Source organism: Xiphias gladius, chromosome 1 (assembly GCF_016859285.1).
Source record: "Xiphias gladius isolate SHS-SW01 ecotype Sanya breed wild chromosome 1, ASM1685928v1, whole genome shotgun sequence".
Classification (NCBI taxonomy): domain Eukaryota; kingdom Metazoa; phylum Chordata; class Actinopteri; order Istiophoriformes; family Xiphiidae; genus Xiphias; species Xiphias gladius.
Genome location: NC_053400.1, coordinates 33,644,133 through 33,906,000, shown reverse-complemented (window position 1 = coordinate 33,906,000; position 261,868 = coordinate 33,644,133). Strand labels below are relative to the sequence as shown.

The 261,868-nt window shown below is 45.2% G+C and overlaps 4 protein-coding genes and 1 long non-coding RNA gene across 17 annotated transcripts in view; 3 read left to right on the top strand and 2 right to left on the bottom strand.

Moving 5' to 3' along the window:
* LOC120798190 overlaps positions 1-25,465 on the bottom strand; it is a 111,170-nt gene extending 85,705 nt beyond the window's left edge. Inside the window, exons 1-2 of one of the 2 annotated variants that reach the window (XR_005708639.1) lie at positions 25,284-25,465; positions 19,456-19,913 (exon numbers count right to left, since the gene is read on the bottom strand). This is a non-coding gene — a long non-coding RNA (uncharacterized LOC120798190). The remainder of the gene's footprint in view (positions 1-19,455; positions 19,914-25,283) is intronic. The other variant, XR_005708641.1, reaches the window with a different exon arrangement.
* A 13,190-nt stretch (positions 25,466-38,655) lies between these two features.
* On the top strand, positions 38,656-60,304 carry si:ch211-71n6.4 (para-nitrobenzyl esterase). Of its 2 annotated transcripts, none has more exons than XM_040123716.1 (10): positions 38,656-38,780; positions 40,392-40,662; positions 43,322-43,742; positions 45,635-45,742; positions 47,221-47,417; positions 49,763-49,962; positions 50,047-50,105; positions 53,058-53,225; positions 56,592-56,819; positions 57,824-60,304. In XM_040123716.1, the coding sequence occupies exons 2-10, from the start codon at positions 40,399-40,401 to the stop codon at positions 57,964-57,966; spliced, it is 1,788 nt and encodes a 595-aa protein (XP_039979650.1). In that variant the 5' UTR covers positions 38,656-38,780; positions 40,392-40,398; the 3' UTR covers positions 57,967-60,304. The 2 variants fall into 2 exon arrangements, with proteins under 2 accessions (XP_039979650.1, XP_039979659.1); XM_040123725.1 differs by lacking the exon at positions 38,656-38,780 and adding an exon at positions 38,787-38,930.
* An 806-nt stretch (positions 60,305-61,110) lies between these two features.
* Positions 61,111-94,718, top strand: LOC120796257 (USP6 N-terminal-like protein). 5 transcript variants are annotated; one of them, XM_040138874.1, is made up of 16 exons: positions 62,640-62,724; positions 62,863-63,537; positions 64,031-64,131; positions 69,102-69,175; positions 76,064-76,149; positions 76,276-76,315; positions 76,858-76,938; positions 78,589-78,696; positions 81,000-81,109; positions 85,013-85,061; positions 87,044-87,164; positions 87,393-87,487; positions 87,668-87,733; positions 89,427-89,526; positions 90,740-90,892; positions 91,563-94,718. In XM_040138874.1, exons 4-16 carry the CDS (start codon positions 69,110-69,112, stop codon positions 92,225-92,227), a joined length of 1,740 nt encoding a protein of 579 aa, XP_039994808.1. In that variant the 5' UTR covers positions 62,640-62,724; positions 62,863-63,537; positions 64,031-64,131; positions 69,102-69,109; the 3' UTR covers positions 92,228-94,718. The 5 variants fall into 5 exon arrangements, with proteins under 5 accessions (XP_039994798.1, XP_039994788.1, XP_039994827.1 ...); XM_040138864.1 differs by lacking the exons at positions 62,640-62,724; positions 62,863-63,537 and adding an exon at positions 61,111-61,399; XM_040138854.1 differs by lacking the exons at positions 62,640-62,724; positions 62,863-63,537; positions 64,031-64,131 and adding an exon at positions 61,111-61,399.
* A 2,923-nt stretch (positions 94,719-97,641) lies between these two features.
* On the top strand, positions 97,642-134,832 carry LOC120789300 (ankyrin repeat and BTB/POZ domain-containing protein 2-like). 7 transcript variants are annotated; one of them, XM_040125982.1, is made up of 20 exons: positions 97,642-97,797; positions 98,302-99,176; positions 110,826-110,975; positions 111,856-112,063; positions 113,477-113,629; positions 113,850-114,015; positions 115,054-115,143; positions 115,245-115,472; positions 116,207-116,303; positions 116,516-116,651; positions 116,881-117,134; positions 117,751-117,929; positions 119,004-119,109; positions 119,211-119,313; positions 119,812-119,884; positions 119,986-120,054; positions 120,782-120,895; positions 121,662-121,940; positions 128,724-128,835; positions 134,384-134,832. In XM_040125982.1, the coding sequence occupies exons 2-18, from the start codon at positions 98,381-98,383 to the stop codon at positions 121,890-121,892; spliced, it is 3,153 nt and encodes a 1,050-aa protein (XP_039981916.1). In that variant the 5' UTR covers positions 97,642-97,797; positions 98,302-98,380; the 3' UTR covers positions 121,893-121,940; positions 128,724-128,835; positions 134,384-134,832. The 7 variants fall into 7 exon arrangements, with proteins under 7 accessions (XP_039981916.1, XP_039981873.1, XP_039981892.1 ...); XM_040125939.1 differs by lacking the exon at positions 97,642-97,797 and adding an exon at positions 129,152-129,200 and having other exon boundaries at positions 98,009-99,176; XM_040125958.1 differs by lacking the exon at positions 97,642-97,797 and having other exon boundaries at positions 98,009-99,176; positions 134,518-134,832.
* Positions 127,029-255,648, bottom strand: LOC120789332 (serine/threonine-protein kinase BRSK2-like). Its single transcript, XM_040125999.1, has 22 exons — positions 255,555-255,648; positions 224,502-224,516; positions 215,384-215,392; positions 196,094-196,188; positions 175,261-175,346; positions 173,080-173,220; positions 170,526-170,642; positions 166,002-166,035; positions 165,299-165,367; positions 159,637-159,783; positions 158,298-158,329; positions 155,779-155,943; positions 155,415-155,512; positions 154,232-154,385; positions 145,492-145,552; positions 140,233-140,899; positions 139,695-139,743; positions 138,542-138,665; positions 136,485-136,665; positions 134,941-135,033; positions 130,625-130,672; positions 127,029-127,252 (listed from the first exon to the last, which is right to left on the bottom strand). The coding sequence occupies exons 1-22, from the start codon at positions 255,646-255,648 to the stop codon at positions 127,029-127,031; spliced, it is 2,703 nt and encodes a 900-aa protein (XP_039981933.1).
* Positions 255,649-261,868: the final 6,220 nt, after the last annotated feature.

The following is a 261,868-nucleotide window of genomic DNA, read 5'->3' as shown; positions in this document are numbered from 1 at the left end:
ACAATTTCCCATTGCTCTTCCTTCACATTAAAAGCATCCATTAACAAAACACTTTGAAGCAGCCACAGGATATCAAAGAAATGTTTGGTTTTTTTCACCTCCAATTGCTTTTGTTTGGAAAAACAAAAATCAGTATCAGGTCAGTATATCAGTTTAATGAGACACAGCGACACAGGGAGGAATGTTAGGAGAAAACACAGTGAGCTTTTTTCATAGTTTTATGGGGGAAACTACTCGTGCTGTGCGAGCACGAGAACACATTTCACTCAGTGCAGGCTGCTTTATTCTTAGAACGCTCTAACCCGTCCTTTCTGCTAATTATACTGTACGTCATCTCATGTGCGGAGCGTTTCATCTGTCTTTCTGCTGACCACACGGTGGATCGGTGAGGGGCAGTAAAAGTGAAACGTCTGCGCAAGAAAAAAAAATGGCGACCTGAAAAGCTGTGGCGGCACCAACAGACGGAAGCCCCTTGGCCCTGCTGGCGAGTTGTTTTGGGACGACAACTGTCCTGGGATTTTCTTGTTTTCCGTGATTATTGCAGTGTAATGTGACTGGATCTGCAGTCACTTCAACCTGGCAACTATTTCTATGCTATTATTTGGTAAACTGAATATTTAAAGCTGCACTAATAAATCTTTTACGTTAACAATGGTTTAAATGAGTCATGAAGCGAAGAAACTCAGTGGCCAACCATCCTGATAACATATTAGGTGGAAACAACTGAAGGAACAGAAAACACAAACTAGCCCGATGAAAGGTGAACGCAGGTCGCGGCTGCAACCTTTGGCCGAAAGACATAATACAGCAGTGCTGCTGAACAGAACCTGCGTTGTTTGGAGCAAATCGTGGTTTTTCGTGGCTTTACGGGCCCGTCGCTAAGAAGATTTCCTAACGTACAGCGACTTCACATCTTCAACATTCTTCCCGTAACAAATTGAAACTCTTTTTATGGGCGGCTGCAGAGTCCCGGTTCCAGGGCCATGGCTCAAATGTATGACCGTCCCTGAAACGCAGCACGCTGCATCACTGCGATGATGCCTGGTATGTGGGTCTGAGCTAAAAGCGTCGGATGGAACGACATCACAGTCCTGGTGCTACTAAGTTAAAAAAAAAAAAAGAAGTGTCTTACTCCATTTGTTTGATTTTATGAAGAAAAAAAATACAGCTTCTGATTTAAAAGTTTACCACCTCACAAAAAAGCCCCGAGAAAATGATATCAGGAGCTAGAAAAGTGAATTTCTTTCTCATTGCATTGAAGGTTCCACTGCCACAAACTCCTGCAAACACAGACAAGATGAGTTTGTGATATGGTTATGGTTTCATGTGAATTGAAATGTATCACCTCATCGTGTTTTATTACGGTTAAATATAGATGCTGTGGGCTGCAGGCCGTGTGTGTGTGTGTGTGTGTGTGTGGTCTTCCAGGTTTCCTCTGCATCCATCACTGTGGCAGCACCAGACAAACCAATCTCCTCCCTGTCTCTTCTCATTCCATCACACTCGTCCGACCGGCAGCTTCATCAGCCGGCCGGCTTTTCGTGGAGACACGCGGAGGCCGGGTCCTCTCGCGCCGAGAGGGACTAACAGACCTCCGTTAGTCCACACGGCTCCCGTGTGACCGGAGGAGACGCTCCTCTTTGTGTGTGCTTCATGGGAGCATCTCCTCAAGGCGAGAACGCTCTGGGGATCGTTTCGGGTGAATCGATCATTTTGAAATAGTGGAGATAGATTTTCATTTAGAAGTTCTACAAATGACCATCAGAAGGGATGATCAATACACCCACACAAAGGTTTCCTTTTGTAAATGTTCCGGGCAATATGACCAAATATTTAAACTGCAGTAGTTTTATCAACATTTCCCTCGATGATACTAAATATATGTGTGAGGGTTTAAGAAAAGGGTCAAAAATTGTTTTAAACTATACTCAGAGCTCATCTGTTATTTATGCCCTGCTGTTTATTCTACGTCAACTGTTATGGAACCTCCGCATGAACAGTGGCGCCGAGGCCGGGTTTCGCCACGTGTCCAGCCCTCAACTCCTTCTGTAAACGTGGAGGTTGTCATCCAGCTCCGTGTACCAAATTTAAAACGGAACAACTGTCTGTAACATTTCATCTTGTGTTTACCCCAGTCCAATTAAAACTATGCAGCTTTCCAAGAAACACAAGGAATGACGTTTTTAGTTCAAAAATAAAGGGATGATTTCGACATGTATTTCCATCTTTGAACTTATTACTGCGATACCCGATTTATTTGGCCACTTGGACGCATTGGATTTACGCTTTCAGCACAATAGTGACTTATTGTCACCTTGTAAAGCTGCAAATTGTTGGTAATTCTCTGTGGGTTCATCACTGCGGGAGACTCCTTTCACGTACGGGAAGACATGTGATCCACTGCTGATGTAAAAATATTAATTATTTAAGGAAAAACCACAGAATCTTTCCCTCTTTCTTGGCGGAGCATTCTGCATTCATCCATAACTATACCGAACTAAATAAAAGAGACAAGAGCACAAAACGTGGACATAAAATAACGTATTCTACGAACAGAAAGTGTGTCAACCTAGTGGATTAGATCTTTAAATTCAAGTCACATTAACCTGAAGTCCTGGCATTGATCCGTTTTTATAAATAGTGTCACGGGATAAAATGTGTGTCTACGGACACCGTAGAAACACATTTTCTGCCTGCCCTAAACCCATATTTACATATTCCAGTGACTATAACTGCTGCCACATACTGATTTACTCATTGAGAAGCAGAAGAGCCCGAGGAAGAATCTGTTGCATTATCCATGTGGTTAACTGATACAGACGCAGCTCCATCAAGGACTGCTCTGCTCCACCAAGGACGCCCGTGGAGCCGCTGCAGCTAAATGTCAGGCTCTGAAGTTGGGTGTGATTTCTTATCTCGTATTCAGTGCACGGCGACCTCGCTGCGGTGTGATTTAGAGCCCAGGAATCTGACCCGAGTCGTGCCACCGTGGCACGGCTCAAATTAAAGCCGCTCTTCCACGAGGACACGTGACAACCCCCGGTCCTTCCTGACATCATGCAATTATGTGACTTTATTAAAATGTCCCTGTGGGACGCCCGGGAAGGTGGGCAGGAATCTGTTGTCAGCATTAGCTGTGGCTCCAGTTTATGACCCATTATCTATTTTGCTGTCTGGAGACTGGCGTCACATGCGCCGGATGCGTGACACCGTCGAACTGAACGAAAAGGGGGAGGGAAGGGGATTGTTTTGGACGCTGTCAACTGAGTAAACTCTCTGTTTGTTTGTTTGTTCATAAAACCACTTACTGGTTTTAACGTTGCGGCTGTGCGGCGCAGATTTAGATGCGCAGTAGGTGGGTGTAATAAGAAAATGTAACTGCTTTGTAAACAAGATGCCCAGGAGAATTCATCTGTACGTGATGAGCAAAAGGGCGGGCGCATTTTAACCTGCAGTATTTTTTGGCCAGTTGGGCGCAGGAGAAACAAACTGTGAACACAAAATTGACATATCATCACCTTTTCAGTTGATATGTTGAACTTTCCACATCCAGCAGTTACAGAGCAAGATGATCCTCCATCTGAATCTGGTGTTTGCGTCACACTGATGAATCTAAGTGCAGTACTCCTTCTCTTTTAGCTCTGGTTCTGGTCTCCACCAGCTCCTGAGGGAAACATCTGGCTCTTTAGCTGCTAAACGCTCCGCCATGTTAACCAGCTGGTCTCTGCCTGGGTCCGTCTGCTGTTTGCTGCTGGGCAGGTAGTGGACGGTAGCTCTTTACAGCTGTTTCTCCTAAAACGACGCCATGAGAGCGGTGAGATTGAACCAGAGCAGTAAAGTTCTGGTCCAGACAGATTAACAATGAGCTGAAACTCGCTATAAAGCTCCCTGAAGCCGAAGGGAAGCTGCAGATCCAGCTGACAATTCTCTACTCCTTTCACTTTGTCAGTGTTTTCACATTGTCATTGGTATAATGTTAAAAAAAACAATTATAACCACTTTAAAATGAATGTCAATTCAAGTTAAAACAGTCAAATAAGGTTATTGATTTATCAAAGCCACTATAATCAATATTGGTATTTTAACCATAGATCACATGGCTGCTTGTCCGTAAAAGACGCGGCTCTCAGTGATGGACCCACAGAGAATCGGCTCAAAACGCTTCAAAATATGGTGTCTCCCCAACCCCAAAACAGCCCTTTGTATCCAAAATCATCAAAATCAAGAAGTAGTCCTGAGGGGGGGTGGGTGTTAAAGGGGCCAAAGCAGGGGCTAAATGATATCTGTTCTCAGGCTTTCTGAGATGTCCTCTAAGCCAACGTACACACAACAAACGAACCGGACCGAAAAACACAGCCTCCTCAGTGGAGGTTGTAAGCATGAGACCAGATACTCGTACGAAGATTTCTGCCTGCATGTGACAGGATGTTGCATCTTCTGCGGTGGTAATCCGATACCTGTTCCTCAGCGCTCCGCCGCCCGCTGTCTGCACTGAGCGTGCGCGGCACCGTGGCGTGCGGCGCATCTCTTCGTACGTCTCACCGCGCTGCACGCACACAGTCGATCCCCTCACCGACAGTGGATGGAGGCAAACGGTGAAACCGGACCAGGGCCCATTAACCAGCAGCTACAGCCGGCGGCTTACATCCACTCACAAAACACTGAGCGCGGCCAGAAAAATACTCTTCTGTACGAAAGAAATGAATCTATTTCCAGTAGCTAATGCGAGGCTCGGTCACCCGCCCACCGGATATCAGCCGAGAACAACCTCCACTGAGATTACTATGCAAATGATCAGGTTACAAACCACAGCAGGGCTGTGTTATTTGCATGAATGAACCAGTGTAACAGATTGGTCCATTAAATAAACACATAAAGAGTGTGATGGAGGTTCATGGATGGAGAGCTTGAGTCAAACAAGGAGGAAAGAGGGAAAAGGTGGGGGGAGGGGGGCACCTGACAGGGTGTAAGTGTTTACGGACCTGATGTGAATTATCCTGCAGACACTGAAACGGAGCAGAGACAGATTTACTGAATGTCTGACTGGAGCAGTTAGAGCTCGAGCACTGCAGCAAACTCGCGGCAGGAGCCTTTTTATGCCTGAATAAAAAAACCATGGAAATAGTAATGGGACACATAAGGAGGCAAAACAAAGAGATGATGGCATCTATTTCCAAAAAAAGAGAGTTACCAAAAATTTGAAAAACAGTGTTTGTGACATTGGGCCTCCCCACCTCTCGCCTGAAATCCATGTTAGGGGCCAGTCCACTGTGAAATGTGTGGGGTCTCAACACTGATCTCAAAAAGTAAGCTGGTTATTTTAAGAGTTGAAACAGCTGAAAGATTGGGAGCAGCACTTACTGCTGCATCTGACTGACCCAACTGTTCGGGCAACACTGTCGCCTAGAAATGACATTCACATACTGCTGAACTGTGCCTGAGGCTACAACGGGTCGGGGAAAGATGGTGCTTCTGGTTCAGGGTAAATAAACAGGTTGTGTCTCAAGTCTCTGTGAACTTTTTCTGTATTAAACCAGACCAGGATCTTTCCCTGACCTGAACCAGGTGCGGTGAGAGTCTGAACAGATCCATAAACCAGTCTGATGATGCTGGAGTCGCTACAGGTGGATGTTGAGCTGCAGGATCAGACATTTTGGTGGAAAACAAACCCGTTGTCTCTGAATATTTTACTGATTTGTTCACTATCAGTGTGTTTGCAACTTGCCACATACCTTAACAACATTTCTTTATTACGTGGTGTTAATAAACCTAATTATTTAACACCAAATCATTTGGTTTATTTACGCTGCCTTGGCACAAAATGGTGACACCTTCACAATGTTTGTTTCGTTCAACCAATAACCAATAAATTAAAAATACTGAAGGGAAATGAAGCTTGAAATGTTTTGCAGTTTCACATGAATTATCATTTTCATTACAGTTGCAAATCAATTTTCTGTCAATCAACTAATCTAATTGTATTTTCTGTCGACAACAAAGCATCATATTTTTCAAGCTCTTCGTTTGTTTTGTAGATAAAATCTTAATTTGTAAATTAACTAGTAACTACAGCAGTCAGATGAACGTAGTGGAGAAAAAAGTGCAATATTTCCTTCATTCCACCACCGAAGCTCCACAGCAGTTTCTGTTTTTATTCAGCAAATAACTTCTCATTCATTTATTACAAAACTTGAACTGCAGGGAAAGCGTGGAGCCGCGTTGCAGCGGCAGCATTATTAAGCCCGCTTCACCCAGCGTGCATTTTATTGGGTTTGAGGCCATGCGGACAGGTGTCATTCCCCGCTAGGACATGTTGTGTGACTTTGGTGCCAGAGTACATTGCTAGGCCCAGATGGCTCATTAGGCCGGAGCAGTGAGCCACTGGCAACACTGTGGGGGGGGGAGAAAAAATAAAAAACCTACCTGAAATGTAGCTCTGGCAGTTCAGAGATGGCAAACCTGACAAGAGGCCAGCACCGATGAAAGAATGTCAAAACAAATCAGAAAGCTCCTCTTCTCACCTTCACAGGAAAGGCTTATTGCTTATCTTTCCCCCCGGAAGGCGCAGAGAGGTAAGAAAATCTTAGCCGAGGAAACACTCAGTGGAGGAGCATCGCACTCTTTACTCTATAACCTTAGATGCCCTCAGCAGCTCGAACTCCACCAAACCGACAATACTGTGACTGCAGCGGGGAGAGAGAGAGAGAAAAGGCCGAATTGAGAGAGCAGAAGCGCTCCGGGTGTCGATCGCTCATGAAATAATTAGCTGCCCCTGCTCCCTACCATGTCATACCAGGTGCTGACGCTGTCGCTCAAACCGGCTGTGGGCTCCGCTTCCGAAAAACCACAGAGATAATTAACCCGCTGCCCGCGCTGGGCCAGGGGGCGAGAGACGCCGCACGCCTCACTTTACCCTTTCACAATCCGTGGCAGCGGCCGCAGGATTGGACGTCGGGAGGAATCACGGAGCCTCACAGACGGACGCCACGACAAATAAGAGGCCTTCGGGTCCACCTGTCTCTGGCTTAAAGGAGAAATCCGGCTAGTTGACCGTTCGTTAAGTTACTGTCTTACACCTGTCAAGGTTTCCATCCTCTAGCGGCACAGGCAGATTCTCATACTCGCATTTCCAAATAATGCAATAAGAACTTTCCTGAAAACAACCGCGTAATTCAGTGCTAATTACAGGTAAAATAGGCAGCGATCAGTTGGTAAACTTCCAGTTACTTCTAAATGCCAGGCTAGAACAAACTTCAGACTTTTATCCAGAGGACAGTGCTAAACATGCAAAATGGGAAATGTGTCTAAAAAACACATCATTTCAGAATAATTGAAAAAAAAAGTTTCCAATTAAAAAAGAATGAGTATTTCCTGCATGGAAATTCATCTGGAAATCAATAATACACTCAACACACCTAACTGAACTAACTCGAATAACAGTCGCACAGCTTTGTGTCTATTTTTCCTCCAATTAGAACCAAACTACGTGGTATTTTCCAGGAAACGTTACGGACAGTCTTGTAGATAAAAGCATCGCCACTATTTTTTTAACGATAGGTCCTTGATCTCAGGCAGAGGGAGAAAAAGCAGCTTCTCATGTCTGGATTTTATGACTACAGTTACAACTATCGCCGTCAAGAGTCGATCAGCTTGGTTGGCTCAATTACGCCAACGTTGGCTCCATGAGTTGGTTGAAAACGTTCCCTCCAGTTGACGTCTAAACGTTTCCAGATGGCTCGTATTAGAACCAGAATCTTGTAAATAGGGTCCTAAACGTGTACTTGACGGCCACATTTCGTCCAGGCCCCGTTTGGCTTCTTGTTCTCATTTTAAAAACAAGACCCTTTCACTTTGACCATGACGAGAGACAGAGACAGCTTTCAGGATGAGGACTGACCTACTGTTTGGGAAATGTGATCTTGGGTAAAGTTCGACGGGTTTGCTGGGGTGTAAAGGGAGGACGGCGCGACTTGCGTTAGCCCAGACGCTGATAGCATCCGCACAAAATTCAGTGGATGTGCTGGTCTCGAACGGGGCCTCTTTTCTTACATAACTTGAACCTCACAAACCAATGAGCAATAATGTGGCTCCTTGGCTTCATTGTTGGTGGTAGGTTAGTTAGCTGGACATGGCGACGCTTGCAGCTTATGTTAGAACAGGTAAACACAGGTACCTGTAACCATGGGAAGGTTCACCTGTATTACGCTAACTGAGCTTTGCTGTCACTGGGCGTGACTCCTCCACCTCATGCGTTGACCCCGTAACTACAGCATTTTTTTTAAAGCGGTTGTCTGACAGTGTTTCAAGTCACGTCCTGAAGATTAGAGATAAAACCCTCGGTGAGGAAACCCAAGCTAGACAGTAACCTACCCAACCTTCCATTCATTAGTAAGACACCAGTTTCAGCGCAAATACACACAAAACAATCCTTTCTTCAAAAAAACAAAACAAAAAAAACAAACAGAAACCTAAACCCCGGAGGAATTTCAGTCAGGCTTCAGAACACACCACAGACATAGTTACTCTTTGACTCGGTGGGTACGATGTTATTATCACTGATAGAAATTATGGTCAAAACTGTGAAAATAAGAGCCCAGTTGAAATAAAGCAGAATTTTGCTTTGAAGCCCACCCACTCTTCTGCACCACCTCTCCCTTGCTCTCTCTCTTGGATGTTTTTAAGATGCCTCATGACTGTTGGCTCATGATTTATGACTCCCTGCAGATGCTCTGTACAGTGTTTTACCGCCTTTGCCATTTCATCGATTCATGGATAGACTCCTCGGGGAGCAGAGTAAATCACCCAATTACATCCAGGCCCCTCATTGATCTCTCCCCACTTCTCGTTCCTCCGGAGCAGCAGAGACTGAAATACAAGCTCCGCACTCCTGATGCGCTACAGCGAAGGGGTTAAACGGGAAGCAATTATGTTAATATTCATGCTTTTTGGTTCTCATAAGAGGACATTTCACGGCCCCCATGGGCTCTGAGCGCTGCGCGGGGAGCCGTCTGAAGGGACACGCAGCCTGAAGGAGAGCAACTTTATCAGATCTAAAGCTTTCTCTTACATGGGCATCAAAGAAACCGCCGAACACACAAAGAGCAGACTTCTATAGCACAGCAGTGTATGAATTCATTTGTATGTGACTGAGAGATAAGACTGAGCACTAGAAATGTGTCAAGAATTGATTTTTGGGGACTAATTTAAGTCTGTCTGATCGCTGCAAAGCCGCAGTGATCAATGTTTGGCCTTTAGGGGGCAGAAGAACTCAAAACAAGCTGACAGCCCGGACATGTGTTTGTAATATGTTGGCAAACTGCCGCCTGTTTACACATCCAGCGCTTACGGAGCAACGCGATCTTCCTATAGACGTGTTTGTGTCCACCTGAAGAAAATTACTTCAGAATTCCAGTTAATGGTGCTAAACATTTCTAACTAAGAGTTTCCCCTTAAGAGCTTCTCACAAACCCGCTGAGAGCAGCTTTTCCTGGGGAACTGATGGAAGACCCCGTTGGTCCGGGTGACGTTGTGTTTCATGAACGAACCCACTTTGCTCTGTCTTGACCTCTTGGTGTTTGACAGGTGACCGGTCTGCATCGGTGAATGTGGAACAAAATATTCATCGATACACAAAACAAATTCAGACGGACGGACAGACGGACGGACAGATCTCTGCTTTCCCTTCTCTGTAGCAACTTGCGCGGAACATTTGTTTTGGTTTTTACTCATGTCAGGGCCGAAATAAATAGTCAATTAATCAATACGTCCATTGATCCTTTAAGGAAAAGTGCCAGACATTCATCAGATCCTGCTTCTCAAATACGTTTGGACCGTTGGCCAGACAAAACATTCAGTTTCAATAAGTCAACTTGGGCTTTGTGATTGGCTATTTTTTTTAAATAGACATTCTCAGGCCTCTCATAAAGCTGTAGATCTGTGTGTGTGTGTGTGTGTGTGTGTGTGTCTGTCTGTGTTGTGTCCTGACGTAGCCGCCGTGCTTCACAAGAGGAAATAGTTCATTTCTCGTTGTGCAGTTTGTTTCCTGACTACAGAATAGCTTTGTTTGTGGTCTTTTCTCATCTTAAACACAGGACGTGTTGTTGGAACTCGTCTAATACAGCTATGGCGCCTGAGCTGGCGAGACTCATTAGCGCTGCGGCCCCGTATCTGAGCCGGAAGCGCTCTGGGTACTAAACAACTCTGTGACTCCGTTTCTGCGCGCAGGAGCGCGATTGGCTCTCGCCTCGGACGACACTGGCGTAAAGTCGAGCTTTCCTCATCTAAATCTCTGTAGCTCAACTGGTGCAAGACCAGGTCCCATTCATAATGACACTAAGTAAAACAATAATAATCTAGAGTGACATATCTTTTTAAACTGTGTTTCGTGAGGGTGGATTTGGAAAAATGTCCCGTTCAAATGTCAACAGAGAAAAACACAAAAACCCATCTTAGGAAAAATAAAAAAGACAACACTTTATTCTGGGACGTGCGAGGACATGCACAGTGAGAGAATGGTGAGATCTCCTTTCAAAATCATAGATCCGAAATTTTCATTTTAAAGCACTCTGCAGTGCTTTTCCATTTCTGCAGTCCACTGCGGAGCATTTATAATGAAGCAGCCCTGTGATCTCTCGGCATAATTGCTGAATTAGAGAGCAAGCAGACACGGGCTGGAGCTGCTTCAAAAGTACATTCAAAAGCTTTCAGCGGAGGCAGAGAGACACGTGCCTTTCAGTCACAATTATCCGTCATTAATTTGATTACTGACTTTCTTAGGAAAACACTTGTGTTCAATTAGAGACAAAGAACAGTAGGAACTCTCGAAAACTTTAAGCGACACCAATCCGCCGCATTCTAAACTGTTTGCTCCTCAAATTTTGATTCTGTCTTTGCTTCATGGTGCTGACTGGTGATGTTTCCGGACTCCGCTTCGCAGAGACCATCCGTCAGCCAAACAGCCTTTGGAGAGACGCTGACATTTCCATTGTTTGGGTTTTCAGTCGATGAAGTTTGAGTGTTTGTACGTGGCGCTTTCTGTGTCCGCTCATGAAAAAATGCTCGCCGCCGCCCAAAGCTCTAACAATTACGCCATTCATCGCTAAGTCGGTCGAAAGAAAACTAATTGGCAATTATTTTGCTGATCGATTAAGTAAATTTTCAAAGAAGGCCAAACATTTGATGGTTCCGAGTTCTCAAATGTGACACGGCTTCTTTGGTTGGATGTTGTAGTAAAATAGTGAAAATGTGCAATTAATCAGTCAATGAATTGATTAGTTGATCAACAATCAATGAATGTTTGGCATTTTTTAGGCAAACATGCCGGGTGTTCCCGTTCTTTGTCTTGGCCCGACACGTGTCGGCTACGTAACCGTGTGCAGATCAGGCTCGACCCAAACGCAGGACGGATACATTCGCCGTATGTTGCTCATCAGTTTATCATCGGTATTGTGGGAATCTTTGTCGTGATAACTATCAAGATCGATTCATCACCCAGCTCTGGTACCTCCGCCCTGTGTCTTTTTATTTTTCAGCGGGTTCAAACAAAGACCTACCGAACCGATTTGCACCAAACCTGGTGGAGAGATGGGGCACTGGCCAGGGAAGAAGCCGTTAAATGTTGGTGCAGATCCGGATCATTTACTATGAATTGAATATGAATTCACGCTGGCCTCGGCGGGGGTCTGCGCTCTACTGACTTACTGTCCAAACATTAGTTTCCGCAGCAGAACACTTGTCACTGAGCTTGTTGTCGCCGGTGCTGGGGGCGCACTGGTGAAAGGTTGCGCCGTGTCAAAACCCTGCCAAGCGCAGCACACGGACCTCAGCCACACAGCCACGCCACAATAACCCTTGTTAGATTATCCCCCAGGATTCTTAAAGTGTGAAATGGCCGGTTTATGATTTATCAGACTATTATTCGCCCAGCTGCAGCGAACTGGGAGACATAAATATTCAAGCCCCCTTTCAAACACACCGAGCATGGAAAACACAACCTTTACAGCTGCTGCTGATTAAAATCTGCTGCGGTGATGGAGAGAACAGAGCCCGGAGGAGCTGTCGACAGGCCTGCTATTCACACACTCCGCGATGATTCATTTGTCAGAGTTTAGCAGAGCACACGGCCCTCACACCGTGAGCCGAGGAGGTAACTGAGAATCGGTGTTAAAGCTGGTTGAGAGAAGCTTTTCAATAGCTGTTCTGACAGCAGCTGCGCTTTTAGTTTACAGCACTGGTCCAGTACTGTATGTTTATCGCTTGCCTCGTCATTTAATTGCTCTTGTACTGTTTCTATTTCTATTTTAATTTCCCCCTTCTTCTCCTGCTTTATTTCTTTCTTATTTCTGTCCTTGCGCCGCTGCCGCACCTGAATCATCTCACCTTATCCTTTATGAAAGCACGCGAGACCTTAAAGGAACGGTTCGACTTTTTATCAACTGCACCTGTTTGCTTTCCACTTTCATGCCTGTAGCCAGGAGAATATTAGCTTAGCTTAGCGCAAAGACCGAAGGCACAGGGAAGCAGTTAGCACGGCTCTGTCTGCAGCTCAGAGGTCTGCCGGCCAGCACCTGTAATTCTCACAGATGAACGTGTTGCATGTCATTTGTTTAATCCGTACACAAACAAAAAGGTCAAACGAACAAACAGCAGCTGAGAGAAGTGATTTCTCAGAATCTCGCCACCATAGTGACGTGAGACGCGCTGGGTGGACGGATAAACTGCTGCTCAGGAAGAAACACTTCCGACATGTTAACTCTCCCCTAACACCAGAAATGGTTGTGTCTACATTTCTGTTGGCGAGCGGATTACACAGATGAGACGCATCGTGTTAATCACTGAGGTTTAGAGCTGTTCGCAGATGAATTTTTAAACTTTGCAGAGAGCCGGTCCAGCTGTTTCCCTCTGCCTCCGCTCTCTATGCTGTGCTAAGCTTTAATCGCCTCACATCTCTATCTCCGCATTAAACGCGGAGGTATAAGAGTGGTATCGATCATCTCATCACGAATAAGCAAATTTCCTACAATCTCAAACTACCCCTTTAACCTTGCCGCCAGCCACACAGCCAGTATTAGATTTCGGCTCTAGCTGACACCAAAGTGACTCTGTAACAAGAATTACATCTCAGGTTTAAAGGATTTCGGAGACGCCGGAGCCACTGACCTCAGGCAAAACAAAACAAGTCACGCTTCACTGGAAAATAAGTGTAGGACGTGCCGTATCCAGGGGCGCGGTCACGAGGGGAATAACGGAACTAAGCACCGAGGGCCCCAACGTGGGGGAGGGCCCTCAACAGCCTTTGTTTTTACCCGCAACGTCAAAAAAATGACCTTCTTAGCAGTGGAAGTAGGACAATGACATCGGCCCCCTTCCGGCAGAAGGTGCACACGGTTTAGTCCACACCTGCAGTAGGACGTCTCCGGTGCAATAACTGTGCTGATGCTACGCACTCGATCGTCAACACCTCCTCATGCTGCTGAGGAGCTAAGCTCATTGAGTGGCTAATAACAGTTATTTCAAGCAGCCGTCTGCAACGCAAACGGGAAGTATCCTGCTTTGTTAGTTCACAGTTTTAAGACGCTTGTAACGCACCGTGTTTCTCCAGTAATAACTCAGTTTTACATTTTTCTTTACAAACTTTACTGAGTAATAAAAACCCTCAGCAGCATCAGAAAAGTTTCATAACTTAGACTGAGCTCTCACTTCACATTATTTCCTTTATTGAGCCCAGTCAATCAGTTTGAGGGTGATAACAGCTTCTAATCTGGTGCCTTTACGTTTAGGCGTCATTATGCTGCTTCTAGCGCAACAGTCTGTGCTAGAATCTGTGGATGGATTTGTGGATTCACCTTAACTCTGCGAATGAAACTTGATTCTAGTGAGGCCTTATTCTGTCTTTTATTAGGACAAGCACAAATAAACCAATCCGCCCTCAGTGTTGGGGCCGGAGTCAGCTGGCTTTCCATCTCTGTCTGATGTTCAGGGTATAATAAAGCCTAAGACCTAGAAACTATGAGAGAAATACTGTTGTATAATGTTGTAAAAGCTCACGCTGGAAGCTTCACACGGTTATTACAGTGTGGTGAGAGTTCAGATTCGGCAGACTTTCTTAAATGCGTCACACAGGGAAAACTTCATTACTGATTACCAGCCACTACAGATGCACTTGTGCAGCCATGATAGTGAACGTATGAAAAGGATAAGGGAGCCACTGAGGCTGCATAAGTGAGGGGCCCCGGACTTGTGTGCTACACTGCTACACTGTTGGGGCGCGTACCACATGGGCACGTCGGCATGTCTCCCTCCTACGTCTGTCTTCACTGTCCCTATCCAATAATAATACAATTTTTTTCTTTTTCTTTAAAGTACCTTAAAGAGTTTAAGACTCCACAGCTGGTGTGTGAAACCAGCTGTGGAGTTAATTATCCTCTTAAACTCTTGCGCTCCAACTCCAGGGAGCTGAAAAACTTTTCTTCTTCTGCCCCCTTGCGTACGTCAGGCACCGAGGCATCCAACACGACGCTCGGTTTGCCCTTTGAGGCACGTCTTTGATTTGCGGTTTTGGGCTATATGAAGAAAATACGCTTTACTGGAAAAGGAAAAACACATAAATCCAGTTTCCTCGCCTTGCCGCATGTGCACTAGACTCTACTGATTGTGTAGTAATGCCACATTTAATGCTGCAGGATGATACCAAAACAAAATCCATCATTTTCAGATTATCTACATGACTCTCGTTATGTTTTTGGCTGAAATCGCTAATTCTGCTTCGGAGCTGCAGAAACACACTGTGTACAGATATGCCGTCCTCCCTCGGGTTAGGAAATGAAATCGTGGCTCTCCTTTCATCTCCACTAACACAACACTAACGCCGAAGAGTCCAGTCATTTAGCTCCAGCCCGCTCTGGCGAGTGCAGCATCTTTCTTGCTCTCAGCACTGCAGGTTTCGCTCTAATGGCACGTCTGTATGAATCCCACAAAGGTCTCCAACATCATCTGGAGCATACTAATGTTTCGCTTTGACTTCTGGAGGCACACCGCGAGTTATTTTTGGAAAATCACCCTCCCACAAGGAATAAGAATATTCCCCTCTCTGCCTTCAGGTGGAGAAAATGTAAATGGGTTAACATTATTCTTTCAAAATATCAATGTTTTTTCATGCAAAAGGACTAATTATGGATGCAAAACACAAAGGCAGACTTATCTTTGCTTTTTTTACTCCTTCCATTAGCTAACAGGCACATCAGAGCTCCCGCAGTTTGCTTTTAGATGCTTTTCTACAAGTTTTTAATCGAGATAAAATATGATTCAGGCCACATGGCACAGTACAAAGCCTGGCTGTAATATGTGTACAGAGGAAGCAGAAAAAAAAAAAATCTACCGGTGAGAGAATATCATTTAACTAGAAGTGACGAGTCCAAGTACAACTACTGCATCCGCCCTCAGAGATGATTTAGTTTGCAGTAAACGAGGCAGAGCTACAGTGGCCTACATATGCCGAGTCACCGCGGTCTACAACGCCACTACGCACTCCTCCACGCACACGCGCACACACACACGCAGGCAGGCACGCGCACACACAGTTTGAATACGGCTGTCACATGTAGTCAGTGTAGTTGTCCCCACAGCATCTATTTTTGTCCTGTACCAGGTGTGGAGAGTAGAGACCAATCTCCGCACTTTCATTACTCTCTTTCACTTTTACGCTCTCTCTCTCTCTCACACACACACACACACACTCACACACACACACACACACACACACACAAATTCATGTGACCCCACGCTCATGCCTACAAACATACTCTTAATTTCAAACACGTAATAACCTGCGGCCCTTCACATTTCTTCTGTTAATGAGTGTTTCTCTTCACACCAGCAGCGCTTACACATTCTCACACATCAGTGGGTTGTTTAATGTTCGGGTCGCCAGGCCCTCACCGGTTACACTGTTGATTTCTTTCATTTAAACTACGACGAAAAATCTGAATTGACGACATATTTCACAATGAAAACAAGACTAAAAGTACATTTTAAAAAAAACAACCTTTGAAAACAAGAACTATGACGAAATGTTTTACATTATTAGTCAGGGAATAAAAACTAAATGACAACGTGAAAGATGGACGACTGGACCAGTTTTAAGGCAAAGTCTGATTCAACAACCGGCATCTGAGGAATCGCAGGCTTTAGCTCCGGATTAGTAAAACAGTTTCCTCCGCTGCCCAAAATACCTCTCGTTCAGGTGTGGATACAGCCACTTGACCTTTTGCTCCGCTATTAATAAGAAACACCTCGCAAAGATGTGTGTCTTTCAGTACAGTTATCTGACGCTATCTGCTCTTTAAAAAAAACAAACAGATTTATGGACCACATTCGTCCACAAGCCGCTGAGAATTAGACAAGAAGCAGCAACAAAACAGCTGAGACAAACTTCGCAAACGTGCGGGCAGCAGGTTAGATTGCCACGTTGACGCCACTTTCAGTCGGATATCTTTCACGTTGCGGTCAGAGGGAACGAGTGCGTTCCAGGATTGGTGCCGGCGGTCCTTCTAAATCGTCCTCTAGATGTCCGCTGAACTAGGTTCACGGCGTCGATGGCATCCGACGATGTAGCGTCTCCTCTCAAACTAAGCCACGACAGTTAACGGTATTTTAGAGAACAGGTGAGTGAATCCATCTTCCGAATGATCAGTGACACCTGTAACCATGATAACAGTACACAAAGATGGCAAAATGCATTTAGGACTTCAAAATTAAAAAGGTACGACGGAAATGAGATTAAAATGTACATAAACACAAAAGCTCTTCTTAGCATATTACTTCTATACATCTGCCATTTACTGGTCCCCAACAAGGCTCGAAGCTACTGTTCCTGGATCCTCTCTCTGTCCCTAAGGTCTCTGCTGGACTTGGCAAGAGAGCCTTCAATGTTTGCTGCAGGCTTGGGTGGTGTCTGTTGTTTCTTACCTTAATACACTTCAACAGGGTATATGGTATACGATGGTATTTGTTAATAACTAATTAAATAAATAATGTATTTATAAAGGACAAGTCATATATGTGTGGCATTGCAGCCTACAGTGCCATCTCATACCAAATCACTGACTAGTCTTGCCGTGATAAAATGTTTTTGGCCTGTGTTATGTCTGGGATGTGACCTCCAGACCTCCAGTCATTTCTAACTCTTAATCACTCCTCTGCTGAGTTTCCTGTTGTAATCAATTCATTTAATTTTCAGTTTTTCTTTCCATCAATAAGGGAATACTTGGAACCCCTGTCTCCATTAATAACTGCTGAACAGGTACGCAGTGCTGAACACATGAAATAAAGATCAGGCTAACAGAACAGACACACTCCTATGGGCAAGAACAGAGTGCAACATTGGGGGGGCTCAGAACCTCTAATTAACACCAAACTACTAACTACAGAGTACAAATTCTTTTCGTTTTATCTATATCGTAAAATCTAGTTGAAAGGCCAGCTGCTGCAGCTGCTGGCATGGAAACCAGCACTGGTTGTAATCCTGCAAACTGAACAGTTAATACAGGTGAAGCAATACATGGGGACCTCTGCAGTTTTGCCCCCCCCCCTCTCCCCATTGAAAAACCTAATTTATGTCATATGTCTTTTGTGTCCGACAGAAAAAAAAGTTCTTAACAGTCCCTTAATCTCGAAACAAAATAATCTGCTTGGAGATTTGCTCGTCTGCTGCTGTTCTACACGGTAGATAAACCGCGGATCCTTCAGAACAGCTCGCTGGAGTCAGAAAAGAACACAAGGGCAGTTAAAAGTTACGGCCCTGTGTCCAGCCAGAGGACTGAAATAATTGGTGAAGCTATCCGCACTGTGCCAGCTGCGTGTCATATTACGCAGGGGTTTGGAGCGGTGTCATCGAAGCGGTCGGAGCAGGAGAAAACACCAGGTGCAGGATGCTTCTGCCTGCACAGTCTGCACGTGTCACGGCGTCCTTCCATATTTATCTATTCTTTATTTTATTTTTTAACACAGATTTAGTTCCTCGCTGTGTTCCCTGGGCACATATTCCATTAGCCTACTGGTCAGGTCACAGTCTTACACTCAGCTGGCAGTTTACAGAGCAGTCACCAGTACACCCAGCTAGGACCTAGCCTTAGCTGGGTGTACTGTTTCAGAGAGGTGTTGATTCAGCTCTTAACACCTCTCTGTATAATGCAATACAGCCCAACAGCACCACAAACCGCATCCTCCAAAACAACGGCACAGTTGAACCCACTCGTCTCTAACACAGTTTGAACACAAACTGAACATTATTATAAACCTTCACGAAGGAGAATTTACAGTTGGAATGTTGGATTAAACTGATTTAGTTTCAGCTAGATGTACCTAATAAACTGCCAACTAAGTGTATTTTACCATATCAAGCCGGGTCGGGTCAAGAATTGATTCAAGGACTATTGCAGGTAGGGGTCAGCTCCGATGCTGAGCTTTGCAGGTGCTTGGTGGGTTAGCAAAACTGGAAATGTGCAGGAGTCTGGACAGAAGATGAATAATCTCTTCTCATTTTGCAAACGTGTCAAATCGCTTTAATTAAATTTCTTATTTTTTGCAGCACACGCCCCGATTGTCATCGAATATTTTGCACAACGGGCAAGGACAAGGCAGTCCTTTGAGACTTGTGGCTGAACACAATAGAAAAACAGGGCTTTACAAATAAAAAAAGGCTGAATAATTAAGCCGAATTAAATCCTTAGCCTAAAAGTATAAACCAGCTACAGAGGGATTGATAATCCTTTGGTTTAGTGCATATAGGTCTAGCAGACCTTAACTATCCAGACAAGTATACTTACTTTGTCCAGCTTTAATTGGAAGCCTTGCAGGTGGACTGTGCTGAACATTTGTTCAGATGCTGCAGCTGAAGAACACATGCTACAGTTTGTTGTATGTGTTACGCACTTTCACCACAACTTTCTCGTAGCAAATAGCGCACGCAGCTCCGTCCCTGTTGGCTGGCTCATCTGTATCATCGGATCTGAATCCAAAATATGCCCAAACAGGTAGACCTGCATCCAGGCCCAGATGTGGTCTGGACAGTACCATAGCATTCTGATTTTAATGAATCTTGTCGCAATTTTGGTCTGGTCTTTGATGCAGATAAATAAAGTCGTAAAAAATCTCATAAAAATGCATCCTGTATTATTTACAGCCCAGCGGTGATTAAATAAGAGTCATTTTTTAATCATGAAACCTAAAACAAAAGATCAAGAGATCTGCCAGTTTTCGACTTCTAAGTTGATCAAATCTGTTCTATGGAATGAAAACATAAAATTAAAAGCACAAATAACAAAGTAGTCAGACACTGAAAACACATTGAGTTTGACAGGAAAGAAAAAACACAGATGTTGCTTTTTTTTCTTTCTATTTTTTTTAAACCTTTGTTTTTATCTTTAAACCTTTGTGTTTAGTTTTTTACAGATATACCTGATGAAGCAGCTCCAAGGCGAGTTTGAATCTGTCAGGGAGACTTGAGGAAATGGGCGGGGAGGGCGTCGTACTTTGGCAAAAACACATCATTCAGAAGAGTTTTCCAGCAGGGATTTCTCGTGCAAGACAAACGTGCTAATCTGAAAGCCTGGAGCCAAGCATCAACAACACGAGCCTCCCGCTGAACCGAGGAGATTCTTTGACTAGCTTGTTTCCTGGTCTTGTCCTCTTCGAAAATAGACTTGCATAGCATGTTCTTGGCCTCTTAATATTTCATCACTCCACTTAGGTAGACGAGCATCTATTATTCACAAAGAGGTGGTCGCAATTAAGGACCCTGCCAATCAGCGGAGTCCCGAGGGACCCGGGCGTCACCAGGAATCTGCGCGCAGACTGCTGAGAAGCGATTTGAGGAGAGGATCCGTGAGGACCGGCGACATCAACGTATCTGGTGGCTGAGGATAGAAACTTGTTAAGAGATATGACTTCTGTAAGCACGAAACATATGGAAGCAGAATAAAGCAGCAGCGGGAAGATTGTCCTCCAGCCTCCCAGAGGATCAAGGTTTCAAACTAACTGCCTAATGAAGTGTCCTTGAGCAGGACACCGGATCCAACACTACCTCTAGATTTATTCTACTCATGTGCATTCACAGCTTTGAATATGAAATAATGTGAGAGTACACAGTCTTTTGTGACTGACTTTGGCAGTCACTCACCACTATAAGTGTGTTGAAAAATTAAAAGTACACGATAAGACGAAGGGAGAATGATTCACATTTAACTCTGACATTATGAATATTAATATAAATGTCACACTTAAAATAGAACAAGATTAAAGCTTGGGACAAAGCTGCAGATTAGCCGAGACCTACAAAGACTAAACAAACAGCTCGAAATGATGGTTTCCACCAACGCTGACAGTCAGGAAGGAGCATCAACCTTACGAATGGCTGAATACACTAGACAACACACCGAACCGCAGCTCAGTAACCACTCGGATTCTGGACGTAGACGACTCCGTAAACCCACAGAGAACGCCCACTGTTCTTATATCTAAACAAACATGGACGACAACCAGCAGCTCGTACTGTTTCTCTGCAGAGACGTTTGTGGTGGAAAGGCCAAAAAAGGAGGAAATAGCTCGGAGTTTGCTGAGATCCTGGACGGAGAGCCGTGTAGGACTGTAGAGCCAACAGAGGCAACCGGAGCTGAGTGAACTTCGTAAAACTAAGCTAACTTCACGCAAAGTCGTTTATTTTCCGGTACGTCTCCCTTGACGACCCGTAAGTGACGTCATCGGTCACAAATAAACATGTTTAAAAAAATGTTTATGTGAACGACTGGATCTGAAGACTGAAGATAAGTCTTAGCATATCCCACACTACATGATTTTATCTGTCAACGCCAACAACAACTGACCCAGACTGGGACAGACCTTGTCCAGCCGGGTCCCAGCAGTCGTCACGCCCAAATCTTATTAATCATCGGCTCAGCAGTCGGGATTCGTGTCCCCTCCTTTTACACCCGTTTCAAGGTTTTTAACATCCGCCTCTGGAAGAGAGCCCCCTCCACCACCGACTCGACCGACATTCGGGTCATCCCGTTCCCACGCCTCAGCATCCGCAAAGCGGCCAGTCCAGACGCCATCCCAGGCCGGGTTATCAGAGAGTGCGCAGCGCACACCGTGCATGTGACCGTCTGGTAAGCAGTTTTGCAGCCTCAAAGCCCAGACCTGCAGGCTCTGGGATAGTTTTATCCACTAAGACAACCAGGCTGGTTTAGCGATAAACACAAAGTACAGCTGCGGCTGACGGGAATGTCATTAGTTTTGCGTCAACCAAACTATTGGACCAGTTGACCTGATGATGGCGCTAGATGAAAAACTAGTTATTCAGTCAGTATGAAAAGTTATTACATTTCATTGTAAGGGAGACATAAATGTTTGAACCAAATTTCACAGCCATGCATCCAATAGTCGGCAAAACATTTCACTCAAAACCACAAATGTCAACCCGACGGCTCTAGAAGCAAAGTCGGGGGATACTACAGATGCCTTCAGCTGCCTGTCCCACGTCACCTCCCTTGGCCTGAGAAGTCATTAGGTTTTCTCCTCTGGCAAACGTGAATGTCTGAACCCAATTTTCATGGCAATCCATCCAGTCGGCTGTGGAGAGCAATCAGTCGGTTGACCAAACAACAGGGCGGTATGGGCGTTTCTATTAGATGCAAAGAAAGTTGAGAAATCTGCTTCTACGGTGACACACACAAACGCGGAGAGTCAGGAAGAGTTGTCTGGTTATTGCTGTAAACTGGTATTGTTGTAACCCAAATGCTTAAATGCAGAAAGTTCTTCTTCTTAAGGTGTTTCGGGTGCTTTACCACCACCTTCTGGACTTCAGGAGGACGCACCCTGATCTACACACAGCAGAGACAACACAGAAAGATTGAAATCAGATTTGTGATCTGACCAGCAGAGACTCACATAATCATATATGTGGCTATGAGTAACAGGGGAAACTCACAGCCTCCCACGACCGGAGCTGTCTATGTTACTGGCAGTTTGGTTAAATCACGTTGGTGTCGGCTCTAGATTTGGAAATAGGATCGTTTGCCCCGAAATACGTTTATCCTGTGATCTTTGTAGAAATATTTGATCTGACACCTGGCAACACTGTGGAGCCAGGCTCGGCAAGTGGATGCTGCAGCAAAGTGAATCGCAAAAACCTTTTCATTAATTAAAGCTTCTGCAACAACATCACAGATTGATAGTTTCCTTTAACGTCTGTACCCCAAACCGGCACATCAAAAGCCTATTTACAGCATTTTAGCTTCTTTCTACTTCAGTCTCCACCCCGCTGCCTCCGCGAGAAGAGGCGAAAGATGAATATGAGAAAATCTGCCCACTCAACCCCTCTGGGAACACAGACTGAGATAAAGTGATAGAAGACTAAATAGAAAAAAAAAGGGGAGAAGCAGCAAAACAGAAATTGGAAGGGATGGAGGAGAAGAGGGAAGTGCACTCTCCTGCTGTTTGTCCAGGAAGCCTTTTATCAGCTGACTGCAGGTTATTATTATTTTTGACTTAATCACAACCTGCAGTCATTGGAACAAAAACATCCCTTAATATTCTGAAATTAAGCCAAACAGGCCTGCCGTCATTAATGAATTAATCTGCTGCATTGCTCAGAGTGTTTTTCCGAAATTTCTTTTGTACGAAAACAGGTCAATCTACATGTGCTAACCGGCTGTGGGAGAATACCAAAAACCATTTGGCTTGCTAATAAACTACGCAATCATAGCCGAGTTTTGACACCTCCATCTTCTTCAACACTTTCCCCTGAAGAGGTAGTTTCCAGTCCTCTCATAAATGTTCAGGCATGTCTCCCACAAATTTGCATAATTTACTTTGTCATATACCTTTTGCAGGAAACACGATGTCCTCCGGATTACGTTCACTGCAACACTTCTATCTTGTCCAGGTCTGCGGACGGGATTTTTTTGACACCTGAAACCGGGTCTCAGAGCCAACATCTAAACTTTCCCCTTAAGAAAACCGCCAGCATTTGTTAAAATGCCTGAAGCGACCTAGGTTTACGTGCAGCTGACATGGAGCTCTAGCAGCTGTGTGAATCCCGTGTCTCAGGAACAAAGGTGTCCTAAACAAGGGTCGTCTGTCGGCTGTGGGGATGGCAACGTCACTCGGTCAGCCACAGAAATATTATTTGTTTCACATCTTATTGCTTTTATATTGAGTTGTAATTGTAGCAAAAGATGAAATGTTTCGTTAATGCGTTTTTTTTTCAGGGCTGACATTTGGAAACATGTATGATCATGTGTCGGCTCAAACCAACAATCTGTTCCTAAACCTAACCAAGTAGTTTTTGTGCCTAACCTGAACCAACCCGTGACCATTCCGCCACCACAACCGCGTGTTTATTATTGTTACCATGGTGACGAAGGTCCGGTCGGCCTGCCGCTGGTGAACTCCTCTCGGTCGTATCAGGAGGCGGGGACGGGCGACCTACGCGGTTGCTGGGGTTGGGGAACTCGTGATAAGCGTAAGAAAATCGCTTGATCGTGACACATACCTGTAAAGATGCAGTGCTTTCGGGATTTACAAAATCACAGTGAGCGGCCAATTCAATGTCCATCACAAAGACACAATCATAATTTAGAAAGGTTAAAGTCATTTCTAGATAATGCCCTTCATTTTCTTAAACAGAACTACGCAGAAAACCCTGTGTCTTTATTGAGTATCTCAGATTCACATCCTGTGTTTTTAATCAGTTAAAAGCTGCTGTTTCATGTGCGCACAGAACACACATCCGCGAGTTAATCGAAGGGCTCACGCGAACCTTTTCGCTGTGTGATAATGTGAGAAATGAACTAAAAGCAGATAACGGATTTTATGGGGTCTGGGCACCGTTCCACGAAGCAATACAGCAGAGCAGACATCTGACAGCAGGAAGCCAAACAGGAGTCACATTCGCAGCCAAACACACAGGAAACGCTCAGATCCAACCACCAGACTGCTGAGAGAAACCTGGAAGCTGCTGGGAAAACTACACCGATCCCCACCGATTCTTTCCCCTAAAAAGGTACAGATCTGTTTTTAGTTCTCGGCTCTACTGTTTTCCCAAACCAAGGGGGCATTTCAGCAGGTCTGCAGAGACTCCTACTAGCTCCGACTCGGAGTTCAAGGAACAGTCAGTTCCTGTAGTCCCAACACCTCCGGCAGAGCGATACGTCTCTCCAGCTCATCGTTTCTCATCCGTTTCAGATGTCACATTCTCCCGCTTCAGAGTTCAACTTTACCGCTTGGAACCTGGACTTTTGGTTTTCGGACCAAGTAGACCCGGTCATGACAAACAAGGTGTCTCGGATTCAGCGCCTGCGGCCGTTACGTCAACGTGTCGGGCACATACTTAACCAACGTTTAGGCGAATACTGTGGAAGGATCGGACGGGGGCTCGGATCGGGGACCCGGGCCGAAGCAAACGTGATCGGGACATCCCTGACATTTGGCAAGAGCTGCACACTGCTGTACAAACGGCCACGACACAGTAAAAGCTGCGATAAAAGCTGCTAATTTAGCCTATATGGTAGGACTGCCATCTCCGAATGGTTCATGGGCAGGTCAGAATAAACATATTCGCACTTAGAGGGAACGTAGTTTCCATTTGACTTATTATTACGCTTCTACTATATAATTCACCCGGCAACCTACTACATCATTGCGATATTCAGATCTTGATATTTGGTATTTATTCGTTAACATTTATACTTTCGAAATGTCAAATTGTCCATTCGAAGCTCGGACACCGTTGGTTTCTCCGTGTCCGAGATGCTACACAGCTGAAGTCTGTTGGATCTTTAAAAGTTGCAACGTGCCCCATGCCTTGCTGATCGAGACGTGCAGGTCAGTGTGTTCAAAGGTATCGTGCGAATATCGTACTACTGTTAAAAATGTAAAAAAAAATACAATGAAAGATACAGTCACCATAAACCCACTGTCAGCACTTAAAACAGCATTTTAAATATCTCATCAATTTTTGTTTTTTTCTTTTTAGAGAATATTAGACACCAATAAGGCCTATCTCTGAATAAAAACTGTTATATGATCACAAGCATGACAACAAAACCCGCGACTTGAAATAAAAACAGTGAAACCGCAGCCTCTGACAGGAAACACGAAAACGTGTAGAAACTCAGTCCTGGGCACCGCAAATAAATAAGACACTGGAGGGACGTTGGAGCGAAGGGGGTTCAGGAACCGGGGGGTTAAAACTGAAATAAAAACGTCCCGAGCGGTTCCACAATTACCGTCAAACACGCTGTCGGTCAGAGGCAGTCCGCCGCGTCCGGCTCCTCCGGCTCCTCCGGCTCCTCCGGTCACCATCTGACGGACCGCCCGGCGGGGGATCGCCGACTGCGGGGCGTGAGCGCTCGGCGATCCGCTGGAGCTCCACGCGGCGTCCGAGACAGACGGAGCGAGAGGAGACATTTCCTTTTGAGACTTTCAAAATAAAAGGTAAGAAAAAGAACCGGCGTCGAGCGGAAGCCAGACGAGGCAGGTTTCTTGCTCTAAAGTCAATTCACAGCGCTTTACGTGGCGCAAGAAAACGCGTTAGATTAATTTATAACTTTTATAACGAAAGCGTGCTACCCCATTTATGTTGTGGTTATTTGTACTTTGTGCCCCCTCTTGTTCTCGTTTTGTTGTCTTGTGTTGGGTTCTTATTTTTCTGCTCGTTCGTTTTTACCTATCGGAAAAAATGAACACACCTGAGCCGCGAAGGCCAAGAAGTGGGACAGCAGCCGCGACTCGAGCTACCTCTTGACTTTCAAAATAAAACGCTCATCCACCTCAAAAACTCGAGCTGCCAAAATACTCTAAAAGTGAACTGAAAACGCGGCAAAAGAAGAGTCCCAGGTGAAAACACACCCGCGTTCCTCAGACGAGAGGAATAGTGCATTCGCCGGGTGTCGGAATGATCGGAAAAATGGGCTCCCGACCGGGTAATTCCGGCACAGCGCCCCCCGAAGGCGGAAGAACAACTCGGAGAGTTGGCAAACACTCCGGCACGCGACTTGGCCGAGTGCTTGACGTCAGACACACAGAAAGATGGCGGGCGAAAGCAAACATTTGCTCAACGGTAAGAAACTTCAGATTGGTACAAATTCAGGCTTTGCATCTCAATTTTTTGCTAATATATAATTTGTAATATGCTATTAGGTTGTAACCATTAGTTACTGTCCACGTGGAGTGACATAGATTGGTTAGAAAGGTTTATTTATTAGCCGTGACCCTGCTAACAAGTCGGGAGAAGCAATATTTTAGTGGTTCCAGGGAATTTACTGGTGCAGCAGCGACTCTGGGATGCTCTGAGCAATAAAATACAACATGTCATCATTGTAGCGTCCATGTTGTTTCCACATGCCGACTTAAAAGCACACGAACACGCCGGAGTAGGAAGAGCGACTTCCCAACTCGGGAAAACGGGACCATCCGAGGAGCACGTGAATACGACATGACTTATGCGAGAGACCTAACTTACACGGACCGTAACTGACATCAACGTACGTCATCCACATACTCGCGTCATCAACAAAATGGCCAGAAGAAATTAAATACGAAACATACGTGGAAACAAAGAAACGCTGAGCATAGTCACTGACTAAAAACCTCCGAAATCCGCTGCTCTTTACAGAGCTTCGTGTAAAGTCTACGCAGTAATCATTTCGCTACAAATAAACACAAAAGCGACAAAGCTAACGCTAAAGGTGGTCCAGTTGCCCAGAAATGTAGGCCTGGCTAAGAAAGTTAGCTTTACTAAGCTAGCTCCTTTCTGAACATTAAATATGTCAACCCTACATGAACAGAAACGTAAACAGGCTTTGTAGCTCCGGGTTGAGTCCAGTTAACTGTCACAGACTGGTGCAACTTACAGAAAAACTGAAGTCACCGGTATTGTGGCTTACTGAGACAAGACGTCAACGTTATTAATTACACCTGTGCTTTTCCCCGCCGGTCTGCTGTGGCGAATGAAACAAGCGGCAGACTAAAGGATAGCAGTTTATGCAGAAAAATAAAAAAACTGAATTTTTTTTTTTTTTAATTGAGATTGTTTTTTGGTCAGATTTTTCTGGGAGTGGTGAGGGGTGTGTTAGGGCGACTTATGGCCTCAGTATTTGTCCATATTTTAATTTGAATTTAAATTGCAATACTGTGGATTTGACAAAATGTAAATGTAGAAACTGACCATGCACAGCAGTAGGGCTGCAACTAATGATTATTTTCTTTATCGATTAATCATTTGGCCAACCAAAAGGTCCGAAGATAAATATAAATTACCTATTGTCTAAGGTGATAGCAATAAATTGCTTGTTTTGTCTGACGAAGATCAAAACCTAAGCCCAATGAGTTTACTATCACTTAATTCAGAGGAAAGCAGCAGGTCCTCACATTTGAATAGCTGGAGTCTGAGAAAAATTCCCATTTTTACGTAAAAACGGACTTAAACTATCATTTGATCTCGGTCTCTCTGCAGAAACCAGAGTACAGACATGGACTTGTTGATAACCTCTAAATCCCACTATAGTTTAATCTGAATGGAAAAAGATTTAGAAAGATTACGAGTGAAATTGTTTTCTATAAACGGTTTCTTTTTACAGTTAATGTGGGGATTACAGCCATCCAGTCTTCATGTTAAATCCTCTTATGACATCCATCTGTAAAAAACATTCACTCCCATTGGACGAGCAAATTTTATGAAAGTTTTTGTCCCGAGTGGCCCACTGTACAGACCTAACTGACTAAATGAAAGATGGCAGTGAAGCGTGGCACCATCACCCCCGCTCTGTCTCCACTCAGGGATTTTAAGGGAAGTCTGTGGATCTGACATGGTCACAGTCTGTTTATCAAACCTGGAAGAAAAAAAAAAACGCAGCGTGAAGCTGACCTACGTCCTTCCACTTGAGTTGAGCCCGGAAACCCAGAAACAGACAGGAGAGACTCGGGAGAGTTCGTGTCTGTATGTTTGATGCCCCTCTTTCCTCCTCTGCGTGGACAGTACGAGAGGACTGAGTGCAGACAAAGAGTCTCTCCCTCCACTTCTTCTCCCTCTTCTGTAATTGACCGAATCTGCCAGACGCTATTTGCTGCTGCTGGGAGATAGGCCTTTATTGTTTTCTTTTGAGGGATAAATCTTTCTCCTCCTCCGCGTTTAAACCACTTTAGAAACTCTGATGTCTTCTTTATCTTCAGTAATAAAGTCAGAGAGGCCCAGGTGAGAGAGTCCACATCAGCCAGGGAGAGACATCACATAAAAAATGATCTATAAGAAATCTATACCGTCATAAATGCACACATACACGCGTTTATTTGAATATATGGTTCTTTCCGTGATTATTCGATCAATGGGTTTGTCCGCAGACTGTCAGATAATAGTGAAAAATACACCAGTCTGTGGTTAGTTCACGTGTCTTTGATAACAGCAGGACAAAGAGGGCTGCGAACAGAGGCTAGACCGGACACGGCATCGCATCATGACTTCAGTTAGAAGCTGGCAAAAGAAACCTCTCATTTTTCGTCAGCAAATGTCGCCCTTTCTGCCGCCGGCAGTCGCCAGATGACTAACGTTGACTGCGAGTTGGTTGAAAGCGTCGTCTCCGGCTGACTTTAAAATGTTTCCGGCTGCCGTGTCTGAAAACGAGAACTGAGGTTCCTGAAATATGAATTCAATGGTCACGTACATGATACCGTGTGTGATGATGTCAAAAAGGTTACAACTGCAGGTATTAAGCTAGTGAGCCGGACATGCTAATGTTAGCAGCTCACATTAGAGCAGACGATCTTAAATCCATTCCCACACTCATGCTCTTGTGTTTGTGTGCCATCTATTGCCCCCCGGTAAACTCAAAACAAAAGAAGAGTCAAGTTCAACTCGTAAACAGAGAGAAACAGATGGTTCGGGAGGCGTAGATGTGCAAGCGTTTGAGTACATTTATTCTTTTAAATCTCTTTGTTTCAGCTCGCTTCCTTGGATGACGCCCGTTTGTGCAGCTGAAGGGCTTTTTACTCTGAAGGCACTTTTCACACAGAGGTTTTTACAGAAGGAGGACATTAAAAACACAGATAAGAATAAAAAAACAAGACAAATCCTAAAGTAACAGGGACCAGAGTTGCAAGCAGAGAAACGACAGAACGAAATATCTGGAGTGTCGTCTTTGAAGAGGGCCGACGTTGTCGTCCTCCAGCTGACAGAGCGTTCTGATCCTGCTTGACTGAGCCTGACTTCTGGATGGCACACACCTGTGCACCCTTGGGCGACTGAAGATGCACTTTTGTAGTTTCGTATCTTTTAGCAATCGGCTGGCTGCAGACAAACAGGGCAGCAGCTGTGTTCCCCTCGTAATCCCCCTCACACAGAGGGACCACTCGGTTAGCATCTCTGCTCTGGATGAAGACCATAAAGATAAGAGAGATTTTATGATCCTTCGGCGCAACCGGACTGTGATATTTCTCTGAGAGCGTTGTCAGATTGTAGCTATGACCTTGCCGGGTGCTGAGATTTCTGGTTTTCAGAACTTTCTCTCCTGCTCCTTTTGTTTTGGAACAAAACCTTCCTGCCCTGTGGTGTTCAAACACTCAAAGCTTCCAGCAAACACATTTCAGCTCCAGATAATTAAAAGTCTCATTTTTAACCAAATGCCAGTGCAGGCTCAGTGTTAAGCCAGGTGACTGGTTTGTTTTAGAGGGAGAGGAGTGCCACCAGCTGGGAGCAGCACCAAAGAGGACGGTGAGTATTTCATACACTTTTCAAAGTGCAGCCATACATCAAGTGAGAGTATATCATCTTTATTCGATGCCCCTAGCGGTAATGATGCCTTGTTTACTTCCAACAAATGTGAGATTAACCCATTTACAAAAACAAATTGGCTTCTTTATCTGCCAACAAAAATCTGTATCCACCATTGAAGAGGTGGTCTAACACAAGAATTAACTGGGAAACAAAATTGCGAATCCTGTTGTGTGGACATGTTTCTCTGCAGAAATAAAGCCGACCGCCGGGCTCATCGCACACTCTTATCTGAGCCGTTATTAGAGGCTTTGCTGACAAATGAAGTCTCAGGAGGCACAACAACCATCAGTAATCACAGGACACACCACAGCACAAACATTTTAAAGTTGCCAAAAATGCCCGGGTGTTCGCTGTAATGAGGTGTGGCGATGGGTGATATGAAGGCATGATTTTACAGGCAAATACTATAATATACAGTGCGGGTCAAATTCTCTTAAAGAGTTCAGGTAAAGCTGTCAAATATACTGTATACCTATTTATACATTTCTTTATTTTGAAGACATAAAGATGCCCCCTCTGTGCTCCATGAATACATAGCTAAAATTTGCAATAACCTTCAGTAGTATAATGTACTTTTTTGCATTTGTTTATTGTTCATTTGATTGGCAGAATATCTATTTATTCATGCCTTTGAGGTTTGGTATTTGTGATTTTGAACTATTTGATATTCCTAACTTAGTTTGATCTTGTTGTTGTACGTAATGGTCATATGTTTATGTCTGTTTATCTTTTTGCTGAGCTTTGTTGTCCTTTTTTTCGCTGCGTGTCCATGTGTATCTCCCTGGACACTAAGAGCCGGTGGAGACCGGAGTCAAACCCCCTCGTATGCACAAACATACTTGGCCGGTGAAGCTGCTTCTGATTCCGACTGTTGAGACCGAGGCGGAGGAGTTCAGGAGACACCAGGACTGGACACATCACGTAGGCGTTCAACCTGTGGAGCGCACGTGAAGGCGCGGCCGGCACAGCTTTTTCTTCTTGTCAGGTTAGTGCAGACCTGTCGGGTCGAGCATGTAAACTTCTCCTGCATCAATCAACTGAACAATAAATGGCTTGATTTTACCATAATACATCGTTATGATGTCGCTTCCCTTTCCCAGATTGTAATACCAGCCACAGGGTAGGAAAAAGTGTAGGGTTACCGAAAAACTCTGGTTACGGTAAAAAAAGGAGGACTTTGATGGGATTTGGATGGTGGTTTATGCACACTGACCCACCTTGACCTCCCTACCGTCTGGACAAACTACTTCTTAAGCAGTGGTTGCATTGGACATATCGTACACTGCAGAAATGTCCAATATGAACGTAATCCCACGGGTACTGAACTGAAACCTGAGTGTTTCCTGGGTGAAGAGGAACAAGAAGTTTCCCTTTCTCTCTGCACTGAGATCTCTCCATTGTCAAAGAACGTTGCAAAGCCTTAATTACTGAGAGTGACTGTACAAATATTTTCCATTTTTAAAGAACAGCGTGTCTAGTGGCAGATCACAGAGTTTGTGTAATGTTGCTAACTGTCAACTCACTTCTGAACAAGCCGTGGAGTCTTCTCTTTGTTGTCCTCCCAGCTGGCACACTGTACTGTCTCATGTCTATTTGAAGCTGCTGTAAAGAGAGTTTTGGTTCACAAACTAATTTAATGAATATGATGCTGTTGTAGTTTTACTTTCAGCCTCACACAGATCAGAAGACAAAAATAGAAAGACTTTATTGTCAGCACTGTGACATGTTTCGGCGCGTTGGTTGGATTTTGGAATGATTTCAGTGGTTTGCATCAGAGTCTGAAAGTTCCGTTTCAGAACAGTTACTTTTTTTAAACTTTATTTATGTCTCCATCTCTGGTGTTACACACACAACCGTGTGATGTGTGTGTTCTGCACTCGCGCAGATCAAACAGTCAATCAAATATCATGCGTGGTTGTTGTGACACACGAAGGAAAGCTAGCTTTTATTACAAGGTTCCTAAACGAGTTAGCGGGTGTTGAAGGGTCTCAGTGGCAGCCATGATGAGAGCTGGTTGAGTTCTCCAAGGACGCATCTCAGTTCTCTTAACATTTCCCTCACTTTTTTCTTTTGCTTGCATCTTGGTCCCTCTCAGCGGTGGGAGAAGTATTCAGATCTTTGACTTCAGTAAAAGTACCATTGCAATGCTGCGAAACTATTCAATTACAAGTAAAAGTCAGACATTCAAAATGAAGTAGTGTACAGAGGTGTCATCATCAACGCACTTAAAGTAACACAGGTACTTTAAGTGTCCTGGTTATGCAGAAAATAACCGATACAGTATATTATTTGTGTGACGTATTAAGATTGTTAGTAATGATGCATCCATGCCTCAGCAGCATCTTACTGTTGGAGGGGCCCCAACCTAGGGGTGGGGCCCCTCCAGAGGGTCACCAGATAAACCTCAGGGGTCCTCAGATGATCCTCCTCCTCATGGGAGAGGAAAGAAGAAACAAGACCTGGTCAAAACCTAGTACATGTCTGATGTCGCTTGATGACATAATACGCTATTTAGCATATTCATGACGTAATTGCGTCGTGTTTGCATTCTGCCTAGCGTCAGCTGGTTTCAGCCCTTTATCCGTTTGCTTCTCTCCTGCTCTCTGTGCTCACATATACAGTATTTTAATCCACCTGAAGTCCCAATGAAGCTGTTCTCATCTACAGGTTTCTCTGTTTCTGTTGTCAGACGACGGAACCAGTATGAAACAGTGACTGAAACGTGGCCCATTAAGATGAATATGTTAACCAGCAGTCACGTCCAAACCAATCTGCTGCTAAAATCCTGGTTTTATAACCACAACGCCGTCTGACAGAGTCACAAGACACATAAGTTAAAGACGACGGCTGAGCTGTGATTTCAGGTGTAATTACCTGTAAAATGATCAGTCAGAGAGAAAGTTAGAAGCTCATTCAAGTGTGTGTAAGCTGAATGAAACGCATAGAGAGGTGTTGCCTGTGGAGGGAAAGCCCGACCTCGCACTTGTGGGACAATACTGGCGACTCTACTGTGGAAAGTAGCTAAGGTTTGCATTTATCCGCAATTATAGGGCTGGGCCAGCTGGTGCAGTCCAGCCAAAAACAAAGTTTTGCTGCGACAAAGCCTTAATCAGTTATTTCAATGAAACCGTGTGAGAAGCTTGGAGAGGAAATGTCACTTTGGTGGAACTGCTAACAACTCAGAGACATCTGAATCATGACAAGCAGCCAAAGCTACGGCAGTTTGTAAGGGTCCACAGGCCAAAAAGATTGGGAACACGTGTTTTAATGTATAACGATACGTTATTCATGTCCTATCATCTGTTTGTTTTTGTTTCCTTCAGTTTAAATCTCACACTGAAAAGTAACTAGTAACAGCTGTCAGATAAATGTGCATTAAAAGGTAAAATATTTCCCTCTTAAATGTGGTAGAGTAGAAGTTTCAAGTTTAAGGTGAAAAGTAAAAATTGTACTTACAGTAGTTGAGTAAAAGTACTTTCCGCTCATCATCGCTCCCATGTACGACATGACGTGAGATGCAGAGGAAGTAGAGAGGAATCGAGGACAAATGAGACGTCAGTTCCTCTGAACCGTCACCTGAAGCAACATTAGTTTCTGATGACGACACCACAGCTGGACGCATCAGTCTTTTACGGTTTTTATTTTGCACGATTCTCCTTTAGATTAATTGTTTACCAAGCACCTGCACATTCCTTAGAAACCGTGTCCTGTAGCCCATTTAGCCTAAAGATCAGTCAAACCCGTGTGTAAACAGACTTCACTGCTCAGATGCTGAATGCACATGAAACATTTCGAACAGCAACAATGCATTGTTTCATTTATGAAGGATTTGCACCTGCATTTATTGGTATTGTGTCTGTACATTCATTATCTAATCATTTGTAGAAATGGTTTTAATTGTCCAAATGTTTAGGGAAATAGGAAATAATGTAAATAAATCTCACATCAAACTATAGTTTCTAGTCGACAGTGGTTTTTTAGCCTCGCGTGTGACTGAGTGGAAATGACAATATTCAGCTAAAATGTGTTGATTGCTGAAAGACAACAGACCCCGCTGCTCTGCCTGAATACAACATTTGATTCAGGTTAAATGGGATGAAACATTGTTCTGATGAATGGGGAAAGTTGTTAATGCTTCTTTCATTAATCAGTTAGCACAGATCCACTATGAGCTCGAGTAAAACTCTTGAGTTGCTTCTGTTTGTTTTTCCACTTCTGTATAAAACTGGGGTGATGTTGTGATGCAGTTTCAGATCAGCCCACTCAGCTGCAGCATCCGATCACAGATTTCCAGTCAATGATTATGTTGGTCTGCTAAAAGACGTGAGCGATGGTCTTGTGCATCCTCAAGGCGTATTCACACTATTGTGGAACAACAGCATTATCAACAGAGCCTCCTCCATCGCTGTGTATGTGGGGCGTCACAACGGCTCTGCGTGGATGTCCATGGTGCGCCGACTGGAGCTGAAAGTTTAAATATGTTGCCAGTCACTGTTGACCACTGCTTGAACTGAAAGATGGACAAAAAAACGAATGACTTGTGTTTCTGAATTTCCAGAACTGAACAATATCAAACTGGCTTCTTATCAGTTCAGCCAAAAAATAGATAAAAATATACCGACTTGGCAAAATATCAGCTACAGATGCAGCTACAGTACCAGGTTCATTACCAAAACACAATTTGAGTCCCTGAAGCGTCGCCATCTACTGCTAGCAACATTAGCATGGTGGCTAAGGTGACACGGTATGGTGGTAAATATTTTGCCGATGAAGTGAAACCCTTGTTTTTCTGATGTAATGTGAATACACCTCCACTCGTGTCTTCTCAGGGATCCATCCTCACTCCGCTGAGCAGAGATCAGAGCCCTTGAACTTCATGACGGTGAGACCAGATCATTTTAAAGTCGGGGGCAAGGAGCGATCAAATACAGGAACTGGGCCGTACTCTGCCCCGTTTGGAAGGTCTCGTAGAAAAGCTCCGTCAAGCAGCTTTGCACTGCTCTGTAACGGAGGTGGGCAAGTTAACAGTTACATGTACGTTTGCCAGAATCAACCACTTACTCTTCCTCCAAAACTACAGCTGGAACACACTTCTGATGAGGAATAAATCTCATCTTTGGTTCGCCTGCTGAAGTTTGTTTTTGAGTGTGGAACAGGCTCATTGTTGCCCCTCGTGGCTGTTGGGGGAAGAAAAAAATAAACATTCACTACAACTGCAGTTCTCACCAATTGTCAAGTACCAGTGGGTATTTTCTGCCCAGGATCGATTTCCACTAATGAGCCCATAATGGCTTGGTGCACCACAATGAGGTGAGGAAGAGGCCGCATTGGAAAAATTCAGCGAATGACACAAAGGGGGGATTTATGCTTTAATGGTTTTCAAACCGTACTTTTATGTTTTACAAGACAAACGACTTCAAGGGTGAAGACTAAGTAGCTGGTTTGGTAAACGTACATCTGGTTAATCGCCCAACCTCAGCTAAAGAGCAGCACACAGCTGCTTCTCTGAACGATTCCACGGGACCTTCCAGGACCGATTTCCACACAGCGGTGGGAACATTTCCCAACAGGGCTGAGCTCTACCCCAAACACTGAGGAAAGCTTCCTACTCTGTCTCCATCAGACCGTCCTTTACTAGAAGTAAAGGGATTTTTAGAGGATGACTTAGGGTATTTCTGCTTTACATTGCCTGACTATAGCCTACTGGTAGTTCAGTTATATTCTGTTTCTATGAATTCTCCTTCAAATCTCCCCTTAAATTACACGAGGTCTCCCTTTGGCACGAGGAAAAAATGGTTGGAAAAGGAAAAAGGTTGTCATTTTTCAGATTCCTCCATAAATCCAGACCAAAGGAAAAAAGACAAATTTGACCGTGCTGCATTTACGCGGAGCTCTGAAGTTCCTGCCAGCGAGTCAACCTGCAATCAGTCGTCACCACACACACACACACACACACACACAGAAATGGTCCGCTGCCATTCATAAGTCACAGTGTAATTCTGGCCTCCTGGCTGGCTGCTTTAGACGAATGTTTTTACCCAGAGAGAAAATAAGATTCTGAAACCGTGTTAATATTATCCTGCTGGTTGAAAGGGAAAGAATTTTTTTTTTTTTTTCTCTTCAACACAAATTCTGTTTCATCACACTGTGAAGGGAAATTGTACTGTTTCTCTACATATAGTTTGTGAGGAATGGGAGCAATTTTAAAACAAGACTAAATGTGTATAGTCACACTTGTTGCCCTGTGAGGCTGTAATGTTCATTACACAACAGAAAAATAAATAGATGGAGAAAAAAATGGTGAGATCTTGGGATTCAACCAACCATTTTTTCCTCATCATTGACTAATCTGCTGATTATTTGCTTGATTAACCAACGGGTTGTTTGGTCTGTTAAATGTGAGAAACTGGCAAAACAAAAAGCCCTTTAAACATCTTGTCAGTCAAAAGATCGTATTTCAAGAGCTGAAATTAGATTCACAATCGATTAAATGACACCCAACACGCTCCCAGTTAACATGTTATCACAGTTAGCGTGTCAACATGCTGGTAATGAGTGCGTGTGCGTGCTACCTCTCTTCTCGGCTCCTCTGTTTCACATCCAGGACCAAACCAGGCCAAACTGATCCCGATGGTTTTTTATACAGGTGTTCCTGGTGGAATATACCAAGTGTGGTGGACATGGAGGGGTGGGGTGGGGGGGTTAGTGTGTGTTATAGCTTTCGAGATCTTCGAAATATGACTGGGCCAATCTTTTCTTTATTGTTTAGTGATGCTCACTGAAATTAGGAAATAGCTGTTCCCAATTGTTCTCTAAGACTTCATTATTACAGGAATGGATTTTTCCTGCAGGAGTTTGTAACCTCTGGTGGGAAAGCAGACCAGACCAGAGTCCTGGAGGGGGGCAGGTAAGGAAAATGTTCTCATGTGGAGGCGTCAAAGTGGAAAGGGCAGAAGCAAATGCAGAGTTGTCTTGGTTCTCTCTTTCTGTTTCTATTCCTTTTTGTTCTGTAATAAGTCTTTCTGTTTTTTCCGTTTGTCCAAACCACTGATGTAACTTTTGCAGATCCTCATTTGCTGCTCAGAAAATATTGAACACTCGTTTTTGAGCCTAAATCGCTTCACCACCCATACATGCGGCTCCGACCCCAAAACGTCTTGTACCGACAACTCTCACTACGTCAGCTGTCATAGAAATGACTTCACTAAGCTCTGCTCACTTGCTTCCTGTTGCTGTGCCTCTTTTCATCCTGGCGCCGCACATTCAAACCAGCATTTGAAATTCTTAGTAATCTCCGGGATCTACATTCAGTCCCACTAACAGCCGCTGCTGTTTACCCACTCTAGTCTCATCCTGCGGTTAAATAAGAGAGGCTTGTAGCCTAAAACGGAGGAAATGAAAATATGACAAGATTTATAAGTCAAGTCTGGCTTGATTATTTATTGGACCCGAGCAGATAATTTTGCTTTGAAACTCGTGCTGCTCCAGGAACACGTACACAGTGTGTTTGCGGTGAAGAGGTGTATAGTCCAGGGAACATGGAAAATTAGCTCCGGTATTAAGGCCCTTCTGTGTAGCTTCTGTGGTTTGAGCTTCTGTGGTTGCCAAGTAACACTAGGTTACTACTAGTTAAACGGATAAGCTGGAATTCGCAGCTCGGCTTAGAGCAGACAAACGCACTGTTTGGTGCATTCCCTATGATTCTCTCGTGTCCTAGGTTCTATGGACCGGCGCTAAATAACCTTCGGCGGTTTAACGAGGAACTCGCTGCAATTTCCAGATAACGCTTCCAAAAATCCCGATTCCGACCTCACAACAGAATATGGAGAGAGATATCCCATCCTGCTGATGAAGCTGCCTGGGTACCACTTTACTTCCAGCCTGTTGGTATGGCTGACTCATATATGTATATATAACTAGAATGGCACTCTAGTAGAGCGCAGACCTCAAACAGCATACACCGGACTTCAGAGAAAAACATTCAAATTCATAGCAAATGAGCGAGATCTGCCCCAGAATGCAACGGGTTCTTCCCTGGCCCGAGATCCATCCCTCCGCCGGTTTCGGTGCAAATCGGTTCGGTCGTTTTTGCGAAATCCTGCTGAACAGTAAGCGGAGACGCAGACGCGGCTGAAAACGCTGATGAAGCTCACAAACCAACGCAATTGCTCCCTTTGCGGTTAAAATATTTACAGACTCCACTGCGTCTCTCTCTCGCTCGATGCGGATCGATGAGCGGAACGGCTGATGGGGCAGAAACAGTCCTCCAGGGCTCTCAGTCAACCCCTCCGATCAAACAATTAGTGGGAGCATTTAACTGCGACCACGTGGCTGTCCTCTGCATCGATCCGCATCGACTCTGCTAATGCGGTTCCTGTAAAGCCGGCGGTGACGGAGCCACTTCCGAGGTCTCTGTGCTCATTACGGATGCTATTCATCGATCGCGGTAAACAGCAGACCGAAGGTAGATAATTGAGCAACGAGCCAGCCGAGGCTTTTCTTCTCTGCGGTGAAATGAGACGTGAAACCACCTCAAGCTGTTGGAAAACAGCCGATCCTCCCGGAGCGGGCGGAATTCGTGCTGTTGCTGATGATAAACAGAGCTCCGAGCAAAGAAACCGCAGAGGACGAGCAATTTGTTCGGCTAATCGGTCGCCTGATTCGATCGGTAACGGTCCGAGCGGACACGCGCGGGTGGGCCGCGGCGTCGGCGGGCCTCGCGTAAAGTTTGTACCGGCCCCTCTGCGCGCGAGGGCCGGCCTCGGTCATAGTCACCGGTCGTGCGCTGAAGTAAAGAGACCGACGTGTGGACGCGTCCCGCTGTCCTCGTGGTCACAGCGCACTGTCTCTTTAAAAGCCAGAACGAGGCAAAAGGTCGAGACTCCGCCCAGCGGACGACTAAAGGCGTCAACTCCTGGACCTCACTCCTGCGAGTCTCGTGCGTCTGTAGGACGTGGTAAGTAACGACAGCCCGTACTTTTCACCTGTTGTGCAGGGATCCGGACCGTCAGCGACAGGACAAGGCGGACGGCAGGAGAAACCGGGACCGAAGCTGGTTCAACGGAACTGGGTCAGAGTTCGTTGACGGCGGCGCGAAGTGTCAGCGGTGCGCTCCCCCAACGACTTCACCTGGTCCTCCGGTCATTGTTCAGCTGGAAAGTGTCGCTTAAGACGAGAGACAGCGCGCACATACACACGCACACACACACGGATATATACATACACACACGGATATATACACACACACGTATGTTTATATATACACACGCACACCGAGGCTGGTGGGCTTCTGGCTCATAGGACTGAAGTTTATGAAATATTCTATATTCTATTAAATATTCCAAAACATGGCCGGACAGTATTATCATCATCGTGCTGGTCTTAGAGGGGTTAACTTTCTTGCTGAACACTGAGCCGCTGCGCTCCGACTGGTTTCTCTCCGTTATTTTCCGCCCATTGTCCCCCCCGTTTTCCTGTCGTGTTTGTGTGCCTGTTGTGGTCGTGGTCACGTTATCTGCTGTGTGCCTGATGTTATGAACACGGAATCCCAAACATGACAGTGAGCTACCCGCCACTTCCAAGACGGATTTAAGGCAAATAACTCAGAAACCTTTGAAAAACACGTCGACGCAAACCCGATGATCCCGTCGCAGGAAATATTCAGATCTTTTTCCTCAGCAAATGTTGAACCACGACGGAAAAGTAATAAATTACAATCAAAAGTTCTGCCCTCAAAACCTTACTGAAGTAAAATTACATTAAATTAAATTAAATTATTACATTAAATTTTTAAGTACTAAAGAAAAAGTACAACTGACTTGTGAATTACTCCTTTAAATGTCAGGATACCATCACTGGCCAGTTTATCAGGTACAATCCAGCGCAATACATCGTCTCTTCTTGTTGACAGTGTCGGAAAGATGAGGAGTGTGGCAGCGGGTGGTCTCGCTGTACCGGACTACGTTACACTGAGAGGCGTTTGTGATTCCCAGCGGATGTCCCGGTCTTACGAAATGTCGTGTGTCGGGTTTTCTGGAGGCCTTTTTGTCGGTCGAAGCAAAAACCCCGCGTCTCATTTCTTTCAAAGAGGCACCGTTTCTTTTGGCCTTGGAGACAACAAATTAAAGTTAATGAAAAATGGGAGTCCTCTCCTCACCAGCTCTGTGTCCACTGCTCCCCCTCGACCCTGCGAACAAGGACCAGTGACTGATAAAGACCAGCAGTCCACTTTAACCTCCGTCTGAAAGCAAGAATTAGTGTCTCACTTGTCTGAGGGAGGTTCTGAAACTTAAACAAAAAGTCACACATCGGTGTTCAAACACACACACACCTTTCGCTGTGTGCTGAACGGGTCTTAGAGCTTTGAAATGCACTAGACAGACCAGGGATCCGTTGTTAAATATGTCTCGTGTCTTATGTCTGTCTCTGTACCTTTTGAATCGATGTTTTCATGCTCTTGTCTTCTGCACCTGAGCACATACAGAGTTTCACTGTGCACCTGTGGGGCAGATGAAGTCTGACCCGGTCTGAGGGGACGAGTTCTGCTCAGTTCTCTTTTCTCTCCCAGAGCGAAGATGAATGAGGACGCATTTGAAGTCCCGGAGAGGACCGAGTACCGCTACCTGGTTCAGGAGGAGGACGAGGAGGAGGTGCAGTACGTCCGTCACAGACACTACATCAGCCCCTTCCTGGTGCTCTCCAGGCGCTGCATCTTCTTCATCTGCCTCGGCGTGCTCTCTCTGCTCGCTCTCGCCACCTATCTGGGCTACGTGGCCCAGACGCTGCCGCCGGGTCTCGCCCAGGTGTCAACAAACTGTGGGGAATACAGAGGAAGACACGTGAGTTCGGACTCTTTAAGCGGTCAAGACGCGGACTCCAAGTAGTCTCTGGTTTCTTTATGTTCAGTCCATCAACTGGTCGAGTGGTCCCACTGCCTATAATTAGACCATTAACAGAAGACACACAGAACAACGTTGCAGCTATCTGTTCTGAGGTGTACTGTAAATACCATATGTTGTCTTTACAAAGTGTCACAAGAGTGTAAATGTTCATATATACAATACACGCGACACTGTAATTTTCCAAATACTTTCCAGAAAAAAACAACATTACATCTCGATCCATCGATGGTTAAAAAGGTCAGATCGCTCATTTTTTGCAGTAGTGCCAACATCAAACAGTGGTGAGGGTACGCCACTCTTGTTCCAGTGGCATGCCAGTAAAGAATCCACACAAGGCCGCTGACGTGCCGTCTTTACGCGGCAGGCGGAAGCCACATGTCAGGAACATCGGCGGCATGTGTCAACAGAATAGCGAGATGCCAGTAAGAGGGGGAATGTGACAGCGGAACAGGCGGGACATTCCAGAACCAGTGCCACACCGCTCAGAACCAACGCGGTTTTCAAGCCAAAATAGCAAATTCACAACCCTCTCAGCCTCACTTTGATACCGATTGTAGAGAGAGACGGGAAAGGGGATGACATGCAGCAAAGGGCCCCGGCCTGGGTAAGGGATCAGCCAACCAAAATACGTTCTATTCTCAGAAAATTCCAGTTTTTTGAAACTTGAACTCAACCTCGTAACCCTACAAAAACGGCTTCAAATCTAGTTCCTTTTGTCAGCACTTTCACTTCCCAACAAAAGGTCATAGATACTATTTATGTATTTGAGTGCTTCGTATGCTTTATTTCAGTGGCCCTGAGCTTCTCTGTGCTGCAGCAGGTGTGTATCGAGTGGTGTAGACATTAGCTTAAAGCAGATTCATGCATTACTTTTACATGTAGTTTTTCGTAGGACTTCCTCGCTGCCTGTAATTTTTTTTTTCTCATGGAGGAAAGGTCAGTCTTTATTGCCACCATCATTCCAGTCAGCGATTATTACAATTCTCACACCCATGTTTATCAAAGACACACTGATGATGCAGAACACCACCAGAAGCCATGTCGCACGGAGCATAGCAAACGCAAACCAGCTTCACAGTCACTATGCAGCAGTTAGCTGAACTAACATACGGCACACGTTTGAACTGGATCATCTTATTCAATCATTTTTAACGCCAACCTGTTTAAGTGTGTTGGATAATTGACGAGGTGACACATCCACATCTTTCCTGACTCTACAGTAGAGCTGTAATGATTCATCAGTCGGACAGAAGGTTAATCATCAAAAAATCTACACTTGATTAGTCATGGTGAGTAATTAGCCTGGTGAAAATGCCAAACGTCCAAAGACTCCCACTTCTCAACTGTGAGGATGTGCTGATTTTTTTTTTTTTTTTTCCTGTTTTATATCATTGTAAACTCAGTATCTTTTTCCCTGACATTTTGTAGATAGATTTGTCAATAATGGGATCAGGTGACTTTAAGCAATATTTTTTATATTAAGCTCGAATCAAATGACAATTTGAAAGAAGAATTATCGGCACAAAACGAGCAGTTCCCCTCAGTTTTACGGAGCTTTGCAGTGAGTTTCGGCTCATTGTTTATCTGTCTGGACCACAGCTTTACTGCTCTGGTTCAATCTCAAGGCTCTTTCATTTTCGGCCGCTGCAGGCAGCTGTTTTCAGACGAACAGCTGTGAAAAGCCACCGTCCAGCGTTTAGCAGCTAAAGAGCCAGATGTTTCCCTCAGGAGCTGGTGGAGACCAAAACCAGAGCTAAAAGAGAGGGAGTACTGGACTTAGATTCATCAGTGTGACACAAACACCAGATCCAGATGAAGGGTCAAGTTGCTCTGTAACTGCTGGATGTGGAAAACTTTGTTTTATCAATTAAAAAGGTGATGTGTTTTTTTTTTTTTTTTTTTTTTTTTTTTAACAGTTTGTTACCAATAAGGTGCCAAAAAAAAAAAAAATCAGTTATTGCAGGTTTAATTGTTATTTTCTTTCCTACTCTACAATGTACAGCTGATAAATAGAAAATTACCCAGGCTGTTAAAGAAAAGGGGCCTTTTCACTGCAGTCCCAGTAGAAAAAGCACAGCTGTAAATAATAAAATGAGTGGTGGCTGAATTCTGATGAATCCTCGGTTTCGGTTTCCTGTGCTTTTACTTTCTGTTTGCCATCTTGTGATGTGTGGTGTGCAGGACCCAGTGAAGTGTGACACCAAAACATCAGAACACAAAATGAAAAAAAAAAAAGTTATTTTCCCTGTAAAAAATACAATATTGTGAAAATAGTATTTGTAGTGCAGGAAGTTATTTTTGTTACTTAAATCAAATCAAGTCAAGTCCATTTTATTTATATAGCAGCCAAATCATAACAGAAGCTCCCTCAGGGCACTTTTCTTATAGAGCAGTTCTAGACCAGGACTCTTCATAGTTATATTTACAGAGACCAAAAATTCCCCCATGAGCAAGCAATTGGCGACAGCGGCAAGAAAAAACTCCCTTTTAACAGGTAGAAACCTTAAACTGAACCTGGGTCACAGGTTCAGGTTTGTACATTGATCTTTCACACTGTAAAACCTGCTGACTGATTTATTTGATGTCACTTTTTCAGAAAAATGGAGCCTACTCCTTTAAGGGCATGCCCTACGCCGCTCCGCCCGTCGGTAAACTGCGTTGGGCTCCTCCGGCTGAACCGGTGTGCGGGAGCGGAGTGACCGACGCAGGCCGCTTCCGCAGCATGTGCCCTCAGGTGCGTCCGATGTCAAGCACGGGGAAGGTGATGGGCCAGGAGGACTGCCTCTTTGTCAACGTGTGGACGCCAACGCTGCAGCCCAACGCCAAGCTACCCGTCATGGTCTGGATCCACGGAGGATACCTGCAGATGCTCAGCGGAGGAGAGCAGGGCTACTCGCCCACGGAGAAGCTCGCCGCAGACACGGGAGTGGTTTATGTCAGCCTCAATTACAGACTCAACGCCTTCGGCTTCTTGGCACTGGAGATACTGCGAGAAGGTTCTCCAAAAAACACCTCGGGTCAGTCCATGACACGCACACTGGAGGGAAATACACCCCGTACATTTCTGTTACCAAGCCTCGATTCGGTTTGCTGCTCGCTGAAGTGATTGTCAGTTACGGGATACTGAAACCAAAGAATCTAAATAGTGTGGCGGAGTGAAGCTGAGACACCTGTCCATCAAGCTGACCTGCTCCCAAATATAAGCCTCTTTGAGCCACAATACCTTCATAATGACACAACCCTTTAACAAGGGACATGTGACTCCTCTTTTGTAGACCTTATTGACTAAAGAAAAACAGAGGTCACGCGCCACTAAAGTGGGAGAAAAGCATCAGATCTTATCTAGGGACACGTTATGCACATAAGATTAACTGCAGCTGCGTTCATTTACATGTTGGCTCATAGTAAAAAGCCCTAAAAAAACTGCAATAAGGCAAAATTGAGTACCTCTGATGGTAATTGCAGCAGGCGTAGTAACAGTCTATAGCTACGTGCGAGGCTGTATTTAGATACAGCAGTGCTTTGAACTAAATTCTAACATGCTAACATTTGCTAATTAGCACTATATGTAAAGTACAGCTGAGGATGGAGGGAATGTTGCTAGTTTTTTTTTGGCAGGTTTTTGGTCATAAACCAAAGTATTGGAGAATTTAAGGGATCCTCAAAGTTATTACAGTTTATCGGGGGGGGGTTCCATCTTGCAGATAATTCAATACATAAGAAAAAACTTGGACTCTCTGGTGTTGCTCCATGAATAGTCACAGGATTCAACCTCTGGGGACCATGACTGTTGGTAACAAATTTCATGGCGATCCATCCAACAGTTGTTGGGAGATTTCAGTCTGGACCGAAGTGGTGAACTGACAGTGTTCAGTGCCCAACAAGTCAGTTTGTAGCCAAGACTTGAATTTTGGATCTGCCATTGAGAAATTTAACGGCAGTTTGACTGAAATTAATATGTCCCGTTTGTACAAAATAGCAAAGTACATTCGTTTCTCTGATATTAACCGCAAGAACCGTACACTATGACAGTTAGCGTGTAGTGCCAGCTGTTGGTTTGAGTATGGAAATGGGCCACAGCTTGAAGCTCATTGCCAGGTTTGCAGTTATTAGTCTTTGATCTTGCCAGAGTTCAAATGACAGCGTTTTTTTACCGGACAGATTAACAGAAACAAAGTACAATGAAATGCACTAGAGTTTGAATAAACTGCTTTTCACGTGCTCGGTTAAAAACACAAATCAGGATCAAAATAAAATGCCTGAATGAGATCACTCCAGTGCATTGCTTTGTGGTAAAGTAGGCATAATGGGTGTTAATTTTCTTACAAGCTGCACACCACTGAAGGTGACCCTTGAAATATTCATGGTGTTTACATCGTGCTCCGGTCAGATTGAAGGCTGAAAAGTCCATACCTTTCCATTAAGATGTGAATACGTAATGAATGTTAATGTGATCTGGATAAATGGAGCTAATTTCTGAGGCTTTCCCTCCCATGTTAGGGTTTTCATTTCCGCACGCTGTGGGACATAAATTGGCGTGCTGCGAGTCAAGCTGGGTAATTTCTGTTGCATAATCCAAATAAGATCGCTGTGACCTTGATGTCAAATGACCCGTTTAAAAATGAGAGAGCCTCACATGACATGACGATGGCGTGATGGCAGGGCGCACGAGGCCTCTTCAACTTCCAGGAGCCGCTTCTCCCGTACTCACTATTCTAATTTTGAATACTCTCAATTCCATGCCCCATTTCCTCGCTCCCTCAGCTTGAATAGAGTTAAATTTAGTTCAAGCTGCCAGAACACTACAGCGAGCCGGTTTTGTTTCTGACGGAGAAAATGGGACGCCGGAAACAAGGCCACATCAAAGCAGGTTCTCGTTGCTAATTGATCCTTTCCCCTCCCTATGCAGGGAACTACGGCTTCATGGACCAGATAGCAGCTCTGAAGTGGGTCCAGAAGAACATCCACTTGTTTGGAGGAGATCCTGGGAAAGTCACCATATTTGGACAGAGCTCAGGTATGAAAACAAAAAAAAGTTCACCAAATGTGTCAGTGGGTCCTGTTGTGACACGTGCTGAGTCTGTCCGTCCGTCTGCCACGAAGGTTTTGAATGCTCCCAGCAACACTGGCAGTGAGCGGCTCCGTGCCACAGCAGAGATCGGCTCCGATCAAAGAGCACACTTCTTCTTTTCGACGTCTCTATCTAGGCCGTGCGGGCCCCAAAGAAACTGTAAAGTTCCCGTCACGGCAGAAACTGGCAGAGCAAGATTCCTTCGTGTGCCGTTCTGATTACAGGCAGCCCCGTTAACACCTAGTTGTTCAGCTGGATAGGCCACCTGCTAGCAAGATGATAGGAACGGGGGACCGGGAGACAAACAAATAGACGACACAAGTTTATTCATGAGGCAGTGCTTTAACAGGAGATTAACAACAAAGGAATCAAAGGCACAATTACTAAAGAGAGACTGCTGAAAAAATCAAAAAGACAATGTCGAAGGTCACATGAAAGAAATTATTAAAATAAATTGGAGAGAGAACATAAGTGACAATACTGTATCATGTCGGAGCTCAACTCAAATGGGCCGATCTAGAAATACAGTTAGGAACCCAAGTATTTGGACAGAGACACAATTTTCTTGATGTTGCCTCTGTACGCCACCGTGACGGATCTGAAGCGACGCCATCGAGATCCGATTGAAGTGTAGACTTTCAGCTTTAATACGAGGGGGGGGGGTTTGATCGCATCAACCGTTTAGGAATTACAGCCATTTCTATACATAGGCCCTCATTTTCAAAGGCTCAAAAGTAATTGGACAGTTGACTGGCAATCAGAAATCGCAGTACAGAAGTGTTACGTTGTGTCTGAAGTCATTTAGAAACGGTGACTACATTATGTAATTTGTCAACCAAAGAGCAGTTTCTAAAAGTTTATTTTTACGCCGTAAAACCTTCCTGAATGTTTTTCTAACTTTCAAATGTCGTTATCAGGATCGGCCTCAGATTTCTTGTATGGCTCAGATTGGGGCGATAGCACTATCAATTCAAATTTGAAATAGAATTTAGAGCTACAACAGCTAGTCGATTAATTGATGGAAGTATTTTGATAATCGATTAATGGATTAAGTGGTTTTTCGAACAAAAATTCCAAACATTTGATGGTTCCAGGTTCTCAAATGTAAGAATATGCTGCTTTTGTTGGTCTTTTGGTCTCAGTTGTAGTAAATTGTAGTAAATTCAATTCAACAAATCAAGGAAATAATCTGTAAACTAATCGATTAATGAAAATATTCCTTAGTTGCAGCCTCAACAGAAGTTGCTACGTTTTACAGTATCACAAGTAAACCATCAGCACTGACACTGACAAGAGACACCTACTGGGTTATTTAACCAGTTAGAACCAGACCACTGGGTTCAGCAAACACTCCGACAGAAAGACCGCGAGCTTCAGCCGGTGCTCAAATGTGTGACCTGTGTTTATTCTGCGGTGCGGGGAAGGTGGGACCTCAGTGTGGACCCTGATGATGTCCCCGCTGGCGAAGGGTCTCTTCCACGCAGCAGTGGACATGAGCGGCTCGTACGTCTACAACGCAACACTGAAACAGGCTGAGTCGGACAACCTGGTGTTCCTGGAGAAGACGGGCTGCAGAGACCTGACCTGCCTCAGACGTCTCTCCGTCAAACAGGTCCTGCAGGTAGGAAACGCACGGCGTCTCCGCTTCCTCTGCAAAACTTTGCGGGAGTTTTGCTGTAAAATCCCAACTAAGGGCTCGTTTCTGTCAAAACAGAGAGGCAGTTCAGTGATCGAAGAAAAATGGAAAACAGAGAAAAATACAATACAGAAGTTATTCCCTTTTAATATTTGAAGATTTCATAAAATATCCAATCCATAGCTCATCTTGATGATATTTAGTGACTTGTTTTGATACTATTTCAAAATTGCTCTTTCTTTTTGATGGATTATAATGTCACATCCAGGTATTAGAGCACCGGAATGTTTCTAATTTTTCTCATTTTAAATTCCTTAACCTAAGAAATTGGACACTGAACGTAGTGGAAAGCTTTTTTAATTGTGAAACCTCAGAGGCTGAGTTCTGCAGACATGATTGAACACAGGTATCCCACACCTTAACTCCGAAACCCCATTTAGATTTATTGAATAAAAGATTCTCTGGGGAGAAGCAAAACCAGAGTCATGTTGAACAGAGCCTCCGTTCAACATGTCTGACTGTAACCCTTGTTTCAATAATGTATGTTATGGAATGAAATAACAAACTGTATGAGCCCAGGAAGGAAAAGGGATGACTACTGAGCCTTTATAAGTACAGCAGCCATCATTCTGTGTATTACTGTTATTAGTCTTTTAAAATGTCACATTACATTTTTCTAGCTGCCACTCAGGTTGATTCCCAGACTTTTTCAGCTTATCTTATATTTCTGTTCTCTTGTTTTTAGTCAAATAGGGTTTTTTTTGTAAGATTTCTATGAGATTATAATTGTATTATAATTATAATTCCGTGTTTTTGATGGTTAATTTAAAGGCAGTATTAAATCCCAGATTTTCTTCTACCTTTTAAGCAAGGTGTGTCTTTTGAAAAGACCAATTCCAAACCATTAAAAACACTTCAGTGATTCACGCTGTTGTGCTCGGTGACGTGTTCATTCATCACCATCAACACACACACTCTAGTTTATTGTGACTCAGTCCCACACACACACCATCCTGCTGCACCAAATGCTCACTAGAGCGTCAAACGTGGATTAATCCGCCGCTGAAAATAGTCCCCGACAACAGCAGTTTCCTCGTGTTTGAGTTACTGAGCCTTTTTAAAAATGAAACTACACATGTGTGAGGAGTTTTTAAAAAGGAACGTCTTCAGCAGGAACCGATGGGTTCATTAGAAGTTCACAGACACCATGCTTCTCTCTCCTGCAGCGGCTGGTGTGGCGGCTATGTAGCTAGCTGAAAGGGACATCGAAAGACAAACAGTATTCCTTATTAATGTAACCTTTTACTAACCCCAAACCGCACGATTCAAAAAAGCAATTCTACTACCAACACGACTGATTAAAACTTGGGTGCTGCTTACGTTTCTTTTCCGGTTGGGGAAGAAAGCCGTGTTGAGTGGCGTAAATGCCCGTACCTCTGCAGTCAGTGTGCTCAGTGAAGTGTTTTCCTAATCTGTAGGAATAATGGCCAAAGAGAGAAAATATGCAGGTTGTAAAACAAAGAAATAAAAAACTTTTTCTGAGGTTTTTCCCACACAGAAACATCAAATTAACCAAACCAACAAAATGAAATATAATTTCTTTTTTCTTTTTTCTTCTTTGATTCAAAAGTATTCATAACCAGTGGTGGAAAGTAACTCAGCACATTTACTCAGGTTCTGTACTTTCTGCTACTTCATACTTCTACTCCACTTGGGGAAAGAGGGAAATGTGGCACTTTTTAACACCACTACATTTATCTTACATATATAGCTGCTAGTGATTTTTATACGAAATAAAACCCATGATGAGCTTATAAAATACAATACATTAAATCAGTAGTTCCCACCAATGCTTGGCTTGTACAAAAAGCAGTACCCGGTTGGGGCATCTTGGTGGTTCAGGGCCAGAGAGGTAAAATTATTCCATATTTCACACAAAAGAGAGAACATCCTAAAGCTGAAAACAGATTTGTGTATATCGTTTTTTCTTCTTTCCTCTCCCCTGAATCATCCGACGACCGCTCAGATTTATCTGGGGACCCTTTGGAGGGTCCGACCCCTAGGTTGGGAACCACCTAGCTGTATATAAAGTAGTTAAATTCAGCTCCGCCTGGAGCAGCACCAACAGTGAGATGCTGCTGAAGCACTGATGCATCAGTATTGATAAGTTAATAATCGTATTTAATAACATCAGTCACAGGAGACGTTTTACTGCAGAACTACTTTTACTTTTGATACTTTAAGTACGTTTTGCTGCTAATACTGTACTTTAAGTAGGTATGGTTACTTCAACTTGAGTGAAGGATCTGAGTACTTGTCCCCCCCCCCAGGCCATCCCGTGGCAGGAGTACCCCTCCTGGGCAGCGGATGAGTTGACAGACCTCCCCACGAGAGACCACTTCATCGGCCCAGTGGCAGTGGTGGACGGATTCGTCTTGGAAGCTCCGCCTTTTGAGGTGTGGGAGAAGAAAGGAGACCACAGTGACGTCCCTTTCCTCGTCGGGACGACAGAGCAGGAGACTGACTTCAGGTGAGAGCTCACCTGGCTCAGCTTCATCAGTGTCAGCTGTAACTGTGATCAAGCTGTTCTCAGTCCTGTGTGTCTCCCCTCTAGTCCTCCAGCTGTAAACATCTCTATGTGGACCTGGGGGGACTACCAGTGGTTCGTAACAGGTAACAGCTGCTGTGTGGACGTTTGTCAAATAGAGCCTGACTCCTACATGGATGATGTTTGAACTGATTTTACTCACACCACTGAGTTCACAAACCTCTTTTCTTTTTATGAGGTGAAGTTCAGTCCACACACAAGTCCTATTCACAGTGCACTTATTATATAAGTGTCTTGTATTTGGATTAAATGAGATTGAAGACACTTTCGTTCAGTCCAGAAGGATGGTGGTAAAGCACATGAAGCCGTTTGGTAACTGACAGGAAGAAGAAGAAGAACAACTTGAGCGCTTTAACAGTTGGGTGTGCGACGCGCTAACCAACAGCTGGACAGGTTTTATCGTGTTAACAGTGTAACTCACGCCACTCTCTCACCCATACAGATCATTCAGTGGTTCAGCTGAGTGGTTCAGATAAACGCCACAACAGCATGTTGCGCTAGCTGCTTGATGGCACGTGTCGAAACCACTGCGGCTGCCGTTTTCCTGGCGCTCTAATGGAGCCGGGAGAACAAGAGCTTATTCCAGTGTAACCTTAGCTGCCTTTGTCAGAGGGGACGGACACGAAGTCAGCTTATTTACACAGAGTGCTTTCCGATGTAGTTACAACTGGAAGGAGCAAAGAATAAATGAGAGAGTCTCAAACCACCATCCGGAGGCGGTTTTCAAAAGTAGGATTTCAGTCAGTCGTGAATGCTTCCTGGATGCATTTACACCTCGCTTTCCTGAGATCAGCCGCCATAGTCACAAAACTAAGGCGAAATGTAGCTTTGAACTGGCTGAATTAGGAGAAACTAGGAGAAAATGAGGCCTGGGTCAGTCGAGTTTTTGGTCTACGAGTGATTCACAGTACAGTAAGTCGCCTAAGTCTGAGAGACGTCAGAGGTCCAGAGGACTCCTGAGTCACTAAGACCTGTTCACAGTCGCTCGGCTGCTGCGGTTAATGTGCCGTGCCGTGCGGCGCCAGTGTTGTGGAGCAATAAAACAATAAATCACTTTTAAAAGCACATTTTGATGGTGGCAAGTTAATAAAGATCCAATCGGCTCAACAACAAGTCAAAACAAGTATCAGTCCAGTAACACTGGAGATGAGGGTTTTCAAAACTCTGCTCTGCTGTGACTCTGGAGAAGCTCAGTTTACAGGCCCAGTGTCAGGATTATCAACCAAACTGAAATGCGCTCCTCGGTCCCCATTCGTTTGACGGTGCAGCATATCAGCCCCCTCTGTCGTAGCTCAGGTGTTCTCTGACTGCTTCGGTAAAAGTGTCTCTCAGCAGCTGTGTGGAAAGGTTTTAAGAGAAAACTCTTAAGTTTAGAACCTTTAGCACCATGTAGGAGGCCGCTTAGCGCTAAGATGAGGTCCTTCGTGAATTCGGCAGCGGACGGTTGGTGTAAGTGGAGTCAGAAACTTTTTGGGGTCTGCCTCCCTCCCACCTTCCTTCCGCCCATCATCATTCAGGGCCAGCACGTCGGTTCTGAAAACGTCTATTCCCAGCATGCGGCACAATTAAATATTGTAATAAACATTCTTAAAACATGCACATAAATCAACAGAAATATGCAGGTGTGTAGATCTACCTGCGAACCACAAAAAAAAAAAAAAAAAGACGAGACTTGGACCATGGGATTTCAAGTTTTAAGGACATTCAAAGCTCATATCGAACTAAAACTTCGATCGTATCTCCGTAGGCTACACATGTGTGCTCTGATTTGAATCGCCCATACAGTAGATTCCACAGTGCAGGATAACGTGTTGGCAGGACATTTTGGACAATGGACCTGTGACGCTGTAGATCTGAAACGCAGTCGCAGGAGCAGTAAACTGAGTCTGTTGTTGGTCAGGGGGCTTCTGCATAGCATGTGATGCTAGCTGGTGTGCACAGAAAGTTGCTGAATATTTAATGAGCAACACTCGTGTGCTGCGGTTTAGTTTGTGAAATTGTCATGGGAATAGTTTTTCCTTTCTAAAACTAATGAAAAGGTCTGGAGTCTCCACAACAGCGCGGCATGGTCTCACGGATGTGAAGCAGCGCTCGCGTTGCGCACGTGCACGTTTCCGCACCGGCAGGACGACTGTTGAAGTCAATATTTTATTTATTTTATTTCTCACAGTTATGATCTGTTCATCTCCCTTTTGATGTCATTAACACAAGCGAAAGCTCTCGCTGTTTTTACAAAGGAGACGGTTCTGGTTGTTTTTCCTTTGAGCTCAGTAGGAAGCCTTTAAATGTTTTCTGTCAGTTTTTTGCCTTTTTCTGGTTCTGTTTTATGTTGAGGTTGCAACAACACTGCCAGTGACATGAACAGGATTAACAAATTTATTAAAAAGCCTGGTTCTATTTAATTATTTCAGAAGTTAGAAAAATGTTTTAGAGAAGAGTTATACAATTCGAATTATACAACAGTTTGATGGTCATCCGTATTCTCAGCAGTTCGAAAAGGCAGGTCTAGTTGTAAAGCGCCTCTCCACCAAAAGGCAACACAAAGTGCTTTACATGAGACGTGAAGGCATTAGGACAAAATATAAAAGAAAGCAAGGTGCAAGTATAAAAAGACAAATATAAATAGGTTTTAAAGATACAAGTAGGCTGAAACAAGATAAGACGGATGAAACATGGGAATAAAAATTACAGTGCAGCTACAGTTCAGTGCAAGATATGAATAAATGTATGACTAACTGAAATTAAAATGTGCGTTGGGTGAGTGGCATCAGATACCCAGAGGCTCCACAAAAACATTTCCGGGGCTTTTTGTGACTGCAGCTGGGAAACTTGTGAACAGTGGGATATTTGCTTGTTAGTTATTTAGTGTCAGGTTAGAGATGTCCAGTCAACAGGCCTCAGTCGTGACAGGTGTTACTGAAGGTAAAAATCATCCCTCAGCTACATGAGCGGGGTGAGACAGGGGCTGTGTGGTCACATCTCTATCCTGCTTCCCGTCACCTCTCCGCTCCCCTCAGATAAACTCCAGTCCTTCAGGAAGAACCTCCCCAAGGAGGCATTGGCCCTGTATCCCAGCTTGGCCCCCTGTCCCACCACAGACCGCTGTCCAGAGAGGGCCTACACCACCATGGCATCCGACATCAGGGTCACCTGTCCCAACAACGACCTGGCCTGGAGGGCTGCAGGTAAACGCCTTGTGCTGTGCAGCACAGTTTTCCTAAAATAAAGTGTTTTCGATTTGCCGCGTTAGTAAAGTGAACTCGACTGGCCTCCCAGATGTAAAACAGATCAATAACCGTTGATGATTAAAGGGCTACGTTGAAAACCAGCAGACCTTTGCATCCTGCTGGGTGGGAACCGAGATAAATGAATCCCACATTGTTTTTGACAAGAGTACGACCCCGCCCCCCCAACGTTTGTTTTTTTTATTCAATGTGAAGACAGTACTTCATCTGGATCTGACCCGACAAAGATCCAGGTAGGTGAACCTCACCACTAGACCCATAACTAAGTAAGGGGCATCGTTACAGCCCTGCATCGTCCTGTTAAGGCCGCATTAAGTGGTTGTTGACAACTAACAGGCAAAAAGACTTGGTCACAGGATATGACATCAGTAGGGCAAATGTCTACACATCCAGCAGCTACAGAGCAAGATGATCCTTCATTGGATCTGGTGTTTGTGTCACACTGATGAATCCAAGTCCAGTACTCCCTCTCTTTTAGCTCTGGTTTTAGTCTCCACCAGCTCCTGAGGGACATATCTGTCTCAGCTTCTAAACACTCCACTATGTCCACCAGCCGGTCTCTGACCGTGTCTGTCCGCCGTTTCCTGCTGAGCAGGTGGTGGACGTTTGGGTCTAACACCGTTACTTTAAGTCCCCCTATTTAGCATTCATGAGCAGTATATGAACATTTAATAAACAGATTATAACAAACTGTAATGCAGCTGTAATCAGATCTAAGTGTTTGTTAACGCACCTGATGACAACTCTGACTCCTCCCGTGGACACACATCAGTGGAGGCTGCTGGATAAACAGATTTCGAGGTTTCACCTCCCTGGAGGTGAAACGGAGACGCCAGGTCTTTTATTCCATCAGCTGTTGGCCTTTTTTAAACAAAGTCTGATTTGGCCTTTCACTAGCTGTGCAGGTGAACTGGTGTCCTCTGGTTTCTCTGATGGTTTTGGTGACAAGTGGCAATGACAACAGTGACATTGCTGTTAGCGTTTGTACTTGTGTTTGTTTTGGTAGGTCTTATATGTATGTGTGTATTGCATTGATTGCATTTTTATATTCATCATTCTATTCATTTTGTATTTACTATAACTGACTGTTGTCTATAAGACAAATTGTCCCCTCGGGGACATTAAAGCGTTACTCTTTAAAAACACAGACAAACTCTTAAGTAAAACACAGTTGTAATAATATACTTTACATTAATAAACACTCAAATGTCCTTATATCTGCTTGTGTTATAAAGCATGTGTTGAATGTTTTTATTCTGCTTGAAATGCTAAAGGGGACTAAAAGTAAAGTGTTGCAAGTAAATCTGCTGCAAAACCAAGACTAGGCGCTAAAAAAGGCCTTACAATAATCCCCTTTTTGTATTAATACTTGCAGTTTGCGTGTTCGACGACTGTGCATAACGTAATATAGCGCAGAATGTCGAACTGGTGCACGTGTCACCAACACGGTCGTCATTTCGTCCATGTGCAGTCTTTACTGGTCTCAGAAAAGCCGACAGCGTCTTCTCCGCCGACACCACAAGCGAAGCGCTGCGGCTTCCTGCGGTGCATTAGTATATGAAAGCATTAGTATGTGTTACAAGGTGTGTTACTCTGAATAACAAATCTTGGCCCACTTCTCTCTGTTCGGCTGCTGCAGCTTTGAATGAGTTTTCAGTGCAGCAGAAATGTGCTTCATGCCTGTGGGGCTTGTTAAACTCACTCAATGATGAAGCTCTGAGTAAACTGACATTTAGCTGTTGTGAGAGGCAACTGCAAGGCATCCTGGGTGATTTTTCTGCACGCTTCATTGGGTTTTTCTTTATCTTGCACAGCCTGTTTTTCTGTGCCGAGGAACAACGAAACTGCACCGATGATGAATAAGGGATTCTGAAGACTCATATCATCATTTTTTTTTTCCGGCAGAAAATCGAAATATTCTTTGTTTGCGGTGGAATGAAAAAAGCTTCTCAAGCCGCATGAAATTTTGCCTGAACGCCTGTATTTTTGTTTTTTCTCCCCCCAGGTTTACTGAGCGTTTTAATGCCGTCTGATCCAACACATCTCTTCTGAAAAATCATTAACAAAGGACAAAATTGAACAATTAAGTGTGTAATGAAAATATGCTCTGGTTTTATGTTACAGTGGCTTCAGAAAGTATTCGCACTCCTTCGCTTTTTGCAACATGTAATTGTGTTGTAGATTTAATTATAAAAGGATGAAATGGCCGTTTTTTTGCCCATCAATCTACAATTAATAACCAATAATGACGGAGCGGAAACATGTTTTTTGAATTTTTCGCATATTTATTAAAAATCCAAAACTGAAATCTCTAATTCACTGAAGCATTTAGAGCCTCTGCTGTGGCACTCCACGTTGTGGTCTGGTGCGTCCTGTCTTAAATGCTTAAATGTCTTTGAGATGTGTCTGGAACTTGACTGGAGTTCACCTGTGGTAAATCCAATTGATTGGACATAGTTATAGGTCCCGCAATTCCCACACTGCATGTCAGGACAACAGCCAAACCAGGACGTCCAGGGAAGTCTCTGCCGTTGTATGTCGCTTTGTGTGACAGTAGATGATGTGAATGGCCAATGTCACATTTCCTAGAAAAGGCCAAATTGAGCAAAGCAACATTTAAAGGCACTTCATATTTTGCATTTTACGTCTTGTCAACGAGTCCCACAAAGAGACCAAAACCTCGAATAAATGTCTCCTACTAACGAGTATCACAGCCTGATATGTCTCACCCCTCTGAGCCGTAGAGCTCCACCGGGGAACTGTTTCCTCCTGTTTGCTTGAGTTAAAAAAAAAAAAAAGGAAAAAAAAGAAAACAAACTACAGTGACCAGCTGTTTTAGGAGATGACTGAAATTGCTTTTTTTTAAAGAGTGCGTATTTGTGAGCTGTTCTTCAAGGTTGATGTTGTAAGAGCCAGACGGGGTCGGGAAGTCAGACAGTATTTGAGAAACAGACTCAAACATCGTTGCTTCGGGTCTTTTCATTGGATTTGCTTATAATAAGAAAGAATAGAATAACATCAGACGTTGAGCATTGAAGCATAAATGCAGTCTCATGTGAGGTCAGTTCAGTTCAGGGACCCTTTAATAGTGTGAATCCTGTTTAAAAGTACATTTAGAACTGCATTTGTGTACAAGGTCTATGCACAGTGGGTGTTTTTGTATGAAGGATTTAAAGACTGGTGTGAACACAACTGTAACCCTCCAGTACTTCTACAGATATGTGCCAGTGTCCAGAGAGTGACCGCACCTGTCGGGCTTCATGCCGACCTTCCAGCTAATTTTCAACAACCTCTCCCTGTCTGCAGCTGCACTGAACAGCCCCGTGTATCGCTACGTGGTGACACACACGCCGTCCGGGGCGGTCAACACGTCCGGAGATCTGCTGCCGTTCCCCAGCCGCTTCTCCTTCCACTGTCTGGACGCCCTGGCTTTCTTTGGAGGCCTGGAGTTCGCCCTGGGGAAGCCGCTCTCTGGTCCGGACAAGAGCTTCCAGGACCTCATCACACGTCACCTGGTCACCTTCGCCAAAACAGGTGAAGAAGCCTCACCCCGCCGAGCATGTTTTGACTTCCGTTCTCCCTCTGGACCTCCTGCAGCCTGGAGAGCTGGCTATAACATAGGAAGTGGGTGTTTGATACTCAGTCGATGTTGGGTGCACTTTCACTGTAACTGGTGGGTTTTATGTGGTTTGTTTTCCACTGTGTTCTGTGCTGGAAAAGACTTGTGCAAATTAAATTTCAAATGCTCCCTGGACGAGACAGGTCTTAGCAGAGGAGGTCAGTGTAGAGGTCAGTGCTTTAATCTGACCCATCTACTCGTGAGTAGTCTCAGACATCGGAAGTCGGTTGGTTAAAATGACCTGAGAGTGTCAGAGATGACTCCCCATTCACCTGCGCCGAGCCCTCCTCGTGTTTGAGTCGCCAGACTGAATGAAAACACGTTAGCGTCAGTTGAAAAGTTTTTTTTCTTTGGACGACACCACTTTTTTGATTTTGTGTGCAGGAGTAGGGCGGCAACTAATTCATTATTTATGATATTTTCACCGTCCTTAAACCTTCATTTAATGTATTTGTTATTCAGTTAGACTGTCACATGTCTGTCCTAAGTTACCGGAGCCCAAAATCTTATCTTGAGATTTCATCCTTCGATTTATTAGCCCGTTGTGATTCATAAAGTGGTGTCCACTCGTCTACGATATGACTAGAAAATCCAGCTCTTTGCAGCTGCTTTGGAAGCTGTGTGGGGCAAACATTTAGTATTTTTAGACGATGACTTACCACGACAGAAATTTTCTGAATGAACCAGCTGAAGTCATAGAAGAAGCAGCAGCAGAACAAGCGCTCCAGTGGTTCCGATTTTCTCAAATGAGACGAGGTAGAAATTTGCTTCACATTCAGTCTGAACGCTCAACTCCCGCTTTCACACTGTCCATCCCCTGAAAATTTCCCACCTCCTCCAGCTTCCTCTCGCCGCCTAACTGAGGCCGCACCGTACGTTCAGGGTTCGATTTTAAAGCCACGCTGTCCTCCTCTTGCAGGTAAGATGGGGAACGAGTGGCCTGAGTACCCAGCAGCCACTGCTCTCCTGTCGCACAGCCTGTCGATGGCCCGCAACTACTCCTCTGCTCGGTGTGAGCTGTGGAAGGAGAACGGCCTGTACGCCTACGCCTGGATGAACTGACCACCGTGGCGCCGACTTTGTCACGCCGAGGTGCTCTCATGTAGAAGAGTCCCCGTCGCATCCAGCTCACATCCTGCAGCAGCCTTTCTCTCGGAGTTTAAAAACCATAGGAACATTGTGTTGGTCTGGAGAAAAAACAGCCTTCTTTGTGTTTAATGAATTCAGCAACGCCTCGGACTTAAAGGGTCAGACCGAATGACGGAAAAACTTCTTTTCCTACCTCCCGGTGATCCACGCAGATAGTTTTGGTTTTATTCTCGTACAGGTTTTGAGGAATCTGTCTGAAGTGCCTTCCTCCGCCCCGTTCATTTCACGCTCGCAGCGTTAAAAGATGACCTGTACTCTAAAAATTCGGCAGAAGCGCGTCTCTCAAGAGCCAGTGTCCCGGCTGCCGTGGCTAATCCACGGGCGTCAGCGCGGACCGCTTTCATTTCTATCAGACACGTGGAAAACGTAAACTATCTGCATAGGTAGATGCCACCAGAGGTAAGAGAGAGGGAGTTTTTCTTTGGGTAAATTTGCCCTTTAACAGACTGGCGGTCTGGCCGCACAGTGACCAAGTGACTGTACATCAGACTGGAAGCCTGTTAGAGGTTCTTAAGGGATCATGTAGAAGTAAGTGTACTAGACAGTCAAGATACGTGGACTATGAAGGATTTTGAAGAAAAAGAAAAAGTAACTTTTATGTCAGGTCAGTGTGAAGTGTGAGGTGTCCTTCATTGGAAAGTCACCCGATATTAAACTCAGGAAGATTATTTTTCGGGAATACTGAAAACACATTGGAAAATTTCCGTCGGGGGGCCTCGGGGCAGAAATTGCGCTGCGGGGCCCCTCCTGAAGGTCCCGTTAAGCACAGCGGACACGGCAGACTACGTTTGGCAGCTTCATTTATAAACCCAGAGACCTAGAACTCAACCAGGGCTTTTGTATGGCCCAAGATATTCAGTGTAATTACATGAAACGTAACTTTACGTAGACCATGTACCATGTGGACGCAGTAAACTAAAGTAATAAGGGTCTTAAAACCAGATTTTGAAAACGGCAAACGATGCAGATCCAGACTTAATTGATATTGTACTTTAGTGGTGCAAATACTGGATTCGCAAATTGATCCGATGAGAAAAAGCATTTGACTCGCAGTCAACCTGGGACTTGTGGGGTTCCTGGGGGTCCAGGGTGCCAGGGCTGTTGTCCACTGTGTCCAGCAGGTCATCCTGCCTCATGGACGTAACCGTGGCCTTTGGAGAATTTACTCAACCTGAACTAGACTCATGGCCGCCGATGGTCCCCGAACCAATATCAGGCGACTGCTTTCACGATAAGGCAGCTGTTGAACTGACACTGACTAATACACCAGAGAGTGAGGTTGATGTTGGGCCGTTGACCTCGAGGTGCCTTTGTCTGACCGGGGAACGCCCCAGATGTTCCAGCTGTGCCGCAGCAGCGTCAAAAGTAAAAAGGAGTTGACCAAAAAAAAAAAAATTCCGTCGGCCGACGAAGGCCATTAGACGTGGCTGAAAGCTGCAGAGTGTGATAAGATCTTAGGCCTTTCGGACAAAACACCAAATATTCATTTTTAAGTCGAAAATACAGGCGTTTACTTACACTTGAGAGTTAAAATACGGCCGGTCGACAGAGATCGTCGAGCGGCCTGCAGCGCAGCCACGTCCCGTGGACTTCTGGGTAATTACAGCCTGGAGAACTTAAAGCGGGATCTGGCTCCCGAGCAGGTGAATACATGACCCCTGAGACTGGGTTTCTCTGCCCGGTAAAGTTGACATGGATTTCTAAATTCAGGGAGGTGATTGAGTGGGGGGGGGGACAGATAAGCTCGACCCTGTGGTGATTTTTGTGCTTTTTTTACGACGAACCTGTGAATGTGTCCGTGAATCACACTGTGCCGCTTTCACTGATTCATAACCTCAACGCTTGACCACTAAGTCTTCGCACTTTCCCGCGAGCACTTCTTATTACGAGGCGCGTCCGGGCCCGGTTTGCCGTACTTGTAAGCCGGTCGAACCGAGTCCACCTGTTTTATCCCCTTTCTGCTTCCTGTTTCATTCCAGTCGTCCATGAAGCTGTTGACGAATCAGATGAGCTCGCAGAGTTTGAACTCACAGGTTTATGCCAAACTTTGTCTTAACCAGATCGCAGTCATTTTTGCCGCCTGGTTGATTTTAACCACTTGTGAGCTTTGCCTTGTGTTTTTATTTTTATTATTTGCGAAGGTATCAAACAGTAACTGTGCTTCACACTCGGCCATCGTGTTTCATTGTGTGTTGATGCTGTGAAACTTTATTACTCTTTTATATGCTCAATAAAATGACACCACGTTAATTATTTGTATTTAACATTGGCTTTTTTTCACAGCAGGTAAAGATTGACTATCTACCCTCACTGCAGTTTCCAGGGGGGGAAAAGAAAAAACGCTCTTTGTGGCTGCGATGGTTTGGGCTGGATCTGAGGTTTCTACTAGAAGCCCTGGTGAAGCTGAAAACCGCGCTGGGCAACGAGTCCAATGACCGTGATTACAAATCAGAAAAGGTCATAAAGGTACAAACTGTCCGAGGAGTCAGATCGAGCTTCGTGTCAGGACGAAGAAAAGAATCACCAGAGAAAGATCAACGTTAAGTTCTCACGTAGTCGCGGAGAAACAGTGGTTCCCTAAAGGGTTCTTTGGGTTCTTCGTGTGGTTCTTTAGAGTATTAAAGGTTAAAGGTCCTTCGTTCTTATTTGAGTTATGTGACTCACGGCCAAATTTTATTCAAATGAAAAGCCCTGGCCAAGCCACTGTAGAAGAATTAAATTAGCCGATGTTTATTTCTTCTTTCACTTAAATCCCACTGAGGTCAGCAACCTCGTGTTTGGAGGAGGACCGGGCCAGGACGGCAGCACGACATCAGGGACCCAAAGGCACAATGCTGCAAACCAGGCGGCGGGGTATGAGGGGCCCGCTGCCCCGCACCTCGTCCGCGCGTCTCCGGCAGATGGCGGCAGAGGAAAACCCCTGGTGGGCCGCTGCGTTCCCGAGCGCCGGGGCTGAGGCGGCTGCTCCTGGAGGTTCTGTGTCTTTAAGGCCGGGTCTTCGAGCTCACACACGGCTGACGGGTGCCACGCTGCGGCGCCTGCTCAGTGCGCCTCCGCCGCTGCCGCTCGGATCCTGGACCGGGAGCTCCTCTGTCCCGTGCGTCTGCTGCACCCTCTCTCGCTCGCTCGCCCTGTGTGTGTGCGTGTGTGTGTGTGTGTGTGTGAGAGAGAGAGAGTGTGAGTGTGTGAGTGTGTGCCGACTGTAACCTATGGATTGACGGACGGAGCCTATTGTTGCCAGCCCGGTGGTTTGTCCTGTTGGAGCTGCACTTTCACCGGAGAATGCCCCGAGGTGCCGGAGCTGTGTCCCTGCACGGATAGCGCAGACATACGCCCGAGAAACACGGTAACCAGGCTCCGGTTTATTTCCAGGTTTACGCCGATTGATCCCGGTTTTCTGTTTGTTATTCTCACTAGAATGAAACGATCTCGCGTGAGGATGTGGCATCGTCCGAAATCGCGGCGTCGCGGCTCAGCCCACCGGAGGCTGTGCGTTTGTTTACCATCAGATACTGACACGCTGAGCCGTCGGTGAGGTCCGGGTCGCGATGAAACGTGCCTGTACCGGACCAGCATCCTGCAGCCGTCGCAGGCTCACCGTGCGCGTCCGTCCGATGGAGACCGGGGTGGCGGCGGCGGCGGCGGCGGCTCCGGGCTCCGGGCTCCGAGCTCCCTGCAGGCCTGAGCGCTGCTGCCGCCGCCGCATCCGCTGCAACAACACAACTCAAGTTGTTCAGCAGAGTTCGACACAACAGCTGCGGCGTTAAACCGAGAAGACACGGCTGCCGGTGCTGCGGTGTATGAGTGTGTGTGTGGTCGAATGTCAGTCGAAAGCTTTGACATTTTTAAAGAATCACAACTAGTGCACCGTGGCTGAATGAACCTCCTATGGGGGCCCCTGATGACCCCCACTGTACTTGGCAGTTTCATTATTTCTGGAGGCGCCTAGAAACCAACCGGTACAAAGTCCAGAGCCAAAAGAAAAAATCACTTCCAGCCTCTCGAATGTGAATTTTTGCCGTTTTCCTTTGTTTTCTATGGGTCAACTCAGTATCTTCTGTATTTTTGACATCTGGTCAAACAAAACAAGACATTAGGAAATGTTCGCCCGGGCTTCAGGGAACAATGAGGAAAAATTTAAAGATTGAATGAATCGATCACTAGAGAAAATCATTCTCAGATGTATCCATAATTGAAAACTACGATTGAATCGAGAATGATACAGTTCTCCTGTGATGGAAAATTATGACCGTACCCAGGTTTTTTTTTGTACGTTTTAATTAGGTGACACACAGAAAGAAAAAAAAAAGTGAGGAATTTAATTAAGCAATACTTAAAACAAATGAGCTCAATGTAAACCCAGAGTCCCTCTAGAAGACCGGGGCCACAAGACGGAGGATGGAGGACCCGTCGTCGTCGCTATTCTGCTTCAGCCGTGCAAATTTTGAACAAAATCGCGATTAAATCGAATTGTGTCGACCCCCAAGGGTTTGGAGTAATCCCGGATCCTTGCGGGCCCCTGGGCGGTTGCCCGCTTTGCTCAGTTGGTGATCCAGCCTTGTACTTCACCCCTTCCAAATGTGCAACTAGTTGAAGATGCATCGAGGAATCCATCCGGTCTGTGATGAAAATACAGGCCCCAGTCAATCATTCCTACGCGGGGAGATCCAGGTGTTAGTGCTTATCGTTAAAGTATTGGACAAAGAGAGAATGGAAGCCATTTTGTTTTTCTGATTTAATTATCATGGGAAATTTGGACTTGACTTTACAAGTAAAACACCAGTTTCAAACAATCGTTCTTTTCATTAGCGATTCATGTGCGGATTATTTTCTCGACCGACCGACCGACCCACTTCCGAACCGTCCAGGTGTCGCGCCGGAGAGCTCGGGATCGCTCTCTCAAGCTGCTGACCTGATGTGACTGAACGTGGCTGCTCCTTCAACGGGACTTCGCACTTTCAAGACACTTCTTCAGCAGGCCTGGTTTTTACTCCGTCAGCATCCCGACAGAATAATGTCATCTGGTTAAACTTTATCACAGGCATCTGAATTTTATCGCCCTGCTAGCGGGAATTCATAGACGTTGAAAATGATGCATTTTTCTCTTTTGACTTTCCACCTCTAACCATAAACCACCCGAGTAAAAGTCTGACTCGAGTCCAGGTCCCACGTCTCAAACTGTGTGAGGTAGTTTCCTTAATGAAGTCAAGACCTCGAACCAGATCCATGGACAGACAGTCTGAAGATAAATCACCCAGTGTGCTCAGCGTTTGAATGTGATTAACCAGAGAACTCCACCTAACGTTCAGCCTGTCAATCCTTCTGTCAGGTGAAGAGCTGCCGCCCGGACTCTCTGCTCTCTCCCGGTTTGGGCCTCCACCCTTCATACTGGGACTCCAGCCAGAGCTCCTCTGTGATTTAGTGCACTGACCACATGCAGCCGCTGCCATATGCTTCAGATGACAGCTCATATTTAAAGCTTATGTAAGCTATCAGCCTTTCTACGTGAACCTCTGCAGGGCCAGAGCTGATCTGAAACACCATTAGATTCTACTCTGCGCTTTTTTTAACAGTTTCTCCAAAATTTATGAGGCATTAAATCGTGGCCGACAGGACTGAAACATCACACAGCTAATGCCAAAGTATCTGAGTATTGCGTGTGGATATCTAAAATGCCAAGGTCCAAGTGACTGAGGTCTTCGGTGACCCAAATGTGTTTTGGATCAGATGTTTATAGGAAGAATTAGGAAAACCATAATGCCAAAAGCCTAAAAGTTGAGAAGCCTCTGAATAACAGCAGCATGCAGACCACCACGAAATCTCTCCTCTAACAGATGAAAATTACTCAGAATTAGCAGCTCCAAGATGGATGAGGGAAACTCTGGGATTCACAGCTGCCTTTAAATGAAGAATGAGTGTAGACAAACCCTCTGATACGAAGCAAAAATGCACATTTTTCTCTGTGTTTCTTTGTCAGAAAGATGAGGAACTTGCATCACGCTAGAGGAGGATGCCACCGATCAGATTACTGCTGAAACCATTTATCGGTTAACAACAACCAAAAGAAACCAGATAAAGGTTAAATGATTTAAATCACTTTTTTTTAAATTTTTGATTGTACAGAAAATATTTTTAATGTACTGGGAACTCTTATGTTTGGGACGGTCCCAGCCAGAAAATGCATTTTTCAGAACTGGGAATCCGGTTGCCTTCGCTTTTAAAGCTCACCAGACTTCACTATGGTTGAACTGGTGAAGAGTTCGGCGAGATCTGAAGACCTTGTCTGAACGGTCTGAATAAAGATACTCACTTTTAAGTCCAATGACTGTGAAAGTACTTAGCTTCCTGTTAAGATTGTGAATCATCTTGAGTTGATTAAACGTTTGTGTCATTTATCAAAGAAAAGAAAAACAAAACAAAAAACAACTTTTTCTGGTTTCAGCTTCTTAAATGTGAGCGTTTGCTGCTTTTCTCTCGTGGGGTTTTGGAATTTTGGTCAGACAAAACAAGATTTCTGAAGACGATCATCTGGGGCTCTGGGAACATGTGATGGACACATTTCAGTTTTCTGACTTTTATAGATTAAACACTCCATCAAAAAATAATCAGTAGATTTGCCAAAAATAAGAATGAACATTAGTTTCAGCCCTAGAAGAGCCGATATCTGGTGTGTGAATAACAGGAGTCACGTCAGCCTGAAGTGCTGGTGATGAAGCTCCACCATCTTCCTCACTTTGCTCTAACTGGGCCTCTGACTGTCTGCCAGACAGGATCTGCATCCTCCGTTTTACTGGATCATTTAACCTGGTTAACCCACATTCAGACCAACTGTTTGGAAGATGACATGAAATGAGGCAGAATGCTCTGGAGAGCTAGCGTGATGCTACACGCGCGCTGTTAGATCCATAAACCGCGTTGCCCCGTTTTCCCCCGACCGCGGCCGCATCCAGAGTTCGGTGTCAGTGCTGCCGTTTCTATCCACCAGATACACGTTGCATAAACTGGCGTTTCTCAAAACCGATGTCGTGCAGTCAGTGACACAGATGGCGAATAAGAACTTAGAAGATTTAATTTTAGAACTGGGCCAGATTTCTGGCACTGGGTTTGCTTTGTCGTTTGATGATCACTTTGTAGGGGGTTGTGGTACCTGATCAGTTGCCCAAACAATCACTGATCTCTGGCATCAGAGGAGAAGAATCTTAGCTTTGATGAAATAATGTTTATTGTGCATGAGTGCACAGGTTCAAATCATAGCCACGGCTCCAAATCCAGATGCTTTGTCTGAAGTTAACGTCTGTTAAACTTCAAAACGGCAAAACAAAAAAAGTTGTCTTTATGGGACCGCGCTGCTGCACTTTCACGCTTTCGGATAACAGACCATGCAAATTAGAAATGAGCCTGAACTCATCACTTGGCTTTAGTGCAACCATGTGTCCTGCATTCTGCCGGTGCAGACCCTCACAGCTCTTTGTTCCTCTTTGTTCCTGCTTTGGGAATAACAGACTTTCGTTGCATAATCCTGCTTTTGAGATATTCCTAATCCAGATGGTTTGTGTGTCCTGTTGCGAGTCCAGATTACCACTCCGGGGTCCTGTTGCTGGTGTAGATCCGTACAGAGAATGTAGATTAAGCAGGATTAATACCCTCGCCGCTTTGTTTGGGGATGATTTGGCGGCAGCCCTCTGGTTCCAGCTGGGAATGTGTGCATTGTTTCAAAAGGCACAAAAGTAGCCCACATAGATGTCACGATATCATGTCCCACCATGTCATAAAATGCCAGGCCATCCTGCTAATTGTGCTCCATTGTTTTATACATTGTCAGCCTTTGGCTCGTGGAAAGCTTTTGAACAGAAGCTAACCCAGATGTGGGGTGACTCACTTAAAAACAGGTCAGCATCCTTTCCTTGTGAAGTCCTGGCTTTGTAGGTCATCACTAACCGAAGTGCAGTCTGAGGAAGCATTAGAGGTCTCCACACAACCCACAACGTTATGGGCTCTCCTTTGACAATCTAAGCGCACGATCCGTGCCGAACGAACGCTTCTCTGCAGAGGAAAGGGATCTACTCGTGTGACGGCACAGGCACAATAATAATCTTTCACCTGGTAATCTTTTGATTTTTAATCCTTCGAATGTTTGTGCGCTGCTGCGCTTCTTTGTGTGTGTAACAAGCAGAGTGTATGCGCCTTGTGCATCCGCCTATTACTATCTTGATAATGCATCCTTAAAATACCAGTCAAATACTGCACCATTGACTCCAGCCCAGGTTTTCTTTTGGCAGCAATGCGCCCGCAATGTGCTCGTCCATGCCTCATTTTAAGACCAACACGGCCCATGGGTGCTCAGATGGGCGCAGGTCCATCTGCTATTTAAACATCGCAGGCGTTGGACGGGAAAATGACGGCCGCGTCGGTCTAAAACTAGCAAAGACGCGTTGCGCCTGGCGCCGGGTTGCGCCTGGTGTAAAATAGGGCCTTATGACTGCAGCAGCAGAATCCATATTCATCCATATTCATAACGTGGTCCATCAGTCGGGTGTCCTGTCACAGTTCCTCAGTGTTGGTGTGGGCTAGATGTCATGTAGGAGGCTGCTGGGTGGGGGCGTGGGTACGGTCATATGAACACCGGCTGGGTTACTGTTCCCTGGGGGCTTATGTTACTGCAGCCTGCAAATGACACAGCTCTGCAACACAGCCCTCTCCTACTACCCGTCTCTATCGGTCTGACGGACAAACCTGCAGTACGCTGCCCCCCCTTTAACCTGGTTCCAGACCTCTGCATTGATGGGCCATGTCTCAAATATTTATTAGTGTTTCAAAAAAGGTCTGCTGTTGCTCTGGTACAGGCCTACCTACCAAGCCAGTCGGAGCTGTGGGTGGTAGTCAGGTTTTAACTTTACCAGGTATCTTAAGTCAAACAGTTTGGGACATCTGACGTAGACAGCAGCATTAGTTAGAGTCAATAAGTTAATTACGGTACTAAATCACTTGCTGGGCGGGGGTCAAACAGCATCTGGGAGAAAGGAAAACAAACCTTGAGTTAAAGGCATTTAGACTGACTAAGATTCACTCACTCAGAGCACACTAGCCTAAATAATGCAAAGCCTGTGCGCTGACAGTCGCAAACTGAGAGACAAGCCCCTGATGGGGGTGTACACCGTGCTAGAACTCTGCTGTGCTAGTAAACTATAGAAGTACATTAATCATACAAGACTTTACGTTCAGCCACAGTATGTAATAAATAAAACATAAGAGCAGTGCACAGCCACAGTGCATCATACAGCTGATTGACCCACACGTGAATAAAATGTTGCACATTCACAGCATGACTGTAATAAAATGCATCCTGTTAAGAATCTATGGAGGGATTTGGTTTATACGCATAGTATAAAGGTCTGTTGAGACTGAAAGCGAAGCGAACGTTCGACTCGCATAACTTGCACAGATTTGACCACCGGACTTTGTTTATTTGCCCCGAACAGCCAATGTTCCAGTTTCCCTGGGAGCGTGTTTACGTTCGGCTCGGAACTCACCAGAAGCTCCAGTTCTGTTTCTTCTTTTTTCTCCAGTCTCTCTCATTTTTTTGCCTCCTGTCTCACTATGTTTATGAAGCAAATTCATTCATGTCGTCATCTCTGAGATGTGTGCAAATTTCTCCCCCGAGTATAAACATGTTGTGCTTGAGCGAAGAAATCTGACGCCTCCTTGTGTCAGTTTGTGCTGCCGAAGGTGAATTCGCGTACAGTCGCGCCTTCGAATGATTCGATCGTATGATTTGACTTCGTACGCAATTATACCGCGTCTAAAATCTGCTTCCTGTTTTGTCTGAGTCAGAGTCACACTTCATTTTGCCCAGGGACATCGACTTTCTACGTATTCCTGTCTCGTCTCGTATTTCCACTTGCTACTTTGCTAGCTTCGGGTGGGCCCTTTTTAGTGTTTGCCCAAATACCAGCTGGACAGTCTGTCACTGACTGCGCACAATGTATTAAAATGCATATAAGAATAATTACAAATAAAACATATTAATGGTCTCCATTCTTTTCTAACAGATGTCAGCTTTTTTCAAGCTTGCCACAGGCTAAGGAAGACAAGCTAGCTATTTGGGATCTTGCACGTTTGCTAGTTAGCGTGCAGTGGCTAACGTGTGAGCCATGTCTCTGGTCCTGTCCCAACGAACCCATATTGCTCATGTTATCGCAACAAATCCTTAGGAACGTGCTTGGTCCTTTAGAGAAAACCCTAGAAGTGTGAGAAAATGATGGGCTTGGGGGGGGAGCAGGACCAACAGCTTGGAACAAGTCAGCCACAGACCTGATTAACAGCCTGAAACTATTTTCTACTGAGGAAACTGTCCCAATTGTCGTGAGAAACCGGGACACTGTCGACACATTGTTGTTGAGTTTTAAACTAGTTAAAATGGGATTTTTATTTTAAGCTGTCAGCAGCAAATAAAAAAAGAAACAACTTTGATTTAAGTAAGTAAGTAGGGCACCAACTACCGATCATTTTCATTGCCAGTTAACCTGCCAGTTATATCCTTGATTAATCGTCGAGTCTAGGAATTGTTAAAAACTAGTGACAAATTGCCATTAAGTTTGGCGGAGCCCGCAGTGATGTCTTCAGTGTGCTTTCTTTGGCCGACTAGCAGTCCTAAAACTCAAGACGTTCAATTTACTGTCATATATGACCAAGAAAAACAGAAAATCCTCACATTTTAGAAGCTGGAACCTGAAAATGTTTCCTGTTTTTTGCTTGAAAAGTGACTGACACAAATAATCGATTATCCAAATGGCTGCAGATTAAGTTTTTTTTTTTTTAACTAATCCGCAGCCCAAAATTCAAGCAAATGGATAAATTGCATATGCAACCAACTATTGATAGTGTGTTCTCTCTCTATGATGAAGTCATTGCTTCACAGCAGTGCCAGCTCATCCTGTTGGTTTGGAGGCCGACGGTCGCCCACATCAGCTGTGTGCCTTTTTTTTCTCTCTCCTTTTTGTTCTTCTTCTTCTTCAGCTCTTATAGTTCTTGCTCTCCTCTCTCCGCAGATATTGACATGAAGAAAGACATTGAGACTCTAATAGCAGAGGAACGTGCTGATATCATCTTGAAATATGCTACGGTGGGTTTCTGCTTCCAACACACAGAACAGTGTCGGTGTTTATGATTTGGTCCAGATGGATCATGTAGTCAGAAAGTTTTTTTCAACAGAATGTTTTAGATTCATACCAGAACACAGATGTATTTGACTCTGTTGGGTACAAGTACTTTATTCGGTTAGAGCAAGAGTAAAAATGCGGATATTAATCTTGCATTTTATCCTGAAATATTAATTTGAAAAAATGTCTGATCATCCCAGCACTAGTTGGCAGATTTTGTTCTTAATGTTATCCTTGGTATCAGCATTTTGATGAGTGAAAACACAAATTCGTTAGCATTAGCATTTTACAGTGCTACAGGCTATGGATGGTCCGATGCTTGTTTGCCTACATTGTGTGTGCGTGAGTGTGTGTGTGTGAGTGTGTGTCTACGTTATGTCCCGTGTCGTGTGTTGCTCTTCTGTAGGAGGTAGAGTTCACACCAACAGACACGCTGAGGACGAAAGCGTGAATTCAGATGTGCGTTTGTGTGCTTTGTGTGCAGTGCGTTCTGCATGTGTGGAGGACACTACAGTGTGAATATGGGGGTGTGTGGGTGGATGTGAGTATGCTGCCAAAGCACATTAATAACACATTGTGTAATAATGTTTTTTCCTGTGGTTTAATGTGGTTAGGGAATGGTGACCAGAGATATTCAGTCTTACTCAAACTGAAACTGTAAACTGACAAAAACTCTAATAACTAAAGTAAAAGGTGATGATGAAGTCTCCCACCTTTCTTTTCCGGTTTAGTCATGAGCCAGCGAGTCTTGAATAGGCTGCAATCAGCAATTAACGAATTATTAATACCCCGATGCTTCCTGTGCAGATCTACTAACAGCTGAGTCGATGAGAACCGAAATCTTCGGCTTGTTTACAGATTATCTGCTTATCATGTTAAAAGCTTGACTGCATGTTGAAATATGTCTGAGAAATATCTTGAGAAGTGTGTGTTGTGCACGCCAGAGCAACTGTGTGTTGAGATGTTGCGTGTTACAAGCAGCGAGAGACCAAACGGTGTAGTCACCCGGCATCTTCTCCATGACACATCCTGGCCTCCGCATTTCTTTACTGCTATGCCAACTGTTCCACTTCCACCAAGTGTAAAAACCTTTTTTGAGTTTCTGGTGTTTCATAGTATGTAGTCTAATGCAGCTGTAAAGAGAGACGTCATTCTTCCCAGGCATGTCTCCTACCTCTTTCTGGGGGATCCCGAGCGGTTTCCGGGCCAGATTGGATCCAAAGTCCCTCCAATCTGTTGTGGCTCCGTATTCTCTGTTTAAAATCTGTCAAGGAAGGGAGGCGTCAAGGACGCATTCTGATCGAAGGCCCGTACCGCCCCATCTGACTCCTCTCAGTTCTGTCTGGATGTCCAAACTCCTCGCCACCTCTCTCAGGGTGAGCCCAGCCAGCTGTCACAGGAAAATGATTTTGGCTGCTTTCGTTTGTGAATCCATTCTTTAACTTGCTACTCAAAGCTCGTGACCATTAGTGAGAGTTGGATCACGGATCAACCTGTAATTCAGGGTTGTTCCTCTTCATTACAACAGTCTGGTGAAATGCCCTCATTACTGCAGAAGTTGCACCAATCCACAAATTAATCTCTTTCTGGATTAAGGTGATGCCAAACAGCATCTGAAACTGCCCCCACAAATTTTTGATGGGGTGTGGGGGTGAAAAGGGTCCAAAGCTGACAATCTAAGAATCGTGCCCAATTTACACAGTGACTTTCCTCCTCTCTCAAGCTCTTGTTTTTATCATTCTTCACACAGTTACCTCCATTATTTTTCGTAGCTACAAACAAGTGAAACACCATGAATGCCCTCTACGATTGCCTGCAAGTTTGTTTCCATTTGGACGGTTATTCACCGTGGTTTTTGTACCCAGCCGTCAAGTGTTGCCGTTTCAGAGCAGTTCTAGACTCTTTTGCCTTTAGATGTAGTCAGATGATACTCTGTATGAACTTGTCTCGAGCATAACCTGACCTTTACCCTAAATCCTGAGCAAGACCCTGAGGTACTTGAACTCCCTCACTTGGGCAGTGATTCGTTCCCAACCTGAAGGGAATAAATCACCATCTTCCAGTGCCATCGCCTCAGACTTGGAGGTGACAACTCTCTGACGCTTCACGCTTGGGTTCGAACTGCCCCAGAGCACGCTGGAAGCCACGGTCTAATGAAGCCAGCAGAATCGCACCATCTGCAAAAAGCAGAGGTGCAATCCTGACGCCGCCATACTGAACATTCGTCAAACCTCAGCTGCTCCTTGAGCTTCTGTCCATGGAAATCACAACGGACAGCCTTGGCTTCCAACCCCCACTAAGAGGGCATTTGCCTTCCTTCAGAGGATGAAAACACAGCTCTTACTTTGGTCATACACCAGAAAATTCCTCGTAGTAACAGCGACACCACAATGTAAAGAAAAATAAATTCCGTGAAAATAAATTTCATCCCGGTGACAGTGTAAACAAACTACATCTGTGAAACCACCCTGAAACTTTTTGGATTTATCAACATAAATTAATGGGATAATGACAACGGGAGCCCAGAACACCCTTCGCTGCCTAAGGTTGCAAAGACATTTGCATGCATCTCTGCCGAGGCACAATTCCAGCAAAGTACATGTAAACTAGAGGGGCAAACTCTTGCGATCGGTAAACTAACGTATCAAATGAAAAGTGGTGGATACCCTCACCCTGTCAGCACAACATTTACTAAAGAAGCAGCGAAAGTTCAGTTGTAGGGTGGTCTCTGGGAGAATCCACCACTTTTTCATTTAATTTTTCACATTTGCATTTGTAAAAAACACTGCGTATTTGAAAAGCATTCCCAGATGTTTTGTCAAAATCTGATGAGCAGAATCACGTTATTATATACAAAAGACACGAATGTTATCAAATTTCAAATAAAAGCCATGATGGGCGCTGTGACCAAGAGGCGACTTTTATTGTTGATGCAGAGTTGAACAGTGGGGGAATGGAGACGGTGGCAGCCAGAGGTTAAATTTAGCCGAGCAGCTCGGAGCAGAGGGGCGATGGGGTGGGTGTGGAGGGGCTCTGTCTAGCCATAGCAACAGCCGTGACACACTGCGCCGCGATTGACTTGACATCGACCTCCGGGGGCTGGCTGAAGTCCCGGGCAGTGAGACTTCTGTATATTGATGCTGGTATCCAATCACATGTAGAGCACAGTGCAGAGTAAAGGAGAAGGGCTGGAAAAAATCAACCCTGTTAATTCCCAAGAGGACTCTAGGTAAAAGCCTGCCCCAGATACATACAGGTTTATGTCTTTTATGCAGGTTTCAGAGAGACCAAGTTTACCATGCTTCACCTCTTTTCCCCTGAAACATCCTGCTCCCTGGCCCCCTCTGACTCTTTAAAATAGATTAGAGCCAGCAATGTTTGAACTTCTCATCCGGTACGGTGTTTAAACTGGATGAGAACTGGATGCTATTGAACAGTTATACGTTCTTGAAAAATTGAGCGCTAAAGTTAAATCCTTAGATTTTGAAATGTAATGCGAACGCTTCAGAATGAATGAAAATGACTGCAGAATTTAACGCCACCCTTCCGCTGCGGGTTTATCAGATGTTTGATGGCACATTCAGGCGATCTTGATCCGGCCGCATAGATGAGATGTCATGTGACCACGTAAACTGGGGCTAAATATTCATACCCTAGTCATTTCTGCAGTTACTGGTCTTACTGGTGCTTTTGCTGATTATGTTTGGATCAGGATTGGATTTTTGCCTCTTGGCCCCTTTTTGGAGCTTTGCTTGAGTGCAACTTGGAAAGTGTCATTTCATCGGAAAACACAAATTTTTAAAGTGTAGATAATTCAGTAAAACCGGGGGCCAAATTCAACAATCTTTTGAAAATGTATGAAGGCAGTGGTTGTTCACATCGAGGTTTTTGCCAGACTAAGGTGAGGAGTCATTTGAGATTTTCATGTAACTTTTGGTGATACGATACCCGAGCTTCATTACCGATGCCTAAATCAAACTTTTGTCGATGCCTTACTTTGAGAAATGTAATTGTGTTGTTCTATAAAAACCCTTCACTCCATTAGATAAAAATAATTCACGTCTCCAATGCTAAATGTTTTGTGGACACAGGCTGCGGTACAATAACTTTGCCTGAACAAACTAACAAACTAAAGGTCACTCTTGACCTTGGAAGGAAGCACTTTACTTTTCTTTTTCCGATGCTTTTAGCCGCATCTTGCCACGTAAGCACTGTAACTCCATCCCCTGAAGAAGGCCATGTGATGTGGCTGAGAGATTAAAAAAATAAGTAAGGGATCTGATCAAGACATAAATCCACGAAACGGACTGTTGCTTCCTTTGATGCCCATAGTGCACACGGTCGGCACAGTAGCGGGCATGTGTCGATCTGGGAATTTCCTGGAGAGCTGACATGTTTAAGCGCTCGGAAGAAAGACTGTGGCGTATCCTGACAGGTTGACACGCGTAATGACCCCGCCAGCGCCTGGGCTTGACAGAGGAAACCATGTTTTGACGTTCGTCATGTGCCGCTCACATGCGTTGTCCTTAATCTGACCAGACATCCGGTATCAATGTTTCGGTGCCTGACAGATTTGGTCACTTATGTTTGATTCCTTAAAGTTTTGAGGTTTGATACCGAACCCGGTCCAGACAACCTAGTCCATCCAAACCCACACGGGGGATATGTATTTGAAACCACAGCTTGAAAGTTAATTCATTAAAAGATGACGTTAAGTTTCTTGTGTCTAAAAAGTTGTAAAGTATCTTGGGTTCACTCATTTACTGAATTCAGCAGTAGTGTATGAGCACGACGGATTTAAATTCAAATGTGATCTTGTCCAACTCTATTTTTTCTCTGTAAAACTCCCTGCCTCGCTGCGACTCCAAACCCCCCCAGTGAGAAAGTATTTTTAGTCCTCTCACTTTCGTGACACTGACATCACTCACGGTGCCTCCCGGGCTCAGAGCGCCGACTCGACCACGATGAGGCCGTTCACTTTCTGTGTGCTCATTCTGAACCCCCCCCGCCCCGCTCAGTGAGGGAAGGAGGATGATTGGCTGCTTTCCAGACGGGCAGCCAAGGACACAGCAGTGGCCTCTCCAGTAGGCTGTCGGAGGATTAGTTCACTCTCTGTTATGTCAACACTGGGACCAGATTGTTGCTTAAATGGATTTTCCATGATACAAACATTACTCCTAAACTTTGTGCTGGTTAATGCAGATTCTGAACTCGTGTTTTGTTTGGACAGTCTCACTGTGGAGTCTGACTTTATACATGCGTGTAAACTGTTACGGCTGTTTGTCCATGTGTAGCCTTGCCAGTGTCAGTCTGTCTGTGAATCTGAATGAATGCAAAAAGTGTGTGTACATAAAAAAGCAAATGCATTTGTGCTGTGGCTTATTAAAGTAAATACCATTTTTTTACTATGCTAGCAGCGCATCTCTAAAGACGGCATTGTCAGTCAGGTGGTCCACCACGTCGCTCCATACTAACATAGCTTCTGCAACGGTGGGCCGGGTTGCCGCGGTGTTACTCTGCACAGACATTCGTGGAAAAATCCCTATGACTTTGGCTGTCCTTCCTTTTGCTTTTCATCTAATGTTCTGTAGTTCGTGACAAAATAGCCCCAAAACTGATGACCAAATTCCAACCAACACACTAATTATATGTGAGTTAACATGATAAAGTTAGTATAAGCAAAGTTACCACATTTATTGTTAGTGTAGCCATGTACGCTTGTCTGCAAAAGTTTGGGCAAATTCCGTATTTTGTTTATTTTATTGAAGTGAAAAGAAGTAAATACAACATCTGCAGCAAGAAGACATTAAAATTAGTCTTTCTTCAAATGTTAATGCTCTGTTACTTTTTTAATTCATGAACTTAAGAAAATGGAGAAAATTAAACAGTTATTATTGTGACGTGCAAAAGTTTAGGCACCCTACTAACTTTAGCATGTTCATTAGCAAACTGTACACAGTGCTCATGCTAAGTATACAAACACTAACACTGGTCCTACCACATAACAGTGAAATAAGCATTAGCACGTTAAACACTGTGTTAGCCATATGCTAGCATGCAAAAAATTTTTTTTTGCTGAGCCACATAGCGGCTGCTGAAGGCCTCCGTACGGAGGGTGAACGTCCTGATTTAGACAACAACATGCCTTCATGACACTCACATGTGAGTGTGGATGTGGCCAGTTGGTGACTCAGTTCTGTGATCTTGTTCTGCTTTCCATAAACTGCCAGATTTAGTTTGGTTTTCAAATTTAGTCTGAGTTTTTCTGTGTGGATCACACAGGCAGTAGCTGGTTTCTGTTCATACTGACACAGAAAACTGCCTCCTGATGTTTCCCATCATCGGTGAGGACCATGCATCCAGTATCCTGGTCGTGATCGGGTTTGGGAGCAGCCCCTTTACATGTATTCTGACAAGACTCTATCCTGGTTTTGAAGACTGTGTCATTGCAGCATGTTAACGCCAGATTTATGTTTTGGATCTCTGACGGCTGCCTGCACGGGACTGTCTTTGACTTAGTAGATAAATAGAAAAACGAACAGTAAGAGGAAAAACTATATACGGGTTAAGTAAAAGAGCAGCATTTGCTCCTCCCTAACTACTACCGCTGTGGTGCCCTGCAGCAAGGCATTTAACCCCCAACTGCAACGTTCCCCGTGAAACCACCCTGGTTAAAAAAATAACTAAAATAAGCTAGTTCTGGAGGCAGATGTCATTGAGTCCATTTAATCTCAAATATTGTTGCGTTAAGTTGTAGTATAAGGTTCGGTTAAATGTAACGTGTTGGCGTTGCCTGTGTACACGCTTTTCCGTTTGTACCCATGTGCGTTTGTGTGGGCCTGTGTCTCCAGGGCAGGCAGGGCGGGGTGGAGATCGACCCTTGGGAGGATGCCGACTACAGCATCTACAAAGCCATCGACCGCTTTGGCTTCATGCAGTGAGTCCGTCCCGTGTTATTCTCCACGCTGGCCACAGCAGTTTCCTTCCAGTTGGTGGCGCTGTGCAGCGTTCTCTGTGATTCTGTTCCCGATGATGTTCTTAACGGTCTTTTTTATTTTTGCAGTGAGGACGAACTACCAGCCCCGACTGCACATGAGGAGAAGGTAAAGAAGACAGACTCGGGAGAGCAGGGTTTTCAACCCCTTTTTTTTCAACCTATCGGATGAGTTTCAAATATTTATCCTCCATTAGCCGACGATTTGAACAACTTAACAGTTACTTTTAGTGAGCTAACTACTTTGACTCCTCTGCTAGCTTGCTAACCAGGTTTCAACAAGGGGCTCAGGGTGGTAGGAGCAGCCTGTCAGCTGGTAGCTTCCTGGTGGATGGTTCTTTTCCTCCTAAACACAAACATGTGGATAAACTTTTTGATCATATCATATCATGTTTTTTTTTAAAAGTAGTTGAACTACCCCCTGGCAGCTCATCAAGTACTGTAACCCCGGGGGCACTAGCGCCCCCGGTTGGGAACTGCTGCTCTAGATCTAACGGCCGCATTGCCGATCCACAACTGGTGTTGTCGCAATTTGTCTCCGCCCAGTGGACGGAGATACAGTAGAGGCTGCTTGCCCTTACACTGGTGACTAAGGACGGATATCATGTTGGCACTTGCGCTTTGGTTTACCAGCTCCTGTCTCCCCCACAGCTGAAGCAGCTGGAGATCGAGAGAGCGGAGAAATGGTTGAAGATGGTGAAGAAGTGGGATAAATACAGGAACAGCGACAGGGTGAGTAACGGTCTGCACACCTGGGCCATATGGAGCCTGAAAACACGTTTATTATTTTAACTTCAAATGACTTCACTGCTGGAGAGTTCAGACAATTGCAGACAGGTATGTAAAGTGGATGCTGGTTTCTTTGTGGTCGGTGAGACTTGTAACCGTTAAGTCACACAATGAATCACCGCAGCTGTCAGTTCTGGGCCCAGTAATAGTTTACTGTAGCAAGACACTGAATTCCTACATGATCCCTCATTAATAACTCTGGATCAGAGCTATTGATGTAATCCCTAAAATATGAGTCAAAATAGGAGCGACTTGGAGATGGAAAACGTTTCAGTGACTGTTTAGATCAATATTACAAACCCACAGAGAATCATCAGTAACTGCAACTGCAGCTTTACACAGCTTTTTAGCCTCCTTTAGCTCCTACTTTCACGTGCTTTTGCGGCACATTTGTGTTGCAGCAAACTGCAGACAGACAGAGTCAGGGTCTAGCAGCTGGCAAGGAAACGGGAGCATTTCGCAGCTAAAGAGTTGGTAGAGACCAACGGACACCAGATCCAGATGAATGATCATGTCGCTCCGTAACTGCTGGATGCGGAAGGAAGGCATCTGTTTACTAAAACAAGGCCATAATAGGTGAAAGTTGTGGTTTTTATCTCGTTGAGGAGTTTTGACCAAATTGGCCAAAAAATAAACAAAATGGATTAATGCACCTTTAAGTTTATATCTAAGATTCGTCAGTCTGGGTTTCGTACAGATTTAGGTTCGGCCGTGTGAAATCCAGCAAACTGTTGGTTATTTGTCCATTCATCAGTTTAATCCTGCCTGATATAGATTAACCCAACACTCACCAGATACAGGTCTACCGACCAAAACAAGTGAACGACATTTTACTGAAAAAATGCTTTCGGACCTACACACGCTATTTGGACTTCATGGTGTTCGCACAGATTTTGTTTTCACATCTATGACTTTTTGTACAATTTGAGTGAACGTGAGGGTTTACCTAGCCTGGTTCTAGACCCACATCTTTGAGTGTTTCAGGGATTCAAATGGGTCTGGTTTTGTGTTCAGTGGCGGCGGGTTGCCCCCATTGGAAAAACAGCTGAACCAATTAGAGTTTTGTACAGGGGATTAAGAAAGTAGACGTCATCTTCCTGTGCCAGAGCCACGGACGAATCCAGGAAGATAGTGAAGATAGAGACTACAGAGGAAAAGAAAACATCTAAGAACATTTTAGAAACAGCGGTCTCAGTTTGAACGCCAGTCTCTTGGACATTAGTGAGAAAAGTACCAACATTACTTGGTGGATATTTTTTTGGATCTGGAAGTTAAAACTTGGGGGTGTTTTCTCGTGTCTTGTTTCCATGCGGAGCTGCCAACATGTGGCTCTACATCGTGACGTAAACGATAACATTATCGTTATTATTCCCGGCAGTTACTTGATCCATGTCTGACACTCATACACAAACACCCCTGCTTTACCGTCCGCCTCAACTGCGAAAAACCCTCAGCTTTGTTCTTTTGAATACAGTCATAGGCGAGCAGTAGGGTTTTTTTTCTGGTGACTCACATTTTAGAGTGTCAGCTCTGTAAACCCTCTGGCTTTTTCTTCACTCAGTGTTTATGTTTTCCTCTTCTCTCTGTTGTCAGATGGTGAAGCGGGTGTATAAGGGCATTCCCCTGCAGCTCAGAGGCCGGGCCTGGTCACTGATGCTGGATGTGGAGAGGACTAAGAGGGAGAACGAGGGTAAATACGAGGTACGCGCTCGTGATGTGGTCCAGCCGGCAGACATTTTCTGAAATGTGTGCATTCTCTTCGAAAAACACAGACAATGTTCTCCGTGCATAAAAAGTGGACAGGAAAAGATTAGACGGAGGAGACTAGTAACTTGAGCCTGACCGATATATCAGCGTCAGCGAATACGTTGGCCAATATGTGAATACGCTCGAGCAGAAGACGTGTTCGAGGCAATTTGGAAACCGTGTCTCCTTAATGGTCCAACAGAGAGAGTATTTTTCAGCTGTAAGATGTACTGCTCAGTTCATCGGTCGGTCACAGTTTTGAAATAAATGAATTTTAGGCATCTTTGTCATTAATAATATTTGTCACGTGTTTATGTTAAAAAATGAATATAGGCCATTTGTCTTGGCAGATTTTTTTTAACTGTCAAATATCGATATCAGAAACGCCAACCTTAAAGTTTTACACTTTTAGGGATATTTCATTTTATTTATTTGAAAGGACAGCAGACAGTTTTTGGAAATATGTTTCCCAGAGTCAGTTGAGAAGATGGATTTCAGTGAGGGCCAGGATGTCTTTAGCCCGGATTAGCGCAAAGATCGGAAGCCCAGCTCAGTCAAAAGCAGAAAAAGAGAAGAAACATACACTTTCAAACGTTGTGTCTTGCTTATTTAACCTCTGGGAAAAAGAGTCTTCGAAAAAGAGTTTTTGGTTTTTGAGGAGGCTTCATAGTTTGTGCTATTTCGTCACAAATAACCTTTTATTCATCTCCTCAGCACCTTTGTGCAGAGTGTCCACCTACAAGATGAAGAGTATGTGTTGAGTCTTGAGAAGCAGAACCTAGATCCAGAGAAATGCAGCAGCGGTTACATCATAAAAACACAACGTTACCGTCACGGACGTTACCGAGGCCGTGCAGCGAAATTACAGTGCTTCATCGATCCGTCCCGGAATCCCAGTCAGCTTAGCCACTGTGAGGACGGGACCTTAGAGACGCTCCGTGCCACCGTGCCCAGTGACCACCATGTTTTCAGTTCTCAGTATGAAGCCGGGCCATGGCCTGATTAACCTCCCAGGAGGCCCCAGGGTGAAAATGTTTTCGTTGACCCCCATTACACATGGCAGTTCTACTATTTCAGACGCCAACCAGTACTCGAGAGCAGAAACGATTAATCAGTTGTTTTTTGGTAATTACTTACAGAAAATGCCAAAATATTCTCTGGTTCCAGCTTCTCAAATGCAAATATTTGCTACTTTTCTATGACAGTAAACTCAGCATTCTTGGGTTTTTGACTCTTGGCCAAAAAAAGAAAAAGGAAAGGCTACTTGACAGACATGAAACTGGTATCAATATTCTGGTGTGACTCTGGGAATCAAGTATGTTCCCAAGAATGTTTATATATATATAACCATTAAAGAAGTGATGTAGCTATCTGTGGCTGACTCCACCTGCTGGCTAACGCTCTGACAAACATAACAGAATGTCGGCTCTCTCCCTGCTTGTTTTTAGTGGATAAAATTTCATGTGAATCTGTTACACAAATATTAGCTTTAAACATTTAGACTCCCTGTGTATAAAAAAACTCTGTGGATGTGGAGTAAGCCACTAAAGCTGACGTCATGTGCGACTGGATTTGTAAGTGTCTCTGCTCAGCCCGCCCAGCAGATGGACGTTTAAGTCCCATGTTTGAAATGACACACATTTATCCTTCCTGCCATCGCGACGCCCAGCTGAATTACCAATACGCACTCTACACTTTAGACCAGACGGTGGCTTTTTACCAAATTGGCCTGGATTAGGTCAGTGAGAGAAAAACAAGCAGATGGAAATGCAATGGAGATGTGGAAATGATGAAATCAATGTTTTGGCACATTATTTGTGGCCTGTTTCTATTTTATTCTCTCTAGCGTGAAATACAAAATATCAGTGCTGCTAATTTTGAACTTATTACTCAATATAGTCTAATTACTTCGAGTCATATCAATTTATTTTGCTACAGCTGAGGCTTAACAGTACAGATGAGGAGAAATAACAAAGATTAAACATTTCTAGAAACCGATGTCAGATATGCATCAAAAACAAAAACTTTCTCCTGTTGTGTCAACTTTCCTGATTTAAACTGATTTCCAGGTTTCTTGCTTTCATTTGAAAACTAGTTCCAAAAGTAAACCCCTGTTTCTTCTCAAGTACCTCTAATCAAAACACACTTTTGAATCACGAACATCGTATTTCTCGTATTTTTGCCACTTCACTCAGTAACTGGTATCTCGTAACTATGAAACCCCGTAGATGTTGATTTACCTCCTGTTTTCCTTTCAGAAAATGAAGGAGCAGGCCAGACTCTACTCATCTGAGATCAAACAGATCGACCTGGACATCAACAGGACCTTTCGAAACCATATCATGTTCATGGATCGCTTCGGAGTCAAGTAAGTTTCCCAGCGTTCAAAGGCAGCAGTTTTCTGTCAGATTTTCCATCTGTAATTATCTTTCCATCAGCGTGAACAGTTCCTGACTCATGATATTGAACGGATATTTATATATCTTAACCACCTGGCTTTGTCAGTAGTGATGCTCAAGTTACAGAGATATTCGGATGCTCTGAACTTTGGTCACAGTATTGGACGGTTAATGTTCAGAATGGGGAGGGTTCATCCTCTGGGGAGCATGTGAATGTCGTCATAATCGGTTCCTGTCCATGGTGCGAAGGTTTTACGTGTTAGCGCTAGAGGAAGGAATATTCCCTCAGGAATGTGAAGATAAGCAGCATCTGGGTAGTAGCTGCTGAGATGTCCTTATTTGGACAAAAGTGTGTGGGCAGATCAACCAACGTCCTCTGTGTAACTGCCGCTGGACAGTGGCCTTGGTGGCCGCAAGTGGCAACTGACATGCTAAAGTAAAGGCCAAATCGAAATGGTGAATGCTAAAATGTAGCGTAATGTCATAGTCACATTATCAAGGACATGTACAGCTTTCACGCACACGCCTCCACCCTTATTGTGTGCGTGGGGTGTTGCAACGGCTGCTGCGCGGACAACGTTCGAATCCGTTGACCCTTGACCCGAGCTGTTGCCGACCTTCGTGGCTGCAGACGTTCGCTGTTGACCGCTGCTTGACCCAAAAGATGGTCGAAAAAAGGAATAACGGGTGTTTCTGAAATACCGTGGTGGACGTGCAAGGATTTCTTAAAAAAAACTGAAGTCCTACTAGTCGGCCCCACAACAAGAGGAGAAATTAAGTCTGAGGTTTCAAGTCTCGGTGTTATCTTGGATTCAGATCTAAGCCTCAAGTCCCACATTAACAAGGAGATGAAAACATCATTTTTCCACCATAGAAACGTGGCTAAAGTACGACCATTTATAAATCCAAAAGATGCTGAAAAACCGGTTTATGCCTTAATTTCAAGCCAACCCGGTCTCTGTGAAGCACTTTTCTTTAACTGGCCCTCCGGAAAAAAACCAAAACAAAACAACTGAGAGACTTCAGCTCACTCAAAACTCTGCAGCTCGGCTCTGAACCAGAACCAAGAGGAGAGAGCACGTCAGTCCGGTTTCAGCTGCTCTGCACCGGCTGAATTGATGTGAAGGTCCTCTTCCTTATATACGGAGCCCTTAATGGGCAAGGCCCAAGCTGCATCGCTAACCTTGTTAACTATTTGCCTGTGAGAACACCGTATGGCCAAAAGTATGTGGACGCCCGTGCACACTAATGCGCCGGTCTCCGATCGGAGCAAATCCCCGCAGCCGGGTTCAACATCCGGTGGATGGACTGAAACCAGAAGAGCGGAGGTTGTTGCAGCAACGTGTTAATGCTCATGGGTGCGGAATGACGTGCTCCCGTGTCCGCTTACTTTTGGCCACGTTCCATTGTTCCTTTCCGAACTGTGAAGCCGATCGGTCCGGGCCAGTTTGGATTTGGGAGGAAGAAAAACAGACTGCGATTTTGTGACCTCGGAGTGAACTGGACCGAGTGTGAGAGAGGTGGGCAGGCTGTGTTTGGGACGGTGTTGGCTTTGTGTGGAACCGGATCCCGTACCAGAGTGATGTCACCGACGGTTTAATAGACCGCAGCCCCGTCCTGGAGCGGCAGTGGAAAGTCTGGGGCAGCGAAACGTTTCAATATTTAACGGGTTCACGTCCCTGCAAAAATGAACCTTTTTATAGAGACGGAGAGAAGCAGCGGTGCTGAGTTCTCTGAGTTTTCTGTGTTTTGTGTCCTCTTCCTCTCTGTTGTCTCTCTGTTCTGTCTCTCTGTTCTGTCTCTGTTCTGTCTCTCTGTTCTGTCTCTTTGTCCTCTCTCTGTCCTCTCTCTGTCCTCTCTCTGTCCTGTCTCTGTTCTGTCTCTCTGTTCTGTCTCTCTGTTCTGTCTCTGTTGTGTCTCTTTCTCTCTCTCTGTTCTCTCTCTGTTCTCTGTTCTGTCTCTCTCTGTCCTGTCTCTGTCCTCTGTGAGTTGAAGCAGAGCTGACTGTATTTCAGACAAAATTTTCAGTCCAGTTTAAACCGAGAACGACGGTTGTCTCCCACTCGTTAGTGGACACGTCACTGTCATATGATTCATGGACGTCTTGAGTGGATAAGTGGCATCATTTTTCTTCCTCTTCTTCCCTTCTCACTCCTTTCATCCTACGTTCTTTTATACGCCCCCCCCTCCTCTCCTCTCCTCTCCTCTCCCCTCGCCTCCTCTCCTCTCCTCTCCCCTCGCCTTCCCTCCTCTCCTGTCTTCCCCTCTCCTCACCCCTCCCCTCCTCTCCTCACCCCTCCCCTCCTCTCCCTCTCCTCCCCTTCTCTCCCTTCCCCTCTCCTCACCCCTCCCCTCCTCTCCTCTCCCCTCCCTTCCTCTCCTCTCCTCTCCCCTCCTCTCCTCTCCCCTCCTCTCCCCTCCTCCCCTCTCCCCTCCTCTCCTCTCCTCTCCCCTCCTCTCCTCTCCTCTCCTCTCCCCTCGCCCCCCCCTCTCCTCTCCCCTCCTCTCCTCACCCCTCCCCTCTCCCCTTCCCTCTCTTCCTCTCTCCCCTCCTCTCCCCTCCCCTCCCCCCCCTCTCCTCTCCTCTCCCCTCGCCTCCTCCCCTTCTCTCCTCTCCTCTCCCCTCCCCTCTCCTCTCCCCTTCCCCACCCCTCCCTCTCCCCTCCCTCTCCCCTCCTCCCCTTCTCCTCTCCCCTCCCCTCCTCCCCTCCCCTCCCCTCCCTCTCCTCTCCCCTCCCCTCCCCTCCCCTCTCTCTCCTCTCCTCTCCCCTTCCCTCCCCTCCCTCTCTCCTCTCCTCCTCTCCCCTCCTCCCCTCTCCTCTCCCCTCCCCTCCCCTCCCCTCTCCTCTCCCCTCGCCTCCTCTCCTCTCTCCTCTCCCCTCTCTCCCCTCCCCTCTCTCCTCCCCTCCCCTCCTCCCTCTCTCCTCTCCCCTCCTCCTCTCCTCTCTCCTCTCCTCCCCTCCCCTCTCCCCTCCCCTCCTCTCTCTCCTCCCCTCCCCTCCTCCTCCTCTCTCCTCCCCTCCCCTCCTCTCTCCTCTCCTCCCCTCGCCTCCTCTCCTCTCCACTGCTCACCCCTTCCCTCCCCTCCTCTCTCCTCTCCTCCCCTCGCCTCCTCTCCTCTCCCCTTCCCCACGCCTCCTCTCCTCTCCTCTCCCCTCCCCTCCTCCCTCTCCTCTCCCCTCCCCTCCCCTCCCTCCTCTCCTCTCCCCTCGCTTCCTCCCCTTCTCCTCTCCTCTCCTCTCCCCTCCTCCTCTCCCCTCCTCTCCCTCTCCTCTCCCCTCCTCCCTTCTCCTCCCCTCTCCTCTCCTCCCCTCCTCTCCTCTCCTCTCCTCCCCTCTCCTCTCCCCTCACCACCCCTCCCCTCCCCTCCTCTCCTCTCCCCTCTCCTCCACTCCCCTCCCCTCCTCTCCCCTCACCTCCTCCCCTCCCCTCCCCCCCTCTCCGCCCCTCCCCTCCTCCCCTCTCCTCCCCTCCCCTCTCCTCTCCTCGCCCCTCCCCTCTCCCCTCCTCCTCCCCTCCCCTCTCCCCTTCCCTCTCTTCCTCTCTCCCCTCCTCTCCCTTCGCCTTCTCTCCTCTCCCCTCCCCTCATCTCCTCTCCCCTCCCCACCTCCCCTCTCCTCTCCTCTCCTCCCCTCTCCCCTCCTCTCCTCTCCTCTCCTCTTCCCTCCTCTCCTCCCCTCCCCTCCTCCCCTCACCACCCCTCCTCTCCTCTCCCCTCCCCTCCTCCCCTTCTCCTCTCTCCCCTCCCCTCCTCCCCTCCCCTCTCTCTCCTCCCCTCCTCTCCTCTCCCTCTCCCCTCCCCTCCTCCCCTCCTCTCCTCTCCTCTCCCCTCCCCTCCTCTCCTCTCCCCTCCTCTCCTCTCCTCTCTACAGGCAGCAGTCTCTCTTCCATGTTCTTTCTGCGTATTCAGTCTACGACACAGTAAGTAGCTGTTTATCCTCCATCACATGAAACATTCAAATTCCAGCCCAACTCAATTTAACTGATAAAAATCTAGATTCTGAGTTTTCTTTTCCTGAGCAGAATGAGACATATTGGCCGTTTTCCACCAGCGGCTCATTGTGTGCTTCCACGGCACAGTATGTTTTTCTGTCATATTTTGTTCAGCGGTGTCAGTGTAGACAGTTAAAACCCGCTGATACGACACTCCCGTGTATCTGATGCCGCTCGGCTTTCACAGTCTGCAGGAAGCAGGACTTTATTGTTTCACCATTTTTAAATCAGAGCTGCTAAATGGTACGAAAGCAAAGAGTTTCTCAGTAAGAGGGTTTCTCCTGGACGTACCATTGAAAACAGGTGGTAGGGGATCATTCATAGATATTTAATTTAGAGCAAATAAATGATAATTTGAGGAAATATCAATAAATTGGCAATAGGTTGGTTGAAATTGTGTTTCAACCCTGCCTATTTTCAGGCTGTGAAACGGTTTAGAAAAACAAGATACTTTTAGTCTGTTCTCAAATAAAAAAGCTGCGACAAAAGGTAATAGCACAGGTGATTTAACAGAGGTGGTAAATCACCCAGATTATCACATGGCTCGTGTAGTAACTGATGCAGTTAGTTAAAGACGGCCTAAACAATAGCCCCGCTCGTTGAATACACTACATGACATTTGACATGTGAAATAGTGTCTCTGCTGCTTTAACCTGAATGTTAATGTGTAATTTAGTAGAAGTGTTGTAGTTTTTCATGTCTTTATTTCAGGCGAGGTGCCCCACCTCCTAAAGAAAAACGCTGGGGGAAACCTGCAACATTTGCAATAAAAGTAGTTTAAGAGTTCATTATTGCTCGTCTTGGTGACACATTAATATATTGGTGCGTCTCTCCAAAAAGGTTTGGGGATTCGTTCTTGAGGTAAACCTATGTAAACTGGAGTTCATTATGGTTGTTTTTATCTTGGGAAACAAAAAAATACCCCGGGTTCAAATCAGATCATAGCAAGACTACGAGTCTCCGGCCAACAGCTAACAGCTCTGTGAGGTTATAGTCAGACACTGTGGTGCTTTGAGCTAAATGCTAAAGTCGGCATGCTAATATGCAAACATGCCGATGTTTAGCAGGAACAATTTTCACCACGTTCACCATCTTAGTTTAGCATGTTAGCATGCAACATTTACTAATTAGCAGTAAACAAAAAAAAGTACAGCTGAGGTTGATGGGAATGTCATTAGTTTTGCAGGAATTTTAACAAAAACCAGGTCCAACCAGGACCAGTCCCAGTATTGGATAAAATTAAAAATTTGGACCTGATGATGAAAAGTCAGAGGATCACCAAAGTTATGACAGTTCCCCCCGAGGGGAACTTGAATGTCTGAACCACACATCCTGTCAATACATTCAATAGTAGAAGAAATTTTTCACTCAAAGCCACGAAAGTGAACCTCATTGTGGTGCTAGAGACAAAATCAGAGGATCATCAAAGTCCATAGGATTCATCCTCTGGGAACCCTCAATGTCTGTATTAAATTTCATGGAAATCCGTCTGATAGTTGCTGACATACTTCAATCTGGACCAAAGTGGTGGACTGACAAACCAAACAACATAAAAAAATTAAAAAAAAAACACCATTTCCAGGGCAAACAAGTGAAGCACTCTTAAAAAAATGAAGGTATTTTGAATAAAAAACCCCCAAAAAGACTGACTGACATTAGGGAGCCGCACGGCGTGCAGAATAATTCCGGATCAGACAACCACGTCTCAAAGCTTCCCTCGGTTGCATTACTACAGTGCTTTTCTGTGGACGGGGATGTCCACTCTGTACATTTTATTTCTGTGAGGTGACCAAAGGATACTGTGGCGCGCTGCGCCGAGTTACTGCCAGGAAAAATCAGGAGTAAAAAATAATGCGGCTACAGAAAACCCAAAAATGTGCCTGCTTTTCTCTCCGTCCTGTCGCCTGCAGGAAGTCAGCTACTGCCAGGGCATGAGTCAGCTCGCCGCCCTGCTGCTCATGTTCATGAACGAAGAGGATGCCTTCTGGGCCCTGTCACAGCTGCTGACCAATCAGAAACACGCCATGCACGGTGAGTAACGTCACGGTGAGCTGATCTGAGCATGAAAATAAAAACGGCTTCTTGCATGTTTTCAAGCTGAATTGCTGCTAAGAAGAAGAGCTAACAGTCACTCTTGTGCAGATCCTGCTCTGTGGCTCCGCGGGGCTGCCTAACTGATTACAGGCTGTGCTGCTTGTCGAGATTCGTATTAAGGGGGATTTAAAAAGTGCCTCTCTGCTCTCTCTCTCCTACTTTAAGGATTTTTTGTCCCCGGGTTTCCCAAACTTCAGCGATACCAGACACATCATGATCAGATTATTTCCAAACTCATCCCCAAACTGAAGAAACATCTGGTGAGGTCACAGTTACACAAGTCTTTCAGAAGGGAAAACGAGGGCGAGGAAACTCTGATCTGTGACGACATTGAATGTGATTTGCTGGCAGTTTGATGCCCTGTAGATGTTTACTGATTCTCTGTCTCCCGGATTTTATCGACTCTCCCTCTCTCTCTCTCTCTCTCTCTCTCTCTCCAGGACAGAGAGCAGATGTCTGCAGGGATTTACAGCACTAAATGGTTCCTACAGTGTTTCATTGACAGGGTGAGGAACCAGTCTGATTCATGTGTTCCCTCTGTGTCGCACATATGACAGTTATAATAAGAGCGTCCCATTTAAACACTTTGTCTGCAGGTATTGAAAACGTCTTAAAAAGCCCTGAAATCAGTTCCCTCAGTAAAAGTCCTCATATAAACAAAAATGAAACGTACACTGTTGCTATTACCATTGTCCATTGTCCATTTAAGCAAAACCTTAAGTTGACTTAAATTAATTGATTATTTTTTAAATTGGGTACCCCATCCATCAATTTTCTTCTGCCTGTCTGGATCCAGGTCACATTTATTGATTAATTATATGAATCATACCAGGAATTACCGTTATACACGGTGGGTAAGTACTGAAAGAAATCAAATATAAATTCATGTATTTAATGAATATTTGTAGGCCTTACTGTCCGTCATTTTTTGACCGGTATAATCGTGAAAAAGGTATTAAATTACATTCTATGTGGCAAGAAAAGCTCTTAAACTTTAACTTGGTGAACGCGGCAGAAACCTTGTTTGAGAACGCCGGAGTCCAGAGCGCTTTGTCACAGTAGGCCTTCCATTATCTCATCATCTGAAGAAGGAATATTTGAACTTACAAACACATCACTTGATGAATAGTGTGTGTCACTGACGGCTCCAAGTCCAATTCTTCCTGCCTGATTTTGATGAAAGTGAAATCGGATCCGCTGATCGGGTGTTGTCTCCGAGACAAAGGTTGGAGGTTTTCCTGCGACTGTAAAATAGTCAAGTATTCCTTCCCAGGAACAGATCCCTCTTTTTTAACGTACACATTAAAGGCAGACCTCTGAGCCCGTCCTTGAACATGGTTTAGGGATGATGTAGGAGTTGCCCTGTCAGCTTCTGTAGTGCCTTACCATCTTTAGCTTTTTCTGTAATTACAAGTTTGACCAAAAAACTGCACAAGTCAAAACAAACCACGAGATACTCCAAGAGGTCATATGGAAATGTGCATGTAGCACAGATGAATTATGTCCCTCTGCATCTGATTATAACATGGCTGTGGTTCAACTGGCATCCAGGTCATGAAAACGTGGATGTTTGCTGTCACTCGAAAAGCTCCTGGGGGAGTTTTATGTTTCCACTTTGTTTGGAAGACAGAAGACCGGCGCAGATAGTTAGCACTGGCAGTGCCGCCCTCCTCTAAGCAAACACTGCCCCCTAGAGAAACTTTATCGTCGGAAAGCGTCACGTTATTGGCCACGCCGTTTGACTGACAGGTAATCACTGGGTAGTACGACCTAAAAATACAACAGCAAGTTATTACCACGAATTTCCAAAACAAGAAATTTGTCGGATTGTCTTTTTTTAAAGATAATTTTACATGATTTCAGCAGAAAAGGTCCCAGTGATATTTGAGCTCTGGGATATTGCATTAGAAGAGAGCATTAAGAGCTGTTAAGCTAAACTGCTATTAGTCTCCTCCATGCATGCCCACAATCCTGTGGTGGTGGTCTGGCAGGGTTCGGCTGCTGTCAGCACTTCTCTGTCCCGCTGAGTTGCTCGGCTCGCAGGGGCCAGTGGGCCTCTGAGGTCTGGGAAAGAACCAGAGAAACCTCCTGACTTCGGCCAGGACGAGAGCTGCATATACTGCGTGTGAAACCGCTGGTGTAAACAAAATCAGCAAGCTCGCAGTGATATGGAGACTTGTTGTGCTTGTGACCCCGCAGACGCCGTTCACCCTCACCCTTCGTCTGTGGGACATTTTCATCCTGGAGGGAGAGAGGCTGCTCACCGCCATGTCTTACACCATCCTGAAGATACACAAGAGTAAGGAGACGACAAACAGTTGCCCACAAAAAGAAAAATCCTTTTCTACTCCAGCTGTTAGTCGCAACTTCACTGAATGTTTTAGACCACAAACACCGGTTAGTTCTAACTGTTTAACGAACTATTTAAATGAACTGATTTTGAAGATTTTAAATTGCTATGTTTTTCTTAAAGTCTGCCAAAGTGCAATTCGGGGAAAGTCCAGACATTTGGATTCGGCCACCAATAACTCAGAGTTGCGGGCTCTTCAAGTCAAACTGATAAAAACAGAGCGACTAAAGGCGTTCACATAAGCTTGGGAGCTCTGTCTATTAAACTGCGTGGTTCCATTTTACTCGGTGCATCTACATCTGCATTGGCAGCATCTTAAACAGTGTCCTAGACGGAGTGGCAACGTGGGACGAACAGCTGGTTCCAAATGTTTACACCGATCAGCCACAAGATTAAAACCATTTACCGGCTTCGGTGCTGTGGCTGAATTGTGTATATATGCAGTATATACAGTCTGGGATGTGTGTATACATATGTGTATATACACACATTGGTGGTTCCATGCCCAGCTCCCCCAAACGCAGGTGCGTCAGGAAGGGCATCCGCTATCCGCTGCCTACGTGGATGGTTGATCCACGGGGGCAGCTCCTAACAGGAGCAGCCGAAAGACCACACACACACGCACACACACAGATATACAATATATACATACACGAGAGCTTCAACTGTCAGTCTGCTTATGGACAAAAAGAACTGGAGACCTGAAATGACACAGCTCTAGAGGGCTGCATGTTTTGTGAAATTGTTTAATACCAGTGGGGATACCAAACCAATATGTTTTGACATTTAAGGAATATGAACATATTTTTACAAAAAGCCTTTTTTTCATTTGGCAAAATACACCAAGTTTTTCAAATGTTAAATGTCGTCTGAACACAAACTGCCCAAATGAAAATGAAACTGGTAAAATTAGGATTTAAATTGGCAAATGTCTGATCATAGAAATAATTGGACTGCATTTCATAGTTTTTGATAGTCAGTACCACACAGTTCAATCAGTCAAGCAGTCTTGAAGTTCAGTACGCATCCCTAGTCCTACGCACCCGGTTCAAACGCGCCTCCTCTTTAAGAGGAGAGATGCACGACACAGGTCCAGCGCACATCAGAGGCTGTTTGTATGGATTTAACAGACAAACTGTGTGTGTATCTACTGTGCGTACAGAACGTCTGGTGAAGATGTCCCTGGAGGAGCTGAGAGAGTTTCTGCAGGAGCGGATCGCTCAGACTTTCTTCTACAGCGACGACGTGATCGTCGAGCAGCTGCAGGCCGCCATGGCCGAACTGCGAAAAATGAAGCTGGACCTTCCTCCGCCAGGTCAATACTAGCGTAAATAGAGACCTGACTTTCAGTACTGACACCGAGACTCACTTTCTTGATACTCTACTCACTCTACTCGGTATAAACCCCCCTTTTGTCATTCAACAAAAGGAGTTAATCGTCTCGGCAGATCCACGTGCTTAATGTTGTGTTAACACAAATAGCCAAACAAGAGATTTACCCATAAATGCAGATACGTGAAACGCATTCAGTCGTCAAAATTCAGCTCTAAAACAAGAAAACATTTGATTCAAGAATAAACCAACTAGAATAAGAATCTGACCTGAGTATTCAGCCAAGAAATGGCCGTTCGGTCAGTTGACTCACAGTCGGTTTATTGGCCTATCGCTAAGAATTAGAATGTACTCATGCATTGCAGCATGTATACACATCATCACCTTGTGTCATGCCAACATTTTACATGATAAAAGTACAGGTGAGGCTATTTACTTTTAGAGGTGTTCTTTCCTGAACCGATGACTTGCATTAGTCTGAACTTTGACCTGCCGGTGGCACCAGAGGAGAAGTCAGAGAATCACCCAATTCGCTAGGATTTCTTTCTCTTTCTTTCTGAACTGCTGCTGCCAACCCTAGAGCCATGTCCTAAACATATGACAACCTGCGTACAGTATTCTTAAGATTCTTTATGCTCCTGGGTTGCTTCCAGGGAAGTCTGAGGAGTTGCCTCGTAAGCCTCTGGGTCAGGAGCTGCCGGTGCTGCTGAGTCCGGTCCAGCCCTCCAGAGGGAAGCCGTCCTCGGCCAGTGGGTTCCCCAGAGCTGGCCTCAGCCTCCACATCATCTCCCACCAGCCCGACTCCATATCCCTTGACCAGAGCCCCTCCAAGGACCCGAGGGATCTCGACGCTCTAGAGGAGGAGGAGGCCCCACTGCCTTCCCCAGACCCCGTCCTCATCCACAGCCAGGCCCCGCTCACCCCTGACGGCTCCCCACTCATGGGGCCTCCGCCTTATCAGCCCCCAGGGAGCCAAACAGTGGTCACAGCGGATCAGCCGTCACTCCCAGATCAGGAGAAGGATGAAATGCGACCTGACGCAGCTCCACAGATCGCAGGTGCACTCTTGCTGACCTCTGCAGAAGACTCCTCTGCAGCCGTCGGCACTGATCGATCCTCCTGCCGCGCCCAACGGACTCTTTCGGCGCCCAGAGTCCAGGTGGCCCCGCCGGCTGAGGGTCTGTCGGCAGCAGAGATGGCTGAGGACAGTTACCTGGTCCAGCTGCTGGAGCAGGCCTCAGCTCTGTGCACCAACAGGAATCTGAACCAGGACTCGAGTACGGCATCAGAGGAAACACAGGCCTCAGACGTTTCGTGAAATGAGCGCCAGAAGGCAGACCATCAGTTTACTGATGATGTTCCTTATCCAGTTATTGGATTATGTGTCAGTGGAAGAGCTTACCAGTGAGGTTTTGGTGAAGAACTACAGAAGTACACTATGATGTATCAGTCAGATTATCAGCGTCAAGCAATAATTGCTTCAAAATGTTCCATGAGTTTCAGGGCCAATACTAATGTTGGTGCTCTAATTTGCCAATTTTGAAGAGGTAATGTTACTATTCTCCCTTTCCTTAACTTTCTGAAAAGTTTTGTAGTGACTGTAAGAAGCGTTTTCTGCCTTTAGAAATTTAAATCTGTTTTCATGTGAAGCGACAGTGTGACCGTATTTACTTTCCCCTAAAAAAAAGTGCAAAGACGAGCATGTTTGAAAACATCGGTGAACATTCTCAGTCACGGGATTAAAACCTATTTTAGTGAGCTATTTACTGTATGAAGCTTCATACGCCGGCTTTCAGCAGGAAAGTGATGTTGTGGAAGATTTTCTGCAAAAGACTCTGAACACAGTTAAACCCACCAAGACACTGACGGGGTTAATGTGAAATATATCCTAAGTTACAGTGTAGGAGACAAAAAAAACCTTATCACAAGAAGTCAAAGGAGAGTGTCAGTAGAGAAGTCTTCTTTGATAGTGTTTCTTGAGACAAAGAACTTGGTCCCAATTGATCATCTTTGATTCTACCCAAACTAATCATTCCAATAAGATAGAAACTTATATAATGTTCATGTGCTGTCCATGCACTGGTCATAAACTAAACATGAGGCAAGCATAGCTTAGCTTATTTCCATTTATGGCCAAACTGCAGGCTGCTCCATATGTAGGTTCCCCTGAGCTCATAAAACATCTATCTGAGGCCCCTCAGAGAGACTTGAAACTCCTACAGGTGCATGGCCAGTGTGGATAAATGATGAACCAACTTTTTCTTTCACAGTGATGACTCCTGGGCTTGAGGGTGACATTGCTGTTTTACGTATCAGAGTATTAACCAGCAGTAACATTTAAAATGCTCCACTGTTTTCCGTGGAGGTTTAACGTGTATAATATAGGCAACAAAGTTACCGAGGTTGTGTGAGTGAAAATATGATGCCAAGATGAATAGAAAGTTTAAATCTCATAATGATATTCACCAGTAATTAAGTGGCCTCGTACACTGTATGTAAACAGCCACTGTATGTGAGCCACTCACATGGCTTAAAAATGAGTCTATATTTAAATGAAAAGAGCAGGAAATTTGACTCAGCTGCATGAAACTAACCAAGTCAGTCCTATCCAATCACATTGGTTTATAGTACCTATAATAGTGCTGCATCTTGCCCTTATGGTGCAGCATTGTACACGGAGCAACAGTGTCCCAAACCCACACCGATTTCTCCTGGGACAGTGTGGGTTTTCCTCTGCACCCTGCACGAGTTCTCTCACGTAAAATTACTCATTTTTGGTTCAAATGGCTTCCTTTAATGAGCCGGTAGTCACCGTGCATTCGCAGATAGTCCCTCCGCGCACAGGTGTCTCCGCCTAAATGCCATCTCATGCAGCTCCTCACGGGGTAAACACCTCGGGAGCTCTCCTAAATCTCAGCTCAGATCGAAGCGAAGTGAAGAAAAAGCTTTTACTCCCAGGCTCCAAAGTAGGACCACATACAGGATGTCCTACTGTCCATGATGTCCTGGACGCTCGATAAATATGAGCCCAGTTTGTCCTCTGTGGCTCTGGAGGAGCTTCGTCAAGTCTGACAAAATAACCCTGGTGTCCTCAGGGCTGTCTCGACCCGGGCTTGGGGAATACAGATTTGTAACAGAGAGCCCGCAGTACAAACTGGGGACTGGGGACGAGTCTAAAAGTGTTGGCGTTTACCAAGCACGGAGGGCCTAATGAAAGATGCTAGTGAGCTGCATTGTGGGAAGTGTAGTATCTAGTGTTTTGAAACTCCCAACATTTGCTGCTTTGATTTTGACCAATCTTTTTTTTAACTCGTCTCCTGCAAGTAACCAACTTTATGGAAGTGGAATATTTCAAAATAGTAATAAATCAAGATAGGAACGCAGCGTTGTTTTGACATCTAAATCTGCAGCTGCTATCAGAATGACAGCGTAACGGGTCAACTCCATGAATGTGGTTTCACTTGCAGAGAAATTACAAATATTGGAAATGATTGATTATCAGATTACTTAGACCAGATGCTCGAGCCCGCAGGTGAAAACCCCGCAATGTACAGAACAAGTGTACCTCACAACCTCACATTCCACTACACCACCACCCCTCCCACTGCCTTTCTAAAGGTTTCCCTGTTTTCTCGTTTCTCTCACTTTTCGTGCACAAAGCTTGTTGTTTGCATTCTGAGAATTTGTGCTCATTCCCAGAATTAGCGAGACCTGGCTCTCACAGGAGAGGTCGGATGACAAGGAGACCGAACCGCCATCTGCTGCTTCGGTCAAGACACCTTACGGGACTCTGGAGCATTTGACATCACATCTCCACTGCTTCCTGTTTGGCTGAAAAAAGTCTGAATCCCCTGGAAAGTTACTCGAGGGAGTGAAGGAACTGAGAAGCATACGAAAGGCCTCACCCTTTACAATAAAAGAAATTTTTTTGTAGTTTTGTAATGTCGCATCAGAGAACAAAACGTTTGCTCAGTCAGCCTTTGTAAAATGTTTGCTAGCAGAATTACAGTTTTATTTTTTGTACTAATGTCTTGATGCCTTATTTGGATTGGCTTCAGTTCTTCTGTGGACATTACTGACGTTGTACCCTGCACAGCAACAGAGGAGGTGAGATCGTTTCACTCTACATGAGGAAAAGAAGCAACTTTCAGGTGATGGCCTGATCATGAAACCTCTGACATGGTGAGCTGGCTCACTGTTATGATTGTACACATTGAAACCTATTGAGCTCATTTTAAACAAGTGCTTTTTCTAGCTCAGTAATTTATTGTTTTATCCTCTTAGAAAGGCATCCAGGTCATTTAATAACCGCCCTTGTGCTCGTCCTTTTCAAGAACTGGAGTATTTGCTGCATTTCCACTGAGATCCTTGAAAAGTGAAAATATAGAAAATAAAGACTTTGTTTTTTTATCTTACAGAAAATGATCTGGATGTAGATGTATCGGCTTCTGTTAACATTGTGTTTAGAAATGTATATTATTGTAGAACCAGTAGGGAAGAAGAGTTAGGGTAGGCTTTCCCATCTGAGGGTAGAAAACCCATTTCTTCAGCTTTGTGCTTAGAAATAGTAGAAGGTTGACATCTTGTGGTTGGTTTAGTTCAGGCACGTCTCGATCTAGATCTAACCAAGGAGACTGGAAACTTTTAGATTTGATCCAAATTAGAGGAAAATCAGATCATAAATCTTCCAAGTCTCGTAATTTAAATCCATTATTTTGAATTTTGTGAATATGTTGTGGCTTTTTATGACATTTGACTGTGTTGGAGAGCTCAACGTTTTGAATAATTATGTATCAAAGTAGCCACAGTTAAGCCAATTTGCCAGTTTTCTTGAGTGTATTTAAATTAGATGAAGTTTTAGTATTGTGACATTGTGAAGCACCTCAGGTCAGAGTGCACGGAGAAAACAAAGTGTTGAATTCTTGGCCACAGTTTTTTTTTTGTACCCTGAAATCCGCAGAACCTTTCACTAGGACTTTGAAGAAGTTGATGAAACCCTGGAGATGAAACAATACAACTTTAATCATCCTTACTTCTCTGTGTGACTCCTTTCTTTTAGAGCAATGGTGTAACACCATGTTCTGTGACCACTGACTGGGGGTCGCTGCTGTGTAGGTTTTCATTTTGTATAAGTGGCAACTTGTTGCTATTAATGTCATTCAGTCTTTAAAATGGGTGAAACAAAGGTTCAAGTACCTGAAAATATTTAGATGCCGCATAATTGTGTTCATTGTCCTGGCACCGTAATTTCCAATGGCCCGTGTCCGAAATGTTCACCTTCGCTCTGTTGACCTGCACATTTGAAAAAACAAATTACTGCATCGAGTAATTTTTAGGTACCTGGCAATTCTCTCACCTTCTTTAAAGATTGAGTAACATTAAATAAAATCTGTTACCAACCAGGAAAAGCAGGCGTTTGCCCAGGTTCCCTAAACCCTCAGGGGCCCCAAAAGCCCTGGTTTCCTCCATGTCAGTTGGTTCTACATAATTTAATTAATTGCAGGTTTCTCCATCTTGTGAACCCATTGTAGAGGGACCCTGTGTGAAATTTTCATTTTAAGACTTTAATTATTTTAGCATATATTGAGCTAATTTGTTTTAGAGTTGTGTGTTTTTTAAAATAATTATTAAAAATTGTTGTGTGTCAAATAATTAACATAACAGAAGTACTGTACGGCTGCAACCAACGATTATTTTCCTTATCGACATGTCTGACAGTTATTTTCTTCAATAATCAATTGATTTTTCAGTGTATAAAATGTCAGAAAATAGTGAAAATGCCTCATTATTCCCTGAAACCCAGGTTAACATTTTCTAATTTCTTATTTTATCTGACCACCTGCCAAAAAGACAAAGAAGCTGAGTTTACTATCATAAAAAACTAATGAAAATAGCAAACATTCACGTTTGACGAGCGGGAACAAGTGCATTGTTTGGGGCATTTTTCAATGTTTATGGCAACAGACACATACACAAGGTAACATCCATGCAACATGCAACCCCCCCACGGTCACAGGAAATAAGGTAACACCTGGAGAGGTGGGCGCGCTTTATTTAAAAAAATATAACAGGACTGAACAGGGTTTAGAAATGATGAGTGGATCGAGCAGCCAGGAAAATACCTTCATTCAGTAATTAAAGTATAAAATTGGAGAAAATGTGGTTTATTAAACAGTTTTACGCGGTTCAAGAAACAGTTCAGCACTTGGTGCCTTCCCCTTGTGGATCTGTCCATTCAGTATGAAGGAGGCGGTTAGCTTAATGTTAGCCGGGAACAGAAACAGCCAGCCCGGCTCTGTCTAAAGGTAATAAAATCCGCTCTCCAGCTCCTCTGAAGCGCAATGGCGAACCCCTTAAATCTCGTTTGTTCCACCTGTACAAAAATCTACGAGTAAAAAAGCACATTTGTGGTTTTATTTGGGTTAACCGGCCGTTAGCAGTGGCTTTATGCTAATCTTTATCTTTAGCAGTTATGCTAAACTTAGCTAGCATAGCGGACAGAGCCCTCTCTCAATACAGAGTACGCCGGGTACTCGGACCAGGTCCAGGTCCAGATTTTGCGTTTTCACTCTGAAAATGAAACCGGGATAAAGAGTCATTAGCTTGACTCAAGACTAAGTATAGTGGCTTTTAATCTGGACCTGGTCTGAGTTCCCGGCTCCCTTTTTATTAATTTTTTTTTTTTGCTTTTTTTTTTTTGCTTTTTCACAAACAGAGTAAACTTTTTTTGCTCAACGAATTCTTAAACTATACAAAATGAAATTCATATACAAAGAAACTAGATTCACATCGCACCACTGTCACTTGACATTGGATTTAGGGTTCAGTGAACCAGGCTCTAAATGATGCACAAGCACTTGACTAAAACCCTGAAGCAACTAATTACAGGTGTTTTCCGTTGTTTACTAAAATGAACCTTAATGCTTGGTTGTTAATCTATGTTTTCGACTTTTGTGTTGCAAAAAAAAACCAACGAACAAAAGGAAAAGCTGCGAAATACGCCCTTTAACACCTGGTTTTATTTTGAAAACCAGAAGTAACGGACTCCCCTGCAGCACGTTACCGCTCAGCTTCAGTCCGTCCAACCGGACCGTGCTGTGGCCACGCGGTGGCGCTGTGGGGCAGTAGGGAAACCCAGCTGTGTTGCTGCTGGACTCGGGGTCTGATTGGTCCATGTGCGTAAAACTCTCCTCATCCCTCCTCAGATTTTGGTGAGGTTTGGCACAGCAGGGCAGTCTCGTCCAGCCGTCGGTTTCTTGGCAGTGAGGCGTCTGAGAATTACTCCTCCAAACTGGATTTAATGGGAAACGTTTGCTCTGTTCTGCACTGCGCTTAAAGTGACTAGAGTGTAAAAAAAAAAAAAAATCTAAAACCCGACTCTACCATGTCCAGCACTCTGTTGGTGAAAGCCCTGGAGGACCTGAGCCTGGATCCAGGCTATGTGGCCGGGGACCCCTGCACGTCCCTCAGCATGTCCTCCTCCGGCAGGTCTAGGCAGTCTCAGCCACACACGAGCACCCCTCACCGGTGTGCCTGGTGGCAGCACGGCGGCTCCATGTGCAGCAGGAACGGCAGCTGGGACACGGTGAGCACGTTGCCGGAGGACGCGGCGGACATCCTGGCCAAGTGTCCCTGTCTGCCGGAGCTGGAGGAGTATCCCTGGACCGAGCGGGAGCTGCGGGAAGTCGTGCGTAAAGTTTGCGGGCCGGAATCGTCGTTCACCGGGGAGGCTGTTCGCCGCCTGTGCCTTCTGCTCCGGAGGGCTTTGGTGCGGGTCTCCAGGGAAGCGCAGCGGCTGAGTGAGCTCCACAGACGGTGCACACGCCTGGAGGTCCAGAGCGCGGTGCGCCTGGTGCTGAGCTGGGGTCTGGCCGAGCAGTGCATCTCCTCCGCGCTCAAGGCCGTGTCCCTGCACTGCATGAGCTCCGGGGATACCGCGCGTCAGCGGGGCAAGTCCGCACGCTGCGGGCTGACGCTCTCCGTGGGCCGCTTCTTCAGGTGGATGGTGGAGGCACGTGTGTCGGTGCGCGTGCACGAGTACGCAGCCGTCTGCCTGACAGCCTGCCTGGAGAGTCTGGCGGAGGAGGTGGCCGGGAGAGCGCTGGAGGCGGCGAGGCTGGCCGCGGACGACGCGAAGGAGCGGGGCGGCAGGGTCACCTGCGGCCTGGTGACCGCAGAGGTGCTGGAGGGAGCAGTCAACAGCGACACGGAGCTGTGGGGACTGCTGCAGGTCTACGAGCATCTGATGTGTGGCAAAAACGCCCACGGTGAGTGGCATCTCATGACACCATTTCGTTTTACCTCATGAAACATGTATAAATATATGTTTAAGAAAAAACCGTAGTAAATGAACTGTCATATTCGGCTGCTCAAACAGACAAACAATTACAGCCACGAATTAATTATCGATTTTTGAGCCGATTTTCAAGCAAAACAATCCGTTTTCAGGTTTTCATATTTGAGGTCACATTGTCACGTTTCCGTTTTATTTACCTTTAAACTGAATGTAGTTGGGTTTTCAACTGTTGGTGACACAGAACAGGAAATGTAAAGGCTTCGCCTCCAGGTCCTGGGAAGCTGTGATGGATGCTTTCCTTAATTTTGTGGTATTTTATAGACTAACCAGTTCAGTGAAAGATGCTGCAGTCCCACATTTTTCTTTCATTTTGTTTAATCCTAGATTGAGGGATAAGAAATTTGGGGAACTGATTATCAGAACGCACACACAACAACATTGTGGGCATCCATCGGTTTTATTATGCGAGTAACTTTTATTCTTATTGCGAAGTTTGGTCTCAGTAGTGAATCTTTAAACTGACAGATGACACAAAAAGTTGTCGTACATGTGGTGTTTTTCTTGTTTTCTCCCATGTGACATGATTTTGACAGCCGTGTGCCAAAAAGGGACGGTTCGCAGGGGAACAGCGACACTGGGTGAAAAGTCACGTGTTCACCAATGAAAACATCCTTGATCCATCGCCCAAAAAACACGTAGGTTTTGAAATCGCGTGTGTTTTCGCTGGTGACTTGATCTCACAGCGTCAGGCAGGATTCGCAGGAGAGGCTGCTTGTTCCTGTTGTCCCTCTCTGACTTTTGTCTTCTGCTATTTCTGAGAGAGGTGATGCTCCCTGGATGAAATATGATGTATGAAGTTTCGGCCCCGACTGTGCTTCAGTAGCTTGTGAAATTTTCTGATAAAACATTTCTTTCATCAGCGTTTGTTAAAAGTCTGAAACATGATAATATCTTCGATCCCGCACTGGACAGTTTAATTTAAACTGTCATCAATTTAACAAATATAAAAGAATCATATCGTTATCGTACAACAGCTACACCTCCCACGAGGCCTTCAGAGCTTGACCCCAATAACTGAGACTCAGGAAATGTCTCAGGAGCTGAGTTGATCCCATCTGGAGGAAAACGTCACTTTAAGAAGTCAACCAGTAGCGTGGAGAGATGGGAAAACCCCTCAGACAGGAAACAGGCATTTTGGGTAATACCAGACACGGAAGTGGAAGATCATTCCCGATAAATGTCTGTGGTTATGTGCCCACTGGGGTGTACTGTGTGTGTTCAGATTGGTTTTAGTACAGACACGAACGAACATTCTCCTCCGAATAGCTCGTCATTCTTCACTGCCTGCATTTGGGATTAGACCAGGATACTAGTCCGTCATGAAGGTAGCTGGAAACCCTGACGGGACATTTTATTTTTATTTTGTTCTCACCTTTAGCGGAGTCGTTCCATACCAACTCACCCAGGACCTACAAGGACTTATAGGTATCACATTGAGATAGAAAACCTTGAAGTCAACATAGTACAAACGGACACCTGGGGAAATAAAAGCGCTGAATGTAATATTGCAGCCAGTAAAAAGCAGGAAAAATCATCGACTTTCAAAAAAGTACTAAATGCAGAAGGAGTAATACAACGTCTTTGACTGTTTTTATATATCTGCAATGAATATTGGCACTTTCCACGAAAAAAGTTTCAGGGAAATTGAAACAATCTGTCTTGGGAAAATATACAGTCAAATTATATCTGAAAGTGGGTTTTTTCAACTCCAAAGCTCTAATTAGCACGGTGTGTGGCACTCCATGTTTTTTTTTGTGCAGTAACAAATAACTTAACTACATTAATACTACACAGAATCAAAATGTGGTTGCAGGCTAGTACAAACTTACGCGGGTATTTAGTTAGAAAATTAAAGATTCTTCAGGTAAAAAAAACAAAACAACTTTTCTTAACTGCGCTGCATCAAAGTCCCTTCCCTGTCTGAGCAAACCAACGTCATCTTCTTCTAGTAGTTAAGTTTCCCTCATCCACGCTAAATCATGTGACTTGTGATTTCAGATTTGTCCACTCTAGAGGGACATTTTTGAAAAGTTGTCTCGATGACTAAATGTCTCACTGTCCGGGGCTTTCAGAGAGAAGAAAGCTGTGTTCTTAGGTGTTATTTAGTATGAAAATGATTACATTTCAGAGATATTTAACATTCAATTGTATTTATTAAAATTGGCGATGTGACATATCAGATACTGTACATACTCTCAGTTGGCAGTTTATTAGGTACACCTAACTAAAACTGATGCAGTCTTATAAACAGCCCTGCAATAAGTCCTACCTACCTGACGGTTATAATGTTCAGTTTGTGTTGGACCTGTTTAAGAGTGGTGTTGATGCAACACCTGTCTGTATAATGCGATACGGTTCAGGAGCAGCACAAACTACAACCTCCAGGATTATCATACAGTTGAATCAACACCTCTCCTAAACAGGTTCAACACAAACTGAACATTATAACCGTCAGGTAGGTAGGACTGCTTGCATCAGTTTTAGCTAGGTGTACCTAATAAACTGCCAACTGAGTGAAGACAGCAGAAAGGTGTGAAATGCATATCAAAGATAAAAATAAAGAGATGTGACATTAAAGTGTGAATAAAAATGATACAAGTCGGGGGGAAAAAATGAAAACCACCAAGAGTAAACAAGAACAGATGAAAATCAAATTTAAGCCTTTTTAAACCCTTAAAAGACAAAACCCAATTTCAGTGGTTCGTTTTATTTTAACATTTATCCACACCTGCCTCGGGGACTGGAAGCTCTTAATTATCACGAGGTGTCAAACATCAGCGAGCAGATAGCTGCTGTACAGGGTTACACCTCAGTGAGATCCTTTTAATTACTGGTCCTGTTCATACTGTCCACACAGCTTTGAGGATGACACAGGTTTGATGCTCCGCTTTGCTCAGCCTGCGCGTCTTCTCGACAAACCCCGGCATTACCGCAGATTTAACAGGGTGATAGCCATACTGAGGAGACTGGGGCAGGGGTGGTTTAAAAAAAGCTACACACCTGTAAAGTTTGGTGATTGTATTTTGCGTGTTGACGCTATCACGGTGACAAAATCTGTCCACAGGCAGAAAGACGGACACACCTGCCATAGCACTCCAAACCGCCTCTGTGGTAGTTACCGCCACAGCAGGTGTCTCCAGGACCACATTTTGCCATGATGGAGCAGTTGATTGTTGATTAAAATTCATTTTTAACACTACTACACTACCCCGAAAACCTCGTCACACATCAGTTGAGGAGTCGCCAATTTGAACCTCAGATTTACAGACAGAGCATCTCGATTTTTTTGTTTGTTTGTTCTTTTTCTTTGGTTCGTCATTGTACACCAGGCAACACAGGAAAACAGAAGAGCGGCTTTACAAACCTAATCCTGTCTAAAAAGTGCGAACTGTACCAGACAACGAGAAGCACAGAGCCTCTTGATGCGTGTCCTGTTTCTGCTCCCTCTGGTGTTCTCAGCTCTAGTGCCGAATGTTAGCGAGGCTGGCGAAACCACCGTGGGACCCGTGGGTGTGGTTGCTACTTTGGCTGACAGCGCCATCAGAAACCACGCAGGAGAGACTCTCAGTAACTGTTAGGGGTGGGAATCTGACAGTCAGGATTCAATTTGAGTTCCATTCTTGGTGCCATGATTTGAGTCAGAATTATTATTGATTTCTAAACGATTCAGGATTCTATAAAAAAAGGGGTCTCTATATTTTGGCACTGACCAAACCACTGACTCCTGCCTTTTGCCAACTGAGCTGCAAATGAAACATAACTTACAGCTAGTTGGTCTCATTGAGGGTCATAGTCGGACTAAAAGGAAAAAAAGCAGTGTTATTTTTTAAAGTCATTTATTTAACTGAACTGCATTAACTCGGAAGAATCTTGCAGTCGTCTTCCTATATAAGAAAATGAAATGAAAGTGTAATTTACTCAGCAACATCACTGGTTCAATTTTTTTTTTTTTTTTTTTTGGAAAAACCGACATTGGTGTGTGTGTTCTGGAGTAAAGGGGGCTGCTCCGCTATGCTGTTGTTGACTTTGTCTCCGGCAGTAGAGAACAGCCTCTTTGCTCGGGGAAAGCCACCGTTCTCCAAAAAGCTGTACAGGTGCAGGACTTATGAAATCGAGTTATTTTCTTTGACCCACCAGAGTTGGTTGAAGTTTTGTAACTTTTTCATTCCTTCAAAATAACAATATTACCTAATGTTATTGTAGAAATTGATTTTCTGCATTTGTGAATCAGTTCAGAATCGTAGAAGATGAGGAGCGCAATTTCTTTTTTGATGTTCTTGAAGTTACTTTTTGTTATCTATCGATGCATTTTGTTTTTAAAATCCTCAACATTATTTCTGATAGTTGACCAAACAATCTAGGTCAGTTTTGCTATTCCAAAGCATTCAGTCAGTATCACACAACCCTCTGCAGCAGATGGAGTCGTCATGGATTTACAGATGTTCAAATTTCCATTTTTCTGAGAATTTTCAAGCCTCTTAAATGACATTTTCTCAATTTAGTCTTCAATCTCGCCTTTCAAGCATTAGATAAAGTGCTCAGAAAAAATGGAAGTTTCAACATCTCTACAATTCCATGACAACTGGGCAAATTCCATCTTTAGTTTGGTACAATTGAAGACTCCTGAACAGCTAAACTGACCTTGATTGTTTAGTCAAATATTAGTGATTATGTTGAGTATTTATTTTTTAAAAACAAAATACATGTAGATAACAATAAGCAGGGACCGTTCGGACATACATAAATAGAATAAAGAAGATTTTTAATTTTCAGTTACCACCACCAAAACAAATGAGATTTGACTTGGAATATTCAGATTTGGATACAACCACCATGAATGAATCACATCAGTAGATGGTTCAGTGGCCGTGAAAAAGGTAAACCCAATCCCACTTGAAGGCACCCTGTCTCTCTGCCTCCTGCCCACTGCATGCTGGGATGCATGCTTCGAACCCCCTCTCCCATGAGAACGAACAGGAAGAAGCGGGTAAAGTAAATGAGTGAGTGTTGTTAGCCTCTGACCCACACAGACGACACAAAGGAGCTCTCATTCCCGCTCAGGCTGCAAGGCACGAGGTTCGCGGCTCCCCGTGCCGTCTGCTCGGCCAAACAAACAGCCAGTGTAGCTGCTGTTCAGGCAAGAGAGGCAGTCTGTCACCCCACTCCAGTCACAAAACACACACACACGCACACACTCAGCGCTACACACCACACTCCGTTTCCTCTTTCAGGTTTTAATGAGGACATTGTTCAAGGACCAAATGGCCAAATTGTTCTGTCGATCTGATGATAAAAATAAACCCCAGCTTTGAAATCTGAGAAAATGCCTCCACTTTGTTAGCAGAGATCCTGCTGAGAGAATCCAAAACCACAGCTTGCAATGTCATTATCTTCCTGAGATCCCTACAGAGAGCAGATTTACATTGCGACTGAGCCCAGTCATGTCTGCAAAGATCAGATTAAATCATTCAGTTTCCTTTTAATTTTTCCTGCTTTTACAAGGTCAGTAGATTTGGTCAGTTTCTGCTCCAGCTGGTTTCTGTTCTGTCACATTTAACACGTACACTATGTTAAACCAGTTATCCTGCAGTTGATTAATATGTATTAATATGGAACCAGTCAATGATCGACATCTTTGCTTTATAAACGACTTTTAAGTACTCAGATTACCATTTGGTATTGTGTTCCTTGACAGCTGTTTCCCCCTGGTAGGATCCTAGTGACAAATGTTATAAGCCATTAATAACAACTACTTTTGGGTTGCCAGGCTTAGAAAATCCTCATCTATCACCACACTTTGCTAGGACTTAAATTCATTAGAGAGAGCCCTCAAAGACATCAAGTCTGCAGCTATAAATGTTGGTAATTCATTAACAAAGAGTACCATGTTTCACACTTTCTACTGAGCCCTTTTGTAGATAACTGTTAGTGAGCAATTAAAAAAGGGTTATGGATTTCTTAGTTTATAAAGAGTAACACCCATAAATATTAATAAGTTATCAATAAAGGTTTCTACAGTCCATCGCGTCTACAGTTGAAAATGTAAATAAGCAGTTTCTAAATGGACTTTGGTATAGATGTCCTGCAGCCCTGATCCAGGAGATAAGTCAAACAGACCATCCCCCAATCAATGAAAGATCTAAAAGGACACGGGCGGCGTCCTGGCGATGGCATTTCCAACACTTGGCAGCCCTAAAGCTTTTATTAATGGCTTATATCTGATCTATAAAGTGTTAGTAAATGATTGATTAATTGATTAATAAAGCCATTATTTGCTGCTTATAAACCCTTTATAAATGGTGCCTTATCAGACAGTGTCACAGTCTTCAGTGCAACACTGGATTGGCTGCCTCATGTAGCGTCATGTCAGTTGATATCTCTAGCACATACTGAACGCATTGTACAGACCGAAGAAGTACACTGAGTACAGTAGCCGAGACGTACCGATCTCGGAGCAAATTTTGGTAAAATTATTGTGTTTCCTTAGAGCTGATGCATTTATGGGGGGGGAAAGTGCAGTGGCATATCCTGACGAACTGACATGTCATTCGCCCCCAGTGTGTTTTGCCCTTTTTAGAGGGATTCAACAAGCTCTGACTAGCCAGTGTTGATATTCACAGTGTCCCTGAGTGGTTAGTTTGTCAGCTTTGTGTTGATCCTCAGACTGAGGCAGTGGAGGACGTGGAGACTCAGCCAGAGAAGGTATCTGACACTGAGTCAGATCACAGAGATGGAGCAGAGAGCAGGAAGTAATCCAACACTCACTGTGCTACTAAACCTCACGTAATGTTATCTCCATCTGGCCTTTACGCAAACTATAAAACAGAAGGAAGAAGTGGTTTTCAAGGCTTGTCTACGGTGTTTTCTCAGGCTAGTGAAGCCGGTTCCTTTTTATTTCTGAGGCAGAAGGTGAAGGGCAAAAACAACAAGGGCATTTGATGCTGAAACAGTCACTGCTAAATGATTAATCAGAGGTTGATGACTGGACATGCCTCTGTGATGAACAGCTTGAATTAACCAGTAGAAGTCTTTGTGACAGGAGGGACATAAGTCTCTCTCAGGAGGCCTGTTTGGATGTTTTGACAAAACGTAATCGGGCTCTGCTCTGTTGTTAACACCACCTCATCACTGCTGACTCTTGGCTCTGTGTTCATGTCTGAAAAAGCTTGTGTCAACTGTGTGAGAGGCTGAGCCAACGGCGTCCATCCACACTGGCTCCAGACAAACCGCCCGCAGGTTTTAACCAGATTACACTACCAAAACAAAGTCCTCCCGCCAGTTCTGACTGTGCGTTTGACATGACTCTGTGAGTTGTTCACCTCACACTGCAGATAAGACTGAGATAAGAGTTTTAAATCTTGCTTCTACTGCTTCTTCACATTTGCTCCATTAGAGTGTTTTGGTCATGTTTGCCCAGATTGCATGTGGTGTGGGGGTCGTGGTAGCCTGATAATCGGACTGGTTTGCCTGTCCATTCAAAGGAATTTTTTCAGCCTAACATTGTGTTCATGTTTGCTGGTTTCTCTTAGGTTGGGGGGGGGGGTCGGCTTTGTCCTAAACAATCAGTAGCGTGTGATTTAGTGTATCCCTTCATGAGGCTTCACTTCTACTATACAGAAGCTTTGATAATGGTTGCCAAGAGCAGTTAACCTAATATTTGTCATGTTTATGGAAGAAAAATGTTCTCTTTAAGAGTTAATTTCTGTAAGTTTACTCATGAATTTAAATGATGTCCACATTCACAATCCCTTATAAAGCTCTGATTGGCCAATAATGTCTCCAGTTGGAAACGGCTGTAAATGAGCCCAGCACCTGATCAGTTTGATTCGATAAGATTCATAAGAAATGCGGGTCTGGAACCAGGCTACGTCCAGCACACTTTCGGTAAAACTTTTGGCTGTTCCACGGTCTAGGTTGAAACACTAGGTGGTTGAGCCTTTGCGGTCGTGGCCCTTAGATTGTAGAACAGTCTCCTTCATAATATTACAGATGCTTTGGTCCACATTGAAATATATCACCTACTGAATGGATTGCCAAGAAATTCGGGGCGGACATTCATGTTCCCCAGAGGATGAAACCTACTGACGCTGGTCACCCCTTCAATTTTCCTCTAGCACCCCCACCAGGTCAAAAACGTAGTTTGTCCAATACTTTGATTGCTGGTGGTGAATTTGCAGGAACTCTGCCAACAGTTTCTTGACTTATCTGTGGTTCTTTTCACCAAGTGGGAGATAACGTCTGAGTCAGAAATTCCCAATATATCTCTGACTTAGGTTTAAATGAAATGACGAAATCGTGGCTTAAATGTCTGCATGTTAGCAGTGTCATTGTGACCATGCAAGCGTGCTGATGTTGGCATGTAGCTCAAAGCACTGCTGTGTCTAAGTACGGGCTCACAGAGCTTCCGGCATGTCTGTACACTCTCAAGTCTTATTTAGCTTTTGGTCATGTTTTACTACCTGTGTTTTTTCCCCCAGTACCTGTGCTACTGAATATCTTCGTTTCTTCTTACACACCAGATTTTTAAACTTGGATTGCTCCCTTGGACTCAGCTTAGACTCTAATGAGGTTGGCCTGACCTCCAATAAACACGCGCACACACACACACACACACACACACACACACACACAGACACACACACACACACCTTTCCCCCTCTGTAGTTCTGTTGTCCCAACCAAACACTTGCAGCATTATGCCATTCAGCAGAAAAGAGCTGTTATTTTCGGGCATGGTGACTGTGCCTCTGTTTTCATTTGGGACACACAACCTGAATGTTACACACACACACACACACACACACACACACACTCTTTCTCTTATGATGCAGTTGCCAACTTGTGGGATTTAAGTGTTCTGTTTTTTTTCGGCCACACATACACAAGGAAAGAGTCGAAGGAAATGACCTGATCACTCATGATTCTGAAGGAAATGAAACAGGGTAGTGTTTTACACAGGAGCTGAGGTGTGTGTGTGTGTGTTTGGGGGCAGAACTACACAGGTAGGGATTAGAAAAAAGTGATTTGTGCCTTGTCCACTGCAGACTTGTCTCCTGTTGTGTAGCCATGAATAGATGCTTGTTCCCTCTCTCCTCTCTGTAAACACAGTGGGGTAATCAGTACCAATTATCTGCCACACTTGCTTCTTGTCGAACCAAAGATTTATTTCTTCGAGTCCCAGACAAGACCTGACTTTCAGAAAGCTGAGGTGTGTTTTTCAGGTCACAGTGATTAATCTGTTCACGCAGATAATCATTAATCTGTGTTCTGCTGAATGTGATACCATCAGTTTGTGTCAATAATAAATACTGTTATGGTTGTCTGTGTGAAGTTGAATAGATTTAAAGCAGCATTTTGATTGGACCCCACACAAAACCCTTTTCGTTACTGCCTCTGCTGATAAGGTGCGAAGAGGTCACATTTTCTGCTGTAACACTTTGCCCTCCGTTTTCTACAGTAAGGGAAGTATTCTGTTTGACAGTTTTAAAAGCCTTACAGTTTAAAATGCAATCTGTTCCAGAGGTAAAACTTGTTCAGCACAAAAGTTTAGTCCCCGTAGCTTCTCCAGTGCTGGTCGGCTGATGGATGACTCCTTCAAATGCATACTTTTAATTTGATATGCTGTCTTAATTATGGAAGGATTCACGGCGCATAAGAGAGTCACGAACTGTCAGACTTGTTAATGTTTTCACCCTTGTTTGTCTGATGGCGTGATGGATTAAAAATGCCTCAACTTGATTTCATCAGGTCGTCTCACTGAGATCAGGTCCACAGATGAGTTTTTCCCTCTTGCCTTTCAGGCCGTCTAGTTCGGTTTTCTCTCTCATCCCGTCACATGCAGAGATTAAAACTGTCACTGCGGTTCCCTCGTTTTGAGCAGACTCTCAGCGATGACGATGGTATTTCTCCACACCTAATCGTTGTGAATGGTTGAGGTATGTTGGCTGTGGGAGGCTTCAGTTGTTTGTCGGATCGTCCTCAGCGAAACTTTCCATTGTGTGCAAGATCAGGAGTCAGCAAATACCCGATTCAACGGGGCACAATAGACGGGGATCTCATCGGTGCGTCTGTTTTCAAAACCTGGTCCTGTGGTTTTGAGGGCGTGCTTCACGTCACATCGGCGGATTCTCTGACTTATCGTGGAGAAAGTTTCAATGTTGTGGTTTGTTCTGTAAGGGGATTCTCCACTGCATTCGACATTATAAAGTTTTGTCTTTACACCCTTTTAGTTATGGAGCTCCCCTGGGGACAGCGGGTGTAGCCGGCCACTTCTGCAGCTCAAGACATCGGCCTTATGTCTTCCACATGCCAATCTGTTGCAGAAATGACAAAATATGAATAGACGCACATCTTCAGCTTGTCGCCAGTACAGTTATTTGTTTATCAAACCCTTGTGGTGGTAGTGACGAACTGAAACTGTGTATTCTGCCATATTTTGGCAGAACTATGAGTGTGTGAAACATTACAAACTGAACATACAGACGGAGAGCGGAGAAGTGGTTTATGCTGCAGGAGGGGTTCGATAAGGTTTATTTTTTTGCCTTTTTATTAGATAATGTCTTATGGATGCGATGAGCAGTGAAGGTGTTCAGATGAAATCGAACCGTCCACGTTGCGGTTACATGGCTTGTGTTTTAACCACTAGGCCACAACAAGTGGCTAGTGTTTGAGCAGTTTCTGTCAGTGTTAAATGAAACTGGTTCATGGCAGTTATTGACACTCTGATGACCATATTCTTCATATTTAACTGTATGTACGAGTCTGTGAGCTACTGGGTTCATGTAGTTCTTTCCAAACCAAATTTAAAGCAAAAGTGTTTTTCCCTTGTTTCTGAAAAGGTAAAATTTTAGAGTTTAGAGTAAGTTATTACTGGGCAACAGTGTAGATGAATAATTTCTGATATTGTTGAGTATTTTGCTTATACAGTACATGTGTAAGCAATAATCCACGGTTACTGCTGCACCTCTATGCTTTGAGTTTAACGCTCAGAATGCTTACATGCTCACAGTGACAGTGCTAACATGCTCGTGTTTAGCAGAAAAAAAAAACAAAAGTAGCTCGTGTTTGCCAAAAAAACAACAAAAGTATTGGACAAATTTAATATTTTGACCTGATGATGGAGCTTAACAATGAAAAGTCAGAGAATCACTGATTGCTCCTTTTATTTTGGTTTTTTGTCTCTTATTTACAGCCTTTTCCATTAAAAATCAATTTAAATCATAATTGTTGTTTGCATTTTTTATTTTTATATATTTTACATTGACATTACATTATCTTCTCTCTCAGTTATTGCCTTTCTTTTGCTTTAAAAGGAGAGACTGAGACATTTTACATTTTACAATTAAGCTTATTTACTTACCGAAGTTATTAGAGTTCATGCTGTGGGGAAAGTGAGTGTCTGTACAAAATTTAATGGGAGTTTTTGAGAGATTTCAGCCTGGAACAAAGTGATGGAACGACCAACATCATCATCATCATCCCTTGAGACAAATCGCAGACATACATAGTCACCGAAGAGCAACTGTAAAACTTTGACATTCGTGTGTGTGTGTGTGTTTAGGTGAGCTGTCGCTGCCGGCCCATGTAAGCCCGTACACAGAGGTTCCAGAGGATTCGGTGGAGAGCAGGGAGGACGCTTACATCCAGCTGGAGCTGCGAACACTGGAACAGGCATTGCTGGCCACCTGTGTGGGCAGCATCGCAGAGCTCAGTAAGCGTGTTTGTGTCTGTGTGTTTATGTGTGTGTGTCACGGCTGCGACAGTCGGCTCCTGTGTTATAGCGTGTGTTTGTTTAAGCCGTTACTGGTGTCGGGCTCCTGGGACACATCGTTAGCCGCCGCCAGCTCCCCCTCGGTTACATAACAGCCTGTGGCTTGTATCCAGAAAACAAGGGCACCTTCACACCCCGCAGGCCACCGTAGCTCATTATGTGAACACTCATTACAGAAAGAAAATAAATGAGCTCAGTACCTCCACTGTTCATGCCAGTTTATGGACCCGATGGCATGTTCATGTTAACGCGAAGCACTTAAGCACACGACAATCTGTATATTTCACTGTAAATTCATTGCCTTTACAGCTTTCACATTTCTCCCTCGTAGTTACATTCGGTGTTGGGTGTTGCTGTTTGGAAACATTAGATTTTTTTTTTTCTGTCAGTTGACAGATTCCACGGTCGTACACGAGATGAGAATACTTCTTAGCCATAACAAGCATTACACACCGGAAGGCTTGTGGTAATATTCTAAACCAGTAAGGAGCTGTAGGTTGTTACATTCTATTATTACATGTGGTAATTTTTCAGTTTTTTTCTGATCTTGCAGAAAAAATCTGAGTGGAATTGTTCTTCTCAGATTATCGAAGTACTGACTCAGTAGTGTTCCCAAACGTTTGCACATGCCACCATTACTGTTTATTTTTTATTTATTTTTAAGTTCATTAAAAGAAAAGTATCAGTGAAGTAACATTTGAAGAGAGGCTCATTTATAATGTCTGTCTGCTGCTGGAGTTGTCAACAATCAACAAAATATGGAACCTGACCAAACTTTTGCATTTTTTATTTTTTTATTTTTTGGTCTGACTGCCTGCAGGTGATCTGGTGTCTCGAGCGATGCACCACATGCAGCGTCTGCGCAGCTCCAGCCCGTCCGTCAGCACTGCTCGTTTAGCCAATCAGCCGCCAGTAGCCTGGGCCCCGGACGCACTCCGATCACTCTACTACTTCCTGTCCAGCCCACAGATGGAATCACTGGAGAATCCCAACCTGGAGCCTCCGACCGTGACACTGACCAGAGAGAGGTGTGTGTGTGTGTGTGTGTGTGTGTGTGTGTGTGTGTGTGTGTGTGTGTGTGTGTGTGTGTGTGTTGTCCTGCGCGGATCTGGTTTAAATGTGGTTTTCAGAGTTGAGCTGACAAACTGATTGTACTGTTTACATCAGGCTGTTCTTCCTCATTCATTTCAAAAAGCAGCATTTTCACATCAGTAAAACACTACATTAATTATGAGCCTGTGATCTAATCACTGGAGACAAACAACAGCAGACTGTCAGTTTATATCAGTCTCTGTTTGCATTTCCCACTGTGAAGAAATCTGCTTTACTCTTTTTCTTCCTATGGGAAATGTAGCGTGTTGAACAACAAGCACGGAAAATACCAATAACAGGTAACTGATCTTCTCCAAAACGGTGTCATTTATTTTCAGTACTCATACCAAAGTGTTGCAGTTCATTCGCCAGTGATGGCAGTTTGTTATTTTCCTTCAGTGACTGGTCAGAGTAGCAGCAGGCCGGACTCTCATTTAATAGTTAAAGCCCATCGCTTTTGTTTTTTCCCTGTTTTTACAGAAAAATAATTTGAAATTACACATTAACTGGACTTCATGTTTCCACGCGTCAAAGAGCTTCCCTGTGTTCTTCTGCCACAGGACTCTGGCAGTTCACAAAGACCAGCTGAGAGCATGAGCATGAAAGTTCAGCCTTGACCTGAAGGGGGGAAAAAATGAAGTCATGGTTCATCCACTAGCTTTTCAGGGCTTTCAACCACATCTCACGGTCTTCATCAGTGGATAGTTTGCTTAGTCTCCATGGAGACAACTGTGATTTCTGATGATGATGGAGCCATCTCCATGACAACTGAGCAAAGTTCTGGAGAAACCTGTAAATGGACCTTGTGATTATCTTCCAGAGTAATTTATCAAAAACAAAAAACAATTAAAAACAACAGAAATGGCAAAACAAGCATTTGTGCTGTGACATTTTATTGGAATATTGGTATTTTATGTTCTGTTTTCAGCACTTTCATAAAAGATCATGTTTTAAAAATCTGTCAAACATTATAGACGGTACAAGTGAAAGCAGTAAAACAATTTGAGGCAAATGCACCTGAGAAATAAAGAAAATAGATGACATTAATAAATAAAATATATAAAATATATAAGAGTGACTAAAACATACGAAAAGTAAAATAAATAATGGCCATAAAACAGTCTGATCAATAGCCAGTTTGAGGAGGTAGGATTGAAGTTTATGTTTCAAGATGCTGCTCTCAGGTGGCTCAGAGCATTAAAACTAAAAGCTGCCTCAGTTTCTGTCCTGCATCAAAAACAAAGAATTTTAAAATTCACATGAAAACTGAAGATGAATAAAAAAATTCAAAAAAACTGACAAAATAAAGGAGCCGCATCTTTACTGACTGTATCCGCATCTTCGTCCAGGCCGTTCCTGCTCCTCCCTCCTCTCCTTGAGTGGATCAGAGTGGCTGTGGTGCACGCTGAACATCGCCGCAGCCTATTGGTGGACAGTGATGATGTCAGACAGGCAGCCAGGCAGCTGCTTCCGGGACTGGACTGTGAGCCCAGGCAGTTGAAGTAAGACGCCAGTGCATGCTTCCTCGCGGTGCAGGTTGTCTGAAGCAGCTGATATTCCTTTAGTGACATGGTAGAGATGCGGTACTCTGATAGGTGGATGAATCTTCCTGGTTGAAATACACGTGTCTGTAGTGTGGTGATGAAAAAGTCTCCTGAATCCAGCCAGAAAAAGCAGATGAATTAGAACCAGAAGAATATTTCTGTCCCTGTTGCTCTGCAGGTCAGAGTGCTGCTTCCAGTCGTTCAAATGTCTGGATGCGGAAGCTGCCTCAGCCAAGTTCCAGCTGGGTTTGGGCTTCAGGATGCTCTCGTGCGGCCGAGCGGACTTGGTCCATCAGGCCACGCGGCTTCTGGGAGCTGAGAGGGTCAACACCATGGACGACCAGGTGAGGGGGCGAATGTTCACCATCAGATTGGCGTTGTCTCTCAAGTACAAAGTGATGAAGTACTAGAGCGGCAGAAGTAATCATCCTGATTATATACGATGATTATGACCGTCTATCACAATTCTTTAGTCTAGTAATAGATTATATAACTTCTTGTTTTCCAAGACAACTAAATTAATTTATCGACCTTTGTGCCCTATGATGTATTTTCACATGTTCACCAACAGCAGAGACAGATTCCCTCTTTGATCTTCTTTGTCTTATTACTGCTGTGTCCTGATTTACAATATTAAAAATAAATCACTGCAACTTTAATTTGAAGTATAGCTAAAACATGAACGCAATCTTCACTTCACCTCAGTGCCCAACTCTAAAGAACTTTAATAGCCTTTGTGACACCATATCTCCACTCTGAAATAAAAACCCTCCGTTATTAAAAATAACAAAACAAGGAAAGACACGACTGGAGAATCATTTAACTGCTTTGACCTAACAGAAGAGAGTACCGTAGATAGTGTCAATCAGAGCCGGGGCGATTCCTATTCTTGTTCTTTTTCTCTAAGTCTTTAACACCCCCCCGTCATCTGGTAGCTGCCTGCTTAAACGATAACGAACGGGCTGTTTTTAACTGTAACTAACTCCTGCAATGAATTTGGACATAAAGCTTTCAGTGACGTATTAAATTGTTGGCCTGCCAAAGTGTCTGAAGGGAGGGAAACACCATCAGTTGTTATACTCTGCCGTGCATTTTACCTGGATTATGTTTTACAACAGGGCCCTCTTTTTGAAAATCACCATAACGATCTACACACACACACACATCTATACGCATCTTACTTGTTCATGGTTGTGTAACTTAGTACCAGCAGTCTGTAAAAGGTCTACGTAGTTCCACTGTCCTGGGGGCAGAACAGTGGAACCAATCTTCTGTTGGTTTTACTGATGCTCTGTCTAAGGTTTGTCTTCTGCTTCTCCATCACCATCAAAGGTGATTATTCAAGTGAGCACACACATACATATATATGCTTGTTCCTGCAGGGAATGACTCCTCTGATGTACGCCTCTGCCGCGGGAGATGAAGCGCTGGTGCAGATGCTCGTAGAGGCCGGAGCTGATCCGGACCTGCAGGTAAAAACCCGCCTGCTGGCTCAGCCGCAACACTCTCTGCATCACAGCTGGTTAGTGTCCTTGTGACCGAGATGACTGAAGTGCGTGCGCGTGTTGTTCAGGTCCCGGGCTGCTCTGTCAGACACCCATCGGTTCATCCCGGCAGTCGGCGCTGGGTGGCCCTCACGTTCGCTGTGCTGCACAGTCACCTGTCTGTGGCTCAGGTAAGGGCTGAATGCATAACGGCAGTAGAAGACATTTCACTGGGTCGGTCCTTTACAGAAAGTCAGGGCGTGGTTGAGCTGAGGCTTTGGTGGAAGAAAACTGTGTTTCGGGCCGACGATAAACAGGTAGTTTGTTGCTGTAAGATGTGGATTCCGGATGGATTCTCAATCATTTGTGTAGAATTTTGGGATTAGAGTAAAATTTATGTTTTCATTACTTTGTTGTTTTTGGTTTTTTCATTTTAATATGTTTTCTGTCATGGACCTTTTTTTTCCTTGCTCAGACTTCCTATAATAGGTGCAGTGTCTTTGTGGAAATAATACATTTCATGTACTGAAGTGACACAAATGTTTCTTTAAGAAGAGAAAACACGAGTAGAAACATGAAGCTGTTAAAATTTGAAGTAGACGTTCACTTCTGTCAAACTGGGTTCAACTCAAAAAAGATATTAACGAGGTTTATGTATTTATTTTTTAATTTTTTGCTTAAACCATGAGCACATACTTCAAGCTATGCCTGCAGTTTGTAAATTATACTTGACAACACGTGTATAACCAACCCCAGAGACAAATGAAAGGTTGATATTAAGACAGCTCTGGAGTTGTCATAAGGTGTATTTTAAACTGGATGGAGCCAGGCTAACTGTTTTCCCCTGCTCTCCAGTCTTTGTGCTAAGCAAGGCTAAACACTTCCTGGACCTCTCACACGGACATAAAACTGAAAATCTGACTCTAGACGTCAAACAAGTGCATTTTCTAAAATTCTGCACTGTCCTCCCTTTAGAAAGAATGGTGGCAGCTCAGACAAAGCAGAACCATCTCAAATCTTGTCTGACTGTGCTGTGTCCTCATGTTGGCAGCTGCTGCTGGAGGCCGGCGCGGACGTGGAGGGTGGAGCCCTGCTGGACGCTCAGGAGAGCTCGGCTGAGACGCCGCTGCAGTTAGCTGCTGCTGCAGGTATCTTGTTAGTGAAGACAGAGCAAAGACAGTAGGCTTGCTCACATACGTACCCTTCGGTCTGCCTACTTTCTATGGATTATATTTATAGAATATTTTGTGTTTGTGACACCAAAACAGTGTGTGGAAGTGAGAGAGAAATAAAAGAAACACTTGAGGTTGACTGTTAATCATGTGTACTTCCAAACAAACAAAATATTTCATCTTCCCAGGTTACTATGAGATGGTGAGCCTGCTGCTCACCCACGGAGCAGACCCTCTGCTCAGAGTGCATCATGGGAATTCACTGACATCCCCGCTGTATGAGGATATGAACTGCCTCAGCTATGCTGCGGCGCACGGACACAGGTGACACTCAACCCCGTCTCAGAACTGACCATTGTGTTTCTAGTTTCTATAACTGCCTTTTTTGAAATTTTTCATTTAAAACATGCTTTCACTGGCAAATAAAACTCTCGGAACTCAATGCACTTAACACGTGTATGATACATAACAGCGCAAGAGGAGGGTTGTTCTGTCTTTTCGTTTCCACAACCAGACCAATGTACAAAAGCATCAGCTGTCTTCTCTTCTCCAGGAACGTTCTCAGGAGGCTGCTGCTGCAGCCTCAGCACAGGAAGGAGGATATCCTCTCTCTGGAGGAGATCCTGGCTGAAGGGGTGGAAGAGGAAAAGGAGAAGGAGGCGAAAACTCCAGCACACCCTCCGGCTCCCGACTCCCCGAGCCCCGTTCCCAGGCTGTGTAAGGCCAGGATGAAAGCTCTGCAGCAGGCGGCATACTACAGCGCCGAGCACGGCTACCTGGATGTGACCATGGAGCTCAGAGAGATGGGTGAGAACACTGGTGTCACCACACTTAGGTCTGTCTCATGCCCCGACAACATTTCTGTTGCTGGTATAAGTGCGCGAGTTAGCATTCCGTATTCATTTATTTGATTAATTTGTAGAACCTTTTGTTGTTATTAAAAGGCATTTCAGAGTTATCAAGGCCAGTGAATTGAAGACGACGCCAGTCTGCTGTTAAATTAAATGGGGACATGCAGCAGAAACTGTTTACTTGCTTCGTTTTTTTTTTAAATCATAACACTGCTTCATACTAATAATGGCTTTGGGAAAAGGAAGGACACGAAGGACGTCAGTGTGTCAGCTGTGACATTTCAATCGTGAAAAGTCAAATGGCAATCACCTGTTCACAGCTTGATATTTTCCAGTGTATAAAGCTGTAAGAGCTGCTGCTGCTGCTGCTGCTGCTGCCGCCGCTGTTTGATTTTGAAGTGCTGTACTGAATGACACTGTTCACCAATGGATGCTATAATTAGCCGCAATATTTTATCACAGAGGAAAAAAACACTAAGTTGTTTAACGGCAGAACTTCTGCGTCTGACTGTAACAGCAAACATATTCTAAGACCTCGGTCGTGCTTTGGTTCATCTACCTGCTCTGTCCAGGTGTTCCCTGGAGGCTCCACATCTGGCTGGAGTCTCTCCAAGGAGCCCAGCGGCTGTGCAGGGACGAAGTCACCGTCTCCCTCCTCACAGAGTTTCCCTCCATCAGGACGGAGGACTACAGCCCTGAGCTGCTGTCCACGGGCGTACCGCTCATGTTCGGCATGTTAGAAACCAGCAAGGTACAGCTGAACACCTCTCTGCGTCTCTGTCCGTCCGTCTGTGCAGCCGATTCTGTCAGTTTCTTTACCTGGCCAGGATTTCGGTCTATATTCTACCTTAAATGCGTATCTGCTATCGTAGTGGACAGCCAGATTTCAACATAGAACAGAGATTATTTTATTAGTGTTCGACAGCTTCCATGTTTGATTTGAATGTGTGTCTATGGGTAAGTCTCATCTGAGCTTTACTAAATAATTACTGAATACAAGCAAAATACCTGCTTTATCTTGGTTACTGCATGCAATGCAAAGACAGCGACCTGAAGACGACCTGAAGGGACTGAAAGAAGAAAAAACAGCTGGCTTGCTATGGCTATAAAAAAAAAACGTGACAGCAAACTGACCATGGCCTGTCAGTCAGTACTGCCTGGTTAAGACAAACAGCTAAAACAGCTACCGCTAACACGTTTCATGCCTTTAACAGCTCCGACAACCACAATGTGTCATTTTCAATTCATACGCAATCATTCAACATACACATGTAAAGTGCCAATTAGAGAGCTTGTAAATTTCGGAGGCACCTTTTTAATAAAGCTACACTACCAGATTTCCAGTGTTTATGCTCGGCTAGCTGCTGAGCTGGCCGTCTCTGTCTTTGCCCGCAGAGATGAACGTAAGACAAGAGAGCAAATTTCCCAGAAGCTCAAATTCCCTATCATTTTAATGACGACACTTACATGGTGTTGGCACCGAATGATGCCCCAAAACCCCCTGAAAATGTGACAGTTTTCAAACCAACTATGACGCGTGTTGCCAACAAAGTTTCCTAAAGCTAGCAAGGATGGGCTCAGGCCGCTTTTGCTTCACGTTCTTACCTGATAGGCACATCCAGATGGATGAACGGGAGTATTAACCAAACTCTTCACCACAGCGATCCAGTGACCAGGTTACCTGTATGTCCACGAGTTTTCAACCCTGTTTCCTCAGGGGTAAAATATCTGTCCTGTCAAAGGGTCTTCGTAATGCTAGAGTGTATAAAAAGGTATTTAACATGACATTGCCCCTGTGTGAAGTTCTCGTTGTTTTTCTCCGCAGGACTACGTGATAACCAAGCGGTTGGCGTCTGTGTTTTCTCACTGCTACGGCTGCTCTCCTGTCCCTCCCATCCCGCCCATGGACGTCACTCTGTCTACACAGCTGGGTAACACATCACCGCCGTCATGGGACAACCTCGTGTGGCGATTTCTCACTTTCTAAATTTAACTAACACTTGAAGGACTGTGTGGATGTCTCTGTCCTCAGATATCCATTTCCTCAACAATCAGGAGATGTCCGATGTGACATTCATGGTGGACGGACGTCCGTTCTTCGCTCATCGGGTGCTGCTGATGTCAGCTTCTGAACGGTCTGATCTCTGTTCTTTGACTCCACATGCGACTGGTGTTATTATCTGCTTATGAGCTTTCTTACTCACGGTTCAACGTTTTATTGCACCTCTTTATTCCTAGTTTTTATTTTATTTCGGTCTATTTTACCTCCAATTGAACCGTTCTGATTTTTACTGTCTTTGGAAAAATTTTATATGAATGATATTAGCCTCATTATGAAGAAAAGTGTTTTCATATCAGTGTTGCATCTTAGAATTGGGCTGAAAGCTGCGTCATGAGATAATCCCTCAAAAAAGCTTTATTTTTACAAACTTCTACCTGGATTTTACTCAAACTGTAGTTTGTACTTTTAATACTGTAACCTCACAAGTGAGAACATTCAAAAAATAATTGTATACCATTAACATCATTAAGAAACTGGGGGAAATATTAACAGGTTTTAACTCTAAATGACATCAGTATTTTTCTCCTTATAAAAATTTTTCTCGTGTTCTGGTGGGTTTTCGTCCCGTCAGGTTTCGACGGCTACTCGGTGATTCTCCCGACAACATCATCCACATCAGTCACATGACCTTCGGCACATTCCAGGTGGGACACAGATTTACCTTCTTTCCTTTGGTGTTGACGTGACTGACGGCTGATTGGGGTTCAGCCGGCTGATGGTGAGGAGTGTGTGTTTTTCTCTGCAGATGATGATGAAGTCTCTGTACTGCGGAGGAACAGAGGGACTGACTGTCTCACATTCTGAGGCCATGAGGGTAAAACCACTCGCCTGCTACTCGCTGTAGTTACGGCTCAGAGGGGACGGCTGCTGGAAGAGAGCCATTCGATTACACTGTGACTCCTTCAGGAAGGATTAAGAGCCTCATGGAATCTCACATTTTGTCTGTCTGGGCCTCGCATGTACTTTTAGTGCAGACTTTGCATTGACGAGTATACGCCAGGCACAGGAATAAGCTGCTGATTTTGTGAAGAATGGTGGTAAAGTAATTAAGCATCTGTGAACCTTACACCAAGACGCCGGTTCAACTCCGACATTTTCTTTCAGAGCAAAACGGTCACTTCAAACAGCAGCGGCTCAGAAAGACACACGCGTGTCAGTATTAGTATTTTAGTGATGTTAGTTGATAATAATTGGTATTTAAATCAAAACTAAGATCTTCTTTACATCACTTATGCTGACGGCTTGCTTTTACACTGAACGTCATAGAAATTAAACTTAATTTGAAAAAAATTGTGAAAATATTGACCCAAAAATACAGGCTTTACATATAAAGCAAAGGGCAAAGGAATACAGAGTACCTGTAAACTGCACAAGGCTATGAGAGAAACAAAAGTCAGCAAAGGATGTTATACTGGGCCAAAAAATAGCTAGAAATCGTGTTATAGTCATTAACCTCAGAACGACTGTTTTTCTTCTCATCTTAATCTATTTAGCAGAATTTTCGTTCGACTGGGATTTCGATGTTTTTGGTTGTTTTGCAGCTGCTGCCAGTGGCCGCTTTCTTCCAGCTCAGAGGTCTGCTGAGGTGCTGTGAAATGAAACTGTCCCAAGGTCTGACTATGGACAACGCTGTCAACATCTACCAGACTGCCACGGTACGGAAATGCAAACGGATCAAATGAAAACTGAGAGGGAAGAGTCAACACTGATGCAGCCTTTTGGTTTAGAAAACCAGTCACAATTATCTTGACGTGGACTTTGGTATGTGACACTGTATAAAAATCTGGATATGACCTGCTTTGTTTTCATTTTAATCTAGGTTAAATTTTTTATTTTCACTTTAGAAAAATGTGGTCAATATTTTATTTTGTGGGTCCTACAGTTTCCTAGAAAGGGACTGAAACGTAACTGTACATTTATACAGTTTTCTGGAAGGGATTGTGTACGTTGGTACTAATTACAGGGAAAAAGAGGGAATTCCTCTGGAAGTCATCAGCTGTTTGTTTGCAACACAGAAGTTTATATGTAATTAATACCAAATTACATAGTTGCTTCCATGAAACTTCCTCAGAAATTATTAGGAAATTACCCTTAAAATAAAACGTACCAAAGTTTGTGATCTATTATTATATTTCAGATATCCCAGTAGGACTATTAACTGGTTCTGATTTGGGTTCAGGTCATTACCTGTACCATCCATGCAGTGGTTTTGACATTTTCCGAGATACATGGATTCCACTTGGCAGTTGTGATTTGTTCCTTTTTTGAATCAAAAGTTCAAAAGTTCTGGAGCAGTCGTTGGCTGAAACAGTCGAAGTCTATTCATTTCAATTCCTGTTGACCGTATACTCGTCTGTCTGTAGCTTATCACAGTGATGGAATCGGTTTCACAGAAACTTCCCCGTGCGTTTGTGTCTGCAGCACCACGGAGCAGCTGAACTCTGCAGGTTCTGTGAAGGATTCTTCCTGCAGAACATGGATCGGCTCCTGGACAGGGAGGACTTCCACCGCCTGCTGCTGGGCGGGGTCGGCCAGGAGCTGCTCTGCCCAGGGACAGGCACCCAGGACCAGGATCTGCCGGTCCTTCTGAGCGATCTGGAAGCCGCGCTGGTGCGCAGACTTTACACCCTTCACTCTGCGTGTCGAGAGTAGAAACACCGCAGCGGCCTCCACTACCCTGGACTGTGTTCAGCCACATTGGTATGTGTGTTTGGGAATAGTAGCCATATACTGTGTTCCTACCGTAGTCTCCTTGGGGAGAAAATGTTAGGGGAGATGAATAATAGACTGCAAACATTCTGTTTCAACAAGTGATTTAATAATATTTATTAATCTTGACACAAGTGAACATTAACATGAACAACGGGAGGCTGTGATCCAGATCCATAATGTAGAAAACGAATCACAGAGCGTTTCGATAACTGATCAAGTTATTTTTTCCGGTTGCAGTTTTTCCTGCCACTGTTTTTCAAAATCTTTGACTGTCAGATGGACTTGAAGATGTCACCTTCGGCTCTCTTGACCTGTGACGGGCATAAAGGACAAAATGATTGATTTAAAAACTGGTAGAATAATTGCCTCATTACTGCAATAGATTATTCAAGTTTTTGAGGTTTCACTTGTGTCAGGACCAAATGAGATAAAAGTAAACTGTTAAAATGTTACCTCAGGCCACTTGTTTAAAAAATGTATTTAAACATGAACTTTACCAAAGCTCTTGTTAGACAGATGTATAATGTAGTGTGTATAACCCTTGAAGACCAGCGTCAGAGTCCTGTTAACTTGGTATCTGGGAGACGGCGCACCCTGATGATCATCACAACCGAGCAAAAACTGGCACATCAGTACTCACCAAAAGTTCACGAAACAGATATTGTCTTGTTCCACTCGCTGTCAGATTCACCAAACAATTTAAACTCGTATTTTTAACTCTGAAATGAAATGGAATCCGATTTCATTGGGCTGTAGCTAGTCAGCTAGTTAGCTAGTCAGCTAGTTAGCTAGTCAGCTAGTTAGCGTCAACTCTGAGTAAGCTGAAGACTGTGCTTCGAGCTGACTCGTTTTTAAAACGGTAATCCTGTAAACTGGGCCAACACACAAGACCTCATGCTAAAAGACTGAGACTACAGCTAACGGGCGCTCGTTGATGAGCCATGCAGAAGAGCAGTATTGTTGTTGTACTGCAGGGTAGAGCTAGTTATCCCTAGTATTATTATTACTAGGTATTTGTTGTGACAGCCTTGTTCAGGGGCTTGCTAAGACAGAACAATATACTTACAAGAGAAAAGGTTTGGTGATGAAGACTAGATTAGTTTAGCCAATTTAACGCAGGCATGGGACTAGTCTGATCCGTAAATAAAAAAAATAAGACCACAGGTAGTCGGCCTCATAATGAAAACACCGTATATTGTGCTAAGCCTGTAAGTTACTGTAGATACTGTAGTTGCCTCAGGGAAAAGATATGTTTCCCATGGACAGGGAAACATATCTCTGTGTTTCATGAACCATAAATTCAATGCAAAGAGAAAAGAGAAAATTGTTACTCTGAACAATCCTCATCCACAGGACGCACTGTTTTCTACTGAAGAAATAGTCCCTATGAAAACCACCCCACCCATACCCAACCCCCCAGTCTAGTTAGACGTGCCCCCCCTCCCAAATCCCAATTTAACCCCTGCCCAAATCTGATAAAGAGCGGGACTGAGCTGCATCCAGTCCAGTCCTGAATGAGGCGTTTTTTTGTTTTGTTTTTTAACCTAACGCCCGCAAAATAATGTGATACTAGTTAGTTCGCTAATGATATGCTAACTCTTGGCCTTGGAAGTAAAGCTAGGTTAGTGAGCTAAGGTAGTGAGCTAGTTAGCTAGGCATGCTAGGCGTGCTAATGGTTGTGGCTTACGTTAAACCCACAGACACAGACCGTTTAATCTGTTCCTCATTCTTTTGCTCCACAATTCTAGGTCTACAACATAGTTCTCTTACCAGAGCTCCACACACACAGCCTCAGCATGCGATGAGACCGGCCGTGTCTAGTGACGAATGCTAAGCTATGGTTTGACAGTCGCTGTACGCGGGAGTGTTTTATAAAGTGTCAATCTGGATACTTCAGAGTGTGAGCTAAAAATGGTTTGTTGAATCTGACACATCTGACCGAATTTAAGGAGAGTCACCATCCCAAAACGTTTTCATGCACTTTATATGACTACTGATGTGTCTTTGTTTTTGTTTTTGTAAAGCAAGTCAGTGGCTCAGGACATATGCTGCTGCAGGTAGAGCTACCTGCAGCAGTCTAATGGGATTTATACAATAAACTTACAAGGTAAATGTAAATCCTCTCCAGCTGAATGTAGATAATCAAGTCGGAATATGTAAAATATGTACATATTTTTGTGAATAAACACCTTAATAACCCAAACTGCTGTTTTAAAAAAAAAAAAAAAAAAACACTCACTCAATTGCGCACCAAACGACCGTCACACACAAACAGCTCCAAAGTCAACAGATTTATTTCCTTTAGCACTGAAGTTGTTCACAGTAACATCACAAGGGATTACATTGCCAGTGGTTATCCTGCTCAGTAGTAGCGCTCCGTGCTCCGAGTCCGTTCTGTGTGCTCTGGATTCCCACAGTAGAAAAAGAGGAAAGCCAATAATGAAAGGTATTGCTTTAATTTTTCTCTCTGATAACCCAGCACCCACCCAGCTGGTCTGAGTGAGCGACCCGATCGCCAGCGAGGCCCCTCTTTGAGAGAATGAGTAAGGAGGATGCATTGCATGGTTACTGTGTGCGCACAGTTATCAAAGAGGAGGAAGAGGGCAAGAGGACGGCGAAGGAAATAAAACTTAAAAAAAAAAAAAAAAACAAACGAAAAAATAGGCAAAGGCAAATGAAAACATATGCACATAAAGAACATAAATAAGTGGAGAGAAAAAGGGAACGGGAGAACAATTCCAACGACGACATGCAAAGAAAAGACGAATGCCAAACATGCAAACAACCGTACGAGGTCAAAGCTAAGAATAGGAATCCCCTTGGTTTTTTAAATAAGCTTGTCAGTAAACTCGGCTTATTTACAGAATGAGTGTTTGGTGAGATCTGAGTCAGCATACACACGGGGGCAAGAAGGAGCCGACAGTTATCAACAAAGGGTTCGTTCCTCTCCTAGAGGCTAAGTCTACATTCTTAAATTACGGTAAATCATTTTCCAAACGTATATTACAAGGTTTTTCTTGTCAAAAGCCGGGAAAAGGAACCAACGCTCACAAATGCTTCGAGATTTCTTGATGATCAAATAACTTAAACATGACAAAAATATCCTTAAATAATTTGACGTTTAGAAACATTCTCTACATCTTTCATATAAATAACTGAGAATAAATTAATAACAAAAAAATGACAAAATACAATAAAGTACAAAAATATACACAGCAGTTCAATATTGTCTGAAACCTGCAGATAATACAAAGGAACCTGAACAACAACAACAGCAACAAAATAATATAAAAAAAATGATGTGGTGTAATTGAACCCAAATCTATTTCACTGGTCAAAAGTGCAAAAGGAGACGTTTCATCGCTAAGGCCCGGTCACACCAGAAATGTGAGGTTCTAGCGACTACTCTCAGGCCCAGTGGGTGAGGCACTGTAGCGGCCGAGCTAACCTATGACGTGCTATCCAGTCCAGAAAGTTACTGAAGAGTGAAAAGAAGCTCTGAAAGTTAGCAGGCTTCATAACAGGACAGTAAGTTCACAGTAGAGCTGCAACTGACTGTTGTTTTCATTATCAATCAATTAATCGTTAAAAAAAAATGGCATTCACAGTCACTCACAGTGACATCTTCAAACTGTTTATCCAAAAGAAAATGAAATATTCCCTTTACTGTCATGTACGGCGAAGAAAATCAGCAAAATGTCACATTTGAGAAGCTGGAACCTGATAACGTTTGGAGTTTTTGCTCAAAAGGATGAATCGATTATCAAAATAGTTTCTGTCGATCGACTAATTAGTTGCAACTCTGATTCAGTTTTTATTCAAAAGACATTTTTGTGGATAAAGCTGCCAGCTAAGTTGACTCAAAGAGCAGCTCTGTCAAGATGTTATTGGTCAACGACCCCCACACACACACACACACACACACACACGCACACACACGCACACGCGTGAATCCGCTAATCAGGGGAATTCCAATGAAATGAACAGGTTTCGCTGCTGTTTGTAAAATGCTGGTGTGACCGGGCCTATGCAGGAATACAAAACAAAATATGGCAACACAACTGTTTATACGTAATGTCACTACTACACTTTTTGTACATAGGGAACATTATTTAGTCTGTACAACAGAATAGATCATTCATTTATGTAGTATCACCCCCCCATCCCCCCTGCCCCGACATACTTTTATGGGTAACCTTTAGACTGCAAGAACCCCCTTCTTACGGAAACGCCAGAGCGAGTTCAAGAATCCTGCCGCTCACAAAGAAAGACGACGTTAAAAAGAATTACAATCCAGCCAGCGTTCGTCCATCCGTCCGTCTCCACTTCCTTCCACTGCTCCTGCTTCCTGTTCCTGTTTTGTCAGCGTGTGCAAGTCATTACATCCCGCGGAGAAGTCATGTTTGTGTGGAGGAGTAGATACAGTGTATGTTTTTATGTACATGAGGGAGAAATAGAAGAAAGACAAAGGAGGAGAAGGGGATGTGTGTGTGTAGACTGACAAACATCACTGTCTTAAGGCTTTTTTTTCTTTTTACAACTCTTCTGAGGTGTCGCTCTGTTTGGTTTGGCGGGGCCAAGTGGACTCTACTGATGCGGTCGGAGAAAGGGCTCGAAGAGGGAGGGGAGGGGGGTTGGTGAAGTGGGAGGGGGGGGCGGGAAGGAAGGGGGTCGTCTGTCTTTTCTTCAGTTTCGGACTCTCTTGGTGGTGGCTGGTCTCGAAGAGCCGCCGAGGTTAATAGTTATTATGGATGATCCCTGGTGGCAGAGACAAGTCAAGCCATCACACATGTGAGGAGGACACACACCCACTGAAAGACCCCCGAGGACACAGAGAGGGACAGAAGGTAGGGACGACAAAGCTACATTTGCTACTTACTGTAAAATACTGATAAACTTTTAAACTGAAAGAGCCATTCCCATTATACGGTACAAAATTTATAGGCAAAAAGTAGGTCTCTAATTTTTTAGTTTTCACTCCTAACTAAAGGGTCAAGTTAGCAGCTCTTCTCTGTGGTTCTCTTGTTTAGTGACCTGATAACCGCTTTTCGTCTACTCATGCACAGCTACCGCTCCTTAAGGTTGTTCCTGCGTCCTGTTGCTGGCGGCCATCTTTGTTTTGTCTTTGCCAGGGGGGGATTTAGAGTCATTGGGCGGGGGCTGGTTGGGCTTGCTGCCGGGGGCATGCTTGGCGGGGGAGCTAGGCGTGGCAGGGGAGCCGGGGGAGTGGGACGCTTGGATGTTCTTCTCGTCTGAAAAAAGCTGTTTAATTACGTCAAAGAAGTTACTCAACGGGCTGCCTACACAGATGGGAAGAAAAGAAAAAAACAGAGAGAGAGAGAGAGAGAGAACAAACAACAGATGAGCAATGGGGTTAACGAGAGGAGAAGAGGAGGTGGTGATGGAGGGACGAGAGGAGTGGAGGAGCTGGAGAAAAGGAGACTCTTCAGCCAGGAAAAGCGGACAGGGAGTCGTAGGCTCGTTCAGGCCAGAGGAAGGAAAGGCGCCGGCGCCAAAAGGAGCCAGCACAGGTGAGGTAATGTCACCCACCAAAACACTTTAGAATTTACTGTGTATCGGGATCAACGCGAGGACAGTGTTGGCTTCAGAGTCTCGGTTTCCCCTGCCGGGTGGACAACCACCAGGAGCACTGGAAGACGTTTCAGGTGTCGTTCAGTACCAGAGAGGAGGAGCTGCCAGCAGGAGGCACTTTGACCTTCACGCAGCAAATCGGATTTAAATGATAAAGGCCTGTGACTTGTGGAAAATGGAAACTGGCTTCAGCCGTTAGCTTCAAACCTGCTGTTTGCGGAGAAGTTTTTATTTAGATTTTTAGCTCAGAGGGAAACCTGTCACATGGTTTGTGCAGACTTCTTACATAACGCACAGAATACAATTCAGTGCCTGTTTCTCAGAAGTAAAAAAACTGATGGAAAAGCATTGGGGACGACATGTGCTCGAGCCATTTCATAGCACTATTTCTGCAGAACTTCCCAGCATTATTTAAAAAAAAAAAAAATCCTAATGATATAATTAATTCCATTAACACAACCTGGACCCGTATGAGCATCAGACAGTCCGCAATCACAAACTAGAACAACTTAGACCTACCGTTACCGGCTACAGCAGACAAGAGAAGGTCTTCTGTCCGTCAAATTTAGGACATCTTTTGAGGGAACAAACAGTAACCCTTGTATCTCGATGTTTTTATATTCTGTCAAATACACCCAACATCAGCTGAAAAATCAATCATCAACTCTCTTTTTATAATTGTTTTGATGCCAGTGATCCTGCCTGATTAGCAAACCACCATTAGCTTGCAATTATTTTATTTTCCTGAGGAAGTTATTTGCCTGAAATGTTAAATGTAAACAGCAAAGTTTGGTTGGTTAAAGTCTGTGCAGACTGAATGCAAAGCGTGTTTTAGAAGCTGGTTGCACGTGAGGTAAATGGAAAGACAGGAATGAATGTGGACCCGCTGAAGACGGTACGAACATTAAAAATGTTCCCCTCGAGCCAAACATTCAGTCTTAACCTGAAGCTGTATGACTTTGCTTGAATGTACAGAGACGAGGAAAAACAAAGTCCTTAGTTAAAATCCTTAAGTTTCTCCTTTTTTGCTACATCCAGGCTCCTGTTACTAACCTCCCAATGTTTCTGTTAATATTGGTAATTAGCTCACTGTTTGTTTAACTTTTACCGACTCTACTTTTTAACGCAGGCTCTGCTCACTCGCATTCCGCATTTCAGACTTTGTGCTCTCTTCTCCAGATTTCCACTGGGCTGTTTTCTCTGTGTGAAAGTCTTCCAAAGCTCCTGGTAACTCTCCGACATATCAACACCCATCACAACAACACCCATCTGTTCGGACAAAGGCTCTTTGGTAGGTGCTTTAAATCAGTCGTGAGTGAGTCCAAACATGCAACAATACAGCACAGTACACACATTAATACACAGTCACTTATCATTGCCAGGGTTAGTCTTCAAACAGCGTGTCCCCTCAGTGATTAAACATCTCATTCCTACTGATTTGTTGCTGATGAACAGTAATAAATGTGCACTTCAGAGGCTCGTTATTCAGTAACTTACCATTATTCCTCTTCAACAACACAGTGAAAGGTGCATTGGTGGTGTCTGATAATTTGCTCCAGTGATTTCAAACATGGAAAGTTATTTATTTATTTTATTTTTTTTTGGAGGGGGGGGGGCAACCCAGTACCAAGCATCACCATGCAAAGAGTTACTGAGGTCAGTTAAGAGCCACACACACACACACACAATGAAATACATCCATCTTATCAAGCCACTTAGTCTACCCTTAGAAAAACTTACTGAAATAAGATGCTGCTGCTCAGCAGCAGGTCAGCGAGGCCAACAACTAAATCAGGGAAATACTGTATTTAGGTTGATGGAGGATTATTATTTAGATGAGTCTGCTTTTCTTGTCCTGTTGTGAACAAAGTGTTTAGTCAAACGACAAATAAAAGAAAATTGACTAGGGACTATTTTTATAATAGATTAATTGTTTTAAGTCATTTTTCAAGCAAAAATGTCAAAAAATGTCCTCATTTCGACTTCTCCATTGAATTCACATTGAATATCTTGGGCTTTTACTCTTAGTCCATTTTATGGGAAAGTTGGATGCGTATTATTTTTCTATTTTTTTTACATTTTTCTGACCAAGCGATACATTGAGGAAATAATCAGAAGATTCACCAACAATGAAAACACGCTAAAACCTCCCCTCACCTTGGGGATCAAGAAAGTCTTAACGCAACAATTTTTTTCCTTTACTTGTCCGTCTCCTCCCGACAGCAGTAGGTCCAACCAATCGGCTCGCCTGACCCTGAGGTTTGGGAGGTGTGCGCGACTGAACGACCTGTAGTTATTACCCCACCCACCCTCCTCTGTGCGGAGACGTTTCTGCGAACCTTCACCGTTTAATGGGTGAATCAGAGCGACAAATTACAGCTTTTCACGACGGCATTCGTGCGCACGCAAGAGTTTGGGCTCCACCGGGCAAATCATGTTCATGACATAAAAAGTAACAGAGTATTAACATTTGAAGGAAGACTCATTTTTAATGTCTGTTTGCTGCAGGGAGGGTATTTACTACTTTTCATTTTCAAAAATCGACAAAATGTCATTTACCCAGGGGTGCTCAAAGTTTTGCTGACAACCGTAGCTCTCGAAGACGAGGACAAGACCTCTAGATCTCTAGACCTCTAGATCTCTGGCGCAACCCCTCAGAACAAACTTTACAATTTTGGCTCCTCTAAGAATCCTAGATCATCAAGACCGTACGTACGTTGTGTCTTCCTGTCCTACACTTTGTTCTGAAGGACAGAGACACTGCAGCCTCGAGGGTCTGCTGGTGCGTCTTTAGTCTTGGTCGTGTCAGTTTTCTCTCAACTGTCTATTTTTCTGCAAAGAGAATAGGACGGAGAACAGGGAATTCCCAAGGAAAGAAGTAGAACAGTAGATTGTTTTTCACTTTGAAATGACTTGTTAAGATGAACATACAATTTTTGCAGTTCACACACACACATATACACACACGTGTTAGTGCAAACAGGGTGTGTTGGTGACAGCCTCCAGGACGTTGCCAGTGTGTGTTAAAAGCCAGAGTTAAGGTGTTTTCGCCGGGAGCTCGTGGTTGCTCCGGGTCTTACCGCGCTTGGAGGATTTACTGGGCAAAGAACTTGAGCGCTGAGAGCCATCTGAGAGCAGAGGACAGTGTCAGAAACACCCACCGACTCACTGAGGCCCCTGCGCTTCATCTGCAGTCGGCTGACGCCAAACAGCAGCAGCACACTGACTAATACGCTGAACTTCTACTCGGTACAAGTTTAAACTCCGGACACTTGAATGTTCAGCCCATTTCCCAGAGTTTCCTCTCTCTCTCCTTGGACTTATTCCCGGTTTTTGTGTTGAATTGTAGCTTGAGAGATTCCCTTCTCTCCTACATCTTACATTTTCTATGCTTCAATCGTTGTTGTTGTTTTTAGGTCTGACAGATTTGTCTACGGGTCAAAGATGAAAATTTACCAACGTAGCATCTCATGCTGACCCACTGACGGACGACCTTCATGTTTAAAGACTCGTTTACAGTAGGTTCTATTCAGTAGTTGCAGGCCAGATGTGCTGCGTAAGGTGGAATGTCAAAAAGACTTTTGGTGAAAGTGGATGAGCTCCTGCTGTTAGCGCATGAGAGTTATATTTGAATTCTCAAGCATTACAGGTGTCCTGTTTTATCCACAAGATGAATCTGTTATCTCGTAAGTGGCCTGTAGAAGTCCTTCTAGGTGCAGGCTCAGAGTCCCGAAACTGATGCGACAGGATCAGCTGGTCGTTTCAACGGAGCAGACTCGTCACTGTGTTGGCTTTGTTGAGCTATAAAAGCCCCATTCCATGTGGTCCATTCAGGGTCACGGGGTCATGCTTCATTTACCTTTCACAAAAGATCTTTGGCTGAGCACAGACGCCGGCTTCAAAGAGCACAACAACCAGACGGCGGCCACGTCTCATCTTGGCCTTTTGACAAGTTATTTTATTCGCTACAGCCGATACAATCTGCCAGCAGGAACGTTTGTCATCTGAACCGGGGACACCGACTGTCAACGACTGCTGGCTGCTACCGAACTGTTTGGCACATTCAGGGTTGGGTTCCGATAGCCGGTTCCAGTTTGGGTCCAGTTCTCGGCTGGCAGAGAAGCCAGATTCGTTGAGCTTCGGCACTGACGATACTCTTATGGAACCTTTTATCTCCTACTCTTACCATTATCATTATGATTATATTTATTTTTAATAGCAAAGACTGACCTAGGAAGCAGTCGGGTAGCAGTAGCAGCTTCTCATTTCTAGCCGGCGATGACCGTTGCTCTCTGGTTAAAATCTTATCATATCCGCTGTAGCTAATGGGTTTAGTGAAACTTCAGTCGCTGACTGGACTCAGCCAAAGACCGTTTGTGACTGAAAAGACGCATCGCTCTGTAGCTTCTCCAGAGACACAGCTCACTGGCGGCTGTAGAGAGATCAACGGACTGGAGACTCCTCTCCGGGGAAACGATCAGCTGATCGCAGCTCGTTAAATCCAGGACAGTGCGGCTTCAACTTTTCTTACAGATCAAATCCGTATTTTTAGCTCGTTCCTCTCACAGTTGTGAATCAGGAGTTCCAGATAGTTTGTGAACAATCAGGTGTAAAAGTCAGTTTGTTCCAGCTGTTATTTCAATGTCACCAAAATCAATATCAATCAATAATCAATATTTCGGGTTGCACCTACAGATCGTCAGCATTAATTAGGCTCCATTAGTCTTAATGGCGATTCATTAAGTAGCTTCCACTAAAAACTGTAGGGCTTCTGGTTTCTGGCTTCTGGCCCAGCAACAGCCGGTCCCAGGTCCGAGCTGGATCTTTGACTCGGAGTTAAAATCCAGATAGACAGCAGCATCTGGGCCAACGCCGGGCCAGTATCAGAAAATGGTATCAAGGCACATCAATCACCACAAGTCTGGTAACTGAGCCGCTGGATTTGGGCTGCTGCTTCAGCTACTAGCTAGATGCTTTATGAGTCGACAGGAAAAATTCCACAAGATATTTTAGCGAGGAGATTCTGGGAAACGGGCAGAGGATTCACCGTGGCAGACACGTCTCTTTAAAATCCATCTTCCCCCGTCTACACATGTGCAAACTCTCACACACACACACACACACACACACACACAGAAGGTCATCGGGTTCACGTGTCTGCGGAGCTGTCAGGTGCTTAGTAAGTTCTGTGGAACACATTGTGAAGAGATCAGCAAACACAGTCACACGCTCTGCGTTTGTTTGCTCGCTCCCGAGTTTCTCACTGCGACAAACAGTATAGAGCATGCTTTCAGTTTAGTACAACAGTCCCATGAGAGGCAGACACACACTTGTGTGTGAATGGCAGCTCATCCAGAACCATCAGCACACGCAGAGTTTGAATGTTCAGCGTTACTCGCCGACCGAGCCCAGAGGCCGGTTTGTCAAACAGGTTGTGTGCATGGTTCTGGGTCGGCATTTCATTCAGCATGCGAGCGGTCAGGTCCGTCCGACGTGGCGTCAGAGTAAAGCTGTGGATGACGAGAAGCGGGGTGGCATGGAGAGGCAGGCCAGAGAGAGAGAGAGAGATAAGATGGACAGATAGAGCGATAGACAGATCGGCAGGTACACATGTGGGTTATTGGCACATCGACATGGCGGGGGTGACTGAGGTTGTGCATAAAGTGCCTGATGACAGTTCCCATCTGTGGCGGTGACTGGCCAGACTGGTGCTACTGGTTCGTTGTGCTGAAGCGACGGTTTGGATTTTTTGGACGTCAGCTGAATGGAAGAGTCCCGTAGTTGGAGATCATCCAGCCAGCCGGTGGTTTGCAAAACAAAAATGAACAGCAGCTGGCGGGGGTGGGGTTGGGGGGTTGGGGCTGGGGGGCTTAGCGAGCTTTCTGCTCACGAGCCGAAGCCGGACTGCTGAACTACATAGCGCAGGTCTAGTGTGAAGGTCTGGTCTCCCGCCCTGCTCAGGTTTAGGTTATGGTTAGGCATCACAGAGAGGACTGGTTGTTGTCAGTCCTCTTTCTGGGGTCTGCTCCTCTCCGTCACGCTTCGCCAGAGATATAATGACGATCTGTTTCTCCCGTGTTATAGTTAAACTCATCTACCGGACATGAAGTATTGAAAAGCTGAAATCTATTTGTAAGGTAAACTTTAGATGGAAGACGAGTCAAGCAGTCATGGGTTAACCTTACGTCAACGTCCCACCACTGCCTTCACATGAAACACACTTCATCCTTTCCACACGTAATGAAGCAGCTGCCTGATAAACTAGACGTGGGGATACACAGTATATAAAGTCTACACGTCTCCAGGTGTTGCTGTTTGACACATTAGCAACTAGGCTGAAATATCCTCCACCACCCACTGGCTGCTGCCCCCAGCGCCGCCGGTGGGGGTTAAATGATCTTTTTCACTTTCTTAAAGAAAATGAGACTTCACGGTTAAACAAGAATCACTTGCTAAAATGGGATTTTTTTTTTTTTTTTTTTTTTTTTTTTTGCAGTACATTTGCTGCTGTATTTGCTGTTTTAGAGCCACTGTCTTTCTGGGGGATCAGAGACCAGGACTTAAAGTCTGTGCACCAGTATCACCGCTGCTTATGTGAGGGGGGGGGGCCTTAGAAACCAGTACGCTGCAGGTGACTGGTTTTCTCCCAGTGACATGCCTGTATCCTAAAGGCGGCTGTGTGTGGACGGGTTGTAGTTACTCCGCTTCACCACCAGAGGGGACCATTATCAAGTAAATAACCACATACAACAACAGGACAACTAGCGTCACACTAACCAGGACGAGTGGGGAACACACAGTTTTTTATTTTTTTAAAAAATCCATCCGTCTGTTTACAGGCAGCCCCCAAAATATCCAATTAAAGAGTTCAGAGAACGCGTGGGATTGTTTCTGGCCTGTAGCCTCAGACTGGACGGCAGCCGGGCTTCGACGTTTAATGTAACTGAGGTAGATGCCTTTCTCCCTCCATCAGACAAACGCACGCATGCACCAGCGCAACTGCTACTCCACACGCGTACGGTCGTGTCGACATCCTTGAGCCCGTGTTTTCCGCTGAGGGCCCGGCTGCTGTCCGCGGGGGACGGACGAGTGGCAATAATCGGCCCTGCGAATGCACATCTGGAGCTCGGTGAATGGCGTAAGCCCACGCACCGTGTGTGTTTGTGTCTGTGTGCGCGCCATGGTATGTGGCAGGGACATGCACGTGGAGATGCCGTGCGCCAAAAGCAGTGCGCCGAGCCGAGCCGAGCCGAGCCGGTCCCGGCTGAGGTGGGCCGCGGGTGGGGAGTGCCAGGATGCCGGGAGGGGGATAGGCTGTGAGGAGGAGGAGGAGGAGGAGGAGGAGGGCTGGGGGTAAAGGCAAGGTCGAGGGCCGGTGGCGAGGGACTGCACTTACCAGACATCTGGGACTGGATGCCGGGCTGGTCGTTGGAGCTGAGCAGCTGGGCCTGGATGGTCTCCACCACACGCTTGAAACGTCGGCTGGGACCTGGTGAGAAAGCGACGGAGCTTCGTCATCGTACGACAAGGACTCGGTACCTGACGACGGCATAAGACCCAAAATACCCAGCGAAAGCACAAGTACCTCGGAAGTGAGACTCCACCAGTGGCTGCGGCTGAGATGTGACGTTATTAGATTAAACCTGTAAACGGCAGGTTGCTGGAGGTGGAGCTAGTGGTAACTACGCCATAGTTTCTGCAGGTTGGAAAGGTTAAAGGAAGTCTCCAATGTAAGGACGAGAAGCCTCACGTCTCGTCTCTCGGCAGCTGTGATTGCAGCCGTCAGGAGACGTTCTCCACCTCTGAGCTCACGGTGGATCGAGCTGCAGCCGTTTCAGTCAAACGCTGCTGCTGCTGCTGCGGGACGAAGACCCTCAGCTCAGAATGGACGAGATTTAAGAGAAATTTCAACGAACTTCGCTGAATTCATCCATTTTCTGCTGCTTATCGGTGTCCGGGCCACACGATTGTCATTAATTCTATCATATACTGCTGCAAAGTAATGAAAAATGTGATATAATAATAATAATAAAAAAGAATTCTAGTCCAAATCGTCCTCTCCGCTTTTCTGTCGTACTTTCATGCTTTGACAGGTGTGATCATCATTAAATTTAAGTCTGTGTGGTATTGAAACGATCTTCTAAAGCCTGAAATTTAACTTGGGGAACCAGCGGAAACCCTGATACAGTCCAGCGGTTCCCAACCTAGGGGTGGGCCCCCTCCAGAGGGTCACCAAATAAATCACCAGAGGGGCCGTGAGACGATTCATGGGAGAGGAAAGAAAGAGAAACAAAGTTCCGATTTAAAAACCCGTTCTCAGTCTTTGGATTGAAAACAGGCTTTTTGGAAACGGCCATTAAAAGCAGAGTTGGACATTTTGTAAAATTAGCTCATCCACTTTTTTTCTGGGAGTTAGACGAGAAGTTCGGTGCCCCGCTCGTATCCGTCTGTCGAACGTGAAACTGGAACCAGGAGACGGTTAGCGTAGCTTAGCATAAAGACTGAAGAACGGGGAAACGGAGAGCCGGGCTCTGTCTGCCAATCAGCACCTCTAAAGCTCAGCAACAGGAAAAAAAAAAGAGCGAGGTGTTGCGGTGGTAAGTAGCTGGAAAAGTTCCCGCTGCCTCACAACACGGTCGCACCTCAAATGGTCTGTTTTGTCAGAGCGACAGTCCGGAACCTAAAGACGGAGAAAATCGGAGAAGCTGGAAACGGGTCACGTCAATGGCTTTTGTACTCGATTAGTAAACGAGTAATCGATTTTCAAATTGTTGTCAACTGATCTTCTGTACATCAACTAATTGATTCATTGACTCATGGGTTCAGCCAGAGTTACTTGGACTTCTGAGGAAACGTTCAGGTTTCACCTCCGCCGGTCTGTGATGGAACGTGAGGGTGTGGCACGTTTGGGACTGGACCTGTACCGCGTGGTGTGTTTACCTGAGAGCAGGGTGAAGGTGACGGAGTAGATGCCGTTCTCCTTGGTGGCACTGGTGCTCTCGGTGTAGGTGATGTCCACCTGGAACTTCACCGGTTTCTGGAAAACTGTCGGCCCGGCTGTGGACTTGTACTCCGCCCGGAAACTGGTCTGAGAGATGACGCTGTGGCTCAGACTGGGGATCTGAGGGAGGGAGACAGTTAGAGGAGAAGAGAGAGACAGTTAGAGGAGAACGGAGAGGGAGACAGAGGAGGAGAGAGAGAGAGAGAGACAGACAGAGGAGGAGAGAGAGAGAGAGAGACAGACAGAGGAGGAGAGAGAGAGAGAGAGAGAGAGAGAGACAGACAGACAGAGGAGAGAGAGAGAGAGACAGTTAGAGGAGAAGAGAGAGAGAGAGACAGACAGACAGGAGGAGAAGAGAGAGAGAGACAGTTAGAGGAGGAGAGAGAGGGAGACAGTTAGAGGAGAAGGGAGAGGGAGACAGTTAGAGGAGGAGAAGAGAGAGGGAGACAGTTAGAGGAGAAGGAGAGAGGGAGACAGAGGAGGAGAAGGGAGAGGGAGACAGAGGAGGAGAAGAGAGAGAGAGACAGAGGAGGAGAAGAGAGAGAGACAGACAGAGGAGAAGAGAGAGAGGGAGAGAGAGACAGTTAGAGGAGGAGAAGAGAGGGAGAGACAGAGGAGGAGAAGAGAGGGAGAGACAGAGGAGGAGAAGGGAGAGGGAGACAGACAGAGGAGGAGAGAGAGAGAGACAGTTAGAGGAGAAGAGAGAGAGAGACAGTTAGAGGAGAAGAGAGAGGGAGAGAGAGACGGTTAGAGGAAGACGGTTAGAGGAGGAGAAGAGAGGGAGAGACAGAGGAGGAGAGAGAGACAGACAGTTAGAGGAGAAGAGAGAGAGAGACAGACAGAGGAGGAGAGAGAGAGAGACAGACAGAGGAGGAGAGAGAGAGAGACAGAGGAGGAGAGAGAGAGAGACAGACAGAGGACAGAAAAGAGACAGACAGAGGAGAAGAGAGGGAGGGAGAGAGAGAGAGAGAGAGAGGGAGACAGTTGGCAGGAAGAAGAGAGAGACAGACAGAGGAGAAGAGAGAGACAGACAGTTAGAGGAGAAGGGAGAGAGACAGTTAGAGGAGAAGAGAGAGAGAGAGAGAGAGACAGAGAGAGAGGAGAAGAGAGAGAGACAGCAGCAGCAGCAGGAGACGGTTTGTGGGTTGAGGTACATTTGAACACGTCAACGAGCCGTGAACAGTCGTCTGTCTGCTGCACACGTCCCTCTAACACAACATGAAAACACTTCCTCTGACTGCGCAGTTTCAGCCCAACTTCAGTCGCCAAACTTTACGGTTTTTATTCTTTCTGTAATTAAAGGGAAGAATAAAAGTTCTCTGGAGAAGCATCAGGACTGTCGCCGTCACACAGACGACAGACGAGCGATGCTTTCGTCGGCTAGAGGCCAAAAGCAGAACGGTTAAAACCCGCGCTACACCGACCACTAGGTTCAGTCACAGGACGCTCTCAGACCGGCAAACGTCAACGTCTCCACTCCTTCTGCTCCAGAGGGGACACAGGACAAATACTTCACACAGATTACACAGTAAATGTTCTCACAGGAAAAAAAAGCAACAAAAAAAAACGCACGTCATCTTAAAAACTGTTCTAAGTCTTCTGAGTCTAACATCTAAAAAAAGATTAAGAAGAGTCTTTCTTCTTCTGCCGGCGCCAGAGAATAGGGATGTGTGAGCTCGTCACTGTTTGGGAGGGAAAACTGAACTCAACCTGAAGACAGTGACATCCTGACTTTTCTAATTAAGGAAGACAACTGACGAGACGCAGTCACCAGACTCTGGTGTGGGGTTACCTCAATCATTTTTTTTTTTTCTCCATCAAAACGTTCAGCTCTATGCTCAAAACACCGTGCTGGTGTCAAACTGTGGAGCCAGTGAAGTGTGTTGTGGACAGAAGTGGAAAACGGGAACAGACAGGGGACGGAGGGGCCAGGAGACAGCCTGAGCTGGCTCCTGTCCTCCAGACGGCGGAGGGGGACAAAGAAGGAGAAGCTCACGGAGAGGAAGGCGTGGACGATGTCGGCCTTTATGGAGCTGAGAGGTTTGTCTCTGATCACTATGAAGATCTGCTCCTCTTTCTCCAGGTTGATGAAGTTTCCGAACCAGGACTTCTTAGCCAGTCTGCAAGGAGGAGACGCGCTGAGGTTACCACTGAAGCCGGACACACAACAGGACTCAGAACAAATGCAACAGCCGCGTACATCGGAGGCAGATTTATTTTAGCCTGACAGATAACGTGGTGGAAGGGGAGGAAGTGTAAAGAGTTGGTGTTTTCTTTTACCGGTGCAGCTTCTGTCCACGCTCAGAAAAAACCAAGGTAGAAAAGTCATGCTAAGTCTGCTGTACATGTGCTGTAGTTGCTGCCTGGGGTGTTCAGTGTATAAGAAGAAGAAAAAGCCTGGATCTCAACCCAGATGAATGATTTAAAATAATTCCACCTTTATCACTTGACTCCTTATTGACAGCGTTGAGGACCAAAGTTGTATGTTACCTGTTAATTCAGTCAAATTTTAATTTGAAAGACCCTAAACATTTAGACCAGAACTTAACCCGTCAGCGGAAGCCGGTTCAATGGCAGCGCTTAAATATCACCCAAACATAAAGACACTTCCGCTCCTGTGTTTCGCCCTTTAATGTTTGAACAATCCAGCGTTAAAGTTGGACACCAGATATTTGGCGCAGGGGAGGTGGCGGTGGGAACACCTTACGCTTGGTATGTAAGTTTGTAGAATGATGTTCATACAGAACCCGCGATAGGCCGGACACTAACAAAACTGCGTCACCTGCGTGTCTACAGCAGCGGGAGTAGGCCCACTGGTCAGCCCCGACCTGAAGCAGGAGCTGCGTATCAGGCGTTTAACCGAACCTTAAACGCACCCCCGGGGCCACGAGGTGGTGAAATGAGACTTTGTTCCTCCCACAAATCCCACCGCGGCACGAGTCACAGCCACGTAGCCTGCTGCAGTAATGCACGCCGTGATTTTAGTTGACATTTTAAAACGTGTGCGCTGGATTATATGCGAGCAACATAAAATACGTGTCGTAATAAACACGGCTTCCTCTGACAAGCACATCAGTTTCTCCCCTGTTCACGTTAAAACGACATTTTCAAAGCACGAGTCTGGTGAGATGCGTTGCCGCGTTACTCACTCTGGAGAAGAGTCCGGGGTGAGACTGGACATGTCCTCCTGGGTGGGAACTGTGGATGCAAACAGGGGTCAGAGGTCACAGAGTGACGTAGGTGCAGTGTGATCTCGTACCTACATAGAGCTCCTGGGGTCCTGACTTGCATTTGGTCATAAGGACCCTTCTGTCGGTCTTGTGTTTCCGCTGTTTATTCTAGACTCAATAAAAACCAAATCGTGGCTTGGTTCCGTTCGCCTGGAAGGATTTCACGGCGCTGTCAAAGTAGCTATAAGAAAACAACCTGAACTAAAGCAAAGAAAAGGGTCAATTTCCCACTTGCAGTAATGAGATCGTTATCCTGCACGTGACATGGCCGGAGGCTGCCGCTCCTCGCGATAAGGCTGCGGCAGCCGAACCGGAGCTGAAGACAGCCACGATTTGTATTTATTCCCCTGAGCTACAAGAATGCAGTTAGCTGCCTAAACACACACGGTGCTGAATCGATTATCATACCAATGATGATCATAAACACGAGTCTCATTTAATCCCCCCCCCCCCTTACCTTGCATTTTCCTGCGGTGGAAGCGCGGCGAGCCCAGGAAGCTGTTCTTGATGGAGTTGAGGCGTGTTCTCCACGGCATGCCTCCGATGGAGGGGCTGGGCGGGGGCGTCGGGCTGGGCGGCGTGCCAGCCGGGCTGTCCTTGGGCGTGTGCACCGGGGTGCCTTTGGGGGTGGGGAGAGGGCTCCCTCTTGGGGAGGGGTGAGGGGTCACCTGCGTGATGGGGACAGATTTGCCGTTGTGGTCAGGGTGGAGGTGGTGGCGACGGAGGGGCGACATGGGAGGCACGGGGGAGAGAGGGATGGAGAGCTTGGGGGGGACGGTCAGGGGAGGGTGGCGTCTCACCCGGGGGCTGTTGGGGATGCAGGGAGCCAGAGGCTGGCTGGGCGTGGAGGGCTCAGATTTGGGGGTTGTGGGGGTCTGGGCTGAGTTGGGGAGCGGGTTGGACCTGGTGGTCTGCAGGGGCTTCTCAGACATTCTGGGCTTGGCGGGGAGGGTCTGGGTGCGAGGGTGCATGAGGGGAGACCCCATCTTTGGCTGGTAGGAGTTGGGCGTGCGGGGCCCCACCCCCACCCCGTTGAGGCGGACCTCGAGAGAGTGGGTGGGGCTGCAGTTGGGGGACTGACACAGGTCTGGGGACTGGGGCGGGATGAAAAACCGGCGATTGGGCTGCGATTGGTCATGCACCGTTCGACAGGGCGGCGGGGTCAGCCAATGAGAGGGCAAGGCCACAGCAGGAGGAACACCACAGCCCAGTAAAGGGTCATTCCCGTAAAAAAAGAAACACACCGGGAAAAATAAAAAAGGAGCGCGGCAGATGGGTTGAGAGGTGGAGCAGGCAGGAAGCGGTGAGAGTGCAAGAAAGAAAAACAGAACATGCGATTAGCACAGTGATCAGCCAATCAGGAGGCAGCAGTGGAGCATTCATGATGTATTAACAGTAGGGATGCACCGAGATTAAAAAACTGATACAGATGTTTGATGGGTCTGCTTCAACGGCTCCTGATGTTTGTGTCACTTGTTGTTTTTTCAGCTTGCGAGATTAGTTTGTCCTGTGCCAGGACAAAAAAAGATCCGTCTTTGTTGATGCAGGATTTTTTGGTTCTTTTTAACAGTTCAATAATTCAAGATGAGGAATTGTTTTTTCGTGAATACTGCACTTACTTGAATAAAAATTGGCACATGTACATATGGTTCTGTGTATTTTGTTGACTCAAGATGCAAATTCAAAATATCAAATATATTTTCTATGATTAAAGTATCTTCAGTTCTTTATGCAGCCCTTTGCAGAAGTCTGCGCTTTATCCAGTTTACATTATTCCACCTTTACGGAAGTCGGTGTATGAGGATCGGGGGCCACTTGTGGCCACCAGCGGTAACTACAGGATGATGATACATTGCATTTAGCTTCTTCACACATTCCTCACATTCCCTAAAAACTGGGATTTTAGTTGCCGGAACGGGTTTGCGGTCGCTGTCCGATACGTCAGTGCATCCCTATTTACCAGCGAGTGAACCAGCTCGAAGGCTAACGGCTTTAGCTTCACCCTCCACCTGGGAAGGCGGCCAGAGTGCATGCAACAGTGCTGATGCACGATGCTGTGGGATGGATGAGCAGATGGCCGCTACGCCAGGTCAGAGCGGTGAGGGCCCACGGCTGAACCGACTGCAGCAGCCGAGGATTTAAATGATGAAGGATTTAAGGGAGTGCCAGTTTTGTTGTTCCTAGAATTCTCTTATTATACCAAAAAAAAAAAAATTTGTGAGCGGCGGGGGAAACACACTGGTTTGACTGAAGCGTTACCACGCCCGAGTCGTGTCATCTGTAGCACCGCCCGGAGACAGAAGCAGTGGTCGGGCCACAGAGGCTGGACGAACGTGCTGAAGCGTAGACGCCGGGAGATGCGACGGGGGACGCGGTCAACTAAAGTCGAGGAGGATTTAAGAAAAATGTAAACTTCGAGTCCCGCGCTATTCAAAAAAGCGTTTTAGAAACAGCAGAAAAGAAAAAAAAACGTTCCTTGAATCTTAAATCTCCTTTAACACCCGGACGTCCCCGCAGGACTTTATGACATCACAACTAGTTTGGAGCCGACCGCGCTTCAAGGTGCGACTTGAATCCTCCAGGTCTCACACACTGGGAACAGGAGGAGACATTTCGCGTCTGGTAGTTCCACTTCTGAAATCGACGATATCTGCACCGTCGTAGATTTTGGATTTTTTTTGGAGCAGATGTCATTTCAAGTATCTTTAATAAAGTGACTGAACTTTTTTTTGTGGAAAAGTATTTTCCACAAAGAGGAAGTAAGGCAGATGGCAGATGAAGTAATGTAACGACTGCTGACACGGCTAAATATGTCAGACTTTCGTCTGCTGATTTCTGACGGCAGGACCTAAAGACTTAAACTTCTTTCAAATTCCTCCTTTTGACATTTTCACAAACAAAATGGATCAAAACTGGCAGCGTTGACCGACTCTCACCAACACGCACCTGCTCACGAACAGGTGGCTTTCATCAGGCTGGAGCGAGCGATTTACGGTGAGTTTGTGTCGTCAAGGTGGTTTGACGACTCTGAGTGGCAACACTCGTACGATCAACCCTCACCGCAAAAAAGGTGTAGAAAGAAGTTTAGGAAAATGTTCTTGCATGAGGCCCGATCACTCTCCTTCTATACTTTTTAGACAATTCGTCATGAAACAGGAGCTATAGACTAAAATCTGCCTCCTCTTCAGTTTGCGTTCAGATAAGCAGAATATAATGCGCCTTGGGGGATAAAACAATGACGTTGATTATGAAAAAAAGTTTCATTGTGCCTTTGCAGGGGAGTGAATGTTTGATGGTACAGTCTGTGTCCTTGCTGAGGGTTTAGCTTAAAAACGCAGGACTTCACTGAAGGAGAGAAGCCTCACGCGGAGGCTGCAGCAGCTGCAGGATGATTTGCACGGTTAACCTCTCTGCTTTGTCTCTGCAGCAGCAGTTTTCACAGCTCTTTCTCCGAGAGTGATGGATCGATTCTTCGCCTATTCTGCCGCTGTATGAGAGGCTGTTCTGTACGGACATTAATCACCGGATCTCATCTAGGGTCTGGGGTTTGGCCTCCGATGGATCCGGTCCCGCTTCATCCGAAGCTCTGTGACGTACAGTACAGCCCGACCTAAAGCCGGCGGCGGCGGCGCGGTCAAACTACGACCTTGATGAGAGCATGAACAGCAGCCGATGGTTCAACTTCTGATTCTCTCAGCATTTATATTTGCATAATGAGAAATCATGTAACATCAGTGTAGAAGGGTTTGTCTGACATAACAAGTCACGATAATGAAGCCTCTCACCGTGGAAATCTATGTCATCGTGCAGAAATCAAAGCAGAACCCAACCTTTGAAAGTTTGTCATAGTTACATATCAGGATGAGAGCGACGTCACGAGCTGCAGAAGCCGCGCGAGTCTACACACCAGCGTAAATTTGTCTCCACACTAATATCATGTACTATCGTGCGGTTTTTGTCTGGACAACTGAGAGTATAAAATGTATATTTTGAGTTTAAAAAAAAAAGAAAACCAAGTTGTCCACACAAATAACAAGAGGTGAGTGAGAGGGATCAAACTGAATGTCCTGCAGGGTAAATAGTGATAACTGTGTCAGACAGACTACGGAGCAATATTTGGTGGTATGCAGCAGGTCTGATTCTTGTTATTCTTGGTCAGACTGTATTTTATTCTTGCCCTTACAGACTGGAGACTCTGTAATTGATACTTCATTGTTAGACCTGTCTATTTCTACTCTGCAATGCTACATCTATCTTAAAGGCTCTTCTGGAGGAGCTGGAACTGCACCACAAACATTCTCTAAAACTCAAACCGAACATTCGAACCTTCGTGAAGGAGGATTTACTGCAGGACTGTTGCATCAGACTGCGTCAGTTTTAGCCGGCTGTACCTAATAAACTGACCACTGAGTGTGTGACTACGTCTGTTTTTCTTAACCTCCACTTGTAAGTGTTAACAAAGGTAAAGTTTAGAAGCTATTACTTGAACTGTTAGTTGCAGGGGTCTGTAAGCTCAACTATAACCCACCATCGGTGCCATAGTTTTTCCTGCATTCGCTTTTTTTGGTTCTATTATATATTCCAGGTGATATTTCTTCCAAATATTTTATTTCTGGTAATATGGTTTAACCGGTAGTTTGTTTACAACCTACAATGGGCTGATGATGCTGGTGAGTTCAATGTTAACACAAGACCTGGATTATTACAGACACAACAGACGTAAGCTGCTATGTCTGTTAGTCCTGGTTCAGCTTGGTGACTGAACCAGGACTAATAAAGTCCTTTGAATGCTGGTTCCACAAGAAGCCTAATATTTACCATCAATTTGTGATATTCAATTATTTTCTTACTGAGTCCCTTTGTGATTTCTATATTTTTTCTTATTTTCACCAAATCCCCGAAAAGACCAAAACCAACAATTAACTGACAAACTACAGATCCCAAGTATTGTGTTTGCATCAAAACCTGATGTACGTTATTCCTCTGAGACACTGAGCTCCATCGTTGTTCAAAAACTATTAAAACACACCAGTGAGACACACTGTTGCACTGGGTCACGTTCCTTCATCACCACGAACACACACACTGTAGTTTATTTAGACTCAGTCCCACACACACACACACACACACCGTCCTGCTGCCGCAAATACTCACTGGAGCACCAAACGTGGATTAATCCGCCGCTGAAAATAGTCCCCGACAAATGCTTTATATATTTCCCCCTGTCTGTTTGGTAAAAACCACAGTGAGGAGATGTTTTAGGAAAATTACCGAGTCTTTTTTAAAAGGTGAAACTGTGTATTTGTGAGGTGTTGAAGATGAAAGGTTTAGGTCTTCAGTAGGAACCAAAGGGCTCGGAGCTGAGAGCCACAGACCGAGGAGGGAAGTCAGAAGGTTTTGAGAGTCGGACTAATGGACAACTGTTGGTTTCGGTCTTTTCGTGAAATCTGTTGACAGTAAGAAAATGGTAAAGTAAGATTTTCTTGCTCCTTCACTCTGCTCCTGCATGTCTTCGCTTATCGTGACTTGATATGTAACCAACAGTCTGGTTTAGGCTCCACTGTGAGACGAGACAGGCTCATGATGAAGTCCACAGTGGCGCGTGAGAGCTGCTGATGAGAGGCCGAAGTGAAGCACATCTGCGTGTGCGAGCAGAGCCAGCCGGTGAAGTGCATCGTGGGAAACCAATCGGTGCGTGGGAGGGACGGACACTTACCCTGGGACTGCTGAGAGGGCTGGTGGACAGACCGGAGGACGCTCCGCTGATCGACCGCGATCTACACACACACACACACAAAAACACACACAGAGTGAGATCACCACACAAAAAAAGAAAAGCTGCACAACGCACTGGATCACACACACACACACACACACACACACACAACGCACTGGATCACACACAGCTCGACACAACGCACAGCTCGACACAACAACACACACACACACACACACAACGCGTACACACAGAGCCCTGCACCTGAGGCAGCTGAACTTCACTCTGAGCAGATCTGATCTCAGGCAGAGAAAAGTGACTCAGATGAGGAAAGATCACCAGCAGAAACCTCTTTCTCATGGCGGCTGTCGCCTGCAGTTGTTACTCCGTCCCTCAGCAGAACATCTCTCACTCTCCTCCTTCCTCTCAGGTTCACACCAAGCGTTACCGTATGGATTTGAAATGGAGCGCCTTTCTCCGACTTTATGCTTTATTTCTATTTTTTTTCCGATTCGGACTTTGGTGGATAGTTAAGCGGAAATCTGACATTTTCACACCAACGTGCTTCATCCGCCGGACGGTTCCAGCTCTCTTGCCCTCGTGAAGTGTGCGTCTGGGCGTCTGAGCTAAAAACTGCCCCTCTTCCATTCTCGTGCACTGACCAGCCATATGAGTCTCAGATCACCGCAGTGTCGACGGTTACCGAGTGGACAAAACAAAGTCGCCATCATCAGTCGCTAAGGTTTTAACGTTTCGCACATTAGCGTGCAAAGTTCGGCGCCTTGACTCGCACTTGGCACGCACACAAGCTAAGACTAGCATGACTAGCAGACTAATGGGCCAATTCTAGCACTTGACGTGTTTACAGTTAGCATCGCTCCGTCCGCGGCTACTTCCTTCATCGCTCTTTGCTCCGGTGACGTGTCTACGTTGAGCCGTCCACGTAAAACGCTGTTTGTGTGTGAGAACGATTTGCAACGGCCGAATCTCTTCTCCCTCGCTTTGTTTTTCAGCCGGCAAACAAGACGACTGCATCTTGTTATGAAGCCAAATGTTGCGTGTCAAGTTTGCAATTTGAGCTGCTGGTGGCGCCGGAAGAAGAGTCGGGTTCACCAAATTCATTGGGATTCATCCTCTGGGTAACATGAGTGTCCGCACTAAACTTCCATGAATCCCTCCAATACTTTTTGAAATACCTCATCCCGGACCAAAACGTTGGGCCGACGGAAGCGACCCCCACACAGCAACGCCGCTAATGTGACTAAGAACCAGAGGTTTTCAGTGTGAACGGACCCATCGGAGCGTTTTGTCCCCACAGTTTGTAGCTCGCGTGTGGCTAAAAGACTCAGAGCTTATTCAGAAAATCTGCTCATTTGGCAACACACCAAAGTCAACATCTATGAATAGATCAGACATGTCAGCATTATAGCACACAGACGCACAGACACACACACACACACGCACAGCCATACATCCACTGCAAAATTCATTAGCACCGTTTCTCTTTTCTTCTCTTCATGAGCTTTTCCATTTTTCATTTATGTGTCATTAACTTTTCATTTCTCCCTCCTTCTCTTTCTCTGTTTTGCCCCCCTCTCTCTCGCTCTCTCACACACACACACACACACACACACACACACACACACTCTTTTACCAAAAACCGTACAGGCCTGCTGACGTCTTTGAAGACTTTGGGATTTAATTACCCAAAGACAATTTGGCTTTGTTGGAACTGAGAAATGAAAACAGTAAATCATACTTAAATGTGCTCGACCCCCTTGACCCCCCCCCCCCCACACACACACACAGGCACGCACACGTGCACGCACGCACACACCCCCATATAAAGAAGGGATGACATCACTGGCTTTAAATTAGCCTTCGCAGCTACGTTGTCGTCATATGAGACAGTTTCCCTCCTTTTAGCTCAAACCCGTTACAGTGCTCAGTGGTAATGGTGGTAGTTTGGTTGCTCCTAACATTATTTTCATTATTGCTATTAGTCTCCATTTCCCCTCCTTTTTCTCCAAACTACCCTTCATGAGGTTGTTATGGGAAATGGAGTCTGTACTTCCTGAGCATCTTCACCGTACAAAACGCCGACGTCTACACCACGTAGGCCCTGTAAAAACTGTCCGTGTCAGAAGCACAGCAGTGAATCACTCTTGAGTATTTTATCTACACTCAAGGGATCCGGATGTTTTGATTTCACTTCAGTCTTTCTAGCTTCCGTCGTTAGCTGCCTAAACGCTCAAATTCTCAAATACCTCACTCAGTATTTAGCTTATTGTTTACAGCTGCGCTTTCCCTACTGCGACACGTCGAAATGCCGTCCGTGGAAGGGGGCCGTCAACAGGTCACATGTCGAAATCCACACACAAGCAGAAATGTAAAAACGTCGTGACAAGTTGTGGTTTCACGGGGCATTATGTGTCTGGCAACCTCCAGTCCGCGGCGGAGATAAGCTTATCACCACCTAGGTCTGTCTCAACACTTAAGCTACGGGCGTTAGACTGATACAGATCTTCTCCTCTTACTTTCGGCAAGAGAGCATGAAAGAGAGTTTCCCAGAATGTCAATCTAACTATTTAAGAAGTGAAGTTTCCGGAGTTTTCCAGTCCTTTCATCATAAAAATGAACGGAGGTGTGTTAATAATACTGAATTGCTTCCGTCTGAGCCGCTTCAACTTAAATACACATTATCTATGAGTTGCTCTTCCCGTGACTGTGATGATGAGAGTCACAGATAATGTATCTCCTGGTCGAAGCGGTGCCGAGGAAGCGCTGAGGGAAGTTCTGTCCGGCCGCCAGCGCACGACAAGGTTGGATTAATGGCGGCGAGGAGACTCCGCACCGTCAGGCGCTTCGGAAAGGAGCTTCTATTAACGTGCGACTCATTAACCGTGACACCCCCCACCAGTCCACCATCGGGAAGCCGGCGCCGGTCGGTCTTTGAAATCTGAAAATTAATTCGTGGCTCATTACTGGTGGTGTGTGTGCGAGAGAGAGAGCGAGCGTCGGTGGAGAACACAACAAGCTTCATTTTATGTATCTCCCCAATTAGATGATGAGAGAGATAACGGGCTATTCAGTGGGAGTGGAAGCCTTGTTTCCGTCTCCTGTTTGCGCTCCGTCTGAATTCCCGGCAATTAATTTATGCTAATCTCCGTCCAGGCCGCGCATCCATCGACACGCTGCGTTTCCCCCGCGGAAGGTCAGCCACGCGTGCTTGACTGAAAAAAGAGACTGGCCAAGTACAAACACACACACACTGACAATGAGGAGTGGACGTGGGTTGAGGGGAGGAGGGAGAGCGAAAAAAAAGGAGGCCAAAAAGTTGACCTCTAAAATTCTCTCAGCGGAGTAACGTCAGACAGGAAGTGGGCGCAGAGAGGGAAAGTGTGCCGGTTTTCTGGTTTCGCAGATGAGGTGAGTTTCTTCTCCGTCTCTCACAGTAAACACACCGATCCAGAGTCCGGGTGTCGGTATCAACCTGACCGTTCTACTACGTCTCGATGACCTCGGACGTGTTTGCCTTTGGATCGTCTCAAACTGACTTCCGACACATCGGTGGGCAACAAAGGCCTCATTCACTCCGACCACTATCCTGCTCGGAAGCGGCGCGGATCGGATCCACGAAGGCTCAACACCTGCTGGAATAATGAAAACCTCGGAATAAGATTTTGACGGAGGGCCGGGAGCAGGCAGAGCTCTGTAGTTTGGGAACATCTGACATAATCCAAACGTCACCTGCGTCACTGCAGAGGCCGGCTGCCCTGTGATTGGACGGTAAGAAGGTACGCAGCGGCCATTTTCGCTGCTGTCACGTGACCGCTCCTCCGTAGGACAGAGGACGGAAAAGCGAACGGAGGCACACGCGAGCTGGTCGGAGAGAGCAAAGCAGCTGCCGGCAGCGTTACGGCCTGGTACGTTTCAGTCTTTTAGTGACTGCCGTGCACTTCAGCCGCCTGATGGTGAGTCAGGTGTCGGCGCCGCAGTATCCAAATGAAGTCAGAGTTGACGCTGTAAGCCGCCGAAGGTGATCAGCCTACGTTTCTCTGGAGACCACACCGCTAACATCTCCATCTCATCGAGTCATTTTTCTCTTCTGCGGAGCCCTGAGACGGCTATCTACTGAATCTAAGCTTAACAACTCTGTTAGCGCACTGGCGTGATTTCAACTGGATTCCAATATAAATCAGCCTGTTTCTACAGGACGGGACGACGTTTTTCATCACACTATACAAGACACTGGCACTTATTTCGAGTTAGTCTCAGATGAGAAGTTGTCCTGACATATTTTCTGTGTTTTTCTGGAAATCGCTGAGTGCACGTGCTAAGACAATTTGATCCGTGATGTTTTAAACAGTTAATAATGTAAAAAGACAGATTTCTAGAGTCTGTTAACATGTCACCTCTAATAGAAAGAAACTTCTTAGGTAAAATGACATGCTACATTTAAAAGTGAAAGACAAAGACATGTAAAGACCTGTAACAGAAAACTAAAGTAATGGATGGAAAAAAACAACAACAAAGGAACAAAATGGAGTTGACTCTACATACAAACTGAGGAAATAAGACGAAGGGAGCAGACCAATACCTTTCCTCCTTGCTGCAGTTAGCGTTTGTGATATCCAAGCTTTTACTGAAAACAGATTTGCTAAAAAGGGGCAGACAGAAAATCAGGAGACAGACAGAAAGGCAGTCACATAAGGGGAATCTCAGTATACAGCATGCAGCACTCCAAAAACAAACAAACGAACGAAAGCGCGTAACAAATTCGGCACCGTAAAATGGACGCAATCACCACGAAACAACGAGCAACGCAAAAACCTTTTACATGCGCGGATTTAGAAATCAGAAGACAAAAAAAAGAAAAACCCAGGAGGAGAAGCACATTCATGGTTCATGCTCGAGTTAGTGGGACATTCAACACTCTCCCGCACTGTAAAGACACAATTTCTGTATGTTTTCATCTCTGGGACTTGTTCACACAGTCTAATGTTCAGCTCCATTATCTCTGCTGAATCACTTATCGGCGAGGAGAGACCCTCAGAGATGGAATGAGAGAACTGCAGCCGAGCAGGCTGTTACACCTGCTGCACTGTGACAATGACAAACAGGTAAGGTCCTGCCGGGCGAACCTACTCTTCAAGCCCCCTGTCGGAGCAGAAGAACGAATAGAAATGTTAAGGTTGCGCTTGTGAGGAGACCTCAGCGTTTTTCTACTTCAGCCCAAAACTCTGACCTGAGAAGCGTTCCCTCTCGGTCCAACGCACGTCGACAGCAACATTTTCACTTTCTCACAATCTCGAAGAGTAAAACTGATCCAAGGCAACAGGGGAAAAGGCCTGTCTCTCTTATATACCTGAACAATTCGGGTGAAAAATGTGAGCGTTTCCAGTAAAGGCCCCGACCACTTTTAAAATGGCAACACTCTGTGGCAAAATCGGTTCATTTTTTCAGAACCGATTCGCTCTTGGCCGAAAGGGAAATTCTCCTCGACGGTGCTGACCATGGAGGGAACGGAGACCCGGGTATACGCCGCTTCGAGCAAACTTACTGCGCAGCAAGCAGCCAAGTTAACGAGCCGGCTCGCCGTCAGCTAGGAAGCTCGCTAGCTCATAGAGCCTTTTCCCCGCTTCAGTAACTTTTGATTGAATTAAATGAAAACAAAATGCCACTGGGGGGAGTAAAGAGTCCAGCTAGCATGTTCCCGGCTGGCTAGCGGGTTAGCAGCTAGCTCGCCAGCTACAGTAGTTCACCCTGTCACCAAACCAGTACGGCTATTTTCTCTTGGATGATTTAACGATACTACAGATTCACATTGCGACTAAACAGCTGCTTTAATTATTTGAACTGCTTTCCATCGGACATTGTGTTGTTTTCCGTTACGTCGGTACGGTGGATGGCTCTAAACACTAGAATACCCACGAGCGCCGGCCGCCATTGCTGAGGAAAAGAAGCCAGTCAGAGGACGAGTCGGCGCTGGAACGAATTCAAAACGCTTCATTTTTGCAGATTGGAACAAAACACTTTTTTGCCGAACTCTTCCATCAAACTAGGCAAAAATCTGAAAAGTGAACTGATTGAATCTGCTGAATGTTTTACCCTTCATATACAGTCTGTGGTTCAGTATCAGCCTGAACCACAGACTGATACTAAGTGATGCTTGTCTCCTATAAACATCACATCGGGTGTTTCTGTCTTGCTGGGTTGAAATCTGCCGACACGTTACCTTTATGTTCCCTTGGTTTAAAACAAAACACCTCCGACATTAATGTAGTTTTACATTAAAACATAAAGGTTCCCTCCTACTAGTGTTAATCACCATAACTTCAGATTAGGTTCAATTTTAAGATAACTGTGAAGGTTAAATGAAAAACTGAGAAAATAAAGACAATCTTCTGAAACGATTCTCCTTTCATCAAGTTCCGGACACAGATGTTCAAACTGAACTTCTTCTGTCATAACTTTGCAGAATGTGGAATCAAAGCAGCTCGTGGAGGAGATGGTAGGTAATTATTATTATTTTACTTTATTTCTTTTTTTTTTGGAAAGATTACCGTCTGGTTTTCATAAATATCACAGTGCTCTGACTGCCCCGCTCAGAGGAACGAATGGCGTCCAAATGAGCGCAGAATCGGAGCAAAGCTTCAGTGTTAAAGCTCTTTAACCGCAAGTCTTTCACTTTTATCGATCCGCTTTTATGAAGTGTGATTTCATCCTTTTATCTTTTCATGTTTTTTTCTTTTAATCTTTTCTTTTATCTTTTATTTAGTATGTACGCTGCTGCCTTACATCGTTACTCTTGCCTTCATGATCAAATTCTTGCTTCATGTTGTTTTGCTGCCGCACTTTAATCCTGTAGGTCTTGTTTTTCAATTTTTTGTCAGAGTGCTTTGAAAAAACGTCTTTTTCGTAAGTTTATAAAGTGTAATTACACTTTGATGTAATGATTTGCTGGACGGGACTGAGCTGGAACAACATATCATTCATACAAACATCTTTCAGCGCCACATCTGCGAACACAAATCCCATGACATTATTGTCACAATTGATTCAATCAGTGCATACAAGAGCCTTTAAAGGGGGTTTTATATATCAACCACCAGTCGGGTGCACGTTACCTCACAGCTGACCACTGTCCAGAGCATACAGCGTTTTTGTGTAATGTAGCTACGAAAACCCGAATCGTCGAGCCTTGGTATATTTGAAGTGTTCCCTCACAGAGAGCATCCTGCTCGCTTTTACAACGAAGACCCGCTTGAGGCGAAAAACACTATGCGCCACCGCCTCCGCTGCTGTTCGCTCGTCACTGCGGCCGAGCCAACGCTCGCAAGCTTGGCAGGTAGCTTGTTGATCAGGAAGCAGCTATCAAATAAGCAATAAGCAAAGCTGAAAATACTCCAAATGTCAACAAACTTCAGGGAAACTTTGAGTCAGGCGATTTGATTCAGTTTTCTTAAGTTTAGGCTTTGAGTTCATCCAACTCAAAATTTGAGTCCTTCCTTGCGTCAAGCGTCGTCTCTCAGGTCGGCTTCTCCTGTACTGCTAGCAGTCACGACGAGCGTCTTTCGCAAGGAGTGTCATTGCTTGCGTTGTTTTAATTTGGAGCAGGCAGAAGACACATCGTGTATAAAAACACACGTAACGGCCTCCGTCGTGTAACTCTCTCAAGGCTGGACAAAAAGAAGGTGTCTGGGGAATTTTAACCTGCGCGCAATGCATGCTGGGAAACGCAGCATATGCAGATAGGCTAATAATATTTCTAAATGGCCTAAATTTGATGAGTAAGGTGAAAGCAAACTCGAAACATATCTGATGACACAGAGTCTATGACAAAAGACAAGTTGACTTGATAGAGCTTAGGAGATTTCACTGTGCAAAGAGAACAGGGAGAATTCATGCACTGTGCGGAGTGTGTCCAGGCTTAGATCTGTGTTTCTATCTTTAGAAGAATTTATTTAGCTGTACCTTCACACGACTCTCGTCGTCCGTTTTAAAGCCGTTTTCAGCATCTGGGCTCTCAGATGCTGACTGTACAAATTACAGCTCTCTCGTTGGTCTCCACAGTCTCCATACAAACCGACTTTATGCACCAACTTGCCAAACACAGTTCAGGCTTACGGCCTCTTAAACCGGGATGTCTCTCGGCCTCTTGGACTGCATGCTCCATGCACACTTTACACTTTACACACACAACTCACAAACCCGAGAGTCCCGCTCATGCATTTCAGCAATCGTTATGTTTTTCCGCCAGAGCTAAGAGTGCGCTGTTAGACTCTGGCAGAGGGTCTGAAACAGGGGTTTACGTCTCGCCTTGTACGGCGTTGCACCGTACTTCCTGCACCAACACAGCGAGAAAGATGTGTCATGTATTTAACTGCAGTTCCGTGAAGGAGGGAGGGATTTACAGCTGAGGACAGACCTCACGGTGAAAACTGACGGAGCCCGGCGAGGTGAGGAACTGAATGAAGGTTGCATCGAGGGCAAACAGACGGCGTGTGGGACATAAATTTGAAAAGAGAAGGAACAAGTCTAATTTCGATGAGGTGCTGCTGAGCTGCACCTCCCTCCCTCACTTTGCTGAACTGGGGTTCAATACATTATTTATCATAACCGATAACAATAATCATCAATTACACTTTTGAACGACAGCAAACCTCTTCGACTGACCAGCGTGTCAAACATGTTCGTCCATGCCAGTGAACACACGTGCAGATTTTCCACCGCTTACCTCTGACCGTGGGTTGCCATGTCGATGGCTCGTCGTACCGGTACGGGAGACCCTCCCTCCGTGACGCTTAGCACCTCCATGGACTTCCTCTCCGGCCTCCGTTTGCCGTGACGGCTCAGCATGGGCGAGTCCACGCGCTTCCTGGGAGGGTCTGCTGAGCGGGTTCAGGGTGAGGACAGGGTTCAAAGGTCAAAGAAGGGATGACACGAGGGAACCGGTCAGAAACCAAACAAATCGCCTCAACTCGGTGATTTAAGAAAATGTACGACATGCATTCATTTCACCTGTAAGGTTATAAGTTGAGGAACTGTCATAACCCAAAGCGGTAGATAAAAAAGTTCAATTTGATGGTGCAGCGAATAATGTACTGACAAACATACCAGTGGAAGGCCAAGCGGTCTGCTGTTAGCTCAGTGGCTTTAGTCAGTGTTTGCGTGACTCTGTGTATTTGCTGGGAATCCTCCACAATCCCATGCCCCATGAACTACCCGTCGCATGCTCTGTTCTCTGTTTCTCTAAAATCTAGTTTGACTATGTGATATTAATATGGAATCTGCGTTATATTTGCTGGAGAGGTGGCAACCTGTGATGTACAGTGCGTCTGTCAACTCATTCGTGCGCTTACTGCTGCGCCGTCTAGTCACACCTGACCGAGGTGTCGGGGTGTCCTCAATTCACCCCGAGTAGACTTTGACGTCAGGGCGGCGAGATGCCGAGTCCCTAAGTTGCCCTTTTAGCAACCACTGTAACGTCGGCGTGGCGCGATTCAGCTCTGCAGGCGCGGGGGGGGGGAACCCAGGCACCAAAGCTGTGGGACATCTGAACCTGGTGTCCTGACCCACCCGAGCTGGGCTGGTGGGTTTCTCTGAGAACACCCCGTGTAGCTAATGTTACCCACAAAAGCTAATATTCCTAACGTCATCTTGGCACTTAACACTTAGCTCGTGGAGAACTGAAAAAGACGCTTACTCAATGCTAAGAGCATGTTAACTGTGGATGTACCTTCACCAAAAGTATGATTTTACCTCATGGTTTCTTTTCGTCAAATGCTCCTCTCTTAAAATACAGAGGAAGTTTGGATTAATGTAAAAAGTCGGCCAAAATGGTGCATTCATGTGCCATTTTTCTTTTTTTTTTTTTTAAAAACAGCTCAGACATCAGACATCAGCTGGACTTGGCCTACCGATCTCGTTTCGTGGGGGCAGGTTCTGGTCCTCGTGGCTGGGATACCTCTCCTTGCGGTCCAGAAGGAGGAAGTAGATCATCTTTTCCTGGTTGTCACTGGAGAGAGAAGACAGCCGGAGAGTTCGCCATCAGCTGAGTGCCCGTTGGTTGAGAGCGGGACAGTAAGATGCTCCATCATCACAAGACATATTAAATGGAAGAATTCATCAAAGTGACAATCTCTCTGCCGTCTCATATATTTCTCTGCCCCTCTCGTCGGATCCTTCATCCCCCTCCTTCTCGCTTTAATCTGCTTCCTCTGTGGTTTTATCGCCTCTTTGCTCCCTCCACCCTTCCTCCCCCTGCTCCTGCTCCTCACTCACTCCTCAGACAGCAGGTCTTTGGTCAGTTTGTCCTTGTCTCTGAAGCAGCCCAGCGAGTGCATGCTCTCCAGGACATCAGGGTCGATCTCCTCGGCTGAGGCCAGCGTCCTGATGGCCACCTTCCTGGGGACGGGCTGCTCGGGCTCAGGCTCATTCTTTCCAGCTCTGCAACACAACACACGCAACTATCTGACGAACCAGAACCAGAACTTCGAGTTTAAGTCGTATCAGCTTTGGAAGGCGGATGCAGAGAAACCAAGACTTAAGTTGCCAATAGCTGGCAATAGCATATTTGTTTATACAATTAAAATAAAATGATATGTACAGAGTGGGACCGAGACATATAGAACACTTTTAACTACATATATTCAGACATACATGAATCTAAAGTAAAGGGGAGGAAGCTAAAAGCTTATACAACGACCTCTCCTAGAAAACTCAAGGCAAAACAAACTGAAACACACTAAACAAAAACAACACGGGACAGAAAGACTGCTACTGCAGAAAAGAAAAAAAGAAAAGACGAGGATAAAAAGAAAACATGTGCCAACAGTCAGCACTGTAACTGGGGAGTTTGTTTTAGATGTGAGGACATCCGAGTCAACAAAGACAATGAATGATGAACAATGTGCATTTTTGAATCCGACAAAACCAAATTTCCGCCGCAGTACTAGAAGCTAATGGAAGATGACGACTGCCTATAGGACATGCACGAATGGGTGAATTAGTTTGGAATTTGGAAGATTATGGATTTTGTCTTTGAAGTCGTCCTTTCTTTTGAGAACAAATGATTCAATTTGCCTCAAAATGTAAATCACGTTAGGGTGGAAAAAGCCTCTAATAAAGCACGTTGAGGAGGGAGGCGTGCTCCTCCGCACAAGAATTCCTGATGAGCACACAAACAAGTATAATGACTCGAAGGGGAAGCAGGAGCACTTGAGCACGATGCTTATGCTCTGCAAACTTTACACCGTACGCTGATGTGTTGGCAACGATGTGCCTTCCCCAGAGCTGCAAAGAGGAACACGGCAGCATCTACAGTATGTCACCGCTTCCACGGCAACCAGATACGTCCAAACCAATCCGTGTGGAATAAACGAGCGTGTTGAATTGAAATACAAATCGGTCATGTATCTATACGGAGTGTTCAGCTGGCTCAAATTCGAGCTTCAGCTATCAGGGGTAACTCTGAGGTTAATTTGGGCGTGAAGACACTGACAGATTCAATACAGCGTATCTCAGCATGCTTTTCAGCTTGGATGTGGAGAACACGGGGATCACCTGAGCCATGGGTAATGACAGGGTGCACATACAGACATAAGCACAATTCATTTAGTTATTTCAATGCACAGTCGGACGATAGAAAAATCTGATAATGAATGAAAATATATAAACAGGATAAAGGTCTAGGGCTTGATGAGGTTAACCGTCCCTGACTATAATGACATAAACTAGAAAGAGAAATTAATGGTCAATGAAATCACCGTCACCTGAGACCAGTGACAAATAATCTGAATAACTGGAGACAGTCAGGTCAAATGCAAATGATTATACTCGTCTGCCCCGTTATACAGCACTTTAACCAGTAGGCTCCCTACTGTAGCCTGCGGGTTACAGCAGGGAACCACTTGTTTGGCAGCCGTTTGATGCCAAGATAAAACCGAGCGTTTGAGAGATGAGTAAGAGCAAAGGAGCAGACAAAACAGGGGCCTTTTGGGAAGTTTTGCGCTGTGCAGATTGTGAAGCCCCATTGGGCTCAGTGTATGTCAATGAAACTGACTTGTCTTTTCAAACGTTTCCTTTATTCTTTGTTGGTTTTTCTTGGGAATCACTTGTTTAGTTGAACTGGTCATAAGTGGACAAAGGACACTGCTTCGCTTCTGTTACATTTAATCCGGGTCTTATTTATGTAGGTTTGTCTTTTACTCTTATCAGCTATAAAAACATTGCACATAGAACTGGGAGAGTTTTAATGTCACGCAATTGTTGTGACAGCTTAATGGATAATTCTAGTTAATTACAGTTTGAGTCTTGTTTAAAAAAAAAAAAAACTCAAGCTTTAATAAACTGGATGACACAAATCTCATATCGTCAGTTCACAGCAGTGAGTCATATGCAAGATTTAATAAAAAGACCTAATATCAGTTTGCTGATCTTTTGGTCGAATCCTGAGTGTAATTTCAAGTCACGAACAGAATTCTGCGTTTCGAAACCCAGAATTGGTAAATCCATTCAGATCAGAGATCGGGGGTCTTTCAGGCGCGACGGACCGTCCTGATGTCTGATCTGCCCTCTCAGGTTGGTAACAACCAGAGCTCTCACTCTCAACACTAATGGACCTGATGGACCTGCTTCTTCTCAGAGAAGATGCAGGTCCGTCTTTGATGGGTGTATTATGATTATTACGCTGCATCATCTGCTGCTGCATTTTCCTTTCAGCAACCCACTTAATGTGGACATTCACACAAACACTCAACAGAAACAGGGAAAAAAGCGAAATGACGGGGGGATATACTTACAGGTACCACGTATGCTTCTGGATCTGCTCTAACTGTAGGGGAAAGTAGAGGAGGAAGTAAACATTATGACTCTTATTTAGAGATGAAACAAACAAGACGGGGAAGGTCTCATGAAAAGACTTTCCCCGGCATTTGATGTATTTCTACATGAATCGGGGGTTTGGGCCAGTATGTCTTGTTTATTGGGGCCTGAATATTACTGAGACTTAAGGAGCATCTGGTTGGGTCAGGAAGTTCACTTCAGTACCTGGTGGGAATCCCTGTCGGTCAAAGTAAACCACACCCACGGCAGTTTGGATTTAAAAAAAAAAGTTTTTTATTTATTGATTTATTTTGCAAACCTACTAGCAAAATTCACATATCCAGTACAATTGGGCCTATAAGGCAGCACTTCCTGTCAGGCTACAGAGGTCTGGCAAGTTCACTTCCCTCTAGATTTTTTTTTCTTTTCAAACTCGTCGTCTTCAGACCCAACTGACGCTGACTCAGGTGACATCACCTGAGGACATTTATCAGTCCCCACAGCTCCCTCTGGAGACACTAAAGGCTTCATACTGCTGTTTTCACACACGCAGTCGTGCTCCCCAACGCCTGGTAACAGAAAAATCGGTGCACTTCCCCTTTAAAGCTAACTTCAGGCTAAGCTTAGAGCCTGTGAAAGTAAACTAGCATGAATCATCAGTTTTATTGTTTCTTTTTTTTTACTCTGTTGCACCTTTGGTCATCTCGCTTATATGTTTATTTTATGAGTGTTGAGTGTTTCTCAGGCAGCCTCCGCCACAAGACTGCAAGGAATCCGCACCCAGGAGGCTACGCACAGGGGAGAGAACTGGCGACTTTAAGAACTGCCTGTGGTGTGAATTCGAGTGTGTGAAAATATCCCTGCATTTAGCAAAAGGAAAGAGGCTGCGTTGATGTGGGTACGTTGTTACGGGGTATCTGTGAAAAGACTGTGATTATGAATCAGGAAGGCCAGTGCGAAGGCGTCTCAGCAGTGGGATGTTGACACAAACCACTGCTTAAAGTGAAAATAGCTGCAGACAGAACGTAAGTGAAAGCACATTATCTAATACATCCTTTGTTATTTTTGTAATGTTTCTATTCTAAGCCTAAACAAATCCTTGGCATGAGATGAAAAGGTTTTATGGAGAGAACAGACGCCACAGGGCCAGTCATGGTGAAATTCTGCTAAATTTAGCCTTAGCCGTCCCTGAAGGCAACAGCCCGGAATGTGAAAATGCAAAGCGAGCACGGGTCTCCTGATGGAAGATTTCGGCCCTCTGTTGTTCTGCAGCCAAGCCGGGGGCTGGGTTCGGATGAGGTCTGTACAGGGGCTTACCGTGAGTCTCTTGCCGGCGTCCACTTCAATCATGCCGCGCAGAAGGTTCTGACAGTCCGGAGGGATAAAGTGAGGCATGTGGAAAACGCCCAGCTTCACCTTCTCCAAAAGATTCCTCAGGTTGTCGTCATCGAAAGGCAGGGCGCCCTGGAGAACCGGCGGAAGAGGAAACGCCATCAAAATGTAGGGACGCAATAAACTGACACTTAATTGAACATCTGCTTCTTCAGTTTCAAAGGCTGCACCTGCCTTCCAGTAAACACTGCTGTGTTTCTTTGTTCTCACAAATGTTTTCAGCTGCATTTACAACATCATCCACCATGACTTCAGGAATAAAACACATAGTATATTGAAGAAGTTGAGTTGTGCGACCTGTCGTTCAGTTTGATTTGTATTGACTTGATTTAGTTGTATTTAAAAACAGGTGAACATTTGGATGAAAGAATAAAACAAAAACACAAAAGAATACTGAGGTGATAATTGTCACTCTACTATAGTAAACTGTAGATTTATTGTAGCTTTATTACTACAGCAGCTCTTTGGTGTTTCTCTCTACGAGAAGCTGTATATTCTGAGCTGACCTCACCACCACAAGACGCTGTGCACTGTGTTAAACAGCGTCGCTGGTCTCTATGCCTTTGCAACGCCGTTCCCTTTCTCAATAATGCTTAACACACTTGATTCTCCTCATCTAGCGAAGCCATTTTCAGTCCACACTCTGTCAACCCATCTCTATCGCAGTGTGAGCGTTAAAGAATGCAAACGTGAATGCTTTGGGTTTCTCTTGCAGCGCTACAGCAGGTATGGGAGGTAGGGTCTATCCATTCTTGATCACACGCTTTTTTTGGGGGGGGCATGTTTGCCTTCATTGGATAGTGGACCGTATAGAGGCAGATGGGAACCATGGGGGGGGGGGGTCAGCAACCGGAACTGAACTGGGGACGTCGCCAGTATGTATCTTGTATGTTATAAGAAAGCCTTGATCACATCCTATTTTAACGTGAGAGGAAAACTGGACGCCCCACCAGTATAGGTCCAGTCACACCAGCATTTAAAACGGAGAAATATTGCGGTGAAAATCATTTATCTTTGGTGACATTAGTGATTTTGCGAGCAGGGGCGACGTCAATCGGCACAAAACTTTCACGTCAAGTTCAACTTTGGTGAACTCTGACACTTTGGGCCTTTGACCAAGAGCGTGCTGTCATGACAGTCCTGAGATCTGAGAGAACAGAGACCAAGAGAGCCCAAGCGTGAGCCCAGCACGAATTTCTACCCTCAGATGCGACCTGTAGCAGAGAATAAGAAACACATGCTTAAGGTTGTGGAACCGTCGCGGCTTGGTTGGGTTTAGGCACAAAAACTGCTTGGTTAAGTTTAGGAAAAGAGCGGTTTGGGTTGAAGTAAGTACTAGTCGTAATTACTACGGCCGCTAGAGGGTTGCATAACATTAAATCACAACTATGTGTCAAAAGGAGCTGCTGCATAGACGACCTATTGTTTTTTCCGGGACGACAGTCTTTTACAAATGGAAAGATTTAGACTGGTGCTGGAGGAAAAGCCAAATGGTTGCAAACCAACAGGAACAAACTGCAAACCAAACTGCCCCTTCACCAGCTCATACAACACCGTGCCGCGACATCCCTCTGCTGTCGTGTAAATGGCCTGTCAGGTGCTCAGCGAGAGATAATGTGGATTTTGACGAAGAGGAGGACCGGAGGTAGTTCGTGAGGGATATCGGTCATCAGAGCCGGTGGCGATGAAGCAGTCTGTATCACGGCCGGGCGGCTCTGCGTCTGCCCTCCAGATGGGGAGCGCGCTCAACGACGTGATGACTGATACCGTTTCCTCCTCCCTGAAAACGAGCAGGATGGAGCCAAATGGCCTCTGACACTGCGTCGGTAATCAAAACAACACAAGCGGAGAGATTTATCTTCACGTGATGATGTGTTATGTGCTCCGTCTTAATCAGGAGAAGAACACACATGCACACACTGCACAAACACGGCAATTTACTCGCTTCTCCGACTCCTCGCTTGTCACTGTCGCATTACAGAGCTGCTGATATGAGAAGCCTTTGTTGTGTGATGTGGATTTTTGTGTGACTGTGCTGCTGAGCGTCTACACTACCCAGCAGTCTGAATGACATGGGCCCTACGTCTCTGATCCACACACTACGCAAAACTGTCATTCAAACATTTCAAAGGGAAATTTTTTTTTATAAACTGTGAAACCAAACACCAGTTTAGAGGTGAGAAGACTAATGTACCGGAGGACTCGTGTTCCCAACCTGCTGTCCGAACTAATATATGTTGCTTGTCGCTGCCTCCTGAACTTGAATCGGACTCAAATGTAAAATCAACATCCTGAACTCTGATAAAACGGGCGACTCCCGACTCCAGATGCCCAGTCTCTATACTTGTGTCTTTTAGTGGTCTGGTATAGAGTCATATCTATGATGTGTGGAGCGGTAAATGGGCGCTGGTTTGTCAGGGATGTGTGAGATGAATGTCTCCACTGTAAAAAGGGGGAGCTTCGGCGCTCACTGGCTAAAGCCCTCGCGGTCTCTGGTAGCCCTGGCGAGGAGGGGACTAGGTTCACAGGCAAACATTTGGCATGCTGACATGCTCGCATGCTAGCTTTGGTCTGACTTCCTGAGGTAGTTTTAGAGGCACGCCGTCACGAACTGAAGCTTTGGACAAGTGGATTCATTTTGACCTACTGGTGGTACTTGATGAAAAGTCAGGTGATCACCAAAGACAGCAGGATTCAAGCTCAGGGGATCGTGAATTTTTTTACGGCGATCCATCCAATGGTTGTCTGGACCAAAGTGGTGGAGCCATGAGTGCAGCTAAAAGTGACATATACTTTAATCACGGTCAATGAATTTTGTCTTTTGCTGGAAAGTTAACGATGAACGATGAACACCGGTCAGATTCACCTTTGAATGGGTTGTGTGACTATTGAGGAGTCCTCCAGGACCCATGCAGGACTTCTCAGCCCTTAATCCACCCTTTTTACAGTTTATGCATTTCCCAAGCTTTCACCGGTAAAGTGTGAGCTGCAGGCTGCATGGACTGATTTTACCGATGTGGGAACATTTTCTAACGGCCGATCGTTTGTCTAATTACGATGATGACAAAGGCAGGTTATAGAGGGCGAGAGAGCTTTATTTCTGTGTTCTTTTTATTTATGATATGGATTCAATTTCTGTGTGGTACACAACGTGTTTCCTGCATCTCATCTTTAATTTAAGCCAAGCTGGTGTAAACCTCAGACTAGGGGTTCAAAAGCACCCGTACTGTGTAAGACTTTTCACAACATTACAGCATCCACTCTTTTCCTCACACAAGACCAACAAAAACAGCAGGATGAAAGGTGTTAAAAGATGCGCAGATCGTAGGTTGCCTTTAACGGTGACCTTCAGTATTAACAATGCCAACAACTTCCTGTTCAAAAGTGTATTTGGAAGTTAACCTTTAATTCCCAGGACAAGTAATGTTGTCAGGTAATTTATTTTGAGTTGAAATAATTCACCGACCTCTCTCTTCACCTTGGCTATGCTGCTGGAAATCACTGCTTCACAAACAAAGAGTTCATTCAGCATAAATATTTGCCTCAGGAGCAAACAAAATCACCTTCTCCTCCTCTCCCTTTTGCCCCTGCAATGCTGCATCGAACCAGGAGAGCGAACAGGTTTTCCGGTCTCAGCAGATTTTGTACAAATACCCTGGCAGTGGGAAAGTGCGACAGACCCATCAGTCCAGTTCCGTCCTACAGCTGTGTGAGAAGAGCTACGTCATTAAGATCACTTCAAATTTCAGAGATTCCCTGCTGAAAAGGCTGAGGAGCAACGTAATGTCAGGGATCCAGGATACGGGGGGTTGACATTTTAACCCCTGAGATAAGCTGCAAACTTAAGCCTGGGCAGCTAACCCGGAGCTAACCAGTTAGCTTACTTTTTTTTAAGACCCTTCGGCAACAGGTTCCAGTATATTAAGGGTAGTGAAGACCGGGGTCCCGGGAAGCAGAGCGTGATAAAGGCACAGAGCCAGGTTTAAATGCCAGCCAGCGCGTTAACACGGCATGCTCCGGTGAGGCAGCTAAACTCCTCGCGAAATGAATGGTTTCACTTATACTGACACTGCTAAGCAATAAGATCAGAAATGATCACATTTGCTGATTTAATTCACTTTAAAGCCCTGAGAGCAAGAGGAAATCCATCCTCTTAAACCAGTACGAGTGTCAACGGATAAAAACAGTAGAAGAGCCATTAATCTGTGTCCACGGCCAGCCGACGTCCCTGGTTGCTACGAACACAGCTCACCGCTAAACGCAAAGCAGCGATTAACACCAGGTCGCATCTCACTTTTCTAGCTAAAGAAGTAGATTCGTCATGAGTTAGAGACGGAGTTGGACAGTAACAGATTACGTATTACGGTAATGCCTTTATTTTCTTCAGTAAGGAGCAGTGTAAGTGATTAGATTCGCTTACTTTTACATTTGGGGGTTCGGTTTGTGTGCGGTCTTACCAGGAGCTTCATGGAGGGTTGATATTAATTTTGACTGAGTGCATTCGGCGGACGGACTGGAGCAGGGGCCGGAAGCGCGGGCGAGCGGCAGTCCTCCAGTGAAAGAGGAGGAAAGCACCTTCTGGTAACTCCACACCCGTGCTGCTTACACGTTGTGACGTGTTCACTGGTACAATCAGAAATGTGTTTCAGGGTTGGAGGGTGTGTGAACCCTGCGCATGGTCAGTGAATACCTCAAAACGTTAGGCTGGCAGCTTGTTAAATTACTAAGTCTCGCTTTTGACACATTTCGAACACAGAATTACGCGGCGTGGGATGAGATGAGGCTCGGGAGGTGTTGGTTGTTGGGCCGCGACCGATGACTATTTTCACGAGCGATTAATCTGCCCATTATTTTCTTGATTAATCGATTAGTTGCTTGGTCTGTAAAAGATCATAAAATTATGAAAATTTCCCAGAGACGAAAGTGAAGTTTGCAAACAGCTTTTTTTTTTTTTGTTAATCTACCATTCAAAACCCAAAGACATTGAGTTTATTATAATGTGAGACTGGTAAAGGCGGCGAATCTTCATATTGGAGAAGTCAGAATGATCAAATGTTTGGGATTTTTGCTTGAAAACCTAAACATTTCATTGATTCTCAAAACTGCTCTTAATTTTCCGTCCACTGACTAATCCATTAATCGGCTAATTGTTGCAGCTCCAGCCGGAAGTCACCTGTGACCTTCCTCAGCCGACTAATGTCTTCCTTCTGTCCATTTATAAAACATCCTTCGGTCGAGGAGCAGAGACTCAGTCTTTAGTGATGAAGTCAAATCCACATGAAACGAACCCTGGAGCCGATCCACAGACGCTAAATAAGGTAACGACTTCTACAGGACATTGTGACAGAACCAAATGGGATTTTAGGATCTATACTTAAAAAAAAAAAAAAAAATCAATTTGGATCTAATGTCCCAATTGAAAATCTATGTCCAATAATTCAGCTCGCCAGCACCCATACTGCAGATACTGCCTTCCGGGGCAAAAATCGTTTCAAAAGCACAACGTAATGTTCGTTTTACTGTATATTCCCACTTTAAGGAAAGAGGTCCGTTTATTCTCTGCTGCGCCGGAGCAGCCGTCACTCACCACTAAAAGTGCAAACAGGATGACTCCACAGCTCCAGGCGTCTGCTTTCCTCCCGTCGTACTTCTCCCCCTGGCACAGAGACACGCAGACAGAGATGAGACTCCCAACACACGCGCCACATTCACTCGGAGACTGTTTCCCAAACTGCAAATCACCCCCACTGCCCTGAGCCGTGGCACCTTAATGGAAGATGCGCCCCAAATGGGGATAATCCCACAGTGTAGCATCAGCAGTTTGTGATTCTGACTGCACTGCAGGAGTGTTTGAATTTTCTTTTCCTGGTGTACCCGAGCTGCCTCATCTACTGTATGTCCCAAAACATCTGTCGTCATAGATTTGGTAATGGACGGCAGGGACCTCCGATTGTCCCGACCAATATTTTTAACAATTTCTAAAGATCCTGTCATTTTAACTCCTTATCATGTCGCAATGATTGTCTCGTAACATTTATTTCGAATTTTGGTCTCAAGAGTTTTAGGTAATTTAGACGTTTCGATTCTTCCAAACCATCAGTCCCATCGGGAGGCGTCTGATCGTTCCTCCATTCATTCTGCAGCAGGACAGTGAGCAGAAAAGCGAAGTGGGTGGAGTGGAAGCGGCGAGGATGGGGCCGTGATGTAAGAGCCATTCTGGTCGGAGCTGCCATTACTGTATTAAGGAACAGAAAGGAACAGAGAGAAAGGCCGAGAGCGAGAGCACTTACCCTGATGACCTCTGGGCAGGCGTAGTGTGGAGATCTGAAAAAAAAAAGGCAAAGAGGCGGTTATGGTGGAAAGGACTCACAGCAGTACACACACACTACACACACTCGGAGGGAACAGGGCCTTCTGACAGAATGCTCTCTAAAGACTTTTTTTTTTTTTTTTTTTAAACACACACATTTTATTGCCTGATGTGTTGGGTTTTTTTTTTTTTTTTTTTTTAGCTAAGTGAGTATTACGTAACATGAAACGGCCTCAATCCAAATTCCTGTGATTCCTGGCTCATCCTGTTGGGTAACATGTGACAGCATCTGACACTGTTACCATAATGTGACACGCTTTAAATGCAAACTATACCGGTGGAAGAAGAAGTTCCATCTCTCACCAAAGGACCGGACCAGCTCCAGATACATACCTTACATGTGTTGCCGAAAATTTGAAAAGGCATTATTTATTTTTCTTTCACTGTTGAAGGCGTCCAGTGATTTACTCCGGCGCTCTACGGTGAGAACCGTTACTGGTGCTTCACTTTAGGGTTTCCATCTTATGCTAATTGTTACATGCGCTTCATTACATTTCAGAGGCAACTACTGTATTTTCTACTCCCCTACATTTGTTCGACAGCTGTTAACTGGTTTGTAGATTCAGATTTTACATACAAATCATGTTATCATCTTATAAAATATTCTGCATTGTTGCAGTTTGAACTGCCCAAGTAAAACATCAATGCTCCACTAATGATGATGGAATAACATGATATGATAATATAACACTGACAGGGACATTTTTGTGCATTATCAAAACTTTAGCTTTTTATAATTTTACTTGTAATCAAGAATTTGTAGCTTGTAGCGTTAGTTCTTTTGTTTTAGATGAAGAGGTGATACTTTACATTACTGTTGCAGATTAATGTAGTTTAAGGGCATGTTGATTTGACAAGTCTGCTCTACGTTACATTTTTATGCTTTCTAACTTTTGTATCTTCAAAATATATTTATACAGACTCGATGCACAAAAAGAATACATTCAAATTTCTAATGTTTTCATGTAAAGAATATGTGATTTGTTGTAAAGAGACTCAAAGCAGGCAAACTTTATTTTTAGCAAAGTTCTCTTTCTGAGGAAGAAGGACTAAAAGAGACAATGACGTATTCTGATTTCTGCAGTGGACAATGATGGTCTTCAGATTTGATTGTGAAAGATGCTTAGGTGGCTTCTTTACTTTTGGCCTTTCTCTGTTGTTTGCATATGCAGCACTATGGTCCAGGCTTGTCCTTGGCTGACGATGTCTTGTCGCAGTTATATACATGACACAATAAAAAGTTTGAATTCGTTCATTTATACACTAAAACTAGGAGAGGAAGTTTTCAAAGTACAGAGCATTAGGTTACAAAGATCAAGAAAAAAGCCAAAAGAAACCAATGGGTATTAAGATGCTAATGAAAAGATGTATTGATCCGGTTTGTGTGACACCTTGCAAGAGGCTTTTCCAGAGTCGAGGACCGTCAATAGTCCTAACACAATCGTCTTTAGTTTTCAGCCTCGGAACAGCCAGAATCCTCTACTCCCCAGCACACCGACTCTTTAAGTACGAGGCGGCCGGACCGTATAACGCCTCAATGGCAGGAGTACATTTCTGAGATCGATTCTAAAAGTGACGGGGAGCCAAACTTGAGTAATGTCATACCACTGGTAGTGCTCCTTTAAGTCAAAAGTAGCAGTGCCCCAGTGGAAGAAGACTCAATTACAAAAGCAAGCATGAGCACTAAGCACAGCTGGCCACTGAGACTGAGGAAGAGCAGTTTAGTTGCTCTGTTGGACAGAAGTCTCCAGTTTCCAGCATCTTCATGGCTCCAGATCAGTTCAGAAAGAAGACCATAAAGAACAGAAGTAGGAATGAGGAAAGGAGGACTGTTGTTAAAGGGAAGTCAGTAATGGGTCCTGACTGGAGCCATAAAGTTAACAAATGCACAAGATTCATGATCGAATAATCACACACACACACACACAGCACTCATCTGGTCTTCCTCTGTGTTTATTAATCATAAACGGAGCAGAGAGCATGACTTCTTCAAACTGCGTTTCATTAAAAGTCTGCGCTGCGCGAGCACGGCTGCCAGAGTAAACACACGCTCCGTCATTGACAACATCGTACTTCATTATGCTAATGTTAGTAAAATCAGTCGATCTGAACTACTCAGACACAGTCGTGTCAAAATACATTAACTGCAATCTAATTATACCAGAGCAAATTTTCATCCTTCCCGCTTGAGGCGACTTGTCTCCAGTTGTTGCTGAGTGACATTTAATAAATTCCATTAATGTCACATGAAGTGGAAGAGTCATTTGACTTGTTACTCATGCGAGATATTTACAGGATCCATCCGCGGTTCTTCACAAGAACTCCCTTCATCGCTGACGTACGGAGGAGTAACCTGACAGGTCCTGACACGGACACGGCTCCGTTCTTTTCTCTGGTCAGTTATCACGTGTCGGCATCGACTATGAGACTATTAGTGTGTCTCTACATATATACAATCTACATTTCCACAGCAATTGAGCAAAAGGGCCATGTGTTATGGTCGGCAGTTCCAGCAGAGGACAGAGAGTGGACCTGACGTTGAAATCGCTTTGTCAACTGGGTTAAATTTGTTTTTCTTAAACGTCTAGATTACACGAAGTACATTTGTTTCAAAAGCATTTCAGTGACTACATTTAATACGTAGTTTGGACTCGCTTCCCGTGACAACTTAGTCACATAAAAGCTGTTAAAAAAACCTGTTAAACGTAACCTAGATATCTGGAAAAAAAAACTCGAACTTTTCAACCAAGATTGCTTGAGTTTTAACTTGTGTAAGTCCATGTCGTTTGACCTTTAAATGACCAAATTAATTCTAACTGGGGATTGTCATTTTGGCTTCATTCCCTCCCCCTCTGCTACTCGAGAACCCATCTCTAAAGACTAAATCACATTACCAGTGTGTCACGGGGGTTTCGTAGCGTCTAGATGACTCATCCAACCCTTAGCAGCATATGAGGAATCACCATGAAAACCGAGGTAAAAAGTGTCAGGCGAGCTTCCAAATGGCGCCATCAGAACATACGTGTGAAACATTTACATTGATATTATAGAGAATGAGCAAAAGCACTACTCTGATGCATTACTCTGAGGGTTACCAGTGCCTTGATTGTTTGAGTTATAATGAGGACTAATGAGTAACTGCAGTCTCAGCATTTTGCCCACTAACTCCATTTTCTCTTGTGCTTTGTGCAGCATTTCTGAGCCGCAGGAGTCGGGCTTTAGTCATTCCACATGACTGGCTCCATGAAACACTGGTTGGCCTGCGGTTGAGTGTGGCGAGCGGGACGCGCTGGACCAGGCTGTACCCTGCAGAGCTTTCTAACGCCTGTGGAACAAACAACTAGGACCTCATAAAATTGAAAGATTTCTCCTGCTTCCAGAGACACAGCGGCTTCACACATCTGCCTAACTCAACAAGACACAGATCTCATTAAAGCTGTGCTCAGGGGGTGTCGTTTTAAAGCCACATTCAGCATCACTGTTTTTATATTAATGATGACTCGAATAACTACTTGTTTTGTGAAAGCAGGTTGCATGTAATGACGAACCCACAGAGAATTACCATTAACTCTGCAGCTTCCCAGGGCTTTTTAGCCTTTTTCAGCTCCTTGTTTTGGTTTTGCGTTACAGTTACTGTCTGGTTCAGTCTCAGTTTCTCCAGCAGCAGCAGCAGCAGCTGTTTTCATCAAACAAGCTGTGATAAAGCCTCTGTCCACTACCTGCTCAGCACCAAACGACAGACAAATACAGTCAGAGACCAGCTGGTGAACATAGTGGAGCATTTAGCAGCGAAAGAGCCAGAGGTTTCCCTCAGGAGCGGGTGGAGACCAAAACCAGAGCTAAAAGGTGGACATTAACATGACTTTTAACAAATGATAACGTTGCTCTGTGTCTTGGTACCCTTTTCTTTTCCGTGGCCAATACACAGGTTTTACTTAAAGGTACCTTTACTTTAGTTCCTTTAGGATTTGCTGTCCGACACTACCACAGCACATTGAACCAGTAACATCTCTCTCACCATCAACAGACTAGAAGAGCAAAGAAAACCCTTACCATGCTTGTAATTAATCAAACTTTAGCGCAGGAAAAACACTGTTCATGTATGTATTTATTCGTAGTAAGAAGGTAAACACTGAATTCTTGCTATTTCCGAGTAACGTGTGGCAACAAGGGGAAGAAAAAGGATTTCAGGGCTTTTAAATTCAGTCACAAATGGTCAGAGCAGGTTAAGTGAACAAAGATGGGATGAATACTGGATTAAAAAAGGAGAAAGAGAAACATTCATATCAGGATAAACGGCGCAAAGCATTCATCATCTACATAACTGGTTTTTACAATTATTACATTTTAGGACTATAAACTCAAAGTTTAGGATGTTTAACTTGAGTTTAAGACCTGAGAATTACTTGTTGTGACGTGCAGGTCAATGACTTAAGGAACTCACCCGCAGCTGGTCTCCAGCAGACTGTCCCCGACCTGCAGAGACGCCATGCCAAAGTCTGCTATCCGGATGTTGTTCTTCTCGTCTAACAACAAGTTCTCGGGCTTCAAATCTCTGTGGCTGGAGGACGACAGGAAAGGAAACAGAAGAAAGAGACTGAGATGTTGACCTGAATTTAAAAAAATCAATGAAGCAATTCTTCTTCTTTACCTGTCATCAGCTTGTTTTTGGTATCTCGACTGTGTCTATTGTCCGACCATGGTCTTTACAGGTTCACTCGGTACCTAGTACATTGGGTGTAACTATGCTGGGCTCTATGCTAAACCAGGTCTGGCTGTCACTGGGTTTCAGATCCGGTCTTTAAAATCCCTCCCTCTCTGCCTGCTGCTTGTGTGGTCAGTTTGGCCGCCTGGTTCAAAGTAGGATATCAGGAAACAGGCTTCACCGGAAACGCTTGGGTCTCAGTCTATTGAAGTGGCTTCATTTCTAAACCCCTTGTCCTCTTCTTTCCAGGCCTCCACCAGCTTGTTTGGTTTTTACTCTTTTGTGTTTTGTTTGCACCCTTTAAACATTACATACATCCGCACACTGCTTTTATTACTGACCTTCCAGATTAACATTGTGTTTTATTTGAACTTAGGCGAAAATAAAAACTTTTTAAACCTCAAAAATTTCATGCGCGACTCCCATTTTAGTCACTTACTATCTGAAAAGCTGCTTCAGTTCCACAACTGTCTCAGAATGACAAGAGGTGAAATGTCTGAAATGTCGTCTGGATAGCAAAGTCCACTGGCCTCCTAGCAATCCGATTTTGTTAGTTAGTTTCTGACCACCAACCTGACGCCCATGCGTTATGTTTTTTTTTTTTTTGTCGTTGCTTCTCCGTTGGAGTTTCATGTAAAATATTATCCGAATACAGTAGCTTATAAAAAAAGGTAGCCTATTTGCTTTTAACGTTCAACCTTGGAGGTAGTGTAGGCAAAACGGGAAACTCCTGAGAGCGTATTCTTTTTCTTTGGTAAAGGTTTCTCGTTCACAATGCAGTCGTAAAGAACTGATGAAATCCAGGTGTAAAGGAGGTCCAAGTCAGTAGCGGAGCTACCCCTTTCACTCAAAACGAGTGAGGGAAATGAAAGCACTAGATAAGACTCTTTCGACTCTAGTTGTGCATCACCCAGGTTCCTCCAGGAAAAAAAAAAAAGAATAAATCTAGCCCTTCAAAGCAAAACACTTGATGTCTAATGCCGAGAGTCAGAGGCAGAGTTCTTTGATGCGCAATTGCTCTTAGATACACAGTGCTGCAGCCATGCGTCAGGGAACTAAAGGTGCACTGAGAGATGAAGAGATGGAGAGGGCCTGGAGCCTCTACAGTCGCCCCCGGCTATAGCTGATGAGGGAAGAGGCTGAAGAGGCGGCACGCGGGAGGAAACCTGTTGCTCGATCATCAAAATGAAGCAATCACTCCAGCGCTTTTAGGAATGGGGTTTCATCTAGAACTGTTAGAAAATCAACACGGTGCTGCCTGCGAATACATTCAGTTACATTCCATTGCCTACTTATTTTACGCCGTGGCTGATGGTTTCTAAGTCTTATGGAAACTACCGGACACTGACACTGTCACAGTTCGTACTGACCTGGCCAGAGGAAGGATTTATGTGAGGAAATGTTGTCAGCTCTACAAAAAGATCAGAAGTTGTGAATAATCACAAATGTGTGGGACATTTTTGGCTAAACTCTCAAACTCCTCTGACGAGATTGTCATTGTAACGCATATCATGGTCTGCTTCAGTCATAACATCGGACTGGAGCTGGTGCGAGCCTTAAAAATACATTCCCCAGCAGGAGGCCGCTGAGGGAAAGGGGCAACTGAAAAATAACGACCGCAGCAGAGAGCTACTGTGAAGTCACTTCAAAAACATCCTTTAGTTTGTTGACCCATTCTTGCAGTCTGCTGTCACCAAAGGGTTTTCATCGCCCAAACTACTCTCCTTCAAACTGTTGGAGCCTGGCTTTAGTCTCTCCCCTTATGTGCACCTGATGAAACAGTGCTGCAGATTTCACACCTGCTCTTCCCACACATGAGATTTAAGACGCAGCTTCCTCTGCTGCGGCGGTCAGTCAGCAGCAATTAATCAGGTGCGGCTATTTTTACGCTGGTCCTCGCTCTCCCCCCTCATATTTTGCGTCGCTAAACAGAAATGCCAAACACACAAATTGCAGCAGTGTTCTCCTATATCTTACCTGAACAAAACCTCTGTGGAGAAAATATCATTAAATATTAAATAATAAATATTTATAAGTAAGTATAAAACTGTACATGACACAACTGCCCAACCAACCGATGATCAAAAAATGATAAAAATACAAATAAATGATAAATTACACAGAATCTCTGTCCCCATATTTATCATATAATAAAAACATGAGATGTTCTGCTGCACACTGCCCGTGATGACGTGCGTGTTAGAGTATTTGTCGGATGCGCTGACGTCAGTTGCATGCGAGATAATCAGCGACGACGACGGCGATGGCGGAGGCGAGTGCGAGAGTAACAAACCATATGGAGTGGCTGTGGCAGAAGTCCAGGGCTGAGATGATCTGTCTGAAGAACTTTCTGGCCTCTTTAGGTGTTAACCGGCCCTTCTTCACCAGGTAGTCGAAAAGCTCCCCCCCGGACACATGCTCTAGCACCAGATACCTGCACAGGGACAGAGGGGGAACGGGCCACAGTGGTCAGTGGTGGAAGTTTAGACCAGTTCTCAGATCCTTTGCTGAAGCACCAGTAAAACAAGATCTGTCAGCTCTAGCAGTGAAATGTACAAAGTGTCAGAAGCCAAAGGGCCGATTGTGAAAACTGCTGTGTCCGCTGAGAATCAATCCCCAAATCTGGAGGTACGAGGTATTTCATGGGAATGTAAAAGTACCTGATAGCTATCATTCTAGGGCTGCCCTCCGAAGGCCTGAAAGGTTACATGCTGCTGTCGAGTAAATTATCCATCCCTGTCTAAAAGAAAGGGCGGGATAATAATTACAGAGTTTACAGTTCCTGGAAAAGATATCCTTTTGTTTTACAAGATTTGTTCCCAACAGCAGCAGTTTTTCCTGATATTATCTGGTTAAATTCAAATCAAAATCAGTTCATTTACCAATGTCTGCAGCCATCAGCTAAAGGTAGAGAAGTACTCGAGTAAAGTACCTGAACCTCAAAACCGCACGAGTACCGTGCTTGGGTAACATCATTTCCACCTTTCCACAGACATTAAAACAGAGATCAAACACTCATCGAAGGAAATCCTCAATTTCACTTTGTCTCAGAATGAAAGTAACATTAATGAAATAATTGAGCCATAAACTTCAAAGTATTTGGCTGCGACACGTCGAAGTTACCACAGTACATCGATGCGTAGTGTAAATCCCCGAGAAAATCCCCAGCCCGTGGTGGCTTGTGTGCCTGTGATTTAAAATGTTTCATCTCCTCCATTCATTTATCCCGGAGACATCGCTGATCCTCACTCGGCCCGGAAAGCCGGCTCCTCCTGCAGCCCGTCTTCCCCACGGCCTGATTTATTAGCAGATTAAGGGATCTGCTCAAGCGTTTACCTGTCAGAGCCATTTAAATTAGAAACACGTTCGCATGTGATTTGTGAGTGTGAAATTTTCTGCAGCAAACTGTTTGCATCCGTGATGACCATCCGTCCCTGTCCTTGCATCATTAAGAAAACAAATTCCTGCTCCGTTTGACAGCGGCGCCTTTATCAATTATTGAAGAGCGTATTAAGCCACGCCACTGGAGCACAGCCGCCAAATGCAGCAGATTAATGTACACAATAAAACACGGATATACATTAATGCTCCGCAGTGGCAGGGGGCATGTTCAAGTGAGGGGGAGCAAAGAAACATTTCACGCTTTAATAAAATCCCAGGGCTCAAACGGCCGCATGGAGGGAAGGTGCTCGAGTCAATGTCACATTGTTCTGCAGGGGCGTCCACAGTCCTGGGGACGACGTAGACACGGGTTTAGACTTCATTTTCGTACCTCGACTGCGTTCGTCAGCCTTCACGGGTCAACGTCAGTTTGAATGCCAAGAAATATAAACTATGACAGTGCAGAGTTTCCTATTATTCCAAAGATGACAAAACACTTGTTTTGGACATATTTCAGGGAAGAGGGTCTCAGCCTCAGGCCTCTGTGGGTGTTTCTCAGGAAAGTGGTCCTGGCACTGGTTCGAATCCAGGGTCTAAGGACAGAGGCTGTTGTGTGTTGCACAGGTTGTAAAGCCCCTGGAGGCAAATTTGTGGTTTGCGATATTGTTCTACATAAATAAACTGACTCGACCTGACTGACGTTTGAGAGCCGACGTGGCCGGTAAGCGAGTGCTGAGGTGAGGATGCGAGTGCGGACACACACACGTGGTGCATTTTTAGTGCCAGCCCACACAGTTACTGCCTCAGCCAGAACCAAAACCTTCACTGCCACTGGACAGAAGAAAAAATGGAAGTAAAACTTTGACCTGATAGAATCTTTTTCTTTTTCTTTGTCTTTAAACAGCTTAAAACGACCTGTATCCCAACATGCGTATGTTCGGCAGAAAAGTCTTTGACGCCTGCAGGTAACGTTGGGTCAGACTGAATTTTTTAAAATAATGTTGTATTTTTGTATTTTTTTTAAGCCTTTTTGTGAGAAATTTAACACAATGTGATGCAGCATTCGCCCGAACACCTGGACATTTGTACTTACAGGTATTTCTTATTTTCGTAGACGTCATGCAGCTTTAAAACGTGGGGATGCTCTATGAGTTTGAGAATGGCTATCTCCCGCTCCACCTGAAGAGACACACAGGAGGGAAAAAAAAAATAAAGACAATAAAGAGATCAGCAACATGGACACGTACAGTGCAGTCTAATGTTAACGCATCCTCAGACCGAAAATTATGAAGCTGTCAGCACAAGCCTGTTGTCATGAGCTCAAGCAAGAACCTGCAGCCGGGAAGGGTAATTGAAACGGACGTGACACACACACACACACACACACACACACACACAGCATCTATCTGATATATCATTCACATCAAGTGGCCCTGGACTGTTTTCACACCCATGTTGTTTGGTAAAACTCAAACATTTAACCTCTGGATGTGGTTCAGTTGTAAAACCTGATGGTCTGTTACCGAGAGGCTGTTGCGTTGGATGTCTGGCACCTCTGGTGTCTTAGCAACACACACATCAAGCTTGCATAATCGAAAAAGTGACGGCAGTTGAGTTGACAGCAAATGGTAAACTCCTGTTTTCACATCGGCGCGTGAGGAGAAGCGCAAAGCGTTGACCCCACAAGGCACCGGATGAAAAAAGACCTGGACGAGGTTAAATAAGCTCAGAGCACATCTATGAGTATCACGTTAGCACAACTTGTGTGTTGTGTGTTCACTGATTATGTGCAGACTATGTGAAGGATAATCCACAATAAACCGGGCAGTCATGGAAAGAGAAGTGCACGACTCCGCTTCGACCAGCGATCAAAGGAAAATCTTTAAGTTGCTGCAGTGTATTTTCCAGTGGTGGAATGTAACTGAGTACATTTATTCAAGTACTTAAGTACAGTTTTAAGGTATTTATACTTTACTCGAGTATTTCCATGTGATGCGGCTTTTTTCTCATTTCAGAGGGAAATATTGGACTTTTTACTCCACTGCATTTATTTGGCAGCTTTAGCTACTAAGTTACTTTGTAGGATAAAATCTTACATAAGAAACACTTTATAATATAAGATGCATTATTTAGTTAAACTACTGGTCCAAAAGTAAAATAAATACTTTGGGTTAAAAAACCCAAAACAAGCGATACTCTGACAGCCAGCGTCCACTCTGCATAATGAGCACTTTTACTTTTTGATGTATTAAGTACTGTGGCACCTGTGGTACATAAATTTACTCAGCCAATATTTTGAATGTGCGACTCTTCCTTGTAACACAGTATTGTTTTTTTTTAGCCCTGCGGTAATGCTGCTCTTACTACGGTAAAGCTTCTGAACACCTCCTCTAGCGCTGGTACTTTCTGATTGAGTCTTTTTCCAAACTAATTGGGTTTAACATCTAAGATAAAAACAAAGTATCTACTACTGTACTGGATGGTACAATTTGAACACATCAGAGAAAGATAAAGCGACAATCATCTTTTCAGCATTAAACAACAACACGGGAGCCACGGCCACAGCAGCACTCTCAAAGCCTGGGAGCTACGAAAATAACTGGTCTTTTATCTTTGTTAAACTGAGGTGACTGGTGCTCAGGTTTAATGGCCAGTACAACAGTAGATATTTATCAATCTTACAATATGAACATTAAACATCAGTATTGTGTTTCAGCTTTTCAGAACCATCAGGATAAAAAAAAAAAAAAAAAACCTTTGTGAGAAAATTCCAGCGATTATTCTGTCACTCATCAGCAGACCAGACCAGACCAGACCAGACCAGACCAGACCAGGCCAGACCAGGCCAGACCAGGTGATTCTGTCCTGTCCCCGTCATCACCATCATCACCTCCATCACCATCATCACAATCATCACAATCACCATCACCATCATCACCACAATCACCATCATCACCGCCATCACCGCCATCACCGCCATTACCGCCATCACCATCATCACCATCATCACCACAATCACCGCCATCACCACCATCACCTCCATCACCATCATCACAATCACCATCACCATCACCATCACCATCATCACCACAATCACCGCCATCACCACCATCACCTCCATCACCATCATCACAATCACCATCACCATCACCATCATCACCGCCATCACCGCCATCACCGCCATTACCGCCATCACCTCCATCACCTCCATCACCATCATCACAATCACCATCACCATCACCATCATCACCACAATCACCGCCATCACCGCCACCATTCAGACGTCTGGCTGTTCCTCATCCTTGATGCCGTTTAAAGAGCGTGGTTCCAAAATAAAAGCGTATAAGGATAAAGGAAAAATACAGATATCAGTCCTAAGTTTTTATTGAGATTCATCGTGTCATGTTGAGATACTCTTCTCTTACCTGAGCATTGTACTGTACTTTAGAGCGTTCCCATGAAAACACCCATACCAACAATGACTGTACCGTACTAACGAGTGCTGTGTGTGTATCCAAAGCCTGATATTTCTTATTCCTCCATATCCCCAGTCACTGTTTGTATAGTTTTATTGTTACTTACACCTTTGAGCTCTGCTCTTTTAGTCCCGAGCGCTAGATTTAAGCGGGACGTCCGGCTGCTCTGGCCAGCCTTCTCTGGTGCACGCTGCGAGCCATGGGTGTGGGCATGTGTGCGAGCAAGTGTATTGGTACGTGTTCTGCTGACTCTGTACGCGTATGAGGATTTATGAGTGTGCCATTGGCGTCTCCGTGACAGTTGCTCTGTGATGTTGTGATTATGCCGCAAACCAATTTCCCCGCGGGGACAAATAAATCATTTATCTATCTAAGTCTGACTATATTCTATTTTTTTTTTTAAACAAAAATACCACAAAAAGACCAATTTATCTTATTCCTCTGTGCCATAGAGCTCCAGTGTTGTCAAAATACACACATCGGTGAGCCACACCGTTGCAGTGGCTGCCTGCTGTCAGAATTACACACACGTGGATTAATCCGCAGCTGAAAATAGTCCCCAACAAATGCAAACAATGCAGCAAATTTCATTCCTTCTGAGTGACTTTTGCTAAAAACTACAAAAGGAACTACAAAAGTATTAGAGACAGACTGACACATGTTGACCCTTATATTAATGATAATAATAATAATTATAAATATGATGAAAACACCAGACTTATATGACAACAAATCATGATTTCCTGTCATATCAGAGAACTACATAGTATTTGCCAGCAGGCGCAGTCCAGCAGCAGCTGCAGATGCATGTCATGAAATGATACAGAGGTTTATGACACCGGATTTACTGCCGGTCGGCACCTCGGCAGGCCGGAGGGTAAACTGAGTTTAGACCTCTGTGCTGCGAAGAAAAACTGCGGCAGCAGATTCTGCACAGACATCGTCCGTTAGACATGTTGTTAAAGTGCATCTCTGAGCTCATATTGTTTGGTGTGTTTTTGTAATTCCTGGGGATAAATGGCCAAATAGACACAAAGATGACGTCAAATATTTAATTTCAAGCACAAACAATGGAAACTGAGAGAAGAACGTGTTCCAACCTCGGACTCAAACAAGGCTTCTTCCCAGATCTGCTATTATACACTGATGCTCAACAATCGTACAGGAAGAAATCCATCAGAGGAAGAGGTACAGCGGCCGCACTTGTCCACAGCCACACAAGCATGAAAATGGACCAGAATGCAATGCAGCTACGGGACCAGTCGGGATCGAGAACGCCTTGAGACCTATTTTTCTAGGAAGCTACGAGTATTTTTTATGATGATATGTCAGCCGTCGACTCAGAGAAACAAATTCAAGCCCCTACTCTGGAGGTTACCGGAGACTGTTCTGGGAAAAACTGTTAGACGGAGCAGGTTTAGGCAAACTGAGAAAATCAGAAAAGGAAATCGATGAGTAATGAAATTTACGGAGAGCTGGCACAGAACTCTGGCCAGATTCTCAGTTGTATCGATTTATTCTTCTGATATTGCCTGGTTGAAAGTTGCCCTGTTGATCTTCCACGTAAACAAACAACAGCGGTTGTGTTTACATTCATTGTTCTTCACCAAAGCAACATGCTGAATGCATTTCCTGAGAGAAATTAGCTGCGCTTGTTTTTTTCATGCTTCAACTGTGCTTCGTTTACATCCATGTTTGCTCGTCAACAGTCTTTTTCACTGCGTTTGTTGGCGTCACTGCCACCTACCGTTGATCGGCGGAAAAGTGTTCACAAAACAAACAAAACAGGGATCCCCTCATAAAAACACTGCTCCAGAGCACAAGCTCTACAGGACACCTTTAAATCTAATTTCTGATCTTATTTTATACTGGTTTATACTTTAACTTGCTTATATTTGTATATTTTAAGTTCTGTGTTGTTCTTTGTGTTAGCACAATGTTAAACACTGACTCATCAAATAGTTGGGTTAAAAAAATGAACTTAATTTGTTTAATGAAAAATGTATTTTTGTATTAAAACATAAGAATGAAGGAAGAATACAGCAAGACGTTTTGGTATCGAGATCAAACCCCATCTCCTCAAACGGTTTGAAGACAGAGACAGTGCTTGCCAGATTAAATTTATTTGTTAACATACATGGAAACATTTATATTGATCCTAAAATATTCATGATTAATGCTTCAATGGTTATGCCGGGCAACTGAAAAACCCTCAGTTAAGATTAAGGAGAGAACGTGGTCGATGCTGACTTCAAGCAGAAGACGCAAAGGGTTGACTTTTTAAAATTAATCCGAAAAATTGGGATGGGGATTAAGAATAGGGACATCGCTTTCCTTTGCCAGAGCCAGAAAACTGGTGACAAACGTGGATGAGACCGGCAGAGCTGTACAGGTTGTCGTAAGTCAACATACAGAACTGACAGATCGTAAATCAACATTTGTCTTTGACTGACCTGACAAACGTTAAGCCTGTCCCGGCGAAAAGGCCCCTACAGCCTCCATGTCTGAATGAAAACGGTGTTGGCGATCCGGATTCTTTACCCGGTAACAATTGGTTAAGGCAGAACAAAACAAAATTTAAAACAAAATTTTTAAAAAATGTTATCACGATGAATTAATAAACCGTTCAGCAACAGATGTTTCCACCACAGCAGCCACTTTATCAGTATTAGTTTGTTGAAAATTACCGATCAGTCTTACACATGTTGAGATAATCAATGAGGGAAGGTCTGTGTTGCCTCGTTGGGGATCTATTCCGCAGGTAATCAAACTAATCCTTCGCTGATACGCCCTATTGATTTCGGGGCTTTAAGCTGTGGAGCAGACAAACGTTATCAGTCATCCGTCAATCACCGCTCAGCTTGTCCTCACGGCTCTTTTCCTGCCCCTCTCTCGCCAAAACCGGCCCAGGGTCCGAGTCATCCTCCGGTGACGGGTCTGAGAGGCCAGACCCGGGACAGAGGAAACCCGAAAATTTCATTTCATTTCCATCAAGGCTGCCAGTCTTCAAAGGTCTGTCACGTAAATAACCAGAGAATTTCCTTTAATCTTTGGCCCAGTGGTTTTACCAGACAAGACTGTCACACCGACTTCTCCCTCCACTCCTCTAATCCTGCAACTCCTCTGCCAAAGCATGAAGAGGAAGAAGAATGCAAGAGAGAATTCTAATATCAACGGCTTACAAAAGATCCTCTAAGGCTCACCGGATAAACTAAAGGAGGGAGCGACAAGACTTTCACAGAATAACACCGACACAATAGCTTTAAAGTGCTAATATTGGCCGAGATACTGAGGTGACATTGTTTTCACCGTCAATACAAACTCGGCGCGTTTGCTGATAACGTTCATTTTCTGTTCATTTATCTGCACAGGGTCCTTGTGACCGTGTGCATTTCAGTAAAAGCTTCTGGAAATACAACCCGTCGATACTGCACAATCCTCGACATTTACTTTAACTATAGGAAACATTTAGGAATCTTTGTTGTTGTTTTTTTACATTAGAGAAAGGAGACGTTCAGACTGCGTGTTGTTCCCGAGCAAGAAGCAGCCAAATCCACATTGCATCGCTAATGGAGTCTATGTTAGCTCATCATTTGTCCTCTGGCTTTGATTTTGTGACACAACAGCACATTAATGCTTCGGTATTAGTCTGTAGATTTTGGACTCCCGGGCTTCAAACACCGGCTCATATCTGGGACGGATGCAGGTGCAGTGCATCAGCCCATCCTCCTGCTATCAGATCTAATTACCCTCATTTTCGTCCTCTCACACAACCATGCGCACACAGTGTAGCATGGCAGAGGCTAATTAAACACATGTACAAGGTAAACAGACATTCAGCCCCCTGCCCTCCCTGTGTGAGCAGCGGCGCTGACATTTAATAAGCTCAATTATGACCCATTTGGTTTTTTAATGTGTAGTAATAAACTGTGTGGGTTCGGTGGGAAGGCCGGGGGCGGGGTGGGAGAAAGACGAGCCGTAACATAGACGTTGGGTCCACCACGGTAACCCGGTCCCCTCAGTCTCCGCCCGGTCGGCTTGTTTGGGGTTCGGTGATCTCCTCTGAATCTTAACTAGTCCTGTACCACTGGCCCCCGCTCACCTCAGTTATCTCAGGCTCATCCTCTCCGTTGAGCCGAATTAGCAGAAATGTTTCCAGCAGCGTTCACTGTCATTAAAAAGGCATTAACATATAAGCTTTTACCGTGTTAAGTCATGCATAATGCAGATTGTAAGGGAAAAAGAAGTCTGCACTTTAGATTAAAGTCGCTGGATACATTCATATAAGGCAACTGTTGCTTAAGAATATGTAAATGTGTTGGACCAATATCAGAATCATACAGAATCAGCGTATCTGTGAGACGCATCGCAGCCTCCATAGAGGATGATTCTGCACCGCATGATTTAAGTCAAGTGCCAGTGCAGAAAAGCAGCGTGTCCAATATGAAGCCAGAGAAAAATTCAGGGTGGCGCTCAGGAAGACCACAGTCTTGCCCCGACTCTAACCGGGCCTCAACCATCCATTCAGTAGTTGCCATGTGCAGATATTGAAAAAATGCTTCATTTTAAGAAAAATTAACACGCAAAATTAAAAAAAAGGGTTCTTATCTGACTTGCATATCAGCAGTGGGTTTGATGATCTGATCTAATAATTTTGATAAATGTGCAAGTTGCCGGCTAAAGCTGAGAGGATCCATTAAAGGTGGAACTCCACCTACTTTAACATCAAGATCAGTGCACTCATCAGCCTGTAGTGTTAGATGTAAGATAGTATAAGCGTTAGTTTTATGTGGCTCTGGAGGGAGTCTTTAAAGACGTCGTCAGGGCGGCTTGCTCTGATAGCAGAGTACCCAACTTAATTTCTCATTTCTTTGAATTTACAAGCCTTTCTGGCAACTGACGGAGGCACATTTCGCCCTTTTGTTATCTGCCAAATTGTGTCGTAACTTGAGACAACATTATGTTTTAAATTTAATCATTTTAATTTGGCTTTTGGACTGCATTAGTCTACCACTGTTCATTTTCCACCGTCTTATGAGTTTTGTTAGTTTGTCAGTCACCTGTAAAGCTCTCTAAACTGTAGTAACCTCTATGAAAGGCGCTATACGAGGCTTGATTGATGTTCAGGACCTCACAGGAAAGAATTTAAACATCCACCTGCGGCGGGACGAAGAGCAAGACAAAAGAATTTCCAGTATCGGTTATTACGTATCTGCAAAACATCTCAATGTAGTGAATAAATATTTAGCCATGGAATTAGCCCCAAACATATTGTTGTTCTGGTGCCAATTGAATACCTGAGCTGTGGTACCTGACCTTTTTTTAACCTCACTTTGTTATAATGAGACACATACAGTATCTATGAAAAATGTGTTAAATTAAAGACAGTGGGAAAACATGAGGAATATCAATTAAATGAGGGTGTACCTGATCAGAAAATAGGTTCAAAGACCGAGAACGTAACAGCCTCTGTACATGACTCTGGTCAGGGTTTGGTGCGACAGACAGTCCATTCTCCAAGGACCGGGGTTCAACTCTTAGCTCTGACCCAGACTCATGTAGCGGAGTTAGAGGTCCAGCTCCGGCTGCTCACCTTCTCTCTGCATCCGCCCATCTGAGCTCCAACAGGAAGTCTTTTATCCCGCCCTACGCCACCACGTCCATAATCCAGACAGACCCACACACACAGTTTGTGTCGGTCCATGCTCTCCGTAGAAGAGAGTCGCCAGTATCGTCCCACAAGTGCGAGGTGGGGCCTTCCCTCCGCAGGCAACACATCACTAAGCATCTCATTCAACTGACTGAACAGCAGCTGACACGGACGTTGATGAGGCTCTAACTTTCATTTCACAGGTAAATACACCTGAAATCACAGCTCAGCCGTTGTGTCTGGTGATTCTGTCAGACGACGTCGTGGTTATGAAACCAGGATTTTAGCAGCAGATTGGTTTGGAAGTGACTGCTGGTTAACATGTCGTCTTAATTGGCCACGTTTCAGTCACTTTTTCATACCGGTTCCGTTGACGACAGAAACAGAAAAACACGTCAGTCAGAACAGCTTTATTGGGAATTCAGCAGAGTTAAATTACTGTGTGAGGAGAGAAGAAAACCGATAGAGGCGGGGTCCCGCCACATACTAGGTTTTGACCTAGTCTCGTTTAAATGATGCAGGAACTACAGCAGAGATGGCAGAATAAGCCAATTTTCGTCGATCAACCAGCCGGTGCAACAGTAGAGAAATGCAACAGCGAGTGAAGCGAGATATTCCTGGACTCATGTTCCTGATTTCACTGTTGTGAAATGACAGTACAAGGAGAAAGATTTCAGAATTAATTGCTTACTGTTACGTTTTGACTGGCAATGTTAAAAGTAGGTAGTTTGTGATCAAACGATTGGTGGTGAAATGACTTGGTTTAACCAGATTCGATTTCCTCTTCGCCTGCAAATTTCTGACCGCTGGGGAAGATTGATGGTGACCTATCGATCTGAGAAGATCTGCCATATGGCCGGTGACTCGGGGCTTGCAGCACTAAATGGCTTCATTCGGAGTGAGTCACATAAACGGTGTGAACCAAAAACACACTCCTCCGACTCTGACCGTGCAGCCTTTGAGCACAGGGCCCATAGCCACCGCTGTCAGTGAACAGGCAAAATGATGGTAAATTATATGTTTCTGAAATCTCCATTTGCTACCCGCTATAGTGTAAACTGCTACATGTCTATTATATAGGGAGCAGTGAATGAGCAAGGGAGTGATTCCAGGCACATCTTCATTCTGCTCACAACTAGCATAAACAAGTTGTGAGCGACAAACACCGTGTTTTGGCCATATTACGATGACAACTGGTGAAAATTCATAGCGTTTGGAACACACGGACCGTTTCAAAGGACAGCAGCGAAGCGGGTCATGCTGCGGGAGTGGTTTCGCAGGCATGTTTTAGCAAAACATGTCTGAGCAGGGTGTGCGGATGGACTGAGGACTCGTAGATTATGCTGCAGGTCACAACAGTCATACTTTTGAATTTCATGACCACCAAACACTGAAGTGCTCCAACTGTCAGTCACCTAAAATTCAGCATTCAGAATAATTTTGGTCCCCTCGCCCCAATGTACCATGGGAGTCAAGATTTTTTGGCAAAGACGCTTTTCTCTTTCAACTGGGCGAGTTTCGTGCTGATCCAATCTGCGGCAGTGCCCCAACTATGAGCCCCCCAGCACAACACCGTCTACGGGAAAAACTTGGGTGACGTTTACCTCTGGAGCCGAGAAAGGTCCAAATATCTCCTCCCACGTCTCAACAGCGGCAGGAGCGTTGGGGTGACCCTTACTAATTTCGCCAGCATTTGGCCCCCGGCGGGTGTTTCGTTCACATCCTGCTGATATCAATTTTCCTCCAGCCCACCGAAGGGCTCAGAGCTCCCGACTCATGGCAACGCTCTCCTCCAGTCGACACCTCCATGCGTGATAGCTCCTCTTAATGAATTATGAGGATTGACTCTGGTAACAGCGCTGCTGCTTCCAAATCCCTATTTAATTGAAACACGATACAGAGCTGAGGGGCACGAGGGGTGATAAATTGGAACATCCGCCTGGTAATCAAACTGCCATCTGTTGCTATGACGTCTGGGCGATTCTGGAAGAGGAGGAGGAGGAGAGCGGCGGTTTCACAGTCGAACGGCGGCGGCTGATGTTGACCGCTTCCTGCGATTTGGCGGAGGAGACGGAAAGTGCAGGCGTTTTGAGAAGCAACACAAATCCATTCAGAGCAATGACAGGAAGACAGAGTAATGAAACAAGTGAGTAAGAGAGGAGGAGGAGAGGAGAAAAGGAAGGGGAAGGTGAGGAGAGAGAGAGAGGAGAGGCGAGAAAGAAGGGAAATTAGAGGTGAGGAGTAAGGAAGGGAAGAGAAGTTAAAGAAAGGAGTTGAAAGGAAAGAGAGGGAAGAGAAGAGATGGAAAGAGAGGAGCAGTAGTCTGCATTTCATCAGCTCGGCCTATCAGCAGGGAGCGTCTCCTCAGCCCGTCCTGCGCCTGCTGCCGGTGCTGCTGGGTAACTATCAGGCGGCGTTTTTTCCATACACACGTCTGGTGACGAGGGAGACGGAGCCAGCAGCCTCCCCGGCGTGTGACTGCATCAGACAGAATACATTAACAGCCTCCGTGGGGAGGGAGGGCGGGCTGATGTGACGGTGAGCAGAGTAAGGTCAGTGGTGAATCATGGGAAAAGAGCAGGTACGCTCTTCTGTGGTGGATTGCAATCGGTATCCCTTCACTCATCTGTCACCGCTCTGTCGCTCAGAAGGGCGGCAGCAGTGAAGACGTCCGACACGACGACACCACGCAAGTTCCAGCAGGGACTAAAAACGCTGCGGAGGCGGAGATCAGACTTTCCTCTGAGGACAGGGAACATTCACTTTAGAAAATTCACTTCGGTCCCCTGCTTTCACAGTTATGGTTTGGTCTGCTCTTGAAAAACCTGTGTCTCTTTCCAAACCTGTGTCCTAAGAATTACATTTATATAGAGTACAACTGGTGTTCAACAGCAGATACATTGTGAAGGGAACGTAACATCGACCGATTACATTTTCTATTAACGTAAGCTCGCCTGCCGCTGCTGCTTTACAAAAGCCTCACCCGTACCTACCTACAACCCATCCTGGTTTACTGTTCTCCCCGTTTCTTCACAATGTTAACTGTCTCCAAAGAAAACAATCTTATCGGGATTACATGTACCGCTTCCAAGGTCGTCTGCCTCTCCACCTCTAGACTCTCAGACCTGAACGACAGAGACATCCCCCCCCCGAATCCACACTGCGCTGTTCCCGTCTGGTTGCAGATACAGGACTTAGAGTTCGCTTTGGCAGAAGTTTTGTCCCTAAACCAACTGCATCGTTGATCCACACAGAACCTGTGTGTGTGTATATATATATATACAGTATACGTAGATTGGGACATAGGCGGGGACATGAACACTGAGTGTGGAAACAGCACTAAAGGCTCATCTAACATAACAAGGAAATGCTGTTAATTAATGTAACTTGCAAAAATATTGAGAATGGACGCATCAATAAAATGTTCACGGACATTTGTTTTCCACCAAAATACCTGATCAGAATATCTGAGCACAATATCCACTGGTGGCGACTCCAGCAACCGTTTCATGGTTGTGTCTAGACTCTCACAGCACCTGGTTCAGGTCAGGGAAAGATCCCGGTCTGGTGTAGAGACTTGAGACCCAACGTGTTTATGGTCTCCGGTGTCACAGCGCCTCATCCACCCAGACCGCCTCATGGCAAGTCTCCTCAAGTTCACAAATGTAGTGCTTCACTCAGTCAGAAAATCGCCTCTGAGCATAATCCAGCCAGCGATTACATCTGTCGCCACCATCCAGATGGGAAAACAATTCAGTGGCATGTACATGCTATTTCTAGGTGACAGGATTCTCTTTCTGGCCAACTGCTGTAATACAGATGGGAGAAGCTCCGAGGTAATGAAAATGTTGGCAAACTAGGATTCATTAAGTCTCTGGCTTTCGTTGGGTTTTTCGGTTGTGGGCATGTTTCAGCAACAACATGGTCCCCACCGCTGCTGCTGACACTCATCGAGCATTTTACCCTGCTTTAAGAAAAACAAACACTGCTGACGTGTGGCCATTAAAGTGAGGCGAAGTTAATTGGCGAGATCTTGGAACGCGCTGACACTGCTGAAAGAAGTTTGATGGGTCAACAAACACGAGCAGTCGGACCATCAGACACGTTGGAAACAAACTCCCATGTCAACGAAAGTTGTCTGGAAGAGAAAATTAAAAGGTGCAGCCTAAAATGACTACTCCCACTGACTGTTACAAACATCAATTGCAGTGTGCAGACAGACTTCCTGCTTCAATATTGACCTGCTTTTCTTCCAGTTTTCCTGTACAGTGAGGGATCACAGTCTTTTCGGTTTGAACTCCAAATAAAGTGGTTCAAATCATACGATCGAACTGTTCAGTAGTAAACGGTAAATGGAACCGATGGCCTGAGCTATTGAAACAAAATGCGTTTTCCTGTATGTTCTAACTCTGCCCTCACCAGATCAAGTATCACGAGGGAGAGATATTTTACCCGGGGTTTGTCCTTCCAAAGCCCTCAGATGACATCCCGCTGACGGAGAGCCAGTAGGAGCTCTTACTGCCCAGCTGCCAATCAGAGCTCCCGTTGCCTCTCGGCGAGTTTTCAGTTGGCGTACTGCAGACGACGCCGCGGACGCTCTTAAATTGAAGAAGCACTGCTGGCACTGACCGTTAACGTTAGAGCGGGGGACATGAGTGTGAGATGCAATGGGCTAAACAGACGCATCCATATAAAAAGGAACAACAAAGATTCAAATTGAATTTTTTAGGAAATAATTTTGCTCTTCCAGGTCAAAATTTCATTAGCATTTCTTTATTTAAGGACAGAATAAGGGAAAAGAATATACTGCGATCTTTCAAGGTTAATTTTTAATGCCTTATTTAATTGCTCTTTGAAAATACATCATGTTATTATTTGATAATAGCTGAACATTGATAAAAGGCTGCTCTTGATACCAGAACCGATTTTTCTGTCATCGTGGATCAGGTGTGAAACCAAACACGCCGTTGTCAGAGACGCCGATCAACACACCGAGGGGCTGTTCTTCCATCACATCACACACACACACACACACACACACACACACACACACAAATACCATGCAACAGAAGCACTGGATAGAATCAGCAAAGTTAAATCAGTATTGACACCATTAACACAACCAACCATTCGTTGAGGAGATGAAAAGAGTCCGGTCAGGCATGAGAGGGCCGTGTTCGACCTCTGAAGAGCTCAGACACACAATCTGCTGCACTTCAACTGGAAAAAGAGATTTAATCACACACACGAACACACACACACACACACGCTTCAGAGGCCTACGCACACAGACACACACCCTCCCATGCCTCATGCTGGTCATGTACTTTCATGCTTTCCACACAAGTGTTCCCTCTGGAATAGAGTGGAGAGACACACACACACACACACACACGCACATACACACAGCAGCTACTCTGTATAAAATTTAAAATCGTACGACATTCAAGATTCACGCTTTAAATAGAAAGCTGAAGCGCGAATGACATCCAAACAAAGGACTTCTTCATTTATATTGCTACATGTGGTAACAGCGAAACTGAAGAGCATCCTAAAGCTCCAACAATCAATACTTTTTATTCTGTATTAAAGCTGAATCAAATGTCTGCGTGCAGCGCGTAAGGGGCTGTTTGTAGAGTCGAACTCACAGAGAAACAGCACCAACTCTAATACGGAGCTCGTTTTACTCTTCTAGCTCACAGTTTATGCTTTTACCGGATGCTTCGGTCGTACGTGCTCTAGTCAGCCCTGACTGCACCGGCATCAGTTTTTAATCAAACAAGCTCTGGTGGAGGCCAAACCTGATCTACGGCAGGTGGACGCAGGTTATTGTCTGCTACGAAGTTAGCGAGAACAACTTAGGAAGTGTCTCAATTCATCTAAACATCGAATTACACAAAGCTACTAAAGACGCTCTACAAAGAACATTAAGAAACAATGAACTGGGACTATGTTACAACCCCACCAAAGTATTAGTTTAATCAGAAACCTAAATCAGTAAAACATTAAAGTGAAAAAAGGTAAAACAATACTGCCTGAGGACAAACTCGGTGGGGAAAAAGACAAGACTACTCTAGCACTTTTCCACAATAAAAGCACTGAAGCAAAGAGGCTTTTATTACTGTGAGAGGAGACTCAGAAAGTTTTGTGTGACGTGCTTAGGTTAGACGGGTTTTGATTTAGGTTAGATGTTGGTGTAAAGCTACACTTGGACATTTTAACCACTCTTCTGCACGGAGGATCAGTTTCGTACCGGAAACTTGGCAAGATTGAAGTTTTCCAAGTAGTCCCTTCCTTATTTTCGTTTTTGTGACGTTTAATTTCATTGAGTATTTTTTGACCTGCATTTTAAGTGTGAAAAGATAATGAAAAGAATCAAATTCAATTTAAAAATTAAATCTAACATTATCCTAATACATGTAATGGAATACAGCTATATGGCTATAACACTGGAGGACAACGGCAGACAGTCCAACACAAGTTAGATTCGTTGAGACAAATGACAAATAGAAAACACACTGAGTCACGCACATTGCTTCCAACCCTTCTGTTCAAATAAAATAAAATGCGTGAGTGTGTGAGTCTGCATCTACTGTATTCCCTCCTCTCCTGATAATGAGTCCTTGACTGAGCTGTAGCCCTCCTCTGTCTGTTAGCTACTCGTGCTAGCAGCTCAGGATCCTGCACCAGCGTTCCGTCTATTGAGACTCTCCATTAGCAGCAGCGAGACTCTGCTGTAAATGCCAGGTTTGACATCTGGGTGCCAGGCGGGGTGACGCCGCCGCCCGTGTAAGGCGCTGATCTCTGAAGTAGCGCTGTAAATGTCAGGACGCTCATCTCGCAGGGAATCTCTGACACACACACACACACACAGATGGTAGATATAGAAAGCTAATAGGAACATATATAAGGCCGGACGCACGGTCACACGTTCACATAATAATGTGCACAGAAGCACATGACAAAGGCAGAGACCTCAGGCAAACAGCCGCAGCACAGGGGGCTTCAGAAAGTTCAAGCGGGGACCCGAAGGATTTTTAGCCACGCGAGCAGCGTGGTTCTGTTAGGAACGTCGGTCTGCTGGTCAGTTGGTGCGCCACTTTGCTACAGACTGAAATATCTCAACGGAAATGTGTCATGGATCGCCATGGATTCTGGCACAGATAATCATGGTGCCCAGAGGATGAACCCTAAAAAAAAAAGTTGATAGCCTGACCAGCAGGTTGACTCTTCTGGTCCTGATCTGGAGCCCTAAGCACCTGTAGGATGACACTGTCAGCAACTTCCAAAATAAATACTACTATTAGAAAAAGGACTGATGGCTGTTTTCTGATCTGTCAATGCTATGGTTACGGTTTGGTTGGGCTCAACCCCAAAAAGTACTTTGCTAAGGCCAGGGAAAGATCTTTAGGGGCTGGTAGGAGATCGGAACTGAACAGTGGTCAAACTCACAGAGCTGTAGCTACGCTACGCTCCGTCAACCTTTGCTCCTGATGGACAAGAGTCAAAATTCACTCTTTTCTTTTGTCAGGTTAACGTAGACATAGGTTGTTTTTTTTTTGTTTTGTTACGTTTGCCCCGTGAGTTCAGTCTCTTCTTCCTTCAAAGCATAACATCAACATTAAACACACCACTACTAGAGTAACCAGACAGTGAGCTTTTGGTTCAGCCATTGGAAGAGCTTTAAGAACTCGATATAAGCTGCACCAGTAATGGATAAAGATCTAAAAAGAAAAAAAAGAAAACATGTATTTATATGGTAATGATTCCGGTTATTTCTTTAAGAGGTTCCATGTGAAACAATGAACAAGGGAAATGTAAATGTGTCTTGTACTCTGAACAGAGAAAACATTCATATGCAAAATCTCAGAAGAATACATCCAATGATTCGCAAAGATTGAGATAAAAAAAAGCAACAAAGGAAAAGAAAGAAACAAAAAAGTGAACCTGCATCACTCAGAAAATGACAAACAAAATAGGACAAAATAGGGTCTCTTCAAAATACAAGCTGAAGCAGGGGGAGCAGAGCGAAGGTGAATCATGTTTTAAACATGCAACTCTGCCAAATCCCCTTTTTTGTTATTAATTTATATATATATATATATATATATATATATATATATATATATATATATATATATATATATATATTTAGGTGGCGGGTAAGACTTCATTGTGTGAGAACACAACAGCCGGGGCTCCAGCCAATGGCTGCCTGTTGCCATGACAACAGGGCCCTGGCATCTTCTAAAATAAGACTGAGGCGGGAAAGATTAGAGGAAGCTGCCGGGGCGACCCCCCCAGACAGACAGCGGCGGGAACGGCTGGCATCGCACGCAACAATGTCAGAGGTCTGAGACGAGTGAGGCGAGCAGGAAAAATCCCTTCAGCTGAGAGGCACAGACGAGCATCCGCTACCCTCAGCTCCTCCATTCAGGTCCGATCACAAACGCGACAGGCCGACTGTCGACCATCTGATGAAAATGAAAGTGACAAACTAACAATACCGGCTGTACTGTCGTGACACTAAAACATTACTGATAGAAACAGAATTTAAAAAAGGAAAAAAAAAACTACCGATACTACGACAATCACTGGGGCTAAGAAATGTCACGTAGCAGCTTGATCCAGACCGTCCTCACCAGAAAAATGACAGCAGTGGTCATTTATTTAAACTCTCAGAAGGGAGCCTACATTTGTCTTTGCCGTTGCACTGGTTCCTCTTGTAATGGAAGCAGTGCTATGTAGTTCTACCGAAACAAAATATCTTGGGGGGGGGGGGTTTACAGATGACATGACTTCGAATCCAGCGACAAGTGGACCACATCCTGTCTCCTACCAGCCTACCAATCTGACCACACACTCTAAAAATTCTCTCATTAAAAAAAAAAAGGTTCCATCCAGCAAATCAAAGAACCTTTTGCCACAGACAGGTTAAACATTAGATTCGTACAGGAAATAGAACCTTTTATGTCTGCAGGGGTTTTACGGCACGGTGCCTCGGCAGTCTGCCGTAACCCAATTTCAGCCGAATCAGTAGCAGCCTGGTAGCATTCTCTTTATTTAGACACTTATCTTGTTCTTTCACCCTCTTTCGTTTCTTTCATGTGACATTAAACACGAGGTATGTGTACGGATCAAATTATGCTCCAACCTCTCAGTTGAATGTCAGTCAAAGCTAACTTTTAGCTAGCCAATTAGTTATCCAAGCGGCATGTAGAAAGTACAGTAATGTAGAAACAGCTCAATGAGTATTTCAACAAGTACCTTGGCTAACGCCTGCACAATAACAAATAAAGTTTGAACTCAAGCACCTAGTGACGAAGCTGGTGAGGAAAGTGGAACATCTGGCAGCTAAAGAGCCAGATGTTTTTCCTCAGGAGTGGGTGGAGACCAAACTTGAGCTACAAAGAGTGTGAGTATTGCAGCATAACGTAATTATAGTGCAGTAGAAACGAAAACATACAACCGCTGAAATCATAGCATATAAACCTGGTGTTAGCAAAACTGTTAGGCCTCAGTTAAAAATGTGGTTTAGATTTACACTAGATGTCTTTTCTTTGTCTGTTCTTGTCCCTATTTTTTTTTTTTTTTTTTTACAGTACCCGAGGTTAGCAGAGCTACCTTTCCACTTTCACTCTTGTTGCAAGAGGATGAAGTGTGAATGAGGGAGTCTGCAGTTTATCCGGAGTATCTACGCAACCATATTTGGAGGTAGTACTGCCACTTAACACACCGAAATATTGGTAATAATCCCTGCAATAATCCCTACATAAAAACTGCAAGCACGCAACTACAGTGCAATCGGTCAAAGCTGAAGCAGAAATTTCGCCTGTAAACTGTGATGGATGTTTATAAAGGGGCAGTTTAGATCAGAACTTTATCATTTACCTTCATTTTCTTTTCCTAAACAGTTTGACTAACCTGAAGGTTTGTTCCAGACCCGTCTGCCTGCTTGTGTTTCTTTCCTGTCCGACTTCGTCTAAGCAATGTCACGGTGTTCCCACACCTCAGTTATTAACTTGGTGTTCACAATGTTGTTATTACTGATAGAACAAATGGCCAGAGCTATGAAAATGAGACCCCAGTGGAATTAGACAGGGAATCAGCAAGAAGCTCACTTCTCTGACCTTTAGGTGCCACTGACATCTTTCACAGTCTTGAAACTGACTTTTAAGTTATCTTTACACCATTTTTTTTTTTTGAGATGTTACTGCACTTGACAACCAAACACCCCTCTCCACTCACGCTAACATCGGTGTTAACAACCAATTAGCTGCCAGAGTTAACTGAGGAGAGAGGTGGTCAAAGTGTTCCCGACACACTCTGCTCATTAAGAGGAAAGGACCATTATCAGCAGAGAGCACAAACTGCAGCAGCAAATGGCCTGGTCACATGACCTCCACCAGCACACATGCGAAGACACACACACACACACACACACACACACACACACACACACACACACAACCACACAGATGTGTAGCTGCCAAGTGCTTAAGGTCTGGACAGAAGAAGCGAAGAGGTGTAATGCTCAGATTCTCTCTTTAGAAAATCAGCTGCTGCTGATCAAAGCAGGTCCAATCTATTTGAAAACCCTCAGCGACTCACACACACACATTCACACACACACAGAGTCTATCCTTTGTGTGTCCCTTGCTGCTCGATAAACTAGTTGTGATGAGCCTGTCTTGTCAAAAATATCTTTGCATGAGAGTAAACCAGTCTAACACACTGCTAATTATACACATAGAAACGTTCTGACACTCTATAAAGTGAGTTGAGTCTGTGTGTGTGTGTGTGTGTGTGTGTGTTCGAGACAGAGACAATATAATAGGACGGAAAGCTGTGACGGAGGCTGTCAAATCGGGACTTGGAGACTCAGGACACCTTTTTACAAGTTATGAAAGAGCACAACGCAATCTGTGAAATGATGCTTCTACCACTTAGATCAGACTATTCATCCAAGTCTTGCTCTGCTGTAAAGTCGTATTTTTAGAAAATGACTTTGTAAGGGTCTGTAAGATTTCTCTTGTAGCTCAGAAGAGTAAATCAGGAGTAAACATTAGAGAATGACAGTTTTACCTGCTACTACAGTCACTCCATCCTTCTGAAAACTGTTGAGCCTCTTTATGTGGTGGTTAGGTTTGTTTGTTTGTTTTTTTTACTGACAATGGAGCAAATTATTGTGTAATCTGAATTATCACCAACTCTGCACGTCCCCTCAGCTCTATGGAGCATTTCCATCTCTTTCCACCTACTGTTTTCCACCTACAGCCTGCAACTTTACTGTATGTTCAACTCTCGCTCGCTCTCATCAGCCTCGCGCCGGCAGGAACGGTGTCCCTGCTGCCCTCCAAATGGTGCTGATCATAGTGCGGTTGCATGCATTAGTACTTAGAGCTAGGACCATCACTGGCTAATGCACAGAACACACTGTCAGGGGTTTTTATAGGTAATATTTCTTCACTGAAAAAGGAAAAAGCAGCCCCAATTCTGTGGACAGTGAGGCCTTGTGATTATCTGAAGCTTCCAGTCACCTCCACTGTACTGGTGTGGTAACAGGAATAATTTGGGTGAACTGACCCTGTAATGTTTTCCGGATTTAAGTTTTGAAATGTTTTCCACTCACGCTCACGCTGAAACACCTTGCGAGCTGAACATGAGTCAACCTCACCGGAAGCTGTCATACTGCACATGTGACTCATCCTGACGGATTTAGCCGCATCCAGCTGGTTTTTTAAGGCGTAGGCAGACAGTGGAGTGGCGACAACAATAACAGGAGCGACAAAGAGCGGGAGCCTTTCCGCCGTGCAAGTCCAAACACCTGCTCTGAGCTGAACCCTATTCAGCTGTCTTCAACGCGTGGGTGAACCAAACACAGCGTGTCTTCGATTCTACCTGCGTCGCGTTTTGATCTATTTCCTGCTCTTGTGGGCGGAGGAAATGAATGTGGGCGCAAATGGCGTCTCTAGCAAAAGTAGTTCTGCGATTCTGAGGGCTGGGAATATCTGGAAGAGATGCTGTGCTGAATATTGTTCGTATTTACAGGACGAAGAGCAATACATCAAACAACTACAGCCAGAGACGAATGATATGACTGTTCTATGACCAGCCACTGGTTCTTTTATAGTGCTGGTTTCGATTTGACTGCTACTCTCTCAATTAAGGCCTTTGGATTCCAGGGATGAGTCTGGCTATCGAGCTCCACTGTTTCCAAAAACTATTAAAAACACATCAGTGAGACACACACACGTCCCTTCATCGCCATCACCAAACACACTCTAGTTTATTTAGACTCGGTCCCACACACATCCTGCTGCCGCCGCCGCAAACACTCACTGCGGCACCAAATGTGGATTAATACGCCACTGAAAATAGTCCCCAACACATTCATAAGCTCCCTCTGTCTGAGTCACATCTGTTAAAAACCAGAGTGAGCAGCTGTTCCAAGAGATTACTGACTTTTTTTTTAAATGAAACGATATATTTCTGACACGGCGGGGTGGGGGAGTCAGAAAGTCTAGACCAACACATTGTTGTTTTTAATCTTTTCATAAGATTTGTTGAGAATAATCAAAAATAAAATATCTCCACGCTAATCCTTTAAGAACTTTGTGCCTGATAGACCTTTGTGATGATCTAATTTCATGGGCTTTATCCTTGAATTTAAAAAAATGAAAATATTAACTGCTACAGACCAAAGTCAATCCAATGCCTTTTAGACATCTAAAGCACCTACACGTCGAAAAAAACCTTTTGTGCAAAGACAGGAGTGTATTTATAGGTAACTGTCTTACCTTCATAAGAACAGACTCGCTGAGCTTTTCTCTGTTGACGATCTTTATGGCGACTTTCTGACATGTGACACAGTGGACGCCCAGCTTCACGAGACCTGAAACACAAATGTTAGATAAAATTCACACAAAGTCACTTCTTCAAAGTCTGTCTGGTTCACACTGAGGAAATTTTCTCAAGTGCACGAAAAATAAAATAAAAAAACCTCAGATGGATGGAGGTGATGAAAACAGGAGGGAGGACTGAAAGGAAGAGCCATGGATCTGAATTAATGACATTACATTCAAGGCTACCCGTCATCCTCTGGGACACCAGTCACTGCTGGAATCTGAAAAATGATACAACTACTCTCAAATCACTCCACAGACTCCATCGAGCCAGATGATTATAGATAAACCAAGTCCAAGCTTTAAAGGGAGAGTGGACAACGTGAATGAGGCTGGGAGCTGTAGCTGTACGGTGTGAGCACGTTCAACGTTCTTGACCTTGGACACAGAGTCTGTGACAAAATGATCTCAACTCAGAGGTAAGGTGCTAGCTTTCTCCGAGCCTCCCGCTGCGTCTCAACCCAACACCTCGGAGGACATCATGTGACCGGTGAGGACCTCGAGTAAGCCAAGATTGTCCCGTCACCCCGAGATACAGGACATTATGTTTCCTGGTTTCAAAAAACTGCACAAGTGGCGCAGCTTTATACGCACGGGGCTTTGTAAGGCTGAAAGTCTAATGGAACCCCGGGGTGTTTCAGACCACTAATGATGCTGTGGAGGAATGTTTTTAAGGGACATATCAACATGGAGGAGTTGCCCAGAGTCAGATGAGTCCATAAGGCTGTGTGCTAAATATGAAACTAGAGCCAGGAGACTTCTAGCTTAGCATAAAGACTGCAAGCGGGGGGGACAGGCTGACTGGGCTCCGTCAAAAGGTTAAAAAAAAAATGTCGTAAAAGCACCTCTAACACTCACTGAATGAGAAGTTGTGCCTAGTTTGTTTAATCTGTAATCTCCCAGAAATGTAGAAACCATTAACTAGTGGTTGTACAAAGACTCATGTGCTGTTGCCGTTTCTTGGCCGGGACGTTGACTTTTCTGGGTTTCTGGGTTATTATGTTTTCATGGAGACGTGCTATTTGTCAGATCATCAGCGTCTGCACCGTATTGAGCTTTTTAATCTAGAACCTCCTTCTCCAGACCCCATCGTTCCAGATCCTCTGTCATCGTCCTGTCTGTTGATCATTTAATACAATAAATAAACACGAAACTAAAATAATCGTCGATGAAAACACGTTCAAATGCAGCGGCGATCTGTCTGCGGCCCCGATCGTGTTAAAAGGAAGCTGAATGACAGTGTTTCACTGCCAATTCCCAGCTGCATGTTGTCAGTTTACAGAACATAAAATAGGTGGTCAAAAATAAAATCCACTTGCATTCTGCAATTCCCGAGTCTCTTTCTGAGAGCTCGTCTGACGTGACTCTGGCGCTGTAACAGAAATGTCATCACGCAATAGCTTTATCTTATTACATCCACGACGGCTCCATCCATCCATCTCTATCAAAGCTCTCACACCAGGGAGCATATTTTACTTTGTACTGAAGGTCTGCAGACGGCACTGGAAATGCCACTGCGCATATGCACCTCTTCATTACCTCGCGCTGCATACGCCGTCGTTCCATTTGAAAGGTGATTTCCCTGCGGCGATTTCCCTCACGGAGAATCGAGCAGAGCCGTGAGCAGTGGGGGTGTTTGGGCCAATATGGCAGCCTGGGGGCTCTTTTATGTCTCTAGTTAGAGCCGAAATGGCATCCTGGGCGACATTCACCAGGTCCTATTGATCTTGTTGTCAGAGCAGCTCGAGGACGACCGCGACCGCTCACCGCAACGCAGGGCGAAGAAAAGCCCTGCAAAGGCTGCCATGCGTGGAGGTGCGCGTGAGTGTCGGAGGTGCACACACATTCACTCGTATAGGTTGCGAGCGTGCTGAAGGAAACTGCTGGGGAGGGACGCACGGACTGAAGCAGGATCGCTCCTCCATAAAACCCTCAGACCGAGAGAGTTCAGAGCGAGAAGGCGGCCGAGCAGGAAATAGGAAACAGAGTTAAAGGTGTCCAGGGTTTCTTGAATAGATGCGCCGAAGATTATTTTTTAAAAGCTTGGCTGCTGTTCATCTTCTCTAAAAGATCATTTGCGTATTTAATCTGAGCCATTTAAAAGAGGAGTTGATGGGGGACCGATCAGAGCTAGAAGGGGACTGGACACCAACACAAGTGTAAATGAATGCTAATGCTGCTCTGTGTCTTCTGGGTGTTTCCTAACACAGAAGGAGTTTTTCAGATTTCTGTTTGGTTCTGCTTTTCTGCACCCGAGCGGCCAAAAGATCCATCGGTGCAGCTTGAATTGTTAGAAATGGTTAAACGATACATTCACATTTAGCACGACTGAGTTTCCTGACACTGCTCCGTGTCTTTTCTGCCACGCTTGATTCAGTGTCGTTTTACTATCAAACTCTATGGAAACGAGAGCTGGACGTCACGAAGGACACAGAGGTCACGTCCTCAGTAAGAGTTTACAGTCTATGACCAAAAACATACTACACGTGTCAGGATTTCTCAAAGCTAATCATTTTTTGAAGTCTAAATTTTATCCAAAAAAAAAATTTAAAATGAAAAGAATCTAGTACTCTCCACCTTTGAATCATGCCACAATGTAGGGTGGTAGTTCCCAAACCGGGCCCCCTGGCCTACAGCGTCCGGTGTCAGGTATGTAAGCTCGTAGTCAATGACCTCAGCCTGCACCGTGGTGGCTGAGCAAATGCTTTGGTGCTGCTGTGCAAACACAGAGCTCTTTGTGAAAGGACCGCCGGGTAAATATTGAGAAAACTCAGACAATCGCTGGAGCTCTGAGGAGGAAAACGTACTGGAACCGAAGTACACGTTGCAGCTGCACGGGCCCAGTGAGGGCTATAAGCGCGACCTGACGCCACTAAAAACACAGTTATGCTTTTCCGATCTCATAGTCACCTAAACGTGAGCGCTTCTGTCTGAACACACAGCTCCACGGTTTTGATCCAACACAGAGCAAAGACCATAACAGCACTTCATGGTTGACATTTTTGATTGTTTTTCAGCGCTTTGCTTCTCCCAGCCTCATTTCTAAATAACTCAGCAAGGATGAGTTCATGGAAACCTTCACGCGTGTTGTTAGTGTGCAATTCTTGTCCATCCCTGGTCGGTGTTTTATAGAACAATAACAACAACGGAACAACAAAAGACATAAAAGGACATGAATGTAGGTCCTGGAAATTGACCTGCCACCTGAAAGGTGTAGACTCCATTTGCTCCATTAGTAATGTTTCCAATAAACTGGTGGTGTTTTAAGGGAATGTCTTCCATTTTGGCAAAAGTAAAATGTGAAGCAGTTGGTGTTTCAAACAACTACCTTTACACGATGTGACACGATGAATCCAGCCTCAGTAACTCTGATGCAACGTGATGTTATTGCTGCTGTGCACCAAAGATGGCATGTGTGTGTTCTCTCGTTCCTCAACGAATGGGGACGTTGAAAGTGCGCACCCCTGGCGCCTTGTGCTTTCTTTATTCTTTACTTTGTGGTCTTTATTTTGGAGTGGGGGCATGTAAAAGTGAGCAGCGGTGGGACATTAACATTTTATCTTCAGCACGTACCATGACGCCGAGGTGTATTTAAACACATTTAACATACCTTTTGTTTCAATATGCAAACTTTCTTTTGCTTTCTTGTCTTGACGTTTCTCATGCTCCCACTCAGTGTTTTTATGCACACACTTAAAATGTGTATTATGCAGGTGGATGGAGGTCTATCTATGTTCCCCTTATTGATTTTTATAGTTGCTGGCTGCTTATGTGTGTATTTATTTTAAATATCTATGTGTGTTGCAAGGTCAGTTTCCTCTGAAGGAACAACAAAACAAATTGAAATGAAGTGGAGTGAAGCAGCAGACGCTTACGTCGCTGCTGAGAACGAATGGGAGGCTCCAAGGTCTCTGTGAGAACATCACATTATGTCCCATGAGGGTTTATTTTAACAAAATCTCATCTTTATAACAGACTATGATGTAGTTGTAAGCAGATATTTATTGTTTAATAACACATTTGTTAACTGTAACTCCTCCCGTCAAAGAGTGGAGGCTGGTGTATAAACAGAGAATGAATGACAGAGTAAAACACGGATGTAATAAGATGTAACATAGTATTATAAATCTTTTTTTTGTGTTTTTATACTGATTATAAATGCTAAATAAGGCAGCTCGAAATAAAGTCTTACTCCATTTTCAATTAAATGTCATAAATTAGTGAAAAAAAAATCTGCAACTGTCAAGAATCCAAAGATATTGATTTACCTATATTTACGATAACATAAAACGAGAGAGCCAGTCAAGTCCTTATTGCATTTCATTTATCATTGTTTCTTGATTAATGACTTGAACGATTTCTCAGTGATAAAAATTGTAGACAGCAACTGTTCATTGACTGACTCTCATGACAGTGGTACAACAGGATCCCGGTGGAAATTCTTCTAAATTCACTGCGAAGGAGTGGCAGGGTTTAAAATAGTGCCTTAAAAACAGAGGAGGCGCTGTACCTTCCAGGCCTGCTGTGGAGAAAGCCAGGGACCAGGCGCTTAGCGGTGAAAGCCAATCCCACCGAACATAAATGCCACCTGCAAAATAACAGCCTCGCTGCTTGACTGACAGGTGAAACTCTGAGCAGCGGTGAGTGCTGCGCACCACAGACGGACAGAGGTTCTAAAACAAATCCTTCACAAGGCAATTAAAATGATTTGCTACCAGTGTAAGCCACAACCGGCTAAACAACTGAGTTTCATTGATTTCTCTCCCCTCAATCAATTCGCTCCTCTCTGCTGAATCAGATCGATAACCTCCAGGGCTTCTGAACTCCACAGTCCAGCAGGAGGGACTTGGCCTCTGGTCCTCCTCAACTCCTTCCTCCTCAAAGGTCCCAGGTTCCCTCTCTGTGCCTTGGAAAGTAATTCCACGTTTCAGCCCAAAGTCCCAATTAAGCTTCTTAAATGATTAGTTCTACATCTACCACCAACCCAGAGCACAGAAAAGTCAGAGATGGGAAGCCAAAAAGTCCAAAAATGCACACAACAGCCTTGTAACTCAAGTCAACTTCAAATCCCAGAGAGCACTGCTGTTCGAAACCTCCAATCAGACAGCAGCAAATTGTCTTGCCTTGTAAGACCTCTGCTAAAATGCTGAATTTTGGATAAATTAAGCAGCTCTGGAGCAGGTGTTGAGGTTTTCCAGATACTCAAGTATTGGACTTCATGGCTCTGCAGGGAGTCATCTCCCAGTGAAGCTCACAGGTATTGTAGTAATTAGTCACCTTCGACAAACCAAACTATGGAATTAAGATTGCTTACAAATGAGGTTGAAATATTTAAGAACATTAGCTGTGAAATGTCCCAGGAACCTGCCATGTTTCTGAGCTGAGCGACATTTATAGTGTTGTTAGCATTAAACATTAAAGAAAGGAAAAACAGAGGTCTGACAAATGCCTCCTTTGCCTCCTTTGGACATTAAGCAGGAGCTCTTGTTCTCTTGTAGTCTCAACTGATTGGAATCAACATGCCAGCGGATAATTATGTTGAAGAACTGACCACAGGCGCGACAGTTCCCTGAGGAGTTTGGATGAATTAGCATAGCCAGCTGGAAGGCACTAATAAGATGAAACAATGAAATTCAGATTTACAGTGAGATGTCTGAGCTCTAACTTTAATGAACTCTTCACTCATTGTGCACCTATCAGGCAGGACTGTTCTCATCTCATCTCAGTTGTCCATCTTCTTGGCCCGTCCAGGCGTCCCCCTCAAAACTTTTGTTTTCCGAGGCTCATGAGTAGTATTCATGTCCGTGTGTCTCCGTGGTTTCTGTGGGATGGTTTTTTTTAGGATGAATAGTTAACTACTATTTTACTTAAGGGAATAAAAAAATGAGTCAAGTTATCAAAAACAGTGGCGAACGTTGTTAAACAATCTTCTGGATTTTTGAAAGGTCTTGAGAGATTTATCTTTCAGAAAAACAGTCGTCTCTACAACACACTTGAAGCTAGTGAAAGTATATGAGAGGCAAAACTGGGCCTGAGTTCAGCCTTGACAGTTTTTGGCCTTTTTTCCCCACGGCAACTTCACAAAAATGTTCTGCTATTGTTTCCCCTGTTCTCCACTTTGCTTCGGGAACGAGCTCCTGGGGCTAAAGTTGGGCACTGCACAAGGGGACGATACTACAGGGGTTGGAGGCAGAGCTGTCAGTGGTGACCGCCGCAGCATATCTGCTGTCACGCTGCCACAGGGACAACGACTGGGGATAAAGAATTTTCAGAGATGAAACAGGATTATAGAAAAATAAAAGGATCGCACTGCGCACAGGAAACCCCAAACCCCAAAACCCAAAACCCGGAATCTCTAAACTTATATCTCGTGTTCACATCCAGTTGAAAGCTAATCAATAACTTAACCAGCACCACACTCACAAACAGCACATACAAATAACGAGGTCAGTCCCACTGTCCCCATTTTAATGACATAGATCCCAAACATCCTGTTTTGTAGAATACAGTGAAAACACAAGAACGGACCTCATGTCAAAGCCTCACAATGTTCTCTAAAGTTCACGTTATGAGAAGCCGTAGGTTACAGGTTGTTAAGCTGCTGCAGTGACAAAGGGCCTTATGGGCTCCGATTCAGCTAACCTGCATAGCTTTGGACTGTGGGAGGAAACTGGAGCAGGAAGAATTTAAAAGTAAGCAGTCAAAAAGTCAAAAAGTAAGCAGCCTATTGGCTGTCGAAGGCTGGCTTCCACTTCAAAATAAAGAAGAAAGAAAAACAAAGAAAAGAATCAACAGTGGCAAAGTTCACTGGACTGACAGGTTTGTTGGGTTCACACACAGCTCAGCTGCACAGGAAGTGACTTCCAGTGTCTGCTGCACGTTTTGTTTGCTTTGTGAACATTTTTAGAGCAGGTGAATGAGGATGTTTCTGGTCCAGCAGGAGTAGAAAACCGTACCTTTACATTTGGGATTCTGTTTTTCAATAGGAGACAGCTGCTACTTCACTTTTTTGTCCTTCTGCTGCCAAAAATGACATGTTAGCACATGTTAGTTTACTTTCAGCTGATGCTGAGGGGAACAGCAGGACGGAAGTTTCCAGGAAACTAATTGGAAAAAGGCAGAAACTTTCTCCTGGGATGTGTCTGGAGAAAGATTCCTGAAAACAGTGAATGTCCGTGGTTGGAAGAGTTTTCTCCCAGAGCAGGAGAGCAGGAAAGCCGGCCGCCTGCCGTGACTCCACCGTCTTACAACAGTGTGGAGAGAGAAAGAAAACGCTGAACAGATCCTGCCGAGCGGCGTACAGTTTGTCAGCGGTCGGTAGTAATTAATGCTGACAGGTCAGCTGGTGTTTGGGTGACCTTCAGCGGTCACACACATTCACCCCCACCCCCAAAATATGACAAACAATAGCTGCGGTTCCGTGCTCGCCTTTTTTCATTCCGATTGAAGATTTCGGGTCAACTGCTCACACGGGTTGTGATTTAATACGATCTGGTGTTTACATGCGCCGACGCATTTAATCCAAACAGCTGTGCGACGTGCACAAAAGTGATGAATACGTCACCGCGGTCGTCTTCCTCATCAGCTATCTTGTCTCTTCTGCACGTTTGATCAGCTCCCTGAAGATGGACATCTATGGTCCATTGATGTTTAGTACTTGTTGAGCTTGTGCTGAAAAGAAACTCTCCGCACGGGACCGGTTCAGCTTGGGAGCCGCCGTTTTTGGAAAGTGGAGAAGCGTACATCCCCGCGATTGAACGCCAGGACGGAGGGCCCGCGCAGAAAGAACAGCCAAAAAGTGATCGGGTTAAACCGTTCACATGCTGCAATTTTGTGCAAAGGTTGAAAGCAGCCCCCAAGGGCAAATAACCTAATTACAGGGCTCCTTAATGAAAACCTGTGTTTATGTCGCATGTCTTTGTTAACAAGCAAGTATCCGTTGATGCGCTGTTATCAGATGTTTGTGACGATCAAATATCTGTATGTGAAACGCACCTTACATCTGCTTCAAAAATCCAGCAGCGGTCCGGCTCTGCTCTTTACATAATAACGGCTGTAAGGTTTGGAGAAAGGTCCTTCAGTCTGCTCTCGTCTTCTAACTGGGTGACTATTACTGCAGTTGTGTTTCATGAGCATGTTTTTTTTTTTTTTTTGCAGGTTTCCTTTGTTGTGTGGAAAAAGGAGACAATTTAATGGTTTATGTCATAAGTTACGTTATTTCAAACAAGTCTTGTTTATTTGTTTAGCTTAAGTTCAACCTGGAATCAGTAGTTTGACAGAAGAAAAATCTGAAGGTCCACTTACAGATCACGTAATGACATCCAGTGGAAAAACTGAGATGGGGATGAGTGGACCTTGAGTTAAGACTTAAGTAAATTCGGTGCCTTTTAAGACCATGTATTTTGGGCACAGTACTGAATGGTCATCTTCAGAGAAGATTTTATTTTTTATTATAGACTTCAACAAGTAAATGATGTTGCAAATCCAAACTGCTGTGAGCCCAACTAAACTCAACAGAGTGAATCTACTCTGCGTTATCAGCTCAGGAGGCAGGACTTGCCGCGTGACATCTTCTTTTCTCTGTCGGTTTGGTGTTTTGGCACAGGGGAATCTTTTCCCGTCATGCAGTGCTCGGGGGTCCTGGACCTGCAGGCCACACTCAGCCACCCACACACTCTCTCACACAGCGGTGAACACCACCAAGTAAAGCCAGGGGTCAAGAGGCTGGTCCTCTGCACCACTTCAGGCAGATATTTCTAACAGTAGCTGAGCCAGCCGAGTTAACGCTGCATGGAACAGAAAGTCCTTCCTACGTCCTCTCTTTTCTTCTTACCTGGAACCTTCAAGTGGCAGATAACAAGTATGTGTCAGCTGGTTTTGTGTGAATGATTTGACGGTAAAAGAAAGGTGAGTAGGAAGGAGACAAAAGACAAAAGGAGAATGGGAAATAGACAGGAAACTTCCAACTGACTGAACCGCAACCGAGCATTTCAGCACAAACATTTTACGGGCTCAGGCTCCATATCGTTTGTCTCTTCTCACTTCACACCAGTGGGGTGAGGACGGGGTTTGAAGGGGCGACCGTAACCATGAACGACAACAATAACTACAGACATAATCAGCTGAGGAAATCAGAGGATTCAGAAGTCGGATCCACTACAACAGCTCCGGAGTCCTCTGACAAACTTAGCAGGCTTCCAAATCCAGCATCTTAAAGAGCTCACCACCAGATGTACACGGAGGCAAAGGGAATGAACCAGGCATGAAACTGGTTGAATCATCAGTAGAGAAGAGGAACAACTCTGCTAGAAAATGTCTGGTTCTTAGATAGATGATAAGTTTGTGTGTATAAAAACAGAAGGAGAGAGTTCAACTACTACTCCCAAGGTGCATTTCAGCCGGAAACATCCAATCACAGAGGTTTCAAGTTGTATTACATGCATAATGTATTTCCTTGCACACCACGGCTCACAGTAAAGCCAGAGACCTAACAGTAAAGTGGCGGACCTTTACTGTTAAATGGTAAATTACTCCCATTGTCTTATTCCCATTCACAGATAGCGGGCCACCATGCAGGGTGGCAGCCTCACCGTCGGGACAAACTGTTGACATGTCAACAAGAGGAGCCGGGGAGGAAATTACGAACCCTGCGATCAGTGGACGATAAATACGCGTCATCAGCTTATAACATATAGACAGCAGGAGATTCATGGGCTTTAACTGGCTCCCCGAGAAAAGCCACTTCACCAAGCCCAGCAGCCATTTTCATTCTTAAAGCAACCGAAACATTAGGGTTTCTCTGAATTCAAACTGATAGAGACTCCTGCGTTTCTATGGTGAGGAATGTTGAGGAGATCATTAAAATAAAACTTTCAATCGGGATTGTACAGTCATACAAAAACACCTCTCGAACCAGCGTCAACACCTCTCACTTCAGAACTACACTCGACAAAGAGCAATGAGACAAAGAGAAAAAGCCTGGAAAAGAGCTCATCATCCAGCTGTAGACCGGTGCGGATCTCAGCGGGACTCTGATGGAGTTTTCTGGCTGTCAGGGAGCCATCTGCAGCTGTCCGACAAGACTGATGAACCCGCTGCCTCTCGCATTTGAATCCGACCTGGCAACAACCAAAACTGAGCTCTGGCCTATTTACATCTTATCACAGAGACAGGGAGCCTCCTTTTCATTTCAAGGAGAGACACACACTCCAAACTAATGTTGATGCTCACACACAATAGACAATTCATATTCACCTTCCTGCCCTCACATCAAGCAAAAAGACAGATTAATCCTCTCATCATCCCTGTAATTGCCCAACTTGCTATCAGTCATTTGATGCCATCCTCCTTCGTTCCAACCGATCATCTGAGTCCAGATCCCCCCGCTGCTCCGTAACATTGATTAACTGCTGCTTCTTGTTTACCAATGAGGCCGAGAGGCACGTGGCCGTCCCAGCAGCGAGGCCTGGGGGTGTCTCTCGCTCTCGTGGGCTGCCCGCTGAGGCTAATGAGACCGCATGGACAGAAATGGGCCTGAACATTGATTTCATTCCGTGAATTAGGCATCGCGCAATGTTCAGCTGTCCCACTTGTCGTTCCAGACCAGTGAAGAAACATTGGATTTGAAACCATCAAGGTTTGGTCGGACAGCTGCGGTTTTTCAAGTACATTTTTATTGATAAGTGCAGTAAATGAGCAGGGAGGTACGGTGTACGGGAGTGAATATAATTAAAAGAAAAGAAAGCCACGAAGGCATGTAAGAAAAGATTTTAAAAGAATGACAGAGGAGGGCATTGATTCCCAGGTCTGCAACCTAATGAGCAGTGGTCAAAATACAGGCCAGCAGGGGGTCATTACACACACCACTCCTCACGCAACCTGGCGATCTATACAGTTTTAAAAGCAAAGGCCTTCTTCCAATTCGGTGCGTGTAAACAGTTGTTTACAACTGTTGTCACGGTATTACAGTTGTATGTTTTGTAACAGGAGTGTATACAGAAAATAAAAAGAGAAAAAAGTAAAGTGTAAAAAATGATAGAATGAAAACAACATTTATATGAACATATTATATGGTTCAGTATCACTAAAACTAATTCTGACTTACTGACTCTGATGGAGGTCCTCAATTCTGGACCTGATCTGAAACGGGCTATTAGAAAATCAGCCCAAACCCGACGCTCAAATTAATTAAATACATTTTAAAAAGGCCCCGTCCAAAAGGGACCTGAGGACAGTCAGACCTGGTCCACCTACAACAGATTTGAGGACGATCACATAGCAAAGGCAGCGAAGCTCATGGGAGTTGCAGTATTTGGATCCTGAACTTGTGATGCTTGTGTCAAACCATGTTATCAGAGCTGATAGGAGTCCACTTGGGTCCACTCAAGTATTAGTCTCACAAACGTGAGACTTGCTGAAACACAAAAGGGCCCTACCTGACCTGATTAGGCTGAATGTGATTTGGACACAGCCCAACTCAGGTCCAGGGTCGGGTCTCGGATACCAGGAACCGAGAGGGCCTGTGAGGACCTCTACCTCCTAGGTCCAAAGAGACCAGGATTATGACAGTAAAGAAAAGGGTTCAAGAACAGTGAGTATTTTATTTTGGCTGGGTCAATTTCAGGGATGTATTAAAAAATGGAGGTGACTGTTAGGGGACTTAGCTAAACCTCTTCTACGATCCAACCTTTCACTAACCAGCTCAGTTCAGTGGAGAGACCTTAAAAAACCTTAATGCCGTTTATGTGGAAGAAAAAAAAAAATGGCCGCCTGATGACAACTGACACAGACGACACGAGAGTTGCTTACCTGTTTTCACGCCAGCGTGTTGAGAGAGGGAAGCCGCCGTCCAATCAGCGGAGAGGCATGGGGAGAGAGCAGAGGAGAAGAGACCAATGGTTAGCCCTCAGCACGCAAGTCTACCAGGCAACAGATGATGGCGACACTCAGTTGACACCAATCAGCTCTTCAACATTTGTGTTGTAAATACTCTAAATTCAGTCTATTTTTTCTTCGAGCATCTGAATGAATTTAATTCTGCTCCACATAAACACACACCGTACGTCCAGTAAAACAGAGGAGATCTGTGTCAAGGTTAGCTTCCCCTCCTCCATCATTTCACTCCCCGTTCCTCACCCCCCTTCAGTCTCTCCCCCGATGATACGAATCCCATTGAATATACTGAATATGACTTCCCTCCCTCCCTCCCTCCTCCAAATCCTGACGAAACCAGCTCCCCTTTCTCCATTAGCGAGGTAATTAATAAAACCAGCTCCTCCTTTTTTTCCCCCCTCTTTTCCTTCCGTTCGCGTGGAAAGAGAGGAGGAGGAGAGGAGGAAGAGGAAGGCCAAGAAAGCAGGTCAGGCCTCAGGAGAGAGAGGGGGAGAGAGTAAAAGGCTTCATGCAGCGTTCAGGTCGTACCAGAGGACACAGAAATGCTGGATGCCATCACTGATGAACACAACACATATACACATATATGTGTTTATACAGAATTTACATTTTCTTCAGTTGATTTATGGCTTTTTTTCTCTGGCTGAGTTGACACACATATATCAATTGGAACAGCAGAGCTGAAAATATCCTACTTACTGTAAAACAACCACTAGGCAGTGCAGCAATAAGTCAGATCCTTTAGTGAAGAACAAGTGAAAGTAGCAGGTTGAGGAAATACTGCATAAAAAAATATTTCATACCAGGGACTAAAGGTCAAGTACAGATTAAAGAGCAGAAGAGAGTTTGGCTTTTCTGACATGGGGAAATCTACTTTTGTGGATTTGTCCATGTATGTTTTCAGATCAGTTGAAGAAACAAAGAGGAAATAATGAAGGAACGAATTAAGGTAAGAAGAAAAAACAGTAGGATGATAGGATGAAATAAGACAAGGAAAGAAAGAGGGAGGAATATAAAGAAGGAGGGAGGACCAGCAGGATCATTGCAATATCATCACTTGACTACAAAGCAGCAGCTTTTACTACATTTTGCTGCGCTGCAGAGGAGCAGCTGACGACGATGAAATCAGAGAGCAGTGTGTGAGCATCTTTATCAGCCTGCTGTGGACAACTTAGTTTCCCGCAGAGGGGGCTATTAGCGAGAAGAGGTCAACCCCGACACACACACACACACACGCAACCACGGTAGAGTTGTGTGGCGTCCACCACATCTCTGCCTGCGCTGTAATTTAACTTGGAAGTTCCCCCATATACAGCCGTTACAAAACGCACACAAATAAGAAAATAAACTGCATCACCACAAACACACTTTCTTCCTCCGTGCGTAGAAAAGATTGGAAACTGTGTCTCTGTGTGTAAAAGGTCATGCTTCAGATGAACTAAGTTTGAGGAACACGACAGCCTTTCACTCAGATGCTATTTGATTGGTTGGTCAAAGGAGGGAAAGAAAAAATGAAGCCTTGGATTAAAGGAAGAGTTCGACGTTTCGGTAAACATGCTCGTTCAGTTTCTAGCAGGGAGTTAGATGAGAAGATAGATACCCCTCACGCATCGGGTCGTTATTTATAAGGCTGCAGCCAGCAGCAGGTTAGCTTAGCTTAGCAGAGGGACAGGAAACAGGAGGACGCAGCCAGCCTGGCGCTGTCGAATGGTAACAAAATGAAGCTACCAGCATCTCCAAACACACTGATATGCACGATATATCTTGTTTGGTTAAGTACTATAGTAAAAAACAGCAATTCACTGTTTTCAGGAGGGTGACGCGCTGGTCCATTTCTTGTCCGAGAGCAGTAACTTCCTGGAATCTCCTTATATAAAACACAAGATAACTGGAAAATGATATTTCACTCATTGTAACAAAACTTCAGAATAGTGTTAGAGCAAATAATCCAGATGGTTGTCAGTTTCCTTTCTGTGTGTCCAGTGCAGAGATACATGCAGGTCCAGGATGAGGTTAGCCTAGCTTAGCACAAAAACTGGAGGCAGGGGAAACTACTAGCCAAGCTCCATCAAAAGAGAGCAAGAGAGAGAGAGAGACGCATTCCTACAACGTCAGAGCTGTTTGTCAAAATAATATGAAATCACTAGCTTCTTCCAGAGCTTTCAACTGCATTTCTTGGTCTTTATAAGCGAACAGAGTTTGCTCCGTCACCATCAGTTGATTTAAGTACGGGACGTGTCACGTGATGCGAGGGGTGTGGGGTTTTGGATGGTCTGTGGATGACAGCTGCTGATGAAGACCGTGGGATCCAGTTAAAAGCTCCCAAAGCCAGGTGGTTCATTTGCTTCCAGGGTTGCATTTCCCGCCATGCTTCAGAGAACCTGCGGCAACATCTGCAACAATGGATGTGACGGACATGGGAAGTGGCAGGACACACTCTACGGTTGGCAACGGTTTCCTCTCGGTCACTATCACTCTTTCAACTGGTGACAGCCATTGTTGTCACGGTGACCCCTGCTGCACCTGCTCGGTTTTCTCCCCGATGAGGGAGGCTAACAGTCAACTGTCCATCAGCTGATTTAGTTTAGTCATTTCCTCCCTAGTATGAACAGAGGACTGCGCACACTAACTTTTTGATTATTTTGCTAAGTCGCCATCGCTTGTCCTTTGTAGTATGTGACCTGCGTCCCCTTCCCTTTTCGTCGAACCCCCACAAAAACCCGAGCAGTGCGTCTGCTTTCAGACCCACTCTTGCTGCCTGCTTTATTAAACCATCGCAGGTGTATTCAGCTGGAGGTTGAGGGAGGTGATGTTCGTGACCATGTGAGCTCCGTGTCTGTGTCCATTAATAATTGACGGGCAGTTTCATCAGAGTGCCATGGCCCACTCGGTAGTCCATCCGTTACCGCTACTTTTCTAGCTCCGCTAGTCCTACTGCCAGGGGTATCAGAAGGTTAGCGCTCTCGGACTAGCACACCACTAAAGCATCCAATCCTATCCTCACCCAAGTGAAGAGCAGATACTTGGCGGCATGACCCAGCCTTATCTTGCTCAAAGGAACAATGCGGCGTCCAGCGTCCTACAACCAGCCCCGTCTTTACCTGCACCAACACACTCACCACAACCCTCCGTAACAGGTGAAATTCACTACAATATCACTAGCACTGGCATGCTACCCGTTCCGCCCTCTTACACCCAGTTCAAGTAACAGGGACAAGGCTGATCTGCCAACAAAACCCCTGCGGCCAACCTGCACTGGGCGGACCTCATCACGCTCCTCAGCCTCTGCTGCCAGCTCTGCGTATCTGAAACTTTTTCCTCTCAGAGGCTGTTTGCACGGCGTCCTCCCGTGGTACTCTGAGCTCCACAAAATACATAACCCACCGTGTTTCTGACCGCGGCACAAGGTCTGCTCTTAGATTATTGGTTTTCTGAAGGACTGCTGTTTTCCCCTAAATCTACCTTGGTAGTGGAGCTGCAAGGTGAGCTGTTGCATGTCGTGTGGGACCTTGTGCAGGCACAGACTGTCAAATTCTTATTTTAGAGCAGCGGCTCCTGACTGAAAGAAGATTCAGACCCTTAACACAGCTATAATCTTTATTACATTTAGGCTCTGTTTTTACTTTTTTACTTCCTCTTTCTTAACTGCATGTTGAGCAGTTGTAAGAGAGCGATTTCCCTGCAGGGATCAATAAAGTTTTTCTGATTCTGATATCTCTGGGTAGTGTCACTTCCAGCAGCAGCAGGAAACTGTTTTCAGCGAAACAGCGGAGAAAGTTAGCAGCGAGTTGGCGAGGAAACGGGAGCATCTAGCAGCCAAACAGCCACATCATTTCCCCAGGAGCTGGGAGCTGAGATGTGATTCAACTGTTGTAGGCGTGCGAGGTAGAGCTAAATCTCAACTACTGGTAGTTTAATCTATTACAATGCATTGTATTTTATAAACTCACCATAATCTAACTATAGCTGTCAGTGGTGGAGAAATGGGTAGAATATTTTCCAGTGAAATGTAGCATAAAAATACTGGAAACACTCAAGTCAAGCACAAGTAACTCGAAATTGCACCTGAATAAATGTACTTCGGTACCTTCCACCACTGCCGACTGGCGACCTCTCTACGTGGACTCGCAATTCCTGCATCGCAATTTCTAGAAGCCAGAAGAAGCAAAGATTGGAGAAATGTCCCTAGAAATGAATATAGTTTGGTCTATAGCAGATTTTGATGTTTGCGTGATGCACATCCTGGTGATGATCTTGAAAAGCTTCCCCAGCCTTAATCGCTGACGAGGCAGAAATATAAAGGTACTTCTTTTGTAATTCAAAATGTAAGTCAATCAGCCATACATTGGCTCTATAGTGTATTTCTCGCCGATAGCCTATGTATTCGTGCTATTACCCATCCCAGTGCACACCATACAAGACTTTAGCGAACGACGCGGCGGTGACACCGAGCTCCGCAAAGTCCTTTCGACAGCTCTCAGGCCAGTTTAATGGCCACGAGTCTGCCTCGCTGCCGATGTGCCATCAGAAGGAAATCTTGTCCTGACAAGGGAACAGCAAAACTTCCAGCTCTTCACTTTAACGAGTTCAGCTTTATGTAACTCACAGGATTGAGGGGGAAGCAGTAACACACAGTAATTAACCCACAGGAGAGAGAGAGAGAGAGAGAGAGCAGGGGAAAGAACCAAATCTGAGTAGGATGAGAAGACGAAGAAATAACTGGGAAAAGGGAGCTTCACATCCTCGTTCAGCCACATGATGAAAGGAGAAGAAAGGAGAGGAGGAGGAGGAGAGACACTTCTGACAATACAGAAAAGTGGTGTTGATGCCAAGAGGAAGAGCCAAACTCCCAATCCTGTGATGCAATCCCCTCCAAACTTATTACAGTAAACCAACGCGTCGTTCTGCCTTTACTCTGAGGAGGAGGCGATTTCCATCTTACAGAGACACACTGAAGAATTTGGCTGGAAAACCTGAGAAACGCTTTCGTCCGCTGTCAAAATGGCGGAAGAAAAAGGTGGTCCCCGCATGTGAACCGGCAACCTTTTAGGTTCAAGCCCTTGCATTTATTAAATCGCCGTCAGAATTAAAAACCTAGGCAGTAACTGGAGTATCGGGAGTGCAATGTGAAATAAATCACCGTCAAATGTTTTACTTTCAGTTTTTATTTTTATTTATATCCCCTTGAAGAAACACAGGTTTACCCTCATCTCTGTCAGCTGGCGGGGTTTTGAGTTTTTGTGTACGCCGGCCTCCACTGCCCCTGTGAGAGATTCTGCTCTAAGGCAGGTAACATGTATCAAAAAAAAAACCAAAACCCAAACACAGAGAACAAACTTCTCTTCCTGAATAAAAATCTATAAAAGCTTCCCTTCCTCTCCCCACACTTCTCAGTTACACCAACGCTCTCAATCCCCAGTCGTTCACTGAAAGCACTAGTCCAAATTAACACACTCTCTCTCTCTCTCGAAGTCATGCAGCTAATCAGCCGTCGTACCAAGCAGCGCCTATAATGACAACAACTGAAGCCCATGACAAAGTATAAAGGGATGTGAGAATCCTTACTGGATGCAGCAGCGGCACGAAGCGCTGCAACGCGCCGGCCGGCACGCGGTCGTTTATGGTTCGGCTGCTCTTAATTGTTTTTACCAGTAGGTGTCACCAGTGCGAGCTGTGATGTTATGTCCATGCGGTTGGTTGTGAGGCCTCGTTGCTTCATCACAGCCTCTGTTCACCGTCGCTACTTTGCACAAGGTCGGACGAGTGAGGAAATACCAGGCAGGTTTGGGACATTTTAACAGACCAGACCTGCTTGGGAGGGGGGTCTGGTGTTTTGGGAAAATGCTGGTATTTGCACAGCTTTGCTCTGCTTAACATCTTAAACGCATTTAGAGAGATTTTGTTCCCTGATAATTTTTATCTATTTTGAAACAGATGAATCCCAATTGATTTGGTAAATATTATGACATGGACTTCGAGGATCGATTGGGTTTTTTTTTTCATGGATTTTTTTTTATGTCACGCTAATCTGATCCACGCCGTATTTGCTGCGCTTACTCCACTGCTGAAAAAAATACGCTTGCGGCTGCAGAGCAACTTCAAGACGGTTTTGTTGGGTCTGTACAGTTTAGCCAACACTACAAACTGGGGTCAGGTATTCCAGGTTCTGCTACATTTCCTTATATGTTGAGTGGACAGTATAAATCCAGCAAAGCATCATTTCTAGGACGATAAGTCATGTTTTGAATGTGAAGTTAGTGGAGTACGAAGCACAATATCTCCCTCTGAGATGAAGCAGACTCACAAAGAGGGGAAGTACAGAGCAAAGTACCACAAGCAAACTTGTAGGTAGGTAAAGAACGTCCCAGCACTGGTGCTGCTGCACATGAATGGGATGTTATTAAGCAGCCGATTTGAAGGTTCACCCGTCCAGCCTTTAAAAGTAGGACGAGGTGTTTCCTTCTTCTGCCCAGCGTGACGCCACTTTGGATTCAACGCGACTGATGAGTTGGTGATTTTCAATTTAAATCTTTCATACCTCCCCTGGTGGCATTCATTGGCTGACGCACAGCTGGCTGCTCCGACCGTACGTCTGAATCCTCATTTTTATTTTATTTGCTTCCGTGTGAATCTCGTGAATAACTCTCCAACCTGCTGTGACCCACTGGTAATTATTTCCAGCAGGGCCTCTTCCAACACCGCCACCACCACACCGACAGTCAATTACACTTCAATTACCAGCGATGCTAATCCTGTACGGTGTCAACACAAAGCAATGAAATTCATTTCGGACTGTTTTTCCGTCATAAGGCTTTTGTTCAGCTTCCATTATATCTGAGAGAACGGCCGTGAACCTGAGAAGAGTAAATGTAAAGGCTGAAAAAAGGCGAGGGAGGACTGAGGCTTCCCTCCTTGAATTGAAAATACATAAGACTACCAGAGTAGGACTTTTCCATAGGTTTTATTAATACAGGCAAATAATGTTGGTAACTGATTTAACTGATATACATGCAAAAGTATAAAAATATATTAGGCCCAATCAAAACCACACAACAAGCTTGTCAGTCACACAGCTGGCTGTAAGTAAACACGTCGCCTAAAACACATCGAAAGAGAAGGAGACTGGACTCAGCTGCATGAAATCATTGTAATCAGCTCTATCGGACCACGTTGTTGGACAGTGCCTTGTGCAGCATCTGGCAGATTTTGTGTAGCTCTGCACTCTGCACACGTGACACCTCTCCATGGAGAACTTAGAATTCACCTTTCAACCATACTATGCCCCCCGTTAACCTCTCTGCCCTGTGCAGGTGGGGGAATCATATCTGTCATATTACTCAGTCTTAGCAAATATGCACTACATTAAAACATTATGGCCCTGATATGACTCTAACATACATTAAATGGACCAGAAATGGGCTTTTCTGAAGAGAATTTGAATGTGCTCGTCTGTGCCGAAAATTGCAGGTGCAAACAATGCACAGGTTAAAATGTGTGAAATGTGTTCGTGGGCAAGTTTCAGTCTCGCTGAGGACCTTCAAGTTCTGTGCATCATCTATGACGCCGTGAGAAAGACAGTCTGGTTTACTTCTGCAGAGACTGTAGGTTGCTGCGGAGAGGTTTCTGTGGGCACAGCATGCGTTCTCCTCTAAGATCAACAACAAAAGTTATTCAGTTTTCGTCAGAGTGGTATCTGAATTAGCTCTTGGTCATTAGGTGATCCTGAATGATCGATCCGCTTTCAGACGGTTTCTGTCTGAACACCATCTCCTGGCAACTCCTGACAGGCTAAAGCACCTCGGGAGCTCTACCAACGATCAGATAAAGAGTAGTAGTCATGTCCGGGGTAAAGGAAGTTGCCAAAATCCTTTTACTCTTGGGACTAAAACTAGGACCAAACAAGTCAAACTAGTAGCTTCTACTCTGCTTGTACTTCCTAGTCTGAATACAGGCCCAGACATTTCTTTCAAAGACTTATGGGACCAAAAATGAAGTAGGTGTTGATCAGGAACAAGAAAATGATGCCCACTAAAAGCGTGTCAACGACATACAGTAGCGTTCTTCACAGAATGGATTAAAACAACAAATTTTAGTGATAATAATTTAAGAAAACCACACAGCACAAACCACTGCAAATGCTGGGAAACTCTCCAACTTTCTGTCACAGCCAAACACACTGGTCCTGTCATTTCAATTTCAAGTTGAATCCAGTTCTTGACCCTGCAAACATCGCCCTGGGATTCAGTATCAAATTTCTGTTTCTATCAGCGTCACAGTTCTGGCTGAAAAAAAAACAATAACCACCTAACAGCAAAATATCACATCTGTATCACCACCGAAATTGAATCAGTTGTACTTTGACCCAAAGGCAATCTGGCCCCCGAATATCACAGAAATGGACTGAGAAGTTTGTCAAATAATCTACTTACACACAGAGAGAGGGAGAACAGGTAGTAGATCTCAACCAAAGTGCTCCTTCAATCAGATCAAGCGACATTGCTGTATAGGAAAAGTAATAACTGCGAACCGGAACTTATTAAACATAAATCCATACGCTTGGTTCGCATGTAACCCCAGTTTCTGCTGAAATATTCAGCCCTGCAGCTAAACTTTCACTTTCAGTGCCTCAAGTCGGAGCTTCATAATTAGTCTCTGACTGCTTTGTCATCTTCTCCAGAGAGCCCTGTTCACCCCCCACACACACACACACACACACACGTACATTTCCTGTGCAAATTAATTTCCAACATGACTCCGACCTGACTCGGCTCGCCTGACGGACCATGGCTGTTAATGAGCCCTGATGTCTTTCTCACAAAAGCAGGGCAATGACTAATACTGCTAAGACACACGAGCGACCTCCACCTCCCTGAACAACACACACACACACGCAGATGATGACGTTGGACACCGCGGCTCTGGAGGGCTCGTCAAAGTTAACGGGACCTTTGCTTTGGGCCCCGCTGGAGGCTGCAGGAGACATCCTGCACGTCATCAGTCGCTCCATCCGTGTACAACAGGGCATACGCAGGAAAATTACTTTTGTCATCACTTTTTCATCACTGCATGTGTAGCCGTATTACAAGACCCCAGAAAGAGGTAAAAAAAGCTGAAATCCCCAGGCTGTCCAGTGCCCGTGTTGTACTTTGGTCTATTGACTCTGACTTTGGGCCTAGAAATTCGTATTTATGTTTCCACTTCTTTGGCGAGGCGGCACTAAAAAGAAGATCTTGCCGTTTGGGGTCTGAGGGACTGCCACCAAAACCTGACACTTACCGTCGATAATTTAGGTCCCGGGGCTGCTTGCACATAGTGTCATATCAGATACAACGGCCAGTTCTACATTAAAAACAATAACGTGCTTAAAGTTACTGTAAACAGCACATTCTTTCCGCCACGTACGAGTGCAACCATCTTCTCTCTGCGTCCAAACAAACAATACTGTCGTTGACACGCATTTGCTGTGAACCTCCCAGCTTCCTCCCAGTATCTGGACGTGTTTGACTCAATGAGCGGGCTCATGTCAGCGCCTCCACACGCAGCTTTGTGGCTCGGTTAGCCGAGTCGGCATCCTGCTGTTGTGACCCAAATACGAGCTTACTGCCTGTCTGCCAGCTGCTGTGCTCTGATTGGCTTGGAGACGACAATCGGAGAGAGGGAGGAGGTAGGGGTTGGGCAGAGGGATGTTTAAAATGAGAAGTCTGCCTAAATTTGAATCCACAGAAGGGGAGAAATTCAACATGAAAGCCATGGAGCCAAACCTCTGCTGTCTGCCACAGCCACGAAGGCTGCTTCAAGCACTCTGTGAAATCCTGAGATGGTTTTTAAAAAGTCCAAAAACATGAGCAGTACCGACAGCTGCAATTTCTTTTCTTGTTTTTTCCGACCAAACAGACCGTGAAGCCAAAATATAAAAACTGCGCACTTACTACCAGAGTCTAGACAATGAGTAACACCGGAAACATGTCTCTGTGCTAAAACACATTAATCTGACCATTACTTTTGGCAGATTAAAGCCTCGTTTTTGAGTTTGAGGAATAAACGTTGAACCTTTTCACATCGTGCTTCAGACACATCCTGCACCTACAGACACGCACCTCAACCTACACATTTACACATATCATGACAAAGCAGAGCTTATAATGTTCAGTTTTCATCGATTTAACTTCATGGTCACCGTGGAGGCTTTGGTTTGTGTTGCTGTTGAATTGTATAGAGTTATACTGGAGGGTGTTTCTAATATTTTTGTGCGCTCCATTTATATCAGTGGGGGCACGCAGACCGTGAACGGCTCTCTGGTGTTTAGCTGGTTGCTTCAGTCCACGACACTACAGAGAGGACTGTCGAGGTCTCGGCAAGCCGACCGCTCAGCGTGGCAACACAAACACACACCAACACACCCGCACGCACACCTGAGAGGCCGATGATACATGGAGAGTTTGTGTTGACACTCTGCGGCTCCCCTGGGACACAGACCCGCGGAGTCCGACAGCTGCTCAGAGTCCAGTGTTCAGCCCCTGCGTAACCAACATGGTGTCACTGACAATGAGCTGACTATCAACCCCAGCAGTTTCCTCTCTCTCTACAAAACACACACACACACACACACACACACACACACATTTGCAGCATGACAGCATGTTCAGTCGAAACCTAAACATCCGAGCCCCCGAGCTTAGAAAGGAGTGTCAATCGATACGACACAGAGCTCACTTAACCACGCGTGTACACGCACACGCACAAACACACACACACACACACACACACACACACACACACACACACACACACACACACACACACACACACACACACTCGCACGCACGCACAGGAGCCGGATCAGTAACGGAGCACCCAGAGACTCTGGCCCAGCGCCGGCACAGAGGATGAGTCCTGCTCTGAGAAAGGATGAAAATCTTGATGAAAGGAGAATACTCTGACGCCTCTGACCCCAAGTGGAGTCAGTGCTTCTTCATGTGGTATCTTTATTATTAACATTGAATCAAATGACCTCCCCAAGGCCTCAGTCTGTTCCTTTCGATGGAATAGTTGCCATCAGCGGCTACTCAGAGGAAATTTGTGAAGAGCGTTGGTGGAGAAATCAACTTCGAGGACTCTGACACGTGAATCTGTGCCGTTGACCAGCTGCGAGCAGGCCTGACAGTGCTGACCTTTGACGGAACGGAGAGAATCGGAGACTCCAAACTGGAGGAGGCTACAATACTGTATGTGTCGCACCATTTTACAAAACCCTGCTCTGTCAAATAAGAAGCAAAATATTTCCATGGTCAACAGCGAATTTTGATGCCTGAGCTCAATCCAAAATGTTTCATCACTGATGTTTCTCCACCGAAACAAGCAGTACAGGAGCCAGACTGGAGGATTTTACAAGTCTTTAAAAAAAGAAGGAAGAAAATCCTGGCATCCTCTAATGAACTGGAACTGGCTCGCTATACCAAACTATTTCTACCTTGCAGCCTCTACAACTCAGCTCGCTTCTCCTTTTTAATGTATTTCTGAGAGCATTAAGGAATTCACAAAAGACCTAAAAAAAAAAAAAAAAAAAAAGCAGCATGCACACATTCACACACACATTAATGTGTAAGTGCGCACAATGCGCCGAGCACTTCTCATTCAGCAGTGAGCACACATGCTCCTTGCCTTCCTGTTTCTGCCGGAGGCAGCAGAGGTGATTCTTCTGCTCCCTCCATGATTCTTCGGAGACAGTCGACTATTTTTAGCTCCCTCTTTCATACACATTCACTTTCCTTCTGACGGATCATCCTTTCAAACACCCAGCCAATGCTCAGGCTCAGCGCTTCGTGCATATCCTCTCCATCGCCACATGTTCCTCTCCGCCCCTCTTGTTTTCTTTCCTTTTGAGACAGAGGCTTCCCCTTTTCCCCCAACGGCCTTGATGGTTTCTTACAGCTTTTGCTGGGCGAGAAAGACTTAACGGAGCAAACTGGTCAAGGTCAACAAGAGCACGCTCACGCAGAGGTGCTACTAATGTGTAACGCTCTCAGGTAACTCGTAGGAAAATTTGGGTTTTAATATCATACAGACGAAATACAAGAGAATACATGAGGAAAAAAAAAATCATTCAACCAAAACACCTAGAAGTCAGGCACAGAGTTTCCAGACTTTATAGCAGGTGTGTTATTGGTCTCTGCTGGTCCTGGAATTAAAAATCACTCCACATTTCGCTTCTGACACTAGTTAATTAGACAGTTTTTAGGTGCAAAAGATGTCGACACCTTCACCTGTGAGGTTATTTAAATGCCTGTATGCACATGAAATTAATATGTGAGATGTAAAGATGTGTTTCATTAGATACTGGCTTCGCTTCTATGTACATACATGTATAACACAGCTAGTTCTTCCTTTTGTGTGTTTACGCCACTTCTCGTCTGAAGTCTGTGAGGCAAGGGAAGTCATTGTATTGTTGCCGATATTCAGATAACACTGTTAATTAATAGAGACGGTTTGCTGGTTTCCTGCGCACGGCATCTAAAACGAGTAAAGTAGAGCCACAAAGTATCTGGTACCACGCTGATCGTGAATGAGCTTCAGACATCTTTTCAATTTACTTGTGAAACACAAAAAAAAATGTGAGGGATCCAGCTCTAAGTAACAGTGGAGATGCACTTTCAGTGGACATTCGAACCGCAACTGAAATGTGACTGTTTATGGTTTGTTTCTCAGGTTTGACCTTCTGCCAAAACCCATCCTGAATGCAGTAGACGGACCTGGCTGAAGACAAGGAATGTGATGGTGTCCAAAAAATGCGATTTCAACAGAATCTTTTTAACGTCAGAGGTCAGTTTACAGGCCTGTGGCCCCTGCAGCTGGTAGGAATTCAATATCTCGCTCAAGGAAACTTAAGCAGAACAACTTCTCACAAACAAGAGCAGCTTAAACCACAGTGACCGGCCTGATGGAAGATCCACTCTGTCACCAAGGTCAACTCAATTTTTTGAGAGGGAGAAAAAGAAAAAAACAGAGAAACTGAGAGAAACAAAACAAAAAACACGATGAGAGAGAGGGGAGTGTTGTCTCTGTGGTTTCTGTCTGCTGGTGTGAGGAAAGTGCCGTTTGGGCCGGTGTGTAGGCATCGCCACCACTGGGCCTGTAAAATCCTCCACTCTTGCTCCTGTACTGCTTGTTTCGGCGGAGAAAAACATCAGTGATGAAACTAAGACACTAGAGACATTTTGGGGCGTCAGTCAACTTATTACCACCGGGTGCAACAAGTGGCTGCGGGTAATCAGAGGCGTCCTCAGTCCTGCCTCACTCAGAACCTCATTAAATCCTAAGTCTATACCCTCAGATCCTATCACCCGCTGAGTTAATGTACGAGATTTGTGCTCACGGTTTTGGATTCGCATGTGGAACTGTCACATATAGCTGCAATGCTGAACCGTTCAAGTACTTTTGGCCAAGTAATCTGAGAGGAGAGGGGCAGTGTTTTTGTCACGGGGGATTTCCCTGACCCCACTCCCCCCAGCCGTGTTAAAAAACTCGCGACGGGCACAGAAAACACCATCGAGCGATGGAAGCGCCGGCAGATTTCTGCCTGCGCGACGTGACAAGGCAAAAAAACCATCCCTGCCTGCTGGACGGCCGTCACATGCACATGCTGAAAATCTGAGAGGAATGGATGTCGGATCTGCTAATTATGACTCTGTGGCTCGGCAGCTCCGTGACCAGAGGCCAGGGAGCCGCGTTCTTAATTGGTCAGCTTTACGTAACAGAGCAGGCGAGCTGAAGCGACTCGGGCGGACCAAAGATGAGCCAGGAAAAAGACTGGTATGAGATACAGTAACTCCCACTTTCCGAGCGTCAGAAGGTTTGGACGGAGGGGAAGGAGGAGAAAGCAAAGGGAATTAATGTGCGGGACAGAGGACCAGGACAGCTGAACTGAAGACCTTTCCTCACTCGCTCATCTCTGGGAATGTCAGGTCGATGGTAATCTGATTGGTGGTGCACTTCCCGCAGCAGAGAATGAGGAGAGAGGAGAAGCACTGTCACTTTAACTGAATAACGCAACATAACGGAGACAGATCGACAGACCGAGACGTGGAGGGAGGAGGGTGGTGAATGAAACGACCGCGGGTTTAAAGGAGAGATGGCGCTGCTCTAACATTTGTGCGAGTTTATTTGTGAAACTGACTGGACAAGTCGCAAAACAGGAGGTCACGGAGAGGGAGGAGCTACAGAGCTATGACTCCAGCTGGGCTGTTTTCCCTCCGCTAGACTGATAGAATGGGTCCCAAAGAACAGAGGAGAGGAGAGGATGGGAAGGAAAAGGAGAGGAAAGAAATGGAAAATCTAGGGGACACAAGGAGATAGGAGGAAAAGAGGAAAGATGAGAGCAGAGGAGGGAAGAGGACATGACATGAAATGAAGGAAAGCAAAGGAAAGGGAGCAGAAGGAGATAGGAGAGGAGACGAGACGAAAGGAGAAGAAAGGGTATGAAGTAAAGGAGTTTAAAGGAGAGGGAAAGGAAACAGGAAAGAGAGGGGATACAAGCAGATGGGGAAGAGGAGAGAAAAGACAGTTTGAAACTTTCATGGCTTTGTTCCTATAAAGACATTGTCAAGTACAAAAGTAGCAGTTATTGCATTTTTACCAATCATAATAATCCACATTACAGGGGCATCAGTCAGATTTGAGCATAGCCAGGGAAAGATTACTGCCCTGAGGCCCCAGAACTCCAGGGGCCCCAAAAGCTCCAGTCTTATCGTCCGTCAACTGATCTCAACAATGTTGAGCCCCTGACTAGAAGAGACACCTGGAGACGGGCTCTCACTGTTCCATGGCTTTATTCATTCTTTATTTATTCGGCTTTATTTATTCCTAAATTTACGGGGTACATGACGCTTTCACACAGCTGGCTGGTATTCTAGCAGACAAGAACATTGGGCACGGTTGCCTCCACCTCTCTATAAACCTTGCACCGAAAGGGGCAAGAAGGGCGCTAGTAAGGGCCAAGCAGCTCCTCTTTGCCTGAGGGCCCCCCAAGTAGAATACTGATTAATCGACTAATTGTTTCAGCTCCAAGACCTGTCAAAAAATGTACCGATTGGTTCAAATGAAAAAATTAAAGAACAAAACAAACTAATATCCATGGATTTTGTCTCATTGCCATTTGGCACGGCTATGTTTTGAGTTTTGGCTCCTACAGATCCCATCATTCTTTGGGTAAAATTTGTGTTTTTAAGCCTCGATTCGCTTACGTTTTGGTGAATCTGCTCCATAGACAGTCCAGCTGCACTGGTCACTGGCACTCACGGTTTGAGCTGCAGAAAAACAGTCAGCTGGAAGAAAAGGTTTAAGTCTGGCGATTATGAGGCAGGATCTGAAGTCACAACGTGCTGGTTTTTTAGGATTACTGAATGGATCTGTGGACGTCTATCTGGTTCGTCTGACTCTGACAGGAAGGGGTGTGTTTTCCTGAAGACACCGATCTATTTTTTTAAAAAAAGGAAATTTGGTTTCACGATTCAGCGCCATAATATGAGATGATCAGTTTACAAGATCTATTCAAACCCTTGTGGTCTGACAGAAAAAGTGACGGGCGGGAGAGGCGACGGTGTTTCTCTGGAAGATGAGAACAACAGGCAGACATGAGTTTGTCATGTTCCTCCTCCAAACACAGAAACGCAGAACACGGAGAGAAGGACTATAAAGGCGTGAAAGGAGCTTCCCTGGTCTCATCCACCTCCAGCAAACACACACGAACACACACCTCCCTCTTTCTCACCACTGAGTGCAATTTAATTACCTCATCCCCCTCTCATTTCCTCTCAGCTCCCAAAGGAGGAGAGGAGGGTAAGATGAGAGCGATAGAAAAGAAAGGGATAAAGAGTGAAAGAAAGAGACAGAAAGAGCGGAGAGGAGGGCAAGACATGACGAGAGCTGACGATGCTGCGACGAGGAGGAGAGTCCTCTTTTATTTAATCCCACACAAGTGTTCATAGTAATAAAAGCCTGATGAGTCACAGGGATCATCCTGTCTGAACTGAGACGATACCAAGACACAAAAAAGATGATGACAAAGGGGGGAAAGGAAGTGGAGGGGAGGGATGCCTTTTCCTTTTTCTGCGGTAAGAGAGACCATAGGTACAATAAATACAGCGAGGTGAATGATGAAGACATGGGCTGGGGAAGAGACGAGGCTCTCTGGCTTCACAACACGCACGCAACCACACTCCTAGCCGTCCTTGTGATGAGCGTCGCCGGCCCGTGTCTCTGCAGCCACATTCACCTGCCTCTCGAGTCCCAGCTCTCAATAGCAGCTCAAACCCCACCAAGATGAAGAACGACTCCTGGCATCCAACGTGAAGCCAAGTCAACCTGTCACACACGTGGTCTAGGGCACTTCAGCCTCCGAGGGCCGCAAGCGTACCCGCAGGCTTCCGGTCTTTTTGCTGGTCAGAAACTGGCCAGACGCACAAAAAGATGGAACAGAAATACAAACTACAAGCCCCCGGCAGAAGCCTTCTGGCCGTGGCTCTAAACGACACAACGCTATTTTGCTTTAGAGGGACAATTCTGCCACCAGCAGAGAAACAAAGCATCCTGCCTGATGTCTGCAGCAAATATGAGATCATCCCCCTTCTCCTCCTCCCTCCACCTTTATTATCTAGTCCTAAAAAAAGAAATCCCCCTCCTCCTCCTCCTCCCTACAAATATGCCCATTAACAGTGCTCAGGACACCGCGCGCTGCCATTCAGCCTGACAGGAGGCTCATCGCTTTGAAGGGGAACAAATGCTCACATTTTGGTCTGGCTGCTGGATTTTATTGTCTGCCGTTGCAGCCGTGTCAGACCCTCGTTTGTGACAGAAAATTAGAAGAGACACATCCACGGCAAGATAATTAGTCATGTTAAGACAACATGAAATCAGGGAGATGTTTTTCTTTTGTAAAGCGAACAATTACCTCAGTCAAATGCCACGTCTAGCCGTCAGACTCGGCGGCACACGTGAAAACATCGATTTGACTTTGGCTCTTTCCCCTAAGGTTCTGGAAAGGTTTAGCCCTCAAACACCCATCCCTGATTCGGGCTCGGTCCACTTGAATAAAAATATGTTTGATATTTCCACCGTTGTGATGATACTGGCCATAAAGTTTCCAAGCATTTACCACACTGCTGGACTGCCAGGCTGCTGCGAAGGGTTCAGAGACACCACCACCACGTGGTTTCCATCCTATACTCTACCTGTACTCTATACCAGCATTATTTTTGTTACAACAAGCTGCTCTTTCTGAAAACGACCACAGTGATTGAAAAGACAAGACTTTAATCTGTCAATACACACACTGCCCGTCCATATATCAACGTAAATTTTGATTGTACTAGGAGCCTCTGAAAGTTCTACGTTGTGCTAGCATCCTGCACCTGGAAAGGTGGGTGGTAAAAGCCCAATAAAGATGTCTGCAGTCTTACTTTATTATCCCTTTAGAGACTTAGACTTAGACTTCTATAATTAAATTTAACACGGTAGTATCGGAAACTGTTTAGGAGGATGTTTTCCCCGGAAGTCTTGGCCCGCACCAGTTTCAGAAAACATGAGCTGCTGCAGGAGTGAGCGCGAGGAAGGAACACGTGCTGACGTTCAACCTCTATGACGTTCGGTTAGAGGACGTGGTGGTAATAATGATAACCGGCGTCTTATCTCAGACACCAATCAAACACGGGAGGAGGGAGACGTGGACCAGCGAGGCGTCCGGTTTACCAATGCAATGAAATTTACATGAATGATATTAAGAGACAACCCCACTTCTGTTCTGTGGGGAGAAAACATCTTTCAAAAGGTCAGACAGCTATTTTTCCTTTCTGCTAAATGTCTCAATCAAATGTAATCTCAAGATGGTGCAGAGAGCCTGACATTTAAGGCCCGTGTAGCAACAGAAACAACGAAAACACCCTCCGCTCCGCTCTGGGCGTTAGGGGCCGGTTTATTGGATACTGTGCACACTAATAAACAAAGACAATGAGCCTGGGCGGTCACATGAGGATTAGTTACTTAGAATGCCGCTGCGGATGTGAATAGTGGCTTCTAAACATCCCATCCCATCTATAGAAATAAGGGATAGCTGCACATTGGGATTCTGAGAGAGGAAGTTTGGGTTTGCTTTGCTTACTCCGTGAGAAAACTGCAGCTCAGTCCAAATCCCGGTCCAATTCCAACTTAAACTGGGAGAATACAGTATGAGGACCAGATGGGATGCAGGCAATGTAACACCCCATCCCCCCCAGAAACACCAGTCAAACCACACACACACACACGCACAGCTCCACAGGGCTGATTGGCTTTCAAAAAGTCTTTTTCAACTCAGTGGCAGCTAATGGTGCTTGCATTGGGTACAGCTCCACAACATTCATCTTAACCTACTTTCCAGCAATAATCTACATAAATACCCCCCCCCCACCCTCCAAGGAGAGGTATGGCAGAAGACAAATTACAGGCCCAAGGCTGAAGTGAAGTATGTGCATGTTTGTGTGTGTGTGTTTGTCTGTTGCTTCCAGACAGGCTGATTTGGAGTTCAATGCTCCTGAGGGTCGCGGTAGATCAAAGACACCCTGGCAGCCTGGCTTGCTGCGTGGGGTCGTTAAATGTAGATGATTCTGCGGGTCGTCATTTAGACTCGCGGCGCGCCGACACAAATCACTCCGGCCATTTCAAATTAGCAGCCGCTAACGGAGGCTCCTTTGTCTTCCTTTGTCTTCCGAAAGCTGAAGGTTAGATAAGGAGTGAACGTCCTCCCAGTGCAGCGGAGACCGGCTGCAGTTGGTGCTGGTTCAGCACCAGGGACAGCTCCTCCCTCACTGCAGCCCGACCTGCAGGTACAGGACTCACCGAACTGCTGATGCTGTGTGTGGTGCTGCTGATAGTAATGATACACCTTTCTTCTTCTGCTGCTGCGAATGCTGCTGCTGCTGCAACGCTACTACTGCTGCTACTACTGCTGCTAACGCTACTGCCACTACTACTACTGCTAATGCTACTGCTACTACTACTACTGCTACTGCTACTACTGCTGCTACTGCTACTACTACTACTACTACTGCTACTGCTACTACTGCCACTACTACTACTGCTAATGCTACTGCTACTGCTACTGCTGCTACTGCTATGCTACTGCTACTGCTACTGCTAGTACTACTACTGCTGCTGCTGCTACTACTACTGTTACTACTACTACTACTACTGCTGCTGCTACTGCAACGCTACTACTGCTACTGCTATTAGTGCTACTACTGCTGCTACTACTGCTGCTACCACCACTCCTAATGCGACTACTATTACAAATAATACATACAATACTATTGTTACCGACGATGCACTACAAACATTTCTACTATTACTTCACTGAACGGTACTATTACTGCTATTAAAACTGCTGCAACAACCGACGCAGTTGCTTAATTTCTACTCATACTACAAACACTATACTTAGTACAGCTACTACTACTACTAGTGCTGCTACCGCTACCGGTTATACTGTACTATATAACCAGGGGGTTAAAGTGGGCAGTTTAATACCTAATAATGTTTGCCAGTGGACCGTCAAAAAATCCATAAAGTTTTAACAGGTCCCGCCTGTCTCTTTACCGGCGCTCAAAATCCCACTTTAACCCTTGTATACATCTCCTACACCCGGACTACTGCTGCCGGTGCTACTGCTGGTGAGGCGAGTATAACTTACAGTGTACAATATGTTGTATTTTACTGCTGGGAAGGACTCAGAACAGTATGTTGGTTTGTCCACACTGTCTGTCTGACAAGGGGAGAAACCTCTTGTTAAATATCAAATATCATCCAGTCTGTGGTTGGACATGACGGTGGTTTGTTCCCCTCTAACCGCAGCTACAGAGAACAGGCTGGAAACCTGATGCATTAAGTCCTATTTATCTCTTAGGACAAAGGCCTGTTGGGGTCAGTACTGTAGATTCTCAACCTCAGTCTGGGTTTCAGTTTCAGTGCCGGATGGTGAATTAAATCGGGGGTTCTCAACCTTTTCCGCCATATCACCCAGTTTTTAAAACCAGTGAATTTGAGTCACATTTTTTTCTATTTTCAGGACCAAGGAGGGACCTGTGAGTGAGTTAGATACACATTATACTATACATAATACCTATTTTATTATTTTAAATTTTAGACGTCTCCAGTCTGCATCTTAGGCGACCCAACATGGGGCCCAGACCCCAAGCTTTTCAGAAACTTTTCCAGTTTGACAACAAATTAAAATTCTTGGGCAAAATGTCATTTTTTTGTGAAGGAAAGGAATAATATTTTTAGAATAGGATTAATATTAGCCTATAAACACCCCATTTGGCAAAGGACAGACCCACTGGCTATACAGAGGGTAAAACCACCGGGTCTCATAGCAAAAGACAAGAAAAAAAAAAAAGATTTGTTAAATAAATCATGAGGAACATGAACCTCGACCGCTGGCACTTTTTCTCTCTTATCTGCCTAAATGCTACATACAGTGAGGTTTATCCAGCTAACTCGTCTCGGCGTCTCAGTGTATAATGTGTGATGCTGCTGAGTGAGCTGAGGAGCTGAGCTGCGAGTCTCCGTGGGCAGGGGCCAGACCTCCGCACGGCTCCGAGATGCAATCAAAGGCCTCGGCACGCCGCCGCTCGCAGGCCGACTGACTGACGGCGAGCAGCCGCGACGACTGCAGCTCTCTGACAGGCAGGCTGCCGCCATCCAGTCTGAATACACAAAACACCAACAACAACAACACACACACAGTACACAGTACACAGACACCGCCACAGCCGAGCATCACTTAAGGTATTTTACCAGTCGACAGCACCAATCATCAGCCCTGCCACTGACACAACTAGGTTTCTACTGACAAATATGACGTTCAACTGTGCTAAACTGGGACACAGCCCCATCCACTGCTAATCCCCATTATGTTTCCATGCTAAAGGTGGTGCCTTTCTTCATCATCAACATGGTGTATAAAAAAAAGCCCCAAGCCGGAGCCTTTCCCTTTGTCTTTGGGGGATGACATTGCCCATAAGCCTCCAAAATACACGACACTTTTATTGTTGTGTCTTCGTCAAATTTGTCATATTTCAGAGGATAAATCTCTCCTCTTCTCTCTGCATCTTTCAATATACCACAGTTTTGAAGGAGACACAAAGGGATTCCCCAAAGTCTATGAGTGATTTGATAGAAAAGTGGAGCACAAGTTCATCCACAGAGTGATGAGGGGGTTTATGAGGATGGGGGTTTAGGGGGTTTTTGGAGCTGCTGCAGACGTGCCATATCTGTGTGTGACGGTGGGGGGTTGGGGTTTAAGCTGTCATTGCTCTATATCCCACCACCACTGGAAGAACGGGTGGAAGGGAAAAGGGTGTGTGTGTGTGTGTGTGTGTGTTGGGGGGGGTTAAGGTGATCTCATTCCAATCCTTTCTGCACATACGTGAAAACCAGAGCATATCCCCAAACAAACAAAAGATTCTGCACTCTGGCATTCATATTTGCTCCCCCAGCCCCCCGCCACATACTGTGAACTGTACATGGCTGCATTCTTCTCCATAAATGTCCCCCCAAGGAGGGGTCCTGTACTCGGTAATCCCGGGAAAGCTGGCTCTGGGGCAGAATGGCAGGAGAAATGACTCTGGAATTGATCCGTCCGTCTGAGACTCCGTTTGCTCGTAGTTATTACACAGAGAGATAGAGAGAGAGAAATCGTGCGAGGTGGTGTTAACATACAAAATCAGGAAACCATCTGGGCAGGTGGAGAAAAAGACCTAACGGTTGAGTTCAGCTTCCTGTGCCTTTCGGGAGACAGTTTCTTCATCCGTTACCTCTGACTTTTTCTCCCGCGGGACCTTGGTGCTATGTAGAAAATTCACGATGAATTCACAAATTCATACATGAATATGAAGATGTAAAATATTTACAAATAGATCAAACCCCTGTCTTTTCTGTGATTATGGTGATTTTCAAAAAGAACTCCCCAGTCAGTAAAATAACCCAGGTACCATGGTTGGCATAGTATGCAACATGCAACACCTAAAGATTAAAAAAAAAATCAATTTATTTTAATTTAAGGTTCTCCACTCTTCAAATAGGGGTGTGTGTGTGTGTGTGTGTGTTGCAGTTGAAGTTAAATAAACTTGCTCGGAGCTTTTTCTTGGGCATTCTGCCCAAGTTTAGATTGATTTTCCACTGCCTATGCAGCTGCCCACTGGTTTAGGTGCATTTCACTAGAAATGTTGCAGAGTCTTGAAACTTGCTGGAGAACAGTGCAGTCAGAAAGTGTAAGTACACTGATCTGTTTTCCATAGCTTCATGGATTTTCACTGCGGCACACTGGGTTTGAAATGAAGCAGTGGCCGTTAACGTCCATCTGATATGGATGGAAATGCAGTCAAAAAATACAGCAGTGACTCATAGTCACTGCTTCATTTCACAAACAATGCGCAGGAGTACAGAGCCACCACAACAAAACAATACGTCACGGCCCTACAACTTTCCGACCGCGGGGTAGTTACTCCGAGGCTGTTTTTGTCACATTGTTCTGCAGTGCCGAAAAGGAGACCGTTTCGAAAACTGGACCAACCTTTGGTGGCTTGGAAGTAAAAATAAAAGATGATATGACCCAAGATGCCCCCCTACAATCATCAAGTGCATTTTAAAACCGCCCGCATGCTACAATAGCTGGTTCAGCGCTCGAATAGCTTTGCAAATCTAATGGATGTTTCAACGGTACAGATTGGGTGGGAGTACCGGGGTGCTGAGCTCGACTCATACGTGTAAGCAATGACTTCTTAAGTCTAAATTTCATGACAAAAAAGGTGACTGTGGCCAAAACCCCAAAAATGAGACTCAAGATGTAGAGAAGAAAAAAGGCATTTTTCCTTTAAGAACAGAGAAGAGCTGATTCACTCTGACACCTTCAGGTTGTTTGGGGACTGCAGTGACAGTCATACAAACCACAGATTTCACAGACGAGTATTAATGAGTCTGTTCATCTGACACGAACTGACAGCTACAGAGCTTCCTCATCTCACCATGTCTCAGAACGCAGCAAACTCAGCGATGACGTCAAAACATTACGCCAGCGTCCCATCCCTGTCCCCGAAGGAACCGAAGTGGAACGAGGTGCAGTTGGAGGCTGAAAAATACAGCAGTGCCGGTGTTCCTGTTTTGCTCTCTTTTGACTCTCTGGGGGGGATGATCAAGGGGTGAGCGCTAGCTGGGAGCTACACAGCTTCCTCCACCTACCCAGCAGCAGACTACTGCGGTCCCCCTCCTGCTGCGAACAGCCAACAGCCTGCAACCACACTCCAACTTATCGCACACCCACGGCAAAAAAAACAGAGGGAGGTCCACAGCTGAGGTTGCACGAGTCAAACTGTTCCACTCGATGAAATACCAAAATCCCCTTCTTGTTTCCAAACCACATCGTGTCAGTTTGCTTTAGGAAAAAAAACCGTACAGAAGGTGGAATTCATGAGTCACTGGCTTTTCATGCAAAGCCTACAGGAAAGATTCTGTAGTTGCTTCCCGGACTCTGTCCTTCCTGTAATTCAACCTGTCTCCAGTAGCACCAGCAGATTATTGTGGCTGGAAGCAGTTAATTAGTGATAGCAGGTGCCTAGAAACTGTTCTAAAAACAAAAGAATATATAATTATATAAGTATAATAACAGTAAGTGTTTTAGACTGTTGATACCTAAAATTATACAACCATAGGGGGAAAGTCTGGCCAAATCCTCAAAAACAAACTTACATGCATGCACCTCCTTCAGCGAGCTGAAGACTGACGGTGTTTTCCTGCCCTACTGTTCGACTGAACCCACCAGACAACACACAACACCAAGTGCACGCACGACACCATCCGGTTACGCACAGTTGCTGCTGTTTTTTTTACAGTCGGAGCGGGCTCAAAAAACTTTAACGTGTGTTGTAAAACCCAACGCAGCACGTTACTGTTTTCCCGTAAATGTCACTACAGGAGCAGGCGCCACACAACCCCCACCATCCCATTCGGCGGAACAGCACCAAACTATGCTGGGCACCGATCAACCACGGAAATGGATTGTTAATATTAATAACAGTCAAAAAGAAAGAAAATCCACGGAGACTGGCGGGGGGGGGGGCAGAACCCCCTGCCTGTCTCCACTGGAAATGGACGTCACCCTCCAGAAAGGAAGACTCACTCATCCGCACATTTCAAAAATCAGTGCAACAACATTAATATCCCTCTTTGGTTACCACAGTTGGAGTCCAATCTGACCATAATTAAAGGATCATTTATAGCTCCCATTTAAAACAGAGCTATGATACCACTTTATTGAACATCCCAGGCGGAAAATGACTTTTATTGCTGCCTAAAGCACTGATGTCTCGCTGAGCCCCGATGTCAGAAAGGAAGACCACAGGCAACCAGGGCGTGACAAATATCTCTCTGCTAATATTTGGGCCAGTTTAAATACTATATCACGCAGTGTGGAGATTAAAGATTAAAACTAGAAAAAAGCACTCAGTAGAGCGCAGACCTCCACCGAGGCAATGTCAAACAACATAAACCAGACTTCAGAGGGAAAAATGTAACTTCAAAGCGAATGATCTGGATCCGGCCCAAATTTTAATGGGTTCCTCCCTGGCCCATGTCCCATCCCTCCACCAGGTTTGATGCAAATCAAACAGACGCAGGTGATCACATAACCATATTGGCAGAGGTAACAACAATAAACAGGACAGTGATATTAAACAGCTTTACGTCGGCATCTGGACTTTAAGTCAGGAGCACAGGCAGGATGCAGCAGCAGCTCCAGGGAAAGTGCTCTCGCAGAGAATCTGTCATCATTTATTCATTACAGATGTGTGACTGCAGGACGGCTGCTTGGCCCAGAGGCTGACTATGATAATGATGAGGGCCGGAACACAATAAGATGAACAATATGAAGTACAATAAGATGACAACGTGATATGAAGCGAGACAATGGAGTCACAATGAAAACCTAGAAGACTACTCCTACATCTTGGGGAATGGATTTTCTTGTTGCCTTGCTGAGAGATAAATGAGGAGAACAATTCAGATCAAGACACACAAGACGGCTCTGCGTTTAGCCTAGCTTAGCATCCGAAACCGGAATGAGGCTGGTGATATTTTACACTTTTCATCTCATCATCAAGTCCCATGCAAAGACTCAAACCAACCCTGAATGTCTCATGTTACTGCTCTGAGCCGTAGAGCTCCACTGTTTCCAAAAACTATTAAAACCACACCAGTGAGCCTCACTGTTGCACTGGGGGACATGTTCCTTCATCGCCATGAACACACACACACACTGTGGTTTATTTTGACTCGGTCCGACACACACACACACTGTCCTGCCGCCTCCAAATACTCGCTAGAGCACCAAATGTGGATTAGTCCGTCACTGAAAATAGTCCCCCGACAGTGCACTATTTCCTCGTTGAGTAACGCTTGCTAAATCCACAGTGCCCGACAGGTTCATTTTTTAGGAAATAATTAGCTTGTTAAAGTAACTTATCAAATTTGATGCAAACCCAAGTCCAGTCGTTATGACCTGAACTTCGCCATGTTGCCGTGATGTTGCATTGAGCTGAATCATACAGATCCTGATGCATCCTGTCCCATCATCAGTTTAGTTACTAGATGAAGGTGTAAGCATATACATATACATATACATATCTATATCTATCTATATATATATATATATATATATATATATATATATATACATATACATATACATATACATATATATATGTATATGTATATATATATATATATATATATATATATATATATATATACATATACATATACATACATATACATACATATACATATACATATACACATATATATGCGTATATATACATATATATATATCCCTACATATATATATATATGTATATGTGAGCCACAGAACCAGTGTTAACATCTGTACATTCATGTGACCAACATCCGATGACGTGTGTGTAGAACCACTGTCAGACCGGCGACGGCGTGTATTGACATACACTCACCCAACACCCGTACACCTGCTTATTCATGCAATTAACAAATCGTCAATGGAATCCGTGCCACAAAGAACTGAGGCTGTTTTAACAGGAAAGGAAGGCCCTGCCCAGTGGTTTCTCTAATAAAGTGCTCGGTGAGTGTATTTGCTTTGAGAGTATCCAGCTGTGAGGAGATGAAGAAACTCACCGGGGAGATAAACTCATCTCACCATATGCCTGCGGGCAGCTAACAGCCTATTAGGTTGTTCTGACTTCTTCTCACTCCGTCAGCAGTATCCTGTTGGCTGCAGCATCGCTAAGCAGAGCTGACCTTCGGTACAGCACATTTACTGTTATGGTTCCACGGTTGTACAGTTTTACACCATGCCTTGTTCAATCCGTAAGATGTGTTTTGTGATGACAGTGAGGATGTTAACATGCAGAACAACACTATGAATGCTGATATTAATCCACATCCAGCAGGAGGTTTTACACGGTAACTTAGATGAAAATAAGATGGAAGCACAGTAGGTCCAGACTTCACTTTCTGGAACTGAACTTTCTGTTTTTCTCGCCAAATCCCTCAAAAGTTTGGACCCGGTCCCAATTCAGAACAGGTTCTCGATACCCAACCCTACAAGAGCCTGCTATCGAAGGCAATGAGCCTTGATGGGAATACAACCCTGATTCAATTCAACTTCGGTCTTCACAAAAAGGCACACCTAACCCAAACCTACAGTTTAATCGGCTCAGCCAGGGGTATTGATGCAATATAGTAACATCAACTAGATAATAAATTGGGTTTCGCTGTATTATCATCCGAGAAAAAGGAATTGTGTGAGGTCAAAGACCTTAAAATTAAATCTGAGAGCTTCCCAAAAGACAAACACTTAAACTACCGGAGGCGAAATCTGTGTATCTGTGATTGCATACATGGGTAAGAGTAGCAAACTCGCTGTCTTGGTATACTGCTCACCAGTGTATCTTAAAGAGTTCAGATTGGTAATGTTTGACATGTGCGGTGTGAAAGCTGAAATATGTAGAGCGTGTACATCGTACCAAGTTGAACATAAAATGAATTCACTCAGAATGTATGTTCTGTCTCGTGGGGCCTGCTCTTTGAGTTACCCTCTCAAACCACTGATGTAAACCATGAAGCAAACAGCTTCAGAGACATCCTTTAGTCTCTCCTTCGCCCACTGCCACTATCAAAAGGTGGACAGCTTTTTATTCAGGCTTTCACAGGTGTCTCCAATCTGGCAACATGCTGAACTGGCCTCTCCGCCCAGTGACAGAGGAGGCTGATCGATGGTTTAATGAAACTTTTATCACTCCGGTCTGTCGGATGGATTAACGTCGTTTTGCCTCTAATGGCTGCTCCTAAATCACTGCCATCAGAGAGGAATGAGCCACAGGGGCCAACCGGGTGCCCTCACACACACACACACACATAGAACATACTAAAGACACGGGACACACACATGCTGGTTCTGCCGCATAAACACAAGAAGGTTCTCAGAGACTTTATTGATGCTTAAGTCTTGTACTTAAGCCAAAATTTAAACGTGTTTTTTTTAAGTGTTGGGACTATTTATCCTGCAAAGTTTCGTAGTTGTGGTTAAAAAAACTGAAGCCGTCTAATGCCAGCAATGTACGTTTTCAAGCAAATAACTGCGTTAAAGTGGATGCAAAGTTTTGTCCAGTTGGGTACAACTATTATAACAATAGTTGTACTATTATAAACAGGATCAATGGAGGGCAAAGAGCTTGTTATATGGGCCCAGAATAAAAAATATAGTCCGTATTTCAGGCTGGGTAAACCATTTCTGTACACAAGCATAATTTGCCACAAATCGGGTAATTAAATGGTTTGAATGACTACACTGAGAGAACAAGAATAAGAATATAAGAATATTAGGGTCCTAAATTAATACTCTGAAGGAACAAATTAGCCAAGATCTTTACTAATAAGGTCGCAGACCAGAAAGTAACTGATGTTGTTTTGGTGTGAGGACTTGTTGAACTATTGATGCTCCTTATGAAGCCACTGTGGACGAGATGTCATTACCCCGTTTCCCATCGGTCTAAAATACAGCTTACATCAGCTGAAGACCCATAAAACTCCCAGTATCCGCTTGATGTGACGGCTGAGAACTACTCTGTCTACAGTGGGGGATTATCAATCTGTTACACTAAAAATAAATGGCTCAAAAATGTGTAACTGTAAACATCGAAACAAATTTTCATCTACTCAGCCTTGTGTGTCAGCCAGGCTGCTAAATCCATATCCTCTTACTCTGACGGAGAGTAAATGACAGACGACGGGAAGCCTGAGCACTTGTGAATGAGACATTTGAATCCTAATGTGCATGTGTGTGTGTGTGTGTGTGTGTGTGTGTGTGTGTGTGTGTGTGTGTGTGTGTGTGTCTGTGCACATGACCCACTGTAGCTCGCCTGTGTCAGCAAGCGGATCATTGCAAAGCCATGCATGATCATATCCGGAAATGAACTCAAAACTGTCTGTGTTGGCGGCACTGTGTCCACTTCCAAATAGAGTTTGAGAGGAAAGGCCATAAATAAACTGCTGTCCAGGGAACACGTTGCTCTCTTCTCTATTTTTTAATGTGTCTGTCTAAGTTCTGATACAGGGAGAATAACCAGACTAGAACTAACCCAAGTCTCATACAGGGTTTTTCTTCTGGTCCGGGTCAGTCCACTTCAGCCGTGCCAAACTGAGCCATGAATAGATGCACAACTAACCCCCCCCCCAACATGGAAAAACCCGTAAACTTTAAACTTTTTTTTAAACTTTAAACATTCTTCCAACTTTGTGGCAACAGTTTGTGTTTGTCCCTTTTCCTGTTTCAGCATGACAGCGTGCAAAACCAGCTGCATTAAAAAAATAGTCTCCCAATTTCAAACTGGTCTGCACAGAGCCCCGACCTCAACCCCATCCAACACCTTTCGGATGAACTGGAACACTGGTCGTGAGCCAGACCTTATCACTCAACATCAGTGTTGGACCTCACTGACGCTCTGAATGGGATTTGAATTTTATTTCATTATTGCAACTGACAGTTGCATTTGTTTTTTTGTGAGTACATTTCATTCATTTTTCAATTTTTTTACGCTGAATATTGCAGAGAATCCAATGAACATTGCCGTTTGTCACGAGCAGGGAGGTACTGAATTACATTGCAGAAACACAAACTCTATTTGTTGTCCAACAGTCACGATGCCTGCGAGCCTCCCATTTTCTCAAATATTCCAGAAGAAGATGTTGGCCTGAGAGCTGTGACAAATGATCCAACAAGAAGCCATCGCAGTTTAATCCTATTTTAAAGGACTTCAGGCCACTCTGAGCTGAGGAATTACAGCTCAGTTACTTCCCAAATGGCCCTCTGTGCGTGATATTTCCAACATGGTGACAAACCTATAGGTTGTGACGCTCTCTATTTGTGAGACTACTGTCCTCAGTCTGCTGGAGGCTGTGCTGGGCTGAATCTTTCATCAGGCCTGACATCGAGGACTGAGGCAGACTGATGGCGAGACTAGCGGCTCTCATCCCTCAGACACAGTCGGTGTTTCACCCCCTCATCCATCGCCCACCTGTCCCGACCCTACCCTGAAAAATACGAGTCCTGAGACATTCCTCCATCTTTAACCTGCCATCTCTCTTTATCAAACGGCGGTCCTCACCGTGTGCAGTTCTCAATCTCTTTCAGGTCCATTCACCTCTCTTTAGCTGCACAGATGGTGTGGTGGAGCGTGACTGTCCACAAGTGCACATGTCAAACCGGAACCAAACCGGGGCAAACCAGAAGCAAAGTGTTACAAAGGCTCCACGAAAAACTGGCTTTCTGGACGTTCACGTTTCATTCTGCACAACATAAAAACACAAGGGTGTCACTCCACATTTTCTTAAAATGAGAGACGAGTTAGGCCGTCTCTCAGTGCTTTTTACTTCCCTACCCTGCCTGTGGCTTTCAGTCCCAAGTCCATTGGTTCCTATTGCAGATGTCTACCTTCAAAATCACCCCAAACAAATATAATGTTGTTTTTTTTAGGGCTCAGTAATTTCTTAAGAATAACTGAATACTAGTTTTTAGCAAACATTACTCAAACTGGAGGAAATAGTGCATTTGTTGGGGACTATTTTCAGTAGTTGATTAATCCTTATTTGGGGCTGTTTTTGATTTTTTTTTTTTTTTTTTTTGCATTTTTGCAGGTTCTGCACTTATTCTACAATTTCCATTTTTAACTAAACAAAATATACTAAACTTCTACTTTAGATCTGATCTCAGAGTATGAAATCACACTTCACATACTTCTTGTGATTTTGAATGTGAGTATTAACAGTGACTATTAATTTTACAGACCTTTGCATTGCATATACAACTGTAAAACTCTAAACAAAGGGTCTTTGGCAGGAATGAAATGACATTCGTGTCCATGCACAAATTTGTCCCTTTGTGTGTAGATTTGTATCACTATATGCGAGGGAACTAAATATCCTATAAGCCGACAGTACTCACGTCAGTATAAGGCACTCACAAATACAGCAATACAAGTTTATGTGTGTGTATTTTCTAAGCAGACGACCTAAATATCACTCTGTACTTTCCCTCTGCTCCTGAATGATGCTGACTGAGACGAGAGAGATCATCAGAGAAAACAGAAGGGCTCTGAATCGAGGATACTTCAGGAGACTGAGTACTTTGGAGAGTCTCCCTTTGTGTATACTAAAACCAAACAGCCGCGACTCAATCACGGCTCGGCCTTCACATTCAAAGGCCCATATTGTGGGACAGATAGGACGCTGGCCAATTAGGCCTGACCTCCCATCAAGGAACATCAATGGGCCACAAGGAGCCGTCTCTTCTGGCTGCAAGTAGATGTGGCCGGGCTGAATGCAGACAGCAGCTGGAAGAGAGACTGTGTACGCAAACAGATGGGCAGCACCCACACGAATATACAGTCCTTCAAGAGTGACAAGATTGCAGAGTATTTCACTAAATGTTGTGATTGGTTCCAAGCCGTGATTACTTCCACTCGGTTACACCAGCAGCAAGTGCAGCGCTACCGGACTGTGGTTCTGGTCGGCTGTTCTGAAGTGAATCTTACTGCAGCGAAACAATCTGAATCTGAGCCGAATTTGAAGTATAAATTTTACCGACAAATCATTGTCTCCAGATGTGCGACATTGTTTGTCAAGCTGCTGTGGTGTCACATTACACCAAGAACAGTCAGTCAGGCTTCTTACGTAGGAAAGTTTATTTTCATGCGACTACAACACAGCAATATAGTTAATGTTTAGTGTCTTGGCTCTGATCTCATCAATCCCTGCAGGATTTACTCGATACAGATATTGGGGACTGACGACAGCAGATATCTTAAAAAACCTGCCACCACGTTAAACCACCATTTTACTAATGCATCCATATAGACCAGGACAAGGAACACTACTAAAAACAGAGATAAAAAGATGAAACAAGGCTATAAAATAGATTTGAATTGCAATGAGCAATGAGCAAACCGAAACATTACAAAGGGGTTTGATGTGCTGGACGCTGGAAACCACCTACTTCACTCACCTACCAAACCGCAGAAACTAAGAGGTCAGTCGTGCTGCGGTTTTTGTCATGAAATATACCTGAAAAGTTCCAGTTTGTAAAATACAATGAAAACACAAGGAAGAACCTTGAACCAAAGCCTCGCAATGGTCTTTAAAGTTCAGGTGTTTGTTATGTTCCTGCAGCGGAAAGGGTACACTTACACTAGAGGTAAAAAAAATGAGCCACTTTTCCTGCAGTGGTGCATTTCTGCCGCTGCCGAAACATGCGGCATGCTGGGATGCAGGAACCAGCATCGTGTGATTGGCCAGTGATGTGTGTGTAATGCTCATCATCTCCATTTCCAGCTGTGGCCTCTGCTACTGCAAAAAGCGAGTCTCACTGAGACAGACGTACAGTGGGGTGTCATTGTCACACATCCCGGCGTCTAATTGGCTGCGCCTCGGTGCCAATCAAGTCTCAATTAGTAATTGGGACCAATTAGAAAGGATTACATCATCGGTTGGATCTGCTCTCAGGCTTGGATGGCAGCCAGGGTATCATCGCTGCTCATCACAAAGCTCGTATCTGTCTCGGGTTTTTTTGTTTCTAATCATCAACCTGTTCACATCTGCTCGTGTTTTTTTCTCTCCTTTATTGCTTTGTAACTCTTATTGTTCTTCTTCTGCAGGCTCTCACTTTTCATCCCCCCTCCTCCCCTGCTCTTCCGACCCTTCCCCCCTTGGCTTTTATTCATCCCTCACCATGCGTGCCCCTCCCCCTCTCACTCTCTCTTTCACTCCATCCTCCTCTCTGCCCCGCCCACCTGCCTCTCTGGTTCCAGTTTTGCTTGAAGCGTTGTCTTTGTCTGCTCGGCCCCTGTGTGTGTGTGTGTGTGTGTGTGTGTGTGGTGTGTGTGTGTGGTGTGTGTGTGTGTGTGTGTGTGTGTGTGTGTGTGTGTGTGTGTGTGTGTGTGTGTGTGTGTGTGTGTGTGTGTGTGTGGAGCACTGCTGGCAGGCATCCAGAGCTGAAGAAGGCTGTATGACTCCGCGAGATGCCGGGTTGTATTTTTAGCTCGGACTCAGGCTCTCCTCTCCTCCCCAGCTTCCTCCTCGGGGAGTCCGGAGGAGCTGGCCCGCTCCTGCTAACCCCGCCCCCAGTGTCTCCCCTCCGACTGCCTCCCCCACCGCCCCCACTCCCTCCAACACCAGTGCAGCCGTTGGTCTAGAAGCAGTCAGCATTATGGCCGTGGTAGGGCAATGCTGACTCTGTTCGAATTACTTCCACTGAAACACGTGCGGACGAGCGGCGCTCATGCGTCCTCTACCTGCACCTGATGTGCGGCCATTCTCACGGCAGAACTTTCGCGTTGCAAAATAATAAAGTGGAGAAAATGAGTGAAGAGTTGACTTGATTTTTTGACTTGACATCTTCTCTTTTTCTGATTATATGACGCATAGGGTTCGGCTATTCTCACTGACTGAAATGTGACTATCCGAATTTCTCGCTCCCTGTAAAACACTGTTACACACATCTCTGATGACTGATCCTGAACTGGGGACGTAAACACAAATTTATCCAATCAGGTGCGATGCGAGGTGGGTAGGTAACCCCGCCCACCATATCAAACCACAGTAACTTGTTAATTAGTGGTCATAGTCGCAAGCATTGTGGAACCTTGGATCAAAAGTAGGCACTTGGATCTCACTTGGCAGTAAGTTGAGGTGTAATGTATTCATTTCCGTTTCATCCTCCATCTGTTGACCTAACAATGCAAGTAATGGGGGGGGGGTCTTCTATAGCTCTGTATTGCTGGGTTCTCCACAGACTCAGTGCTCAACGAACTGAGTACCGCTCAAAAAGACGATCAACCTGCATGTTCCGTTTCGCTCTTCTTCATCACGCTACATAAGCTAAAGACGCTCTAACTGCCGTTTCACTGCGACTTTAAAATCTTTGTCATATCTCGCTTACGAGCTAAGACAGTTTCCACGGTTGCAGTCGTCCACCGCTCTGAAGCTCGTCCCTGACGTGTGGGAGCCAGTGTTCCTGTCTTTTCTTTTGTTGTCCACGGCCGACTGTGTGTTGAGCCAATTTCACATGGTGGACCCAGCATCCCAGCATCCCCGCGTCGCTGTCAATGTCTCAATGAGCACCAGCAGCACTGAGGGAGTCTGTGGGGGTTTTAGCCTGAAGGATCGAAGACTGCATCCGCAGGGTCAAGCAAAGGGAACTTGACTTGGTTTGCTCCCCCCCCCGCCTGCTGTTACTGCGCCTGAGGATAGGGAGGAATGAAAGAGAGAGGATGTGGGAGAACAGGGCGGGCAGTGGGGCTGAAGGGGGTTGATGAGCCTCGGAGTTTGGCGATAAAAGGAGGACGTGTGTGTGTGTGTGTGTCTTCAGTGCTACAGGGAGGATGTTTGTACGGAGCACCAGACTGGTAGCTGCTGGATATTTGGTGAAAAATGCACATCGAGTAAAGACATCAACATGAAGCAGACGCTCGTACATTATTCTGCTTCTTACATGGCTGCATACCTGAGACAGTCATAACCTGATGACAAATATTGATTCTAAAAGATTTTATTACTGGCTAATGTACTGTAAGTCCCTCTGGAAGACTGTAACTCAGGCTGCAACTAAAAATTATCTTCATTTATCATTGATTTCTGGTCTTGGTCATTGATCCTTTTTCAAGCGAGTAACTGTTTGGGCTGTAAAATGTCAGAATAGGGTGAAAAATTCCCGATGTTCAAAGAGCCCACGGTGATGTCTTCTAATGTCTTTGTTCTGTCTGATCAACGCTCGCTAATAATTTACAATCATGTCAAACAGAAAAAAAGCAGCAAATTCTCAGATCCGAGACGCGGGAACAGGAAAAGGAAATACTGAAATCTGGTCTTGATAAATGACTGAACTGAGTCATCACTTTGTCAGAATTGTTGTTAATTAACTTTCTGTTGATTAAGTTTTCTGCTGAATGTGGAAAAGCAGCCTGCTGTTGACAAATGACGAACGCCAAGATGCCTTCACTGACCTGTATGAACAAATTAAAACTCTGACTGGAACCTGCTGTGTGTTTTCACTTTGCATCAGTCTCTAATGTGCCAACACCTAGTTTGTACTCATGTGAATGTCTGCTTACATCCACTATAACAGAGCCAGGCACACACACACACACACACACACACGCGTGCACAGTGTGGTGTTGGGACATCTGTCAGGTGGTGTAATGAGGGTCATGACCTCCTGTCAGCCCCCTCCTCCTCCATTTCCAAGCCAACATTTTCACAACAACAGGGATCTGGGCTTTTTCTGACAAAAAAAACAACTGGGCTGTTGTGAATGAACACAGTCATGGATTTCCCCAGATCTGGCAAATGAAGAGCAGGACTGCGGATGAGATAACCCATTTTCTCTGCACATTATACAATATGTCCAAACACACACGCAAGACAAAGCTGAAGCTCAATTTTGAAGTGTTCTGCTCTTTTAAGGTTTTTCTTCTACACTGCAAACAGCTCAATCAAATCTCAGCTTCCCCTTTGTTTGATTAAAACCAAAAGAGTCACACTGGATGGTTGGATTAGTGGCAGATTAAGGCCAGTCCGGCTCTGGGGCCCACACACCACCCACACTCCTTTTGTCTCCTCATACGGGACAGAAACCGAGAAAGATTGACAGGACGCTCCGAAGTGTATCACGGCCAACATCCTCCGGCTGCAAGACACAGATCAAAAGTGATCTGTCCTCATCCTCTCAGAAAACATCCAACGCTTCCGATGTGTAACCACTGTACAAGTACTCGACCGAAGCATGTTGATGTGGACAAAATGACATTATAACTTATATCATATCACTGTTGACTGGGAAATCATTCTGGTACCTTTCTTTATCTTCATACTTTCACTTAAAGACTAAAATCCCCAAGTTTCTCTACATTTTCACCCTTAAACAAAAACTAGTGTTGAAAATTGAGGTGCAATTCAACTCTGTCTTTTAAACTAATAATCATTTTTCATCTTTTAGCAGTTTGTGTCTATTGTGGCTGCCCTGCTGCCTCTGACAGATGCTTGTCCAAGAGATTCTGTCAAAGCCCTTCATTCATTTGAGCGACCGAATGCCTTTCGCTGTTGTTGTCACTGCACGGAGCTTCTAAAGTGATGGAAAAATGCAGTGTGTTCACTGACTTTATTGACGCCCTTTGTCAGAACTGTTACCAAGCTGATACCCAGCCCTGAGACTAACCGGCAGATCAGAGACAGAAAACACGAGACAGAAAATGCGCCAGTCTTACAGGATGGCCCCGGTTTATTTGGAGTGTACTTTTAGCATGGTAGCTTGTGTAACTCCAGCAATTTAGCACTGTACTAATTAAGTAATTAAGTACGAGACATGCAAGAGACAGATTGTTTTTTTTAATTCATAGGCAGAAATATCCTTCTAACTTTTAGCCTGATAGTGTCAAACTTCAAGAACACTGTATCCTACACTTCCCATAATGCAACTCCATAGCGTCGGCATAATGTCGGCTCTACACTACACGTCGGGCGTCTCAAACCCAAACGGAGACAACCAGGCCCCCAGGCACGGGGCTGGTCCACGGACTGGGTCACCACAACTTCTGCCCCGAAAAGAACTGCTCCCATACACACTCATCACACAACATGAACGAAAAAATTGTCTTCAGATTCATTTAAGAGAGGATGTACACACATTGGTTTTTAACTTGTATAAACGTGCTTTTGCATTTCACCCATTAGATGCGGATATTTTTTGTGCATGAGTTTACAATGTTGTCATGATGGTGGTGCTATAAGAGGGGGTCAGAGAGGTCGCCAAAAACAGCAAGATTAACCCCCTGAGGACCATGAACAGCCACAGTCTTCGAAACCTTGCCAGTCTCTGCCGCCTGCCGCCATCTTTAGCTGTTGCCGCTAGCAGCTAAAGTCATGTTTATCATGAAATAATTTAGCATGGTATAATTAATGTAACCACTACTGTGTAACCTCTAGGCATGCCCTTGTAACTCATTTACACCTGCAGTATCTGTCTCTTCCTCTCACTCACACACACACACACACACACACACACACACAGGTAACCATAGCTACGCAATGTAACGCAGAAAGAGTTCACAAATAATGTATTGCAGCCAACACCAGTAAGACATGAGTGTGTGTGTGTGTGTGTGTTTACTGCAGAGAGGCTGCAGCCAGTCTCTGCCGTAATTCAGCACTGCAGCCTGCCAGTACTCACACCACACTGCAGGTTAGAGACAGAGTGTTCCCTGAAAACTGCAACATAGCGCCCGCAGACACACACACACACACACACACACGCCCCGGAGTGGTAGTACCTGCCAGCACTACCAGTAAAGTGAGTATAATGGCGATTCTCACCCCCCGTCCCCCTGCTCCTTAATCTTATTATGCCACATGATTGGATGTTTCACTGAGGCTGCGGGCTCCGGGAGACGCAGCTCATCTACACGCGCCACCCCTGCCGGGCCATCTGTGTGGACTGGGCGCCTATTCCGAGGCGGGAAGGGGGTCCTCCAGAGCCCGGGCCGTCTGTGCGGCCCCCCACGTGAGCTACCCAGGGGCGCAAAAGGACATGAAACAGCAAAGGGCGGAACGAGCGCGGCTCTGCAGCCTGTCTGCCTCTGCCTTTCCCTGGTGCTCATGGGTCCCGCTAATGAGCAAAGTGCGAAAACCACATTAAGGTTTTGTACCTAGCTGGACTTTCCATCCGTGGCCGCGTCCTCTTTGCTGTGAAATTCCAAAGTTAAATTGCCTGATAACAAAAGCGCTCGGCCGTCCCATCATGCACTAGTCTGGGGTTTCAGGGGGAGGAAGGAGGGAAGTTTATTTATCTAATACAAGATACCGAAAACTCAATATTGCTAAGAAATGAAGCGAGGGTCGAGCATGGGCCCAGGGCCGCATCAGAGAGAGGGAAGTAAAGAAGCTCTTCACATGGTAATTTCCCCCGCTTCACTCCTGGACGCTGTAAATGCTGACTCAGGGGGCAAGTCCAGATTGCTTTTGGAAAGGGATGAAAGAGAGTTTTTGAGAGAGAGAGAGAGAGAAGAGGGATTTATGCTCAATTTCATTAAGTTTTTGGCTGAGGGAAGAGGGCTGCGGGACCATAAGGGGCTTATCTGGAGCCATAACCCATTCCAATTTGATTACCAGCTATTGATTGAGGCATTAAATCGGTCTCTTTTGAGTGTGGCGGCAGGTGAATACGTGCTGGTCGAGCTATCTGACTGGACAGGAAGTGGGACTGGATTAAGGGAGAGATGGAAGATAAGCAGCAGAGCGGATTCCGGCGACCACCTTCGCACCCGGTGACTGAGCGGCGCTGCGCGAACAGCGAGGAGCTTCTGTAAAGCGACAGAAACCCACGAGCAACGCTGGAACATAAGGCCGCATTAAAAGCCCACCACCAAAGAGGAGGCCGGTCACTCGTGAACCTGTCGTGGTGCTGACAGCATCAAAGCCGTGGAAATGCACATTATACTGAATTGATCAAGACAACGGGTAAACATGGGGGATGTGATGGGGAACAGGGTGAAACGAGGAATAAAAGCCTGTCTCTCATGTAGGCCTGTTCCAAGGAAAGGCCCGGTTCTCTCTGCTATTAAGGTAACAAAAGGTCCCGTCTGCTGTTCGAGAATTTACTGGACATGATGTAAAAGAGAGCAGAGCATTAACCACTCAAATTCAACCTGCCTCTTTTTTAGCTTATCTTCATTTTAGACTTATTTAGCCTTTTTTGCTAAGTACATGGCTTTAACATTTATGAAAAATCAGTTAACAGACTAATCGCTTGATGGAAGAGCAGCCTGTTACAGGAGTAATCCTCCTGCTTGAGGTCTGAAACCCGCTTCGCTTGTACCGGCGACGGCCAACGGCAGACCGGCTACGCCGCCTCTCTGGCTGCAGGGTGAGTGCCCTCGGCATCTCCACCTTAACAGGTGTTAAGTGTTATGATAAGTGTTGATGACCGGACTGAGAGAGCCTGGTGGCGCTGCTGCCGCCCGGTAGGATCCCAAAACCCATTTCCCCCCCGGCTGATCCACAAAGACGTCATCAACACTACATGACACGCTCTCAATTGGCTACGCCGAAGCCAAGCGGCGCCGTGACAGCAGGTGGCAACACGGTGCCACACGTGCACATGAACATATTGAATCCATTGGTGCACACATGTGTTACGTATTTACCGCTAACAACAAAGCAATCACCAGCACTCACATGACAATTATCAAGCTGTGCATGCAGACTGCAGGGGTTGATTTATGCGGCGAGGGGAGCGGACGAGTCACCAGAGACGAGAGAAATCACTCCTCTCCTGCAGACACAAACAGAGAGATTCCGCCCACAGCGGCCAGAAAGGACAGATGGAAAAGCGGAGAGAGGAGGCGAAGACAGGTACGCTTCGGCCATGCAGACCAACCCGCAGAGGTCTGACAACACATCTGCTCGGAGACGAAAACCCTAGTACTGTCCGATTCGCTGCTAGTCCATGTAAACTGTCCTGTGTCACAATAGGGTGATGCACGCGGGAGAACTGTCAGAACAGAGTGAAAGACTCCGATGTAAGATCTAGAGTGGTACGTACGAATGTTTCAGCCAGGCTGTGCAAATTATGTGCTTTCGTATTTTCCTCTCAAAGAAAGTGTACAGAACGTGTTTTATATTTAATCATTGCTGTGCTGCAGGTCAGCGTAGGTGTCACAGGGGTTAAATCCAATTGCATTTATTTCATTTGGTAGGTTGTTGGTCCATTTGTAGCGGAGATGGTAGGTTTTGTTCTGTGTTTTATTGTTTCTGCTCAGCTGCCCAGGGACTAAAAATGGAAATTAACTAGTGGCCTAATTTGGTACGAAGCAATAATCTACTCTAGTTATGTATTTAAGCATCTTTTTCTGCATTATGTTCTGTAAAAAAAAAAAAGTTTTCATATCAGCTCATATCGGACAACATATATGCTGATAGCAATATATCTGTGATAGGCCAAAATGGGCCCGATGAAATCCGCCGACCTGTATATCGGCCGGGCTGTGATCAAACATCCAAATTTAGTGGAGAACTAGGCTGTGGAGAGGCTGTAAAAACCAGCCTGCCACAAGAGTTACGGCTCACGATTCCAATTTCTTCAACAAATGCGTGGATGAATTACGTAAAACTAAATAACAATTTTGATTATCGGGCCAGCTGAGGTCCCTCATAACATTAAAAAAAAAATCAGGTAAAGATAAAGGTAAACAGCAGCTCATAGAGAACAAATAAAAACATCATAATCCTGCCTCAAACTCACTGTCAGTTGGTGAGAGAGACAAGCTCAAAACCTAATGTGTGTCTGGACCGTGAATGGTCAATGTGCGACATCGAGGACGTAGTTGAGGACAGTTGTGGAACCGCTGTGGACACCTGCCTTTGGCTGAAAGTCGCTACCGACCCCAGAACCTTGAAGTTAAGAGGGTTACTGAGATTAGTAAGCGTGACTAGCGCTACTAACAACTCGTTAGTGGAAAAGGGAACTACATTAATGTGGCGTGTTCCTCCACCAGGGTGCCCCCATTCTTCCCCGGCGCAGCTGTGTTATATAGGTTAAAACTGGTACCAACAGAGACTTGAATTTAATATTAAATGACTCAGTATCAGGGACAAGAAAGCGTTGCCATCAATGGGGCCTCCACAATCATCACAGCATCAGGACGTAAGTAATGTGACCCCCCCCCACACACACACACACACACGGATACGCATCGTGCCACTGCTATCTTCAGCCATCTGAATATTTCAGCAGCAGCAGCCTCCTGACGCGCACAGGGAGACTTGTTAATGACTGACAGCCACAGGCAAGATGACAGCAATAAAAACCAACTCAACACTATGTGTCTGCGAGCTCCGGGCGACCCGGGAACAAACAAGCACTGCATCCCAGCGTGTGTGTGTGTGTGTGTGAGCCAGAGACAAGCATGGCACCAGCTAACTGAATAACACTAACAGCATCGAGCTGCAGACACGATAGACAGACTTTGTTCTTCCTGTTCCCACACTATCAAAGATTATTTTGGTCTGATCTGAAAATGGTTTTTCCTTTATTTTCTCGCATCATTACAAGAGCAACGTTTATTAGAGTCTGCTTTTGTCCTCGCCACAGCTGCTCTTGACGAATCTCTCCTGCACTGCAAAGTGGAGACAAACATTCGCTCCATGGACAGAAACAGATGTAGAGTAATGTCTATTCGTAGCAGGGACGGAGGGTGCCGCGATGCTGTGCAGATTGTTCAACCCCCCTCAGGAAAATTTGTGATTTGTGATTTTGGGCTACAGAAATAAAATCGGACTTGACTTGACGACATTCTTCTCTCCACAAACTATGAGAAAAACCGCAAACTGGTGCTACTGTCGAAGCTTTGTTTACAGTTTCTCTGTCTCTGTCGCTTCCCACGTCTTGAGCATTTTCTCCTAAATGTCAAAGCTTCTGTTTAAACGGGGGGTGTATTGTGTCGAATGTGTCTGGTGAGGAGAAGCTGTGGATAATCTAGTAGACAGAGAGGCATTAGCCGGGCTCAGAAGATGAAAATCGTGCCGCCTCCCAAAAACGACTCATTCAAGTGGCAGGGATTCAGAAATTGGCTTGAGCTTTAGCCCGACAGCCTCGGAGAGAGCGGGGGGGGGGTGTGAGGAAAAGGTAAGAGCGACAGGGAAACAGAGATGCAGCGAGAAAGAGCGCGAGAGAGACGGGGGGTAGGTTCTCCGTCATTGTTTAATGGCTCACGTAACGACCCCCCCCCCCAGGGCTGAGCGGAGGGGCCGCGGAGATCTAGAGCAAGCGTACCTCCAACCAGCCACAGAGGAGAGCATTCCTCCGGTTGCCGTGGTAACCAAGCCCTCAGCCTATGAAGGCGAGTGAGAGCGAGAGAACAAGCCAAAGGGATGTACTGTATAGAAAAACGGGGGGACGGGAAAAGGGGGGTGGGCGGCTGCTTGACACCAGCCATAATTTTGATTATCCCCCTCATGTCTGCAGAGAAACCCTCCCAACAGACTTCTGTCTACCAGCAGTACGACTCCCCCGCGCGCTCGCCGCAACTCCTCGGCTTCTGAACGAGAGAGAGGCGCTGCTGGGCAGGGCTGGAAAGCAGCTCAGAAAGAAAGGAAGAAAACGGGAAAAAAAGAAAGAAATAAAGGAAAGTTCCACGGAAATGCTAACATGGTGTCTCTCCCGCTGCCAGCCTTCCCACACCTCCCGGTTCCTCCCGGGACGGCTCGCCGAGAAAAGCCGCCAAAGCAAGACACAAAAAATCGGAGGATTCTCTCAAACCCTGCAGCTACAGGGGGTTTCTGTTCTGGTGTACCGCGTACACTTTTATAGCAGGATACCAGGAAGTATGTTTTGTGGAAAGTCGGTTTGGAAAACATTATTCTGTTGAATATTGAGTTTTATTTAGTGTTCCGTCAATAAAATATCTCTAATGTGAAAAACCTTTAAGTTGAAAAGAAAGCAGCCGCTTCTTTTCCTCTAATTCCTGTCATGTGCAAACTGGATTAGTTTGTTCTTGTTACTGCATAAAGTTACTCATGATTTCTAACGCACAGATCATCAAATCAGAAGGAAACCAGGAACCTCATTTGTAGAAAATAGCTGCAGGTGTATTTTTCTTTATCTAACTAGGAAAGAGATCGAAATGTCTTTTACAGCTTAAATTTCAGTAAAAATGAGGTGCCGCGCTGACAGACAGACGGAGCGCGTCACGTTCTTTCTCAGTTCTTGGCCCGCTTGCTTTTCCTGATTGGAACTAAAACTTTTGGCCCTGACCCCCCCCCCACACACAGACAGAAGGGAAACCACTGGGTCGGTGACTCTCTCTCTCTCGCCTGACCCGCCGGAGCAGCGGGACCCGCCGATCTACAAATCAAGCGCTGACGCCACCCCACCTGCCACATTTCGGTCTGAAAAGCAGGACCCGGTCCTGAAGCAGAACTTTTCCAAGTCTTCCAGCGGCAGATTTCAACCTCAACTTCATTTTTTACTCATTTTACCGAGGGCTCACAACTACAGAAACGTCTGTAAACTGCAATTCAATTCAATGCAACAGTCGTTCAATAAATCCTCAGTATAAGAAACATTTCCATTGTACTTGCTTTTGAGACTCTCTGGTCATTTTTGAGGCCATTTTTGACACAGTGGAACTGCAGCCAATGACATTGTAAAGGCTTTTTAATGTCGTTTTAACTCTGTTTCTTCTCTGTGCAGACGTGGTGCCGTGGACGTTTTGCGCATGGTTTTACGTTTAATGCGGCATAATGACGCAAACCCGGTAAGTCCAATAAAACACACTGACGGCTGAACCCCTTGCAAAAAAGATAGCAGAGCCCCATAATACATCCTCACATGCAAATGCACAGCGCAGACCCACACACACACACACACACACACACGTGCGTGGTTGTATATATATGCATACGTACACAGTGAGAGTGATGGGAGTTTTACCACCTGCAACCTGCTGATAATAAAGCTGTATTTCAGCCACCTAAAGGCAGCCATCTGTGCTGGGGCTCTCCCTGCTGCCGACACTACCCCCACCGAACACACACACACACACACACACCGCTGCACTCCTCTGCTGGGGCCGAGGGACCACAGTCTTTAGGATGTTCCACGTCAATAACATGACACTTTCATTACAACACAACAGGGACACACACACGCACACAAACATGCACATAAACCCCCCCACACACACACACACACATTCCCATTACGGGTTGTGGACTACTAAAAATGAAATATGTCACAGTCGTCCTGGCATAGTTACCCTCAGAGTCAGAGGACACCCGGGGATTTTGTGGATATTGACCCGTCTGACTGAGCCATGTTTTAATGTTAATGTTAGTCGTTTTACTTTGAAAAAAGCAAAGGCAGAGGGCTGAACGAGTCTGGAGGAGAAACTGGGTGAGGAGACGCCGTCAACGCAGCTTGTGTGTTCTTCGGCGAGAACTGGAGACGGGCTTTTAACTGTCGGTTTTGAACGTCAGCCTCGGGGGCTGGAACGTTGGCCGCTCCAGGACTGGCGTGCTCTTGACCGTAATCCTGCAGTTTCTAACACCAGAGCATCAGACATGTTTGATATTCAGCGCGGCGGCCACGATGAGTCTACCGGCAGTTCGGGGGGTTCAAGACTGGATCTGTAAAGCCCTCGCATTACCAGGTAATCTGGGCCCAACGTCGGTGCCGACCACAGTCCCGGACCAGATTTCTCCTCCGACTGTCGCGAGGGGTGAGTCGGCCCACCAGTCCTGGAGTCCGAGCCCGGCTTCGGCCCGGCGGTCTAAGACAGTCTGCATTCTCTCTGCTTCCTCTTTCTTCTTGTCTCGGCAACCAACCAAGTCTAAGATGTTGATCAAAAAACAGATGCGAGGGGCTGAGAACACAGAGAGGACGAGGGGAGGGAAGGATTGGCAGCCGCAGTCGTGCCGTGATCACCGAGAAGGAGAAGAGTGGCCATTGTTGCAGGAGGAGGAATGAAACCATGACAACCGTCCGCACTGTTGGCCAACACTTAGAAAATGAGCGCTGTGTGGAGCTTGGGAAACCAGTGCAAAAAGAGGTGTAATTCAACCCCCCCCCCACGCACACACACACGAAAACAGACTGACTAATTGTTCCGAGTCAGCACGGCCTCTTGCCATTCAGCTTCGACCACCAGACACACAGCGCGGAGGCATTGTTCCAACTGCCCGAGAAGTGAGAGCAGCGGCCACCGCTTTGCATCACTTCAAAAAAATGATTTTGTCTCCGCGAAGGCCCATTTTTTGCGTCACGCCCTGCGCCATGCGGTCCGTGGTCATAAGCCAGGGAAACACACTGAGCCCTTCCATAGAAGCTCAGGGGTCAAAACTACCAATTATTTTCATTATCATTTCATCTTTCCATTATTTCTTCTATAACCCGGATAATTGTTTAGCCTGTAAATTTTCAGATAATAATTAAAAAACGCCCGAAATGTAAAGTTCCCAGTTGAAGAAAAGCAGCAAATCACGATTTAAAAGGCAGGATTTTGGCCATTTTTGCCTCTAAACAAACTTGTTTGACGATTCAAATTGTTGCTGATTAAATGTCTATCGATCGACTGATCAATTCATCATTTTGGCACCAAAGATAACTGGACTTGCAGCTAACATTTTGCAGGCGTTATCAGCGAACACACGCTTTTTTGGTTCCGAAAAAAAACATGCCCATAGCACAGAATGTGGAAAACTAAACTACTCTGATCTGGTTTGTAGTTTTTATAGATCCTGATTTTTTTTAAATCCAGTTGTAGACTGTGTTTTATCGAGACAAACTTCCTGCTCTGCGACTTGCGGCTGGGCAACATTCAACATTTACGAACACCGGATTCCTTTCGATGACAAACGCTTGAAAAAATATGTTTTTATTCCTCAGCCGCACCGAGAGCAGGGACTGTTTTAGTTCTGGCACTGAAACTCATATATCTGCTGAACCGGATAATAACAGCTCACAACAATAATTACAGCAATAATAAGTATTAACAGGAGATTCTGAAAGTTGGGTTTTTCTAATGGCGGCTGATTTTTAAATGGCAGAATTAACCCTAAGAAGCAAACAGAGAAGGGTCACAGATTTTTTTTTTAATTTAGACACTATCCAAACATAAACAGCAGAAACAGTAAATCACTGACTGTGATTTCTTAGCTGGAATTTTACCTAGAATCGATTTGGTGCGATGTTCTGCTCCTTGGTGTATTAATATATTGTATCAGCGATCCCCTGTGTTTCCCACACACACACACACACACACACAGTAACAAAGAGCGTGGGCCTGCGGTTCATCTCTGTCTACCGGCTCGGCACCGGAGCCTTGGATTCACACCGACGGCCTCCAACGAGCAGAGTGTCGCTCTTCTCCAGCGTGCACCACAGCGGCCTCAGCGCGCGCGCAGACACACACACACACACACACCTGTCTGCATCTCTACGTGCGTACGCACTGAACCACGCTCACACGGTGCGCGAACCGTGGCGGGACGTTTGAAGGGTCCCCAGTTGGAGAGGACGACGCGAGCCTCGGCGCCTCGTTCAGAGCTGGAAGAGCCTCGGACGCTGACGGGGGCTGTTGAATGTAGAACCCAGGTGAGGTCACCTTAACGTTTGGTGGCCGGCTGCTTCACAATGACCAAATGGTTTCATTATTGATGGATGGGACCCTTTTTTTAACGAATTAACTGGTGAGCCTGCAACACGGCGATGGGGCTGAAGCTCTGTAGGAAAAACTGCCACAACCCCCGAAGCGTCCGGCTCACATTGACATCGTGATGTGACGGTCGTGAGATACGGGACTTGAATAACGGATTGTTTGGGAGGTTTTTCTACTCATTTGTGCCAGTCAGCCGAGACACTGGTGGATCAGTGGTCGCACCAGGTCCTGGCGTTTGGACGGAATCGCTTTGATATGTAGCGTCGTTGTCTTCGGCCTGACATCATGTGTTTTCGGTTGGTGCTGTAAATCAATGGAGCGGCTGACGTATGCAGCCCATTGCCCCCCCCCCCCAGCCCGAAGCCCAGTGGTGGACACAGACAGTGCGGAAATGGACCCTCGGTCCTCCACAGATTAATCCTGTTGCAGAAGAAAGCAAATGATCCGCGCGGCTCAACGGTCGGCTGTCAATGAGTCTACCCGCCGGGCGAGCGGAGCAGCGTGTGGCGACCTACCTGCTGGAGCCCGGTGGGAGACACCCTGATCGTTTTCTGGCTGCGTGGGCTCGCAGATGGCGGGTCGTCCGAAACGGAGAGCCCGGCCTGAGTCACCCGGACGGTGGCCCGCAGAGCCGCGCTGAGGCAAATCGCCGCGCCGCTCGCACTCGGGATGTGCAGGTGCACTGAGGGGCTTTTTTGTCACGCAGCCCCCCCTCCCCCGACGTGAGTGGGGTGGACAAAATAACAGAAACCCCCTGTTCGGCGGACCCGTTTCCACCCCTCACGCTGGGCCGAAATTCAACAGCACCACAAATAAGGACCCCGGGGTTGGAGCGACACCTCCCAGGAACAGCCCCAAGAAAAAAACCGAACAGATTTAGACCGAAGTGACCCGTGAAGCACGTGACGATGAAGCTGGAAAATGCAGGCAGCCGGTGACAAACGTCAACCCGATGTCTTCCCATAAGTAAACAGACACCGTGACACACGGTGCAGCGGGAACACCGGCCAGCGAGGGTCCAAAGGAGAACTCGGAACTCTGCACCACTGACACAAATGTGCAGAAACGTGTGGGTTTAGCAGCTGCAGCGTGTGTGTGTGTGTGTGTGTGTGTGTGTGTGTGTGTGTGTGTGTGTGTGTGTGTGTGTGTGTGCCTGTTAACCCGCGAGCTGGATGTGGTGTGTGCAGGTACCGGACAGTGCAGCATCACCGCGCTGCCTCTTCTGCAGAGAGCAGCCTCGGCAGAGCGGGGCCCGTGTGACGGATGGATGCTACGGCGGAACGAGAGACGAGGAAAACCTCAAGGGCCCATTATCACCGAGCCCTCTCTGCCTGACAACAAGGATTAAAGGCACGGCACACCACCACCACCACTCTCACCATCATCACCATCATCACCATCATCACCATCATCACCACCACCATCATCATCATCACGGGAGCAGCATCCCTCCCTGCATCCGGCACAGAAACATCCGCAATCGCCGGGCTTTTCTCCGCTCGCGGTTTCCCGCATCGGGACGTTCGGACCGCGCAGCGCAGATGCAAAAATGCGCCCCACCACGATGTCAGCGTGGCCCGCGCGGCGATGCTGAGGGGAGCCCTGGCAGCATCATCCGCATCCGGGGGGTTTCAGAGGGGGCTCTCACTAACCTGTCTGTCCTTTGCCCAGCGTCTTCTCCAAGCGGTACGGTCCCACATAGTTGGCGTAATGCCCGCTGTTGGCGTCCTTGCCCGACGATGACATTTTCTGGCGTGAAACGACCCTCGGGGAGGAATGCTTCTCGCGGGGGTCCGAGTGGGACGCGTTTCCGGAGCGAAAAGCGCAGTTGCGCGGCGCGGTGGAGTTCGCCTGGGTCGGCGTTCCCGTGCGTCTGACTGCTGGTCGCCGGGATATTCGTCTTCCCCCCGTGTGCGCGTGCGTGCCCGCGTGTGTGTCTGCGCGCGCGAGTGCGTGTGTCTCCGCGTCCGTTGCTCGCAGTCCTCCGCTGGTCTCGTCCTCGGTGCGGCTCAGATTGCGGTTTTGAATCTGGGTGTCATGGTGTCGGTGCCGGAGGAGCGGTGCGCAGCAGCCCCGTTGGGTGTGATCTGCTGACGGGACAGCATCTACTGCCGCTGCCCGCCGCTCCAGCAGCCTGCGTCAAGCGCCCCGTCGATGGGGACGGACGCATCCGGCGGTCCCTTCAAAATACCGGCTTGGCGGCGCACCGGCGGGACTGCCGCAATGCTCGTCCGGTGACTGTCGTGAAGGAGAAAAAGAAAAATGCATTTCATTTGATTTTATCATCATAATGGATTTTATCATTATATACGAGACTGTTTTATGTCATATTCCTCTAATCATCCCGTAGTCACTGTGAACAGGCCACTGGACGTGATACACAAATGTCCATCTATCGCTGATCCTTGATTATTTGGAGGTTTTTGAGAACAACAAGTAATAATGCATTTTTTTTAATATTATGTTTTCTTTATTAGGTTTGTAACGAACGACCTTTTTTCATTACAAAGTAATCTTCTAATTGTTTTCCCAATGAATAAACTGATCGTTTGCTCTGTAAAATGGTTTTCAATGGGAAAAAAATTTAAACCATCAAAATTTACAACTTTCAAAGTCCCCAAATGTGAGAACCTGGAATTGGGTCACTCAAGATGAACCAAAATCAAAATATATAAAAGACATATCAAAACGGCGGCTGGTTAACTTTTTGGAGTGAATTTTCTAACCAACTGTCAATTATCAAACTACATATTACAATAATGTTTCAGGATCATTCTCACATTTTACGATATGAAAATGTTTTTCCTCTAGTTCTTTGCAGATTTGCACTTCCACGCAGTAAATTCCACATCAAGGCCTAATTTTCTTGGACTATCCCGACAAACCAGCCAAAGTTTCGGTCCACACGGCGCAAAACGGCAGCACCGTCCCTGAAAGGTCCCAGGTGCAGACTTTCGCGGTTAAAATGAAGCCGCGAGTCAACATTTGCCCCCTAACTGCTTTCCGTTGGAAATTTAACAGCTGAATGAAAAACAGAAGTGTCTTATTATCATTAAACGGAGCTGCTTATTATCCTAGGAGTGTTCGGTGAGGGTTGAGGCTTTGGTTTGCAGTTGAAAACCATTTTCGGTTCACGCCTGGGCTAACCCTTTTTTTTTTTCCTGCTGTCAGAGCACTACGGTTTTAATTTGAAGGCCAACTCGTCTAACTTCCGCTACCGTGCCGTCTTGACGCAGGGGCTTTGAATCGGGGGGACGCGCATGCGCGCAGAGCTTGCATGGCGAGGGGTTGGAGATTGAATTCGGGTCGAGGTGACGGTGGGAGATGAGAGGCTGCCGCTGTTCCGAACCGGTCTCTTCCGAGCCTATAAATAGCCCGAGTGGAGAAAGTAAAAGACGCGAGACGCGGCCGGGACCCAGAAACGTGCCGGAACTCGCCGCGGAGCCGCCGCACTGAGTCCGTTCAACCACGTTCGCGAAATAAACGTCCGCTTTTCAGACAGATTTCGGATCCGTCGATTGATTTGTAAACGTCTTATTTAATCCCTTTAGCGAGACTCTCAATAATTAATTAAGGATGGAGACTCATTATTTGTCACCGTGTGTGTGTGTGTGTGTGTGTGTGTGCGTGCGTGTGTGCGTGCGTGTGCGTGTGTGTGTGTGTGCTTGTGTGTGTTCGCGGTGGTAAACATGTTACACACTGGGACACTTTCACTTGATTAAACCAGCGGTTGGTGACAACGACCATCTATCTGTCTCATCACTCCTCCACAACAAAAGCCTTTTGACCCAGCACGCTCAGTGGCAGATGGGCCCCCCCCCCCACCCGTTCCCTTCCTCCCTCCCTCCCTCCCTCCCTCCCTACCCCTCCTCCTTCTGCCTCCCTCTTCACCCACCCAGCCCCCCTTCAAAAATCCCAGTCCCTAACAAAGACAGGGGGGGGGGGGCTTCATTTTACCACGGGACAGCTTTCCCTCAAATTACTTCCTGCTAATTAATGTAAAACCACCACCCTCCGTCGGCGACCCAGGAGGAGGTGATGACCCCTGTCCACGGATCCATCACGAGTTCTCTCTCAGATTTACGCCACCACGCGCGCTCTCCGGCCTGATCTCGCCGCCGTGCTGTCGCACTGCTTGACAGCTGCGGACGGCGCCGTGGCCGTGAAGCTGCACCCGTCCTAATCACCTCGATGTGGAATAATCTGCCATAATCACCCAGGCCGCGGAGGAGAGGGCGCAGGACGGATGTCTGTGTCCAAATGTCTCTTTTCTCTTCTTTTTTTTTCCTCTAACCACAGCGGCTGAGTGTTTCACGGTGCAGCGGAGACCAGGGTTGCAGCGATTAGCGGGGATTGAACTCGCAGCGCTTTTCAAAGTCACACTGGCGGGCACTCTAACAGGATCTTCCAATAAAATGTCTTCTCTTGGTACTTTTATCCAACTGAAAGTCCTACATTTTTCCTGGTTCTCTGCATAATATGAACTCTACGCTTGGACTGTAATCATCCCCCGAGACAAACTTCATTTTTTTGGCACTTTGTTGCCATGGCACCAGGCGCGAGAAATGCCACTGTGTCTAACCGGGCAGGGATATGGGTTTAGACTTGCGTCGATGCATGGACGTGTCCTCACCGGGCTTTCGGGAAAGCTTAAATAATCACTCGCACATTTTGACTCGTAACGGCAGGAATTTTGATAACGGCCCGTCCCGTCCGCACCGTCCCATCGGCGGTCAAGCGATTACTCACAATCAGCCATTGTAGCACTTCAAAACCTACAGCAGGCTAAACGATAGACGCAGAGGCAGAGGTGTGGACTGGAGTCAAACTCGAGTCGTCGGTCTAATGACTTCAGCTTTGACATGTTGGTTTACATCCGTGCTGGCAGCTCTGTGAGGCTATGCGGTGGTGCTTCGAGCCGTATGCTAACCTCAGTATGCTAACGGGCCCACATGGACAAAGCTAGCACACTGATGTTTGGCAGGTACAGCCTGACGTTGAACATGTAAAGTGTTGCTAATTAGCCCTACAGACGCCGTACTCTAGGGATGGGGCTGAAGGGAATGGTTTTGCAGGTTTTGCAGGTATTTGGTCTGAAACCAAAGTAGTGGACAAATGACATTTTTGACCTGATGGTGGCGCCGGATGAAATGTAAGGGAACGACCAAAGCGATTGTCTGATGACCGGTCGAGTGAATGCTTGAGCCAAATGTCATGGAAATCCATCCAATAGCTGCTGAGACATTTCAGTCAGACCACAGTGGTGGACCTGACAGACAGACGGACCGGCAGTGCTAGCAAAAAAGACTCGACACACGACTTTGACCTGAACACCGGTGACTTGGGACGACTTGATAGATCAAAAGGGATCAAAGAATTTATGTCACAAATAAGAGTGCAGCAAATCCAACTCCTCGCTCTCCCGACGCCGGATATCCTCCGAGTCGATCCGACGGCGGCCAATCACGTTGCAGGGGCAGGAGGGGAAGGTGCGTTTGGCAGCGCAGAGCAGCAGGCAGTCAGCAGGGGGTGCTATCAACCTCTCAGTTTTACCCAGCGCTGACCGTCGCTTTTCAACGCCCGCGGCGGCAGAGTATATCAGGTGACGCTAACAAGTGTTTGGCTAAGGCTGGAAGCTACTTTCAAAAAGGCCAAAATGAAACGTGACTGCTGCAGGTGGCTGTCTGGCCTCGGCCAGAGACCCTTCGCGAGGTAAACGAAGCACCGCTCTGGAACATCACTCGACGACTCGCGGTGGAAGATGTGGGGTTTTTTTTTTTTTGGTTCACCGAGGCCAATGGAGTGGTGGGGGTCTCCCCTCCGGTGACAATGATGCAGCTGTCAGTTCCAGTTGTCTGAATCTCTTTCATTCATACTAGATCAACAATTCATTAACTGAGCTCATTAAGGTGAGAGTTAATAATCTGGACCTGCACCATTTGGATCAAGTAGCTCATGAAACAAAGGATGCGCAGAAGTCAGTAGCAGCTGTCGTCTCGATGTGTCAGGCATGTGTTGAATGGACGCCTCGCGTCTTCCCGCTGCTCATCGTTTCATTAAGTTTTACTCTCATACTTGTGCGTAACAAAACAGAGCCTCGTCGTCCCATTTTATTCCTCCTCGTCTTGTTGTTTTGTAGCTATGAAAAATATATACAGAATCACCATTCCTCAGGCAGTTCTGTGCCTGGCTATTACTCCGCTGGTCGCTGGCAACTGGTCAGAGCCAAGAAATGCTCCAAACAAACAAACCAACCAACGGGATGCAACGTGTCAACTGATGAGCGTTGGAGCTGCTGGTGGTTGGGCAGAGCCAGTCCGTGTGCTAAGCTACGTTAGCTACCTCCAGTGATGAGGGTGGTATCAATCTTCTCATCTAACTCAGCAAGAAAGTGAACACTTATGTTAGGACACAAACTCTTCTTTTGACCTCCGACAAATGATATCGACCTGCTGTTAGGGGCATCAGATTGGAAAATGGCGGTCATTTTGAAAGGCAAGGACAAACAACATGTCTAGTCGTTTGGTCGGGCGGACTTTTTGGACAGTTTGCAGTTGGTCAATTTCGGGAACTGTCGTGTCAGAGTTCAACGCCAGTTGAAGTTCTGCATTTACTAAACCTGCCCAAGTGAATCCACACATCACTGCAATTCCATTTAAATGAATTGATTTTGATCTGAATCTTTGCAGGTATGGATGCAGTTCTGCTGGGACCCTCAGACGCTCGCTCTCCGCCCCCCCCCCACTGACGTAATGACCTGTGTCTGATGGAAGCCATTAGCACCAGAGACAAACAGGCTGCATCTGTGTTTTACCCACTAAAACAACATGTACACGTGTCGGGGAAGAACAACCACGCACGCACACGCACACGCACACACACACACAGACACACACACAAAGCCATACCAAAGAAAGGTTCCTGCTTTTTATGAGACATTACCGTGGATCTGCCTCATAACTTCGCCTTCCCCCTATGCTTATGTGGAAGTTGTAGGTGTGTGTTTGGGCGAACTTAAACTGGCGAGGCGCATTTCCGTAGCACCATACTGAAGAGGGAGATACGGACTTTGTTGGATCAGGCCACAGAATGCGCCCTTCCCTTTTAAAGGCCATTTCTGGTGAAACAAGCTTAGCCTGCAGTCTATTTCTGCATTAGTCAGCTCTATTGTGACTCGTCTTGCCAGCAGAGCGGGATAATGCAGACACACACTCCCTCGCACACTACAGAACACACTCATTCACTCGCATATTTCAATCAAAAGGAGTCGAATGAGAGAACATTTCTTCTGACAGCGGGCTGATGAAGAGTGAATCGCTGAGATGAGAAGAGGACGGAGGATTTGTCCCAAACTTTATATGAGGAAAGTTCACCGAAAAATTCATTTGAAAGAAATGTCCTTTAAATGTTTTTGTCAGAAACATCACAGTGGTGCTCATGGTGTCTTGGAACAGCACATTAATCAGGGACTGCTCAGTTGATTTGAATATATTTTCCATCAGTGGAAAAGTGATGAGGCTCAATATATCGCAGCTGAAAGCCTCATCAGTGGAAAAATGGAGTCTGACTGTTTCCCTCGCTTTGTTTTCGAGTGCGCTCTACATGTGCAGAAGTGTTTCTAATTAATGCTCGATGGCATCATTTCCTACAAATCACATCTCGTTTGAAACGGTTTTCTCACTCAATTCATTTCAGTGCAGATTCATAAACACACAAAGGCATCAGTGCCAGGACTGTACACGCATATATGCGTCTACAGATGATCACATTTACCGTCACTTTTAACCGGATGTTTTCCCTGGTTTTTTTAACACAAATCAGCTTGTTTTGAGAATTTTTTTTCCAATCGCATGTGAATTTCTTGATCTTCCTTATTCTGCCTTGTCTCAAAATACTAATTTCATAAAATACAACGTAAAAAAATAAAAATTCACTGGAAGAAATTAGAAGACAGAGTTGTACTTTG

What these genes read in the sequence shown, in the direction of transcription:
- LOC120796257 (XM_040138854.1), top strand. Translation starts at nt 69,110, where the DNA reads ATGAAGAAAGACATTGAGACTCTAATAGCAGAGGAACGTGCTGATATC. An exon ending in AGAACGAGGGTAAATACGAG is followed by an intron (nt 78,697 to 80,999) that starts GTACGCGCTCGT and finishes TTTTCCTTTCAG; the next exon opens with AAAATGAAGGAGCAGGCCAG. An exon ending in TACAGTGTTTCATTGACAGG is followed by an intron (nt 87,734 to 89,426) that starts GTGAGGAACCAG and finishes GTGACCCCGCAG; the next exon opens with ACGCCGTTCACCCTCACCCT.
- si:ch211-71n6.4 (XM_040123716.1), top strand. Translation starts at nt 40,399, where the DNA reads ATGAATGAGGACGCATTTGAAGTCCCGGAGAGGACCGAGTACCGCTAC. An exon ending in TTCTCCAAAAAACACCTCGG is followed by an intron (nt 43,743 to 45,634) that starts GTCAGTCCATGA and finishes CTCCCTATGCAG; the next exon opens with GGAACTACGGCTTCATGGAC. An exon ending in CTACCAGTGGTTCGTAACAG is followed by an intron (nt 50,106 to 53,057) that starts GTAACAGCTGCT and finishes CGCTCCCCTCAG; the next exon opens with ATAAACTCCAGTCCTTCAGG.
- LOC120789300 (XM_040125958.1), top strand. Translation starts at nt 98,294, where the DNA reads ATGTCCAGCACTCTGTTGGTGAAAGCCCTGGAGGACCTGAGCCTGGAT. An exon ending in GCAGTTAGCTGCTGCTGCAG is followed by an intron (nt 116,304 to 116,515) that starts GTATCTTGTTAG and finishes TCATCTTCCCAG; the next exon opens with GTTACTATGAGATGGTGAGC. An exon ending in ACATCTACCAGACTGCCACG is followed by an intron (nt 120,896 to 121,661) that starts GTACGGAAATGC and finishes TTGTGTCTGCAG; the next exon opens with CACCACGGAGCAGCTGAACT.
- LOC120789332 (XM_040125999.1), bottom strand. Translation starts at nt 255,648, where the DNA reads ATGTCATCGTCGGGCAAGGACGCCAACAGCGGGCATTACGCCAACTAT. An exon ending in GCGAGTCTGTTCTTATGAAG is followed by an intron (nt 175,347 to 196,093) that starts GTAAGACAGTTA and finishes GTGTCTCTTCAG; the next exon opens with GTGGAGCGGGAGATAGCCAT. An exon ending in CATCCAGTCCCAGATGTCTG is followed by an intron (nt 130,673 to 134,940) that starts GTAAGTGCAGTC and finishes CTCTGCTCTCAG; the next exon opens with ATGGCTCTCAGCGCTCAAGT.